The sequence below is a fragment of the Mesoplodon mirus genome, assembly GCF_964341445.2.
Source record: "Mesoplodon mirus genome assembly, chromosome: 4".
NCBI lineage: Eukaryota > Metazoa > Chordata > Mammalia > Artiodactyla > Ziphiidae > Mesoplodon > Mesoplodon mirus.
The window spans coordinates 106,535,366-106,823,723 of record NC_138979.1 but is presented as its reverse complement, the minus strand read 5'-3'; the positions used below and the strand labels follow the sequence as shown (position 1 = coordinate 106,823,723).

The 288,358-nt window shown below is 40.9% G+C and overlaps 2 protein-coding genes across 3 annotated transcripts; one reads left to right on the top strand and one right to left on the bottom strand.

Annotated features, from left to right (window-relative positions):
• Nucleotides 1-52,131: 52,131 nt before the first annotated feature.
• On the top strand, nucleotides 52,132-87,163 carry FAM98B (family with sequence similarity 98 member B). Its single transcript, XM_082616727.1, has 8 exons — nucleotides 52,132-52,238; nucleotides 60,574-60,719; nucleotides 61,870-62,004; nucleotides 67,444-67,622; nucleotides 70,735-70,815; nucleotides 71,415-71,531; nucleotides 82,103-82,270; nucleotides 84,352-87,163. Exons 1-8 carry the CDS (start codon nucleotides 52,168-52,170, stop codon nucleotides 84,721-84,723), a joined length of 1,269 nt encoding a protein of 422 aa, XP_082472853.1. The 5' UTR covers nucleotides 52,132-52,167; the 3' UTR covers nucleotides 84,724-87,163.
• A 2,137-nt stretch (nucleotides 87,164-89,300) lies between these two features.
• Nucleotides 89,301-174,322, bottom strand: RASGRP1 (RAS guanyl releasing protein 1). Of its 2 annotated transcripts, XM_082618122.1 has the most exons (17): nucleotides 174,198-174,322; nucleotides 169,559-169,743; nucleotides 128,425-128,530; nucleotides 119,695-119,757; nucleotides 118,620-118,751; nucleotides 116,133-116,286; nucleotides 112,439-112,612; nucleotides 111,325-111,441; nucleotides 108,755-109,030; nucleotides 107,160-107,240; nucleotides 102,504-102,608; nucleotides 101,546-101,655; nucleotides 100,655-100,799; nucleotides 99,877-99,913; nucleotides 98,948-99,100; nucleotides 97,886-98,271; nucleotides 89,301-90,757 (listed from the first exon to the last, which is right to left on the bottom strand). In XM_082618122.1, exons 1-17 carry the CDS (start codon nucleotides 174,230-174,232, stop codon nucleotides 90,623-90,625), a joined length of 2,394 nt encoding a protein of 797 aa, XP_082474248.1. In that variant the 5' UTR covers nucleotides 174,233-174,322; the 3' UTR covers nucleotides 89,301-90,622. The 2 variants fall into 2 exon arrangements, with proteins under 2 accessions (XP_082474248.1, XP_082474249.1); XM_082618123.1 differs by lacking the exon at nucleotides 102,504-102,608.
• Nucleotides 174,323-288,358: the final 114,036 nt, after the last annotated feature.

Here is a 288,358-nt window from a genome sequence, read left to right as displayed (position 1 = left end):
TTTTAAAATGGGCAGAGGAACTGAATAGACATTTTTCCAAAAAAGATATACAAATGGCCAAGCGGTCCATGAAAAAATGCTCAACATCACTAATCATCAGGGAAATGCAAATCAAAACCACAATGAGGTTGGAATGGCTGTTATTAAAAGGCAAGAGATATACACCAATAAAAATTTTTAAATATATTAGAAAAGAAGAATACAAGAGATAAGTGTTGGAGAGGATATGGAGAAAAGGGACCCTTTGTGTACTGTTGGTGGTGAGGTAAAATGATGCAGCCATTGTGGAAAGTAACGTGCATGTTCCTCCAAAAATATAAAATACAGGGGTGAGGTGTTAGTAAAATGGGTGGAGGTAGTCAAAAGGGATGAGCTTCTAGTGTTTTTTTGTTTTTGTTTTTGCGGTACGCAGGCCTCTCACTGCTGTGGCCTCTCCCGTTGCGGAGCACAGGCTCCGGACATGCAGGTTCAGTGGCCATGGCTCACAGGCCCAGCCACTCCGTGGCATGTGGGATCTTCCCAGACCGGGGCACGAACCTGTGTCCCCTGCCTTGGCAGACAGACTCTCAACCACTGTGCCACCAGGGAAGCCCAAGCTTCTAGTTTTAAGAAAACAAATCCTGGGGATGAAATGTACAGCATGGTGACTACAGTTAATAATACTGTATTGTATATTTGAAAGTTGCTAAGATATTTTCCCCCCCAGTTTTATTGAGATATAATTGACATATAGCATTGTATAAGTTTAAGGTGTACAGCATGATAACTTGACCTACATATATCATGAAATGATTACCACAATCAGTTTAACATCCATCATCTCATATAGATACAAAAATGAAGAACAAGAATGTTTTCTTACTTGTGTTGAGAACTGTTAGAACTTAGTCTCTTATCAACTTTCAAATATACCATACAGCAGTGTTAACTATAATATTCAGGTTGTATATTACATCCCCAGTACTTATTTCTCTTTTGACTGGAAATTTGTACCTTTTGACCATCCAGTCCCTGCCCCACACCCCCCACCTCTGGTAACCACAAATCTGATTTCTATACGTTTAGAGGTTTTGTTTGTTTGTTTTCAGATTCCACAAATAAGTGAGCTCATAGAGTATTTGTTTTTCTCTGTCTGACTTATTTCACTTAGCATAATGCTTTCTAGGTCCATCCATGTTGTCACAACCACAAGATTTCCTTCTTTTTTATGCCTAAATAGTACATATATGGATAATTGTATATATATAAATTATATCTTCTTTTATCCATTTATCCATTGATGGACACTTAAGTTTTTTCCATGTGTTGGATATTGTAAATAATGCTGCAATGAACAAGGCAGTGCAGATATGTTTTCGAGTTAGTGTTTTTGTTTCCTTTGGATATATTCCCAGAAGTAGAATTGCTGGATCATGTGGTATTGCTATTTTTAATTTTTTTGAGGAAACTCCATACTGTTTTCTATAGTGACTGTATCAATTTAAAATCCTACCAACAGTACAGAAAAGGGTTCCCTTTTCTTCACATTCATACCAGCATTTGTTATCTCTTGTGTTTTTGATGATTGCCATTATAACAGGTGTGAGGTGATATCTCTTTGTGGTTTTGATTTGAATTTCCCAGATGATTCGTGATGTTGAACACTTTTTCATGTACCAGTTGACTTTTTGTAAATCTTCTTTGGAAACATGTCTTTTCAGGTCTGTTGCCCATTTTTAATTGGATTATTATTATAATTGTTGTTATTATTACTCGCTATTTTTAAGTTGTATGGGTACAACTTATATATTTTGAATAATAACCCCTTATCAGCTGCATGGTTTGCAAATATTTTTTCCCATTCCATGGGTTTTGTTTGTTTGCTGTACAGAAGCTTTTTAGTTTGATGTAGCCACACTTGTTTAGTTTTGATTTTCTTTCTTGTTCTTTAGGTGTCATATCCAAAAAATCATCATCAAGACTCATGTCAAGGAGCTTTTCCCCTGTGTTTTCTTCTAGTAGTTTCATGGTTTCTATTCTTACATTTAGGTCTTTAATTCATTTTGAGTTAATTTTTGTGAGTGGTGTAAAAATAAGAGTAGTTCCATTCCTTTACATGTGAATACCCAATTTTTCCTGGCACCATTTATTGAAGAGATTGTCTTTCTCCATTGAGTATTCTTGGCTCCCTTGTCAAATATTATCTGACTGCACATGAATGGGTTTAATACTGGACTCTCACTTCTGGTTTTTGGTCTATGTGTCTGTTTTCATGCCAATACTGTATTGTTTTGATTACTATAGCTTTATAATATAGCTTGAAAGCAGGAAGTGTGATGCCTCCTGCTTTGTTCTTCTTTTTCAGGATTACTTTGGCTATTCAGCATATTTTGCTGTTCCATATAAATTTTAGGAGTGTTTTTTCTACTTCTACAAGAAAATGCCATTGGAATCTTGATAGGTATTGCACTGAATTTATAGATGGCTTTGGGTAGTATGGCTATTTTAACAGTATTAATTCTTCCAATTCACATGGGATAACTTTCCAATTATTTATGTCTTCTTTGATTTTTTTCATGAATGTTTTGTAGTTTTCAGTGTACAGATCATTTACATCCTTGGTTAAATTTATTTCTAAGTATTTTATTGTTTTGATGCTATTTTAAATAAAATAATTTAAAAATTTTTCAGGTTATTTGTTGTTCATTTATACTTAAACTACTGATTTTTGTATGTTAATTTTGCATCCTGCAACTTTACTGCATTCACTGTTTAGATTTAACAGTCTTTTGGTTGAGTCTTTAGGGTTAGTTATGTCATTTGCAAATAGCAAGAATTTTACCTCTTCCTTCCCAATTCTGGTGCATTTTATTTCTTTTTTCTTGCCTGATTTCTCTGGCTAGGACTTCCAATACTATGTTGAATAGGAGTGGTGAGAGTGGGCGCATTTGTCTTGGTTCTAATATTAGAGGAAAACCTTTCAGCCTTTTGCTATCAACTATAATGTTATCTGTGGACTTGTCTTATAAGGCCTATATTATGTTGAGGTATGTTCCTTCTATACATAATTTATTAAGGGTTTTTATCGTGAATAGATGCTGAATTTTGTCAAATGCTTTTTCTACATCCATTAAGATGATTATATGTTTTTTTCTTTCATTCTATTAATGTGATGTATCACATTTATTGATTTTTCATATATTGAACCATCCTTGCATCCTAGGGATAAATCCCACTCAACCTTAGTGTATGATCCTTTTAATGGGCTGCTGAATCGTTTGCTGGTGCCAAATTTTCCATCTGTATTCATTAGGAATATTGGCCTATGGTCTTCTATTCTTGCGGTGTTTTTTTTTCCCCCCGACTTTGCTGGGTTTGGAAGTGTTCCCTCCTCTTCTATTTTTTGTAAGAGTTTGAGACAGATTATCATTAATTTTTCTTTAAATGTTTGGTAAAATTCACCAGTGAAACCATCTGGTCCTGGGTCTTTCTTTGTTGGGGGATTTTGGTTACTGATTCAATCTTCTTACCAGTAATTGGTTTTTTAGATTTTCTATTTTTTCTTGATTCAGTCTTGCTGGATTGTATATTTTTAAGAATTTTTTCAACTACCTTTCCCCAGAGGCCATCCAAGAGGCCAAAGGCTTATTGCAGCAAAGTGGGCTTCTGGAGCTGAACCTGAGGCCTCAATCTGACAAATGCCAAGGGCATTTTCCTGGCTTGTTCAGCACTTCAGATCAGTCAGTGCAAAAAGCTCTGAATGATTACTAAGACTTTGAGACATTGAATGACCTGCCCAAGATCAGTTCGACTCACCCAAGCCGTGTGGCTGACAGGGTCTTGGTTCTCTGGCCGGGTGTCAGGCCTGTAACTCTGAGGTGGAAGACCTGAGTTCAGGACATTGGTTCACCAGAGACCTCCCGGCTCCACGTACTACCAAACGGCAAAAGCTCTCCCAGAGATATCCATCCCAATGCTAAGACCCAGCTCCACTCAATGACCAGCAAGCTACAGTTCTGGACACCCTATGCCAAACAGCTAGCAAGACAGGAACACAACCCCACCCATTAGCAGAGAGGCTGCCTAAAATCATAATAAGGTCACAGACACTTGAAAACACACCACAAGACGTGGACCTGCCCACCAGAGAGACAAGATCCAGCCTCAACTACCAGAACACAGGCACGAGTCCCCTCCACCAGGAAGCCTACACAACCCACTGAACCAACCTTAGCCACTGGGGTCAGAAACCAAAAACAACGGGAACTACAAACCTGCAGCCTGTGAAAAGGAGACCCCAAACACAGTAAGTTAAGCAAAATGAGAAGAAAGAGAAACACACAGCAGATGAAGGAGCAAGGTAAAACCCCACCAGACCAAAAAATGAAGAGGAAATAGGCAGTCTACCTGAAAAAGAATTCAGAATAATGATAGTAAAGATGATACAAAATCTTGGAAATAGAATGGAGAAAATACAAGAAACATTTAACAAGGACCTAGAAGAACTAAAGAGCAAACAAACAATGGTGAACAACACAATAAATGAAATTAAAAATTCTCTAGAAGGAATCAATACCAGAATAACTGAGGCAGAACGGATAAGTGACCTGGAAGTTAAAATAGTGGAAATAACTACTGCAGAGCAGAATAAAGAAAACAGAATGAAAAGAATTGAGGACAGTCTCAGAGACCTCTGGGACAACAGTAAATCCACCAACATTCAAATTATAGGGGTCCCAGAAGAAGAAGAGAAAAAGAAAGGGACTGAGAAAATATTTGAAGAGATTATAGTTGAAAGCTTCCCTAATATGGGAAAGGAAATAGTTAATCAAGTCCAGGAAGCACAGAGAGTCCCATACAGGATAAATCTTAAGGAGAAATATGCCCAGACACATATTAATCAAACTATCAAAAATTAAACGCAAAGAAAAAATATTAAAAGCAGCAAGGGAAAAGCAACAAATAACATACAAGGGAATCCCCATAAAGGTTAACAGCTGATCTTTCAGCAGAAACTCTCCAAGCCAGAAGGGAGTGGCAGGCCATATTTAAAGTGATGGAAGAGAAAAACCTACAACCACGCTTACTCTACCCAGCAAGAATCTCATTCAGATTCGACGGAGAAATTAAAACCTTTACAGACAAGCAAAAGCTAAGAGAATTCAGCACCACCAAAGCAGCTTTACAACAAATGCTAAAGGAACTTCTCTAGGCAGGAAACAAAACAGAAGGAAAAGATCTACAATAACAAACCCAAAACAATTAACAAAATGGTAATAGGAACATACATATCAATAACTACCTTAAATGTAAAAGGATTAAATGCTCCCATCAAAAGACATAGACTGGCTGAATGGATACAAAAACAAGACCCATATATATGCTGTCTACAAGAGACCCACTTCAGACCTAGGGACACATACAGACTGAAAGTGAGGGGATGGAAAAAGATATTCCATGCAAATGGAAATCAAAAGAAAGCTGGAGTAGTAATTCTCATATCAGACAAAATAGACTTTAAAACAAAGACTACTACAAGAGACAAAGAAGGACACTACATAATGGTCAAGGGATCAATTCAAGAAGAAGATATAACAATTGTAAATATTTATGCACCCAACATAGGAGCACCTCAATACATAAGGCAAATGCTAACATCCATAAAAGGGGAAATCGACAGTAACACAGTCATAGTAGGGGACTTTAACACCCCACTTTCACCAATGGACAAATCATCCAAAATGAAAATAAATAAGGAAACACAAGCTTTAAATGATACATTAAACAAAATGGACTTAATTGATATTTATAGGACATTCTACCCAAATACAACAGAATACACTTTCTTCTCAAGTGCTCATGGAACATTCTCCAGGATAGATCATATCTTGGGTCACAAATCAAGCCTTAGTAAATTTAAGAAAATTGAAATTGTATCAGATATCTTTTCTGACCACAATGCTATAAGACTAGATTACAATTACAGGAAAAAAATATGTAGAAAAATACAAACACATGGAAGCTAAACAATACACTACCTAATAACCAAGAGATTACTGAAGAAATCAAAGAGGAAATCAAAAAATACCTAGAAACAAATCACAATGAAAACACGATGACCCAAAACCTATGGGATGCAGCAAAAGCAGTTCTAAGAGGGAAGTTTATAACAATACATTCTTACCTTAAGAAACAAGAAACACCTCAAATAAAGAACCTAACCTTACACCTAAAGCAATTAGAGAAAGAAGAATTTTAAAAAAACCAAAGTTAGCAGAAGGAAACAAATCATAAAGATCAGATCTGAAATAAATGAGAAAGAAGTGAAGGAAACAGTAGCAAAGATCACTAAAACTAAAAGCTGGTTCTTTGAGAAGATAAAATTGATAAACCATTAGCCAGACTCACCAAGAAATAAAGGGATAAGACTCAAATCAACAGAATTAGAAATGAAAAAGAAGTAACAACTGATACTGCAGAAATACAAAGGATCATGGGAGATCACTAAAAGCAACTCTTTGCCAATGAAATGGACAACCTGGAAGAAATGGACAAATTCTTAGAAAAGCACAATCTTCCAAGACTGAACCTGGAAGAAATAGAAAATATAAACAGACCAATCACAGGCACTGAAATTGAGACTGTGATTAAACATCTTCCAACAAACAACAACACAGGACCAGATGGCAATTTCTATCAAATGTTTAGAGAAGAGCTAACACCTATCCTTCTCAAATTCTTCCAAAATATAGCAGAGGGAGGAACACTCCCAAACTCATTCTATGAGACCACCATCACCCTGATACCAAAACCAGACAGAGATGTCACAAAGAAAGAAAGCTACAGGCCAATATCACTGATGAACATAGATGCAAAAATCCTCAACAAAATACTAGGAAACAGAAAAGGATCATACACAATGATCCACCATGATCAAGTGGGGTTTATCCCAGGAATGCAAGGATTCTTCAATATATGCAAATCAATCAATGGAATAGACCATATTAACAAATTGGAGGATAAAAACCATATGATCATCTCAATAAATGCAGAAACAGCTTTCAACAAAATTCAACACCGATTTATGATAAAAACCCTCAAGAAAGTTGGCATAGAGGGAACTTACCTCAACATAATAAAGGCCATATATGACAAACCCACAACCAACATCGTTCTCAATGGTGAAAAACTGAAACCATTTCCACTAACATCAGGAACAAGACAAGGTTGCCCACTCTTACCACTATTATTCAACATAGTCTTGGAAGTTTTAGGCACAGCAATCAGAGAAGCAAAAGAAATAAAAGGAATCCAAATAAGAAAAGAAGAAATAAAGCTGTCACTGTTTGCAGATGTCGTGATACTATACATAGAGAATCCTAAAGACTCTACCAGAAAACTACTAGAGCTAATCAATGAGTTTGGTAAAGTAGTTGGATACAAAATTAATGCACAGAAATTCCTTGCATTCCTACACATTAATGATGAAAAACCTGAAAGAGAAATTAAGGAAACACTCCCATTTACCACTGCAGCAAAAATAATAAAATACCTAAGAATAAACCTACCTAAGGGGACAAAAGACCTATATGCAGAAAACTATAAGACACTGATGAAAGAAATTAAATATGATATAAACAGATGGAGACATATACCATGTTCTTGGATTGGAAGAATCATTATTGTGAAAATGACTCTACTACCCAAAGCAATCTACATATTCAATGCAATCCCTATCAAACTACCACTGGCATTTTTCACAGAACTAGAGCAAAAATTTTCACAATTTGTATGGAAACACCAAAGACCCCGAATAGCCAAAGCAATCTTGAGAAAGAAAAATGGAGGTGGAGGAATCAGGCTCTCTGACTTCAGACTACACTACAAAGCTACAGTCATCAAGACAGTATGGTACTGGCACAAAACCAGAAATATACATCAATGGAACAGGATAGAAAGCCCAGAGATAAACCCACACCCATATGGTCACCTTATTTTTGATAAAGGAGGCAAGAATATACAATGGAGAAAAGAAAGCCTCTTCAATAAGTGGTGCTGGGAAAACTGGACAGCTACATGTAAAAGAATGAAATTAGAACACTGCCTAACACCATACAGAAAACAAACTCAAAATGGATTAAAGACCTAAATGTAAGGCCAGACACTATCAAACTCTTAGAGGAAAACATAGGCAGAACACTCTAGGACAAAAATCACAGCAAGATCCTTTTTGACCCACCTCCTAGAGAAATGGAAATAAAGACAAAAATAAACACATGGGACCTAATGAAACTTAAAAACTTTTGCACAACAAAGGAAACCATAAACAAGATGAAAAGACAACCCTCAGAATGGGAGAAAATATTTGCAAATGAAGCAACTGACAAAGGATTAATCTCCAAAATTTACAAGCAGCTCATGCAGCTCAATATCAAAAAAACCAAACAACCCGGGCTTCCCTGGTGGCGCAGTGGTTGAGAGTCTGGCTGCCGATGCAGGGGACATGGGTTCATGCCCCAGTCCAGGAAGATTTCGCATGCTGTGGAGTGGCTAGGCCCGTGAGCCATGGCTGCTGAGCCTGCACGTCTGGAGCCTGTGCTCTGCAACGGAAGAGGCCACAGCAGTGAGAGGCCTGCGTACCGCAAAAACAACAACAACAAAAAAACCACCAAACAACCCAATACAAAAATGGGCAGAAGACCTAAATAGACATTTCTCCATAGAGATATACAGACTGCCAACAAACACGTGAAAGAATGCTCAACACCATTAATCATTAGAGAAATGCAAATCAAAATTACAATGAGGTATCACCTCACAGTGGTCAGAATGGCCTTCATCAAAAAATCTACAAACAATAAATGGTGGAGAGGGTGTGGAGAAAAGGGAACCCTCTTGCACTGTTGGTGGGAATGTAAATTGATACAGCCACTATGGAGAACAGTATGGAGGTTCCTTAAAAAACTAAAAATAGAATTACCATACGACCCAGCAATCCCACTACTGGGCATATACCTGAGGAAACCATACTTCAAAAAGAGTCATGTACCACAGTGTTCATTGCAGCTCTATTTACAATAGCCAGGACATGGAAGCAACCTAAGTGTCCATCAACATATGAATGGAGAAAGAAGATGTGGCACATATATACAATGGGATATTACTTGGCCATAAAAAGAAACGATTGAGTTATTTGTAGTGAGGTGGATGGACCTAGAGTCAGTCATACAGAGTGAAGTAAGTCAAAAAGAGAAAAACAAATACCATATGCTAACACATATATATGGAATAAAAAAAATGGTACTGAAGAACCTAGGGGCAAGACAGGAATAAAGCCGCTTCGTAGAGAATGGACTTGAGGACTTGGAGAGGGGGACAGGTTAGCTGGGATGAAGTGAGAGTGTGGCATGGACTTATATATACTACCAAATGTAAAATAGATAGCTAGTCAGAAGCAACTGCTTAGCACAGAGAGATCAGCTCAGTGCTTTGTGACCACCTAGAGGGGTGGGATAGGGAGTGGGGAAGGGAGACACAAGAGGGAGGAGATATGGGGATATACGTATATGTATAGCTGGTTCACTTTGTTATAAAGCAGAAACTAACACACCATTGTAATGAATTATACTTCAGTAAAGATGTTTAAAAAAAAAGAATTTTTTCATTTCTTCTAGGTTACCCAGTTGGTGTATAGTTGTTCATAATAACTTTGTATGTTTTTTTGTTTATCTATGGTATGACTTGTCTCCTCTTTCATTTTAATTTTGTCAATTTGGGTCCTCTGTCTTTTTTCCTTGGTTAGTCTAGTTAAAGATTTGTCTTTTCAAAGAACTAATTCTTAGTTTTGTTAATCTTTTCTATTTTCTTATTATCAATTTTGTTTATTTCTTCTCTAATCTTTATTATTTCCTTCCTTCTGCTAACTTTCAGCTTGATTTGTTCTTCTTTTTCTAGTCCCTTGAGTCATAGAGTTAAGTTGTTTGAGATATTTCTTGTATCTTGATATAGAAGTTATTTCTCCGAACTTCCCTCTTTTGCTGCATCCTACCAGTTTTGGTATGTTGTTTTTCCATTTTCATTTGTCTCAAGACACTTTTTAATTTCCCCTTTAATTTATTCCCTGATCCATTGGTTGTTCAAGGAAATGTTGCTTAACTTCCATGTATTTGAGTTTTCCAGTTTTCCTCCTGTTATTGATTCCTAGTGTCATACTGCTGTGGTCACAGAAGATACTTGGTATGATTTCAGTCCTCTTGAATTTGCTTAGACTTGTTTTGTGACCTAACATAGGGTCTTTCTTAGAAAATGTTCCATGTGCACTTGAGAATGTGTATTCTGCTGTTGTTAGATGAAATGTTCCATATGTCTGCTAGGTCCATTTGGTCACTATTGTTCAATTCTGCTGTTTCCTTATTGATTCTCTGTCTGAATGATCTATTTATTGTTAAGACTGAGGTTTTAAAGTCCCCAACTACTATTGTCTTGTTGTTTATTTCATGTTGTAGGTCTACTAATTTTGGCTTTATATATTTAGGTGCTCCAATGTTGGGTGTATAAATATTTATAATAGTTTTATATCTTGATGGAGTGTCCCTTTTATCATTATATAATGCCTTTCTTTTTCTGTTTTTACCTTTTTTACTTTAAAGGTTATTTTGTCTGATATAAATATAGGTACCCCTCCTTTTTTGTTGTTGTTACCATTTGCTTGAAATATCTTCTTTCACCCCTTCATTCTTAGTCTATTTGTATCTTTAAGACTAAAGTGAGTCTCTCGTAGACAGCATATTTTTGGATCTTGTTTTGTTTTGTTTTATTTAATCCATTCAGCCTTCTATTTTTTGATTGGAGAATTTAATTCATTTACATTTAAAGTAATTATTGATAAGTACAGACTTACTATTACCATTTTGTTAATTGTTTTCTTGGTGTTTTGTTCCTTATTATTCTGAGGTTTGGGGGTTGTTATTTTTTTTTTAATGTCTTCTGGTATCAGTATGCTTTGATTTTTTTTATCATGTTCTTTTGTGTAAGTGCTACAAGTTTTTCTCTTCTGGTTACCATGAGGCTTACATACAGTATCTCAAAATTTAACACCATATTTTCAACAGATGATAACTTCAATAGCATGCCTAAACTTTGCACTTTTATTTATCCTTCCCCTTACATTTTAGGTTATTGACATTACAGATTACATATTTTAATATTATGGATCCAATAACAGATTATTATAGTTATGGTTACTTTTACTACATTTGTCTTCTAACTTTTAAATTAGAGATTAAATATTTTATATTACCATATTATAAAATCTAACTTTGACTATTTTATATATCTATATACACATATACAGTTACATTACATATATGTAATTACTAGTGAGTTTTATACTACCTTTTTATGTTTTTGTGATGTTCATTAGTGTTCTTTAACTTCCACTCAAATAACTCCCTTTAGCATTTTTTGTAAGGCAGATCTAGTAGTGATGAACTCCCTCAACTTTTGTTTACTTGGGAACGTCTCTCTGCCTCCTTCATTTCTGAAAGATAGCTTTTTTGCATATAGAATTCTTGGCAGACACATTTTTTCCAATATTTTGTATATATCATCCCCCTCTTTCCTGGCCTGAAAAGTTTCTGTTGAGAATTCACTGATACAAGCAGCTTCTCAGGAGTCCCTAGTCAGGGTCTGTGGTCAAACGATGTCAGGAGTGGACAGGGATATGAATTAGCACACCTGCCTGGAGAGAGTAGGGGAACTGGCTCCAAGCTTGGCCAGGCTCTTTGTTTGTGGTCTTGATGGAAGCTGACCCATTCTCCAAGTTCCCTGGCTGAACAGTGCCATTGCCTTTGCTCTGCAGATGATCAGCTCTGCCAGCAGGGCTTTGTAGCTTCCAGGTGTTCTGACCAGACTTCCTGGTCAGGCCGGTCTCTAACTCAGCTCCCTTGCCCGGGCAGGTTGTTGTGGGGAAGACCAGGCTCCAGGACCAGCAAGGCTCTCTGTTTGAGATCCCAAATCAGGCAGACCTGCACCCTGCTGAGTTCCCTGGTCAGACTGTGCCACTGTCTTGGCTTTGCAGATGAGCAAAGTTGCTGGCTGGGACTACTGCTGGCCCGCCAAGATCCAAGTGTTTGCTGGTTGTTGCAAGCCCCATCCCCTTTCTTCATCACAATCAGATTCCCCATAGTCAAGCCCTGCAGATTCCCCTGCAATCCCCGTGAAGGGAGACTGGAGCGGGACTCCCAAGAAGTGACTTACAATGCTGGGGAAGGTGGATGTCCACCTTGGGCTCTCTTTTCTCCCAGGAGGCTCAGTGGAGACCTCTTGGGGAATGCTGCAGGAGGGGCAATGAGGTCCTTGTGTAGCTGCTCCTTTTACTCCTCTAATACGGTCTGTCTTGGTCTCTGTGGTGCAGGGGGTGCTTTCATGTTCTAGGATTTTTCTCAGTGGTGTCTAGTCCATGAATAGTTTTTAGTTGTTCTTCCTGTGAGGGGTAGTGAAGTTGGGAATGACCTCTGTCACTATCTTGGTGATGTCACCTCTGAGAGTAGATCTTAAATGTTCCTACCACAAAGAAAAAATAGTAATTAGGAGATGTGATGCAGGCATTTATTAAAGGTGTGTTGGTCATTATTTTTCAATATCTAAGTGTACTAAATCAACACATTGTATACCTTAAATGTTACACTTTGCACAATGTTATATGTCAGTTATATCTCACTAAAGCTGGGGGAAAATCCACAATTGCTTACATGATATTACTCATGTAATGCTGACCTTCATGTATTAATATGTGTATCCTATATTTGCAATATAATTTAACATAAAACAGTAAATATGACACCATTAAGGTGAATCTTTGCTGTTTGGTTTGCCCAACATTTATTTGCCTTCCTCTAACACTTCCCCAGTTGTTGTTTGGGTACCCCTTTCTACCTCCACAAAACCCATGTGCTCAAAGGATGCTCATCTTACTGTCAGCTTCAGGGCTGGGTTCTGATAAGCTTAACTCAGCACATCCTCTTCATCTGGCCTCACGGATTAGTACACAAATGGGCACAGAACCCAGTTTGGGTGGGTGAGAAGCAAGGAGATGTGGCTGAGAGGTTCTCTTTCCCAGGTACTTTCCCTTTTCTGAGAGCATCATGGAAAGAAATCCTCCTTTGTAGTTCAAAGAAGCAAAAAACCCCAAAAAACAAACAAACAAAAAAACAACCCAAATACAAAAAAACAGACTGAGGACAAAGCCACATCTGAGGGAGTAGAGATGAGAGAATTGTAGAGAAATAGAGCCAAGGCCTTGTTAACATTATGAAGCCTCTGGTTAAAACCATTCCCAAAATCTTCAACTATAACTTTACTTTAGCCAACACATCTCCATTTTAGCTTAAGCCAGTTTGGATTGGGGTTTCTGTTTCTTGCAGCACAGAGTTCTAAATGTGACATAGGCTAAACTATTCCGTAAAAGGAAGAGCAAACTATTTAGCTGAATTGATCATCTTATTTACATATAAAGCTTCATAAGAGAATTTGTAATATTACATAAGTAACTTTTCTTTCTCCCATCTCACCTGCCCTGTTTCTTCTGATAGTCTGACAGAGCTCAGAAAAGGAACAATGTTAAGAAGAATGATGAGATCTAGACTAGGCTTAGAAGAGTGGGTGATTGTCCATATTATAAAAGTCTACAGGTGCACAAGGGAGGGGGTGATGACTGTACTGCTATACCTGCGTCACTTAAATTCATTTTTAAAAACAGTTTTATTGGTGTATAATTGACATATAACAAACAGCACATATTTAAGGTGTAAAATTTAATCAGCGTTGACCTATGTGAAACCAACATCGCAATCAAGGCAACAAACATCTATAACCTTTAAATATTTCCTTTTGATCCTTTGTAATCCTCCATCTCACCCCACCCTAATACCCTTACCAGTTGCCAGGCAACCACTCATATGCTTTTTGTCACTATAGATTACATTTCATTTTCTAGAATTTCATGGAATAATATACTATGTATTTCTTTTTTGTCTGGCTTCTTTTACTCTTCATAATTATTTTGAGATTCATCCATATTGTTGTGTGTATTAGTGGTCCATCTGTTTTTTTGTTGAATAGTATTCTATTTTATGGAAATACCACAGTGCATTTATCCATTCCATTGAAATGTTGACAGACATTTGGATTATTTCCAGTTTGGGACTATTACAAATAATTAGCATACAAATATTAGCATGTTTGTCAGTACATATGCTTGCTTTTCTCTTGAATAAATGCCTAGTTGTGGAATGGAGGATCAGATGGCGGGTATATATTTAACATTTTAAGAAGCTGTCACACTGTAGTCCAAAGTGATTGTAACAATTTTACATTTCTAATGGTGGTATGTGAGATTTCTAGTTGCTCCACATCTTCCCCACATTTGGTATGGTCAGTCTTTTTAATATTAGCCATTCTAATAGGTATGTAGTGGTATTTCATTGTGATTTTAATTTGCATTTATGACAAATGATATTGAGCATAGTTTTATGTACTTATTTGCAGTCCATATATCTTCTTTGGTGAGGTATCTGTTCAAATCTTTTGTCTATTTTTAAAAATAGGGGGACTTCCCTGGTGGTCCAGTGGTTAGAACTTGGCTCTTCCACTGCTGGGGATCTGGGTTCAATCCCTGGTTGGGGAACTATGATTCCGCAAGGCATGCAGTGTGGCCCTCCCCGCAAAAAAATGTGGTTTTTTTTTTGAGTTGAATTCTTTACATATTCTGGATTCCTTTATTACATGTATGACTTTAAAATATTTTCTCAGAGTCTGTGGCTTGCTTTTCATTCTCTTAATGGTGTGTTTTGAAGAGCAAAATTTTTCATTTTGATGAAGTGCAATTTATCAAATTTTCCCTTTTTGGATTATGTATTTGACATCATATCTCAGAAATCTTGGCCTAAACTAAAGTCATGAAGACTTTCTCCTCTGTTTACTTCTAAAGCTTTATATTGTTAGGATTTATATTTAGACCTCTGATCCATTTTAAGGTAAATTTTGTATATGATAAAAGATATAGATCAGTTATTTTTTTCTTTTTCATGTGATTATTTAAAATTTCCAGCACCATTTGTAAAATCAATCTATCCTTTCTCCACTGAATTGCCTTTGTACCTCGGTCAAAAGACAAATGTCCATATGTGTTTAGGTTTATTTATGTACACTCTTCTCTGTTCTACTGATATATCTGTCTGTCTTTACAATAAAACCATGCTGTCTTCATAAAAGAAAGCAAAATTGAGTTCTTTGTGGTGAGGTGGATGGACCTAGAGTCTGTCATACAGAGTGAAGTGAGAAAGAGAAAAATACCATATATTAACATATATATATGGAATCTAAAAAAAAGAAAAAATGTTCTGAAGAACCTAGGGGCAGGACAAGAATAAAGATGCAGATGTAGAGAATGGGCTTGAGGACACGGGGAGGGGGAAGCATAAGCTGGGAGGAAGTGAGAGAGTAACATTGACATATATATGCTACCAAGTGTAAAATAGATAGCTAGTGGGAAGCAGCCACATAGCACAGGGAGATCAGCTCGGTGCTTTGTGACCACCTAGAGGGGTGGGATAGGGAGGGTGAGAGGGAGGTGCAAGAGGGAAGGGATATTGTGATATATATATATACATGTAGCTGATTCACTTTGTTGTACAGCAGAAACTGGCACACCATTGTAAAGCAATTATACTCCAATAAAAATGTTAAAGAAATGCTGTCTTAATTAGTGTAACTTTATGGAAAATCTTGAAATAAAGTAGTGTTAATTCTTCAACTCTGTTCTTCTTAACTTTCCAGTTTTATTTATATAATTGACATATATTACCATATAGGTTTAAGGTAGACAACACGATGGTTTGATTTACATGCATTGTGAACCGATTACCACAGTAGGTTTAGTTAACATCCATCATCTCATATAGATACAATAAAAAGAAAAGAAAAAAAATTCTTGTGAGGAAAGCTCTGAGGATTTACTCTCCTAACAACTTTCCTGTATATCATACGTCAGTATTGTAGTTATCATGTTGTACATTGCATACCTAGTGCTTATCTATCTTAAACTGGAAGTCTGTATCTTTTGACCACCTTCCTCCAGTTCCCCCAACCCACCCCCTGCCTCTAGTAATTACAAATCAGATCTATTTTTCTCTCAGTTTGGTGGGGTTTTGTTGTTGTTTTAGATTCCACGTATAAGTGAGATGATACAGTATTTGTCTTTCTCTCTCTGACTTATTTCACTTAACATGATGACTTCAAGATCCAACCATGTTGTTGCAAGATATATATCTCACAACTTCTTCATCTTTTCATCCATCGATTGACACTTATGTTGTTTCCATGTCTAGGCTATTGTAAATAATGCTGTTATGAACATGCGGGGGCAGGGTACAGATATTTTTTCTAGTTAGTATTTTTGTTTTCTTTGTAAGTACCCAGAAGTGGAATTGTTGGATCATATGGTAGTTCTATTTTTAATATTTGAAGAACCTCCAATCTGTTTTCTACAGTGGCCGTACCAATTTACAATCCCACTAGCAGTGCACAAAGGTTCCCTTTTCTCCACATCCTTACCAACACTTGTTATTGCTTGTCTTTTTAATGACAGTCATTCTAGTAGGTGAGGTGATATCTCATTGTGGTTTTGATTTGCACTTCTCTGATGATTAGTGATGTTTAGCACCTTTTCATGTGCCTGTTGGCCATCTGTATGTCTTATTTGAAAAATATCTATTCAGATCCTCTGCCCATTTTTAAAATTGGATTGTTTTTTGCTACTGAGTTGTAAGAGCTCTTTATATATATGTGTGTGTGTGTGCGTGTGTGTGTGGGTGTGTATATATATATAGGATATTAACCCCTTATTAGTTATACAATTTGTAAATATTTTCTCCCATTCCATAGGTTGCCTTTTCATTTTGTTGATGGTTTGCTTTGCTATGCAGAAGCTTTTAAGTTTGATGTAGTCCTGTTGTTTATTTTTGCTTTTGTTGCTCTTGCTTTTTGTGTCAAGATAGATACAATAAAAAGTATCTATCTATATATAGTATTGCCAAGATGTCAAGGACATTAAGGAGCTTACCGTCTATTTTTTCTTCTAGGATTTTTATGGTTTCAGATTTTATGTTAAAGTTCTTGTTCCATTTTGTGTTGATATTTGTGTATGGTGTAAGTTAAGAGTCCATTTTTATGCTTTTGCATGTGGCTGTCCAGTTTTTCCAACAACACTTATTGAAGAGACCATCCTTTCCCCATTGTGTATTCTTGGTTCCTTTGTCAAAAATTAATTGATTATAGCTGTGTGGGTTCATATGTGGGGTATCTATTTTGTTACATTAATCTATGTGTTTGTTTTTATGCCAATACCATACTGTTTTGATTAATACACCTTTGTAATAAAGTTTGAAATCAGGAAGTGTGACGAATTTAGCTTTGTTTTTCTTTCTCAAGATTGCTTTACCTATTTGGGATCTTTTGTGGTTCCATACAAATCTTAGGATTGTTCTGTTTTCGTGAAAAATGTCATTGGAATTTTGGAAGAGATTGTATTGACTCTGTAGATTGATTTAGGTAATATGGACATTTTCACAATATTAATTCTTCCAGTCCATGAGCACAGAATATCTTTCCATTATTGACACCTTCTTCAATTTCTTTCATCAATGTCTTATAGTTTTCAGTGTACACGTTTTTCATCTTCTTGATTAAATTTATTCTCAAGTATTTTTTTCTTTTTAATGCAGTTGTAAATGGGATTGTTTTCTTAATTTCTCTTACTGCCAGTTTGTTATTAGTGTATAGAAACACAACAGACTTTTGTATATAGATTTTGTATCCTGTAAGTTTACTGAATCCATTTATTAGTTCTAACAGTTTTCTTTTTTTTTTTTTTTTGTAGAGTCTTTGGGGCTTTCTGCATATATTGTCAAGTCATCTGTAAATAGAGACAGTTTTACTTCTTTGTTTCTGATTTGGATACCTTTTATTTCTTTTGCCTAAGTGCTCTGGCTAGGACTTGCAATACTTTGTTGAAAAAAAGGGGTGAGAATGGGCAACCTTGTCTTATTTCTGATCTTAGAGGAAAAGCTTTCAGCTTTTCACTGTTGAGTGTGATGTCAACTGTGGGCTTGTCTTATATGGTCTTTATTATGTTGAGGTATATTCCAGCTATATCCACTTTATTGAGTTTTTAAAAATCATAAATAGATATTGAAATATGTCAAATGCTTTTTCTGTATCTATTGAAATTATTATATGATTTTTATCCTTCATTTTGTTAATGTGGTGTATCACATCGATTGATTTGCAGGTATTAAACAAGCCTTGCATTCCTGCAATAAATCTCACTTGATTGTGGTAGAGTATTCTTTTAAAGTATTGCTGATTTAGGTTTGCTAATATCTTGTTGAGGATTTTTGCATTTCTGTTCAACAGGGATATTGGCCTGTTTTCCCTTTTGGTAGTGTCCTTGTTTGGTTTTGGTACCAGGGTAATGATGGTCTTGTAAAATGAGTTTGGAAGTGTTCCTTCCTCTTCTATTTTTTGGAAGAGTTTGGGAAGGATTGGTATTAATTCCTCTTCAAATATTTGGTTGAATTCACCAGTGCAGCCATCTGATCCTGAACTTTTGTTTGTTGGGAGGTTTTTGAGTACTGGTTCAGTTTCATCACTAGTAATCAGTCTGTTCAGATTTTCTATTTCTTCATAATTTAGTATTGGTAGGTTGTATATTTCTAGGAGTTTATCCATTTCTTCTAGGTTGTCCAATTTGTTGGCACATAATTAAAATTGTTCATAGTAGTCTCTTATGTTCCTTTGTATTTCTGTAGTGTCAGTTGTAGTTTCTCCTCTTTCATTTCTGATTTTATTTGAGTCCTCTCTTTTCTTCTTGGTGAGTCTAGCTAAATTTTGTTTATCTTTTCAAAAAATAAGCTCTTAGTTTCTTTGATCTTTTCTGTTGTTTTTTAGTCTCTGTTTCATTGATCTCTTCTGATCTTTATTATTTCCTTCCTTTGACTAAATTTGGGCTTCATTTTTTCTTCTTTTTTTAGCTTCTTGAGGTATAAAGTTAGATTGTTTATTTGAGACCTACGTTGTTTCTTAATTTAGACATTTACCACTATGCGTTTCCCTCTCAGAACTGTTTTTGCTGCATCCCTTAAGTTTTGGCATGTTGCATTTCCATCTTCCTTTGTCTCAAGGTATTCTTTGATTTCTCTTTTGAGTTCTTCTCTGACCCATTGATGTTCAGTACCATGGTATTTTATCTCCACGTACCTGTGAGTTTTTTTAGTTTTCTTCTTGTAAGTGATTTCTAGCTTCATACCATTGTGATTGGAAAAGATGCTTGATATGATTTCTATCTTTTAAATTTATTAAGACTTGTTTTATGGCCTAACATATGATTTATCCTGGAGCATGTTCCATGTGTGCTTGAGCAAAATGTGTTTTCTGTTGCTTTTGGATGGAATGTCCTATACATGTCTGTTAACATGTCTGGTCTAATGTGTCATTTAAGGCCAAAGTTTCCTTATTGATTTTCTGTTTGGATGACCTATCCATTGATAAAATTGGTATATTAAAATTCCCTAATGTTATTATATTGCTGTCTATTTCTCCCTTTAGGATTGTTAACATTTGCTTATCTACTTAGGTGCTTCTATATTGGGTGCATAAATATTTACAAATGTCATATCCTCTTGTTGGATAGATCCCCCCTGCTGTGTCTTATTGATGAATTTAGGTCACATTTTTATTCTCACAAGGAGAATGTGATAAAATTAGACCAAATAACCCTGCCTCTGGACCAAGGCTGTAACCAGCTAACTTTAAAGAGTATGGTTGCATGGGGAAGGCTTTGCATGTCTACTGAGTTGAAGTTTTGTTAGGAAGGGTGAATGGAAAATGGATGTCAGGGAGGCAACCATCTCTAATATACCTGATTAATTGGAGGATGACCAATCAGATGAAGTTCTAGTTTTATTTCCAGTAGTGTTGGGAAACAAGTATTTCTTTGCCTTTGAATGTAAATGAAGAAGTATGTAGTTTTGATTGCTACTGGCACCCATCTTGTGACCATGAGGGGAGTCTTCTCGAGGATGAAGCCAACCATGGGGCCAGAGCTCAGGGATTCATAGAGAAATAGATAAGTAGATCTGGAGCCCTGACTACACTATGTGTTTGGCCTGGATTTTGGACTTTTTAGGTACATAAACCAATGAATTTTGTACCTAATTATTAGTTAAGCCAAACTGAGTTGAGTTTTTGTTGCTGATTTATTTTTATTTTTATTTTGTTTTTAGTACATTTCTAAACAACAGAATTCTGAGACCTAGAGGGTGATGCAAAGCAAAGGCCAGTATTACAGTCTCCAATGCTAGAAAAAATAGAACTTTCAGACAAGAGACAATAATGAGAGAGTTATGTCTAGCCAGCAAGTGGGATCAAGGGGATTCAGATACTCCCTGCCAGATGCTCCTAACTGGAGTAATAAGTCTTTTAGAAGAATATTGTGATAGAAAAAATTCAGTGGCTTCATCAACCATTTATTTTTTCTTCTCTGCACTTGGGAAGACTATATTTCCCAGCTTCCCTGAAGATAGGTTGGGGTTAATGTGACTGAATTTTAATATGTCCAATGTGGGCAGAAAGTGATGAGCTTTCTTCTAGATCTTACCATAAAACTCTTTGTATAAGCTACCATTCTCTCAGTTTCCTTTTTATGCTATGTGTCAAAAATAGCAGAGTCATGAGAATACTGTGACATGGAAGAATGTTTTTCTGGTTACCAACTGCTGCATAAGAAACAACCTCAAAACTTAATGGCTTAAACAACAGTGTATAATATGATTCTTATGATTCTGTGAGTTTTCTGGGCTCAGCTAGTTGTTCTTACTTGAGATCTCTCATGAAGTTGCAGGCAATTGTTGGCTAGGACTGCAGTCATCTGATGAATCAACTGATGGACCAAGAGGGTCCATTCACACTGGCAGCTGATGCAGGCTATCTTTTGGAAACCCAACTGGGGCTGTCACCTGGCATGCCTCCATGTGGCATCTCCACGTAGCTTGAGTTTCTCTTAGCCTGGTGCCTGAGTTCCAATAGGAAGCATCCCATAAGTATGCATTCTAAGAGGCAGGACGTGGAAGGAGCCAGATAGTTAAGGACTACACCTGGACTGGCACAGCATCATTTTCACAATATTCTATTGATGGAAGTTACCAGGCCTGCCTCGATTCAATGGAGAAATAAATTCTACCTCTTGATGGGAGAGTGGCAAAGTCACTTTGCCAAAGAGCATATGGTATTGATAATATTGTCATGATCATCTTTGGAAACACAATATGCCATACTCTCCCACCAAACACCTCTTGGACTATGACATGAACTAGATATACACTTATATTATCTTAATCCACTGAGATTTTGGGATTGTTATAGTGGTTACTTTGTCCTGAGTACCATACATAATACTGTATCAACTGAGGGGACCACCCTCTTGTCTCTCAGATTCACAGTAATGCCTCTTCCCAGCTTGCATAAGGAACCTTATCTTACAAATGAGGATATCATCATTTCAAGCAGAATATTTAGTCCCAGGTGCAAGGAGGTACCTGTTATGTTTACTCACATGGCCATTTGGGTGCACCAAGTTCCAGCTGCCAAGTCAAAGGTCTGGCTCAAGTTCTACTGGGAAATAATCACATTACAGGCAGAGTCATGGGACAAGCACAACTGCCCACCTCCATACATCTGGTTGGTTCAGGTCAGGCATCCATCTCAAATAGTAGGTTCTAGTCTGCAAATCCAAGTATCTTATTTCAATTGCCAAGATATTTTCCAAATGAACTTACCCCTAATTCCAAGGATATGTTCAAATGAATTTTACATATTGCATTATTTGTAAGCATTCTTCAAGAGATTCTTAGGGTCCTTGCTATACACCTCTTTGTGTAGGGCCTACTCCAAATCATTTGCCTGGTAACTACATATTGGTCAAAGGTATAGTCTTACACTTTTACTTTCCAAGAGTCTTGTTTATCTTGCTCAGGGGCCCAAAGAGCTGATAAAAAAAAAAAGAGTGTATGGCTACTGATTGTTTTTTTCCAGTTTGTATGATGCCAGTAGAAACTCGCCTTGGATTTCCTACACATGTAATATAGTCTGGGAGGGCCCACCCATTCTTGGCAACTAGTAAGATAGAGGTAGTTCCCTTAGTCAAGAAGATAAGTTTGAACACAGACCATTTTATGAATATATCAGTATGCACTGAGACCAGTCAGACAGGTTCTTGGGGTTGATGCAGAAGAGTACAGTTTTGCTGTACAGCCTCTGATAGTTCAATACTAGAATTCATAAACTCCTCTGCCTTTTGGTGAGTTCAGGAGGGCCAGCTTCATGGGCATGTGACCTGTGCAGTTGCACTGAACCTACTTTTAGCAGAGCTCCATGCTTGGTTTAATGCCACGCTACGCAGCTTGTGGGATCTTTGTTCCCCAACCAGGGATTGAACCCGGGCCTTCGGCAGTGAGAGCATAGAGTCCTAACCTCTGGACCACCAGAGAATTCCCACCATCTTGAAAATTTTCATATTTTTTAAACTTTTTCATTTTGCACTGGGACATGCACATTATATAGTTGGCCCTGGGTAAAGGACCATCATTCCTCTAATCAAACCAATCTGTCTAATGTTGTTCCTGCACTATTACTGATATCTTGAAGGTAAAATTAACCTGAATGAAATCTAGGAATTGCCACAGAAGTTAATACCTCCTGATAATAGATGATATTAAGACCAGAAATTTTACAATATTCACAGAATCCAAAACAATGTATCTGTGGATACCGTGGTTCGGTTCTATTCTGTTCTATTCTCTTCTTTCTATTCCACAAATAGTTACTGAGTACACTCTGGGAATGAGGGATGCAGCTCAACAGAGAAAGTGATCAGAGGCCAGCGAAGTGAACAACATAGAGAGGTAAGCAAGAGCCAGATCAGGCATGGGCTTTTAGGCCATGTGTATGTTGGACACATTTTATGTGCCTTCTTGGCTTTCCTCCTGGACTAGTAGCTGCTTGCTTTACCTCAGCTACCACTGCATCTGCCTGACTCTTCTTGGGCCTCTGTCTGAGGCCAACTAGTTTCTTGCCCTTAGAGTTCTAGATTCTCTTTCTTTGCCATTGTCATGTTTCTTGGCCAACCAGCCATGAACATCTGGAGTTTCTGGCTCCTTCTGTACTTCTGCACTTGGAGGAAACCCAGACCACAGGACATGGGATTTGGCACCTAGATAGAGAGTCAAAGGGGAAAAATGATGCAACCTTAAGTGCAGGAAATTTGGGGCCAGTGGGAAAGATATAGAAGGAGATGAGCTGGTAAATACCCTCCTTTTCCTCTAGCTCAGGGACTGTCTTAGAACAGTTTTTCCTTGTAGTCCAGCATGTTGGAGGTATGGGTATTGACTCCTGGGAAAGCAAATGTCTTGACTGGAAAACTAGGGATAAAGGAGGTCTGAGGGAGAGATAATGTTTAGATCTAAGGGAGTGGGCCCAATGGAAATGGATCTTTGTGTCTCATCTTAAGGTTGATAGGAACATGTCTAGCACAAAAGATACACTCAACAATCAGGAGGACAGGATGTTCCATCCCATGGATGTCATCCAGACCCTATCCTCAGCCACCGCAGTGCTTTCCTAAAGAGCCCATGAATGGAGCAGCCCTGGTAGCAAGGATGAGTTATGTATTGACCCAACAACTTGGGTTTCCCTTCATCAAGGCTGAGGAACTCAGTACTTGATTGTGTATGTGTTTTGCTTTTAATTTCTTTTAAAAGTTTACTTTAAAAATTAGTAAATTGGTAAAGTGTTTAAAACAGTGGCAGGTACATAGGAAGCACTTAATGCTATCAGTTGTCTTAGTGTGGATTCCCTAGAAAACACAGCTAGAGGCAAAAGCTTAGGTACTAACATGTTATTAGTAAGTTCAATCCTAGGGAAGCAAGAATAACTGAAGAGGAAGGTAAGGCAGAAAAGGAGAGAAGATATATAGAGTACCTTATTGCACTACTGAATGCTAACATGCAGGAAGCTAAGGCCTGAAGATGGTTTTTTCCTTAGGGATCCCACCCAGGCACCTGGTGGAAAGTTTGTTATATTCCATCTTAGAGAGGGTTTTGTTTCTGGATCAGACTTTGCCTTTTCTGGCTACAGTTTCTCTGCTATCATCACCAATTGAGGGCTCACAGAATGTTTTACCGATGACAATATTGTCTTGAAATAAGTTATCCATTTTATGACAAAGATGGTGAGACAATGGATGAAACACAAAAATGTTTAGAGGTGCTACCTACCATGTGCCATCTGAGAAGCAGCTGTCCTGATAGAATGCTGAAATGGCCTATTGGATACTCAGGTTTGCTGATCATTTTAAAGTCTTCTGAGGAGGTTACAGAGTCTACCACCTTGACAGATTAGTCTTGTATCTTGCCTGTCAAGGAAGAAGGGAGGATATTTAATACATTACAAGTGAGTGCAAGTGGCTCTGAGTGAAGCAAGGGCTGAACTGACTGGACTTAGTTTAGGCATCACCCAGAGCCATGCATGTACATTGTGCTCTGGCCAGAGTGGCCCTTACAATAGCTTGTGCTGTTAAGTGGCCTCCCTTGCTCCTACAGACTGAAGGCCTCATTGCCTTGCCTGCTCTGAAATCTTCAGGCCACTTGTGGGCAAACTGTAGTGTTATTTCCATGTCATGTGCCTGGCATTTTTCTGCCCTGGGGACTCAATATAGCTGCTGAGGTGCACATGTAACCTGGATGTGTGGGGGAGTCATCCTCCTCTTGGAGCAAACTTTGACAGACAGAAACATGAGCTAGCTGATAAATTCTTCATCTTTTACCCAGAGGGATGATTGAGAAATTCAGTAGCTTCATAGCACATCAGTGAAAAGGCAGAGCAATGCAATTGTTGTTACCAAGCTGTGGCCAGCTTGGTGATGCACTACCATATATTTGCTCCACTTTCCTGCCTTGCTTGCTTCTTCTATCCTTCTTGATTCTCTAGGGTTGGAGCTACCAATAACGTCTTACCACCTAAGCTTTTCCACAGACTCTGTTTTCTACTGAACCCAAGCTAATTGATAGAATTTATTATGTGCTTACTGTGTACAGACACTATTTTGAGTACTTTACATTATTCATTTTTTATTGTGACAATTATATATACAACATAAAAAATTTACCATTTTTAAGTGTACATTATTTATTTCTTAAGTAAACTTAAAAAAATAAAGTAAAACATATATACAGACAAGTACAGAATTCTTAAGTATACAGCTCAATGAATGTCTGTAAATTGAACACATCTGCTCAAGATACAGAACATTACCAACACCAGAGAGCCCCTTCCTCATACCTCTGCCAGTCATTATTCCTTCCCAAAGATCACAATTTTGACTTCTATCACCATTTGTCTGCTTTTAAGTCTTTTTAAAAGATGTAAAGAACACTTGCAGTAGAAAGAACTCTTTTATGCCTGGATGCTTTTGCTTAATGTTGTGTTTCTATGGTTCATTAATGTTGTATGTGGCAGTGGTTTGTCCATTTTCATTGCATATAACATTCCATTGCATGATTACTCCTTAATTTATTTATCCATTCTACTGTAAACAGACACTTGGATTCTTTCCAGTCTTTGGCTGATATGAATAATGCTGCTGTAAACGTTCTTGTACATGGCTTTTGGTGCTGAGCCATAGGGATTGTATAGGTTCAGCTTTAATTAACACTGCTTAATTTTTCCCCCTAAATTTATGTTCCCATTGATAGTGTGTAAGAGTTCTAGTTTTACATTCTTGCTGACATTAGATATTGCGTTCTTTTGTAATTTTAGCCATTCTCTCTCTCTGTGTGTGTGTGTGTCTATATATATATATATAGTGGTATCTCAGTATTATTATTATTATTATTATTTATTTTTGGCTGTGTTGGGTCTTCCTTGCTGCGTGTGGGCTTTCTCTAGTTGTGAGCAGGGGTTACTCTTTGCTGTGGTGTGCAGGCTTCTCACTGTGGTGGCTTTTCTTGTTGTGGAGCATGGGCTCTAGACACGCAGGCTTCAATAGTTGTGACACATGGGCTCAGTAGTTGTGGCTCGTGGGCTCTAGAGGGCAGGCTCAATAGTTGTGGTGCACGGGCTTAGTTGCTCTGCAGCATGTTGGATCTTCCTGGACCAGGGATCGAACCCATGTCCCCTGCATGGGCAGGCGGATTCTTAACCACTGCGCCACCAGGGAAGTCCTCAGTATTATTTTAATTTGCATTTCTCTAATGGCAGTGAGGTTGAACACTTTCATACAGTTATTTACCATTTGAATACTCTCTTTTGTGAAGTGGTTATTTAAGTCTTTTGGCTAGTTTTTCCCCCTTTGACTTGTTTGACTTTTTCTTATGGATTTGAAGGATTTCTTTACATAATCTGAATATGAACCCTTGTCAGATACATGTATTGTAGATATTTTCTCTCACTTGTTTAGGCTGCCTTCTCAATTTCTTAATGGGATCTTTTTATGAACTTAATTTTAATAAAGACCAAGTTGTCAATATAATATAAAGTATCTATATGTCCTGTGGAATAGGCAAAATTTTCTTAAATAGGACAGAAAAGCCCTAACTAGTAGACTAAGTAATATCTGCCTATCCCGATTTCATGAATATATTTTATATTATCTTCTAGAAACTTTGTTTAATCTTGTAATTTACATCTACGGTCCCTCTGGAATTGATTTTTGTGTATAGTGATGATGTATTTAAGATCAATTAAAAATTAAAATGGAGTAACTGGGGTTCAGACATCCAAAATGGAGCCTGGGGGCCATTGTGGATGTGGTTTCAGACATGTTCCTGCATGACTGAGAACGTAAATTTTCTGAACTGTATCAAACTCAAGGATACCACCATTCATTTTCAAAACAGTATCTGCCAGAGGCTGCCAGCTGCAACCTTATGGTCTCAAGGTCTCCCATTGTAATGTGCAACCATTTTGGACATCAACTAACCTTGCTTAACAAGCATCCTTACTTCTTGCCATCCCCAACCCTAGTTCTTGACAAACAACTTCTATAACTTTGTGGTTTTTCCTATATAAGCCTCCCCCGTTTTGTAGTCAGGCAGAATACAATTCAAGTGCTTCTTGAATCTGTGTCTCCCAGGCTATAGTCCTCAGCCTGGCTCACATAAAGCTGTCTTCTATTCCGTGATATAGATTGTTTGTTAATTATTTGCATCAATATTGCTTGGTGTAGTCTGCAGGATATTAGAGAAACCCACCTGAGGTTACCTGAAATCTACTTTGAACTGGCATATGGTACCAAGCCTGGGCCCCTGGGCCCCTTGGCTTTACAGAACTCTTCATGTGATTCGGTGAGTTCCTTCCCTGATATCAGGACCTCCTTATTTTAAGTTGTTGGCCCTGACTTTTATTCAAGCTGTTAAGATCTTAAGATTAGGTGTCTTAAGGGGTCAGGGTTACTGGTACATTTCCTAGGTGAAAGGGACCTAGAGGGAATTTCCTAGGCAAGGAAAGCCTAGGAGGAATTTTGGAATGAACTGGGTTGGCTGACCTCTTTTTAATTTGGATTAAAATTGGAAAGATTTATCTATATCTATATCTATATTGTCTTAACAAACTGTTTGACAGCAAAATGAGAGACTGAGTTCATTCAGCTTCAAAGAGAAGGGACACTAGCTCCTTCCAGCCTCAAGGTGTTCTTAGGTGACTGAGAACCTAGGAGAAGAGTCTGAGGATTGATTTTTGTGATGTGTAGTGGTCCCATAGGGAACCCCATCATGACACCTTAAGTAATTGATGGCTTACCATAAGGATTGGTCATCCAGTGCTTCAAGCCCGCATGGTGGCTTTAGACTGCCAGCAGGAAAAACCAAGACACAAAAGAGGTGAACCAAAGGTGCCACCTTGAGAAGGTAAGCTTACAAGCAGCACACTTCTGACCCAATATACTGTCCTTAGAAATTGTTCAGACTTTGTAGTAAAATGAAACTAAAACAAAATGCAAAGTTGTGCTTTTAAAGCCTATTAGCTCCAGGATGGGCAGGCACTCACTGGAACTCTGGCTGGTTTTATGTACAACATGTAGGGAGCCAATAATTGCAAATACTTGACAAATGGGAAGATTTAAGAAAAGATAACTTAGATCTTAAATGGTCAAAATGGGGCTCTTTTGACATTCCAAAATTGGTTTTTTGCATACACAGTGAGAAAGCCAGCTTGATGAAACGTCTTTTCAAAATTCTGACCCTAAGGGAACAAAAGTCCTTCTAGAGAAAGCTTACATTTTCTTTCTTTCTTCCTTAAAGTTATAAATCTTATGTCTTTGAAATGTAAACACAGCCCACATTGCCTGACACTACAACCTTGGCTCAATCAGAGGAACCTAAAACTAAAAGGAAAGAAAAAAAAAAGAGGAAATGAAGCCTTTTTAAACTCAAATGAGTAAAGTTAACTTATTCCATCTGTTATATATAGACTAGTGAGTTTTATATTGTAATACCTGATTCATGACCAAGTCTTAAAACGAAAACTGAGACCTCTGTCTGTGTCTGTCTGGATGTATGTATGTCTATGTATGTATATTATAAATATATGTTTCTACCTTCAGATGGCATTACCAAAGTTAACTTGTAAAAGGGCTATACTTAATTGGCTTAAAGAAAATTAAACACTTGTATAAATTCTCTCAGAAATATAATGGAAACTACCCCAAGGAATTTCACGTTCACATGATCTGGGAAGTATTCAATATTAAATTAATATTGATTTTACTTTGACTTTTTATTGAAATATAGTTGATTTACAATGTTGTCCTAATTTCTGCTGTACTGCAAAGTGACTCATTTATACACATATATACATTCTTTTTTAATATTCTTTTCCATTATGGTTTATCCCAGGAGAATGGATATATTTCCCTGTGCTATACAGTAGGACCTTTTGTTTATCCATTCTAAATGTAATAGTTTGCATCTACTAACCCCAAACTCCTACTCCGTCCCTCTCCCTCTGCTCATCCTTGGCAACCACAAGTCTGTTCTCTACGTCTGCGAGTCTGTTTCTGTTTTGTAGGTAGGTTCATTTGTACCATATGTTAGATTCCACGTATAAGTGATATGATATTTGCCTTTCTCTTTCTGACTTACTTCACTTAGTATGATAATGTCTAGGTCTATCCATGTCACTGCAAATGGCATTATTTCATTCTTTTTTATGGCTGAGTAGTATTCCATTGTATATATGTACCACATCTTCTTTATTTTATTTTATTTTTTTTATTAGTTTCTGCTTTATAACAAAGTGAATCAGTCATACATATACGTCTGTTCCCACATCCCTTCCCTCATGCATCTCCCTCCCTCCCACCCTCCCCATCCCACCCCTCCAGGCGGTCACAAAGCACCGAGCTGATCTCCCTGTGCTCTGCGGCTGCTTCCCACTATCTATCTACCTTACGTTTGGTAGTGTATGTATGTCCATGCCTCTCTTTCGCTTTGTCACAGCTTACCCTTCCCCCCTCCCCATATCCTCAAGTCCATTCTCAAGTAGGTCTGTGTCTTTATTCCCATTTTACCCCTAGGTTCTTCATGACATTCTTTTTTTTAAATTCCGTATATATGTGTTAGCATACGGTATTTGTCTTTCTCTTTCTGACTTACTTCACTCTGTATGACAGACTCTAGGTCTATCCACCTCATTACAAATAGCTCAGTTTCGTTTCTTTTTATGGCTGAGTAATACTCCATTGTATATATGTGCCACATCTTCTTTATCCATTCATCCGATGATGGACACTTAGGTTGTTTCCAGCTCCGGGCTATTGTGAATAGAGCTGCAATGAACATTTTGGTACATGTCTCTTTTTGAATTATGGTTTTCTCAGGGTATATGCCTAGTAGTGGGATTGCTGGGTCATATGGTAGTTCTATTTTTAGTTTTTTAAGGAACTTCCATACTGTTCTCCATAGTGGCTGTACCAATTCACATTCCCACCAGCAGTGCAAGAGTGTTCCCTTTTCTCCACACCCTCTCCAGCATTTATTGTTTCTAGATTTCTTGATGATGGCCATTCCGACTGGTGTGAGATGATATCTCATTGTAGTTTTGATTTGCATTTCTCTAATGATTAATGATGTTGAGCATTCTTTCATGTGTTTGTTGGCAGTCTGTATATCTTCTTTGGAGAAATGCCTATTTAAGTCTTCTGCCCATTTTTGGATTGGGTTGTTTGTTTTTTTGCTGTTGAGCTGCATGAGCTGTTTATAAATTTTGGAGATTAATCCTTTGTCAGTTGCTTCATTTGCAAGTATTTTCTCCCATTCTGAGGGTTGTCTTTTGGTCTTGTTTATGGTTTCCTTTGCTGTGCAAAAGCTTTGAAGTTTCATTAGGTCCCATTTGTTTATCTTTGTTTTTATTTCCATTTCTCTAGGAGGTGGGTCCAAAAGGATCTTGCTGTGATTTATGTCATAGAGTGTTCTACCTATGTTTTCCTCTAAGAGTTTGATAGTTTCTGGCCTTACATTTAAGTCTTTAATCCATTTTGAGCTTATTTTTGTGTATGGTGTTAGGGAATGATCTAATCTCAAACTTTTACATGTCCCTGTCCAGTTTTCCCAGCACCACTTATTGAAGAGGCTGTCCTTTCTCCACTGTACATTCCTGCCTCCTTTATCAAAGATAAGTTGGCCATATGTGTGTGGGTTTATCTCTGGGCTTTCTATCCTGATCCACTGATCTATCTTTCTGTTTTTATGCCAGTACCACACTGTCTTAATTACTGTAGCTTTGTAGTATAGTCTGAAGTCAGGGAGCCTGATTCCTCCAGCTCCGTTTTTCGTTCTCAAGATTGCTTTGGCTATTCGGGGTCTTTTGTTTTTCCAAACAAATTTTGAAATTTTTTGTTCTAGTTCTGTGAAAAATGCCAGTGGTAGTTTGATAGGGATTGCATTGAATCTGTAGATTGCTTTGGGTAGTACAGTCATTTTCACAATATTGATTCTTCCAATCCAGGAGCATGGTATATCTCTCCATCTATTTGTATCTTCTTTAATTTCTTTCATCAGTGTCTTATAATTTTCTGCATACAGGTCTTTTGTCTCCTTAGGTAGGTTTATTCCTAGATATTTTATTCTTTTTGTTGCAATGGTAAATGGGAGTGTTTTCTTGATTTCATTTTCAGATTTTTCATCATTAGTGTGCAGGAATGCCAGAGATTGCTGTACATTAATTTTGTATCCTGCTACTTTACCAAATTCATTGATTAGTCCTAGTAGTTTTTTGGTAGCATCTTTAGGATTCTGTATGTATAGTATCATGTCATCTGCAAACAGTGACAGCTTTACTTCTTCTTTTCCAATTTGGATTCCTTTTATTTCCTTTTCTTCTCTGATTGCTGTGGCTAAAACTTCCAAAACTATGTTGAATAAGAGTGGTGAGAGTGGGCAGCCTTGTCTTGTTCCTGATCTTAGTGGAAATGGTTTCAGTTTTTCACCATTGAGGACAATGTTGGCTGTGGGTTTGTCATATATGGCCTTTATTATGTTGAGGAAAGATCCCTCTATGCCTACTTTCTGCAGGGTTTTTATCATAAATGGGTGTTGAATTTTGTCGAAAGCTTTCTCTGCATCTATTGAGATGATCATATGGTTTTTCTCCTTCAACTTGTTAATATGGTGTATCACATTGATTTGCGTATATTGAAGAATCCTTGTATTCCTGGAATAAACCCCACTTGATCGTGGTGTATGATCCTTTTAATGTGCTGTTGGATTCTGTTTGCTAGTATTTTGTTGAGGATTTTTGCATCTATGTTCATCAGTGATATTGGCCTGTAGTTTTCTTTCTTTGTGACATCCTTGCCTGGTTTTGGTATCAAGGTGATGGTGGCCTCGTAGAATGAGTTTGGGAGTGTTCCTTCCTCTGATATTGTTTGGAAGAGTTTGAGAAGGATGGGTGTTAGCTCTTCTCTAAATGTTTGATAGAATTCGCCTGTGAAACCATCTGGTCCTGGGCTTTTGTTTGATGGAAGATTTTTAATCACAGTTTCAATTTCAGTGCTTGTGATTGGTCTATTCATATTTTCTATTTCTTCCTGAGTCAGTCTTGGCAGGTTGTGCATTTCTAAGAATTTGTCCATTTCTTCCAGGTTGTCCATTTTATTGGCATAGAGTTGCTTATAGTAATCTCTCATGATCTTTTGTATTTCTGCAGTGTCAGTTGTTACTTCTCCTTTTTCATTTCTAATTCTATTGATTTGAGTCTTCTCCCTTCTTTTCTTGATGAGTCTGGCTAATGGTTTGTCAATTTTGTTTATCTTCTCAAAGAACTAGCTTTTAGTTTGGTTGATCTTTGCTATCATTTCCTTCATTTCTTTTTCATTTATTTCTGATTTGATCTTTATGATTTCTTTCCTTCTGCTAGCTTTGGGGGTTTTTTGTTCTTCTTTCTCTAATTGCTTTAGGTGCAGGGTCAGGTTGTTTACTCGAAATGTTTCCTGTTTCTTAAGGTGGGATTGTATTGCTATAAACTTCCCCCTTAGAACTGCTTTTGCTGCGTCCCATAGGTTTTGGGTCGTCGTGTCTCCATTGTCATTTGTTTCTAGGTATTTTTTAATTTCCTCTTTGATTTCTTCAGTGATCACTTCGTTATTGAGTAGTGTATTGTTTAGCCTCCATGTGTTTGTGTTTTTTACAGATCTTTTCCTGTAATTGATGTCTAGTCTCATAGCATTGTGGTCGGAAAAGATACTTGATACAATTTCAATTTTCTTAAATTTACCAAGGCTTGATTTGTGACCCAAGATATGATCTATCCTGGAGAATGTTCCATGAGCACTTGAGAAAAATGTGTATTCTGTTGTTTTTGGATGGAATGTCCTATAAATATGAACTAAGTCCATCTTGTTTAATGTATCATTTAAAGCTTGTGTTTCCTTATTTATTTTCATTTTGGATGATCTGTCCATTGGTGAAAGTGGGGTGTTAAAGTCCCCTACTATGATTGTGTTACTGTCGATTTCCCCTTTTATGGCTGTTAGTATTTGCCTTATGTATTGAGGTGCTCCTATGTTGGGTGCATAAATATTTACAATTGTTATATCTTCTTCTTGGATCGATCCCTTTATCGTTATGTAGTGTCCTTCTTTGTCTCTTCTAATAGTCTTTATTTTAAAGTCTATTTTGTCTGATATAAGAATTGCTACTCCAGCTTTCTTTTGATTTCCATTTGCATGGAATATCTTTTTCCATCCCCTTACTTTCAATCTGTATGTGTCTCTAGGTCTGAAGTGGGTCTCTTGTAGACAGCATATATATGGGTCTTGTTTTTGTATCCATTCAGCCACTCTGTGTCTTTTGGTGGGAGCATTTAGTCCATTTACATTTAAGGTAATTATTGATATGTATGTTCCTATTCCCATTTCCTTAATTGCTTTGGGTTCGTTATTGTAGGTATATTCCTTCTGTTGTGTTTCTTGCCTAGAGAAGTTCCTTTAGCATTTGTTGTAAAGCTGGTTTGGTGGTGCTGAACTCTCTCAGCTTTTGCTTGCCTGTAAACGTTTTAATTTCTCCATCAAATCTGAATGAGATCCTTGCTGGGTAGAGTAATCTTGGTTGCAGGTTTCTCTCCTTCATCACTGTAATTATGTCCTGCCACTCCCTTCTGGCTTGTAGAGTTTCTGCTGAGAGATCAGCTGTTATCCTGATGGGGATTCCCTTGTGTGTTATTTGTTGTTTTTCCCTTGCTGCTTTTAATATGATTTCTTTGTGTTTAATTTTTGACAGTTTGATTAATATGTGTCTTGGTGTATTTCTCCTTGGATTTATTCTGTATGGGACTCTCTGTGCCTCCTGGACTTGATTAACTATTTCCTTTCCCATATTGGGGAAGTTTTCAACTATAATCTCTTCAAATATTTTCTCAGTCCCTTTCTTTTTCTCTTCTTCTTCTGGAACCCCTATAATTCGAATGTTGGTGCGTTTAATGTTGTCCCAGAGGTCTCTGAGACTGTCCTCTGTTCTTTTCATTCTTTTTTCTTTATTTTGCTCTGCATCAGTTATTTCCACTATTTTATCTTCCACCTCACTTATCCGTTCTTCTGCCTCAGTTATTCTGCTATTGATCCCATCTAGAGTATTTTTCATTTCATTTATTGTGTTTTTAATCGATGCTTGATTCATCTTTAGTTCTTCTAGGTCCTTGTTAACTGTTTCTTGCATTTTGTCTATTCTATTTCCAAGATTATGGATCTTGGAAATAGAATCTTGGATCAGCTTTACTATCATTATTCTGAATTCTTTTTCAGGTAGACTGCCTATTACCTCTTCATTTGTTAGGTCTGGTAGGTTTTTATCTTGCTCCTTCACCTGCTGTGTGTTTTTCTGTCTTCTCATTTTGCTTATGTTACTGTGTTTGGGGTCTCCTTTTTGCAGGCTGCAGATTCGTAGTTCCCGTTGTTTTTGGTGTCTGACCCCAGTGGCTAAGGTTGTTTCAGTAGGTTGTGTAGGCTTCCTGGTGGGGGGGACTAATGCCTGTGTTCTGGTGGTTGAGGCTCGATCTTGTCTTTCTGGTGGACAGGTCCACGTCTGGTGGTGTGTTTTGGGGTGCCTATGGCCTTATTATGTTTTTAGGTAGTCTCTCTGCTAATGGGTGGGGTTGTGTTCCTGCCTTGCTAGTTGCTTGGCATAGGGTGACCAGCACTGTAGCTTGCTGGTCGTTGACTGAAGCTGGGTGCTGGTGTTGGGATGGAGATCTCTGGGAGATTTTCGCTGCTTGATATTATGTGGAGCTGGGAGGTCTCTTGTGGACCCGTGTCCTGAAGTTGGCTCTCCCACTTCAGAGGCACAGCACTGGCTCCTGGCTGCAGCACCAAGAGCCTTTCATCCACCCGGCTCAGAATAACAGGGAGAAAAAGTAGAAAGAAAGAATTAGTAGAAGAAAGAAAGAGAGAGGGAAAGAAAGGAAGAAGGGAAGAAAGGAAGGAAGGAAGGAAGAAAGGAAGGAAGGAAGTAAGAAAGAAAGAAAGGAGGGAGGGAGGGAGGAAGGATGGAAAGAAAGAAGGAAAGAAAGGAGGGAGGGAGGGAGGAATGAAAGCAAAAGGAAGAGTGAATGGAAGAAGGGAGGGAGGGAGGGAGGAATGAAAGCAAAAGGAAGAGTGAATGGAAGAAGGGAGGGAGGGAGGGAGGAAGGAAGGAAAGAAAGACAGGAGGGAGGGAGGGAGGAAGGAAAGAAAAAGAAAGTGGAAAAAAGAAGGGTGGGAGGGAGGGAGGGAGGAAAGAAAAAGAAAGAAGGAAAGGAGGAGCGGAGGGAGGGAGGGAGGAAGGGAAGGTAGGAAAAAAAGAAAGAGCAGGTAAAGTAAAATAGAATAAAGTATGAAATATAGTAGCGTTATTAAAATTAGAAAGTAATTATTGAAAAAAAAACGGACCGATAGAACCCTGGGACATATGGTGGAAGCAAAGCTATACAGAGAGAATCTTACACAGAAGATTACACATACACATTCACAAAAAGAGAGCAGGGGGAAAAATCAAAAATCTTGCTCTCCAAGTCCACCTCCTCAATTTGGGATAATTCGTTGTAAAAAGAGAAAAAGGGCGAGAAGTCTGAAATCTTGCTAAGTCCACCTCCTTAATTTGGAATAATTCGTTGTCAAAAGAGGAAAAGGGGGGAAACTCTTAAATCTTGTCCTCAAAGTCCACTTCCTCAATTTGGGATGATTCGCTGTCCATTCATGCACTCCACAGACGCAGGGCACATCAAATGGACCGTGGAGCTTTAATCCGCTGCCTCCGAGGCTGCACAGAGAGATTTCCCTGTCTCTGCTCTCACAGCTCCCGGGTCTCAGCCTTGGACCTGGCCCCGCCTCTGCGCGTAGGTCGCTGGAGGGCGTCCGTTCTTCGCTCAGACAGGACGGGTTTAAAGGAGCCGCTGATTCGGGGGCTCTGGCTCACTCAGGCAGAGGGGAGGGAGGGGCGCGCAGTGTGGGGCGGGCCTGCGGCAGCAGAGGCCGGCGTGACGTTGCAGCAGCCCGTGGCGCTCCGTGCGCTTTCCCGGGAAAGCCGTCCCCGGGTCTCGGGACCCCGGCAGTGGCGGGGTGCACAGGCCCCCCGGAAGGCGGGGCGGACAGTGACCCGCGCTCGCACACAGGCCCGGCGACGGGCGGCGGCGGCGGCGGCGGGCGGCGGCGGGCGGCGGCGGCTGCGGCGGCAGCAGCCCACGCCCGTCTCCGAGGTCCGCGCCTTACCCGCGGCTCGCGCCTGTCTCCGGCGCTTCCCTAAGCAGCCCTCTTAATGCCCTCTCCTCGCGCACCAGGAAACAAAAGGGAAAAAAGTCTCTTGCCCCTTCAGCAGCTCCAGACCCTTTCCCCGGACTCCCTCCGGGCTAGCCGTGGTGCACTAACCCCTTCAGGCTCTCTTCCTGCTGCCAGCCCCAGTCCTCTCCCTGCGCTCCGACTGAAAGCCGATACCCGAGCCTCAGCTCCCAGCCCCGCCCGCCACGGCGGCCCAGCAGACAAGCCTCTCGGGCTGGTGTGTGCCTGAGGGCACCGATCCTCTGTGCCGGAATCTCTCCACTTTGCCCTCCACACCCCTGTTGCTGTGCTCTCCTCCGCTACTCCGAAGCTTTCCCCCTCCGCCACCTGCAGTCTCCGCCCGCGAAGGGGCTTGTAGTGTTTAGAAACCTTCCCTCCTTCACGGCTCCCTCCCACTGGTGCAGGTCCCGTCCCTATCCTATTGTCTCTGTTTATTCTTTTTTTCTTTTGCCCTACCCAGGTATGTGGGGAGTTTCTTGCCTTTTGGGGGGTCTGAGGTCTTCTGTCAGCGTTCAATAGGTGTTCTGTAGGAGTTGTTCCACGTGTAGATGAATTTCTGATGTATCTGTGGGGAGGAAGGTGATCTCCGCGTCTTACTGTTCCGCCATCTTCCTCCGGGTCCCCTACCACATCTTCTTTATCCATTCATCTGTAGATGGACATTTAGGTTGTTTCCATGTCTTGGCTACTGTGAATAGTGCTGCTGTGAACATAGGGGTGCATGTATCTTTTTGAATTGTAGTTTTGTCCAGATAGATGCCCAGGAATGGGACTGCTGGATCCTATGGCAACTCTATTTTTAGTTTTTTGAGGAACCTCCATACTGTTCTCCATAGTGGCAGTACCAATTTACATTCCCACCAAAAGTGTAGGAGGGTTCCCTTTTCTCCACACACTCTCCAGCATTTGTTACTTGTAGACTTTTTAAAAGTTATTTATTTATTTATTTGTTTGTTTATTTATCTTGGTTGTGTTGGGTCTTTGTAGCTGCGTGGGGGCTTTCTCTAGTTGCGGCAAGCGGGGGCTACTCTTCATTGTGGTGTGTGCGCTTCTCATTGCGGTGGTTTCTCTTACTGTGGAGCATGGGCTCTAGGCACGTGGGCTTCAGTAGTTGTGACATGTGGGCTCAGTAGTTGTGGTACATGGGCTTAGTTGCTCCACAGCATGTGGGATCTTCCCGGACCAGGGCACGAACCCGTGTTCCCTGCATCGGCAGGCGGACTCTCAACCACTGTGCCACCAGGGAAGCCCTGTCTTTTAATTTTTCTTTAATGGTTCCTTTGCTGTGCAAAAGCTTGTAAGTTTGATTAGGTCCCATTTGTTTAGTTTTGTTTTTATTTCTATTGCCTTGGGAGACCTAAGAAAACATTGGTATGATTTATGTCAGAGAATGTTTTGCCTGTGCTCTCTTCTAGAAGTGTTATGGTGCCATGTCTTATATTTAAGTCTTTAAGCCTTTTTGAGTTTATTTTTGTGCGTGGTGAGAGGTGTGTTCAAATTTCATTGATTTACATTCAGCTGTCCAACTTTCCCAGCACCACTTGTTGAAGAGACTTTTTCTGATTTTATTGTTTTGCCTCCTTTATCAAACATTAATTGACCATAATTGTGAGGGTTTACTTCTGGGCTCGTTATTCTGTTCCATTGATCCGTATGTCTGTTTTTGTACCAATACCACGCTGTTTTGATTACTGTAGATTTTGCAGTATTGTCTGAAGCCTGGGAGAGTTATGCCTCCTTCTTTGTTTTTTCCATCAGGATTGCTTTGGCAATTCTGGGTGTTTTATGGTTCCATATAAATTTTTGGATTATTTGTTCTAGTTCTGTGAAAAATGTCATGGGTAATTTGATAGGGATTGCATTAAATCTGTAGATTGCTTTGGGTAGTATTGCCATTTTAACAATATGAATTATTCCAATCTAAGATCGTGAGATATCTTTCCATTTCTTTGCATCCTCTTCAATTTCCTTTATTAATGTTTTATAGTTCTCAGCGTGTAAGTCTTTCACCTCCTTGGCCAGATTTATTCCTAGGTATTTTTTTTTTGGTGTGATTTTAAAAGGGATTGTTTGTTTACATTTCCTTACTGTTATTTCATTGTTAGTGTAAACAAATGAAACTGATTTCTGAATGTTGATTTTGTATCCTGCTACTTTGCTGAATTCATTTATTAGATCTAGTAGTTTTGTATGGAATCCTTAGGGTTTTCTATATATATCAGTAGTATCATGTCATCTGCATATAGAGTTTTACCTCTTCCCTTACAATTTGGATACTTTTATTTCTTTTTCTTGTCTGATTGCTGGAGCTAGGACTTCCAGTGGTATGTTGAATAGAAGTGCCAAGAGTGGGCATCCTTGTCTTATTCCAGATTTTAGTGGGAACGCTTTTAGCTTTTCACCACTGAGTATTATATTGGCTAGGGGTTTGTCACAAATGTCTTTTATTCTGTTGAGATATGTTCCCTCTATACCCACTGTGGTAAGAATTTTTATCATGAATGGATGTCACATTTTGTCAAATGCTTTTTCTGCATCTATTGAGATGATCATGTGATTTTTGACTTTTCTTTGTTGATGTGGTGTATTGCATTGATTGATTTGCATATGTTTTTTTTTGTTTTTTTTTTTTTGTGTGGTACGCGGGCCTCTCACTGCTGTGGCCTCTCCCGTTGCGGAGCACGGGCTCCGGACGCGCAGGCTCAGCGGCCATGGCTCACGGGCCCAGCAGCTCCGCAGCATGTGGGATCTTCCCAGACCGGGGCACGAACCCGTGTCCCCTGCATCGGCAGGCGGACTCTCAACCACTGCGCCACCAGGGAAGCCCGATTTGCATATGTTGAACCATCCTTGTGAACTTGGGATGAATCTCACTTGGTCATTGTGTATGATCTTTTTTATGTGTTGTTGGATTCGGTTTGCTAATATTTTGTTGAGAATTTTTGCATCTATATTCATCAAAGATATTGGCCTGTAATTTTCTTTTTTTTTTTTTTTTTTTTTTTTTTTGTGGTACGTGGGCCTCTCACTGCTGCGGCCTCTCCCGTTGTGGAGCACAGGCTCCGGACGCGCAGGCTCAGTGGCCATGGCTCACGGGCCCAGCCGCTCCGCGGCATGTGGGATCTTCCCGGACCGGGGCACGAACCCGTGTCCCCTGCATCGGCAGGTGGACTCTCAACCACTGCGCCACCAGGGAAGCCCTGTAATTTTCTTTTTTTGATGGTGTCTTTGTCTGGTTTTGGTATCAGGGTGATGGTGGCTTCATAGAATGTCTTTGGGAGTGTTCCCTCCTCTTCAGTCTTTGGAAAGAGTTTGAGAAGGATCAGTATAGGTTCTTCTTTGTATGTTTGGTAGAATTTGCCTGTGAAGCCATCTGCCTGGACTTTTGTTTGCAGGGAGTTTTTTTTTTTTTTTTAATTACAGATTAGGGCTTCCCTGGTGGCGCAGTGGTTGAGAGTCCGCCTGCCGATGCAGGGGACGCGGGTTCATGCCCCAGTCCGGGAAGATCCCACATGCCGCGGAGTGGCTGGGCCTGTGAGCCATGGCCGCTGAGCCTGCGCATCCAGAGCCTGTCCTCCGCAACGGGAGAGGCCACAGCAGTGAGAGGCCCTCGTACCGCAAAAAAAATAAAATAAAATAAAAATAAATAAATTACAGATTATATTTCCCTTCTAGTGATCAAGGTGTTCAAATTATCTATTTCTTCTTGATTCAGTTTTGGTGGGTTGTATGTTTCTAGAAAGTTGTCCATTTCTTCTAGGTTGTCAAAATTTTTGGCATATAGTTGTTCATAGTATTCTCTTATGGTTTTTAAGTATTGCTGTGGTATCGGTTGAGATTTCTCCTTTTTCATTTCTTATTTTGTTTGTTTGGGTTCCCTCTCTTTTCTTTTCTTCTTGGTGAGCCTGGCCAGAGGTTTGTCAATTTTGTTTAACCTTTCAAAGAACCAGCTCTCGGTTTTATTGATTTTCTTTCTATTGTTTTCTAATCTCTATTTTATATATTTCCTCCCTGATCTTTATTATTATTTTTTCCTTTTTCTGACTTTAGGTTTTGTTTGTTCTTCTTTTTGTAATTCTTTTACGTGGTATGTTAGGTTGTTTATTTGAGATTTTTCTTGTTTTTTGAGGAAGGCCTGTATTGCTATGAACATCCCTCGAAGACCTGCTTTTGCTGTATCCCATAGATTTTGTATGGTTGTGTCTTCATTGTCATTTTTATCAAGGTATTTTTAAATTTTCGTTTTGATTTCCTTGTTGACCCATCATTCTTTTAGTAGCATGTCGTTTAGGCTCCATGTCATCATTTTTTTCTCATTTCTTTTCCTGTGGTTGATTTCTAGTTTCATGCCATTGTGGTCAGAGAAGATGCTTGAAATAATTTCTATACTCTTAAATTTGTTGAGGTTAGTCTTGTGCCCTAGTATGTGGTCAATCCTAGAGAATGTTCCATGTGCACTTGAAAAGAATGTGTATTCTGGGTGTTTTGGATGTAATGTCCTGAAAATATCAATTAAGTCTAACTGTTCCATTGTATCATTTAGGATCTTTTGCCTTACTGATTTTCTGTCTAGAAGATCTATCCACTGACGTGAGTGGGGTGCTAAAGTTTCCTACTATTATTGTATTCCCATCTATTTCTCCCTTTATGTCTGTTAGCATTTGTTTTATGTATTTGGGTGCTCCTATATTAGGTGCATATATGTTGATGGGTGTAAAGTACTCTTGCATTGAGCCTTTTACCATTACATAGTGTCCTTCTTTATCTTTCTTTATGGCCTTTGTTTTAAAGTCTATTTTTGTCTGATATGAGTACTGCAACTCTTGCTTTCTTGTCATTTCCGTTTGCATGAAATGTCTTTTTCCATCCCCTCACTTTCAATCTATGTGTGTCCTTTGCCCTAAGATGGACCTCTTGTAGGCAACATATTGTAGGCTCTTGATTTTTTTTTTATCCTGGCTGGCACTCTATGTCTTCTTTTAAAATATATAAATTTATTTATTTTATTTTTGGCTGTGTTGGGTCTTCGTTGCTGCATGCGGTCTTTTCTCTGGTTGCAGTGAGCGGGGGCTACTCTTCGTTGCAGTGCATAGGCTTCTCATTGTGGTGGCTTCTCTTGTTGGAAGCATGGGCTCTAGGTGCGTGGGCTTCAGTTGTTGTGGCACGTGGGCTCAGTAGTTGTGGCTCATGGGCTCTAGAGCACAGAATCAGTAGTTGTGGCACATGGGCTTAGTTGCTCTGTGGCATATGGGATCTTCCCAGACCAGGGCTCGAAACTGTCTCCTGCATTGGCCGGCGGATTCTTAACCACTGCCCCACCAGGGAAGTCCCCACTCTATGTCTTTTGATTGGAGTATTCAGTCCATTGACATTTAAGGTAATTATTAATACGTATGTATCTATTGCCATTTTAACCCTTGTTTTCCAGATGATTTGATGTTTCTTCTTTGTTCCTTTTTTTTGTTTGTTTTTCTTTTTGTGATTTGATGATTTCCTTCTATTTTATGGTTGTATTCTCTTATTTTTGGTCTTTGTGAATCTACTGTATGTTTTTGATTTGTGGTTGCCCTGTTTTTCAAGTATGTTAACCCCTTCCTATATCTGCTTGCTTTAGACTGATAGTAATATAGGCTCAGGTACATTCTAAAAAAAACATTCTACATTTTCTTACTCTCCTTCCCCACCTTTTATGATTTTGATGTCCTATTTCACTTCTTCATGTTTGTCCTTTTGCTGTTCCTTATGTTTATCATCACTTTCATAAATAGTTTTTTTTTCTTTCTTCTGGATCTGTTTACTAGCTAATTTAAGTGATTTACTTTCCAATTATGATTTCCTCCTTCCTATATCTTCTTGCTTCTTTACTATTTAGAGAACACTTTCAATATTTCTTTTAGGATAGGTTTAGTATTGCTGTATTCTTTTCATTTTTGCTTGTCTGAGAAATTCTTTATTTCTCCTCCTATTTAAATGGTAATCTTGCTGGGTAGAGTATTCTAGGTTGAAGTTTTTTTTCCTTTCAAAACTTTTAGATATTTTGCCATTCCCTTCTTGCCTATAGAGAAATCAGCTGATAGCTTTATGGGGGTTCCTTTGTAATTAACTCTTTGTTTTTCTCTTGCTGCGTTCAGAATCCTCTTTAACTTTTGCCATTTTTATTATAATGTGTCTTGGTGTAGGTCTGTTTGGGTTCATCTTATTTGGGACCCTTTGTGCCTCCTGTATCTGGATATCTGTTTCCTTCTTTAGGTTTGGGAAGTTATCAGCCATAATTTCTTCAAATACATTTTCAGTCCTCTTTTCTCTTTCTTCTCCTTCTGGAATCCCTATTATGCATAGATTGACCCAGTTTATATTAGCCCATAGGTCTTTTATATTGCTTTCATTTTTTAAATTTGGTTTTCTGTCTGCCATTTTGACTGGGTAATTTCCATTATTCTTTCTTCCAGATCACTTATTCTTTCTTCTGCATTATTCATTCTACTATTCACTGCCTTTAGCTCAGTTATTGCCTTGGCAAATTAACTTTCTAATTTTTCTTGACTCCTTAAAATTTCTAATTCCTTTTTACAGTAATCTGCTTTTCTGTTGATAGCCTTTCTTAATTCCTTCAGAATTTTCATTACCTCCATTTGAACACAGTGTCTATTAGACTGAAGAGGTATGTTTCACTGTTTGTTCCTTCAGGGGAATTCTGTCGGTCTTTTAACTGGGAGTGGTTCCTCTGCTTCTTCACTTTGCTTATATTTCTCTAAGGAAAAACAATTATCTACTGTAGTCTTGGAGGGCTATTTAAATGTGGGAGTGGCCCTGTGTAGTTTGTGTGGATATAATATGTTTTTGTTGTGAAGGCTGTTTTTGGTTTGAATGCTTGCCATCTCTTTCCTCAGTGTGTGCTGGCCGTTATCCCCTTGATAGGGTGTATGCAGGTGTGCAGCCCACACACACTCCCAGGAAGGCAGGGGCAGTGCTTGGCACACTTTTGTGGGACCCTCAGCAGTGGCAGCGGTCTGTGCCCACCTCTGGAGTCTGAGATGGTAGTGGCAGCTGATGTCCGCCCCTGAAGTTCATGTAGGCAGTGCCCTGCCACCTGAGAGCTTGAGCGGAGTGAGAAGTTCCAATGGCAATCCCTCCCCTCTTTTCACCCCCCCCAACAATGGCGCCTTGCCTTTTTGGCAGGCCCAGTCTTCTTCCTGTATTTCCTGGGTTAGGGTACACCACACCCTTGCCCCCTCAGGCTGTCTCCACACAGCTAACCCCAGTCCTTTCCCCAGGTCTGACCTCTGAAGCCTGAGCCTGAGCCCCTAGCCCCCGCCCATCCCAGTGGAGGGGCATTTCAGGTTGGGGAGTGCCAGGTGGTGGCAACAATTGTGCAGGTCTCTCTGTGCTTTGCCCTCCACAAAGCAAACCAGTTGCTGTGCTCTCCTCTGAGGCTCCAAAGTTTCCCATTTGCCTTGGCTATCTCCCTGCCAGTGAGGGGACTTACAGTGTGTGGAAACCTTTCCTCATCTTATTTCTGTTACAAAATTTTGTCAACAAGAAAAATGACTTGGTATGATAAAATTTTTATAAGTAATGAAATAGATATAAATGATATGAGAGTTTTTAGCTAAAAGAAAAATTATGTTTTTGGGTATGTCTACTTAAAAATAGTTTCCTCAAAACTTTTGGTAACTTAAACCTTAGAGTTTTGCTAAGTTAAATTAAATAATGGGAATTCATTGAATGTCTAGATAATTTTTAAATGAGATAAATACTGAAACATTAATTGCTTAAGAAGTCTATTTTTATCTACTTTTGACCCCTTATTATAGAGACTAAATATGTTTGAGACTATTAATAAATATATTTTGTGCTTTATTTAAATATTATACTAAAATTATTAGAAATAATAAGATTAAAAAATGACTGTGTGTGTAAAGTAGGATATATGTTGTCAGTAAGAGAAAGTATAAGGAATGGAAATGCATCTTGTTAAAGGAAAAGAAAATAATTTTGTCCTAAGAGAGGTAGAAAAAAAAAAAAGACAAAGAGGAAAAGCATAGGACAAAATCTGAAGGTAAAAAAAGAAGTTATAGAAAGTTTGCGGAAAAGAAACCCTAAGGAAATAATTTTGTATGTGATCAGGACTGGCTAAGATTGGAATGAATTTAATTAAGTAAATGAGTTTTAATATTAAATGTAAGGGTGGTACAAAACTAGAATCTGATTTTCTCTGTCTATTAAGAAGACAAAGTCTTCTTGGAATAATTATCTGATTTTGATAAAAGATTGTAAAGTTTCTTTAACCTTTTAAGGAATCTGTTGCAACTTTCTGTATTTGCCTTTGAAATCGTTTTCATTACCTTGGTTTAGAGAATAAGTATTGTTTTGCAGTGACCTATGACCCCATTTGAGTAAGTGTTTTAAGACCTTTTTGGTATTTTTGACAAACTTCCTCCAAATCAAATTCTAATAAAGTCTTTTGACTTACAGCTTTGGACGTCCTCTTTCCTTACAAAAAGAGAGATATTTAACTAATCATGTATATTTGATATGTTAAATTACATAAGAAGCATTATCAGATAAGAAGCAATATTAAGCCTTTATGTTGTGTCTGTACAGATATAAATGTTCCAGAATATTATGTGAAATTTCTAGAAGCCTTTTATGTCCTGAGGTAAAATGTTATCTGTCATCAAAATTGAAGCTCACACTAAGAGGACTGAACCCAAGTATCAGGGAAATACCCAAACTGACTTTCATACAAAGGCAGAAACAATAAAAGAATCTGTAAAGATTGTGACACATGTGGATAAAGCCCATTCCGCTTCTGCAAAAATTTGATCTCTCATTGCCAGACTTTTGCCATCCTGATGTCCTTGTAACATGGCAACAGTCTGCTCCTGAATCAGAGAATTTAAGATGAGTAAACAGCAGCTATAAAGGAAACAAACAGTCAGTGCAGTGGGAAACCCAAGATGGTTGCTTGATTCTTCCCAGCTCCCTGGCAAACCTCCTTTTTCATGTGATGTGTGAAAGCCTCCTCTTGCCATGAGGCTGATGCCCTCACAATAGCAAAGAAACTGTTTAAAAAATGTGTTTTCCACTTGGGGTATACCTTTCACAATGTCTAGTGATGAAGGCACCCACTTCACAAGGCAAATCGTGAAAGTGTTAAGAAAAACCTTGTGGAGACATCCCTGGTGGTCCAGTGGTTAGGACTCTGCACTTCCACTGCAGGGGGCATGGGTTTGTTCTGTGGTCAGGGAATTAAGATCCCACATGCCATGCGGTGTGGCCAAAAGAGAAAAAAAGAGAAAAACAAACCTTGCAAACCTCTTGAAATTATCACTGTCCCTATCACCTTCAATCATCAGGCAAGGTCAATGGAACTAATGGAAAAACTGGACTCAAGCAGAACAAGAATTAATTACATGGGGGACTTCCCTGGTGGTCCAGTGGTTAAGATTCCCCGCTCCCAATGCAGGGGGCCCGGGGTTCGTTCCTTGGTCAGGGAACTAGATCCCGCATGCCACAGCTAAAGATGCTGCATGCCGCAGCTAAAGGCCCACATGCTGCAGTGAAGATCCTGCATGCTGCAGCTAAGACCCGGTGCAGCCAAACAAACAAACAAATATTTTAAAACAAACAAAAAAATCCTTTAAAAAAGAATTAATTACATGGCGGGGGGCTGGTGGTGGTGGGATGAATTGGGAGATTGGGATTGACGTATATACGCTAATATGTATAAAATAGATAACTAATAACCTGCTGTATAAAAAATAAATAAAATTCAAAAATAAAATGAAAAAAGAATTCATAGGATTGAATGAACTGATAAATATGATTATAATTTTTTATCGTTTTGTCTAAAATACTACTGATTTTTTGTTGTTTTTGTTTTTGTTTTTTTTGCGGTACGTGGGCCTCTCACTGTTGTGGCCTCTCCCGTTGCGGAGCACAGGCTCCGGACGTGCAGGCTCAGTGGCCATGGCTCAGGGGCCCAGCCGCTCCGCGGCATGTGGGATCTTCCCGGACCCGGGCATGAACCCGTGTCCCGAACCCGTGTCCCCTGCATCGGCAGGCGGACTCAACCACTGCGCTACCAGGGAAGCCCAATACTACTGATTTTTAATCATTTGTTTTCCAGATAAAAGGAAAAGATTTTAAAGACTTAAAACAATTCGGTAAATTAAACATTTTTAAGCAGAATTGAAACACTTATCTTTTTCTCCCTATCTGATTTCTCCAGAATTCTCAAACTAAGCCCTTTTCCTGAAGCTAAATGACTTGATACAAACTTCAGAGAAATTGCCACAACAGCTCATATTTAAATAATCCTCATGTTTGTTTCTGTATGAGCCACTCAGAAAGTTTACTTGAACACCCGATGACATCATTAGAGACATTTCAAACTGCAAAAGGTACTTTGACCCTGACATCTAGAAATCTTGATTGACTGCCTCTTGGGCCCAGAAACTGGTTTATAAGTTGACCTAATTATTAACCTTTGTTTTTCTTTCATTTCTATGAAAGTCCTCTTATTAAATACCTGATTGTTTGCCCCATAGTCCCAGCTTTGGGAGCACACCTGAATCACCACCTCTTAAAATGAAATATAACTATTGAACTAAACTGAGCTGTTTTCAGAACTAAAAACTGGTTCAAAGAAATGGAAGATTCTACTAACCCATTCTCTTCACAGTTACCAGCTCAGCTTTTAATACGTGAAACTTCCAGAGATGTTTCAGAAGAGAAAACTATTGGGGCCCTAGGTAGGTCACCACAAAATATGCCTCAGTGGCATATTGATTATTTTGAATTAAAGTTACTTAAGAAACAGCCAATGCAAGGGGGACACTCTCACCCTCCTTTCTGTCTCCCTGAAAGCAGGAAATATATCTCCCATGTGAAAAGTGCACCCCCTGCATCTGGAAGTAGAAGGACACCCTTATCATCAGAGATAGGAAATTCAGGCCAAGAATCCTATATAAACAAATATTATTATATCTTTAAGTTACTATACCAAGCCCAAACTCTGTTAAATTAAAAGTAACTAAATTAAATATAATCAGGTGTAATTCTGGTTATTGTAACCAAGTTTCTTTATTGATTACTCTGTAACCAGATATTTAACCATGCCTTTTAAGTCTTATTTATAGACAGTTATTATTGTACTCCGATGCTGTTGCAAAAGTGCTTCATCTTCAAGACGATTCATAAGAAGCCTATGGAAGCAGTTAACAACAGCTCCACATCAAGAGGATGGCTGTGCGAGGATTCCAGCCCACACTGACATAAAACAAGGAGCTGTCCTGCAGCTAGAGCCCCTAAATAAGGCATCCAGATATTTTTACTCCCTGACAGGCAGGGTCAATGCCCCTACTCAACACTGAAGCAGCTACAGGAGACAGACCATCTATCTCCCCTCTGCTTCCCATACAATTATAGGAGTAAAATCTCTGAAGGGGGAATGAGGGTGTGTGGGGGGGGAAGGGGCAGGGCACAATCATGAAAAGAATGACACAGCTGTTGAGGATATGACAAAAATTGGTTAGAGCCAATTAGGCCCAACTTGGAGGAAGATTCGACTTCCAGTAGACCTTGAGCCTCATTTTATGCTCATTGTAATATAAATATGGGCATCTAAGTGACACACCCAGAGGTGCCATGACAGTTCTGAGGCCAACCATAAAAGGCCAAAAAGTAGGTGGTGGCCCAATTCCTGGAAATCCCTGCCCCTTCCCCAAAGTATTTGGAATAATCCTCCCAATTATGAGCCTATAAAATTACCCACCCTATAAAAACTAACCACCGCCATACCTTTGAGAGGACCCACACTCTGTCTATGGAGTGTGTATCTCCCAGGGCTGCTTTCCACTTTTGAGACAGACATATATGGAATGTGTATCTCTCTAAATAAACCTACTTTCCCACTTAGAGCCCCCTGCCTGTCTACTTGTATCCTTCACAAGCATCCTATATTAATCTACTTCTTGCCTGTCTTCTTTGCCTCTTGCAGAATTCCTTCTGTGCTGAGATATAAAGAACCTGAGCTTCATTAAGTCCTAAGACCAGGTATGTGATTTCAGCTGGGAGGTTGTGGGTTTGAGTCCCCTTCTAAGCCAGAGATTGTGGATTCAAGTCCCATCTGAAGCGCAGATGTGTTTGAGTCCCAATCTGAGGTGTGCAGTTTCAATTATATCCCTGAGGGATCAACTAACCTCGATTGTAATCAAAACGTGACTTGCCTGAGACCATACCCCTGAAGTCTATCTGGGCTCAAATGTGACCCAAGCATGTAACATACTCTTCTTTTTCCTCCTCGCAATGTGAATTTCCTGGGGCAAATCTACCCCAGCTCTGAGGAACTCAATGGATCTGGAGCAGGTTATTAGCCATTCCGGCAATGAAAGGGACATGAGACCAAAATTGATCATCAGTGCTTTCTAAAGGAAAGATTTCAATGATGACATATTTAAGATCAATTAAAAATTAAAATGGAGTAACTGGGGTTCAGACATCCAAAATGGAGCCTGGTGGCCATTGTGGATATGGTTTCAGACATGTTTCTGCATCCCTGAGAACTTGAATTTTCTGAGCTATATCAAACTCAAGGATACCACCATTCCTTTACAAAACAATATCTGCCAGAGGCTGCCACCTGCAACCTTATGGTCTCAGGGTCTCCCTCTGTAACTGTGCAACTATTTTGGACATCAACTAACTTTGCTTAACGAGCATCCTTACTTCTTGCCAGCTCCAATCCTATTTCTTGACAAACAACTTCTGTAACTTTGTGGGTTTTGCCTATATAAGCCTCCCCCATTGTGCAGTCAGGCAGAACACAGTTCAAGGGCTTCTTGAATCTGTGCTCCCTGGCTATTGTCCTCAGCTTGGCTTGAATAAAACTCTCTTCTATTCCTTAATATAGATTGTTTATTGATTATTTGTGTTGATAATAGCACGAGGTAGCACGATTTGGATATCCCATTGACCCAGAACCATGTATTGTAAAGACCTGAACTACAATGGTGACTTTGTCATACTCAAGTGACTGTGTAAGTGCAGCTATCTGTTCATGAGAGGAATTGGTCAATAAATTCTTTTTAATAATGTCCTTATTGATGTTCGTTTTAAGGTACTGTCCTCTTAAAAAGCATTGCAAACTACCACATGTTTTTCTAGTTTCTGGAAATGTTTGTATAAGATTGGTGTTATTTCTTTCTTAAGGGTTTGGGGAAATTCATCAGGAAAACACTTTGGGCTTGGAGTATTCTTTGTGGGTGATTTCTAATTTATCATTCAATTTCTTTAATAGATGTAGAACTTTTCATATTTTAAATTTTCCTTGTATCATTTTTGTTAAATTGTGTTTCTCAAGGACTTTATCAATTTCATCTAAATTTTCAAATTTATTGGCATAAAATTATTCATAACATCCTCTTACTGTCTAATATCTGATGACCAGTACCAATGTCCCCCTTTTCATTCCTCATATTGGTTATTTGCTTCTTCTTTTGTACTTATTTTTTCTTGATCAGTTTGGATAAAGGTTTGTCAATACTATTTAGTCCTTGCAAAAAGACTCAAATTTGGCTTAATTTCTTTATTGTATTTTCCCTCATTTCATTGTTGTCTACTCTATTATTTCTATCTTTTTGTTTCTTTGAATTTAATTGATTTGCTTTTTGGCTTCTTGAGATTGATACTTAGATAATTAATTTTCAATCTTTTATCATTTCTAATATTTGCATTTAATGCTACATATTTTCTTTTAAGAATGGGTCTACCTGCATCCTTCACATGTTGATGTGGTATTTTTTATCACCATTCAGTTCAAAAATATTTTCTTATATCCATTTGTTGTTTAGTTTAATCCCTAGTTTAATCTGATTATTTAGAAGTGCATTGCTTAAATTCCAAACATCAAATATTTGGGGACTTCTTTAGTTTTCTTTTTTTCTTATTGATTTCCTTGTTTAATTGTAATGTGGTCAGAGAACATACTTTTTATGATTTCAGTCTTTGAAATACAGTATAAAGTCAATTTTATAAATTACATATATGAACTTGAAAAAATTCATATTCTGAAGGTTTGGGGAGCAGTGATTCTTTTTTTTTTTTTTTCTGTGGTATGTGGGCCTCTCACTGCTGTGGCCTCTCCCGTTGTGGAGCATAGGCTCCGGACGTGCAGGCTCAGTGGCCATGGCTCACGGGCCCAGCCGCTCCATGGCATGTGGGATCTTCCCGGACCGGGGAACGAACCCGTGTCCCCTGCATCGGAAGGCGGACTCTCAACCACTGTGCCACCAGGGAAGCCCGGGGAGCAGTCATTCTTATATCACATTTGTAAATCATGTTTTCCAAGTCTTGTGTATGTCTATTGATTTTTTCTTTTTCTTTTTTTAAATTGCTTATTACATCAGTTAATGTGTTTAAAATCTTCCTTTGTGATTGTGGATTTGCCTATTTCTCCTTCAAGTTTGTTAAGTTTTTTATTTATATATTTTGAGGCTGGTTATTAAGCAAGTAAACATTTAGGGTTGTTATAGCATTGTGTTGTCTTGACACATTTATCATTATGAAATGTCCTTATTGATGTCTCCTAAGGTTACTAAGAATAGTACTTTCTATGACTTCAACTCTTTGAGAAGGCAATAACCACTTAGAACATACATTCTCTGTCTTTGGTTTAGAGATGAATTCAAATACATTAAGCTGCAAATAATTTTATACTTAAGGCTGGGTATATGGTAGAGGAGTAATTATTGATATTTGTTCAAATTTATGTGTAAGCTTCCCTCAGGGGATTTTGCAAATTTATCGGTAAGCTTTTTATTTTTAACAGTGATTTGGGAGGTGAGAACATTAGTGTCTTTAGTGCATTAGGGCCAGGGATGTTATGTATTCTGTGAGGCATGGGACAGTCCTTTACAAGGACCAATAGTTACTGTTTTGCACAACTTTCAATAGTTCATTTGGTTATTCATTTGGGTGATATAACTGTTAATGATTTTATGCTCTATGCTGACTCTATTACATATGAACCCTAAAATATTTTTTGTATTCTTTAGATAGACACTGAATTCTCCATAAATAGTACACAGAGGGACTACTGTGTTTTGTTTGTTTGGAGTTTTATGGAGAGTCAGTCACAATTTTGGAAAAGCACATCAGCTACCCTATTCTGCCCATGGAATTTTTGTTTTTTATACAACTCGCCTATATTTTGTCAGCAGTGCAACACATACTCTGTATGTGTGTTGAAGAGGATTCTATAGATAGATGCAACCATCTGATCACTTCATTGATCTTTTACATTTCATAATGAAACAATATTTTGTTATAAATTTCCTTCTCTCTATTTTTTCTTTAAAGTTGGAGCTTTGTTGTGTATATTCATTTAAAAATTATTTGTTTAGGTACATGATATTATGTACAACTTTAGCTCAAGATAATTAATATTTCATTTAGGGATTTTTGTTATAAAAAGGGAAAGCCGGAATTTGATCGTTGAGAACTTGGTAGAATCACAATGTTTGCTAAGACAACTCAAAGAAGTCTTTTTATTTCTACTATTTATTGTTATTATTATTTTTTAAAGTTAGCATTGTTGCATAAATTGGTTTTAGGCAGGAGAGCCAATTGCCTCCGGGCCGGGAACGTTTTGTCCCCCAGTGCCAGAGGCACTCCTAGGCAGTCCAGGTTGAGAGCCGGTCGGAACCTTGGCGCCGCGACGCCAGTTTCCGGCGGGCTCCTTAGAGCGCGGAACAGCTTTGGGCCGAAGGACCATGAGAGGGCCGGAACCGGGTCCCGAAGCTACGATGGAGGGGGACGTGCTTGACACTCTAGAAGCGCTGGGGTGAGTAGTCCTGGGACCGCCTTTCCCCGAAAACGTAAGCTGTCCCTCCGCTTGGCTGCCTCAGTCTCCTCCCCGTGGGCCTTCGCTGAGCTCTTGCCGCTCGGTGCAGGCCTCCGTCCCTGCCTCGCTGCCTCCGGCGCAGACAGAGTTAAGAGAGAGGCGGGAGAGAAATCCGCTTCGGGGGTGGAGCAGGCCCGGAGAGCTGGGGCGCTTGGCCCCCTCTTCCGAACTCCTTGCCTCGGAACTCCGCAGCTGGGACCCGCGGCGAAGGCGCGGAGGGCCCCGGCTGGCAGCACTCCTTTGGGGAATTAGTTGCTGCCCCGCAGGTGGTATTATTGTTGACGCTCCGGGGGAGAGGCGCTGGAAGCTGGAGTGCAGCTGTCGACTGTTGTCTCCTACCTTGTACAACCTGTGGATTAATTAGGGCGCGGGAGCGAATCTCCTGCTTCCTTGACCCGAGAAAGGGGTTTTAGTTCAGTGCAAGTCCATTCATTTCACCGTTCCTTCCATTCATTAACAACATATTAATTTGGTGTTAATCTGTATTCATTAATGCGTATTTGTGTGCTAGGCCGAGGAAGAAGACAGTTTTCAGATTACGAGTAGGTTATCTAGTCGGGGACTATAAAGAGTCTACTGGTGTTTGCAATTCAGGGTGGTTAAGTGCTATGAGAGCTCCTGGAATGATTTTAATACTTGCAAGCATGGGTATCAATACATGCAAAATAGTCTCTCCTTCAGCCTCATCCTGTTTTTCTTCACAGCCCTGGGGTCCCTATCCCGAATTATCTTGTCCTGAACATTTATTTATTGTCTCTTGAACATCCACCCTCCCCACCCTCCACCCCCTAATACACAAAAGTCAGCTCCAGGAGAACAGGTACCTTACCTGTCTTGTTCCCCAAAACATCCTACAACCAGATCTGCTACAATAAATAGTGGTTGGATGAATGGGTAAATGAATGAAGAAAAGTTTAAAGCAGAGACTGCACAGAGGTAAGCATAGGGCCAGATAGTTGCAAGTCAAAAAAATACACATTAATTAAAGACATTGGAGCCATCTGTGCAATTGTGTGCCCTGCCACATCTGGAGTTTCTTGGATAGGATAGGCTGTGCCTTTGCAGTGCTATCGTGAAGCTCGAACCACCCTCTCGCCCCCCTTTATTTTTCTTAAAACTGCACTTGCTTCTCTATCAATTGCTTCTTTGGGACCCTGATAGTACCTACTTTGCAGTGACTCATTGTTACACAGCCTAAATATCCTGAATAAATATTTGTCAAGTGAAAGAACAGAGCCAGTGATTATTTAGGGGGCATTTTTACTTCTGTGAAATCCCGTGGAAATTTTCACGTAACTTGGTTAAGGAAGTAACCAACACAAAAAGTTAAAATAATTAAAGTGTTTCGGACCCAAATGTTTTGAGCTCCCAAGTATTCCAGATAAGACTAGTGGGATTCTATAAATAGTTTTTGAAAAATGGGAAGTCAGTGCTTTTTAAAAATTTCTTTCATTCTTTGAATTTGTTTATATTATAGGTGTTTTGAAAAATGAAGTTTGGTATAATCTTGGCTTTTATCAAGGAAAATTATTTCAGATTATTCACTATAGCTATAGAAAGTAAAACAGTTTACACACTTTAGAACTGATTTTTCCTGGAATAATTAAGGACAAGATTTTGAAGTTTGAATTTTCCTATAATGATAATGAAAAGTGAAAAAAGAGTAATTGTTTATTTACCATATGTGTTGTAATTGAACATGCGTTTCAAAATCTCCATGTAGATTGTGAATAATGCATTTTCTGTTGTGATTAAAACATTTAGGATATCAGTGAAGGTACTTCAGTTTATCAGATAAAATAGGAAATTAAAGGGAGCAATTAAAAGGGAAAATCTATATGAAAGAACAGTTTAGTGATGTAGTACATTATAAACGAAAACAGGGTAGTAATAACTTAGTTTCCTAATCTGTGAAAGGAGCACGCTGGATCAGATTTCGGAAGTCTCTTTTAGTTCTGACAATCTATGATTTTGTAGAACAGTGTATCTCAACCCTGGTTATACATCAAAATCATGTTTAGAGCTTGTAAAAAAATGTTTCAGTCTGGTATATACCACCAGCTGAGTGAAGCATGATCTTCAGGGGTGCGATATAGGCATGCATATTTTTAAAAAGCTTCACAGCCTAGGTTGAGAACCATCATTGTGGAGGGAAATTTATTTCACATATTTACTGAGCACAGCTGTATATTGGACGCTGTTCTGAGAAGTCATTGGTGAGCAAAACAGACTTGGTTCCTGTCCCAATGGAGCTTACAGTCTGGTGGAGAAGAAGACATGATCACACAAATATTTATAAACTAAAATAAGTGTTTCAAAGGAAAAGAACAGGGTGACATAATGTGGCAGGAGGACCTATGTAGTCTTAGGGGTTAGTGACAGATTACTGAGGAAGTGACATTTGAGTTGAAATAGGAAGGGTGAATAGGAGTTAACTAGGTGACGTTGGCTGGGAAAGGAGGGGAAAGGTGTCCTTACAGTGAGAACAAAATATGAAAGACCTTAAAGTGGAAAGGATCTGCCACATTAGGAGAACTGGTAGGAGGCTGATGTAGCTGGAGGGCAGAGAGCAAGGACCAGTGTTAGAAGATTGGATCAGCAAGGAACAGGGCATGCAGCACCTTTTAGGCCATGTTGAGGATTTTGTTCTTTGTCATGACAGCAATGCGACATGATTGAAGAATTTTAAATAAAAAAGGGAGTGATTAGATCAGGGGTCCCCAACCCCCGGGCCATGGGCCATTACTGGTCTGAGGCCTGTTAGGAACCAGGCTGCATAGCAGGAGGTGAGCAGTGGGTGAGCGTGGAGCGAGCGAAGCTTCATCTGCTGCTCCCCATGGCTCACATTACCGCCCGAACCAACTCCCCTACTCCCCCCGCTCCGCCCCACTCTGTGGAAAAATTGTCTTCCACAAAACTGGTCCCTGGTGCCAAAAAGGTTGGGGACCGCTGGATTAGGTGTCTAGTTTGAAAAGTTACCTCTGTCAGCAAGGTGGAAAATAGATTGGAGAATTAGTTAGTAGTCTAGGCAAGAAGTGATGGTTGCTCAGTGGCAGTGGATATAGAAAGAAGTATATTACTGGTCTTAGTGATTTGATTGGCTATTAGAGCTGAAGGAGATGACAGTACAAAGGATTCATTTCTTCAACAGGTATTTATTGAGCAACAAAATAAAATGATACACTTTGGAATCTCAATTGGACAGGGAAGAAAGTGAAGACAGCCGGGAGCTAGGATATACAGAGAATGTGGAGGGACCATAGGAACTGAAGTAGAGATGATATTAAGTGTGGTCAAAAGAGCAAGCTGGAAGGATAGATAGTAGGCTGTTGTCAGGGAGTGACGTTCAAATTAGTGATTTCGGAAGTGACGTAGTTCCAGGTGATGGCATGATCTGGGCGTGGCTTACTTATGTGCAGTGGCAAAGGTTGGAAAAGAGGAGGTTAGGGAATTGAGAGCTCAGGGTATTGGAAAGGGCATACATGTGGACTTTGAAGAAATTCAATATAATTGAAAAAAATAGGAATGGAGAGGAAAAACTGAGCACAGGGAATGTTGAAGAGTGTCCAAGAGATTGATAGGTGAAAACCACGAGAGAAAGAGGGTGGCAAATCTAACTGGCCTGAGCCTGGAGAGAGCAGGAGATATTTATAAGATAATGAGGGAGTCGATCAAAAAATGGGCAGAAGATCTAAATAGACATTTCTCCAAAGAAGACATACACATGGCCAAAAAGCACGTGAAAAGATGCTCAACATCTCTAATTATTAGAGAAATGCAAATCAAAACTACCATCACCTCACACTGGTCAGAATGACCATCTTCAAAAAGTCTACAAACAATAAATGCTGGAGAGGGTGTGGAGAAAAGGGAACCCTCCTACACTGTTGGTGGGAATGTAAATTGGTGCAGTCACTATGGAGAACAGTATGGAGGTTCCTTAAAAAACTAAAAGTAGAACTACCATATGAGCCTGCAGTCCCACTCCTGGGCATACATCTGGAGAAAACCATAATTTGAAAAAATACATGCACTCCAGTGTTCATTGCAGCACTATTTATAAGAGCCAAGACATGGAAGCAACCTAAATGTCCATCGATGGAGGAATGGATAAAGAAGATGTGGTGTATTTATACAATGGAATATTAGTTATAAAAAAGAATGAAATAATGCCATTTGCAGTAACATGGATGGACTTAAAGATTATCATACTAAATGAAGTAAGCCAGAGAAAGACAAATATCATATAATATCACTTATATGTGGAAGCTAAAAAAAGAATGATACAAAAATGAACTTATATACAAAATAGAAATAGACCCACAGGACATAGAAAACAAACTTAACGGTTACCAGAGGGAAAAGGGTATGGGTGGGGAGGGGTAAATTAGGAGTTTGGAATTAACATATACATGCTACTGTATATAAAATAGGTAAACAAGGACCTACTGTATAGCTCAGGGAACTATACTCAGTATTTTGTAATAACCTATAAGGGAAAACAGTCTGAAAAAAAATAGATATATATGTACGTATAACTGAATCACTTTGCTGTGCATCTGAAACTAACACAACATTGTAAATCAACTATATTTCAATTTAAAAAAAAAGATAATGGGGGAGCAGTGATATGGATGCTGTATTGGGAAGCAAGGAGGACAAAACCCCCACCATTTGACCGTCAGGCACTTAAGAGTAAAATACCCAAAGCTAGAGGTAGTAGGGATAAATCTTTCTGAGAAGACATTGACAGAATAGGAGAGTTGTTGTTTATGGATGGAACATATGGAAGAGTTTGAGAAGCAGGAAGAAGTGGAGAGCTGGATCAGAGGCAAGCCAGTAGGGTGGGTAAATGACAGGGGGAAAGAAAGGGTCTAATATTTTATATGTTGTCCAATGAAAATAGAAAACAGAAACTAAATTAGACCCTGGCTGTGTCTTCGTTAAGGTTTACCAATGGCCCTACTGGACTGAAGGTTTGGTTCACCCAGCTTAGAGTAGTGTCAGATCGGCAACTGTGGTTCAAGTGTGCATGGCCCTGGGGGAGTCTAGGCCTAGGGGAGGTGTCCCCAGTTACTACTAAGTTATTACTCTTTGGAGTTACTCTTTGGAATAAGAGTAGCACTTTCCTAATTAAATAAGAATTTATAGAACAAACTAAGCATGATAATAATACCTATCTTATAGGATATTGTGACAATTAAATAAGGTAATATACATACAGCACATAGCACTGGCCTAAGATTAGTTTATAAATGTTAGTTGCTATATGATTATGATTGTTATTAGATATTCAGGTTTGTTAAATGCATTTCTTTTTTCTTTTTCTTTTTACCTATTTTGATGAACTGAGGCATTAAAGCTTGTGTATTCAGGATTTAGTATTTTTGGTGATTTAGTAAATTTTTGCTGAATTTTAAAATTGGCATTTCAGTAAAAATAACTTACCAATAATATGAATTAGTTAAATTTTTTCAGGAGCTTATGATTATTGCTTTATTGCAGAAGTGAAAGCAAGTAGGGGGAAATAAGATATTTACTATTAAGTCTCAATGTGAGGTGCTGTAAGACATGGTAGAAAGGTAATACAGGGGAACCAGTCTTGGTTGGAGGAGCAGAGACTGGTCTAGTCCCAGCTGTCTTTACCTGGCTGCATTACCTGGCCAGGTTATTTACTTTGTTTCCTTATTAGTGTAGACAGAAGTTTGAGTTCACATGGAGCATTTGGGGTCAAATCTGGATTTAAATCAGAGTGTCATCATTTATCTTCTGATATTATCTTCTGGTCCTACAGAATTAGGATAATAATAACTTCAAATCATTGCTGTAAAGAGTAGATGAATTGGAATATTCATCTGGCCTGCTACGTAAGACAGGTATACTAACCTTGTTGAGCCTTAATTTCTTATCTGCACAACGGGGCTTTGAAAATACTCACCCTTCGTGAAATATGACCAGAGAATTTAGAGAAAAAGAAACGCAAATGGCCTTTAAACATGTCAAAAGATGTACAGTCGTGCCATAAGAGAAATGTAAATTAAAACTATACTGAGATACCAGATGGTCAAAAATCCAAATGTTTGACATGAGTCAAATGTTTGTTAAGTTATGGGTAATGGATACTCTTCTACTTTAATGGTACAACCCCTGTATAGGCAAATTTAACATTATCCAGCAAAGTTGGATAGCCATTTACCCTTTGATCCAGTGATCCCACCTCTAGAAATCTATCCCAGATATACACTGACAAAAATTTGCCCAATTTTTTTAATAGCAAAGCACTACAAAAACCCAAAATGTCCTTCAGTGGGGGCATAGCAAATAAAATATGGTATATCCAGACAGTGGATACAACTATAAAAATGTTTGAATAGTATCTCTACAGATCTCTAGTATATATAAATATGTGTCTGTGCATGTGTATGTGTTTAAAAAAAGGAATAGAACAGTAGATAGTAGGCTGCCTTTTATCTAAAAAAGATACATTTATATATATATATATATTTTTGTGTATATATATATGTTTATATTTTAAAACATTATGGTTTGACAACCCCAAACTAATAAATATGGTTTCTTGAGGAAGGGAGGAAACAGAGTACTAGATGGAACAGTATTAAGATTGCAAGCTAGAATTGTCTGAATGTACCTTGTTTTGTTTTAGACTTTGAAACCGTATAAATGTTTTACATAATTGTAAAGCAAAATTAAAATGAAAGCAAAATTAAAATGAAATCGAAACAAAAAAAGAGAGACAAATCCCTAAAAATTAAAAGCAAAATGAAAAAAATATCTATTAGTGTATTGAGTAGGAGGTTTAATCACATGGAAAGGAATTGTTTTTCTATACATCCTTACTGGAATATATTCTAAAGATAAAAATATAAATTGTTTTCATTAATTTTATTTTTAGTAATAATGCTGTTTTTTCTATTCTGAAACTATGTAATTTACGTTATTTTTATATTTACTAGGATTCTGTAAATGTCATAAAAAACCAGCATTTTCATTGTAAGAGAAAAATAGATAAAAATATAAAACAGGGGGCTTCTCTGGTGGCGCAGTGGTTGAGAGTCTGCCTGCCGATGCAGGGGACACGGGTTCGTGCCCCGGTCCGGGAAGATCCCACGTGCCGCAGAGCGGCTGGGCCGCTGAGCCTGCGCATCCGGAGCCTGTGCTCCGCAACGGGAGAGGCCACAGCAGTGAGAGGCCCGCATACCACCAAAAAAAAAAAAAAAAAAAAAAAAAAAATATATATATATATATATATATATATATATATATATATATAACAAAATAGGTAAAAACCCTATAATTCTAAATTTGAACTGGAAATAGCAGTGTGAACTCCTGATATAATTTCTTTTAAAAAGGTACAGATACAGTGACTAACCTTTATGACCAGATTGGGTATTCTAAATACCATTGAGGAGAATCAGGGCTTCTTGGAGAAATGGCTGATTACAGATATAGGGGAGGAACATATTGTCATAGAAAGCAAGGAAAATATTCAAAGAATAATGGGGACAAGTCAAAGGACTCATTGAGTAACATGAATGCGCTCCCACTAATCAGAGATAGGACAATTTGAGTATCAAAAGAAAAATAAATACAATGGATTAAAACCCATCAACTGTGCTAAAACTTATAAGTTTAATAATGGGGAAAAAAAGCTCAGTTACAGAAAGAACAGTAAAAGTAGAAAACTGGTATCAAATTCAATTAAGATAATATATAAAAATGGTTTGAAAATTTAAGGTTCTATTCAAATACACTTAGTAGCAGTGTTTACAAGTATAAAATTATAAAAGAAATGGTTAAGGTTAAAATAATCTCATATGTCCTCAGTTTTAATTTTTTTAATTTAAATTTGCATCTGTTCTTTTTTCACTATATTACCTTTTTCTTATTCTTGTAACTAGTATAGTTATTAGACTCTATTCTATTTGACTTTGTTATATGTAATATTTATCTTAAAATTGGTTGATAATTTTACTAAAAAATTTTAAAACAAAGTCAAATGTTAATTATATAGAGCAGAAATCAGCAAACTATTTCTGTAACAGACCAGATAGTAAAAATTTTAGGCTTTACTGGCCACACTGTCCCTGTCACAAATACAGGAAAACAGCCAGAGAGAGTTTGTAAATGGGTACAGTTGTTGGCTGTGTTCCACTAATATTTTATTTACAAAGACAGGCAGCAGATGTTGATTAAAAAGTATTAGGTGTATTAGGGTTTTGTTTGTTTTAACCTTTTATATCTTCCTTTCTAGGTATAAGGGACCACTGTTAGAAGAGCAAGCACTTATAAAGGCAGCAGAGGGTGGACTATCTTCACCTGAATTTTCAGAACTCTGTGTTTGGTTAGGCTCTCAAATAAAATCATTGTGCAACTTGGAAGAAAGTATCACTTCAGCTGGTATTGCTATTGAGTTTTATTTACTTTTCTGTTTACTAGTAAAATGAAATGATAGGTTATGATTTACAGTTTTATCTATAATGTGCTTACTGTACAAAGAAATGTCATTACTACAAAGAACTTCAATATGTGATTTAAATATCTTTGGATTAAATTTTATATTGATTAATCCAAAATTGGTTCTTAAATTTATATAAGATTATAAATAATTATTGTTTATCTGCTGTCTTGAACTTAGTATTGTTCTTTAGAAAAAGAAGAGTCTGAATTTGGTTATTTAAAAAGTTTAATTTTTGAATAGTGCTTATTTTGAATTAAGGTGTTTTTTTCCCTAAAGTATGCATATATGTAATCCCTAATTTAAGTTGTATTACCAAACCTATAACTCAGGACGTGGATTCACATAGGAATACGTTTATAAAAAAACTCCTGTACTAGCTCACAAGGTTTATTTAATTCACTACTGTATTGGTAGCTGGAGTTCTTGTGGGTCTTTGGTAGAATTTCAGACAGTGTAATAAAACGAAAAATAAAATTTGGGGGGGCATTTGCTAGGAGACCAGTAGCCTTCCCTTCTAATGCTGTCCTTACTTTTAGATTGTTTTTTTCCATTCCAAATCTAATAGAATTCACTTGAAGCTAAGTAAAATAAGCTGAATTCAGACTTATGACACAAGTTCCCACATAATTAGATGATGAAAGAAAGATAAGTGCTGAGGCTTAATTCGATGATAGCATTTATTATCCAAATCCATAGAAATACAATAGAAATGGATCATTTGCTCTGAAGCCAATTAGTAATTATAGCCATAATAATGCTTTTAATATTTCAGTTACTAACATAAAATATTTCCATTTTATCTGCCTTTATGGAAAGCCCATTGGAAGATATAGAGATTTAAATATAAAAATATTTATAATTTCATGATTAGATACTTAATGTTCTTGAATTTAAGTGTTGCTTTCCATATGTAGAAATATGTTTTGGTTGCTTTGACCTAAGCTTTTGGGGTCACACATTTAAGGATTTAATGTCAAAGTGAAAATTTGGAATTGAATATAAATTTAAAATCAACTAGTGGTAGATTTGATAGTATCAGATTACATGGTAAATATTTAGTAAATGTTTTATACCTTTTCTTGTTTAAAGGGAAAGATGATCTAGAAAGCTTCCAGCTTGAGATAAGTGGCTTTTTAAAAGAAATGGCATGTCCATATTCTGTACTCATATCAGGAGATATTAAAGACCGTTTAAAAAAGAAGGATGACTGTTTGAAACTTCTATGTAAGTTATATTTCTTTGAACAATTTAAATGCATGTGTTCAATCTGGTTTGTGTTATTTTCAAGTGAAGATTTATGAACTTTAATTAATGAAGCATCAGATATTTTGTGTATTAGAAAGTTTTTAATACTTGGCTTAAAATATGAAACTGACTCAGAGATTTTTATATAAATGTAGTATAAATTCTACTAATGTACTCTTTAAGATTTCTAACACTTATGATTTATTTGGCCAATATAGAATGCCCAGTGTTTGTGACTTGTATGGTACTTCAGTAATTTTTCCTTCACCTAATTCATCTCTTTACATTTATGACTAATTGGCTAAAGTGGTGATCTCCAAACTCCTATTTAATCTTAAAGCTCTCTGAAACTAGGCTGCTAAGCAGATTATTAGATGATAGGCACTGAATGATGGTTCAAAAATATTTATTGATCACTTTCTACTGTACCAGAAACTGCTCTAAGCATTAGGGATATATCAGTTAAAAAAAAAAATTGTGCCCTTGTGCCCCTTGAATTTTAGTGAGTGTGGCCTATTTTCATCAAGGGTGAATTTGGAGTACAGATTACCTATATCTAAACAATTACTATGAATAACATCCATTTATTTATTTTGGCTCCCTTAAAATTTTTTAAAATTCAGTTAGTTTAATTTCATGCTATTTTGAAAGTTCTATAAGCGGTGACTACTTGAAAGAATTTTTCTAACATCTTCTATTATTGAAGATTTCTATTATTTTAGGTTGTACCATTTATAAAAAGATGCATGTGATATATCCCTCTATGTTCTAGTGTTAAAATGTTAGTTTCATTAGAGCAGAAATCATGTTTATGTGTTTAACTAGCGGTGGTGTTGGAAGTGTTGACGTTTGAATTATCTTGTTTGTTTTGGGGAGGATAAAAATTATGTGCCCTTCCCCCATTTCTTACACTATTTCCTTGTCTTCCTCCCATTCAGTGTAAGTCACTGATTTAATGAACCATTGTTATTAATGGGAGGTCACAGTAGCCCTTAGGTGTATTGGGACAAAAAGGAAGGTAAGAAGCACTGGCCATGAGGAACTTGCATATAGATATAGGTAATCCTTAGATTACCTTATCCTTACCTTAGATCTAGGTAATCTGTAATTCTTTATGTTAGTCAGTGAGAACTGTGTAAACCATCATGTTTCCCTTTTTGCCTTTGCTTCTAAGAAGCTCAGCAATAACGGTAATATAAGTTTCTGGTCCAAGTAAAAGTAAAGAGGAGATATAAGAGAGGTTGGTATAGTTTTTTCTGATTATAAAAATACATGCTCAGGAGGTGGGGTGAAATGGGGAATTGTTAAATGAGTACAAAATTTCAGTTGAGGAAGGTGAAAATATTCTGGAGATGGATGGATGGATGGATGGTGGTGATGGTTATACAACCGTGTGAATGTACTTAATGCCACTGTACACTTAAAAATAGTTAGAATGGTAAATTTTATGTTACATGTTGAAAAAATACATGCTCATCATAGAAATCTTACAAAGTAGATAAATATGAAAAGAAGAAAATAATTTATAATTTCACTCCCCAGAGAGGATCATGAATAACTTTTCAGTGTATTTCCTTTTCCTTCTCTTTTTCCTTTGTACACACATATTTAAATAAGATTGAGATCTGTTACAGATGTAGTTCCTGCTCTTCCTCTTCTTCATTTAATGTATTGTGAGCATTTTCCCATCACTTAGTATTTTTTGAAAAAATAATTTAAATTGGCTACATAACATTCTATGCTATGGACATTTTTATTTAATAGATTTCAAATTTGGGGGTATTTGGATTTTTCTAATTTATTTATTTATCTATCTTTTTATGGCTATGTTGGGTCTTTGTTGCGTGCAGGCTTTCTCTAGTTGTGGTGAGCGGGGGCTACTCTTTGTTGCGGTGCGTGGGCTTCTTATTATGGTGGCTTCTGTTGTTGCAGAGCATGGGCTCTAGGCGCGTGGGCTCAGTAGTTGTGGCTTGCGGGCTCTAGAGCGCAGGCTCAGTAGTTGTGGCGCACAGGCTTAGTTGCTTCGCCGCATGTCGGATCTTCCCGGACCAGGGTTTGAACCCATGTCCCCTGCGTTGGCAGGCAGATTCTTAACCACTGCGCCACCAGGGAAGTCCTGATTTTTCGATTTTAAATTAATTTCTTTGTTCATATTTTTGGTTACTTAGACAAATATCATGAACATTTAAAAAAATTCTCTGGTCTAGATATATTGCCATAATTTGCTCCAGAAAGGTTATACCAATTCACAATTTTACCAGCATCTATTTCATCTTTATCTTTAGTTTGACTACCTTTAAAACATACTGATATAATAAGCTTCTTCATGTTCTTTTAGAATTGTTTGCAACTTGTGTAAAATGAAAAGGTCCACATTCCTTACTATGTGGAGAGCTTTTATAGAGATAAAAACTCACTGGAAAAATATGTAAAGTACATAAGGCATGAAAAGGCATTCTACAGAAAAAAGTTTTTAAAAAATTGCTTCTAAACATGAAAAGATGCACAGTTATCCCCCAGAGTTAAAGAGTTACAAAAAAAAAAAAAAAAAAAGGATACGATTTTTCACTTACCAGGCTAGCAAATACCAGAAAAAAAAAAGTCATAATACAAGTCTGGGGGGAGTAAGCATTCTCATATACTACAGGCATTGGAGTGTGGTGGGAGAGTAATTGGTACAATCTTTTGGAAAGGCAAATTTTCAATAACACAATTAAAATTCACCTCTCTTTTGACTTGGCAATTCAATGACTAGGAGTTCATATTAACTGTACAAAGATATATGAAAAGAATGTTCATTATGGCATTGTTTGTAGTAGTTAAATAGAAATGGTACATCTTTGCAGTGATACCATTCTATAGCCGTTAGAATGAGAGTAGATAAAATGTGTAAATATGGAATGATCTCTAAGATATATTGGTAAATAAAAAATATACAGAACATGTATCATATGCTCTTGTTTCTATAAAAGAAATAAAAGTGCATAGGTGGTAGAGACATATACTAAATACACACACACACACGCGCGCGCGCGCGCGCGCCTAAAAATATGCCCAAGAAACTAACACTGGTGATTGCCTCTGGGGAGGGGGAATCTGAGGATCTGTGGTGGGAAGAAGACTTTTCACTGTATTATTTTCCGTCTGTGAGGATTAGCATTTTAAATACTAGACTGAACTCTTGTTTGTACTGTTACATACAGCATGTTTCCATAGAACAAAGACAGGCTTCAACCATGGTTCTGCACAAAATATAAATTTTTGAAGAACTGGTGATCTGCTTAATGAAGTTAAAAAATCAGAGGGACCTTGGCATAGTCCTCATATGCAAAGTTTGATAGATGTTGGTCTTAACTTTTTATGGGTTCTTTACACTATTGTGTATAGATTACATGGAAAAATCTTAAATTAGTGGCTCTCAATCCTGCCTGCCCATGAGAGTCACCTTGGGTCTAAAACCACACAGATTCCCAGATCCTACTTCAGACCTACTGGTTCAGAATCTCTGAGGGTGGGACCCTGGTACTTGTACTTTTAAACAATTTCTCAGATATTTTTTTCTGCTCAGCTGAAGTCGAAACTGTTGTATTAAATTGTGTGTGTGTATAACTTTAACTAAACAAATAAAAACAAACCCCAATATCTTAACTGTACTGTTGTAAAAGTTAATTTTAAAAAAGACTAATGATTTAAGATAATTTTTTGCTTTCCAAAATGATATTTTTTAGGCTTTTTTAAAATTGAAATAGAGTTCACATAAAATATTGTTAGTTTCAGGTGTACCACATTAGTGATTTGACATCTGCATACATTATGAAATGGTCACCATGGTAAATCTAGTAACCATCTGTCCCCATACGAAGTTATTACAGTATTATTGACCGTATTTTATATTGTGTGTTACACCCCCGTGGCTGATTCCTTTTCTATCTGGAGGTTTGTACCTCTTAAGCCCCTTCACCTGTTCTACCCCACCCCCACACCCCTTCTCTCTGGCAACTACCCATTTGTTCTCTGTGTATATGAGTCTGTTTCCATTTTGTGTTGTTTTGTTTTTTCCATCTAAGATTTTTGAATGATTTTTAAAAATACGGCTGTTGAAAGGATGAAATAAAATGGTGACAGTGAAAGGACTTGTGAACAGCCTGGGGTGGTCTGTCTTAAAGGCAGTTTTTCAAATTGCTCTATCTGCTTAATAGATCAGTTAAAGCTATACATTCTCCCCTGGCTTGAGCTGTGCATATCAGAGAGAGAATATTTTATTAGTCTTACACATTCTTAAGCATTTTAAAATTGTTGAAGTGCAGGTGGGTCTCTCCTACTAGGCTTTAAACTCTTTGCAAGTAGGCACTATTTAGAAAAAAGATTCCTTCTGCCCTCTTTATTATTATTTCTTTTTATAATAAGAATATTTAATGTAAGATTTACCATCTTAGCAAATTTTTAAGTGTACAATATAGTATTGTTAACTATAGGCACTATGCTGTAAAGTAGATCTCTAGGATTTATTCATCTTATATAACCAGTATGTATCAAACTTTGCTTATGAGGACTATGCCAAGGTCCCTCTGATTTTTTAACTTATTTATTTTTTTTGGCTGCGTTGGGTCTTAGTTACTGCACGCGGGCTTTCTCTAGTTGCGACGAGCGGGGGCTACTCTTTGTTGTGGTGCGCGGACTTCTCATTGCTGTGGGTTCTCTTGTTGTGGAGGACAGACTCTAGGCGCATGGGCTTCGGTAGTTGTGGCTTGCGGGCTCTAGAGCGCAGGCTCAGTAGTTGTGGCGCACGGGCTTAGTTGCTCCGCGGCAAGTGGGACCTTCCCAGACCAGGGATGGAACCTGTGTCCCCTGCATTGGCAGGCAGATTCTTAACCACTGCACCACCAGGGAAGTCCCGGTCCCTCTGATTTTAAAATTTCAATAAAACAGATCACCAGTTCTTCAGAAATTTATATTTAACGAATATAAAATTTATATTTAACTAAACTCCTTGTTTCCTCCTTCCCTGGCCTGGCAATCACCATTCTACTTTCTACTTTAGGAGTTTGACTGTTTTAGATTCCTCATAAAAGTGATATCGTTAGTATTTGTCTTTCTGCGTCTGGCTTATTTCGCTTTGCACAGTGTCCTTCAGGTTCATCCATGTTGTCACAAATGGCTGGATTTCCTTCTTTTTTAAAGCTGGATAATAATTCCGTTGTATACCTATACCACATTTTCTTTATCCATTCATCTGTTGAAGGACACCTAGGTTGTTTCCAAATCTTGGCTGTTATGAACAATACAGTAGTGAATATGGTAGTGAAGATCTCTTTGAGATCCTGATTTTCGCTCCTTTGCATGTATACCCAGAAGTGGGATCTTTAAAGCATTCTTGCACATTTTAACATTATTTGTTTTTCCCTTTTCTTATTATAGTATTTTTAAGTACAGAGCTTCAAGCTTTACAGATATTACAGAACAAGAAACGTAAAAATTCTCAATTAGATAAAAATAGTGAAACTTATCAGGAAGTTCAAGCTATCTGCGATACCCTTGGTATTCCCAAGTCAACAACTTCTGACATTCCACTTATGCTGAACCAAGTGGAATCAAAGGTATTGTATTTGTTTTATTTTTCATTTCCCCCAAATTCAATTAAATGCTGATATGTAAATGTTGAATGAAAAATGAAAATACAGTTGACCCTTGAACAATGTGGGACTTAGGGGTGTGACCCTCTGCAGAGTCGATAATTAACATACAACTTCACTGTTGTCCCTCTGTATCTGCGGTTCGCATTTGTAAATTCAACCACGTGTGGATCGGATAGTACTGTAATTTTATTTAGTGAAAAAAAGTCACATATAAGTGGACCAGCACAGTTCAAACCCATGTTGTTCAAGGGTCAACTGTATTTCCTTTAAGTACAAGATATACATTCTATTTAAAGAAACGTTTATCTTCGTGTAAACTAAATTTTGGATTTGGAGTTAATATGCACGTGACCTAATTTGACTATAAGTAATATTCAGGAATCAGATCTTAATGAGTCAGTGCTAGGCTTTGTGAAGGTTTGCCCTGATAGAAATCCTTTTACAAATTTAAGGGTCTCTTTCCTAAACAAGGTTGTATTACAGTATAATGAAAGAAGTAGAGTTATCCTATGAAGTCAAAGGCAAACTAAATTTCTTTTTAATGGATGTTGTTAATAGAATTGCAGTGTGGTTGTCTTTGGCAGTGAGCAAAGAAATGCACAATTTCTGGTGGATAAGTGTTTAGTAAATGTTTGTTGTATAGTGAATAAATGAATGAGTACCCTGATGGAGTAGTTAAAAACAACTAAAACCTGTGTACTTCTAGCTTTTTTTTTTTTTTCAGTTATTAAAGTATCCTTGTTCCCAGTCAAGCCATCGATTAGAGAGAATGATCCTCTCACAGACCAAATTCTGGCTTAATTCCTAGGTTTTGTAGGAGTCCTCTAGGGGAATAATACCAGATTCATTTTTAAGGAAAAGAAAATTCTCACCCTCAAGAATAGGTACTAAAACTCTGTTTTTAGACATGCTGTTTTAAACTAAATTCTTGAATAAAGTACTCTTTGCATTGATAATTTATGAACTGAAAAATAAAAAAGATTTGTCTTACTGAATGTCAGAGAATATTAGTATCATTAAGGTGAAAACACAGTATAAAAACTTCTTTTTTTCCCCTAGAACTTGTAAACCAAAGAATAAGCCTATGAATCCCAGCTCAGAAACATTGTGTAGAGTTAATAAATTGCTCTTCAGAATTTGTTTCTCTGCATTAAGAATGATCTGGGGTTGGCTAACATATCTGGGGCTATTTCAAATTGAGACAGATTTCTAGACTCTTCCTAATCTCCCAGTGCTTACACATATTGATCCCAGAGAGGTTTTTTCCTTTTATGAGTTTCAGTTAGAATTTAAAAATACCCTCAAACCTCTTTTCCCTACTTAAAGCAGGCTGTAATGCCTGTGTTCAAGTGCTGGCAGGCTAATTATAAGGTAGTAGTTACTATGGCCGTCATGGCTAAATATTTACCTATAATGACTTACTTCTCCATTCAGTTCCTATCAAAAGCAAAACTTTCCATATTTTCTTCTATGTACGATGTGTCCAGAAGACACTTTGTCACCATTGGGGAGGAAATTTATCATTAGTTTTTAGCTCAAAGCTGTTCAAATGTAAATCTAAAGTAATTATAGTAATATTAACAGTGCACATACAGCATTTACTGTGCTAAGTGTTTATATGTAATAACTCATTGCATTCTTACATCACCTATAATGAAGTAGTAATATTATTATTTACAACAGCCATTTGAGAGAATTGAGGTACTGAAAGATTTAATAATTTAGACAAGCAAGTTTCTAAGTAGTAGTAGTGGTAGACTGGAGTTTCAAACCCAGGTGGTCAACCTCAGAGTCTGCTCTTAACTCTCTCTTTATCACAAGTAGTTCTCAAAGTTATTAAAAACTGTTATCTAATGTTGAAATACAGGAAATGTGATTATATGTGAGAAACTTAGGCATGCATTCAGAGTCCCTCTTGAGTAAGGGGTTATGACTAAAACTTTTAATAGTATATGAAATATCAAAATCGAAGGTATTTACAATAGTGAGGAACCTACAGAAATGGTATGTTTTAAGAAAATAATAATTCTTTTCAATGTGTAAGAGTAGTGTCAGTAATCACTGTTGTAGTGGTAGATTTACTGTGATGTAAAGCTTAAGCTTTGGGACCCCCTAATTTGCACAAGTTCTTTCTAAGCTCATTTTTCAAAAATAGCTTTCTCAAGATATAATTTAAGTGCTATAAAATTCGCCCATTTAAAGTGTACAATTCAATGAATTTTAGTATATTTACAGAGTACAATATTATCAAAATCTAATTTTAGAACATTTCCATCATTCTCAGAAGAAACCATGTGCCCATTTACAGTCACTTCCCATTACCACCACCAGTTTCCAAGCTAATTTTGTGTTCATAATTTTTAATTCTTTTTAAAAGAGGTCCCCCAACATTAAATAAGGTTCATACTCCTCAAAATGTGAACTCTTCCTGATTATTTTCTCTAGTTACTTTATAACTAAGCAACTCTAAATATTTCATTCTGTTTGAATGACCTCTGATACTGCTAAAGCAAAAGCAAATGTCTAAATCTTGTTCACCAAAATAAAAATGTTTCAAGTAATTCAAATCAGTGGCTGTGCAAAAGTAATGAAATGTGTATGTGGCGACTAATTGAGAGGGCTTGCTCTCCTGTGTTGTCTTGCTGAACAATGGAATGTGTACAAAATATTTAATTGAGTAAAACCAACATACTCAGCAAAGGTTTTAGTATCCCTTTTGAGAATTTGTCAGAATGTAAGAGCGTGCCATCTTAAGAAGAAACTGAATTTATTTCACATAAAACATTATAGATTCTCATAATAAAACCTTTTAGTAGCTACTTCTTTAGTTGTCCATGTACATTATCTCTTACTCTGGAAAAGGTGTGCTATAGCTTGAATTAATGTAACTAATGCTTCTTTGAGAAAGATACTCTGCATTGTAGTGATATTCTTTCCTAGTATGTGAAGGTATATTTTAACTATTTCTCTTTAACATTTTATTAATTTTCTAGCATTCAAAGCGTTTTAAGCAAGAATAAGATTGTTTTAAATTGGGATATACATTTTCACAATCTTTTATGTTTAATTTTAGGTGAAAGATATTCTCTCACAAGTCCAGAAAAATCACGTGGGAAAACCACTGCTGAAAATTGATTTAAATCTGGAACAGGCGGTAAGTCACCACCCCCCCCTTTTATTAGCTTTATGTAATTAAAGTAGTGAATATGACTTAATTTTATAGATGGACATCTAGATTTTACAGTGTGTAGCATGCATTTTTTATATTGGAGAATTAAAATGGAATGATATTCTAGAACAGTAGGTCCTAACATTTCTTCACTCAGATTATTAATTAAAAAAAAAACCTGGCCAAAAGTATTCATAGTGCCTAATATGTTAGCATAGTTGTAATTTGAAAAGTGTAGTAGCTCAACGCCAACAAGATGGGAAGTTGTTGGTATTTTCTTTCCTTATTGGTCCAGACTACTTTGCAGGTAGACGTCTTACTTAAATTAACATGTTTGATTGAAGATCAGGTAAACTGTACCAATTGTAGAGTTTAATTTGTATGTTTAATATCTTCCGAATATTTTAAATGTTCTATCAAATATCTTTATTATTTAAATAATTTACTGTAAAGTCTCATGGGATCAGAAAATGACCATTAAGTACCACCTTTTGAATTAATAGGAAGTATTGACCACGATTCTGAAATTTCTTTTCCTGCATAATGAGTCTAAAGGTTATGATTTTTGTTTCCAAATTCTTTAGGAACAACTGGAAAGAATCAACGATGCCCTTTCCTGTGAATATGAGTGCCGTCGGCGGATGTTGATGAAACGATTAGATGTAACAGTGCAGTCCTTTGGATGGTCTGATAGAGCAAAGGTATGGCTGTTTTTCCATTTGTGTCCTGTAGGTGGTACCCTGTGACAGCTCTTCAGCCTCTCTTGTCTGTTAGGTAACGATGCCACATTTGTACTTTATCACTCTGTCTGAAGCTCCTGCCCAGGCCAACTGCTGGTCTTAAATAATGATCCTGGTCTTGTATAAGTCCCTGTTTGCAAATATCTTAATTTCTCCCCATATCTTTCACATTTATTTAAAACTCATAGATGTTGTGATTTATGCAAGGATATACATAAAAGAAGGCATCATATGTGATAGTGAGATAGATATAGTGAGCAACCGGTCAAGAAAGAAGGATTTACTGCTAAACACCCTACAGTACACAGGATAGCCCTTCACAACAAGATCTGTCTGGTCCAAAGGTCAAAAGTAGTGGTTGACAAAATCTGTTTCTGATGATATGAGATCAGATTTTTCTTTATACATAATATATTGTTATTTTCATTCAACAAATAGTTGAATGCCTACTCTGTTTCATGTACACATTAAAGGATATTTATTAAAACATATATTCGAACAGCAAGTGCAATGTGGCACACTGTACACAAGAAGAGGTGACTCTTCTGTAAGCATCACGCCTGTCTGCTTATTGTGCTTACTGCCGCTTTGTTTATTTAACTAATGTGAGGTTCATTATTCTTTTTCAGTTTTGCAATCTGGTTAAAGTAACACATCACTCCTCAATGTTATCCTGTCTAAATCTTCTCTGATAAATAGCACCTGTCTAAAGAAAGCACCTGCTCAGAAGCAGTTTTAGACTCCCTGTTACTGTTAAGCTTGTGAGAGGTCACCCAGGCTGAGAGGAAAGAAATTAACAGGCAAGCTGCTACTGTGTTCTGAAATGATGGGACTGAGGCCCCGTATTCTCTGGTTTCTCTCCTCATGGTCTGTGTAGTCTTTCCAGTATAGTATGTCTCTCTTCCTATTCCACAGAGGGATTAAAACCCTTTTTTCCCATTTGATATATGTCTAAATCCTTTTATTCAACTGTCGAAAAAGTAAAATACTGATTTTTTTCTTTAGAAAAAAAAAAAGAAAGAAGGATTTAGGAATGAATCAGGTAGCACTGATGCCTGAACAAACCTTATTAAAGGTGGCTTAAGGCTGTGGAGTGTGTTCCAGTTGAAGAGGGGGTTGGAGGGTGGGGGCATGAAGGGGGGGTTGGAGGGTGGGGGCATTCCCAAATATGAATCTCTTCAGGTAGTTTTCTAGAGAGCTGTCACCTATCATTCCCATCTTATGCCTGTAATCTGTACCCAGGCGTCGTCTGGGATCCTCCACTCCAGACTGTAAGCTGGGACAATTATAGGAAAACATTTGCTTCCCCTGTTTGGAGGACCATTGTGTCCTGTGCTCCTTGATGTCCAGTGTCTGAAAATCACTGGTTCACATGGGTTGTCCAGTTTTATAGTTGTTTCAGGTAGGAGGGTAAATCTGTGCCTGTTACTCTCAGATATTATTATTACATTCTTTGGATTAACTGGGCAGTTGTCCTGCCCCCATATTGTATCAACTGGGGTCATTTATGCAGCTTCATTCAACTGATACCTGGGCTGGGTTGGGCTGGAACATCCAAGACGGTTGCCTCACATGTCTGGGTTTTGCTAACTGTTTCTTGGGGTGCTTCACTTGTCATCTTGGCTCTTAGGTGGTCTCTCTCTCCATGTGGTGCCCCACATTGGTTTCCTATGGCTGCTGTAATAAATTAGCACAAACTTCGTGGTTTAAATAATACACATTTATTTTCTTACAGATCTAGAGATCAGAAGTCCTAAAATGAAGGTATTGGCAGGGTTGCATTCCTCCTGGACACTTCAGGGGAGAATCTGTTTCCTTGCATTTACTAGCTTCCAGATACCACCTGTGTACCTTGAGTCATGACCTCATCCTCCATCTTCAAAATCTATAGTATAGAATCTTCCAGTCTTTCTCCTTCTGCTTCCATTGTCACATGCCTTCTGCTGTCTCTCTCTTATCAGGAGCCTTGTGATTACTCTGGGTTTACCCAGATAATCCATCTCAAGATCCCTAACTTAACTCCATCTGTATCTTCAAGGTGACATATTCACAGGTTCCAGGGATTAGGATGTGGAGATCTCGGGGGAGCCATTCTGTTTACCAGGTGTCTTCTAATTGGAGTTTATTTTTTTCCTGCATTGTATTTTGTTATCATATGCGGCTGCTGCTTTTTCCTTTTCCTTTCTTTTTCTCTTTTTTAAACATACTTTTAAAAATCAAGTAGTCTAATGAGTCCTCTTTTCTATACTTTCCCTCCTAAAAGCTTGTATCCTTCTACTGCAATTTGGGCTGTTTGTGTGCCTATCCTTGGCTACTCCACTATTTCCTGGATCCCATGGCCTTCTCTTTCATTGTTTATTCCCTCAATCTGCCATAGTAAATCCACAAATAACTTCCTAACAAAGGGTGCATAGGAGGGATTTTTCTGAACCCTTGAATTCTGAAAATATGTTTATTCTGCTGCCACATTTGATTGATAGTTTGGGTAAATATAAAATTCTAGGTGGAAAACATTTTTCTCTAAGACTATTGAAGGCAAAAAAAAAAAAAAAAAAGACTATTGAAGGCATTGCTTCATTGTTTTCTAGCATATAGTGCTGCTGTTGAGAAACCCAGTGCCATTGCCTGTCCTTTTGGATGACCTTTTATTTTTCACTGGGAGCTTTTGGACCCTCTTCTTTTTTTTTTTTTTTGAGAATTACATTTTATTTGACAGACTTGCTGAGGACTTAAGCCTGGAAGACAGCCTCTCAGATGACTCTGAGGGACTGCTCTGAAGAGGTAAGGGAGGAGCCAGGATATATAGGAGTTTTTGCAAGAAACCAGGTAGTAGGAACATCAAAAGATCATTGTTAAAAAAAAAAAAAGAAAAAAAGATCCTTGTTAATTAAAGAAAAACAGGGATTTCCCTGGTGGTTGGACTCTCTTCTTTATCCTCAGAGTTCTGAAATTTCACAGCATATGTCAGTCTGGGTCTTCCTGAATTCATTGTGCTAAACATTAGGTGGGCATTTCAATCTGTAGACTCTTAGCTTTTATATTTCTCTTTTAATTTCTTCCCTTTTGTTTTCTCTTTCTGAAATTCTTGTTATTCAGATATTAGACCCCCTGGATAGATCCACTTGAGTTGCTTTATTTTTTTTCTCATTTTCTGTCTCTTCCTTTTTGATTGACTTTCTTGGAAATGTCCTCAATTTTATTTTGTGCTTGGCACTAAATTTTTGTTTCTGCCATCATTTTTCATTTCCAGGAATTCTTTTTGCTTCTTGAGTTTTCCTTTTTTCATGTTTTTTTTTTCTTGTTTTATGAACGTGCTATCTTCTTTAATGGGGATGAAAATTTTTTCTTAAAAAAGGTTTTTTTTTTTCCCCCTTTAATTATTTCTGTCTCTTCCAGGGCAATTTTTGTTTGTTTTTCTTGGTTTCTCTCTCGTGGTGGCTTTCTTCAAATCATGATGGTCCTTTGTTGTCCATATTTAAGAGAAGACACTGAAAAACTGATTGGGAACTGTAGTCGTTGATCAGGATTGTTGATGTCAGACTTTAGAGCTGCCTCCTGTGCTGTGGAAATTCCTGATGCTCATTTGGAGAAGTCTTTTCTCTGTAGCTGCTAAGTTTTTCAAGAAGGGAAGCCTAATTTTTTTTTTTTTTTTTTTTTTTTTTTTGCGGTACGCGGGCCTTTCACTGTTGTGGCCTCTCCCTTTGCGGAGCACAGGCTCTGGACGCGCAGGCTCAGCGGCCATGGCTCACGGGCCTAGCCGCTCCGCGGCATGTGGGATCTTCCCGGACCAGGGCACGAACCTGTGTCCCCTGCATCGGCAGGCGGACTCTCAACCACTGCGCCACTAGGGAAGCCCCAAGCCTCATTTTTTTCTATACATTATTCTTCTTTGGCCAGAGGAGGAGGAGTGGCCAGAGGAGGAGGAGTGGCAACATGGCACCAGGGATTGGAAGAATAGACTATTCCACAAATAGACAGTTAACCCCTATTTTTGGCTCCCAGTTTCATTTTCTGTGATGTTGGTTCCCTTCTTACCTGTATCCCCTTTTTCCATTCTCTTTATTGTAGTATATATGTATTTTTTTTATTTTTAATAATTTAGTGTGTTTGAGAAGATACCTTTAGGAAATATCTTGATATTCTCATCTTGGTCATTTTTCATCATGTTTTAGGACAAGGAGGTTGTGTTTTTGTTGTTTTTTCCTTAGTCTGGAAGATTTTTAAAATATTTTTTTTCTCAGAGTATAGGTCAAATTTTGGCCTTTCATGCCATCCTTTTCAATTGATTATATGAGTATATACATTTATACCCTGAGTTTTCTTTTCTTGTTAAATTTAATATATCTTTATCTTATTCTCCCTATTTCATGTGTCTGATGTTGTTGAATGACTCATCAAATATTGTTCTACAGCATTTAAAATGTTTTGCATACAGATATACTCTATTGATTGACATTGAGTTTTCCTTTAATTTTGTCTTCTTTGACCCTGTAATGAAATTTTTGGCAGCTAAATTTTTGTTCATGTCCATGATATATTCCTAAAAGTGGAATTTCTTGATCAAAGAATATGCATTATAATGCTTTTGATGCACACTCTAGAGTTGCCCTTCAAAAAGATTATACATGTTTATTAGTATGGTTAATCTGATTTCTCTGTTACTTTGCTGGTATTGAAATAGGACTGAGTATACTTTTATAGTTTGCTTTTTTTTTTTTTTCTACTGAATATATTGTGATCATTGTCCCATATCTCTAAAAGTTCTATTTCAGTGTCCTTTTTAAATTAATTTTTAATTTATTTATTTTTTGAGTTATAATTCACCATCTTAAAGTGTACAGTTCAGTGGTTTTTAGTATATTCACTGTATTCTGTGCCATTATCTAATTCCACAACTTTTCCCTCACTGCCAAAAGAAACATGCACCTATTAGTGGTCATTTGCAGTACCTTCACCTTCCTTCTCTGACACTCACTACTATAACTTACTTTCTGTCTCTTTGGATTTGCCTGTTCTGGATATTTCATATATATAAGGAGTCATACAATATGTGGCTTTTTATGTCTGGCTTCTTAGCATAATGCTTTCAAGGTTCATCCATGTTGTCCCATGTAACTGCACAATCAGCCCTCCATGTCCGCAGATGTGAAACCCATGGGTTCCTAGGGATTCCTAAATGGAAATTTACTGTGTGAAAGGTTATGACTCTAATGCTCTTGATTCACATCACCAAATTGTTTTTTAAAAAGTTTGTATGAATTTAAGCTCCTACAAGTAGGGTAAATGAAATTTTGCCTTCACTTTAGCTTCTTTAATATTTAGAATATTATCAATTTTATAGCTACCTTGATGGTTAAAAAAGACTAAATTGTTTTAATTTGTATATTTTTTATTAGTGGTACAGTTGAACTTTTTTTCATAAGCTTATTAGTCATTTGAATTTCCTCTTTTTTGAAATTTCTGTTTGTGTCTTGTCTTTTTTTCCCCTTAAGGTCTTCCTGTTTTCCTTCTGATTGAGCTTTTTATATATTAAGGAAGTTAGCTAGTTGCTTTATTTGTTGAAAATATTTTCCCCAGTGGTCTTTTGTTTTATGTCTTTTGATGTGCAGAAATTTTAGTCTCTAATATGGTTAAGTTTTTCAGTTTAAAATAAAACTTTAAACAGTGAACTCTTTCTAAAAATTTATAATTAATTTTTTTATTGGAGTATAGTTGATTTACAATGTTGTGTGAGTTTCTGCTGTACAGCAAAGTGAGTCAGTTCTACATATACCTATATCCACTCTGTTTTAGATTCTATTCCTATATAGGTCATTACAGAGTATTGAATAGAGTTCCCTGTGCTATAAAGTAGGTTCTTATTAGTTATCTATTTTATATATAGTAGGGTGTATATGTCAGTCCGAATCTCCCAATTTATCCCTCCCCCCTCCCTTTCCCCCTTGGTAACCATAAGTTTGTTTTCTACATCTGTGACTCAATTTCTGTTTTGTAAATAGGTTCTTTTGTACGATTTTTTTGGATTCCACATATAAGCGATATCATATGATACTTGTCTTTCTCTGTCTGACTTACTTACTATGATAAACTCTAGGTCCATCCATGTTGCTGCAGATGGCATTATTTCATTCTTTTTTATGGCTGAGTAATATTTCACTGTATGTATGTACCACATCTTTGTTATCCATTCCTCTTTCAATGGACGTTTAGGTTGCTTCCATGTCCTGGCTGTTGTAAATAGTGCTGCAGTGAACATTGGGGTGCATGTGCCCTTTCTAATTATGGTTCTCTCCAGATACATGCCTATTTAAGTGGGATTGCTAGATCATATGGTAGCTCTACTTTTAGTTTTTTAAGGAACCTCCATACTGTTCTCCATAGTGGCTGTATCAATTTACATTCCCATCAACAGTGCAAAAGTGTTCCCTTTTCTCCACACCCTCTCCAGCATTTGTTGTATGTAAATTTTTTGATGATGGCCATTCTAACAAGTGTGAGGTGATACATCATTGTAGTTTTGATTTGCATTCTCTAATAATTAGTGATATTGAGCACCTTTTCATGTGCTTTTTAGCCATTTGTATGTCTTCTTTGGAGAAATGTCTATTTAGATCTTCTGCCCATTTTCTGATTGGGTTGTTTGTTTTTTTGATATTAGGCTGCATGAGCGGTTTGTATATTTTGGAGATTAAGCCCTGGTCAGTCACTTCGTTTGCAAATATTTTCTTCCATTCTGTGGGTTTTTAGTTTTGTTGATGATTTCCTTTGCCGTGCAAAAGCTTTTAAGTTCCATTAGGTCCCATTTGTTTTTATTTTCATTACTCTCGGAGGAGGATCAAAAAAGATCTTGCTGCAGTTTATGTCAGTGTTCTGCCTATGTTTTCCTCTAAGAGTTTTATAGTATCTGGTCTTACATTTAGGTCTTTAATCCATTTTGAGTTTATTTTTGTGTATGGTGTTAGGGAATGTGCTAATTTCATTCTTTTACATGTAGCTGTCCAGTTTCCCCAGCACCACTTATTGAAGAGACTGTCTTTTCTCCAGTATATAGTCTTGCCTCCTTTGTCATAGATTAGGTGACCATGGGTGTGTGGGTTTATCTCTGGGCTTTCTATACTATTCCATTAATCTATATTTCTGTCTTTGTGCCAGTACCATACTGTTTTGATTACTGTAGCTTTGTAGTATAGTCTGAAGTCAGGGAGCCTGATTCCTCCAGCTCCGTTTTTCTTTCTCAAGATTGCCTTGGCTATTCAGGGTCTTTTGTGTCTCCATACAAATTGTAACATTTTTTTGTTCTAATTCTGTGAAAAATGCTATTGATAATTTGATAGGGATTGCATCAAATCTGTGGATTACTTTGGGTAGTATAGTCTTTTTGACAGTATTGATTCTTCCAATCCAAGAACATGGTATATCTTTCCATCTGTTTGTGTCATCTTTGATTTCTTTCATCAGTATCTTATAGTTTTCTGAGTACAGGTCTTTTGCCTCCTGAATACAGGTATTTTATTCTTTTGATGCGATGGTAGATGGGATTGTTTCCTTAATTTCTCTTTCTGATCTTTTGTTGTTAATATATAGGAATGCAAGAAATATCTGTGTATTAATTTTATATCCTACAACTTTACCAAATTCATTGATGAGCTCTAGTAGTTTTCTGGTAGCATCTTTAGGATTTTCTATGTATAATATCATGTCATTTGCAAACAGTGATAGTTTTACTTCTTTTCCTATTTGGATTCCTTTTATTTCTTTTTCTTCTCTGATTGCCATGGCTAGGACTTTCAAATCTACGTTGAATAAAAGTGGAGACAGTGGACATCCTTGTCTTGTTCTTGATCTTAGAGGAAATGCTTTCAGATTTTCACCATTGAGAATGATGTTTTCTGTGGGTTTGTTTTATATGGCCTTTACTATATTGAGATATGCTTCCTCTGTGTCCACTTTCTGGAGAGTTTGTATCATAGATGGGTGTTGATTTTTGTCAGAAGCTTTTTCTGCATCTATTGAGATGGTCATATGGTTTTTATTCTTCAGTTTGTTAATGTCGTGTATCACATTGATTGATTTATGTATGTTGAAGAATCCTTATATCCCTGGGATAAATCCCACTTGATCATGGTGTATGATCATTTTAATGTGGTGTTGCATTTAATTTACTAGTATTTTGTTGAGGATTTTTGCATCTATATTCATCAGTGATATTGGCCTGTAATTTTCTTTTTTTGTAATATTTTTGTCTGGTTTTGGTATCAGGGTGATGGTGGCCTTGTAGAATGAGCTTGGGGGTTGTTACTTTCTCTGCAAGTTTGAGAAGGATAGGTGTTAACCCTTCTCTAAATGTTTGACAGAATTCGCCTGTGGAAGCCATCTGGTCCTGGACTTTTGTTTGTTGGAAGTTTTAAAATCACTTTTAATTTCAGTACTTGTGATTGATCTGTTCATATTTTCTGTTTCTTCCTGGTTCAGTCTTGGAAACTTGTATCTTTCTGAGAATTTGTCCATTTCTTCTAGGTTGTCCATTTTATTGGCATACAGTTGCTTGTAGTTAAACAATGAACTCTTTATTATATTTGGAATCCTCTTAGTTATATGTTGATTATTATTATTATTATTATTATTTTACAAATAGACAACAGTTCGTTGCAGCAGCATTTAAAAAATCTATTTCTTTTCTCATTGCTCTCTTTTTTTTTTTTTTTTTTTTTTGAGGTATGCGGGCCTCTCACGGTTGTGGCCTCTCCCATTGTGGAGCACAGGCTCCGGACGCGCAGGCTCAGCGGCCATGGCTCACGGGCCCAGTCGCTCCGCGGCATGTGGGATCTTCCCAGACCGGGGCACGAACCCGTGTCCCCTGCATCAGCAGGCAGACTCTCAACCACTTCGCCACCAGGGAAGCCCTCATTGCTCTTTTTTTTAATGTTTTAATATTCTTTATTTTCAGAGCAGTTAAAGGTTCATAGCAATATTGAACAGAAGGTTTTGAGATTTCCATTTACCTCCTGACCCCCCACACACATAACCCCCCCATCATCATCCCCCATGAGAGTAGTAAACCTTTGCAGCTGATGAACCTACATTGATACATCATTATTATCCAGAGTCCCATAGTTTATATTAGGTTTCACTCTTGGTGCTGCACATTCTATGGTTTTGAAAAAATACACAAAGACATGTATCCACCATTATAGTATAGTACAGAATATTTTCACTGCCCAAAAAATCTTCTCTGCTTTGCCTGTTCTTCCCTCCCTCCGCACAACCCCTGGCAACCCATTTAATCTTTTTACTATCTCTATAGTTTTGCTTTTTCCAGAATGTCATATAGTTGAAGTCATACAGATTATTATTTTCAGATTAGCTTCTTTCACTTAATAATAGACATTTAAGTTTCCTTCATGCCTTTTTGTCTCACTGATCTTTGATGTCTCCTCTATCGTTTATTGCATTCATGCATTTATGAGGCCCTGAATCTCAATTGCCTCTTTTGTTTCATCAATCTATTCCCCCCACCAGTTCCATTTAATTAGACTGAGGTAGGATAGTATAGTGTTATCTATACAACCACTCTAAAAGGATGTTTTGAAGATTAAAGATATGATATTAGATGAAGAGTAGCTTGGCTCATTTAACAAGTAGTCAGTGAATGTTAGCTGTTAAGGCAGTGATGATTTAGATATCCCCTACCTCCCTGCCCACCACTCCCCCCCAAAAAATATTCCAGTAGGACTGCAGTAAATCTGTAAGTTAATTTTGAGGGAAACCGACAATACTCAATGTCCCCATTCCAGAAACTTGGTATTTCTGTTTATTCAAGTTTTACTCTTGTTTTTGTAGATTTACTAATGTTTTCTTCTTAAAGGTTCTGTGTGTGTTTTCGGTACAGCTATTTTTAGGTATTTTGCTTTTTGTTAATATGAATGGGATTTTTTTTGGTTACTTTTTAAATGAGTTGTTACTGGTAGTTATGTGGTCTTTTAGCATCTGTTGGGCTTTATTTTTTTCTCATTCTACCTCCAGATTATCAGATATTTGAATGTTTTGCTCTTCTCTGTTTCTTTGCTTGTGTTATTGTCTCCTTTTTTTCTTTCTGAAGATTATGATTGCCATCGCCCTTTTTAAAAATTAATTAATTAATTTGGCTGCGTTGGGTCTTAGTTGTGGCACGCGGGATCTTTGCAGCATGCAGGGTCTTTAGTTGCGGCATGCGGGATCTTCGTTGTAGTACGTGGGATCTTTAGTTGTGGCATGCAGGATCTTTAGTTGTGGCACGCAGGATCTTTTGTTATTGCAGGCGGGCTTCTCAGTTGCGGCGCACAGGCTCTAGAGTGCGTGGGCTTAGTAGTTGGGGCGCGCAGGCTGAGTTGCCCCACGGCATGTGGGATCTTAGTTCCCTGACCAGGGATCGAACCCATGTCCCCTGCATTGGACGGTGGAGTCTTAACCACTGGACCACCAGGGAAGTCCCACCATTGCTCTTTCATTGAAATGTTCTTTGGTTCCTTTTTTCCCTGAATTTTGTCATTTAGATAAAAACAGATGACATAGCAAGAATTTACCAGCCTAAGCGTTATGCTTTGTCACCCAAGACAACAATAACCTTGGCACATCTACTTGCTGCCCGTGAAGATCTATCCAAGATCATCAGGACAAGTAGTGGCTCCAGCCGGGAGAAGACAGCATGTGCCATTAATAAGGTTGGTTTTTCTTTTCAGTAACAGTGGATAATGAATTTATAATATACTTGTTTGATGTTTTTACAGATTTAATCCATTTTTCTTTTAATCCTAGTGAACTCCTAGAAAAGAGAGTGGTGGAGGGGCTTCAGTCAATTTAGGCTTAGTAATGTTTTCTGTGTGCATGTTTGTTTGAATTTCTGTATTCATAAATTAAACCACAGTTTTATCTGAATTAGAAGAATTAAGAATTATTTTTATGAATAGCATTAGCAAGAATTATTTGCCTCTTTCCAATAATGTAATCATTTTTTGTCAGTAAAGATCTGTAGGAGTCATTTCGAGTACTCACATATTCCTTAGATCCTTGGTGTAAAGGGAGGAGTCCATGCTTTGGGTTCACATCCTAGCTCTATCATTTACTTAGAGCAGTCACCTTGGGCAAGTTGCGGAATCTCTTGGAGGTTCCATTTCCTGATTCAGAGTATAGATCCATTGCCCTGCCAGTAGTCTTAAATAAGCTCAGAGTCTGAATTTTTTACTTTACGACAGCAGCATTAACAATAAACTAATTTAGAATGTTTATATCAGCTTGATTAGCATATACTTACTCTTCATTTAGATAGATCACTCTATAACAAACTACTACAAAAGAGCAAGAAATCAGAAGTAAGGGATTTGGGTAATTTTAAAACATCGTTTCTCACTCAATGCAGTTAGAAAGGTATCCTGTATCAAGGGATGGCTGTATGTAAAGTCAGTTTGCTAATTATTGCTAAGTTAGGCACCAGTGTTTGGGCCTTCCTGCTTCCATTTTAGACCAACCTCCTCTCTTCTTAAAGTGTTCTGTCTTTAAATATGTTACTTAATGTCTTGCATCAGGTAATAAGCTAGTCTTGATGGATCAAGAGTTCTATTTCTTTAAGTGACATTGCCCATCTCTTTTCTGAGTTTGTAATTTATAGTCTAATTATTTGAGGGCAATCTTATTATGAGTTCTTGGAACAGCATCCCTGTATATCCACCCACATAGCATGTTTGGTGGAGAGACCAATGAAGATAACAACCAAGAAAAAAGCTACTGATATTTTTTGGATTTGGTAATTAGGATGTTATTGCTGACTTTTAAAAGAATGTTTGCTTCTTTGAACCTTGTCCCACAGTGAGGATGTTGTACTTTTTGTCTTTCATTTATGACATAAAGTAGTAAAACATGATTTTGATTAGAGAATCAAAGGAAGTAGAACACAACTGATTCATGGATCATTTTGGTTGAGGCACTTCTGGTTTACCTTCTTTCCTGAAAGAGACTAGCAGGAAGCTATTTGCTTCCTGTTGGTCTCTGTACACAGGCGTATAAAGTAGCTCCTTTCTATAGAAAGTTGGGGACTTAAAGCAAACTCTTCCTTGGTTTATCCTTCAAAGCATTATAAAGCATGGTTAAGGAAGTGTATCAAGTCTCTCTTTTCTCTATAATATAGTAACTAGTATCATCATTGAAAGTTAGTGAGCTTAACTTCTCATAAAAAAGGAATAGTTCATTGAAAATCTTGTATCTCTTTACAATGATAACCTTGGATTATAGCCATTATGTTCATCTCTGACTGCATTATACCCACATGTTATATATACTTCATACTCTGTTGAAATAAAATGTGCTCAGAAATAGTCTTTTATTGGATAATCTATTACCAAACCAATGGCAATAGAATGTCTAGAGTTGTTGCATAAACAGATATGAAGTCAATTAATGTAAGGTATGTATTTTATGTATATTGTAAATGTTTGCTAAAAAAATTTCTTAGTGTGATGGGTACTACATTTGTTATAAAATTTGCTAAACAAATTTAAACAAGTCCTTAAGTTTCAGAAATATTCCCCCACGTTGCTTAAAAATAACAGCACATTGTGAGGAATTTGTCACACATCACATTTGTATTTTCAATATTAATTCATACTGCCGTGTCTGATACTTTCATGTCCTTAAATACTTGACTTCTGTTTCTTTATTAGAACAATAACTTCAATATTACTTGTATCCTTTTACGTAAATTTTAACTTTTAAAATATTGGAAACTGAAAGAAAATATTTCTTTACACAGGTGCTGATGGGAAGGGTGCCTGACAGGGGAGGACGACCAAATGAAATTGAACCACCACCCCCTGAAATGCCCCCTTGGCAAAAGAGACAAGAAGGCGGCGGAAGGGGTGGTTGGGGTGGCGGAGGTGGAGGTGGAGGTAGAGGAGGTGGTGGGAGTGGAAGAGGCGGTTGGGGAGGGGGAGGTGGGTGGGGAGGTGGGGGTGGAGGTGGAGGGGGGTGGGGTGGAGGGGGAGGAGGGGGTGGTAGAGGAGGAGGTTTCCAAGGCAGGGGAGATTATGGTGGAAGAGGGGGCTATGGAGGAAGAGGGGGCTATGGAGGAAGAGGTTATGGAGATCCATATGGAGGAGGTGGTGGTGGATATAGAAGATATTAAAAGCTACAGCATTTAGGTAGCAGGCTTACTTCTTAATAGATACATTAGTCATAGTATTCTAAATAACTACTTGAATGTCATCTTTGAAGTAAACACCATGTTAGATTCCCTGATGATATCATTCTTGAATTGGGTTTAGTATGTAAAGAGCATTGTTTTATACTACTATTTGATCTCTTAGACAAAGTGATGATTTTTTCCATATTCTGTGTACTCTGGAGCATGTTATGTCTTTTTAAAAAACAAAAAAAAAACGAGCAAAAATTATTTTTAAAAGTGTAAATATATTATTACCATCAAACTTGGAAAATAGAAAGTATTTTATTGTCATGATTGAATCTAGATTGTTACCTGTATTTTATTCAGGTCTGAAACACATACCCCACTTGTAGTGGAAAGGAATATAGACTATTGCCTCATCTGTATTCCTGTGGCTGTGTTTTGTGTTTGTTAATCCTACTTTACAAAACAGGGAAAGGGACTGATTGATAGGTGTGTTCAAGAGGAAGGTTTCTTGACTTTTTCTTTCTTTTATATGAGCAATTCCTCTGGCCAGGTTTGTGTTAAAATTCCATTAATTGAAGCTGAAGTCTGGTTTTTGCTATGCATATTTGATTTATTTTCCAACTGGATTTGAAATCTGTATGATTTTGTTTGACAGCAGAATTAAAGACTGAGGTCAGAATTACTCTAAAGGGACAAAGACGTACTAATTTTACATGATGGTGTGAAAAATATTTCTGTAAATTGGTTTCTTCATCATTTGTGCCATCACTTTAGGTCTCTGAATATTAAAAGGCAGGCTGCACTGTGCTACACAGGATTAGGACACTCATATCCAGTTTCAGTAGATCAGAGGTAGGGCCAGGGTATCCCGTGGTAATTCTGATTCTCAGCTAGATTTGGGAAACAGGGTTGGGGAGTGATTAAATGTGGTTTGGTGGTTGGAGCAGTCGAAGGCTTGGGAATCAGGAGTTGTGAATTCAAATCATGGCACTAGTCCAGGGGTGCTATGGGTTGAAATGGCCATAGCTCTCAAGGATTAATTTGTCCTCATTTGTCAAATGAGGAATGTGATACTTGTGCCTTCTCAGGTTGTTTTATAAAGACCTAAGTACAAGTCCAATTTGTTGAGAATTTATAAAGGCCTGTTGTGAATGGTTTAAGAGGTGGCCCAAGTAATGCATTTTTCTCTTAGTGTAGAGAGAGAAAAAGATACAGTAACATAAATTTTTTCAATCCCACTTTAAAATCTGTAGGCTCCTGGTCAACTCTTGTGCATAACAACTTTCTGTGGTCTAACCAACTCAACAGATAGAAGGCTGAGTACCTGTGGACAAATGGTATTTGATATTTGGCAGTGTTATTCTTGTTGTTGTTTTGTTTTACAGTAAACCCTGTGGGGAAATCTAAAATAATGTTAAACCTTCACATATTGTGTACACCACAGTCTTGGCCATGTATTTTTCAAGCTAACCCTTCGAGGAAATTTGTTCAGGATAGGAAAATAAATTTTTTTGGTTATTCTTAAGCTTAGATTTTTAAAAAATTTTATATGTAATGAAGAGACTTAATTTCACTTGTGATAGTTGAAGAAAAGGCTTTCCATATAAGGAAACACTTTTATCAGTAGCTATGAACTCTGAAAAATAAATAATTTTTAAAAATATATACGCAAAGACCACTGGAGTAAAATATTTCAAAAAACTTATTACTTAAACTGTTCATTTAAAACCTTTACATTTCTGCTTCATTTCTTTTCAGGAGCTTTAGTTGCTGATACAGGATGGGTTTACAACTACTTTCAGCTTCTTTTATTACTAAAGGTTTATGGCGAATAATGGTAGAAACATTAGTTTATTAATTTCTGTAAGATTTCTTTGTACCTTCATAGGAGTGCTGTTGGGTTATCTGCTACTCACTGTAAATCTTATCCAAGTTTAGCACTTGCTCCTGGAATCTTGTTAGAGCCAGAACCACTCTTATTTACACATTCCTATAACCTTCACTTGAATGAAAAGCTGAGTGGTCTAGAACCTAATATCTTATTCTTTCCTGTGAGGTAGGATTTTCATGAAAATCTTCTTTCAGTAAAAATTTCTTTCATAGAAAAGTTTGCTAAGCAACATCTAGAATAGCAATAAGGCATTTGGGGCCTTAATGTGAAAGGCCATAATGTGAAAATGCTTTTATAAATTGAGTCCAATACAAATGCAGAGTATGATGAATGGCACTTCACTGCTTCCTAAAATCTGACACCTTCTTCTGTGCCACCTCTTCATTCTCTTTTGCCTAGTTCTTAATTTTATTTTTTCCTACTACCTCATTTTCCCTCCCCTTTTTTCTTCTCCCTGCCTTGGTCTATCCTGTGGTATCTAATAGCACCTATAGACATGATCTTACTGGGAGTTTCTGGATTAAAGAAGTAACTGACCTCTTACCTGGATTTGTCCATCCATACATAATTACCACAACATTACACATAAGCTCTCGGTAAAAGAAGAGATGAAGTATTTCCTTTTAACCTGTTCCCTTGTGTTCTGCAGATCAGGGGAATCTTGCCTCACTAAACAGGAAAAAACATTTTAAACCAAAAAACATTTAATTACCTTTATGTGTGTCAAAAGAAGGTATGATAACTCCCAAAATATTTGTGATGGAGAATGTTCCGAGCAATGATACTATCTATACCTTGTAAGGGGCACAGGGTAGAGGTATTTGGAGTGGGAACTGTGGGTGGAGGAGGGGAGGTAGTTTAATCTCTCTTCTAGGGCCAAGTTGTCAGTGTGACTTCATTGTTTTGTATGAAGGACTATGAAATGCCAAAATGATAAATAAACCACATCCAAGTGTACCAGAATACATTCCACCATGGAATTTGAGTGATTGGAATCTGTCCCTGTTCTCCCCCCCCACCCCCCTTCATTGGTCTAGTTAAACAAAAGTTGGCTGATGATTAAGGAAAAATCACAACTATCTCTAATCACTCTAAATAATCATGAGCACAAATGAATTGCTCTGGGTGATCTGTCCACTAGATTGAACCATCCTCTACCAATTCCATCCACAGCTTCAAAGTTTCTCTTCTTTACTTGCTAGTTTTCTTAGAACTGTGGAATTAAAGCTGAAAGCCACAGGAATGACCACCTCAGATTTGTCTCCTTCAGTGTTAAGTATTTGTAGACTTAATATTTGGGGATCACTGTAAGTCATTATGCAATAAGATGGGGAAAGGTTGAATATTTCTGGATGTTACTACTTCATGTTATAGAAAGATTTAGAAAAATGTATACTGAATCATTAGTTGCTTTGCTTTTCCTTTCAGGAAGACTCAGTTTGGTTAACAGAAGTAGGGAGTGGTCTCAGCTGTCGATTATAGTAAAAATCCAGGTGAGGCTTCTATATGTTCATGAACTAGAAGAAACACAGGACATCTATGCCATAGGGATCCTAATGTCTTTTATCATACAAATATTACACAAAGAAAACTTACATTAAGTATCAAAAAAAAAACCCACCTTTACAATCTGTACATTTTTTTCCTTGCAGTTCTTTTACATTATACATCTTTAAACACAAATTCACATTTGGCCAGTAAAACAGCAAATCAATTACCAAAGAAAATTAGAAGTGACATTGTTGTTAACAAGATCTGTCCTTGTTTCAGCAGATAAATATATGCCCAAACTTATTTCAAGTTGATACAAGGCACACAAATTTGTATCCTAGGCTTGATGAACAAAAAATTTGTTCCATATTATTTCTGTAGATTCCATTAATCCCATGTAGTTCATAGCAAATAATATTAATTTATACACTATACTTATTTGGCCCTTGCTGGACTGTAAAGACTTGTGGTGAAACTACTGCTTCCTATCCATTTCAGTGATAAATTCTGGAATGCTTGAGACTTTCTAGCCATGTTAATTTGACTAATTAAGGAGACTGTGACCTTTTGAATTCCTCTAGATCACAAATTATTTACATGGAAACTAACCTGGGCTCTGTATTTTGGATCCTGGGTAAGAAGAATGAAAAAAACTTGTGTTTCATAACTATGCTTAAAGAAATTGAATTGTACCGTCTTTGGTCAGAGGAAAAGAATAGGTGAAGAATATGAATTTTAAGGATGATTATAAACTCATGTTTGTTCCACATAAGGTAAGTAAGTAGCAAAGTACTTCTTATAGGACTGTATACCAAGTGGTGGACCTAAGCAGCCCTGCCATGGGGATTTCTGAGTTTGGATGTAGAAAAAGGTAGATTTGTGTGTAAAGTGATTCTTTAAAACACTAACTGAAAGCTAGTCACTAGCTTTTTCACTAAAGCTCAGTTCAGTACAAGGAGGTATGCAAATGGGAACTGGTCTTTCATCAGAGAAACTTCTTAAATGATCTGAGTTCTCCAAGGAAGCTTATACTATATATATAATTTGTTTCTGATTAAGACTTGGTGTTGTTGGCTTTAGGTTTGGAACTTTTGGCTGTTGAGATTATATGCTTGGCAGTGGGTCAACTTGTGTATGAATTTTAAGTCAGCTTGGTGTCAGGCTTTCCAAGCATGGAAGGTAATTTCTCCCCCCCCAAAAGAAAATGATCATATGAATTTTTTTTAGAGAAAGAAAGAGTCTGACAAAGAAGTTTGTGAATAGTTGCCCAGATAATTAAATGAGCCCACTTATCATTAACCTTCATTAACAGAAGACTCACAGGACTCTTGTGATTTTGCCAAACAATACAATTTACATTCTGAGCAATTTCTTTATCTTGTAACAAACTGAACTTCGTGAATTTGTGTACATGACCAAAAGTTGTTTAACTCACACATTTTACTAAGGAAGAAACAGAATTCTAAGCCACGTGCATGACTGATGTTGTATATACATAATATGTACATATGTACATGCTGTCAGCTATTATTGAAGCCTCTGATCCAATTAGCTTATTTCTAAATGGTATTAATAGTGAAGACAGTACAAGCACAAATTCAGTTCAGAAACTTCAAGAAAAAAAAATAGGATGGCATATGAGCGTTAAACATTTTTAAAAAGCCATAAATTCTTCATTCTATCCAGTGTAGATTATATGAGGGACAAACATCATGTTTGCGTTATGTTTGTTTTAGCTAATTAGCCAGCCATGTGTAAGGTGCTAATAGCCACATTTCCATGTACTTAACTTGGCTACTTCTTTTATGACTCAGACTAAAACTTATGAGTTGACCTGTAATTAGATGATGTCATGTTGTTTAATAGCCCCTTCCTGCTCTCCCCAAATTTATGGCTACATCTCTAGAAGTTCTCTTCTAGGTAGATATCCTCATGTGTGTTAAGAATGTAGTGAGGAAGAAGGGGAAAAGGCAAATTGATTAGATCTGAGGTAGTGAAGTGGGAACCAGATTTGTAAAGAATGCTGAAATATAGAGGAAGCGATTCTACTTTTGGAATGTGAGTATTTTTCCATTATAAGCAAGCTTTGGATGGAACAAAATAAATGCCTCAGGAAAAAACGGGAAGGAAACAAATGCATTTTCCAGGGATTTTAGTTCTAAGGAAGAAGCAGCTGGGCAGGCCACATAGAAGAAGCTATCTTGTCAGAAAACTATAGTCATGTTTTTTATCATGCTTTTGATATTAGTCCCAGGGGAAAAAAATTTTCTGGTATGAATGGCAAATATTTTGCTTTCTTCAGCTTTCCTCCCTTTGATTCAACTGGCTGGAAGAAAAAACCATACCGCACAGTTGGAATCTTTTAAGTAACAAAAGAGTAGCTAGCTTTCCTTCTTTAAAGTACCCTTTTGAAAGCCAGTCAGTCTAAGGTTTCCCAGGTCTTTGTGTTAAGAGGTTTAGGAAATGAGATCTTTGATATACTCTGCAGTTTGTGCTGCTTGAGTTTCTGGGCTAAGAACAGTCACCCTGCTCCATCTGAGCCAAGACATGATTGCTTCTTGCAAGCTGGAGGGTTTCTATCTTCTTCTGTGCATATTTCAGTTGGATCTTTAGAGCATTATTATCTGCTTTCAGGGTATTTATTTCCTTAAAAAAAAAAAGAATGAGGTATGTTAATAAAGCAGCAATAAATGGCAAATCAGTTACAGTATTGGGAGTACTACACTTGATTGGCATCTGTTCACTGTGGCTGAGAATTAAAAAGTGTTTTCAAGGCATGCATTTTGCCCTGAATAAAAAATAACACATTAAATATCAAATGAGCATGTGTAAACAACAATTAGTTTTGTTACATCAAAGATGTGAGTGGCTAGCAGGCAGAATAAACCATTCCTGGGCAATAGATGAATAATGAGAAAATCTTTGAATATTGTGTAGCAGACCTAAACTTGGCAGAAATAGTCTTGGTTAGGTCTGAGGTATGAAAGCAGTGACTTGGAATTCTATAATATGTGATATTATAGTTCACATGAGATATTACATATATAATCATACTACATATTTTCTCCTCCAAATCGCTGAAAACTAACAGACTCTTAAGAATTTTATCCCATCCCCTTAAACTGAGATTTATTTAATTTGCAGTGATTTAGTTATAGAGGCAGCTGTTGATTTCCAGTGTTGCAAATGGCAGAATTTCATTCTTTGTTTATGGCTGAGTAATATTCCATTGCATGTATGTATATGTGTATATATATACATACATCTTCTTTATCAGTTCATCTGTTGATAGACACTTAAGTTGCTTCTATATCTTGGCTATTGTAAATAATGGTAAGAACATTGGGGTGTGTGTATCTTTTTGAATTAGTGTTTTCATTTTCTTTGGATATATACACAGGAGTGGAATTGCTGGATCATATAGTAGTTTTTTTTCAGTCTTTTGAGAAATCTCCATAGTGTTTTCCATATTGGCTGCACCAATTTTCATTCTCCCCAGCAGTGCACGAGGGTTTCCTTTTCTGAACATCCTCATGAGCAACTTGTTATCCTGTGTTCTTGATGATAGCCATCCTAATAGGTGTGAGATGATATCTCATTGTGGTTTTGAATTGCACTTCTCTGATGATTAGTGATGTGGAGCATCTTTTCGTGAACCTGTCGGCCATTTGTATGTTTTCTTTGGGAAAAAAGTCTATATAGTTCTTCTGTTTTGTAATCAGATTTTGTTGTTATTGAGTTGTATGAGTTCTTTACATATTTTAAAGAACTCCTTTCCGGGCTTCCCTGGTGGTGCAGTGGTTGAGAGTCCGCCTGCCGATGCAGGGGATGCGGGTTCGTGCCCCGGTCCAGGAGGATCCCACGTGCCGCGGAGCGGCTGGGCCCGTGAGCCGTGGCCGCTGAGCCTGCGCGTCCGGAGCCTGTGCTCCTCAATGGGAGAGGCCACAACAGTGAGAGGCCTGTGTACTGCAAAAAAAAAAAAAAAAAAAAAAAAAAAAAAAAAAAAAGAACTCCTTTCCAGATATATATCATTTGCAAATATCTTCCCCCATTCAGTTGATTGCCTTTTCAGTTTATTGATGGTTTCCTTGTTGTGCAAAAGCTTTTTAGTTAATATAGTCCCATTTGCTGATTTTTTGCTTTTGGTGTCATGTCCAAAAATTCATTGCCAAAGACCAGTGAGAAGGAGCTGCTTCTTTCGTTTTTTTCTAGGAGTTTCATAGTATCAGGCCTCATGTTTACCTCTTTGATCCATTATGAGTGAATTTTTATCAGTGGTGTAAGATGGGGGTCGAATTTCATTGCTCTGCATGTGCTTATCCAGTTTTCCCAACATTTGTGAAGAGACTTTCCTTTCTGCTTGGGTGCTCTGGGCTCCCTTGTTGAATATATTAGTTGACTGTATATGCAGGGGTTTAATTCTGGGCTCTTTTCTGTTCCATTGGTTTATGTGTCTGTTTTTGTGCCAGTACCATACTGTTTTTATTACTGTAGCTTTGTAGTATAATTTGAAATTAAGTGTGGTACCTCCAGCTTTGTGCTCTTTCATCAGGATTACTTTGGTTATTCAGGATCTTTCATGGTTCCATACAAATTTTAGGACTGTTTTTTTTCTATTTCTGTAAAGAATTCCATTGGTATTTTGATGAGGATTGCATTGAAGCTATAGATTGCTTTGGATAGTATGGATATTTTAAGTCTTTTAAAAAAATTTATTTTATTGAAGTCTAGTTGATTTACAGTGTTGTGTTTCTGCTGTACAGCAAAGTAATTCAGTTATACACATATACATATTCTTTTCCATTACGGTTTATCACAGGATATTGAATATAGTTCTCTGTGCTATACAGTAGGACCTTGTTGTTTATCCATTCTGTATGTTAATAGTTTGCATATACTAATCCCAAATTCCCAATGCACCCCTCCCCCACCCCCTCCCCCCTTGGCAACCACAAGTATGTTCTCTGTGTCTGTGAGTCTGTTTCTGTTTCACGGATAAGTTCATTTAGGTCATATTTTATATTCCACATGTAAGTGATATCATATGGTATTCTCCTGACTGACTTCACTTAGGATGATAATCCCTAGGTCCATCCATGTTGCTGCAAGTGGCATTATTTCATTCTTTTTTATGGCTGAGTAGTAGTGCATTGTATATATATATACCACTAAATCCATATCATATCTTTATCCGTTCATCTACTGATGGGCACTTAGGTTGCTTCTGTGTCTTGGCTGTTGTAAATAGTGCTGCTGTGAACAGCAGGGTTCATGTATCTTTTTGAATTATAGTTTTGTCCAGATATATGCCCAGGAATGGGATTGCTGGATCACATGGTAGTTCTACTTTTAGTTTTTTAAGGAACCTCCATACTGTTTTCCATAGTGGCTGCACCAATTTACATTCCCACCAACAGTGTAGGAGGGTTCCCTTTTCTCCACACCCTCTCCAGCATTTATTATTTGTAGACTTTTTAATGATGGCCGTTCTGACCAGTGTGAGGTGGTACCTCATTGTAGTTCTGATTTTCATTTCTCTAATAATTAGTGATGATGAGCATCTTTTCATGAGCCTTTTGCCCATCTGTATGTCTCCTTTGGAAGGAAAGAATTCAGGTCTTCTAGCCAGACATTTTAGCAACGTTAATTCTTCTGATCCATGAACACAGGATGTCTTTCCATTTGTGTCTTCGATTTCTTTCTGCAAAATCTTGTAGCTTTCATTGTAGAAATCTTTCATTTCCTTGATTAAATTTATTCCTATTTTATTGTTTCTGATGCTATTGTGAATGGGAAAGATTTCTTTTTCAGATGTTTTGTCCTTAGTGTATATAGAAATGCAACTGATTCTATAAGTTGACTTTGTATACTGCAGTTTAACAGAAAATGTTTATTAGTTTCAACAGTTTTTTTTGCTTAATCTTTAGGTTTTTCTATGTACAGACTCATCATCTGCAAACAGTGACAGTTTTGCTACTTCTTTCCTGATTTGGATGTTTTACTTTCTTGTCTTGCCTAATCGCTCTAGCTGAGACTGTCAGTACTTTAGGTCATATTTTAGATTCCACATGTAAGTGATATAATATGGTATTTTTCTGACTGACTTCACTTAGTATGATAATCTCTAGGTCCGTTCATGTTGCTGCAAGTGGCATTATTTCATTCTTTTTTATGGCTGAGTAGTATTGCATTGTATATATATACCACTAAATCCATACCATATCTTTATCCATTCATCTATTGATGGGCACTTAGTGGTGAGAGTGGGCATCCTTGTCTTGTTCTTGATCATGGTGGAAAAGCTTTGAAATTTTCTCCATTGAGTATAATGTTAGCTGTGGGTTTGTCGTATATGGCCCTTATTATGTTGAGGTATATTCCTTTTATCCAGTCTGAGCAGGGTTTTTATCATGAAAGGATGTTGTATTTTGTTAGATGTTTTTCTGCATCTGTTGAGATGACCACATGATTTTTATCTTTCATTTTACTAATGTGATGATTACATTTATTGATTTGCCTATGTTGAACTGCCTTTGCATGCTAGGGATAAACCCCACTTTTCATGGTGTATAAAAATCTTTTTGATGTGTTCTTGAGTTCAGTTTGCTAATATTTTGTTGAGAATTTTTGCATGTATAGTCATCAGTGATACTGGTCTGTAGTTTTGGTTTTCTTGTAGTTTCCTTATCTGGCTTCGGTATCAGGGTAAAACTGCCCTCACAGAATGAGTTTGCAAATATTCCCTCTATTTTTTGGAAGGTTTTAAGAAGGACTGGTGTTAATTCTTTGAGTATTGGGTAGAATTTGCCAGTGAAGCCGTCTGATCCTGGGGTTTTCTGTGATGGGAGGATTTTGATTACTGATTCAATGTCTTTGTTTGTTATTGGTCTGTTCAGATTTTGTTTTTTTCTTGATTCAGTCTTGTTTGGTTGTGTATTTCTGTAAATTTATTCATTTCTTCTAGGTTATCTAGTTTGTTGGCATATAATTACTCATAATAGTCTCTTATGGTCCTATGTATTTGTGTAGTAACAGTTGTAATGTCTCCTTTTGTCATTTTAATTTTACATATTTGAGCCTTCTCCCTCCCTCCCTTTCTTTCTCTCTTTCTGGTTGTGTCAGGTCTTAGTTGCAACACGCGGGACCTTTCATTGCAGCGCATGGGCTCCAGAGCATGTGGGCTTAGTTGCCTCAGGGCATGTGGGAATCTTAGTTCCCTGGTCAGGGATTGAACCTGTGTCCTTTACCAATGGACCATCAGGGAAGTCCCTCTTTTTTCTTAGTGTGAATAAAGGTTTGTCCATTTTGTTCATCTATCTTTTGTCAGTGTACATGAAGCTTTGGTTTACTGTGGCGCAACTGGCTGTTTTAAGGGCAGTTACTATTAAATGATTGTTCACAGTCGATTTTGTTTATCTTTTTTGTCGATCTTTTCTATTTCTTCTGGTCTCTATTTATTTCCAGTCTGATCTTTTTCCTCCTGATAGCAGCAAGTTGCTGTGGGGCAGGCTCACCAACTCCCTTGGCTTCACAGCCCTCTCTGCAGTCCTATGAAGCTATTCTCTGAAGCACAGGTGGGTAGAAATCTACTGGGTGGTCTGGTGTAGAGTCACTTTTGTTTGTTTATGAATGACCAGTTTAGCTGTAAATAAAAGGGGAGAGAAAAAAAGGAGCAACACATGCCACCGTGATGCTGATGTTGCTGGTCTTCAAGACTTTGAATCTCGTGTTTTTACCTTACTTATTACCCCCCAAAATATGGGGGGGGGTAATTTGGGATACATGAGTTGTTTCTCAACATAAATTACCTAGATAGCTGTCTATTAGCTACTGTGTAACATTGAGTATTTGCTATGTGCCAGGTACTGTGTTACATGATTAATAGAGGTGGATATAGTATCAGACTGGGGATTTGAACCTAAGACGCTTTGCATTTTCTTTTGTCCTGTGCTGGCTTAGAGGTATACACATACTTAAAATAATGTATAATATTTATTAATTATAATATGAATATTACATATTATTTTAAATACTCTAAAACATGCATAGTGAATTCTGGTCCTTAGGTCTCAATGACAAGGATAAAAGTAAAGAGGGTTTACCAGCTCTGGTATTACTGGGTAGGAATGAATACTGGAGCTGACTAACTCACTCACCTGAAATCTTTCTACCACCCACTTCTTGCAGCAAGAAGTCGTTGTTGCCAACAACTACATTGCTTCTTTTACACAGCATGTAAAATGTCAGGATCTGAAGCAAGCTGTAGAACGCCCGGACTGTATTTTACAGAGGACCAAACAGGTCACAGAGTTTATCAGCAGGAGTAAGAAATATCTGGGACTAGAAGCACAGATCTTTGTCCCCAAGACTGAAGTTCTTTCTACTCTATCAAGTTCACTTTTCAAGGTTTATTTCATTGTTCTTGAACGTTGATTCTGGCCGCTTCTACCCCTAGAGAGGGCTTTGTGTCACCCGCATTGGAAGATGTTCTGATTGATTCTTAAAGCATGTCTTAAAATATTCTGAGTGAGTACTTTTCATCCAGAAAATCTGTTCTTTTCTCAAGTGTTCCTCCTAATATTATGTTTTTGTTCTAGGCACCAAACCAAGAGTTTCACATACATTACATTATCTAACTTGTTTCTTCAATTCCTGGGGGTCTGACAGGGAAGGTGCAACACTGAGGACCAGGTAGGGAATCCTGAGAACCTCTTGGGCAGTTTTACTATGTAGTGTGTAGAATTATGTAAGGAATTCTAGCCAGTTAGATGTTGGTTTTGTGTTTGTAGTGATTGATAGGCCTCCAAAAACACATTGCCAGCCTTGATGTTTTGGGGAAAAAAGGCAGACAGGCCTTACCCTGTCTTCGGTAAGAAACTACTGTCCCATGACAAGAGGTCTGTCTAAACAAAAGGAAGTAATTAGTGATGACCCTGTGGAGTTGAGTATTTGGACAACTGCCTGTTGTCCCCAGTTGTCCTAGCTCCTACTTTCCTTCCTTTTCTTCTGTTTTTAACCTTATAGTCCCCCTTCTCATCAAAGCTTGGCATCATATTCTTCTTGGTAAACCTTATTTTGTCTTTTCTAATACCTCCATTAGATAACTTATAATTAGGACATTGTGAGCCTAACAGAAAAAAGGCAACGCTGCTACCACAACTGTTACCATTTACTACATTATATTGCTATAGATTATAATCAATGGTGCATTTTCCAACTACTGTTGATTTAGCTGTGTGTGTGTATGTAAAATCAGCACATCCCCTGATGTTTTAGAGAAGAGTTCCCTCATTCTGTATTAAGAAGGAGGCTTTTTCTACAGTGAGCTAAATACTCCCTTCCTTTTTTGGATAGCATGGTGATCACCTCCTTTTAGGAAGATGTCCAGGCAACCATGAAGGCCCCCCAAAGACCTCTAGGGAGGGAGGATTTAGGCAACTTGCTTTTAAGTCTAGAAAAAGGGTGTGGTGTCACTACAGTAAAGCTGATCAATAGAAAGTGGTTTTTCTCAAGGAGCCTACTGTGAACAGAGCTTTGGGCCCTGGTACCAACATTTGGAGATTGTACCTTTATGGCAATAGGAGCCCTGTCTATCCTGTCCTAGTTACGTAATGTGAACCAGGGCCCCCACTGGTTTCTTTGAGACAAAGCAGAATCCTTTTTTTTCCCCTTTATCTTTCTAATAATCAACCTGGTCTGAATCTTCAGTTTACATGTTCTTCCCTGGTTTAGCCCCACTTTTCTCAGAGTCTGAAAAAAAGGAAAAGGTGGTACCTGTTCCAGCTCTTGGTAGGTTGGGAGTCTGAGGTGACGGAGCTCCTCCTTTGATTTTATGAGGGATTCTTTATTCTCCCACTTGACGAAAGCCCGCTTTCTGACCAAGACTGGGCTGGGGCATGGAGATGTAGTGCTGGGAAGTACATACAGAGTATCCTGGGCCGTCTTCCTTGGGGAAGATAGCACAAAGTGACTGGAAGGGCCCTCACTGCCAAGCCAAGACAGTGCTTCGGTCTGGGTGGCCTTGTGGGCAACAGTCCTCTTCAGCCGAACAGAAATCTTCTGTGAGGACACTCCCATGAGCATGATGGTCCGATCCTTACTTTCCTCATTGTGTTCCAGAGCCTCCCCATTAGGGAATGTGAAAGGTCCTTCCTCTGGTGCTGTGGGAAGGTACGTGACACGTTAGTACTTTGGCTCAGAAAAGCAGAGACTCAATATTGACACATTAGTTTCAAATGAGACTTCTCTTATTGTTACAGGACTTCCATAGGCCCACAGTGGACTCATTTTCAAGCAGGCAGTTTAGGGGGCTGAAATCCAGGGGCCTTGCTGGCCAAGCTATGGCCACTGGTGTCAGGCTGCATCCACCCCGAGGAAAGGCCATCCTTAAAGGCTCCTTTTCTGTTGCTTTTTTCTATTTGCTTGCTTTCTTTTGCTCCCCAAAAGGTAGTGTGCCTAAGATTCCATCCCAAGCTTTATGTATGTCTAGGGTTTATATTTACCATTTAATAGATAACAGTGATAACCAGTAGTCGGTTTTTTTTATTTTTTTTTACTACAAGCAGACCTTGCCAAATAGCACTTCCATAGCAATTTTCATTTGTTGCCCATGACACACCTATGTTTAACCTACCTATTAATCTACTTCCTGGCAGTTCTAGGAAAGCCTCAGAAGTCCTCCTCTTGTCACTATTGGGCAAAGCTCTGGGGACTGGGGAGAGATGGTCTGGAGAAGAGAAACCTCTAGGTGCAGCCCCTTTCCAGGCTTCACTCTGAGGCCGCAGACCTTCATGCTGCTCTCTGCCACTTTTCTCCCAAGAAAGTCGGCTTGCTTACCATGGAGCAGATCTTTGGCTCCCAACGAGCAAAGGTTGGACGTTGGCCCCACAGAGGTGCTGTTCTCTGTGGGAGCTGTTGAGTTCTTGGCTCGCTTCTTGCACTCGAACACAACCAGGTCTTTGCATTGTTTGTGGCAGTTCATCCCGCAGTCTGTGGACAAGACACCCTGATCAGGAAGTCTTTCAATTTCTCCTCCAGGGTCTCAAAACCACATGCATGCAGCGCTCTCATCACACATGCCTGTCCTGTCTTCTGGAGCTAGGACACTTAACACCTCTATTGAACTTAACATTCTTCTCACTGGGTCAGCCCTGGATCTCACAACCTTGTCACAGCCCTTATGAGTCTGGCAATCAGAAGTGGCATCCTGCTCTCCTAGACAGAAGTGGTGTTTTTCTTGGTCATCCTGCACATACTGCCCACTCTATGGAGACCCTCTGGAGGCTCCCAGCTGTTAGGTCTTATTCTTTCTTCCTTGCAGTAAAAGGTCTTTTCTCCTTTACTCCTGAACTTTTCTAGTCATAAGGAAGGACAATTATCCTGGGATATCTACTGATAAAAGGAAAGCTGACAAGGGCCTTTGGTAATCACTTATCTTTTGTTTCAGAAGTGATTCTGTGCCTGTCTGTCTTTGGGGACCCATGACAATATGAGAGCATAATCTACCAGTCATCCCTAGTTCCAGGGCAAACAAGGCAAAGTGAGGCTCTTGTAATAAACCGCATAACTAGTCACCCAGATTCCTCTCTTCTTTGTGGTGGCAGTCACTCTCAGGGGGTGCTCTAGGGAAGCCAGTTTGAAGATGAGGTTGTGAGGTGTGCTGAGAAGCTGTGGACTGAATGGACAACTACTATGGGTAGAACATGCTTTACAGGAAAGCCTCTCAGACCAGGGAAGACAACACACTGGACAAAGCTGGGCCTTACCTTTACACCGATACCCTTGTTTGATCACTCCCCAGAGCTGTGAGACAAAGAAGAGACAGTTAGAATGCACCACAGGTCTTTCATCTACCTGGTAGGAGGCTAGACATTGACATCCATTCTTTATTTTCCCTCATTCAACTCTACCTCAAGTGGGAAGGAAACCTCATTTATCTCTCATGTGTCTTAATCCTTCCTGGCCTTAAACTGAAAACAGGAAAAGTTTGTGCTGCTCAGAGGTAAATGTTCTCAAGAAGCTTAACTACAGTGGATTTATGACCCAGGCCTGAAGCGGATGAATCACAGGACAAATAAGCTTCTTGAGACTCCAAACTAAAGAGCAAGTATACAGAATCCTGGGGTCACAGACTGAGTTTAGGAGGAAACTGTTGGTCAGGGTGGGACAGAGGAGGGGCAGAGCCCAAGTGACTTCTTAAAAGGCAGTTCCTTTTGAAGGGTGAGGATGTCTCCTATTTCTCTTTTCTAACATCTGAAACAACATATGGATATAATACTTTAAAAGTATATCCCAAATTCAACATTTCCTCACCATTTATCCCAGGCCCTTCTACCAGAGGAGAAAATAAATCAGGAAGAAACGGGAAAAGATGAGTGCAAGTAAAACCCATGTATTTGAGGATGAGATTATTGTAGGTGTTTGCTTAGGCTCTAGGCAGGAAGAGTTGATACAGGTGCACGAGGTCTGTACCTGGCTTAATCACTTAAACTGTCTCATACCCCTCCCCACGTTCAACCCCGAAGCACTCTGAGAACAACTCACAAATCCAGCACAGTTGTCACAGAAAGTGGGCTTCAGGTAGGTTGTCTCTTGGAAGTTGTGAGGAAAGCCCAGGCCCAGCTTGGAGTAGATGGAGCTGGCCCTCATGAAGTAGGCAGTGATCTCTTCTCTGCTGATGAGACCTTCCCTGCCCGCAAATGAGAGAGAAGGATGTGAGCGGGGCTGGGTAGCAAGGCAGCTTCTAGCCTTAGAAACTCACTTTCTTCGTATCCTTGAGGGATAGCACAGTATGTATTACCTGACACTTACTTCCATGAGCCCTCCTTTTAATAAGGATGTCTGGGTAGCATGTGTAAGGAGGTGAGATGGCATTACTCATTTCCACAGAGTCACTCTTTGGCTAAACCAGGTTTTTTTTAACTCACTTAACCACTATCCACAAGACTTGAAAAATAAGTGATGGAAATGTGGGTATAGGGAAATATCTTATGCTGAGGTTTCTGACTTTAGACAGCACCTACTATATAACTGTAACCCACCAACCAAACATTTCGTTTCACACAGAGAACCAACTTCTTGAGAAAAGTAAATATGCAAAATATTAGTAAATATTAGTTTGTTCCTCATAATCTGTAAGGACAAAGCAAGAAGGAAGACTAAACTTTTTCTTACTTACAGTTGACTATTCCTAAAGTGGCAGAATTATGGAGTCTTCAACTCTGAGATATTTAAAACATGCTTTTTTCATGGTCTGTTGTGGTCCAAACCGAAGCTGGACAGGCATCTGCTTGATAATGGCTCTCTTAGCACCGAGATTCATTAAGTGACCACATCAGCAACACATCTGAGTTTACAAATTCTTCTAGTGACACACCCATAAAGCATTCTTACCAACAGGTTCATAGCCACATATTCCCATACACAAACCCTCACCTGTCTTTGTCCATAACACAGAAGGAAAATGGAAAACTCGCAGCAATCTTTTCAAATTCTTCCTGGGAAATGTATCCATCCTGGTCATGATCATAGTTCTTGAATACAGACTGTGAAAAAGGAGCTTCTTTGGTGATTACCGAAGAGAAACCAATCATAGCCAAATGACAAAGGGGCCAGAACACCTCAGTCTGAGTGAGAGGAACAAGGAAACCTGCTCCTTAAGCTGCTGCTGAGATTCAGTGGGTCACATCCCAGGTCTCTGCAGGTACCAGCATCTGGAGGGTGGCCAGATGCTTTCAATTCCATTAGCATGTCAATGTGCCCTCACCCCAGCTGCTCTGTACTCCTAGCTCACTGCACTGAGGGATGTTCCCCCTTCACTGCCCTTTCTTCACTGCACAGCTCAGATTGCCACTTCTCTGTGTAGCTTCTACTAACAGCCCAGTCAGAAGTGCTCCCTACCCCCTCTTAATCCTCTACCAATTGTTCTGTCACTTGCTGGCTCATTCTTTTCTTGTTACACTGGAATGGTCCATAGGATAAATGTAGAAATATGAAGGTATGTACCCCTTCTCAGCATTTAGCACAGTGAATTGAATCAAGCAATGCCACACTGCTCAGTTTTAGATTCTCCTTATCACCCTTACGTACACTCAAATCTTTTCCAACCTCTCTTTGCCCCCAAATCAACTGACAACCTTTAAATATACGCTCTCTTGCTAGGCCTTTAAGAGGTACACCTCCCCCCATATGAGGCCAAAGTGTGTTGGCCAAATGTAACTTCTGCACTGTTCTGCAGCCACAATATGAGAAGTAACTGGTTCCCTGTGCTCACATAGGAACGAGTTTTAAGTTTCTTACCTTTGTGTTTCTACCACTGTGCTCCCCTCTCCCCACACAACACTAAGCCAGGCAGTGCCTTGCTTTTCATCTGTGTAAAAACAGCTGTACTTACATCTACCATCCTCTGGACATGTTTGCTTATGGTCTTTGGATCAGGTTTCGGAGATACTCCAGAGGCCCAGTCCACTACTACTGGTGGCTTTGAAGGTGTTAGTGGCTAAAATGAAATATTCAGAGAAATCCCTATGACTATAATGCAATGCTATAACCTTAAGCTCCTTCCTTTCCCATTACCTGGTAGCTGCATCTGTGGACAACCCTCAACTATGTGCAGTGGCAAGGAGCAGAGGGCCCGCACATAATTGAAATCTAGAACAGTAACCTTGGCTAACACAAGTGTTGTGCCTTACAGTTTACAAAGAGCTCCTCACATACATTGTCTCCATCTAAGATAATTTAAAATTCTCAATATGCCTGGAGTTTCAGTTCCCTCTCTATTAAACCTTTTGTTGAAGCTATCGACAAAGAGTAAAGTAGGTCATTTAAATTTTCTCTCTCTAAAGCAACTACAAAAAGAAGAACAAACAAAACCCAAAGTTAGTAGAAGGAAAGAAATCATAAAGATCAGAGCAGAAATAAATGAAATAGAGATGAAGAAAACAATAGCAAAGATCAATGAAACTAAAAGCTGGTTCTTTGAAAAGATAAACAAAATTGATAAACCTTTAGCCAGACTTACCAAGAAAAAGAGGGAGAGGGCTCAAATCAATAAAATTAGAAATGAAAAAGGAGAAGTTGCAACTGACACCACAGAAATACAAACTACTACAAACAACTCTGTGCCAATAAAATGGACAACCTAGAAGAAATGGACAAATTCTCAGAAAGATACAAGCTTCCAAGACTGAACCAGGAAGAAATAGAAAATATGAACAGACCAATCACAAGTACTGAAATTGAAACAGTGATTTAAAAACTTCCAACAAAGTCCAGGACCGAAGGCTTCACAGGTGAATTCTATCAAACATTTAGAGAAGAGTTAACACCTGTCCTTCTCAAACTCTTCCAAAATATTGCAGTGGAAGGAACACTCCCAAGCTCATTCTAGGAGGCCACCATCACCCTGATACCAAAACCAGACAAAGATACTGCCCCCCCCAAAAAAGAAAGAAATTAGGCCAGTATCACCAATGAACATAGATGCAAAAATACTCAACAAAATATCAATACTAGCAAGCTGAATCTAACAATACATTAAAAGGACCATACACCATGATCAAATAGGATTTGTCCAGGGATACAAGGATTTTTCAATACCTGTAAATCAATCAGTGTGATACACCACATTAACAAACTAAAGAGTAAAAATCATATGATCATTTCAATAGATGCAGTTAAAAGATTTTGACAAAATTCAACACCCATTTATGATAAAAACTCTCCAGAAAGTGGGCATAGAGGGGACCTACCTCAACATAATAAAGGCCATATATGACAAACCCACAGCTAACATCACTCTCAATGGTGTAAAGCTGACAAACCCACAGCTAACATCACTCTCAATGGTGAAAAGCTGAAAGCATTCCCTCTAAGATCAGAACAAGACAAGGATGTCCACTGTCTCCAGTTTTATTCAACATAGTTTTGGAAGTTCTAGCCATGGGACTCAGAGAAGAAAAACAAATAAAAGGAATCCAAATTGGAAAAGAAGTAAAACTATCACTGTTTGCAGATGACATGATACTATACACAGAACATCCTAAAGATTCTACCAGAAAACTACTAGATCTCATCAGTGCATTTGGTAGTTTCAGGATACAAAATTAATACACAGAAATCTCTTGCATTCCTACACACTAACAATGAAAGATCAGAATGAGAAATAAAGGAGACAACCTAATTTACCATCGCATCAAAAGAATACCTAGGAATAAACCTACCTAAGGAGACAAAACACCTGTACTCCGAAAACTATAAGACACTAGTGAAAGCAACTGAGGATGACACAAACAGATGGAAAGATATACCATGTTCTTGGATTGGAAGAATAAATATTGTCAAAATGACTATATTACCCAAAGTAATCTACAGATTCAATGTAATCCCTATCAAATTACCAATGGCATTTTTCACAGAACTAGAACAAAAAATTTTAAAATTTGTATGGAAACACAAAAGACCCCAAATAGCCAAAGCAATCCTGATAAAGAAAAATGGAGCTGGAGGAATCAGGCCCCCTGACTTCAGACTATACTACAAAGCTACAGTAATCAAAACAATATGGTATTGGTACAAAAACATAAATATAGATCAATGGAACAGGATAGAAAACCCAGAAATAAACCTACACACCTAGGTTCAAATCTATGATAAAGGAGACAAGAATATACAGTGGAGGAAAGACAGTCTCTTCAATAAGTGGTGCTGGGAAAACTGGACAGCTATGTGTAAGAGAATGAAATTAGAACATTCTCTAACACCATATACAAAAATAAACTCAAAACAGATCAAGACCTAAATGTAAGGACAGACACTATAAAACTCTTAGAAGGAAACATAGCAGAACACTCTTTGACATAAATTGCAGCAAGATCTTTTTTGATCCACCTCCTAGAGTAATGAAAATAAAAATAAACAACTGGGACCTAATTAAACTTAAAGGCTTTTGCACAGCAAAGGAAACCATAAAAAACAGAAAACAAAAAGAAAACCCACAGAATGGGAGAAAATATTTGCAAATGAAGTGGCCGACAAAGGATTAATCTCCAAAATAAACAACTCATGCAGCTCTATATCAAAAAAACCCACAAACGACCCAATCAAAAAATGGGCAGAAGATCTAATAGACATTTCTCCAAAGAAGACATACAGATGGCCAGAATTCACATGAAAAGATGGTCAGCATCACTAATTACCGGAGAAATGCAAATCAAAACCACCATGAGGTATCACCTCACATTGGTCAGAATGGCCATCATCAAAATGTCTACAAACAATAAATGCTGGAGAGGGTGTGGAGAAAAGGGAACCCTCTTACACTGTTGGTGGGAATGTAAATTGGTACAACCACTATGGAGAACACTTAAAAGCTAAAAATAGAGCTACCATATGATCCAGCAATCCTACTCCTGGGCATATATCTGGAGAAAACCATAATTCAAGAGATACGTGTACCCCAGTGTTCACTGCAGCACTATTTACAATAGCCAGGACATGGAAGCAACCTAAATGTCCATCAACAGAAGAAAGGATAAAGAAGATGTACATATATATGGTGGAATATTACTCAGCCATAAAAAAGAATGAAATAATGCCCTTTGCAACAACATGGATAGACCTAGAGATTATCATACTAAGTAAGTCAGACAAATATCATGATATCACTCATAGGTAGTATCTAATTTAAAAAATGATACAAATGAACTTATTTACAAAACAGAAACAGACTTACAGATATCAAAAACAAACTTATGGTTACCAAAGGGGAAATGTTGGGGGGAGGGATAAATCAGGAATTTGGGATTAACATACACACACTACTATATATAAAACAGATAACCAACAAGGACCTACTGTATAGCACAGGAAACTCTACTCAATATTCTGTGATAACCTATATGAGAAAAGAATCTGAAAAAGAATGAATATATGTATACATATAACTGAATCACTTTGCTGTACACCTGAACAGCAGGTACACTCCAATAACATTAAAAATTGTTTTTCCTCTCTGTTCTCTACTTACTGTTTAGTAGAGACAAGGATGAGGAGAAAAATAGCTAAAAGGCAGGAAGACACGCAAGAAAAAAAAACAAGAAGTGAGGCCTGGACAAGCTGAGATGGAATCCATTCCTAAGTATCTGAGACTTGGCCCAAATTAAAATCTCTTCAAAAAACGAAAGAAGGCCCCCTTTTCATTGGAATGCCCTCTAATACCCTGAAACCTGCTGAATATGTTCAGTAAACATCTTTGGTTACAATAGTATGCTAGAACTTGATCTTTCTGTATAGAAACAATGAAATTTAGCCATCTGAACAGATAAGCTGAATTTCTCATGTATGGGCAACTCTCTACCCTTGAGTACCACTTGCTTTGGAGCTGGGGAGCTGCCCAGGAGACTGTGGGAATTATTGGTTCTTCAGAAAGAAGACTGAAATTTCACCTGCCTGTAGGAAGCCAGGGCCAGATAACCTGTGAAGTCCCTACTGTGCAGCCAGGACTGTGCACAATTTTGAGGACTTCTCATCATAAGAGGTCAAAAGACCCAGCAGACTGCTCTTTCTGACCCACGTGAATACCAGATGTGGGGGCTTTTCTATCTACCAAGTTGAAAGTCCTCTGAAGCTGAGCATCTGATTAATATACATATCATTATCATCAACAAATCATGAAGAGAAACAACTGCCTTGAGGACACTTTATAATTAATAGGAGGGAGAGGTCACTCCAGCCCACCATGCTATATCCCTTCTCTAACTAGTAAACCACTGGTCGATTCCCCCACTCCTTCTGACACTCATGGCATGTAGTTGTTTACTGTTCACATATTAGTCTTATCCCCTCGAGTTGTGTACAAACTCTTTATGGTCAGGAACTATTCCTAATACATATGCTGAAGCTTTCCTTATTCCTAGCACAATGTTGGACACATAGTAAAAACATAATATGCTTTTTAAACTGAACTAAAGTCCATTCCAAGATGGATGACCTTGATGAGAGGCTTGTAAAGCACCTGTTACACATGGGAGTCTTAATATGAAAAACTCACTGGGGCTTTGTGGTTCCTGGGTTCCCGGGCATAAGAAAGCTCGTAGATTTCATCTTCAGTGTAGTAGAGATCTAGGGATAACTGCAGATCAAAGGAGAACAGAGTTAGTTGCTAGGATGCTGTTTGCCTTTCCCAGGGCCGATGTGTTTCTTTCTTGGTTCTTCCTCTCTAGTGGTTTACCCTTTTAGGCTGTAAGTCATTTGTTTTTAAAAATTCACAAAATTTTGGGGGTATAACATCTACTATTGCAGTAGGGCAAGCGTTAGTTCTTGTTAAAATATTTTTAAACTTTGGAGAAGTCTCAAGATGCCCACTTTTAAACTATGGTTTAATAGCTAAGCTTCTAGGCAGAGCTTAGGCCAAAGGCCCTATCTAGTCAGATGGTCCACACCTCACGTGTTCTCTCCCAAAGCAGATGGATGATCTGAAAGGACAGTTTGCATGACCTGATACCATTAAAATTTGATTCCAGCAACAGAACCCAGTTTAAATGATAACAGGTAATATCAAACAATATGAAGTTTCATATATCTTAGAACTATAAAATTTTAGAGGAGAGAGGTCTTAGAAATAATCTTGTTCTTAATCTGGATTCTATGGATGGGCTTCAGGGGGTTCAGAACTCAAAAACATCCATATTTTTGAGTATATATGGCTTACGTATATTTTGGGAGGGAAATGCTTACAGTTTTCCTCCAGAATTTGTGAACCAAGAAAGTTAAGATTCAGTGCCTCTTTCCTCAGATGTTGCTGTCTAAGGCTGAAACTAGCCAAGGTCACCTGGACAATTAGCAAAAGGGCTAGGATTAGACACCAGCTGGATGCAAAGCCTGAGGCACTATCAGAATAATCCTGTGAGGTAGGAAGAGGCTACAATGATTATTCCATTCTGCAAAAAAAGCAGATTAAAAATTGTCTAATTTTAGAACTGAAAGAGAAGGGAGAAGTCATCGCAGAGATGAATCCCTCTGATTTTACAGAGAAGGAAACAGAGTTAGAGTTATGTGCCCACAGTCAGTCACACAGCTGGTGAACTATAGAATCACAGGTCTGGAACGGAGTTCATCTGATCTCACCCCGCACCCAAAGTGCAAATCCTGGTCTCCCGCATCACTACAAGTGTTCGCCTGCCCTTGGCTTAAATGTCTCTGGGATCCAAGCCAGTGGTAGCAGGACCCAAATAATGAACCTATTTTTTTTTTTTTTAAACTCAATGCCTTGTCCTTTTTTTAAATGAAAACCCACTGTCTCCAATCTCTTACCAAGCCTTGTATCCTGATTTGCTATCAGCTCCTCCCAGAGAGCTTAGGACTGGCTTTTGTAGGGGGAGGGGAACACTCCTAGAGGTCCAAAGGGCATGGTGCTTAAGAGCACAGCCCCGGAGTCCCACCACTCGGGTCTGAGCCCAGGTCTGAGCCCAGGATCCGCTGCTTAATAACGTGTGGCTTCTGGCAAGTTACGTCTTTGTGCCTCAGAATCCCCATCCATAAAATGGAGGTAATGATAGTATCCATTTCATAGAGTTCTTGTGAGGCTTAACTGAGCTGATCTTTGATAAGGTAGCACTCAGTGATTTGTCTCCTATGGAGCCTCACCGTCAGCAGATGCACCAGGTCCTTGTTGGCCTCCAGGGGTGGAGCCACCTCTTGGAGCTGGACCAGTTCGTTGATATGATTGTAAAGGGCCAGCAGCTTGTGGACATTCACCTTCCCCTCCTCCAGATAGTCGGGCATGGCTTCATACAGGGAGATGAGGTCCTTGAGGTGTACCCCCAGGATGGGGATCTTGAAGTGGGTGCACTCCCCGTAGGCACGCCGGTAGTTGTCATAGTTTCTGCAGGAGGACAGCAGCTCGGTCATCTCACCCAGAACCTACAAAGCAGAGGAAGAGAGCCAGTCACAGGTACCATCCAGGCAGGCTGCATTTTTGCAGCGGCCGCCTTTTACTCTCAGCTCCTACCGTAATTTCACCCCGTCCCTGATTTGTCAGGCAGGGGGTGGTCCATCTAAAGGTGTAGATTCTGACTCCCCAGTTAAAACTCCAGCTGATGTCAAACATCGCAGAATAGATTTAGAAAACGCAAGGTATGCTTTACTACATAACTGGAAAATTCTAGATGAGGTTTTATTTACCATTTTTATGCTAAAATTGTTCTTTAAAAAAATAAGCACATGATAAAAAAGATTTAAAAAGTACAAGAGTATACAGTGCATAGTAAGTGTCTCTCTGTCCTCCACCCCAAGCCACGCAGTCCCCTTCCCTAGTGTCTTCTGAATGATTCCAAAGACACTGCACCACATAACACTTCAAGTGTGCTGCCCACGCAGCTGGCGCGGGGAAGCATGTGTTTCCAGCGTGGTGCTTCGGTCACCTGTCGCGTGTTGTTATTCCTTATGCTGCGCTCTGTGGGCCTTGGCTCGGTGAGTCTCAAGATGGGCCTATGCCTAGGAAGCAGGCGACATTCCACTCACGGACCGAAACCCTGGATAGGGAGACTGAACAGACTAGACCAATTCCCAGCAACGGACCTGAGAGAGGATAAGGCGGAGGCCGTGGGGGGCTCTGCATTAGAGCCTGTGCTCTGCCGCGGCCAGAGGGTGCGTGGCCGCTCCCAGCACAGCAAGGGCACAGCCAGGTCTGCTGTTCTTCCAGTGCACCTGCTTTAAGTCAGCACGCAGTTCACAGAGCCCCACCCCCATGTGTGGTGACCAGCCTTCTCAGAAGCAAAGACAGGAAGGAGAGACTGCCTGCCAGTCACGTCACAACACAAAACAACCATTTTAAACACTGTGCCGGAAATTCCTGTAATAAAATCGTGGCCTAAAGAAGTATCCTTTCTCCCGATGAAGAGCTTGAGGTCTGGGAGTCAGTCCCCAGCAGCCACATGGCTGCCAAGAGAGCCTCCTCACACACCTCTAGGAAACAGGGCACGTGAGTGTGGAGTGTGGGAAATGCTCACACGATGAGAGACTAGCAGCAAAGATGACAGAGGTATTTTTGTTCCCCTTGGAAGGTGACATAAACTACTGCAGGACACTAGCTTTAATTCTGGACTTAGGAATTCACTATGCAGACCACCCTGAAGGTCAAGCAGCTACAGACAGGAAGCACTGCTATGGGGGGGACCCCAAGCTGCAGAGCTGCAAGCTACATCTTGTAAACGAAATGACACGAAGGCACTTTAAATTCTGTGATTCTCTCCCTCTGAGACACAGGCAGCTTCAGTTGTTCTGCCTTCTCCCAGCCAGCACTATCAGGGAATTAGAAGGTGACCAGACCACTGGGAGGTGGGGGTGCAGCGGTGTCCCCAGACTCCAGCATTGTCAGAGCAAGGATGATTAGTAAGAGGCCTTCTGAAAGGAGGCTGAACACCTGGGAAAACGGATGTGGCAACAAGGCTCAGACATCTCTCCCTAAGAAGAGAGCTCATGGGGGGACCGGGGTTTGAGTTTAGTAAGGGAGGCCAAATGAGATGAAATACCCAGAGCAGCTGTTATCAAACCCATACCATAAGTAGCTGCATTTATATCTGTACTATATCACACATGGTTTACACGTGTGATAACAGCCGTAGGTATAAAGGATTAAAGTCCTTTCTATAAAATCTAATTAATAACATAGGAAAGTGCATAGGACACTTAAGAAAAATGTTCCTCAATAAAATACCATCAATTAAAAAATGGTACCTGAAAAGCTCATTTCCAACTATCTGGGAAAATTCAGCTCTCCATAATGTCACTCTCCAAGGGTTCCAGCTAGCTAGGTTTCTGATGTGTCACTAAATAACCTCACTTGACATGCAGACTGAACTATGGTCACTGAACCACTCTTCCTTGCTAGAGCAAGTGAGTTCTTACTAAAGATGGTGACTCCGGATACTCAGTGGCATACGAACATGGGAAAGACACACACATTGTTTCAAATCACCAGCGGGAATGGGTGCAGTCACACTGCGGCCACACTGAGTCACAGTCACCCTCAAATCTGTGACATCCCCATTCCTGTCCTGTGGGTTTTCTTAGGGGTTGCTTCCTTGGTATTTTGCCTGGTTGAAAAGGGATGGTGTGGTTCGGAAATGCTCTCTGGGCTGCCCCTCAAGGAGGAAACGCTGACACTGGTCCTAGGAATGCTGCTAAGGGGCCCGGGAGGAGACAGGAGCACTGACCTTATTGATTTCATGCGGGACATGTGAACTTGTCTCCTTGAGCCTGGAGATTGAGCTGTGACAGAGCCCTCCTATCACAGCCATCAACGTATTGAAGTTCTGTAGTTGGTGGAGCTTCTGTGACACAGAAAATAGAGTCACTGTACATGTCAGTTACATGGGAGCTTAGATTCTGCCTCTCATCTCTGTTATGAGTCTTCCTAATTCTGGCCAAAGGCTAGCCATCAGGTATTGCAATTTTCTGTCCATGTCTTTCCTAAGGCTTAATTCCAGACCAGGAGGTCCCAAATCTAGCAAAGCGTCATGTCTTCCTCCTTTAGTTTCAGCTGGTCTGTGGACCACCCTCTACAGCAGTGGCTTCTAACACCCAAAGTACTTGTTTAACACAAAGATTTCTGGACCCACGTGCAGATGTTCTGATTCCCCGGATCTGGGGTTGAGCTTAGGGATCTGTGCTTTTAATGTACCTTTAGCTAACATTAGAGCAGGTGGTCCATGTACCACACCTGGTCTAGAACATCTAGAGCTAAAAAAATATATCGTTCAGCATAATCCTTTACATCCTTCACTCCAAAGTAACCAGACTTTTATTTCTGAGGGCAACGCCAGTGCCTATATAGGACAGTAACTGGGACAGAGATGCTAGAATCTCTGTGAAATTTCAAATATGTGTTCACAGTATCTGCTTTTCTCTTATCAGATGCCTAAACTCTGCCCCTCAAACACTAAACCCAGCCATTCAACACAACATGGGCTCACAGACCTAAATCAGGCTGGTCCAGCTCCACTAAAACCTGAAATTGGCCTTTCCTTTGCCATGTGGGCCACATTTGGTAAAACAATATAGGCTGGTAAGCATCTTCTGAAAAATGTTAAAGATCTAAACAGATCTAACCATATCCTGACCTTGAAGATGGCCTGTAGGGCCCTCTCCATACTGCCCTTGTGTGGGATGTAGAAGAGTCACCGTATCTAGATCTGGGGACAGGTAAAGGTGCACAAACCCCACCAGGACGTTCATGATGAGAAAGCAGCTCTAATGGATAGACTAGGCTGGGGGAAGAGGGGATAATTTACCTCTTAGCCCAGGCCTAGTCTTAATCCAGTCACTCACCTGGGCCACCTGGATGAACTTGATGAAGACTTCAGCTCGGAGCTGGGGGGTGGGCCGGCTGAGAACCATCAGTTGTACCCACTGGGAGATGCCGTTACACAGGGCAATGGACCGCTCCATGGTAGGGTTCTCCTTCACGCAGCTATTCACGAGGTAATTCTGATAATCGGAGAACTGGGGAAAAAGAAACTCATCAGGACTGCCACTCCGGTATTCTGGGAGACCCGAGGGGCATATTACCTCTGCTGAGTTGATGGCTAGAATCTGCTAAGGGACAGAGGAGCTCTTGGCTTTCCTCTCCTGCAGACAAGGATGGTAGGAAGGACATCTTTCTTATTCTACCCACAGCATGGTCCCTCTACATCAAACGCCATTAGGCCTAAATGGATGTGTACACAATCAAGTTAACCCAAATATTATGTTGAGTAGATAGGGACAGTGTCCTTTCTAAATTCTGAAGAATACAGTATACAAGAAAAATCTCAGTACTAGTTCCAGCTCTGTTGCTGAAGGGAAAAAAAAAAGATCATCTCACAAAATCTACTGTCACACTCTCTTTTTCTCTCTCTCCTAGCTGTTTTCTTAACTTAAAAATGGGATAAAAAAATGGGATAACATCTGTCCTATTTAGGACATGGAATTGTTACTAAGATCAAACATGATAACCTGTGAAAGCACTTTAACTTTTCAAAGTGCTACATAAGTGTGAGGTGGTGCTAACAGGATAGAATTAACGTCATGATCAAACAGACCTGTTTGGATTTCCCTCTATTCGCCAACTTGAGCAGGGGCGAAGCGAGTGGGGTACATGACACTGGTTAGCTATTATTTGGGGACCACAGCTTCCCATTCACCTAGGCAATGGCATTCACTATGGCTGACAATGAAACAAACAGCAGATGTGAAGCTGGAAATGTCCCAGAAGATCACTGTATAGGTCATGACTGTAGCTACTGTGTCCCTGTCACAAACAATCCTTCTGCTCCAATAGTGTAACAGAGGGAGGAGAGCTTGCTGCGCTCCAATGCTCCCATGGCAGTTTTCAGTGCTGTTCCCCAGCTCTTTCCAGCTCTCCACTTCTCAACTCTGCCCTTTGAGATCAGGTGTGACCACATGACACACTTTAGCCAGGAGAATGTCAGTGGAAGTGACGTGATGACTTTTTTTTTTTTTTTTTTGCAGAAACAAGGAAACTGTTTTAATAATGATGTTTATATTAGTAATAGGCACATTCCAGAAATAAAGAAAAATCCTCTCGCTGGGACTGTATTGGAATGAATGCTTTTCAGGGAAATTCTTTTAGGAAGCTGAGCACACTATCATTTCATACCCGAAAGATCTTTAGATATTTAGGAGTTGCTGATAGACATGACAACTTTTGAGATAGAAGAGCCAGTGAATGATTGGCTATGTTGCCTTTCCAGGCTGCAGAGATCATGGAGATCCATGTCAAGATGAAGGCTCCCACACCCAGGCTCTGAGCACCTGTGGTCAGCAGAGGCCCCTGGTCAGACGTGTAGCAGGAGTGAAAAATAAACTTTTGCTTAGTTAGGCCACTGAGATTGGGTGGGAAGGGTTGAGGGGGTTGTTATCAGTGTACATACCTTAGTCCTGCCTGACTAGTAATACACTGATGAGAAGATCTCATAACCTGAATAAAATGAATGCAAATTAACTGAGCCCCATTTTTCTGTGCTGTGTTTGCTGATGGGTGGAAAAATATGAGTAGACCAAACCTACTCCTTAAGAGAGACATATACAGCACAAATCTTACTGGTTCTAAGAAAAAGTTCCCCTGATTCATTCCAGTGAATACATTTATATACCCCTCCCATTCTAAATGTAACATATTGAATCCACTTGTTTTTTTGTTTTTTTTTTTTTTTTTTTTTTCTTTTTGCGGTATGCGGGCCTCTCACTGCTGTGGCCTCTCCCGTTGCGGAGCACAGGCTCCGGACGCGCAGGCTCAGCGGCCATGGCTCACAGGCCCAGCCGCTCCGCGGCATATGGGATCCTCCCAGACCGGGGCACGAACCCGTATCCCCTGCATCGGCAGGCGGACTCTCAACCACTGCGCCACCAGGGAGGCCCCTCCACTTGTTTTTTAAAAGAATTATCTCAGTATAATTCTTCCTCCTTCCAAAGTATTATAATAATAAGCAGAAAATACCAAATGTCACTCAATTCATAGCAGAGATAAATTTCCCTCCCACCCTACGTGGGGAAAACTGTTTAGAACTGTGTAGGTAAAACAAAAAGATCCCCCAAAAGTCTTCTTCTACGAGGCGACCGTGACATTCAAAAGAAATGAAGGTTCAAGCTGATGTCTTCATTTGCAGCTAGAACCCTGCACCGACACTGGGGGAGCACTGGCGCAGAGGCCTTGTTCTGCAGACTCTTCCCTTCCACCTCCACTGATCTGAGCCCTGGCAGGGAGCAGACATCCCACAGGCCTGACAGAGCAGTCCTACCAACTGGGCCCCAGTACAGCTCAGATTTCCAGTGTGATAAATGGCTCTTTTCAGTGTCCTTCCCCCGTGACAGGAGAGGCACCGCCCAATGGAAACCCCCCAGGGGGAGCGTTCCAACTGGGGCCTGTGGTTCTGTCTGAGGGGAGCCAGTGAGGAGACTGGAGGTCCCCGTGCAGATGAATGCTTGGAGACGTATTTCCAAATTGGGCTGGAGGGGGCGGGGAGGTTCCTGGCTGATTGGCAAAATAGCTGTGTGAAAACAGGGAAGCTGTCAACGTTATGGGAGAAAAGCTATAATAACCCCTGTAACCTCGTTTGCAGCTTTCCTTTCAAACACAAGCAGCCTCAATAAATTGGTGCTGAGTGACTGAGAGAGAGGCTTGTGATCCTGGTCTCAGCTCTGACTCTAATAAACTATGTGACCTGGTACAAGCCACCCCTGGGCCTCCATCACCTCAGCAGGGAACAGGTGCATCTAAGAAATGCATCCAGCAACTCGGTAGTCTCTACTTTTAGAGCAAAGCTCAAAACTGTATCTTTCCATAGCGGTGGGGGCCGAGTGGAGTCATTTCTCAGGAAATCATATCGGCCAGTGATGCTCTGTTGGCAGGTTCTCTTGTATGGACCGGTGTTCTCTGGTATCACATATGGAGTTTCAGTGAGCAAGGTTTGGGTCAGCACAGTTTCTCTCTAGAATCAGGGGTGACTGCTGGGCCATGTCAGCACCACCTCAAGGGTCTAGGTAAATTCTGGGCTAGACCAGTAGCATCTGATTTATTTTGAGATTTCCCACAGCCATCCAAAGCCTATTCTAGAATGAATTCAAGTCCTCTTACAGGACTTAGCCTCATTTTTTTGGAGGAAAATTAAAAAAAAAACTTCTGGAAGCCTAATGATTATCAGGAGTAAAAAATGTGTGTGTATGTGCATGCATGCTGTGTGTACACTCACGTGTGCAGGGTACCATGTGTGCCCACAGTATTGCCACTTGAGCGAGTGGTGGGCTGGGGGAGGTGGGCTTGGAGGATGGGAGCGTGCAGCAGAGCAGGAGCAACAAAATAAGGCAGCGTGTCCTGATTTCCCCAACTACACAGAGTCTGATGGGAAAGCCTACCAGCGCTGAGGGGGCCTCTAGGGTTAGGAGGTGGATGGCCTATTGAATTCCTCTGCTTATTTTCAGAGATATCCCAGGGAAGCTTTTCTCCGGCCCCTTGGGTACATACAGATATCCTCCGGAAGGACTTGAACTCCAGGTAGGTAAGGTGCTCGGAGAGCTCTTCTGGTTCCAGATGGTCAAAGAGCAGGGAGACTTTCCGTTTCTTGCTGGTGTTCGATTTTATCCTTTGAGTCAGTTTCCTGGACCAGTCACGGGCATTGCTTTTGTGGGTGAAAATGAAAGGGAGAAGACAGGGAAAAAGAATAAATCAAAATTGCTTTTTTTTTTTTTTTTTTTACATCTTTACTGGAGTATAATTGCTTTACAATGGTGTGCTAGTTTCTGCTTTATAACAAAGTGAATCAGTTATACATATACATATGTTCCCATCTCTCTTCCCTCTTGTGTCTCCCTCCCTCCCACCCTCCCTATCCCACCCCTTTAGGTGGTCACAAAGCACCGAGCTGATCTCCCTGTGCCATGCGGCTGCTTCCCACTAGCTATCTACCTTACGTTTGGTAGTGTATATATGTCCATGCCTCTCTCTCACTTTGTCACAGCTTACCCTTCCCCCTCCCCATATCCTCAAGTCCATTCTCTAGTAGGTCTGTTTCTTTATTCCTGTCTTACCCCTAGGCTCTTCATGACATTTTTTTTTCTTAAATTCCATATATATGTGTCAGCATGCAAATAAATCCATTAACGCTTCCCACAAGACTAAGCAAAGCACCATTACCTAACTTTCCTTGGTCAAAGCAATGCATTAACAGTTTCCCCACATCAGTTTTTCCTATGGTGGAGACTAGGAAGCTTTGATGGTTTTCCTTGAGTCTTCTGAACGTGCCAGGGGAACTGGGTAAAATGCATTTGTCTTAAGTCTGTGGGAAGGACAGAGTCTCGGGCATTGTTCACAGTGTCCTGGCTCCTCTGTGTAGCCCTGGCAGGTCTGCTCTCTCCATGCCTTCTGTGTGTCTCATCTCATCTCATGAGGGTGATGGGGACTCTCTGTGGTTGGAGATCTCAAGGTAGTGGGGCAGTTTTCATGCCAGAAGAGCACAGAGAACCACAGAGAGGAGATGCCATGCTGGGGAATCATGTGTAGGAACAGGTGGTCACTCTGGGCAGACTTGTGGCATTTTCCTCAAATGTCCCCAGCCACTGAAATGACCAAGGAAGCCTAGCTAACCCTAGAGTTAGAGGCCCCCCACATTTTCTTGTAATCAATCCATGTGTTCCTTATTCAGTTTCAATTTCCTACACTAAGGAAGCAAAGAGAAAGATAGCAGGTTGCAGATCTGTGTTTCCCAAACCTCTATTCCTGAGAACCTTGTCTCTTGACAGAAGGGTTCTGTGGTCAAATGAGTTTGGGAAATGCTACAAATTCTGCAGCCCGCTTAGCCAAAGAGCATATTACAGACTCTGAGATGCATTGCAAAAAGGAAGTTCAACTCTCTATTTCTCAAGTATAACTGGTCAGGCAATATCCCACTGACTAATTCCTAAAGAATATACCGTGGAAAATATTGGTAGGGGAAGGTCAGCTAGGGGAGTATGGGGATAAGGAAATCAGGGTTTGAGAACTGCCCTGGGCCCTGTGTGCTGCATTTAAAACATGAAGACACTGTTACTGCAAAACCTTCTTTTACCTCTCAAGTTATTATAATTCTAAGCAAAGAAGTACAGAGAGTCCAACCTGCTAGGTAGATTTAACTGGGACTCTGACATGTGATTTGGAAATCATTTCCACACGGCCACGGCACAGGGCACTGAGGGCTCTCACAGTCCAGATTCTACTCTGCCATTAACTCAGCTAGCTGTGTGACCCCAGACAAGCAAGCCTTTCTGAGCCTCAGTTTCCCAGGACGTTGGATAAAATCATCTTGAAAATATGTTTCAGTCCTAGAATTCTATGTCCTAGGGATCTGTATTATTCTAAAACAAAGGGTCCACATTGTGAAAACCTTAGCATATGATGAGTGTACTCTGTTCTCCCCAGATTAGGGCAGGCATTCATTTTTCCAGAGTGGGACCATCTCATAAATAAGAAATCCAAGGAATAATATGCAGTATTCCTGAGATCCTTTCCATCTCTGCATAGGTCTAAGTGTCTCTTGCAGAACTTTCTGGCCTACCGAATATGTTATAAACCCTTTGCTCGATCCATTTTCCAGCAGTCCCTTCCCCATTTATAAGTGCAGGGGCCCTCCAGGCATTAGCTGCTGAAGAGGCACCAATTTAGTCACCACACTTTCAGTTTCTTGGGATTTATATAAATTTTAGTCAATATCTGGCTACCTGATTTCTTTTTCACTGAGACTTCTTTTTTCCTACTCTTGGATATGAGTCACATACAGCGTTATCACCAGGGGGCTTCTCTGCTTTGATGCTACATGTCAAGCTTTTCTCTTTCATGAGGCCATCTGAACCTGCCTGAGGGCTTCTTGGGGTGGGTAGAGCAGAAGTCACAGCGGGACGCAGAGCCTTGCTGAGCGGCCTGGGCTGTATTACAGGAGGGAGGTGGTTTCGAAAAAGGCGTCAAAACCACGACACTCACATTTGAGTTGTGTCAATCAGGTGGCAGTGCAGCTCCTCGCCGTTAGCTTTCACCAGTTCCTGAAACTCTTCCATAGTGCTTGCCAAGCTGGCATCCATTTTAAACATGATCCAGAATTCTGTTATCCAATACCTACACGGTGGGATTTAAAAAACACAAAAGCCAAAACTGAAGCCAAGGACTCACACTGTGGTGGGTTCTTCCCGCAAAAAGGAGTCAGAAAAAGACAGGGGCTGGTTTGTTCTATATTCCTGGGAATATAGAATCTATATTCTCTATACAGAATATAAGGAGCTGGAGTGGGGCTGGGGGGAAGAGAAGAAAACCACCCACTGACAATCCTCTGCGCCCCACATATTAAATGCTATGCTATGATGAGGTGAATCATAATGAAAGAAGCCACTGCAAAGATTTAGGCACAGCCATGTGTATCAGAGAGAATGATAAATAAAACAATGGCAGACAAACCAAACGTCCAAAGATTGGACAATGCATCTGTAAATTACACTTTGTTATACCTCAGGATATTATATGGCCATTAAAAATAATGTTTACAAAAAGTTTTTAATGACTAGAGAAGATTCCTATGATTTAAAGTTAAGTGAAAAGTACAGGATACAAAACTTTGTATGTATTTTGATCTCTACTATGTTAAAAAACCTACTTGGAAAGAGACAAGGGAAATATACCAAAATAGGTAGTTGGATATAAGTGATTATTACTATAGTTATATTCTTCTCCATATTTTCAAAGTGCTCTAACATGAGCTACATTACTTTTATACTTGGGAATAAAAACAAACAAAATAGCCTTTCCCTTATGTCACTTGATACCAAAATGCTGTACGGTTGACAAAAACATTGGTATAAAATATTAAGCTCAGGCACATCAGAAAAAACTGACTATGCTCTTTGAGGAATTTCCAGTACTAACAATTGCCCTTTCTGGTCTGTCCAGAGGTGTTGTACAGATGGTCAGGAAGGGAAAGGCAGGGAGGACAAGGAAAGAGCTAGAGTCTCTGGCTCTTTCATTTCACCCCACTCCACAAAGTCCCCAATACATGCAGAAATGTTACCTTACAAAATAGCAGATCTTCAGGCAAAGCCCTGGTGAATTCTTTGCCAAGGCATCCTTATAGGTATGGCTGTGGTTAAGGGAAATGGAAGCCTCTGTTATAGAAACCAAACAACTGTTCATCTTTGGAAGTATTGCTAAAACTACCCTCCTCCAGCCTCGCAAATAGTTTCTTTTAATGTTTCTTCTCTCCCTAGCCATAGGATAAACCAACTCAATCTGTGCAGCTGTATGCTTATGAAGGGCAAAGATGGTGACTTTAGCCCATGCTGAAGTCGCTTATAGAAGAAGGCCACAGAAGTAGGAAGTCAACAGCACAGCAATGCCCCCGCACAGGTGACCTGTAAGAAGTAAAGAAGGGGCAAGTGACCTCTGCCCATGTCCAAGACTAGGAGTATGCTGGAGACAAGCTAAAAAGAAGAGCTTGTTCTTATCTTTTCAGCAACTGATAAAAAATCTGTGCACTGAATTAGAAGAAAGGGAAGGAATAAATATTCAGATATATTGTAATGATAATCAAGGCAATAATAGGAAAATGATAATATATGCCTAGAAAATGTCAGTAGATTGATCTTACAGGTTGTAATAGCAAGTCAGAAAAAGCCATGTGAATGATCCAAATACAACTGGAGAGCACAATAAGGATCAATATCATTTGGAATATTCCATGAGAATGATGCCATTCTAAGAACAAGAAAGAAGAGCAAAGTTCCACCAAGTTCACGCATCTCTAAAGATATATGGAAAGAATAAGTGTTTACTGTAAAGGTCATAGAAATGCAAAATCCAATCCAGTGAGGAACCTGGGTGGTCCTACCCTCTTCCATCAACATACTGAGGAATCAGGCTATGTGAGCTGTGTGCCCCACAAGACACTGCCCTCTTTCTCCTCTAAAAACCATGTCAAATTAACCACAATCCAGGGCTCCGTGAATTTCAGCAGGGCCCCTGAGAGGAATCCACTGAGCAGCCAGCAGATGTCTCAATTAACTGGGGCTGTGCAGTCTTCTTTCAGTAGCTATGCATATTTTAACCCTTGGAAAACTCAGACTTAAATATAGCAAAGTAAAAAACAGTCCAAATCATATTACTGATTTTTTTATTAGGAAGGGATCTATGCCTTTTAAATCTTATACACCTGTAATGTTTAAGAGCATATTAGAATGAGAGTCTTGAAACTTCAATCTGGAATATACAATTAAGGGCTTTACACTTGTGATTTTAAATTCAAATCTTACTAAGTTTATGCATAGCTTTGGAACATCTAAGGTAATGTTAGCTTTACTGCTTATAATTTTAATTTACTGAAGTTATAAAAACTATTTAAAATTCAGAAAAGCCTCTGAAGTATTTAAAAAATCTAAAATATAAGATTTAAAATTACAAGTACATACCTATCAATAATTACTTTAAATGTAAATGGACAAAATGCTTCAATCAAAAGACATGGAGTGGCTGAATGGATACAAAACCAAGATCCATATGTATGCTGCCTACAAGAGATGCACTTCAGATCTAAATAGTTAGACTCTTCAAGAAAAAAAAACAGGAGAGGGCCCAAATCAATAAAATCAGAAATAAAAAAGAAGTTACAATCAATACCACAGAAATACAAAAGAACGTAAGAGATGACTACAACCAGTTACATGCCAATAAAATGGACAACCTAGAAGAAAGGTACAAATTCCTAGACATGTACAATCTTCCAAGACTGAGCTGGGAAGAAATAGAAAATATGAGCAGATCAATTACCAATAATGAAATTGAATCAGTAATTAAAAAAAAAAAAACTCGCAGCAAACAAAAGTCCAGGACCAGATGGCTTCACAGGTGAATTTTACCAAACATTTAGAAAAGAGTAAACACCTATCAAACTATTCTAAAAAACTGCAGAAGAAGGAACACTTCCTAACTCATTCTAAGAGGCCAGCATCACCCTGATACTAAAACCAGTCAAAGATATCACAAAAAAAGAAAATTACAGGCTAATATCAGTGATAAAAATATGATGAACATAGATTCAAAAATTCTCAACAAAATATTAGCAAACCAAATACAACAATATATTAAAAGAATTATACACCATGATCAAGTGGAATTTATCCAATGAATGCAAGGGTAGTTCAATATCCACAAATCAGTCAGTGGGATATACCTCATTGACAAATTGAAGAATATAATATATAAATAAAGAATAAAAACCATATGATTATCTCAATAGATACAGAAAAAGGATTTGAGAAAATTCAACAATTTATGATTAAAAAAAACTTTCCATGAAGATGTATAGAGGGAACATACCTCAACATAGTAAAGGCCATATATTATAAGCGCACAGCTAACATCATACTCAATGGTGAAAACTGAAAGAATTTCTTCTACGATCAGGAACAAGACAAGGATGCCCACTCTCACCACTTTTATTCCTAGCCAGAGCAATCAGACAAGAAAAAGAAATGAATCCAAATTGGAAAGGAAGAAGTAAAACTGTTACTGTTTGAAGATGACATGATACTATACATAGAAAATCCTAAATATACCACCAAAATACTACCAGAGTTCATCAAAATTCAGTAAAGTTGCAGGGTACAAAATTAATATATAAAAATCTGTTGCATTTCTATATACTAACAAGGAACTATCAGAAAGAGAAATTAAGAAAACAATCCCATTTAAATCACACTGAAAAGGATAGAATATCCAGGAATAAATCCAACTATGTAAGTAAAAGACCCACAGTCAGAAAACTTTAAGACACTGATGAAAAAATTTGAAGATGACAGAACAGATGGAAAGATATACCATATTCATGGATTAGAAGAATATTGTTAAAATGACCATACTACCCAAGGCAACCTACAGATTCAATGCAATCCTATCAGAACACCAATGGCATTTTTCACAGAACTAAAACAAATAATTCTAAAATTCTATGGAAAGAAAAGTCCCCAAATAGCAAAACAATCTTGAGAAAGAAGAACAGAGCTGGAGGTATCACACTCCCAGACTTCAGACTATACTACAAAGCTACAGTCATCAAAACTGTATGGTACTGGCACAAGAACAAACAAGTAGATCAATGGAACAGAATAAAGAGCCCAGAAATTAACCCACAAACTTATGGTTAATTAATCTAAAACAAAGGAGGCAAGAATATACAATGGAGAAAAGACAGTCTCTTAAATAAACGGTATTGTGGAAACTGGACAGTTACATGCAAAAGAATCAAACTGGACTATGCTGGACACTATGCAAACTGGACACTATGCACAAAAATGAATTCAAAACTGATTACGAACTTAAATGTAAGACCTGAAATCACAAAACTTATAGAAGAAAACATAGGTATATGATCTTTGACATCAGTCTTCATAACATTGTTTTTGGATATGTCTCCTCAGGCAAGGGAAACAAAAGCAAAAATAAACAAATGGGACTAGAGCTTCCCTGATGGCACAGTGGTTAAGAATTCACCTGCCAGTGCAGGGTCACAGGTTCAAGCCCTGCGCTGGGGAGGTCCCACATGCTGCAGAGCAACTAAGCCTGTGCGCCACAACTACTGGGCCTGCACTCTAGAGCCCATGAGCCACAACTACTGAGTCCGCATACCACAACTACTGAAGTCTGCGCACCTAGAGCCCATGCTCTGCAACAAGAGAAGCCACTGTAATAAGAAGCCTGCACACCGCAATGAAGAGTAGCCCCCGCTTGCCGCAACTAGAGAAAGCCTGTGTACAGCCAAAAATAAATAAATAAATAAATTTATAAAAAAAAACCAAATGGGACTATATCAAACTAAAGCTTTTGCACAGTGAAGGAAAAGAAAGCACCAACAAAATGAAAAGGCCACCTACTAAATGGTGAAGATATTTGCAGATGATATATCCAATAAGGGGTTAATATCCAAAACATACAAAGAACTCATACAACCCAACATCAAGAAAACTAACCTGATTAAAAAACTGGCAGAGGATCTGCATATACATTTTCCCCAAGGAAGATAAATGGCCAAAAGCCACATGAGAAGATGCTCAACATTACTAATCATCAGGAAAATGCAAATTAAAACCACAACGAGATATCACCTCACACTTGTTAGAATGGCTGTTATCAAAAAGACAACAAATGGCAAGTGTTGGTGAAGATGTGGAGAAAACAGAACCCTTGCACACTGTTGCTGGGAACATAAATTGGTGCAGCCACTATGGAAAGCAGTATGGAGGTTCCTCAAAAAATTAAAAATAGAACTACCATATGGTCCAGAATTTCCACTCCTGTGTATGTATCTGAAGAAAACAAAAACACTGATTAGAAGAGATATATGCAGCCACGTGTTCAATGCAGCATTATTCACAATAGCTAAGATGTGGAAGCAACCTAAGTGTCCATCAAGAGACGAAAGTATAAAGAAGATGTGGTACATACACACACACACACACACACACACACACACACACACACACACACACACACACACAGGAATATTACTCAGCCATAAAAAAGAATGAAATCTTGCCATTTGAGACAACATGGATAGACCCAGAGGGTACATGCTAAGTGAAATAAGTCAGACAGAGAAAGACAAATACTGTATGATTTTATTTATATGTGGAATGTAAAAAAACAAATGCACAAACATAACAAAACAGAGTTATAGGTATAGAGAACAAACAGGTGTTTGCCAGAGGGGAGGGAAGTAGGGGGAAGAAAGAAGTAAGTGAGGAAGATTAAGAGGTACAAGCTTCCATTTGCAAAATAAATGAGACGTGGGTAAGAAATGCACCGTATGGGGAATACAGTTAATAACTGTGTAATATCTTTGTAGGGTGACATATCCGTAACTAGACTTATTGTGGTGACCAGTTTGACATGTATAGACATATCAAATCACTGTTATGTAACAGAAACTAACATAGTGTGGTGGGTCAATTATACTTCAAAAACGGACAAAGAAACAACAAACATAGAAAAATAGATCAGATTTGTGGTTACCAGAGACAGGGGATGGGAAAAAGGGGGATTGTATGAAGGCAGTCAAAAGATACAAACTTATAAGATCAGTAAGTACTAAGGGTGTAATGTACAACATGATAAAAATATAATTAACACTGCTTGACGTTATACATGAAAGTTGCTAAGAGGGAGAATTCTAAGTTCTCATCACAAGAAAAGAGATTTAAATTTCTTTCATTTTGTATCTATATGAGATGATAGATGTTCACAAAACTTACCATGAATCACGCTTCAAACCTTAAACTTACACAGTATTTTATGTCGGTTATATCTCAATAAAACTGGAAGAAGAAATAAAATTCATAATTATAGTTTAAAACCATTATTCCAATTAACCAAACATTTTTCAAGGTTCCTTAAAAGTGCTTGGTGGGACATTCTAGACTTATAAGAAGAACAGTAAGATTTGCAAGCTAAACTTGAACCCCTAAAGAAAAACTATGGCTGTGAAATTTGTACGTTTCATAAAATGACTTTAACTTAAAAAACCAAAATTTTGATAGATTTACTGTTATAAAATCTGTCCCTGAGAGCACCAAAATCGAACAGAAACACAAAACACAAAACCACACACACACACAACAAGAACAAAGGTAATCAATCCAAAAAATAAGCCCAGGCAACTGGCAAATTTCATGAAGTGAATGGTTCCAATGCCTGCCTTTGGACATAAAAGGGAGGAGTGAGAATGACACGACTTTACATTTCTTTATACCACATGGGTAAGAAAATGCATCCCTTTGGTGCAAAGAGATTCAAGCATAAGGTACATTCTAGATAAATACGTCTTAGAGTCTATATTTTTATTATCTGATCTAGTTGTTGAAATTTTTAACTTCTTCCTTATTAATGAGGAAGGCGCACACACACAAAAAACCCCACTTTTCTTTTCAAACAACTGGGTGGACATAAGAATCAACATGGTGCCTTTCATCATGGAGTTTATCTTCCTTCTGTTTGCTCCCTACCCTTCTCTTCACATGTCCGTTCCCCAGTGCACAGTGCCAGATGCCATCCAGGAGGGCAGAGCCTCCCAAGGTCGCAGAGCCCTTGTGCCACAGCGGAGGCAGCCTCGAGCAAGGCAGGCACTGCTTTCTCACGTGAGGAGATGAAGCAAACAGCAGCACACGCAGGCCAGTCATCAGGGGCTCAGGCATCTGCTGACCTAGGGTAATCGTCATTGTTTGCTGGAAGCTTCAGGCTCCACATCGTCATAGGCAGTGCTGTGGCCATGAAGTACCAGGACAGTTCTGGCTGTACTTCTCAGGCATCTGAACTATTCAAAGCATGTTGTTAAATTTTTTTTCTCTCTCTCTTTTAACAATGGAAAAACAGGAGACAAAAGGAAGCCATCCGAGCTTCTTTAACTGACAGGTAAAGGGAGCCACTCCAGTCTGGTATGTTGAGACGCTCACCGTGGAGGGGCAAGGGTTTCTGAGAGAGCTGAGGATAGAGCAGGAGGGGCACACTGGGCAGCCTGTGGAGGGCCATTTCCTGGCAACCGAGGATCTGCCGTTACCCTCTATTTGCAGAGGCTCTGGAGCATGGCCTGCCTGATTCGCTTCTCAGGAAAGTAACTGCAGAGGTGGATAAACGAGGGAGAGGGTGGCTGTGCAGATGAGAAGCCCAGGATGGGACGGAGGCTGGGGAGAGAGACCGTGAGGGCCCACACGAAGGCAGAGGCATGGGAATGGAGAGAAGAGAAAAGAGTCACTTCTGATGCAGGAACCCCGAGATTGGGTGACAGACTCTGTAGGAGGTGAAAGGCAGGGAGGACTGTGAGTGCTTTGATGTTGCTGCTTTAAGACCATCAGATGGGCAGCAATTCCATGAACTGAAACTGAAAATACAGGTGTCAAAGCAGAACGCATAGTAGTAGTAGCTGAGGTGGTGAGTTAATGAGTTAAGTCTTAAGCATATTAAGATTGCAGTGTCTGCAGGACTAAGTGGTCCAAACGTTAAAAAAAAAAAAAAAAAAGGTTTGGGTTAGAGAAATATGGACTTGAAAGACCTCAGAGGAATGGTGGTGGAAATCCTGGTGGGAAATCACCCAGGGGAAGTGCAGTGAGAAGAAACCAGGATGTTATCCCCATCTCGAGGGGGTACGCAAAGAAGAGGCTAGATGGAGAGGTGGAGGAGGGCAGCCCAGGAGGAGGGAGAGCTGGGAAGGTGCAGTTCCCGGGGCCCTGGAGGGAGTCTGGAGAGGCAGGGGGTGTCAACAAGGCCTCTACACGGACATCGCTGTAAACAAGGGTGGAAACAAAAGCCACCAGGGTGGCACCTAGGAGGTCATTGGTGACATCAGAGGAAAGTCTGAGTACAGGGGTGGAGGCCACAGTCAGGTTAAGGACCGAGTGGGAGTTGAGCGATGGGAGAGAGTGAGTGTGGACTATTTTAAGAAGTCTGTGCATCACATTTCTAACCCTATCGATGGAATGGAGGGGAGGCAGGGCTGAGAGTTCATTTTGAGGTTGAGGAGACTTGAATGGGTTTTAGGCTGAGGGGCAGGTGCCCCTGAAGAGTCAGGGTTTAAAAGGACAGGAGAGAGGGGAGATAACCCATAGAGAAAGATTCTGTGAGAGTTGGGGGGGGGCGGGGAGGAAGAGGGCTCTGGTTCCACCGTGGGGGCAGGTACCCGGCGGGGCACCAAGACGGGCACCCCAGGTACAGCTCAGTCCTTAGGGCAACAAAATTTTTTCGGCGAGGAGTATTTAATCACTGACATTGTTTAGAATTGCTGGTACGTGGAGTTAATAAAAAGTAGACCAACTCTGAGTCTGTCTGACTATGGTTTTAAAATTCTCTGCAGACCAGACGTCCAATTACTACCTGCACCTCTCATCAGGTGGACCCCTCCCAAGGTTGCACCCTTGGAATGCCACTGAAAACACCTCCTCTGAGACGAGAGGTAAAGGTTTCTGAGTCACTTTAGAGAAGAGATTCAGTCTTTACGGCTTTTATGTTTTTTTCTGTGTGCCATGAGATGAAAAGGGATGGCTGAGGAGAGTGGTAAAGGATTAGAACAGCTACAAAGCATGACTCAGTGCCAGGGACCTGGGCTTCGAGGTGCTAAACAGTCTCAGCCCACCTACAGCCCACAGCGTCATCAGTCATCAGGGAGAAGGAGAAGGCAGCCGTTTTCTCCACCCAACTCCATTCACACCCCCAAAAGAAGGTTAGAATCCAGCAGGGTTTGCTTGGCACGTAGCCAGTGCCTCTGCGTGAAGCAAAAAGGCACCAGCAGACTCTCCAGATGCTCTGGCACCAGGAAGCTCTCTTCAGAACCTGGGGAAGGCTGAAGAATTGGACAGGAAAGCCAGAATGCAGTTTATCACTTGAGTCATGCTTGCACCCTTGTCATTTTGCACGGGATGAATATGAATTTTGATTAATCTACAGGAAAAGTATTTTTCACTAGCAAGAACTAACAAAGAAGACTGTGTTTGCATGTTGATTTCTTTGGCCTCTTCCCAGAGCAATCAGCATCAATAACATTGCCTCGCCCAACAGAAGATACACATACATACATATGCGTACATACATGTGTACACACACACACATGCACACAGACACGCATACCAGTCCCTGAAAGGACGTATGAACCCATTAACCACTCAGGGTTATGCCAAACCAACCAAAGTGAAAGCATCCTTCAAATTTCAAGATATTGCTGAATGAATCCCATTTGGGGACCACCAGGCACTGTGCTAAAGGATATAGAGTGATAATTTTTTGGAGCAGTTCAGCAGAGGAAATGAGAATTCGGTGCATGGTCAGCATGACTTGCAACAGTTGGTTACTTCGACACAGGTTTCCGTCTGCATCTGAAAACATAAAGAGCAGCTTCTGAGTGAGGCCCCATAGAGGAATCAGTTACCTGGTGGGACACCTGCCAGCCCCCCATCACTCCCGGTGGAAGATCAGAGTGCGGGCTCTGCAGGCCCAGCGCCCCGCCCCCACTGACTCTGGCACCACACATCCATCCCTCCGTTCTTTGCTTCTCTTTCTTTGCTTCTCTTTATCCTCCGGCTGCAACCTCCCCACCCCCAAGTGTCCATTTTGAGGCTCATTAACCACGCTGCTGGAAAGGTGGTAGAATCGTGGGGAAAGGATAACATTTGCACCGGTACATGTGAGTCTCTGTTGAAAGCAGAAGCAGATCCAGGCTTTGTGATGCTTGAAAGGCATATAACGGGGGAAGGAGGAAGTCCTTTCTGGGGTCAGAGGGAAAAAAGTTATAGTCTTAACAGATGACAGTTAAAATACCTTATTCTTGCAAGTTTTACAACAACATATAACCGTATGAATACATTTCTAGGGCTGCCCCATGGCCTTGGAAGGGGGCTCATGCAAACGAGGGGCCCTGAAATGTAAGCTTCCCTAGTTTTACAGGCAATGCGCTCTGGACGGCAATAAAGGAGGAAGACTATGGGCAAACATGACTTTTGGAGATTATGGGTGGGTTACAAGTACCCATGATGATTTGTATCAAAGATCATGGTTAGCTCCTTACTTGGGTTTTCCAAATCCTGCTGGTACCACATAACAAGATGCATTCCATACAATGGCATTGGGTGCAAAGATTCCCCCTGGAGTGGTTTTCAAAATCTTCTAACATTTACGGCATGAAGTGTTAGGGGCTGTGTTGGTTATTCACTGCAGATCTAGTCTCTGTCCTTCACCATAGACTGCATCACCAGGCTCCTTGCTAGCCAGCTTCCAGTTGGGTTCAGCCATTGGGATGCATCGGCAAGAGATGGGAGGAGAGAGAAGTAGGTATTTCTTTCTCCTTCCCTCTCTGCTTGGCACTACTTCCCTGTAGCTACAGGTCTCTTCAATGAGTGATCACGCTGCTTGGTCCCTCTTTGAGGGCTCTAGCTCTCACTGGGATCTAATACTATATACTAATCTCTCTTGACCCTTTGCTCCTGAGGGTGGTAATGACTTCTGGCTGTTGATAGTCTCTGGGTGCAGCATCTCTTTTTTTTTGCGGTACGTGGGCCTCTCACTGTTGTGGTCTCTCCCATTGCGGAGCACAGGCTCCGGATGCGCAGGCTCAGCGGCCATGGCTCACGGGCCCAGCTGCTCCGCGGCATGTGGGATCCTCCCGGACCGGGGCACGAACCCACGTCCTCTGCATCGGCAGGCGGACTCTCAACCACTGTGCCACCAGGGAAGCCCTGGGTGCAGTATCTCTTAATTCTAGTCTCATCTCTGTAAGTAGTCCCCCATCATTAAAGTGTCTTCATTTAAACAAACCATGTGAATTCTGTTCCCTACTGGGAACTTGAATGATTCAGGGGAAAATAACAAATGAAATAATATACATGAATTCTTTTATCATTTGCTAGCTCTTTAAAGCACATTATACAAAAGGGGTTATCATTTTCATTCCTTCCAAGTATACCAAATGGTAAATGAAGGACATAGTGCATTTGGGCTCAGGATTCAGAAGTTCTGGCTCACTCGCAAATAATGAGTTAAAGTCATAGTTCATTGAGAAAATATAAGCAAACGTGACAAGGTCTCTCACCTTCCCACCGCCAAATCCATCAATTTACCCGCATTCTATTACTCTTACTGCCTGCCTTCCTCTATTACCATGGAAGGCACTCCACAGGTCAATGCTTCCACTGAGCTCTGGGTCTCCTTTTTCTCAAGGACACTGACACTGTCTTTGTCCAAGTTCTCTCCTCCAGTATCAACTTTCCTCTTTCTCTCTCCTGGTTTACTTCCACTGGCATTTAAGCACACCCCAAAATCTCCTATTCAAAATGAAACGAAATAAAACAAAACCTGAAACTCTAGGCACCTCTCCATTCTGTTCCCCTTTTCAGCAAAACCTCAGTCATCAATTTCTCATCTCCCATTCCCTTTCATCCATACCATTTTTGACTCCTACCTCTCTTATTCCACAAAATCTTTTATTTTCAAGGTCTCCAATCTTTTATTTTCAAGGTCCACATTGCCAAATCCAAGGGTTCATGCCTCTGTCCTCATCTTACTTTATGACTTGAGTTGCATTCAACCTAACCCAACCCAAGCTGACAACTCTCTCCTCCTTCCTGGAGCACTTTATTCGCTTAGCTTCCACAACATCACACTCTCTCAGCTTCCCTCTCCAGCTCTTGTTCTGTCTCCTCTTCCTTTCCTGAGCTTTTAAATGTTACTGTGCTCTGTGGCTTAGTCCTCACACTTCTTTTTTTTCTAACAATTTTTAAAGTCTAAAACTTTTTAAGTTTTAAATTAAAAAATTTAATTTCTTTCTCCTAGGTAGGGGAATTCATCTAGTCCTTTGGCGAAAATACCACTGATATGCTCACGACTGCCCAACAGACATCTTCAGCCCTGAATACCGAATTCGTATGTCCCACATCCTACTTGGCGAATCCACGTAGATGTGTAATTTCTGACTTAACTCATCCAAACAAAATTCATGACCTCTCCGTCCCCTAATTCACTTCTCCTCCATTTTTCCTCATCTCAGGAAATGGTACCACCAGCCACCCTCTCAGTTACCCAAACAAAAAACCTAGGGGTCATCCTTCATTTCTCACTTTTCCTCACATCCAATACATTAGCAAGTCTTGATTCTACTTTCAAAATATGCCTCAAACCTCTCCCTGTTTCCCCATCCTTGCCATCATGCTAGTTGTAGCCATTACCACGATGACCTAATTGACCTCCCTGTTTTCACTCTTATCCACGTACCCACAAACTGCTCTTCACACAGCAGCCAGGAGTGAGCTCCTAAAACCCATAAATCAGGTCATGTGCTTAATACGCTTCAATGGGTTCCATTATACTTGTAATAAAACATGGACTCCTTGCTACAGCCAACAGAGCTCTACATGTTCTGGCCCGTTAGTCTCCCACTTCATTTCATACCATATTACTCCTCTCTATACCACTGTTTATACCTCGAACCCTCCAAGCTTATTGCTACTTTGCATTTGTTATTTTCGTCAGTGTGGCCTTTCTTCCCTTGGCCCATTCATGTCATTTATGTCTCAGTTTCAGCATCACATCCTCAGAAAGGTCTTCCTTAAACTACTTAAGGTAGCCATGATCCTGCCTGAGTTTCTTCACAACACTTACCAGTGATCTGAAGTTATCTTTTTTTATTTGATTTTTATTTTCTGAGTCTCTGCTAGAATATAAGCTTCATGAGACCTGACCTTGTCTGTTTTTTCCACAACCATATCTCCAGGGTCTAGAACAGTGCTGATACATGACAGTTACTCATTAAACACTTCTTGAGTAAATGAGTGAACTACACCAATTAGGAGACCCCTTAACTTTTCATGTATCTTTGGATATTGAGTTTGCTTTTTTCATTAGCTATTTCATTAATGATATATAATATACACACATTTTCTTTTTGGCCGCAGTTTATAAAAGAAACAAAGTTACAATTTGATACATCATTTTTAAGAAGTATTCATCTAGCCTGTTATAGTTTTATAAATCTTTCATTACTTATTCTAAGCTTACACTCTGGTGAGGTGGGGTTAGTACTGCTATCTGTTTCCTGGCCCACATAATTTCTGTAATATTTATCTCCTGCCACAAAAATTCTGCAGAACAGAACACCCCAAAGTTCAGTGACTGAAAACAGTAATCTTTTTTTTTTCCTCAAGAGTCTTAAGTTGGCTAGGGGTTGGCTGATATAGGTTGGGCTTTGCTAGGGCTCCTATCCTACATGCCCCCCCCGCCAACTTCCCTGGACCAGTGGGCTAGCCAGTGTATGCTCTTCTCATGGTGATGGCAGGGTGCTGTAGGGCAAGTGGAAATATCCAAGGCCTCTTAGGCCTAGGCTTAGAACTGGCATGCTGTCACTTCTGCTTTATTCTGTTGGCCAAAGAAAGTCACTGCTGAATCTCAAGTCAAAGGGCAGGAACCTCAAAGTCATATGGAAAAGATCACTGACACAGAGAAGGTAAAATTGGGCGAGGGGGCAATAACGCAATCAAATCTACCACAATTATACGGATGTAAGTTTTCAAGTCAGCATCCGACAATATAGTTTTTATAATGCACCTTTCCTCACAGAATTATATAGTAGTGCTCCTATTCCTGTACATTATGGTACAAAGCAGGAGAAACTGAAATATATTTGTAGGGTATGCATTAGAATGTTCCTGGAGTTATGGACACAGTCGCAGACTTATTCAGTATGAATAGAATCTAAGACGTGCTATCTCAATTGTTCTTTGTGGCTGGCTAGCATCCTTCCATGGATGCTCATATATTAGGGAAAGGGGCTTAGCAGTATCCTGGGTGAGATGAAAACCAAGTCACATATAGAAAGATTCAAGGACCCAAATAGCTTTACCATGGAGAAGACTCAAATATTTGTAATGTTATCTTCAAATATTTGTAATGTTAACTGTGGGAGAATGTTTAGACTTGTTCTGTGGGGCCACAAATGGCAGAACCAGAGAGGATGAATAGAAAAAGTTATGGGAAAGAGAACTGGGCACAACACGTGGCATAAAATTCTAACCATTAAGCCTGCCCAACAACGGAAGCATTTGCATCACAGACCTCTGTATTCAAGAGGAGGCTGGGGAGGGACACTTAATTCAATTATTGTAATTGGCATTGCACCTATTATTTACTGAAGTCCTACTCAATACCAGGGGCTATGCTCAGCACTTTGATGTTATTTCTAATTCTCACAACACCTCAGCAGTGGTGTATGCAGATTTCTGTGGTATTAATACTCCCACTGTGGCCGATTCCAAGCCACCAATATGAAGTCAGACGGTGGAGATGGGAGGAGATGCTTGCAGTCAGCTCTCAGCACCACGCTGCCGCTCTCATCCACGGACCCGGGGTCAGAAGGGCGGTGCCTGCTCAGCTTCCGTCCCACCTGGCACCTCATTCCCAGGTGCTCCCAGACCCACTTTCCTCCTCACCTCACTCCTGCTCTCATGCCCTCTGGGCCTTGCCTGGTGACTGCTGACCAGTTAACCCTGATGAGCACACTCCTCAGGGAGGAGGGGAGGACGCATGGGTGGATCCTCGCAGATGTATGCATAGCAACAGCCACTTCTTGGAGTACTTGGTGCTCTAACCCAAGGAAGAACATTTTTTTTTTTTTTTTGCGGTACGCGGGCCTATCACTGTTGTGGCCTCTCCCGTTGCGGAGCACAGGCTCTGGACGCGCAGGCTCAGCAGCCATGGCTCACGGGCCCAGCCGCTCCGCGGCACATGGGAACCTCCCGGACCGGGGCACGAACCCACGTCCCCTGTATCGGCAGGCGGACTCTCAACCACTGCGCCACCAGGGAAGCCCCAAGGAAGAACATTTTAACGTAGGGTGAGAATTCGGGAGAAGGGAAGCTCCCAGCCCTCATAAATCTAAGCCCCGCTCTGGTTCCCTCTGGGATAACCTGGTATATCATACCCAGACCCATGGTGGGGGGCCTGCCACGTGAGTGAGAAAATGGAGGTCTAGTTGGAGTATTCTGTTCCTTGGCACGGCACACTGTCCAGGAGCTCTGAATATCTTGGTTACAATTAGCTTTTAATTACTTATTTGCACTGGCTGGGGGACACCATGACCTGGACAACATGCAGTCTCAGTTTAACCGTGAGCTGCAATTTCAAACTTCTGCAACAGGCCTTTAAGCAGCATCTTACCCAAGTGGGTTAGGGCTGGGCAGACTCAGCTCTTCTCTCTGAGGGTGCTTACAGCCAAAGCCAGGGACACAGAGAATAGAAAAACCTGCTAATCGACCCCTACATAAAGGGGATTTGGTCTAATCAGGCTTCTCTCAACTCCTGTCCCAGAGAGGCTGACCTGGAGGCACTTAGTGAAGGAAAGGAACTGCATTTGCTCCCGTTGTGCTATTGGATTTATTCACCATCCTGCTGGGCCAGGGTGGTGGGGTGGGAGGTGGGGCAGGCATTCAAGTTGCCCGGCGTCTAGATACACACAAGCGTGCACGCGCACATCAGCTGTCCTTGAAGCCCCAGCAGCTGGAGAGCCACTGCTCTCCCTGGACGGGAACGCCTGGGAGCAAGACTTTGTTTTCACAGCACTGAGGCTCAACGGACAGAATCACCTGGGCTGAGCACCCGAGCCGTACAGCTCTGCTAGCAGCTGGCACCGTGGGCACAATTTTAAAGAGGAGGACACTGAGGTGTGTGCACTGGCCATGGTCTAGGGCTGGTGAGTGGAAGGTCCTGGACAGGATCGGCCCTCTGGCCCCCAGCCCAGGGCTCCTTCCTTGGCATCTACCTCTCCTCGGGGGATTGCTGGGAGGTGAGCGGGGTAAGGCCTAGGTATACTGGGAAGAGCTCTGACTTCCAGCCGTGCATGCTACAAGGCTCAACCTCTTACACCCGTATCTCTTTTTCTCCCCCAAAAGCCCTACACCCACATACCAACCCTGCCCTTCTCACTGCAGTCACGGTACAGACTAAAAATCTTCCTGGAGACCCGAACCCTTAAACCCACCACTTCTCATGACATCAACACAAAGGCTGTTACTGGCACCATTTAGCTAGGACGACTAGACCCCAGAGAGCCTGTGGCCACGTGGGTGAAAACACCAGTGCCCTGAGAGCTCACAGCCCCGAGTGGCCCACCTCCCCCTCTTCCGGCAACAGAAGCTCCACTCCCTCAGCCAAACCAGACGGCAATGGGGACGGTCCTCCCCGTGCACGGCTTTGCTTCCGAAGCATGAAGCTCTATGTAAAGGATGACCTGGATTTTTTGGATGAGCGACTGCAATCTATACATGTCTAATCATGCACACGAATTGCCTAAAGTGAAAACGAGCTCTCAGCTCTGCTGCCTCTGCTGAGCAAGGCCGTGGCCTTCCTTGGGGACTGCAGCCTCCATCCGGACCTGTCACGTCTCAAGAATCAGAGGTCTGAGAAGTCGTGAGGGAAGCTGTCCTCTTCAGTTCTGCAAATTGGACACAGTCCCGAGTGTGGAGGTCAGGGGGCTGGGCCGGCACTAAAAGACGAGGGGCGGGAGGAGGCGTGACAGGTGTGGGGTAGGCCCGGTGATGGAGTCTGCGACCCGGTGACGGACTCTGCGACCCGGTGATGGACTCTGCGACCCGGTGATGGACTCTGGGACGAAGCCATGACCTCAAATTCTAAGAGCCGTTGTTGGAAGGCGGCACCAACTGAACACACTGGGCAGGTGGCCGCTTCTCCGGGGCCCATCTAAGTCCCTGGGAACAATCGAATTGTCCAGCTGGGTAGAGAAGCTGTGATTTGAGTCCTTGGTGAGCTGCTGTCAACGCAGCCTACTTGGCTCACACAGTGACCATCCCCTGCACAGCACCACAAGAATGTGCCCAGCGGGGGGCGGACAGGCAGCGGGGGCCGCGGCTCAGCTTCCCGAGGACATAGAGAGCTGCCCGCAGGTGGCTGGAGGGAGGCCAGCGGACCCAAGACAGACACAACACAACAGGGAAGGGAATCTGGGGCAGCCCTCCCTCTGCTCTCTCCTTGCTTGCTGGAGCGCGTTCCTATCGCTTCAATCTTGTCTGTTAAATCCTGGGCCTTGGGAAGCAGCCGCAGAGCACAGGGAGATCAGCTCGGTGCTTTGTGACCGCCTGGAGGGGTGGGATGGGGAGGGTGGGAGGGAGGGAGATGCATGAGGGATGTGGGAACAGATGTATATGTATGACTGATTCACTTTGTTATAAAGCAGAAACTAAAAAAAAAAAAAAAAAAAAAAATCCTGGGCCTTTTTTTGTGTATTTGTTGACAGGCTGGATAGGTATTAAGAGCAGCTCAGGGAACTTTCCAAACACTGACCTAGTGAAATAACACAAGGCCTGTCTGAGACTTACTGGTTAGCCACGAACTCAGCCTTCTTCAGAAAGTTTTTCTCAATATTGATTTGATCCTAACAGACCTAGACGCCTAGATAATCTCGTTCCGGTGCACAATAGGGCTGAAGCAATTGGCGTACTTTGCCATAAAATGGCACTGCCCCCAACACTGTCTCACCACAAACTGTGCTTTCACCATACAAACTGTCCTTGGTTCATAATTCTCTGCAATGAACAGGCCTGGACAAAAAACATCATCACACCATCATGTATGGTAAAAGGACCAAGTAAAATCTTTTGTAATCAGACAGAAGTTATTCTGAAAGCCTCCTCGCCCCTTCTTTGGTGTAGCTAGGATTAGATTACCTTTGATTAAATACAGAGAAACACTTAGTAAACTGGGAAGCACTGTCACAGTGGTGAACTGTTCTTATTTCTCTTGCTGGATTTGGAACACTATTTTGCTCCTGCTAGGCTTTGGTTATTCCAGAGTGGAACAATGGTTTTTCATGAAATACTTCATTAAAACCACAACTCAAAGAGGGGCTGTCCACGCTGGTCTGTCACACTGCCCATGCCAGTGAGACCAGATGTGGTTTCCTGCAAGCATGGTTCCAATCCACGGCAGAGTCAGTAGGGGCCTTCCAAACTTCTTTCCAGTTCTAGGTTCTAAGTGCAACCCGCCCCTCGGGCCCTCAAGACAGAAGGATTTCTTAGGGTTTACTGAGGTGCTAGAGAGAAATCTGCATGAGGACCCAGGAATGACTCTGAAAGAGAGAACTTCACAGGTGGGTGAGGAATCTCTTATTAACTGAAGGAAAGAAAAAACTGCCCTCTACTCAGGAGCCGAGAGCCAAATAAGAAGGGGCTTCAAAACGGCTCAAGTCATGAACTGGTGCTGTGTCACCATCTTACAGAAATAGCCAAAATGCAACTGAAACTCACAAAGTGGATAACAATCGGAAGATGGGAAGGCTGGGAGCACTATTTTGGTGTTCTGCCGGAGGAAATAGAGCATCTGACCGGAACAAGTGAACTACATTCAAAGTCCAGCCTGACTTTCTCTCCCTCTCCCACTGGCAGTCTCTGTTGCTCTCCTGCTGTTAAACATACATGGAGTGCAGTACCAGGCCCTGTTCCAGGAGGGTCTTCACATGTATTAACTCTACGAGGTAGGTGGTATTGTCATGATACATGAAGAAACCGAGGTTAAAAAGGGGGTAAGGCAGGGCTTCCCTGGTGGCGCAGTGGTTGGGGGTCCGCCTGCCGATGCAGGGGACACAGGTTCGTGCCCCGGTCTGGGAAGATCCCACATGCCACGGAGCGGCTGGGCCCGTGAGCCATGGCAGCTGAGCCTGCGCGTCTGGAGCCTGTGCTCCGCAACGGGAGAGGCCACAACAGTGAGAGGCCTGTGTACCGCAAAGAAAAAAAAAAGGGGGGGGGGAGGCAACGTGCCCAAGTTTAGCTAGTAAATGGCAGTCCTGGGATCTGAACCCAGGCTACCGAGCCCTGGGATAGCTCTGTCATTTCCGTGCTCATTTGCAGAATAAAAGCTTGATAATATCTTGCCTCCATCCCTCCCAGCAGAGAGAGAATCAGGAGATCAGTCAAGATAAGGAAAGCACTTTGATATCTTTTGGGGAGAGCAAGGTCCTGCACTAAGTCCAGACCACTGTGATAACTGGTTGACTGGTGGGTCCCAAATATCCAGGCTGCCTGACAGTACAGTAGTCACGTAGCACACGAAACCTCGCGCCACTGCTGAAGTACTAACAACATGCATTTATTAGGGCCTTCTCTCCTCGCACGTTAGCTTGTTTGAACCTCACACCAACTCTGCAGGATGGGTATTATTTTTATTATTTTACAGACGAGGAAACGGAGTAAGGTGAGGTGACCTGCTTAAAGTCACACGCGTGGAGAGTGCCTGACCTGAGTCCAGGTCTTTCAACTCAAGTCCGGCCCTGTCCACTGTATCCCACTGCTGCTCATTCTGGGTTGAGAAGATTAAAGGCACATCCTTTTACATCTCAGCTTTGGGGGGTTTCTGGTGCCAGCCTACCTGGGAAGGTACTGAGCATCCCTGGTGCTTGGGTGGGCTAGGCTATTGTGGTGATAGTTGTATTTGTTTTTTCTGTTTTGTAGCGCAAGTGCCTGACCATGGCTTTGATTGCTGAGGCATCCATTTCAAAGAGGCATCCTTCAAAGACGGCTATCTCTCAAATAAACACACTGCCAGCCACAAGACTAGATAAAGAGTCAGGCCACCTCCCCGCACTGAAGCTCTCTGGTTTTAGACATTGTGGTTGATTTCAATAACTGACCATTGGGCTACTTGTTTTTTCCTCTCCTCATACTTTATAAACTCCTGCCCTTATGTTTTAAATTCACCAATAAAGACAGCCCATCAAACATTAGACCCACCCTCGACCCCAGTACATTCAGAACCCCTGGCCTGCGTGCCCTTTCTCTTTCTTTCTCTCCTCTCTCCCTCCCCCCACCCAAACCTTGCTGTGGGGCCCTAGGTATGCTGTGTAATTTCCAGGTCTTGTAAGCAATAAACTTTTATTTTTTCAAAGTTTCCTGATGGTTATTGCTGAAGAGTGTCTTGTAATCATAATAAGAATCATCTCCTTTTGAGACAGGCACAAAAGAGCCCTGCTATAGGCATTCTAATTTTCACCACAGCTCTGCAGGGTAGACATTGCTGTTTCACACATGAAGAAACAGACTCAAGGGAGGTAAGGTTACTCATCCTGACCACTCATTTGTAGTCCCACAGCTGGGAAGTGGCAGGAAGGGACTATAAATTATCGTGCTGGTTATTTTCTCACTCTGAGTCCAGGGCTGTAGTCTCTGGCAGCCCTGCACTGCCTTCTAAATGGGGATCCTCCGAGGATAAGGACAAGAGTTTGCTGACTTCTGTCAGTTCCCTGCAGTCTCCGGTCCCCTGCTGTGCACATTACAATGGGGCCATTTCTTTCACCCAAATCACAGGACAGTAGTCCCCCCTTATCCACGGTGGGGGGTACATTCCAACACCCCCAGTGGATGCCTGCAACCCAAGATAGGACCGAACCCTATACTATCTACACCATGTATGTGTTTTCCTATACCAACGAGTGGGTGGAGTCTACAGTGTGGATCTGCCGGACAAAGGGATGAGTCATGTCCTGGGCAGGATGAAGCAGGACCGTGTGAGATTTCATCATCATACTCGGAATGCCGTGCAATTAAAAAACTAAAAATAGAGTTACCATATGATCCTGCAATCCCACTACATATATCTAGAGAAAACTCTAATTCGAAAAGATACATGCACTTCATTGTCCATAGCAGCACTATTTACGATAGCCAAGACATGGAAGCAACCTAGATGTCCATTGACAGATGAATGGATAAAGAAGATGTGGGGTGTGGTGTGTGTGTTTGTGTGTGTGTGTGTGTGTGTATACACACACACACACACAAAAATGGAATATTACTTGGCCATAAAAAGAATGAAATAATGCCATTTGCAGCAACATGGATGGACCTGGAGATTATCATACTAAGTGAAGTAAACCAGACAAAGACAAATATCCTACGATATCACTTATATGTGGAATCTAAAAAATAGTAAAAAAGAACTTACTTACAAAATAGGAATAGTCTTACAGATAGAAAAAACAAACTTATGGTTACCAAAGGGGAAAGGGGAGGAGGGATAAATTAGGAATTTGGGATTAACAGATACACATGACTATATATAAAATAGATAAACAATGAGGATTTACTGTATAGCACAGGGAACTGTACTGAATATTTTGTAATAACCTATAAGGGAAAAGAATCTGAAAAAGAATATATATATATACACACACACACACACACATATATATATCTGAATCACTTTGCTGTACACCTGAAACTAACATGATATTGTAAATCAACTCTACTTCAATAAAAAAAATTAAAAAACAGAAATTTAAAAATATCCCATAAAAAATAAGAAAATAAAACCTATGAATTATTTACTTCTGGAATTTTCCATTTAATATTTTCAGACTGCAGTTGACCATGGGTAACAAACTTCAGAAAGCAAAGCCTCAGATAAGGGGAGATTGCTCTGTGTAAGAACAGACACTGACTAGTAGCCAATGATAAACACAAAACAGTAGCTGTGCACTTACTGAAAGAGTTAAATGTCTTTGGAAGACAGATGCATGTAGAAAGGATTTTTATGCCTGAGATGTGAGGGGATGCAAGGAGGTGATGGTAAAGGAATAATCACAGTTTTTAAGAAGAAAGGGTAAAAAGACGAATCAAGAAACTATAAGGACAAAAAGCAGGACCTAACGTTCAGGCTCTTCTTTCCATCTGTGTTAATGCCACTGGCATTTAATTCCATTTACAGATCTAGACAGAGCATCCCCTTGACACGGTGACCATCAGAGATTCCCAGATATCTTTAAGGGTCCTGAAATTTAACGTCATTGTGCAACAGAACAATTCTCCTCAAGTGAGAAAAGCTTAGACTACAGCTCAAAAAGCCTTCCTGGGCTTTTTGATAAGAATTGCCAAAATATATCCACTGAAAAACTGACATTTTCAGGACTGAAAGGGTAAAGGGAGATGCCTGAAGAAGCTGATATCCTGAGTTTCTGTGGGATCTAATAGGTTGATGCCAATATTTCTTCGACTTGTGTCCTCAACTGATCAGCAAGTCCTTGGTCAGCTCTGGAGCCTGCTCTGAGCAGAGTAGGAGGGGATGCCGAGGGCAGGGCCACCAACCCCACATGGCACTGAAAATAACACTAAACAGCTGGACACGCCTGAGCACAGCACTTTTCACCTTACACAGTACTTCCACATGCTTGGTCTCATTTGACCATCACATCCACCTTGTGAGGTGGGTAGGGACACAGTCACTTTGCAGATGAGAAAGGCACAAAAACAGGTTCAATCTGTCCAAGTGGCATCTGTGTGGACTGATGGGGCCTGTGCCGTACCAGTTACTAAGTATTTTGAATATCACCCTGGATGAACCACTGGCCCATGGATAATACCACCACCAGTGGCAGGGATGGTGTTCCAGGCTTGGATGTTCTCATATCAAGTCCAGGGTCTTTGTTCTAAGAGATCTGTGCCTAGTAGTGTGGGGAATGCAGAGATAACCAGGGTCCTGTGCCAGCAACTGTCCAGAAGCTGCCGGCTATAATATGGTACAGAACACAGAAGGGCCTGGAGGAAGGTACAAACAAAACACTAAGGCAGTGTGGGGAAAGGAGAAGGCTAGATTTGACTAGAAGAAATGGCTCAACCTTTATGAAGAGGTGGCATGAGGTGGGTCTTGAAGGAGGGGTCACGTATTGACAGACTAAGATGGAGGTAAAGACATTCTGGGTGAGGGAAGAAATGGTTTCTACTCTTGGAGATCAGAGAGTTAAAAGTATATTCAGAAAAGGATGCGAAGTCCAGTTTGGTTTAATTAGAAAGCATTTGTAGACAGGAAGTATGAAAATGCGGATAAGGGTCGCAGTGTTGGCGACCTCATATACCAAACTGGGGAGTTGCCCTTACTCTGATCTTTACTTTAAAATTCTGCAAAAGCAGATGGTCTGTCTACAGAAAGAGGAAAGCAGCACCCTCTCACCTAGCAATCTTTTTTTTTTTTTTTTTTTCACTGGAAATAACTTATCAGTTTATTAATAGCTGTATTGCACTGTGTTATATGAAAGTGAAATAGTTCAATCAGTTATTTTTATGTCTAGACATTTAGGTTATTTCCAATATTTTGCAATTATTATTTTTTTTTATAACAAATTTAATCAGTTATACATATACATATGTTTCCATAACCCCTCCCTTTTGCGTCTCCCTCCTACCCTCCCTATCCCACCCCTCCAGGCGGTCACAAAGTACCGAGCTGACCTCCCTGTGCTATGCGGCTGCTTCCCACTAGCTATCTACCTCACGTTTGGTAGTGTATATATGTCCATGCCGCTCTTTCACTTTGTCACAGCTTACCCTTCCCCCTCCCCATATCCTCAAGTCCATTCTCTAGTAGGTCTGTGTCTTTATTCCTGTCTTACCCCTATGTTCTTCATGACATTTTTTTTTCTTAAATTCCATATATATGTGTTAGCATACAGTATTTGTCTTTCTCTTTCTGACTTCTAGCAATCTTTTAAAACTGGTTATACCTTACAACCCGAGCCCTAAAGGCTCTTTTCAAGGTGGATCATTTCTAAAGAACCTAGTACCTTATTTTAATTTCTACTTGCATCTTTTCCCTAACTGCATAGCTACTAAGGGAAGGTTACAGAGTGCGTGAGTGTGTGTGTGTATGTGGGCATGTGTGTACACTTACTGCTACACTGAGATCATATCAGAGCATGAAATAAAGGTTGGTTTTTGCCTAACATGACTAGTTTTGCTGTTATTCAGGAAGCTCAGTTACTTGAATTGATTATTTTTCCTCCCACACTTGGTCAGCATTAGTATCTTAACTCTCAATTTCCTTCCCTGTCAACATTCTTCCCGACTGCTTTAAAAGCCAAGGAACCATACAGATGGCCATCTATGATTACAAGAGAGCAGTGACTCTAGGGCTTCCCCGATCTGTCACAGGGATGCTGGATCATCCACTTGCAAAAAAATTCAGACCCCAAAATGTACAAGAAGTCAGCAAGGATGGGGCTGAACGCTGGCAAGGCTTTGGCTTCAGCTGCTTGCTCAGAGTTTGGTCACAGTGGGTCAATATCATTATTTCATCTTTCGCCTCTCATGTGCACCAGCTGGCACATGTGTCCCTGATCCATGCTAGTGATTTAGGTAAAATGAGGATGCTGTAGCCAGTCTGAATAGGTATAGAACAGGCTGTGTAGTAGGAAGCACTTCAATACTTTCCCCACTTGGTGTGTTTTCCCCCTTTACCTCTCACCTTTCCACACACCTGGTCATCTGTGGAAACCATAGGAAAGATCTTCTTGTGTTAAGGTGTTGGAGAATTCAGTATTCCTCTGGTCATATTTGTATAATAATTGTCACTCTGAGAGGAGATTACATAATGAAAAAAAATTCGCAATTGGTAAACGTGGGGGCTTTAGTGGGTGATTTATTTTTCTTTTTCTAGTGAGGTGGTCTTAATTTAATGGAGAGTTTCAGGAGAAAAAAATCAAAGGTTTTCTATCCTAGGGTGCATATGTTCAGGCTTACCCAGAAGTAAATGAATATATTAAACCTGACTTTTCAAGACCTCCTGGTTAGCTTAAAAATAAGACAAGACAAAAAATAAACCAAACGACTTTCCCCCAAATAGATCCCAAGGCTTTATCTCATACCTATTGCATCAAAATATTCAAGGATGGACACAGAATTTGTATTTTTAAAAATCTCTCCAATGATATGATGGTCAGTCAAGTTTGATTAGACTACTTTAGACCACTTAGTTTATTCTTGCCCTGGGGTAGGTCAATAAGCTACTAAATGACCTCATGAAGACATTTCCAATTTCAGAAATCAGTGGTGAGGTCTTTCAGTCATTTTCAGGGATAGACACAAGGGAAGTACTTAACAAATAGGTGAGTTGGTGCCAATGTTACAGACTCCTGGGTGGGGACTCATGAAGCACAATCAGAAGCACATCAGAAATCAATGTGGGGTGAGCCAGAGGACCATGATCAAAGGTAACTGATCTGGGCCACAGGGAGTTTCCCATTGTACAGAGGGGAGTAAAGCTATTCTGAGGGGATATTTTATCCCTGAAGCTGGAGACCAGGGTCCTTCACACTCTCCAACATAAAGATGTCAGTTCTCCTGGGGCCTTCACAGGCTCTGCTGATTAAGGGTTTTTGCCTGTGGTGTCTGCGCAGTCTTCTCTCTCACCTCTTCCCTGGAACCCTGGGAAGTGTCCACTGAGGTCTATCACTTTCCAGGCATTAATGAAGGGGCACCGAAAGCTCAATCCCAGGGATGACCCTGCTGTACTTTGTCTGGCCAGGGGCATTTTATCCAGGACATGAAAACATATCATTTTCCCTTTCCCACCATCCAACTCTTGGGCCTTTTACCACTCACAATATTTCTGCCAGAGAGAGGAACCATAAGGGGATTGAACATTAGTCATTTTATAATATTTCAGCAACTCTGGTAAAACAATTGGAACAGACACACAAGTATGATTAAAATGAAATGTGTGGGTTCTTGGTAAATTTCAATGAACCCCTCTTCTACACTGGCATGGTCTCATGAATTAACTTTCAAGTAGACTGCCATTTCACCTCTGTAGTTCGTGGGGTGATACAAAGAGTATTTCACTAGCAGCAGGTCAACTGATTAAATAAGGATGTTCTTGGCAGGGTTTTATTTATCTCCCCACCCCTGCCCAGTGATCATCAGAAGGGGGCTCTGGTTTCTGAGTCACTAGACATTTGTCCCTCAGATCTTGGCCCTCACATATTTGACCACACACAATCACAGAGGAACCCAAAGGATTAAACCAGAGATGAAACAAAAGTTAGTCATCTTCACTTCTTATCTGGTAGGCCTTGAAAATCTTGGCTTTACCTTCTAGCAAGCTCTACCACATGGGAATAGATTGTGAAAAGATGTCCTCTCACTGAAAGTTCCTACAGAAGAAATTTCTACCAGTTTTCTGCTAGCCAGTTTTGGTGTTTGTTTTTTGAAAAAAATTTTTCTATCTTACTGAGGTACAGTGGAAAGCACAAATTTTAACATATAGTTTGATGTCTTCTGACAAATACATACATCCTTATAACCCAAACCCTCTCAAGATTTAGCGTATTTCTATGACCCAGTAAGTTTCCTTATCTTCCCAGTCAGTTCCTCCAACTCAGCCCGCCATAAAGCCATTTTTCTTATTTTTTTAAAATCATAAATTAGTTTTACCTATTTTAGAACTTCATATATTGGAATCATACAGTATGTATTTTTGTGTGTAATACTTCTTTCATGAAGCAAAACATATTTGAGATTAACCAATGTTGACTACATCAGCAGTGCATTCCTTTTTATTGATGAATAGGTATTCCATTGTATACATAGCGTATTGTTTATTCTTTCTGATGTTGAGTGATATCTGGGTTGTTTCCAGTTTTGGATTTGTATGGCAAAAGCCACTATGGACATTCTTGTATAAGTCATATCATGGGCATGTTTTCCTTCCTCTTGTATAAGTGCCTAGGAGTACAATTGATGGGTCATAGGGTAGGTGTATAAGAAACTGCTAAACAGTTTTCCAAAGTGATTATATCATTTTACAATCCCATTCATAATGTTTAAGAGTTCGAGATGCTCCACATTCTCACCAACAGCTGGTGCTGTCAGTCTTCTGATTTTATTGTTTCCATTTATCTGTTGAGTTACTCTTCTGTTTACCTTACTCTGAGTCCTTCAACATATTTATAATAGCTGTTTTAAATTCCCTAGTTACTAATTCCAACATCTGTGTCAACTCTGGGTCTATTTCTCTTAACTTTTTTTCCTTCTGGTTATGGGTCACATTTTCCTGCTTTTTAAAATGTCTTGTAATTTTATATTACACGCTGGGCATTGTGGATACAATGTTTGGAATTTGGATCATGTTAATTTATAGACACATTTAATTTACTGGAGCTTTAAACTCATCCTGTCAAGGCCTGGATTTAGGCTTTGTTAGGGTGGCTCAAGAGTAGCTCTTATTCTAGGGCTCTAGTACTCCTATTCCTGTGCTGTGGTCTTTTTCATGTCTCAGCTGAATGCCTCAGGTGTTATATCTTTCCATTCTGGCTGGTTCCAAACTGCAATATTTCCCAGACTATAAGACTTCCTCTGACTCACAGACCCCCAGTAACAACTTGGTGGCATGGAGTCTTACCATATTTGTACACAGTTTAGCACTTGGCCAAAGACAAGAGATCTCTTCTTTCCAACACCCTACTCCACAAATTCCAGCCATCCCAGAAGCCCTGAACACAAACTCTGTTTCCTCTGCCAGGCAAGATGCTGCTCTCTGAGTTCTAGTCCTCTTTACAACAATTTGTATAGTGCCAGGAGAAAACCAAGATAAGTTTTGAGGTTACCTTATATCTTTTCATTTTATCCATAATCACAAGTCTGTCCTGTTTTCTAATACCTAAAAATAGTTGCTTCAGACTTCCCTGGTGGTCCACTGGGTAAGACTCTGCACTCCCAATGCAGGGGGTCCAGGTTCGATCCCTGGTGGGGGGATGAGATCCCACATGCATGCTGCAACTAAGAAGTCCACATGCCACAACTAAGAGTCCACGTGCCGCAACTAAGAAATCCACAAGCTGCAACTAAGAAGTCCGCATGCCCCAACTAAAGATCCCACAGGCCGCAACTAAGCCTGGCTCAACCAAAATAAATAAATAAATAGATGTTTAAAAATGCATGTTAAAAAAAATAATTGCTTCACATGTTATGTCCAGTTTTATAGTTGTTTACAGCAGAAAAATAATTCCAATACCCAATAATCTATCATGGCCAGAACTGGGAGTTCGTGTTTTGATATTTAATATGTGTATAAATGGGAAGTCCATTTACTCTGTATCTGTCCTCTGGGAGGACATATACATACTAACTCTTCTATGCACAACATTATCAAGACGTACATACGCTTAACACTGTTAAGACTAAGAAGAAAGAAAAAACCACTAATTTGTCATCTTTTCAGGTGCTGCCATCTTATATCCTCATAGATTTTATTTCTATATCATTCCTTAACTGTTTACCTCCTCTGTACTCTTTCTAGCCTTCTTTTCCTGTCTTAAAACCCAGAGACTAAACCTAAATTTAGTAACGCCCTGCACTCTAGTGCTCGGTCTGATCTTGGTGTAAGACAGACGTTGTTTTTTTTTTTTTTCCTTTCATCACACCACCACCACCTCCCACCCCTGCTTTCCCCGCCCTGGTGTCCATACGTTTGTCCTCTACATCTGTGTCTCTATTTCTGCCTTGCAAACCAGTTCATCTGTACCATTTTTCTAGATCCCACATATATGCGTTAATATATGATATTTGTCTTTCTCTTTCTGACTTACTTCACTCTGTATGACACACTCTAGGTCCATCCACCTCATTACAAATAGCTCAATCTCGTTTCTTTTTATGGCTGAGTAATATTCCATTGTATATATGTGCCACATTTTCTTTATCCATTCATCTGATGATGGACACTTAGGTTGTTTCCATCTCCAGGCTATTGTAAATAGAGCTGCAATGAACATTTTGTTACATGACTCTTTTTGAATTATGGTTTTCTCAGGGTATATGCCCAGTAGTGGGATTGCTGGGTCGTATGGTAATTCTATTTTTAGTTTTTTAAGGAACCTCCATACTGTTCTCCATAGTGGCTGTTATCAATTTACATTCCCACCAACAGTGCAAGAGGGTTCCCTTTTCTCCACACCCTCTCCAGCATTTGTTGTTTGTAGATTTTCTGATGATGCTCATTCTAACTGGTGTGAGGTGATACCTCATTGTAGTTTTCATTTGCATTTCTCTAATAATTAGTGATGTTGAGCAGCGTTTCATGCGCCTCTTGGCCATCTGTATGTCTTCTCTGGGACATTGTTGTTTTAATGTGCCCAGAACATCAGCATTCCTTTGCGAAAAATTTCTCCCCCAAATTCAGTCATGTGGGTCTAGAGAGAAATGGTCCATTCTTAAATTACTCCACCCCTGTGGCCATAGTTGATTGGTTCAAGCAGTAGCCATCTACTCCAATTTGAACCAACCAAAGTTCTTCCCTGGCAGTGTTTTCACTGAACTTGAGGAAAAAAATATTAAATCTCTAATGGTTAGAGATACAGGATTTGCAGTTGTTAGCACCATATTCCCTGTCCAGGGAGGAAACAAATCTTCAGTGAAAGAAAATGATTAGCTGACAAGCAGAGAAGCATGTCAGAGAAAGAAGAAAGAGACAGAGACAGAAATACATGCTGGTATCTCCTGATGGTGTTCTAGTCCCTAATTTCAGATGTTTCCAAGGCCTACAGGTATCTTGTACTCCTTCTGTGCTTCAGTTATATGAAATACCTGTATTTCTTCAATAAATTCTGTAAGATAGTTCATGTTGGATTTCTGTCATTGTCCTAATATTTTGAAAAATGAGGGAATTATGTTTTGGGGTCTTATTCACTAAACTATTAATATAGCTCATATTCATGTAAAATTTAAAATTATAGTACTACGTACTAGGTTCATACCTGCCTGTGTCTATTATGACAACATCCTGTAATTTTTTTGACACAGCCATTTCAACCAGATATCTCCATCTTGTATCTCCAAGATGCAATTATGCACCCTTTGGCAGTTTGCATTATTAATCTGGGAGGATGATACACTAACATTCAAGTCTATAACCTAACCCTAAACCCTAAATCCTAACCCTAACATTCTGATTATCTACTATTTTTGATTTATCTATTTTTGATTATCTACTATAATGGTATTTTGATAAAATTTTACATAAATGATTTCTTTCTACTAAGATTCCACTTCACAACAATATAGAGGATATGTATTAACTTTCATGTTGATAGAAACTGAGTCTCAGAAATGTTAAGAAACTCGCTAAGGGCAAAAAGTTCTAGCATTAGGACTAGACCTTATAATTCAATCAGGGTATGAGTCCCTTAACCTGGAAAGTCTATTTCTTTTTTTTTTTTTTTTTTTTTAATTTTATTTTATTTTTTTGCTTTATAACAAATATAATCAGTTATACATATACATATGTTTCCATATCCCCTCCCTTTTGCGTCTCCCTCCCACCCTCCCTATCCCACCCCTCCAGGCAGTCACAAAGTACCGAGCTGATCTCCCTGTGCTATGCGGCTGCTTCCCACTAGCTATCTACCTCACGTTTGGTAGTGTATATATGTCCATGCCGCTCTTTCACTTTGTCACAGCTTACCCTTCCCCCTCCCCATATCCTCAAGTCCATTCTCTAGTAGGTCTGTGTCTTTATTCCTGTCTTACCACTATGTTCTTCATGACATTTTTTTTTCTTAAATTCCATATATATGTGTTAGCATACAGTATTTGTCTTTCTCTTTCTGACTTACTTCACTCTGTATGACAGACTCTAGGTCTATCCACCTCATTACAAATAGCTCAATTTCATTTCTTTTTATGGCTGAGTAATATTCCATTGTATATATGTGCCACATCTTCTTTATCCATTCATCCGATGATGGACACTTAGGTTGTTTCCATCTCCGGGCTATTGTAAATAGGGCTGCTATGAACATTTTGGTACATGTCTCTTTTTGAATTATGGTTTTCTCAGGGTATATGCCCAGTAGTGGGATTGCTGGGTCATATGGTAGGTCTATTTGTAGTTTTTTAAGGAACCTCCATACCGTTCTCCATAGCGGCTGTACCAATTCACATTCCCACCAGCAGTGCAAGAGTGTTCCCTTTTTTCCACACCCTCTCCAGCATTTATTGTTTCTAGATTTTTTGATGATGGCCATTCTGACTGGTGTGAGATGATATCTCATTGTAGTTTTGATTTGCATTTCTCTAATGAGTAAAGATGTTGAGCATCCTTTCATGTGTTTGTTGGCAGTCTGTATATCTTCTGTGGAGAAATGTCTATTTAGGTCTTCTGCCCATTTTTGGATTGGGTTGTTTGTTTTTTTGTTCTTGAGCTGCATGAGCTGCTTATAAATTTTGGAGATTAATCCTTTGTCAGTTGCTTCATTTGCAAATATTTTCTCCCATTCTGAGGGTTGTCTTTTGGTCTTGTTTATGGTTTCCTTTGCTGTGCAAAAGCTTTTAAGTTTCATTAGGTCCCATGTGTTTATTTTTGTCTTTATTTCCATTTCTCTAGGAGGTGGGTCCAAAAGGATCTTGCTGTGATTTATGTCACAGAGTGTTCTGCCTATGTTTTCCTCTAAGAGTTTGATAGTGTCTGGCCTTACATTTAGGTCTTTAATCCATTTTGAGCTTATTTTTGTGTATGGTGTTAGGGAATGATCTAATCTCATACTTTTACATGTCCCTATCCAGTTTTCCCAGCACCACTTATTGAAGAGACTGTCCTTTCTCCACTGTACATTCCTGCCTCCTTTATCAAAGATAAGGTGACCATATGTCCGTGGGTTTAACTCTGGGCTTTCTATCCTGTTCCATTGATCTATCTTTCTGTTTTTGTGCCAGTACCATACTGTCTTGATTACTGTAGCTTTGTAGTATAGTCTGAAGTCAGGGAGCCTGATTCCTCCAGCTCCATTTTTCGTTCTCAAGATTGCTTTGGCTATTCGGGGTCTTTTGTGTTTCCATACAAATTGTGAAATTTTTTGTTCTAGTTCTGTGAAAAATGCCAGTGGTAGTTTGATAGGGATTGCATTGAACCTGTAGATTGCTTTGGGTAGTAGAGTCATTTTCACAATGTTGATTCTTCCAATCCAAGAACATGGTATATCTCTCCATCTATTTGTATCATCTTTAATTTCTTTCATCAGTGTCTTATAATTTTCTGCATACAGGTCTTTTGTCTCCTTAGGTAGGTTTATTCCTAGATATTTTATTCTTTTTGTTGCAATGGTAAATGGGAGTGCTTCCTTGATTTCACTTTCAGATTTTTCATCATCAGTATATAGGAATGCCAGAGATTTCTGTGCATTAATTTTGTATCCTGCAACTTTACCAAATTCATTGATTAACTCTAGTAGTTTTCTGGTAGCATCTTTAGGATTCTCTATGTATAGTATCATGTCATCTGCAAACAGTGACAGCTTTACTTCTTCTTTTCCAATTTGGATTCCTTTTATTTCCTTTTCTTCTCTGATTGCTGTGGCTAAAACTTCCAAAACTAGGTTGAATAAGAGTGGTGAAAGTGGGCAACCTTGTCTAGTTCCTGATCTTAGTGGAAATGGTTTCAGTTTTTCACCATTGAGGACGATGCTGGCTGTGGGTTTGTCATATATGGCCTTTATTATGTTGAGGAAAGTTCCCTCTATGCCTACTTTCTGCAGGGTTTTTATCATAAATGGGTGTTGAATTTTGTCGAAAGCTTTCTCTGCATCTATTGAGATGATCATATGGTTTTTCTTCTTCAATTTGTTAATATGGTGTATCACGTTGATTGATTTGCGTATATTGAAGAATCCTTGCATTCCTAGAATAAACCCCACTTGATCGTGGTGTATGATCCTTTTAATGTGCTGTTGGATTCTGTTTGCTAGTATTTTGTTGAGGATTTTTGCATCTATGTTCATCAGTGATATTGGCCTGTAGTTTTCTTTCTTTGTGACATCCTTGCCTGGTTTTGGTATCAAGGTGATGGTGGCCTCGTAGAATGAGTTTGGGAGTGTTCCTCCCTCTGCTATATTTTGGAAGAGTTTCAGAAGGATAGGTGTTAGCTCTTCTCTAAATGCTTGATAGAATTCGCCTGTGAAGCCATCTGGTCCTGGGCTTTTGTTTGTTGGAAGATTTTTTATCACAGTTTCAATTTCAGTGCTTGTGATTGGTCTGTTCATATTTTCTATTTCTTCCTGATTCAGTCTTGGCAGGTTGTGCATTTCTAAGAATTTGTCCATTTCTTCCAGGTTGTCCATTTTATTGGCATAGAGTTGCTTATAGTAATCTCTCATGATCTTTTTTTTTTTTTTTTTTTTCTTTTTTTTTGCGGTATGTGGGCCTCTCACTGTTGTGGCCTCTCCCGTTGCGGAGCACAGGCTCCGGACGCGCAGGCCCAGCGGCCATGGCTCACGGGCCCAGCCGCTCCGCGGCATATGGGATCCTCCCAGACCGGGGCACGAACCCGCATCCCCTGCATCGGCAGGCGGACTCTCAACCACTGCGCCACCAGGGAGGCCCTCTCATGATCTTTTGTATTTCTGTAGTGTCAGTTGTTACTTCTCCTTTTTCATTTCTAATTCTATTGATTTGAGTCTTCTCCCTTTTTTTCTTGATGAGTCTGGCTAATGGTTTATCAATTTTGTTTATCTTCTCAAAGAACCAGCTTTTAGTTTTATTGATCTTTGCTATCGTTTCCTTCATTTCTTTTTCATTTATTTCTGATCTGATTTTTATGATTTCTTTCCTTCTGCTAACTTTGGGGGTTTTTTGTTCTTCTTTCTCTAATTGCTTTAGGTTCAAGGTTAGGTTGTTTATTCGAGATGTTTCCTGTTTCTTAAGGTGGGATTGTATTGCTATAAACTTCCCTCTTAGAACTGCTTTTGCTGCATCCCATAGGTTTTGGGTCGTCGTGTCTCCATTGTCATTTGTTTCTAGGTATTTTTTAATTTCCTCTTTGATTTCTTCAGTGATCACTTCGTTATTAAGTAGTGTATTGTTTAGCCTCCATGTGTTTGTATTTTTTACAGCTCTTTTCCTGTAATTGATATCTAGTCTCATAGCATTGTGGTCGGAAAAGATACTTGATACAATTTCAATTTTCTTAAATTTACCAAGGCTTGATTTGTGACCCAAGATATGATCTATCCTGGAGAATGTTCCATGAGCACTTGAGAAAAATGTGTATTCTGTTGTTTTGGGATGGAATGTCCTATAAATATCAATTAAGTCCATCTTGTTTAATGTATCATTTAAAGCTTGTGTTTCCTTATTTATTTTCATTTTGGATGATCTGTCCATTGGTGAAAGTGGGGTGTTAAAGTCCCCTACTATGATTGTGTTACTGTCGATTTCTCCTTTTATGGCTGTTAGTATTTGCCTTATGTATTGTGGTGCTCCTATGTTGGGTGCATAAATATTTACAATTGTTATATCTTCTTCTTGGATCGATCCCTTGATCATTATGTAGTGTCCTTCTTTGTCTCTTCTAGTAGTCTTTATTTTAAAGTCTATTTTGTCTGATATGAGAATTGCTACTCCAGCTTTCTTTTGGTTTCCATTTGCATGGAATATCTTTTTCCATCCCCTTACTTTCAGTCTGTATGTGTCTCTAGGTCTGAAGTGGGTCTCTTGTAGACAGCATATAGATGGGTCTTGTTTTTGTATCCATTCAGCCACTCTGTGTCTTTTGGTGGGAGCATTTAGTCCATTTACATTTAAGGTAATTATCGATATGTATGTTCCTATTCCCATTTTCTTAATTGTTTTGGGTTCATTATTGTAGGTCTTTTACTTCTGTTGTGTTTCTTGCCTAGAGAAGTTCCTTTAGCATTTGTTGTAAAGCTGGTTTGGTGGTGCTGAACTCTCAGCTTTTGCTTGTCTGTAAAGGTTTTAATTTCTGCATCAAATCTGAATGAGATCCTTGCTGGGTAGAGTAATCTTGGTTGCAGGTTTTTCTCCTTCATCACTTTAATTATGTCCTGCCACTCCCTTCTGGCTTGTAGAGTTTCTGCTGAGAGATCAGCTGTTATCCTGATGGGGATTCCCTTGTGTGTTATTTGTTGTTTTTGCCTTGCTGCTTTTAATATGATTTCTTTGTGTTTAATTTTTGACAGTTTGATTAATATGTGTCTTGGCGTATTTCTCCTTGGATTTATTCTGTATGGGACTCTCTGTGCCTCCTGGACTTGATTAACTATTTCCTTTCCCATATTAGGGAAGTTTTCAACTATAATCTCTTCAAATATTTTCTCAGTCCCTTTCTTTTTCTCTTCTTCTTCTGGAACCCCTATAATTCGAATGTTGGTGCGTTTAATGTTGTCCCAGAGGTCTCTGAGACTGTCCTCTGTTCTTTTCATTCTTTTTTCTTTATTTTGCTCTGCAGCAGTTATTTCCACTATTTTATCTTCCACCTCACTTATCCGTTCTTCTGCCTCAGTTATTCTGCTATTGATCCCATCTAGAGTATTTTTTATTTCATGTATTGTGTTTTTAATCGATGCTTGATTCATCTTTAGTTCTTCTAGGTCCTTGTTAACTGTTTCTTGCATTTTGTCTATTCTATTTCCAAGATTTTGGATCTGGGAAATAGAATCTTGGATCATCTTTACCATCATTATTCTGAATTCTTTTTCAGGTAGAGTGCCTATTACCTCTTCATTTGTTAGGTCTGGTGGGTTTTTATCTTGCTCCTTCTCCTGCTGTGTGTTTTTCTGTCTTCTCATTTTGCTTATGTTACTGTGTTTGGGGTCTCATTTTTGCAGGCTGCAGGTTCGTAGTTCCTGTTGTTTTTGGTGTCTGTCCCCAGTGGCTAAGGTTGGTTTAGTGGGTTGTGTAGGCTTCCTGGTGGAGGGGACTAGTGCCTGTGTTCTGGTGGATGAGGCTGGATCTTGTCTTTCTGGTGGGCAGGTCCACGTCTGGTGGTGTGTTTTGGGGTGTCTGTGGACTTTTTATGATTTTAGGCCACCTCTCTGCTAATGGGTGGCGTTGTGTTCCTGACTTGCTAGTTGTTTGGCTTAGGGTGTCCAGCACTGTAGCCTGCTGGTCGTTGAGTGAAGCTGGGTGCTGGTGTTGAGATGGAGATCTCTGGAAGATTTTCGCCATTTGATATTATGTGGAGCTGGGAGGTCTCTTGTGGACCAGTGTCCCGAAGTTGGCTCTCCCACCTCAGAGGCACAGCACTGACTCCGGGCTCCTCAATTTGGGATGATGTGTTGTCTATTCATGTATTCCACAGATGCAGGGTACATCAAGTTGATTGTGGAGCTTTAATCCGCTGCTTCTGAGGCTGCTGGGAGAGGTTTCCCTTTCTCTTCTTTGTTCTCACAGCTCCTAGGTCTCAGCTTTGGATTTGGCCCCGCCTCTGCGTGTAGGTCGCCGGAGGGCGTCTGTTCTTCGCTCAGATAGGACAGGGTTAAAGGAGCAGCCTCTTCGGGGACTCTGGCTCACTCAGGCCGGGAGGGAGGGAGGGGCACGGAGTGCGGGGCGAGCCTGCAGCGGCAGAGACCGGCGTGACGTTGCACCAGCCTGAGGCGCGCCGGGCGTTCTCCCAGGGAAGCCGCCCCTGGATCCCGGGACCCCGGCAGTGGCGGGCTGCACAGGCTCCCGGAAGGGCGGTGTGGGCAGTGACCTGCGCTCGCACACAGGCTTCTTGGCGGCGGCAGCAGCAGCCCCAGCGTCCCACGCCTGTCACTGGGCTCCGCGCTTTCAGTCGCGACTCGCGCCCGTCCGTGGAGCCCCTTTAAGCAGCGCTCTTAATCCCCTCTCCTCGCGCACCAGGAAACCAAGAGGGAAGAAAAAGTCTCTTGCCTCTTCGGCAGCTCCAGAGTTTTCCCGGACTCCCTCCCGGCTAGCTGTGGCACATTAGCCCCCTTCAGGCTGAGTTCTCGCCGCCAGCCCCAGTCCTCTCCCTGCGCTCTGACCGAAGCCCGAGCCTCAGCTTCCAGCGCTGCGCGCCCCGGCGGGCGAGCAGACAAGCCTCTCGGGCTGGTGAGTGCCGCTCGGCACCGATCCTCTGTGTGCGGATCTCTCCGCTTTGCCCTACCCAGGTATGTGGGGAGTTTCTTGCCTTTTGGGAGGTCTGGGGTCTTCTGCCAGCGTTCAGTAGGTGTTCTGTAGGAGTTGTTCCACGTGTAGCTGTATTTCTGGTGTATCCGTGGGGAGGAAGGTGATCTCCGCGTCTTACTCTTCCGCCATCTTACCCGGAAGTTTGGAAAGTCTATTTCTATTAAGGCAATCCCAGATTACTTTTTGAGAAGTCACATGGAACTACAGGCTCATACTGAATTTAAAATCTACTAATATCCTTTGGTATTTTTTATAAGATGACAATTACCCTAGTTTTTCTCCATCCAGAATATATATAAAGCAATATTATTACATCTCAGTGTGAGACATTTATTCCTATTGAAGTGCTGTCCAAGTTCTTTGCTCTTCCTTATTGATCTTCCTGAACTTTGATTTTCATCTAATGTACTTATTTCCATCAGTATGTCTAACAAAAACATAGACTGTGTTTAAGTCTGATGAAAATGTCCAGAGCCACTTATAAGTGTTTACACCTGCAGAATGACATCCATCCATACCCATGTCTGTATGTATATACTTTGAGTACGATTATTAACAAGCTCTGAATCTATTTGGATCTATATGTAGCCTATATTTGCCCATCCAACATTTACTTTGTAGCAGAGCCATCAGTACCCCACCCACATACTCTCAGGCCCTCCCATTATAGTGTATGCCCACCCAACTTCAACCTGCCTGAGGGCTTCCTTTGGAGGTCCTTCCCATCCCCACCTGTGCGCACAGCAGCCCAGACATGCTGGAGAAAACATGCTGGAGAATTAACACCTAGAAGCAGCCCTTAACCAATGACTGGAGGTACTTGCCATATAAATACCCCAGCTCCTTTGCCTTCGGTAGGATAGTTCTGAAGTCTTCTACCTTGATTCTAGAGTAGTAACCCACTTGACAATGCACCCTTTATAAGCCGTCTTCCCAGTTTTTTCCTAGGACCATTTTCCAAAGTAAGCTATTTGTATTCAAATCCTTGTCTCAGGATCTGCTTCTGAGGAAACCTACCTAAAACAAACATTTAATTTTCACCCAAACTAAAATGACCTTTAAAACCTTTCACCATTATTATCTGTTTTGCAGATGAGAAAACTGCAGTAAAATAACTTGCCTAAGGCCTACATTTGGTAAATGGCAGAGTCAGGAGTGAATTCCAAAGACTACCATGCTGTGTGGCCTCCCATGGCCTCCTCTGTAATCTGCTCACTGCCTTCTTGGGATCAGGCTCTACCACGACCATGGCATTTCCCTAATCAAAACTGTGTGTGTGTGTGCGTGCGCGTGTGTGTGTGTGTGCGTGTGTGTGTGTGTGTGTGTGTGTGTGTGAGGTGGGGTGGGGAGGACAGCATTACATTCTCTCAGTCACTTAACTCCAAGTCCTGCCTCTGATAGTAGGGTTGAAGATTAAAGTCTGCAGTTTTTTTTGTTTTGTTTTGTTCTTTCTGGATACCGGGAATTCAACATCTCAGTGCTGAAGCAGGGAGTGGGCTGAATGTGATGTGGGATGTCAAGTACAGGACACGAATCAGGTATTTCAGTGCTGTGCAACCAAAGTACCCTATGTTTATTCTTGACTTTCCTCTTCCCTCTTTAAGACAGACATAGCACTCTATTTCATCACCCCCAAAAATTAGACTAGATTCCTTTGAATTTTCTGGAATTCTTAATCATCTATTTTTCTTAGGTTTGAGAATACTTTTCTTTTTAAGATCTCAATATGGAAAATTATAAGCATATACCATAGTAGGCAAAAACAATGTAAGGGACCTCTATGGACATATCTGGCTTCAACAAAGATCAGAACATGGCCAATTCATCTATACTCCACTCACTTTTCCCTCCCATATTATTTAAAAGCAAATCCCAAACATGATATTTCATCAGTAACTATTTCAGTATGTATTTAAAAAAATAAGAACTCCTAAGAAAAAAAAACCCCAATGCATCATTAACACACCTCAAATAAAATCGATAGTAATTCCTTAATATCATTAAATATCCATTCAGCATACAAATTTCCAAGTACATATAATTATATAATAATTATGAATATGTGTGTGTGTACATTTAGAATAAAGGTTCACATGTTATGACTGGTTGAAATGTCCCTTATATCTCTTTTAGTCCAGAGAATCCTCTTCTATATTTCTTGCAATTTTCGGGGCATACTTTCTCAGTTAACTGAAGCTAAGTCCATCTCGGGCAGATGCTGGTGGTTGCTGAACAGGTAACAGGACTCTAAGCCACTGAGGGCAGAGATGGTGGGGGAACCACAGGCACAGTAACTGTGGGGAATAGGTCCTTCCGGGTTTATTTAAAGCAGTGCCAAACATTCAGGTGAACCCCAGTCACCACGCACTCAGCTCATCCTTGGCAATAACGGAAGACAAAGTCCAGCAGCCAGGAGTGTGGCAACTACAGCTGTCTTCTGGAAAGCAACACATCAGAAGCCTGAGTGACTCACTGTGTGTCTTGAACTACCTGGGAGTGGAAGGAAATGGTGAACCCACCAAAGGAGGTTTGGGTGGAGTAAATCTGGAACCCAGGATGCAAATGAGCTGGGGAGGAAGAAGGGGGGAAGGGAGCATGAAAACATCCCTATGCACCTGTCATTAAATAAGTGAATGCAAAATTAACCAAAAGGATTAACTGCTCACCAGACTTAAGGATGCTCTGTAGGCTGTAACTACATAGAATGTAACTACATTCTAACAAGATAGACTCATACATCATAATGCTGGGACATTTCTTGGCTTCCTAAATGTCCTGGGTGCCTCCTTTAAATGGGGTTCTTCACAAGATGACAAAAACAAGTCCTGGGGGAACAGCGGTTCACAGACATCAGTGAAGGGAAGCCAGACAAAGCTACCTTTGCTCCCCTACCCCAGAAATTCCCAAGTGACTTCATCCTTGACTGTCTTACTACTCTGGTTATTCCACTCTCTCCTTCACTCTAAAACTGCCAATCTCTGCTTCCCCTTCCCCCTCAAGAACAGCACCTCTGGTCCCTACTCCCTTTGTTCATTTCAATTAATTGCTGGTGTCCCTCTAATCCAAGCTCCATCCTGGCAGCATCTTCTGCCTGAAGATTTTGGTAAGAACCTCAGCAGTCTCCCCAGGGCCCTTGACCACTCTTTGGAAAAAACCAAAGCAGACAACGTGTCCTCCCTCACACCACTGCCCACCATCTCCGCAGAAGAATCACAAACGTACCAAATTGTAGCATCTTTGTGCTTCTACTGTGTATCTTTCCCGGTTGCTACTTCTTAAGATTCTCTTAGAAAGTTAACAAAGACACAAGATTTTTCCACTGTTTCTGTTTCCCTTCAGCAAAACCCTGCTGACTTTCCCTATACATAAAAGAAAAAAAAAAAGCTCACCTCTAGACTTTTAAGTTAATGGGAGCATTTTTTGTTTCCTTCATTTATTACAACTATAATCAGTCATGGTTATCATAATTCTCATTTAGCACTGGAAAGAAATGAGTAACTACCTTTCTTTTCTTGTAATGTCTTTAAGTCCTCATTAGAATCATTTTAGTTGCCAAGCAACCTTCACTTTTATGCCTCATATGTGAAGAGATTATGCCAGAATTATTTTTTAAAATCAATTTTAGGATGGAATAGCAACTTTGTGTGCTAGCACACCTCTTTATAAATACTAATACTGATTTTAAGATCATAATTGTTTAAAATGTGAATGATGAAAAGCAAAGAGGTAATTGTAGTCAATCTACCATAAATAAAGTTACTATGATTGCAGTACATAAACATGCATAGAAGAGAATCTAGAAGATATACCCAACTGTGTCAATAGTGCTTATCTTGCTTTTGGTGGTAGAATGGATGAATGCAATTTTCTTCTTTTTGCTAGTCTGTATTTTCTAAGCTTTCTATAGTGAACATAATTTAAAAGGTTATTAAAATTTTAGCAATTATACTCCAATAAAGATGTTTAAAAAAAGTTATTAAAATTTAAAAAGTCAAACAGGAGAGCTGAGTTACAGTTAGATCTTTGTAAATACAAATATGAGAAGATGGATGTTAGCTGAACTTATTGTGGTAATCATTTCATAATATATGTCAATCAAACCATTATGCTGTACACCTTAAACTTATGCAGTGATGTATGTCAATTATGTCTCAAAAAAAAAACTGGAAAAAAAGTAAGTATGTGAGCTGAGTAATAGTCAGGTCTCTGTAAATACAAGAACTTATAAAGTAGTGGGAATTAAATGAGAATATGTAAATAAAAATATTAATATAAATACTGTGTTGTTCATAGTAAATACTCAAAAGGTAACTATTACTAGAAAAAATTTTAAAGTCTACATACGTGGTAAATTTTATGTTATGTACATTTTACCACAATAAAAAAGTCTATGTAAGTACAACATAGATTCAGTCTATATTAATAATTTAGGGAAAAAATCGATTTAAATTTGGTTGGTCTTTTAAGTCTTCACCCTAAGGATACTGGCTCTTCTAATAGTCAAAAGTACTTTCTTTAAAAACAGACAAATTGGGCTTCCCTGGTGGCGCAGTGGTTGAGAGTCCCCCTGCCGATGCAGGGGACACGGGTTCGTGCCCCGGTCCGGGAGGATCCCGCATGCCACGGAGCGGCTGGGCCCGTGAGCCATGGCCACTGGGCCTGTGCTCTGCAACAGGAGAGGCCACAGCAGTGAGAGGCCTGCATACAGCAAAACAAACAAACAAACAAACAAACAAACAAAAAAAACAGACAAATTCCCAAAGGACCTACAAGTTCACAGTCAACATCATGATTGAGACCCCATTACGCCTTCTCCCAGACATTTTCAGTCTCAGAAATCATTTCAGGAGTATGACAGTGAGGGGAAATTGAGGCTCTGAGTTACAAAGTGACAGTCCAAGTGCTCTGGGTTTAAGCTAATGACAACCTCAAAAACAAGATTGAAGGCTTCTTTTTTTTGCAGCAAAAACTGTTGACAAAGTTTTACTGATCATCCACAATAGTGGAATATGGAATTATATCATACAATGGATTTAATAAAACTTTAATTAAAATGACAATGGAATAGTCACGAAATCTTTGGAATAGGGATCTTTTTTCAAGTTCAGAGTTAATAAAGGAAAAGATAAAGAAAACATGAAAAATTTAACTACACAAAAATGTAATATTTCATTAACGTCCCCAAAACAACATAAAAACTGAAATGAGAGTGAGGAAAAAAATGCCTGTAGCAAATGCCAATCAAAGAGTTAACAGGCTTTTTTTTTTTTAACCATAAAAAGCTTTCAAAACCTCTAATAATAAAAACATTAAACAAGTGATAAATAGGCTAAGATATGGACAGCTCACAAAGTTAGAAATATAGTTAGCAAACAAACTTATGAAAACACACTCAACAAAAGCTTGGTTTTATGTATCAATAGTGCCTGTTACCAGATAGAGAGAAATGAAGGCAAATGATTAAACAGATGGAATCAGAAACGAAGAGAAACAGCATATAATGCTAGCATTAATGTATTAATGAAGAACAGAAGTCACAAAACTGAGGTTTAGTTGATCAGAAATAAGGGAAAGTTTAATCATGGAGAATTTTTAGAGGAGGTAAATTAAAAAAACAAAAACACAGAATAACTTCGACTCCAAAATGAAAATCTCTCAGTCTTAAATTTCCACTGTGACATTTTTTTTCTTTTTACTGTTATGTAAGTTTCAGGTGTACAACACTATAATTCAATATTTGTATATACACTACACAGTGATCACCCCCAAAAGTCTACCTACCATCTGTCACCATACAATTGACCCTCTTCACCCCTTTCACCCACCCCCCCAGCCCCCTTCCCCTCTTGTGACCACAGATCTGTCACTTCAAAAAAATTTCTCAACTTCACTGATATGTGACTCCTTAACTGTAAGATATATGGTTCCTTTTCTTTGAAGAACACACGGAGAGTTGTTTTACAAGATACTTAGATGAAAGTAGCAAAACAACGGCAAATAATACTTTCTCCTAAACAGGCAACACAAAGTAAAATTTCCAGTTTTCAGCTTCCCGCCTTTGCCCTTTGCCGTGTAAGCATCCTCCGTAGCTGGGGGAAGGTGCTGGTAAATGCTTAATGATGGCCTCTCCAGGGGTGGGGTCGAGATGAACCCGATTGGTAGTGTTTGCCCATTTCCCTGGAATAAATACTCCCAACACAGGGAACGTCAAGCTCCTGGCGTGACTTCACGGACCATGGAGCTGGGACACAGCTATCTCCACACCACTATATGTATATGTATGATACGTATGTGCTATACATGTATAGCGTATCACTATATAGCATTTGTACCATACAGACACAATGGCCATCTCAAGAAGATGGATGACAGTAAAATGTGGTAATACACTAGGAAATGATGAGTTTTGAGGGTTTATTTTTATTTTTAATATAACTGTAAGTTTATATAATTTAATTTTTCTTGATGCCTGTATTTAGCAATTGGCCTGCTAAACTCCTGATGACGTAACAACCGCTCTCAAGACTGTGACAACATCCAGTCAAGTGTGGTGCCCTGTGCATCTGCGTAGGACGTGCGTAGCTGACCCTGCTTCTTCTCTCGCTCTTTCCCTGCTGTCTTCCTCGTAACCACTCTAGGACAACCCCAACTAGCTGGTAGCCCAAACTACCTGCAGACCAAGGCACCAAGTCCAGCAGCTGTAACAGCTCCAGGAAGAGGCAGGCAGGTCCTACCAACAGGAGGTGGGCCAGGGGTGGGTCTGCACTTCAGATAACCTTCCCCTGTGGTCTCACTGCCAAGCACAGCCAACAACTGAACACACCATTTTTGCTTTCACGTTATTTCCTAATGTGTTTCCATCACGGACTTAACAACCTTCATGTCAATACAGGGCCTTAAAAATTCTGCTGCAAAAGCAGCACTTTTGAAGAAGCGCTCAGAGGAGCACTTCTCCAGTTCCCTCAGCTAAGCCACTACTTCTGGGTCTCTGACCCGTGGGGAACTGGCATACACTAGGGAGCCAGGCCCCCAGCACCACAGTAAACGGGTCTGAGTGTGGCTTAAAGGTGGAAATGCACATTGGGAATGCCGCCTTTGAGTGCAAGGAACCAAATCATAGTAGTAATAGACCACCACTTTCTGTTTATTTCCACGGCCAAAAGACTGACAGGCGGGAAGTTTTCAAGAGAGTTCCTGCATTTGAAAAGGGATAGAAATACAGGAAAATCTGACAGAAGTGGGCCCAGAGTTGCAAACCTTCTCAAAGGCAGGCCTCTCCCTAGTTAGATCTGGACTGATTGCTTTAGAGATGGCCAGGACACTGGCTTCGCCTCGTGACTGTCTAGTTCATATAGTTGAAAACCTATTTGCTCTATTGTTTTTCAGAGGATTTGTATTCTTCAAGTTTTCCGTGTTTCCCTAGAAAGCCTGAGAAGATGCTCTGGGATGTCCAAGAAGCAAGTGAGCTGTAGGATGGTATTTCTCAAAATCAGTTTGTGGGGTCACCTCCTTCAAAACCACAACTGAATGAAAAGCTCTGGAGTTGACCCTCACGAACCTGGAAGTTGAACACACCCCACCATGATGACTGCTCATGCTGAAGCTAGAGAACCTCTGGTAGAGTGGAGAGAACAGGAGTGTCAGAGTTCAGATCTCAGCGGCTCTCCCACTAATGAGTTTGGCCACTTTCCACAGGTTACCAACATTCCTGAGCTTCAATTACCTGTTAATTAAAAGAGCAAAATAATATCCACCTCACAGAGTTGTTGTGAAGATGAATGGGGCCAATTCAGGTAAAGGCCCAGCCTGCCAGGCCTAAGAAAGGAGGAGAAGGGAAATTCCTAGTCACTGTATCTCACACCTGGAGAGGGCAGACATGCCAGCCTATCAAAGATGCAGCAAGGAGGCTCCATACAATGTACAGCATCCCAACTATAGAATATGCATTCACTCCAGAGGGCTAAGAACAGTCATGCCCGGGAGCTGCTCTGATGCCCAGGAGCCTCAGGACGTGGGTGCCCCAAGGACCATCCTATACATACGAAATCTTGCAACCATGACTCCCAGAGATGGGAGATTCCACTGAGGAGGCTGCTGGGACAGCTGTGGTCTTCTTCCCAAAGGGCCTGTCCTCACAATGGCCAGCCTTCCTGACCCTACACTTGGCTTTGTTCCTTGGAGTTGCTGGTTCCTGGGTCCAACTGCCCTTCAACATCATGGCCCTTGGCGTCTAGTCTTGTGCTTTTGTTGCGTCTGGTCTTGTGCTTTTGTTGCCTCTGGGCTCTTGGCTTTGGTGCACAGACTAAGTTGCAGAGTGGTGAGGAACACTGAATCTTCCCTCTGCCATGGAGGGAACAATAGTCCCAACAAGTGTGTGTTTGCCTTTTTTGGATCTAACTTTAAAAATAGATGTAGGGCTTCCCTGGTGGCAAAGTGGTTGAGAGTCCGCCTGCTGATGCAGGGGACACGGGTTTGTGCCCCGGTCCAGGAGGATCCCACATGCCGCGGAGTGGCTGGGCCCGTGAGCCATACTTGCTGAGCCTGCGCGTCCGGAGCCTGTGCTCCGCAACGGGAGAGGCCACAGCAGTGAGAGGCCCACGTACCACAAAAAAAAAAAAAAAAAAAAAAAAAAAGATGTAGTGTTTTACCCTTAATAAGCTGAGGTCTATACAATGCATTTAACATCCAACTGCAGGAAAGACATCTATTAGTGGTACGGGAAATATACCTATTAGTCTGGAGGTTTCTCTCGTTTGGGAGATACAATGCACACACTAATTTTAATTAATTCAGAATTTGTTTGAGAGAATTCCAAGCAGATATCTGGTATATAGATGGGGTCCAATAAATGTTTCCTACATTGAATGGAGTTTCATTTCTAATCTGGGCGACACCAGGCCTGCAGACTGTGGGCAAAGAGTGCAGACTTGCCCTGTGGGGCATGCAGGTCTCCCCTGAGTGAAGGGAGCTTGCCCTAGGAGAAGGACCTAAGCATGGCCCAGCTCAGCTTTCAAGAGGCTTCTGGGAGCGTGTTTTCTCTTTAGACTGGGCCGGGGGGCTGGGGGCATGAGGCAAGTTGTTTCAGTTCTCACAGGCTCCACTTATTGTCTCCTCTGTCCATAGAGACACTAATACCTGACTTATTTCAGAGTTGTTTTGAGTTTAAAAGAAAATCAATACATATAGCCCTCCAAGAAAGAAATAAACAACACACCATAAATAAGATACTAGCTAAGCTGTGTTTCCTTTCTCGCTGTCCGGTAAGACAAAGATGTTGAGTTTCTTCCCACACTCGACCTGGAAGCAGGAGGGCTGCTTGCTGAGGGTTCCTTGCTGGGACATGTTTGCAGTTTTCTTTCTGAGGCTGTCAGAAGTTGTCTTGCATTCAGATGGGGGGCAGAATTGGGACATCTGAAGCCTTCCATTCAGCCCTCAAAGCTGGCAGCCCTCTTACAAAGTAAAAACATTATAAAAAGCCCAGATGGGGCTTCCCTGGTGGCACAGTGGTTGAGAATCTGCCTGCTAATGCAGGCGACACGGGTTCGAGCCCTGGTCTGGGAAGATCCCACATGCCGTGGAGCAACTAGGCCCGTGAGCCACAACTACTGAGCCTGCGCGTCTGGAGCCTGTGCTCCGCAACAGAGAGGCCGTGATAGTGAGAGGCCCGCGCACCGCGATGAAGAGTGGCCCCCGCTTGCCACAACTACAGAAAGCCCTCGCACAGAAATGAAGACCCAACACAGCCAAAAATAAATAAATAAATAAAAAGCCAAGCATTTGAAGCCCTTAAAAAAAAAAAAAAAAACAGCAGCCCAAAAAAAACAGCAGCCCAGATGATCTCATAGGTCTTTCCTACCTCTAAAACAGATAGTGTGATTCACATCCATTTGACATAAACGTACCAGGGTTGTGATGATTTGCCTCATTACGCTCAGTGGAAGAGTGGATTAATAAGCAATAATATGGTGACAATGTAAAGCATGACCTCTGATCAAAACAGAAGGTGGGAGTGGGTTGTTTCATGGTGAAAGCAACGCACTATGACTCAAGGCTCTGAATTTCTAATCACAGATCTGTAACCCTGTATGTGACATCGGGAGGCTTGCTAGAGGCCTTAATTTGTACGTGCTGGCCACCCATCCATCCCTAACAGCCTTGTAATAAGTCCTTCCTCTGAGAAGAGTGTGGGTGGTAATTAATGGTTAATAATACTAAAGAGAGAGCCATCAGTAAAGACTGCCAAATGCCCAGGATGCCTTAGACAGTAGTCAGACTATTAGCTGGAGCTGCTAGAAAAATGCAAATCCCACACTGCTTCTCCCCTTCCAGTTAACCATCTACCCAGGCCAGTGCTATCCAATGGACTTTCTGCAGAGAAGGGAATATTTTCTATTTACTCTGTCCAGCAGCAGGCACCCCTTGTGGCTACTGAGCACTTGAACTATGGCTGGTGAAGCTTAGGAACTAAATTTTACATTTGATTTAATTTTAGTTAATTAAATTGTCTACATAAATAGCCACAGGTGGGTAGTGGCTGCCATACTGGACAGCACAGCTGTAGACAGTTCAAACCTCTTCAAAGCATCTGCACCAAGGTGAGGTTGAGAAAGTACTAAAAAGTAAATGGACTAATTAGTCAGTCTTTGTGTTCAAAAGAGGTTTTATTTCCTCCCCCCTTTTTTTTCAAGTTGTTGGGAGGAGTGGCTGAAACCTGAGTCTCAAGGGAGAGATGACACCCTGCCCCACTCCCCCTGATAAAAAAAAAACTTTCCCCACACTTTGGTAGTGCTATTTCCCTCTCTTTCCATGGGTATTCAAATGAGACGACTTCTAAACTCATGAATAAAAAACTAGGCTAGATTGTTTTACTCTTAAAGCAAAAACTCTTCTATACTAACTAGAGAAAATAACCAGTAAGGTAAGTTTCAACAGAAACATCAGCCTCGCGTTACTATTCTCGGATCACCTCTGAGGAGACCTCCAGAAGCACAAGCAATGTCCTGCCGTGGATGGTTGCCTGTCACAATCCGGCTTTGGCTTCCCGGCCCCCAGCTCTAGCTCCACACCCCTGCCCCACTAGACACGTTCACTGATAACCAGAGTCCAATTCACAGACAAAAGTGTCATCTCCCATTCCCTCCAGACATAGGGTGTCTTTTCTTTTTTGCCTCTTTCATGTAAATTCTGTGGCAGGAAACCCTGCAGGACCTCAGGTGCAAAGCCTTGCCTTGTGATGGCTCCTTGCTGCCTTCCGGCAGCATTCCCACGCCCTGCACGAGAGGGGTGTGAACAGACCGTGGCTGCTCTCTCTAGTCTATGCCCTCACCCTTGGCGCGAACTCACTCAGAGTCTACATGGTTTAAAGAATTTATTCTCCCTGCACACCTTACCTTATCATTGCCCCGTCTTTGGTACATTTTCTTCTTTCCCCGAACGGTGCATTCCTCAGGTATTCTAAGCTTGAATAATGGAATAGGGGTTCGGTCACTGTAATTCTCTCATGCAATGCCCAGCTGAGTGTCAGATGCAATTAGGGGCTTAATTAGGGGCTATTGATACTTCACGATAATGGATAAAAGACTATTAGACTCAATGGGTTTTTTTTTAAATAGCTTTGGGATTTTAAGGTACTTTTCAGTTCAACATAATCCAGGAAACAGTATCTTTAGCCCTGCTAGGATTCACTGAGGGCAGTGGGTCAGGCTTGGTCATTTTTTGTTTTGCAGGACCTCAGAATTGGTCATGTATTTTTCAGGTTGACGTCATGATGATTTGAAGGTTAGGGCAACAGCCTTGAACTGAGCGGGCAGCTGCATGACTGGCAGGGGAGGAAGAAAGATGGCGTGATAAAGATATTGTTGGACCTTGTTTCCTCAACAGTGAAATGGAAAGAGAATAAAAATGCTTATTCATGAAATAGTCACAGTGCCCTGCTAAAGACCAGTAAATAAGACCATCACGACTGTAGTAGGAACTTTGCAGCTTATCAAGTCGGGAAGCAGGTGAAAGTAAAGTGCATGATGAATGGCTCATTACAGCCATGCTTCCACCCATCCCCCCATCTTCTAGCTTATCTCCTTGCATGGATATTTTCCAAAGAGATTATTTTGAAATAGAAAACCATCCATTCTGCTCCCAAATTCATCCCAGCTCAAAGACTAAATAGAAATTTAATTAAAATCTAATGCTAAAATAGTAAAAATACTCCCTCTTTTCCAAGTTAAAAGATCGATAATAAACAATAAAGCAGTGATTCTCAAAGTGAGGTTCTTGGATCAGCTGCAGCAGCAGCACCTGGGAAAATGATAGAAATGTAAATTCTTGGGCCCTACCCCAGACCTGCCAGAGCAGCCAGCCTGCGAGTGGGACCTAGCAATCTGCTTTACAAAAAACCTCCACGTGATTTTGATTTTGCAGGAACATTTGAGAACTGCTGCTTTAAACCAAATGGTGGAATCACCAAAACTATTCTTTTCTTTTTTTAACATCTTTATTGGAGTATCATTGCTTTACAATGGTGTGTTAATTTCTGCTGTTTAACAGAGTGAATCAGCTATACATATACATATATCCCCCACCCAAACTATTCAATGTTTTGCTAAATTGTACTAAATGAGAATCTCCCAAATGTCATTTTTTTCTGAATTCTACAAATAAGGTTTGACTGAGCACTAAACAGGTCCAGCCAATGAATAAGCCCTAGCTCTGACTTCTAACAGTCCTGCACTTGTGCTACCTGGGATCTGATCAAGCCTCCCCTATACTCCCTGGGAGGCACCGGGGCAGGGCTGGCTGGCGCTTCTGTGCTGAGACACACATGCTTATCTGCTTCCCGGTGGGAGATGGAGGGGTTTCTAAAGGGGCAAGGAGGGGGACCGGTGATATTGAAACTCTAGGAATTTTCCATCATTTCTTTTTTGGAACGGGAACAAACACTTAGTACTTTTCAATCACTACTTCACATATAACAATCAAAAGAAAGACAGTGCCTACAAAATTAAAAAAAAAAAATAGGGCATCTTTGTTGATAATTGCTTGTCAGCTGCACTAAGTTGCTCATCCCTCACTGTGAGTACGGGTGATGACAGAGTGCACGCCTAGATAACTCCCTGCCCATGTGTCTGTCTGCTAATTTTATAGATCCTCAACCCTCAATCACACTGCTCATTTGCCAGTACCTTTCAGGCACAGACATCTGGCTTTGCCTGGTCCTTTCCTATTGCTCCACAACCACCCTCAAGATTGTGAGGGGAATTATTAAGACTTTATTGTCCAAATGATCCAAAGGCTTTCGAATTTCTATTTGATAACAGCGTTTGCTCATGTAACCCAGTCTTTGTGTGCCCCAAGAACACAAGGACAGAAGAGCACCAGATGTACCCCTGCATTTTATCATATTTTTCATCCCAAGAAAAACCTCCATCCTGAGAAAATTGGAAATGCAAACTCTCCTCGGTAACTTTTCTTGCTTTAAATCGCACTTCTCATCACGACCTATTACACCCACACAGTCATGTGCCATAGGCACTGCACAGTCTCCAACATTTCAAAGGCTCAAGAGATATTTTTAAACCCCAAATGCAATCTAGGTTGCTATTCTATAACGCACTTTTTAAGGAAGAACAAAGTAAGAGAGCGATTTTTATGCATGTGGGCAGTTCGCCAACTCACCGAAAGATTGAACACAGCTGTCGATGAGATCGTCCAGGCTGGCTCCTTTGGCTAAATGTCCCAGAGACACCATCATTCGGAACTGGGTGATCTGGGCCAGGCTGGGATGGGAGGGCAGGGGGCTGCTGGAGGGCTTCCCCTCTAGTCTTGCTTTAGGGGCTGCTCTGCAGCCATGAGAAGGTTTCCTGGGGAAAGAGAAAAGGCAGGTAGAGTCGAGCAGCCAGGGGACGACCACACTGACAGCTCCACGCTCTGCAGGCAGATTGAAGAGGAAAGGAGTAGAGATAAAAGAATTAATCCCAGGAGTTGGGCTGATAAGACATACCCCTCCCACTTGGTAAAGGCACCAAACGGACTGGTTAGCTGTTAAAGAGACATCTCTCACACTAATAGCAAGGTGAGACTTCAGGGTTGCAAACAGGGCTCCTCAGCCTGGGGTTAGGATTGCTTTGGCCTGCTTTCTCCAGTTCCTGAAAGGAAAAGGCAGACGCAAGACTATTCTTGGCAGTTTTTAGCTCCTAGCAATAAATTTTTATTTTAGCCCTGAGACCACTGACTTGGGTCTTAAGAATTGTTTAAGTTTGGTCTCATCTTCAGCTAAATTCATTCGTCTTGAGCAACACCAGAGTTACTGCAGAAAGTCAGGTGGCCTCAGAAACATCTTTAAGGATTTTGGGGGAGAAGGCAAAGACCGAGGACCCGTGTGCAGGGGGTGAGGGTTATGGCGGTGGTGTTTAGATTTTAAGCTAGCCCTGTCTTTTTCACAAATCTTGGTTGGTTCTAAGATTCTGTTTTTCATTACTGACAATCATTCTGAGTCATTTTTATCATTAAACATTATTCTATCAAGTCCTTACTGACTATGAGAGCTTTATTCCAGAAGTGAATACAAAAGGACAAGTCTGAATCTGGAAATGGCTTTAGAGCCCAACAGGTCACCTTCCTCCACTTTCACTTAGCTTTATCTTTGGTCATGACCTCAACAGTATAAGTCAAGTTGTTTGCAAAATGATATCAGTAGGTTAATTAAGCATTTTATTTTCCCCTCCATTAAAAAAATAAACATAACATACAGAGACATATCTATCATCTTTGAAGGTTTACTAGTGATAGGTGTTGTTGCTGATAACTCCTTTGAGTATATTCTCCTCTCCTTACTGTGGCTTTGGCTATTTCATGTTTATTACCAAAGAGGAGATGAAGAAAAGAAATATACCAGAGATCCATAGCTTTAACTAACCACTATATATTTGATAAACATACAATGGCATTAGTTAATCAATAAGTACTTATCCTATGAGCAACACATGTGTGATAGGCCAGAGAGGACCAGTGAGATAGCCTGTGAAGGTACTTGGCAAACTGTAAAACATACTCATTATATGTTAGTTGTTGTAGTACGAAGGTGATCTGGAAGTTCCTTAATACAAAAATCTAGTTGGAGAATCAGAACCAGACCAAGAAAAGATAACTCTATAAATCTTAAATAACTGTCCTGTGAGTGCCAAGGGCAAGAAGTGTGATGTTCTCAGAGGGGGGAAAACCAGTTCTAGGTGGAGTGTTGAGGAAAGCTTCTCGACAAGATGTAACCTCACCCAGAAGGGGCTGAAAAAGTACTCAGATCAAAATAAAATGCTGGGGCACACATGGATTTTGGGAAACCACCCTGTTAAAAAGACAGTGGGACCACTTAGTACAAAGCCAGACTCGTGAAGGGTACGCCCTGACCTTCGAGTTCCCTCTCAAAGTAGCTCCAGAATGCTGGTCTGGCATTGGCTGCTGCCAGCTGTTCCAACCTAGGATGGGCTCAGTGAAATCCAATCAGAAACTGGCTCTTGGGAATCTGCGAAGCCAAGGCAGTGATTTCTGAAAGATCAGGTTGGTGTTACAGAACTTGATCAAGTTTCTGGCCATTACTGATTTTTACCCAGGCCCCGTGATAGCCCCAAGACAGATCAGCATCTGAAAATGAAAGAAAATAATGGCCACCCTGAATTGAGTACCTTTGATATGGCAGGCTCTGGGCTGGGGATTTACATGGTCTTTAAAGTTTACAGCCCAGAGAGATGTTATCTCCATTTCATGATGCGGAAACTGAGTCTAGAAGAGGCTAAATGACATAGACAAGGTTGTAGAACTCATATGTACTTGATCTGGGATTTGTACTTGGCACCTCTCTGGTTTGGTTTAATAAATATTTACTGTGCCTGGGACTATGCACCTTTCACTACATCAGAATTGGCAAGAGGAACTGAAAGGGTCAATTCAACTTAAGACAAAAGTAAAAACCTCCAAAAGCATAGCTGATAACATAAAGGCTGAATCTTGGGTCCTACTTCTTTTTCAGGTCCCCCAAAGTCCTCAGACCCCAGAGCTGGATGGCCCCTCCATGGTCATTCTCCAAGCCCTTCACCCATTCATATGGAGGTCTGGGCTCGGAAGGGCAATGTGACTGGGCACCAGTGCAGAGTCAGGTAGAAGCCAAGCCTCCTGTGTCCATGCCATGCTCCCTTCCCTCCGCAGAAGCAGTGATGACTCTCTAAACCTGGCACTGGTTGTCCAGTGTTGGGATAAGTCAGCTTTTGGCCTCAGCTGCTGCCTCTTCACCATTAAGACCTCTACCCAAGGCAGACTTGGGAAAGATGAAAACAAAGTCCTTCTTGTTAGAAACCTCTTTTTCTCTTAGGCCTTCCATATTATTTCTCCTTAGCCCCAAGAGAAGAGGCCACGGCAACTGGAGCCTGTCTCCACACACAGCTCTTCCTGCTGGCGCAGGGATGTGGGTGTCTACCTCTGTCTCTCATCGGGCCAATCCAGGGAAAATTCCATTTTCTCCCTCAGTTGGTAGCATCAACCATTCAGGACTCCAAAAACTGCCCTGGCTCTAATTCTGGCAATGTTTCCTACTGTCACCTGTAGGGGAAACCACTTTGGTGCAGGAGGTGATTCTCAGAGGTAGATGCTTTTACCAGAACTAGGAGGGACTGGTAAAATACAAGCAGAAAGAATGAACTTGAAGGGAGTATTTAAGGGACGGGGAAGGGAGGGTGAGATGTAGTCATGGGGAGGCCGCTGAAACTCAGAGGGCTTGGGCAGGAGAAACCAGGGAGAAGAGAAACTGCTAAAACCGAAATGGCATCCTGAGAGGTCAGGAAGATGGGGGTTATGTACACCATAAACTAGGAAACTGGGCAATTTTGCTGTGGAAGTCTCTTGACTGGCTGCTATATGACAAACCTTCAAAGCGTTCTCTTCTGGTGAAATGGCTATAGATAAGGATTTATAAAATGCTTTATTTTAGACATAGAATGCATTCGCCTCTAAGTCTGCAAAGGCATATGTATTTTTAAAGGAAAGTAGGCAAATGTCTCCTCACCGGCTCCCTCAAGTATTAAAGAAAAAAAAAAAAGCGCCCTAGAGAAACAACTTGAAAGTGTTTCCTGAGGCTAAAACTGGCTAAGGCCCCATCCAGTTTGCTGAAGGAGACTGTCAAAACTCTGAAGTGGTTCAGGTGCAATCCACTCCAGCCTCAGGTATCTCAGTGGAGGTCATAATTTCGGGTTGAATTTTTCATGAAGTTCAGCCCAGAAGAGTAAGGAATGAAATGGACAAGGAGAAAGAAAGGAAGCTTCCACAACTTTCTTTGCAGTGGAAGATGGCTTTTACTGGCTTCTAGTGAGGATTTCTTCCAGTCCTGTCCTCTCCCCATTCCCATAATACAGACTCATTTGAATGTACTGAAGCTCCTCCTCTCAGTCCCGTGCAAGGCAAAGTGCCGGACCTTCACGGTACAGGAAGGAGTGGGGGAGGGCATAAAGGACCAAGAACTTTTAGATCCATAAGGTCCAGCAGGGCAACGCTTCCTGCCTCGACTGGGCACGGCCAGGAGCAACAGAGTCTGCGTGGATGGAGGTGGGAAGAGCACAGCTTTCCCGGCCCTATGCTGAGCCCAGGCCCAGGCAGTTGTCCAGTTCTGGCCCTTTGGGGGACAAACTCAAAATTGCCCGGCTCCTCCAGGCCTCCTTCTCCTGCCAATAGCTTTTTCACTCACGGTCACTTTTCCTTCATCTTCTGTCACCCCCAAGACCCTCCTAAAACATGTCTCTAGGATCACGGTGGGTGGAGGGGAGTGCAGGTTTCCACCCAGGTGGTTATGTGGCTCACTGACCCCTGTGCACTCCTGGAAAAGGCAATTGGCCTTCTGGGTCCGGCCCGACGTCCGCAGGGCCAGACGGGCCGCCAGGTGGCGCTGTTGGAGCTGCGGCAGGTGCAGGGGGCGCGGAAAGTCCGCGAGTGGGAGTTCCAGGGGCCCGGCGCCGGGGGACCAGGTCGCTAAGCGCGATTCCGGGGCTCGCCGGGCCAACTCTGGCCGCGCGTCCGCACAACCCGGCTCCCTCCCCAGCCCATCGGGCGAGACGCGCAGGGCGCTCCAGGCTCGTCCGTCCCTCGCGCCCGTCTCCCCCGACTTCGGCCGAGACCCCGACCGACCGCCGCCGCCCGCACCCCGGGCCCGCAACTTCCCAGAGGAGGCGGCGCCGTGCCGCCACCCCCCCCCAAACACTTCCCATCCCGGCGAGGTCCTGGGGCCGCGCGCGCTGTGGCCCCCGCCCCAAGAAAGGAAACGGGCGCCCCTACTCACCGCGGAGCTTCTCTCGCTTTGCCCAGGGTGCCCATGGTCGCGGCCGCGCTCCAGGAGCCGCCTCACCCAGCGCGGCGGGACAGGCTCGGCGGGGTGCGGCGCATCGCCACCACCGCCTGCGGGGCCCCTCCGCCCCGGCCTCCTCGCCCAGGACGCCCGACCGCGGCGAACCCGCAGGCACAAACTTTGTGTGAGCGCGCCCCCTCGCTCTCCTCCTTGCGCGCGCGCGCACACACACACACACGCCCGCTCCAACCACCTGACAAGCGCTGATGTTATCGCCGAGGAAATGTGTGGCGCTGTTCAGCTCTTCCCCGAAAACTGCCCCCATTACTCGGTAGTCCCCGGAGGCCTGCGCCTCCCTCCAATCTCGCCTTTTACCCCTGGCGGCTACTTCTCCCGGGCCGAGGCTGAAGTCGGAAGCGGAGCTGGAAGGGCGGGGAGGCTCCAGGTGCCCTAGATATCACCAAACCAGCGCCAGGAGAGGGGTTGGGAGCCGGGGGAAACCGACTTCACCTGGTGGCTCTCGGGGCAACGCCCCCTCCCCCGCCCACACCTTCCCGAATTTCAGTCCAGTTTCCCGAAGACCCCTCGTCCCCTCGCAGGCCTCTCTGGTATATATCAGAGCGCAGAGTCGGGGGTGGGGTAAAGAACGAACACACGGTTGTGGGTCCGCCTTAGCCTGTGCCTTTGGGTGTCTTCTTGGTAGCAATTAACAAGACTGGTCCGGAGATACGTGCTCGGCACCCTGCGGGAGGCAGCGAGTGTGCAGGTGCGCTGCAGGTCAGGCGGGACACAGCTGCCTGGCGTCTGTGGATATGGGAGAGAGGGGGTCTGGGCTGGGGAGGGCTTTCTGACGGCAGATCTGGTCAGAAATGGCTGCCTACCCCTGCTTGCCGAAAAGATAGTGATGACAGCAATAGCTAATGTTGGCTGAGTGCCTTGTGCTAAGTGCTTTCTGTACATTCCTCATGTACGCCATCTCCCCCAAATACCAAGAGGTCACTGTTTTAAAGATGAAAAAAATGAAGGGTTAGAGAATAATACGCTTCCCATTCACACAACTAGTACACAGCAGAGAGAACCACGACCTGGGCTGAGATCTGGCTGACTCCCTGTAATCGCTGTGGGATCGTCCTAATAACATACCCATTATCAGTGTCACATGCCCTAACTCTAGTCACATTAATAAGTCCCTTCCCAGCCATAGTGTTCTGGACCTTAAAGCCTCATACGTATATGCCACCTTATCCTAAACACAACAAACAAACAAACACTTCAAGATAGCTTACAAAGGTGTGTAACTCACAAAAAGAAGTGTATGAAATGAAAAGTGAAAATTAAAGTACATAAAATGGAGCCAGAAATGAATTTTTTTTGATGCATCCCATAGAGTCCAAAACACTTGCTACAAGTGGGACCAAAGATTTGTCTCCTGGATTTCTAGCAGTCATGTTCCAAAGGGAAGCCTTGTCTAAAATTCAATTTCTGTCACACGCAAGACAAAAAAAAAATTGCTCAAGAGAAGATCAACTCTTTTGATCCTGAGAGCAGTAAGAAATTTCTCCAGAGAATGCTCACAAACATTGTGTAATAGAACAAAGTCCTCAGTCACAGCCATACACGTAGAAGGAACATTTGGATATTTAATAAATATTAAATTATGACACTCTTCCAGAATTACACTGTAATGCATATGTATACATGCCAAATGGATAAACACGTACCTTTATATAAATGCATAAATATATGTAAATGTGTTTAGATAGATAGGCTACTGGGTGTATACACACAATACTGAACACAGTTGCAGGCAGCTGTATGCAGCTATACACCTGCAGTTCATTATGTAATAAGTATAGAAATGATTAGCTATTAGTTCATTCGAGAAACAAGTCTTGTGAGTCTTGCTGAGTTTTCTAAAGAAAGAGGCCTGCTTCTACCTAGGAAGCTTCTTCTGCTCGGGCTTCCTGAGAGCTCTGCATTCCACTTGCACCTGATTGGGTTTCTGGGCCCAGCTGAACGCTTTGAAGAGGCTTTCTGGCTGTTCCTACTTGAGCAATTTGTCTTTTCCAAACACCTAAAAAATTAGAAGTTACCTCCATCTCTTTCTTCATCTTCTGCCATGTGGTTAGTCTCCATGGTGCTGAGACACCTCTGACCTCAGGAACAAAGTGCTCCTTCTTTTCTCTTGTTCTCTTATCCTCTTTTCTGCTTCTCCAAACTCTTGGATAGGCAGTAGTCAATGTCTCTGTAACAGTTGAGAAAGGCTGGGGACCACTGTTGTCTTCTGCTCACCCTTTGGGTAAGGTCATTCCTTGGGACCCTTTCTCTGTTATTCTTTCTTCTTTCAACGAGGGGCTCTTAACTGATATCCCCAGACCTTTTACTTGGCTTTTTGTTGAGTATCTGTGAAGCCTCTGAAACTAAAAACACCTGTTTTCATCAGATTTTCTAAATGATCCACTACTCAAATCCGGTGGGTTTTTTTTCAAATTAGGTGTTTTTTAATTTCTTCCATGACTTCAACAGGACCCAAATGACTCCCATGTCTGAATATCTAACCTTGATATCTAACATCCCAAACCATATTTCCAACTGGTCGCCTCCCCGAATTGTCCCCCAGGGCTTCCTCTCCATCTCCACAGCCACATGTCTTGGCCCCAGTTATCTCTGAACCTGAACATGTGTCATAGCCTCATAATGGCCTCCCTAGTTATAGAACCTCCTCTTCTCTGATCCTTTTTTCATGTTGTTTTCAGAATTACCTGATCATGTCATTTCTTTGCTTCCAAACTGCCAAGGAATTCTCCAGTTGCCTACAGAATAAACTACAAACTTCTTAACGTTGCTCACCTTCACAACTAACCTTACCTGTCCAGCCTGGCCTCCAGCCATGCCCTCCCAGGCACCTGACCTCTTAGGTTGTGACTTGGTCACTGCTGGTAATTGCTGTGTCCTGTGCCCTCACAAGCCTCAGTGCTCTTGCTTGCGTATCTCCTTCCACCTGCCATCTCTTTTCACCTAGATCACAAAGGCACAGTTATACCAAACGCATAGCAGACTGGCAAGTCGCCCCAGAGGGCACACGCAGGGCCGCCTTCCAGGGGCAGGGGGTACAAACCCATCTTGCAGAATCTGCCTGATGATTAGTTATGCTTGGAGTACCTACTGGCCACCACAGCTTCCACTCTGTGGTCTAACATTTTTTCATCCATTTGAGATACATTCACTGGGTGCCTACTTAGTGTCAGATGTTGTCCTTGGCATTAAGAATCTGACAGAGAACCTGACAGACAAGAGCCTCGTTCACATGAGCTTGCGTGTCTAATAAACAGACAAGTCCAAATATGCTAGGATGTTATACCCTGATTTCCAGGAGCTGCCACCACAGAGTTGGGTTACCCCCGCTCTCATGGGGACACCATGGGGTATTCCGGTTGAGGCACCCATATGGACCAATGAGGACAAAGCTGCCACACTTAGGGACACACAGCTCCACGGGAGAGTGAAGAGAGATGGAGAGAGAAAAGGAGGGAGGGGATGTGGCATCATCCTTTCCTCTCCTGCTGAGTGCTGCTCCTGTTTCTGAGACAGGGAGAATTGGCCTCATTATTTTATTATTGTGACTGGCCATCCCACACTGAACACTGTACATCCCTGCTGCTGTTCACCTTAGACCAAAGCTAGAGAAATTGCCCACGTGAGAAGAAGCCACTTTTGCTCCAGGCCTGTAGTTTGGGCGCTTATGGTTGGACTCCTGCATGTTTCTTTGTCCTCGGCATCTTCTTATGGAGGCAGCCCATGCCTCTTTGGGAGTCTCTCTGTCCATGGGCCAGCTCTTCTGGAGAGCGTTCTACCTCCTTAAGGTACCCCCAGGATTCTCTAAAGGGAATTTGATGAATGTCCTATAAATGGTATTTTAAGATATCCATTCTTGTTTTCAGCTGAAGGATGCTGCTCGTTTCTGTTGAAGCGCCTTCTCAGGGACCCTCTCCCCCCCACAGGTCATATTTCTTTACATCATGGAGCCCATATGTTTTATTCGATTTTGGAATTGTTTTAGGATATTAACAAACAAACAGAAATATACGTTGTCTCATGGCTTTTGCTCTCAGTGAGATGGGGGTCCCTGGAAGACTTTGAACAGAGGAGGGAGGGGATCTGACTTCTGCTTTACAGGGTCTGGTTGCTGAGTTCCAGAGTGACTCATGGGAAGTAAGGGCGGGAGGTTCTCTGTGGAAGCGGCCTTCATAATGTCCAACTTCTGGGTCTGCCCGGTTGGTGGCTTTCCAACAGCTTTGAATATTACTCCGTGGTGAGAAGTGTAACATCACATTTTACACTCTGTGACTCAGATGTACATTTGTGTTACATGTCAAACTGAAACACAAGCTGTGTGAAACATGATCCTTTCAAATCTTTTTTTTTTTTAATGACATTAAAAAATAAATGCTGGTCAGGACCCTCAAAATTGATCCATTAGTAGGTTGGGACCATAGTTTACAAAATACAGCTCTAGGGCTACCTCTCATGATGATAATAGATCTCAGTAGTTATCTCTGGAAAAGGGGAACTAGGTGGCTCTGAGTAGGGGGAATCTTGCTTTTCATTGTTTCCCCTTTTGTAACTTTTATTTTTGTATTGTGTGAAAGAATTTAGTCCATCAGTGAATCCTGTTTTGAATCATTCTGGCATAGAACTTCTTGCTTTCGGATTCTGGCCCAAATAGCTTAAAAAAACCAGAAGCTGGGGCCAGAAAAGGTTAAGTTGTCAGTGAATCTGCTTTGTTCAAGTTTATCAAAAAATATCAAACAATATGTTTTTCAAATACTTGGGAGGCAGAATGGCACAGTAGTTCAAAGTGTGAGCTCTGGAGTTAGACTGATTTTGAATTTCAGCCCTCATGCTTCCTAGTAATGTGACCCTGAGCAAGTTAACTTTTCTAAGCCTCAGTTTCCATGTCTGTAAAAATGGGTACAAACAAGGCCTACCTCATGCAACTTTGCTAATGATTATATGACATGGTCTATGCCTAGCACGTAGCAACCACTGCGGACACATTAATGTTTTGAGTGCCAGGTTGTGGGCACACGAGGTGAATGTTTTGGTAACCTAGTAAGTGCTATACAATCACATCCAAGGGACACCTGCCCTAGTCTTGGTTGATGGGGAGCCGACTTCTCAGAGGAAGTGAGGTGGGGGTTAAGATGTAAAGGATGAGATGAACAGCTCACTAGCCAAAGAAAAGTGAGGGAAGAGGAGAGGCGAGGCCCGTGTTTCAGAGATGAGGAAAATGCAGAGGTAAAGAAGCAGCAGGGCAGAGTGCTTTGCTGAACTACACACAGGAACTTCGATTCTCCCCACCCCCTGCCAATACATAAACAAGGTTCTCAAGTCTGACTTAATCTTATTGCCTTTGCAGAATCTGAGAGGCTTCTCACTTTGAAGGGTCCCCCGTGAGCACCTTGAGTCCCTCCCTCCACTTTAGATGTGATTCAATTAATGCCACTTCCCAAGATAGCCTCTGGGTGCTTGAGCTGAGCGCTGCTGGAAAGAGGGCTGAGTTAATTACCACGCTGAGCTTTTCAAATGGCTGTGCTGCAGTCAGAACAGCAACAATTTAAAAGCTAAAACTAGTTTAGTAATGCAACCACTATTTTTAAAAACTCCGATTGTGCGCCGAGCACCACCCTAGCACTAATACTACTTAATCATTTAACACCTACAGAGACATGGGTAAAAGCTCGAAAAAAACCCAGTTAATAGAAAGATTCAAGCGGCCTGGACCAGTCAAAGGATGTGGTTTTCTGAGTACAAAAACTGTTTAATATGCATTCAAAAAAGTACTGTGATAAGCATAGTATTAAAATGACAACTCCTGAGTATTAATAAAGACACTTGCATGTGAGCGATGGAGAAAATCATGGTAAATTAATATGGGTAGGTGCTTCTCACACCGGGATCATCAGCAGACACATCCTTCACGGTCTAGAAGAAATTTTTTTCCCCTTTAAAAGGGGTCATATTTTACTCATATTTAAGAAATACTGAATGAAGTAGGCCATTTCACACACAACTCACAAGCATTTTACTTCTTGATTTGACAGTGGAGTTCTAACACCCCAGCCTACTCCCCTGTGCCAAAGCCCAGTTTTCCACCCCACATGGGATGTTAAGTATCTTTTTCTTCAGTCTGATTCTTTGTGGTGGGAATAGAGAGTGAAACTCTCATGGGCAGATAGCAGGCTTAGGAAAGTATACATTGGGATGGAATAGTCTGTCTTGTCTGTTCCTCCAGATCTGGAGGTGGGAAGTGAGCCCGACTAAAAAGGGTGCGACTTACCCCTGTAGGTAGCTGTGTTCCCTTGGTACAGAGACTGTCTTTCGCAAATAATAGTCACACCCAAGACAGCATCATGAAAATCAGAAATTCACTGATTAAAAAACAAAGCTGAAGGCTTAAATTTGCTGCAAGTATTGATCAAGATTGATCTGCCTCCCTGTCTAACTGGTAACAGACTCAACACATTTTGGTTGAAGGAATTTCTTGGCATTCATCCAAAGGATAGCCAGAATTTACTGTAAAAGAAAACTGTCTTTTTCGTCTTGTCTTGTTTTGTTTTGTTTCTGCACCTTGCATCAAACTGAGAAAACTTGCCTCTGAACAAAGTGTACAGCTGGAGTAGTCTACATGATGGCTTCATAAGTATGGATGGAGACCCAACCGTCAACCAAGTGTTCAGCTTAATTGATTTTTCAATTAAATCAATCAGTGAAAAGTATCGCCATATGTTGTGATAAATCCAATCAGTGCCTATTTATGTACGATTTTCAAGTGCCCCAGAAATGAGGCTTTGTTTCCTGAGGAAGGTCACCTCATGCTGGCTCTTAATTTGGCTCATGCAGGTGTGATCCTGATGCTGTGTTAGTGCTTTGGCATCGTTTGTATTTGGGTGGAGGTGTGAAGAAGTCTGGGTTAGACATATGATGGAAACAGACAAGTTCTATATAATCAATGTTGACAGTTGTTTTAAAAATCCTCTTTTTTGGGCTTCCCTGGTGGCGCAGTGGTTGAGAGTCTGCCTGCCGATGCAGGGGACACAGGTTCGTGCCCCGGTCCGGGAAGATCCGCGGCTGGGCCTGTGAGCCATGGCCGCTGAGCCTGCGCGTCCGGAGCCTGTGCTCCACAACGGGAGAGGCCGCAACAGTGAGAGGCCCGTGTACCGCAAAAAAAAAAAAAAAAAAAAATCCTCTTTTTTAAAAAACTGAAGTATAGTTGATTTACAATGTTGTGTTAGTTTCAGGTATACAGCAAGGTGATTCAGTTATACATATATATGATTCGGTTATATGTATATATATATATTTTTTTTTCAGATTCTTTTCCCTTACAAGTTATTACAAAATACTGAGTACAGTTCCCTGTGCTATATAAAAAATCCTCTTAAAAATCTGAGTCGCTGTGACTTTTTGTCCTGTACCAGACAGAGAATATAAATGGGTCACGTAGGAGGCAGGGTCCAGGTGGGTGAGTTTGCCTCAGGTTCTCCCCACATAGGACCACTCTCAACTCAGCAGGAGTGGCAGGGCCACAGTGTATTTGTGAGCTCCTTCCTCCATAAAAATATATTTTAAAGTATATTTTATGATTGTGTTGGCATAAAGATAAATAGAATCTGGAATGGATTCAATGATTTTACATACGTTCTTATCACCTTCATCTTTTTCTTTGGTTTTAAAAAGAAATTAGAACCTCTTTGTGGGCCCCTCTAAGTACTGTGGGCTCTTGGCCCCATGCCTCCTGAGTCCACCCTCAGAGTGAGCCTGGTTCCTTCAAGAAAGACAAAGTGCTCTTTTCTGGCTCTGAGAGAGTACTGGCTTCTGGCTATTGAGAAATGTTGGTATAAATATAAGGGGAAAGGTGAGTTTCAAGGAGGGGCTCCCTTTGTCCCTTTTGAACACCCGGTAGGGAGGCATATGAAAGGTGACCTGGAGGGCAGTGAGGTGAGAAATTGCATGAAAAGTGGAGGTTTGCCTGGGGAGGCGAGATAAAACTAGGGGCGCTGGAGGGTCATTCAAGGCCAGAGGGCCCGGCTTGGAGAAGCTAAGAAAGCAGTACTTACTGACCAACTGGCTGTCGGTGTAGGGAATAAGGAATACTAGCTCTGTGCCAGGGAGTGAGTAAGTACCTACTGCTTCTGTGTCAGACTTGAACTTGAAACTATAGTACCCAGAGGCCTAGCCAGAAAAGACCTGGCAGCCCCTGGGCTATTGCAAAAAGTAGGCTAGATTATTGGGTGCAGTTGGTAGGCAGCAAAAACAACCAACCAAACAAACAGAAAAGGGCTGACTTACATGTTAAGCTATGCTGAGCTAGATTCTATGATCAAACAGAACGCTTTTTACTTTTTTGTCTGTATTTTCTGTTTACCCTAGATTCCTCACGATGATTCTATGAGCTGACATATTGAGCACTTCCTATACGTCAAGCACTGTGCCAAGAAATAAGTACACATTATTTCATGTCATCCTTACAAAAAGACTTTATGATGATTTACCCTTGTTGTCTTCTCTTTATAGATGGTGGGGTTTAAGGCTCAAAAAGGTTAAGTGACTCATGCAAGGACACACAGCTAGTGAAATGTGAAGCTGGGTTTCAATTCAGTGTGATTCTGGAGTCCAAGCTTATCACCATTTTGTTACACCTCCCACTCATAATATATTAGATTTTGTACCCAAAACTGTTGATCTCATTGGCTGTAGCCTATTAGAAAATTCTGGGTGAGGTAAAGAGGATCAGTAACCAGCACTAACCATATTGTTGGTGGTCTCAATGAAGTGCTGAGGTTTTAGCTGTCTTATCAACCACAGCCAGAGCATCATATGGTCAGAATTTTGGTCTAGTTACACTGATAGTCGGCCCAGCTCAAACTAGAATTGCCTCTGAAAAGACTTGGCCATTGGTTGGGGGAGGGAGAGCCACTGACTTAAGATTTCTTTAGGCCCAAGGTTTCACTTTCAGTTATTTGAAAAGTGAAAGTATTAACTGTTGTCAATGTGCTATTAATACGTTAGTCAGGGCCTTGTTACCTTATTATGTCACTTCTCATATAACATGTACCATACCTCTCGTGTGTGTGTGTACCTACACCTGTGAATGTTTCCTTAGCAGATTGGGCTAAAAATGCAGTTCCTACTGTAATTTCTTCTCCATGACTCCTTTTTTAGGGGCTTTGGTCTTCTCTTTAAAAATGGGGAATTATTATATCAAGTGATTCAAGCATTATTCCTTAGGGCTTCTTTACTACAACCCAAGAGTGTTGACTTGTTTGCGTGTTTATTCATTTGTGTGAAGAGAGTTTTAGCTCATCATTATACTTCAAAAAAATTCTCATGACTGTACTCCAATCTTAAAATCTACCCTCAACAGGTGTGAATATTTTTCTGAGGTGCCACTATAAGTCCAGTCTTTTGGTCTAACCTGGTCAAATTAGGAGTTAAGTCTGATTTTGACTTGTGGTGTTTAGATTATTTTGCCTAGTCCCTCAATTTCCCATTTGGACCATCCTTTCCTGGAACATCCCAGAAACCCAGTGTTCTCAGTATCCCCCTACCTTGTGGTCCCACCCAACGTGCTTACAGCTTCTGATACAGATCTGGGCACTGAAGAAAAAGGGTCCCTCGCTTGCCTTGCTTTCAACACAGAGCAAATCACATGCTGGGAAGTTCCTGACTCAGCGGTGTTGCTTCTCTTCCTGGTTCCCAGCCTCTCTAAGAGACTCACAGGTGACACGTCAACTTCCATTTCTTGCTATTTCCATCAGTGTCTCACCTTTCCTTTTTCTCTTCCAGGACATTTGAGGACCACTTTTTATTTTATCTTCTGTTTAATGTGATGTCTGGCATCTCTGCCAGCCCCAAGAGTACATGACAAAACCTGTCCTTACAGACACTGGAATACATGAAGGAAGGGTAAGATGGCCAAGATGCCTATAAAATGGGGGGCTAGAGATAAGGAAATACATGGATATGCAGTAAGTAGGAAGGCTTGCCTACTTTCTAGCTTCTGCTACAGAGAAGCATGATAGGTCCAGGTTCCTGAGAACTTAACTATGTCCCATCCTATTTCATCCTCTGGGAAAGATTTTTTTCCTTTGAACAGTCTTGTGTTTTTTGCCCTCGTCACTTGGAGGCAGGGGGTTGGGCTGCCTGAGATTGACAACAGTCTTAATATTTGTTGCCCCATAACTTTACTAAGGTTGTGGATATCCCAAACCTAGGATAGGCTTCTGAGAGTCAGGGATGGCTTTTGATTCAGACTCTCAAGACCCAATATTTTTGGCAGATGGAGCTCCTTCTGAACAGTAAGTCATTGTTGAGTGACATGAATAGGACCAGAGCTAAAGGAAATTAGGCTTTAAAACGATTGTCTAAAACAAAAGTCCTTTCAGTCCCTGGTATTCCTGATTTCACCCCTGACTGAACCAAGGTTGCTCATTTTTGCAGGGAGAAAGCACACGAAACTGCAGTCTGGAATCTAAGCACACTTTGATTGGTAGGTCAGTCTCCATTTACAGATAGGAAGTGTTCACTGCTTGGCATAAGTTTCATCTGGAAGAGGAAGAAATAGCTAACCCTTTCCTGTCCTACCGATACTTATTCTCATCTTGTATTTCATGAGGGGCATGGCTGTCATTACAGGTACGAATCAAACAGAAAACACCATCATTCCAGCAGATAATAGAACTCAGGGAAATGGTTGCCAGTTTGCCAGGTTCCTTCTTCCCTATGTCTTTTTCTTTTTTTTTTTTTTCCCCACTTTTCTTGAAAGCTGCTGAGGTCTAGTTGTTCCCTAAGGAGGTTTAACTCAGATCTCAGCCAGTGCTGATCTAGAGGACTCAGGAAGGTCTTAACAATTGTGGTGTCGAACAAAGCAAATCCTGTTCTGGGCATGACTAGGAGGACCCAGAACTCTGAGACCTGAAAAAACCCTATTTATGGACACTTAATGATGGACTTGTTTGTTGAGGGAGAGTTAGGGTTGTGAAAGTCCCCTGGAAACATGACAGACTGAGACTTCATGACTGGGGACTGTGTAAAATGTCTAGACTTTCAGGGCTGAGGGGTGGGGAACTGCAAACCTTCCTGAGTTTTTCCTGAGATTTTGGTAGACAGATGGTTCCTCTTAGTTCACAGCGGACTTTCCATCCCTGTTCTTTGCTCATTATTCACAAGAGTCTGTGCCGTGGCACAGAGGTAAGTGACTTGGTTTGGGCCACAAGGTGAACCATTAACTAATTGAGAATTGCATCATGTCTTCAAAGTCTAGCTTGGCCTCTTGACCAAAACAGCATCGAGTCTTTCTAGAAAAGATTATGTCACAGGTGGTAAGGCATTTGTCTTTGTCTTTCTTCATCTCATTTCTGTTTCCTGGTTTCTAGCACGTATTATCTGAAGAGTCTGGTTAGCTTCATAATTGATTCATATCATACAATTTGATTTTTATATGCTCCCCCTCTGAGTTCTTTTGTTTCATTAAAAAGGGGAGAAATCTATGTAATAAAAACAATAAACTGGTATGTCAAAATTGTCTCTGTCCCCGAAATCATCTCCACTGCGACACTTGCTCTGTGCTGCACCTGGTCTTGTAGTTTACGGAAGCAAGTACTCAGCTCAATCTCTAAAAGCAGTTTTAGTCTTGACCTTAAATATGTCATTTTTGGTTTTTTTTTTTTTTTTGCAGTACGTAGGCCTCTCACTGTTGTGGCCTCTCCCGTTGCAGAGCACAGGCTCTGGACGCGCAGGCTCAGCGGCCATAGCTCACGGGCCCAGCCGCTCTGCGGCATGTGGGATCTTCCCGGATCGGGGCACGAACCCGTGTCCCCTGCATTGGCAGGCGGACTCTCAACCACTGCGCCACCAGGGAAGCCCGTCATTTCTGGTTTTTAATCAGGGACTTGTACATGTAAACTGAAAATATGCATATATTTTACTATGAATATAAATGTTAAAAATCTTCTGAATTTCATAGCTTGTTTTGCTGAGAAAAAAAAATTTCCTAAGAATGTCAGTCAGAAAAATGATAAATTTCTGGAGGGGCCAGATGGTCTCAGAGTAATTTACTCTCCTCTTTTTTTTTTTTTTTTGCGGTACGTGGGCCTCTCACTGTTGTGGCCTCTCCCGTTGCGGAGCGCAGGCTCCGGACGCGCAGGCTCAGCGGCCATGGCTCACGGGCCCAGCCGCTCCGTAGCGTGCGGGATCTTCGCGGACCGGGCCACGAACCCGTGTCCCCGGCATTGGCAGGCAGGCTCTCAACCACTGCGCCACCAGGGAAGCCCTACTCTCCTCTTTTCTCCTTCTCAGGAGCTGGCCCAGCCAGGATGCCCCTGAACTAGTTTCAAAAGGGGTAGGGCCTGGAAAGGGGTCAGGGGCCATCAGCCTTTGAGTTTTGCAGAGTTTTCCTCAGCTTTTAAGTAAACATTAGTGTTAGTTCAATTTTTCATTTCTTTGCTTAACTCACTAGACAAGTCACTTACTTCTGAAGTCTTGGTTTTCCCAGCGGTACTCCAGTTGGAGTATCTGTGATAATTTTCACCTCAATGTACTTTGACTGATTTCCACACTCTTCAATTAGATAAGTGATACAGTAAAACATCATTAACCCAGACTCCATACTTTCAGAGGTTAGTAATTCCAGAGGTATGAGATGAACTTTACTATTTAAAAAATATGTCTCTGAAGAAAGTGTTTACTAAGCCTAAGTAAAAAACACAAACAAACAAACAAAAACAAAACAAGACATTGGCCTTTTTCACATCAGTTGGTCCAAACTTGAGAAGTATAACTAGCCGTTATAATGTTTTAAGGTTTGGAGCAACTGATTGGACTAGGACTTTTTGAGGGCAGTCTAAGAACTCTGGGATTTAAGTGTGGTCTTCAAATATGTGAGTCTGTCTAGGTGCATGTGTTTGCATGTGTCTGAGTGTGTGTACCCATGCAGGTGTGTGTGCTATGAGGGTAAATTTTCAATGTTGAGATTGTTTAAGGAAGTAAACCTGTGAAAGTGAGCAGGGCAATAGAAGTTACCTATATGGAAAAGGGAAAGAAATCATCTCAGAACTCTGAAGTTCAGTAAAAGCAAGGAAGAGAGACCTCACAGCATAAAAAACAAAGGGGGAAGTAAGAGGTCAGCATAACTTCATCATAAATATTAAGATCTTTGCCAGACTAAGAAATGGAACCCACCAGAATAGGATTTCTGAGGTAGATGGTTACTTGTATATTTGCATAGTGTCTATGTTTGGGGATAATAAATGAGTTTTGAGGTTTGTGTCTTAGAACAAGAGACCTGTACTCTATTCCTGACTCTGGCAGTGAGTAAAAAATAGTCAATCCAATTCAACCAATATTTAAGGAGAACACGGGCATGCAAAGCCCCTCCAGGAGCTTTTATTCTAGTTAGTAGAGTCTTCCTAACTCAGCCCTTTGGTGCTAGTTAGACAAAATGTCCAATTCCTCTGAGGCTGAGTTTAAAATGACAGATGTGAATGCACATGTCCGCTTTCTCTTCATCTTACACTGACTGTTGTGCTCCAAGGATACATGGATATGATTCCAAAACAAATATATATATATATTTTTTTGTGTGTGTGTGGTTTTTTTTTGTTTTTTTTTTTTTTTTTTGCCGTACGTGGACCTCTCACTGCTGTGGTCTCTCCCGTTGCGGAGCACAGGCTCCGGACGCGCAGGCTCAGCGGCCATGGCTCACAGGCCCAGCCACTCCGCGGCACGTGGGATCTTCCCAGACCGGGGCACGAACCTGTGTCCTCTGCATCGGCAGGCGGACTCTCAACCACTGCGCCACCAGGGAAGCCCCCAAACAAATATTTTGGTGGATGTCAAGTGTTTTTCGTCCATGAGGATGACTCCTTCTCACATAATTTGGATTTTTCTACTTCCAGATATTATTTGGGATTTCATAGTTTCAAAGTCATTTCCAGCTGTCACTCAACCAAGCCTGCCCACCTGTCCCTTGCTGGTGGCTCTGTTTGTCAACTCTGGAGCAGTGGTGATGACACCTGCACAGGGCAAAGGCTTCCTCTTCACAGCTCAGGAGTACGTGGCCAGGGACAGAGGCTTTGGAGAACCTTTCTCTTTCCAGGTGGACAGATAACAAAATGATATCATCAGGGTTCGTTCAACAAAAACAGCTTCCTCACTTGCTGGCTCCTAAGCTTGAGATTCCTCTAGAGTCTTTACCATTCACAGTTCCTTTTAAAAGACCATACTAGATGTCCTTTGTGTAACAATTTAAGGCTATAGTCTGTCTGATTATCTATCTATCTTAATATTATTATATAGTAATAATAATTATATAAAATACATATAATTATAAATATATATTACACATATTATATATTATGAATATGTGATATAATATTTATATATAAAATATTTTATATAATTATATGTAATAAGGAAATTGAAGCTTTCTAAGACAGGGCTACTCAAGTTACATAACTAGTAAATGGAACCTTGATCTTTTGTCTTCAAATTTTGTGTACTTACTACTAACAATGTTGCTTCCTCTATAAAATATTCTACCATAAAAAATATTTTAACAGAATTAGTTCAGCAGATTAAGAGCCTCTAACAGATAAATTTTCCCTGTTTGGAATGGAGTCTAGGGCAGGAGTGTGTGTGTGCGTGTGCGTGTGCGTGTGTGTGTGTGTGTGTCTTTTACCCAAGTTTTTATTATCAATTTCAAACATAGAGGGAAGTTGAAAAAATAGTACATAGGACATCCATCTGCCTTCAACCTACATTCAGTAATGATTAACAGTTTGCCATATTTGCTTTCTTTCAGGAACATTCTTTTCAAGAATAATTTTCAGACATCATGACACTTTATCCTTGAATACTTCAGCCTAAATCTCCTAAGTATAAAGACACTCTCTCACATACCCATAGTATTTCACTTATAACTAATAATAGTTCTATAATAGTATCTAATAACTAGTCCACAGTCAATTTTTTTTTCCATTTGTCCAGTCCCTATTCAAATGTTCTCAATTGCCCTAAGAATGTCTTTTATAGAACTAGATTCCAGATTAGAATCACCCACTGATTTTGGTCATTGGGTCACTTAATTTCTTTTAATAGAGAACCACACTGTCCTGTGCCATAGATACTAGCCAGATGTGGCTATTGAGCACTTGAAGTGTGGCTACTCCAAATTGAGATGTGCTTTAAGTGCAAAATATACATCAGATTCTGAAGACTCAGCATGAAATAAAGAGCATAAAATATCTCATTAGTGTAATTTTACTATTGACTACATGTTGAAATAATATTTTGGCTATACTGAATTAAATAAAATATATTATAAAAATTAGTTTCATCTGTTTCTTTTTATTGTTTTTTTTAATGTGATCACTCAAGGATTAAAAATGACATATGTGGCTTGCATTGTCTACCAGACAGAGCTATTCTAGAAAGAGCCTCCTTCCTTTTTTCCCCCATGACATTGACTGAATTAAGTGTATATGACAGTTATCTTTAGAATGAGTCAGGTATATTTTGGTGGGAAAAAAGGGGGCTAGGAAAAATCCGCAGGAAGGGCTGCTTCCTGGGAGGAACACTAAAGAACCTGCTGGAAGGCTGCTATAAACCTCCACTGTCATGTGTCTGCTCAGTGTGGGCCAGCCTGTTGAGCTTTGCTCTGTCTGCCTCCTTCATACAGATTTGTAAAGTGTCTGAGGATTTCCCCTTCGTGTTAATATTTTGGTTTTTCCTTTTTTGCCTAAAGAATTTTTTCTCATTTTCTTCCCTTCTTCTTCTTGTGCCTGCTCACTTCTCAATTCATTCTCTCAGTTCAATTTGGGGGAAGCCTGGTGTTCCTCAGTTCTACTCTACCCATCCCTCAAGAGACCCTGGACATTATCACCCTGGGTAAATTAATGGATATTAGAGACATTTCAGACCACAAGCTGTATCTCCCATTGACTCCCCTTGACCCTTCCCCTCCTACTAAGCTGCAGATGCCTGACTCCTAGCTGGCTCTCTTTTAGGACTTTGATGAAATGTCCTAAAACTCAAGAAGAGTTCTCTTCTTGAAAGTAATAACTTCTCATTTTTTATGACAAAAGTTATATGTGTTCAATTTAGTAAAGATAAGAAACACAGATAAGCAAAAAAATTCTTACCCCCCCCCAACCATTATACAATAGGATCGTTCAGCTGCTCCGAGCACAGCAGCAATATTCCCACCCTCCTCTATTCGTTTCCTAGTTCTGCTGTAACAATTACTCTGAATTTAGTGACTTAACACAACACAAATATATAACCTCACTGTTCAGTAAGTCAGAAGTCTGAAAGGATACCCAAACCAGACAAAGACACTACCAAAAAAGAAAATTACAGGCCAGTATCTCTGATGAATATAGATGCAAAAATTCTCAACAAAATATTAGCAAAGAGAATTCAACAACACATAAAAAAGATCATATACCATGACCAAGCTGGATTCATCCCAGGGACACAAGCATGATTCAACATACACAAATCAATCAATGTGATACACCACATCAACAAAAGAAAAGACAAAAACTATATGATCATCTCAATAGATGCTGAAAAAGCATTCAATAAAATTCAACAACCATTCATGATAAAAACTCATACCAAGGTGGGTATAGAGGGAACATATCTCAACATAATAAAAGCTATTTATGACAAACCCACAGCCAATATAATACTCAATGGTGAAAAACTGAAAGCCGTCCTGCTAAAATCTGGAATAAGACAAGGATGCCCATTCTCACCACTTCTCTTCAACACAGTATGGGAAGTCTTAGCCACAGCAATCAGACAAGAAAAAGAAATAAGAGGTATTCAAATTGGTAGGGAAGAGGTAAAGTTGTCATTAAATGAAGAAGAAAAACTACTAGAACTGATAAATGAATTCAGCAAGGTAGCAGGATACAAGATTAATACACAGAAATCAATTGCATTTCTTTACACTAACAATGAAATATCAGAAAGGGATTGTAAAAAAAAATCCCTTTTATAATCACACAGAAAAAATACTTCAGAATAAACCTCACCAAGGGGGTGAATGACTTAAATGCTGAGAAAGAAATGGAAAGATATCCCATGCTCTTGGATGGAAGAATTAATATTATTAAAATGGCCACACTACTTAAAGCAATCTATAGATTTAATGTGATCCCTATCAAATTACCCATGACATTTTTCACAGAACCAGAACAAGTAATCCTAAAACTTACATGGTAACCCTCTGCCGAAAACTGGGAAGTGAATGAATCAGAGGTGAACCCACTCTGGTGAGAAGGGGCCCATCTGTTGCTGCCTCCCTGGCCCTCAGCTGCCAGGGGCTCTGAGGAACCTCCAGGTCCCTGAGGCACACAGTTTGCAAACCACAGGGTGAGGTGACCTCACATACCCTCCTACTGACATCTCACCATCAAGTGCTTTGCTATCAATGAACTGCTGGCTGTCTAGAGGGGTCTGAGATCACTATTGCTGGGGCCCGCCATGCCTGCTCCCTAAGTGGTCAGTAGGTCCTTGTTAGTCTTAGATAACAGCCATTTCACAACAGGTATGAGCAGGAAGAAACTTGCAGGCCAAGCTGAATGGGAAGAAACTGGGCCACACCCACTTGGGGGAGATGAGTCTGGAGCCTAGATGAGACAGATGAATCAGGGGAATTCCTGTGACTCTGAACTTGGGGAATGTACACAGTATATAATAAATATATCATCTTAAACATACAGGTGACTCTGAATATTGACTCTAACCTCCTCTTTTTGTAGATGAGAAAATGGAACCAGAGAAGGTAAAGGTCTCACCCCAGGGCACACAGCAACTTAGTGGCATAATCAGGCATCCTAAAAACTACACATAGGTTCTTTTGCTTTTACTACATTTGAACATTCCTCCCTACCCCCTATAAAGGGAAAAGGACAGAAGGGAGGAAGAAACTAACATTTAAAACACCAGTTATATGCCAGACAATGATCTAGATGCCTTCCTTATACTTTGCTCACCATTGGGATGGGGCAATGTACTGTTGTGCATGTGTGGTCTTTGCTTCACAAAGACCTGGGGTCCAGAGGCACCCAGCGGTGAGTGACCATGCTGCGAATTGAGCTCAATCTCTCCAAAAACTAACCTTTCCCGGCTTGGATCTATTTTATTAACCTAGAAAGGTACCTGTTGCCTAAATATCAGATTGCAGAGGAATTTGGGAAGTAATTTTAAGACTAAATAAGGTAAAAGGTGATAAACCAGAAACTGACAATAGGTAAGACTCTAAATAGGATGTAGACACAGTGATTTGATTCAAAAACATCGACTTAGGAGAACATGGCCTGAAACCCTGCCCAGAACATGTCCTTGAGGGGGTGTTTCTTGGCATGAAGGTTGGTGCTGCAGGAAGTGGTGTAAGATATAGAGAGAAATCCTCTCCCTCGAGTCAGGTTCCTCTGGGAAATTCCATCTAGAGGATGGAATTCCATCAACATTCTAATGTCCTCTCTGCCTGGAAAACTTAGGGTACTCTTCATAAGAACGTGAGGTTTGGGTGTAGATCTCTAGTCACTCAGAAGGCTTGGGTACCCAAAATTCAGGCACAGGGATTAATCCTTGGGGAGATGAGGGGCTGTGGAGGCCAGGATAGGTGCCCAACTACCTTAAGTTTGAACTCTAGCACCACCTTTGGTCCAGCCCAAGTCTACAGCAGATACTGTGGCTGGAGCCCTGCTCTGCTTCTCCATCTCCAAAGAGTGGATTCCAAAGCCACTGCTCTTTGCCCAAGTCATGTAAGAGTGGCCTTTTATTCCTGAAAACTCCAAGCTGCTACAGCAGTCTGGAATGCTCTCCATTGCCTCTCAAACTCACACCTCCATGGAGGCCCATCCCCTGTTGCCTTCCTGGCAGCATCACCCCCTACTGTCTTCCCTATGTTCATTGGTTACATCTTTCCTCTCTTAAACCACAGAGATTGTCACTAGCTGCTATATTGTATTGCTCTCTGATTTTTCACGTGTGCGAATCCCATTGAACTCAAAATTTACACATTTCTTGAGATTAAGGCAGAGATGGGGTAATGAATTTGACTACCATTTCAGTGCAGTAAATCTTAGAGAATAAATGCATGAGAACAGGACTTTAAGTCAGAGTGCCTGAGTTTAAATGCAGACTCTGCCTTGATCAAGTTACTTAACTGACCTGTGCTCCAGTCTTCTCATCCATAAAATGGGCATAATAATGGCACCTACCTCACAGGGCACTAATTAAATCAGAGAATTCATATAAAGTGCCTGGCACATTATAAGTCCTCAAAAATGTCAGCTATTATTATTCCCACGTGCCAAGCACTGCGTGAGCCATTTTCATTCACCATCTCATCTGTTCATCACAAGAATTTCATGGGGTGGTGTAGTAAACATCATTGGTTGCTGCATCAGCTACCTACTGCTTCTTCCTCGTCCACAAAGTCCTGCTATTATTTAGGTTTTGGTCCTCCTATCACCCTGTCTTTGGGGAAGCTGATTCTGCCCTCAGCCTAGGGGTAAGTGCTGAATACTTTAAACCAATCGTGACCTCTGTCACCAGTGATTGGGTCACAGGTGGTCATGTGAACCATTCAAGCCAGTGAGGTACGAGGGAAGCCTGGATGGTGGGGGTGGGAGTTTGGGAAGGCTCCCTCATTGATGAAAAAGAGGCATTTAGGAAGAGATATCCCTTCTCCCTGCTCTGGACCTTGTGGTGTCTGGATGTTTGCCTGGCACTTCTATGTAAAGGAAGCCAACATAGATGGAGGAGGCCAGAGCCAAGTAAAGCAGAGGCAGGCCCCAACTCCTGGTATACCTGTGCACTTGCTGATATGTGAGATGGGACTGACCATTATTGTTAAAGCGCTTGAGTCATGCTTTTCCTGTAACTTACACCCCCGAAAAAGCATCCTAACTAATACACTTAAGTATTTTGCTCCCTATGTCTCAGACAAGGAAACTGAAGTTCAAAAGGATTTGCATTATTTACTCAGAGTCAGACAGACATCAAGTGGTCCTGCAGAGCAGTGTCCTATGTCCCCTGTAGCCTCCAGTGCCCAGGACATCACAGGAAAAATAATTGTTGTTTAATAAGTAGGTAGCATCTCAGAGACTCCTGATGCTCCTACCTGCCTTACCTGCGGGTGTTCTAAGACTTCTGTGGCCAGGAGTGCTGAATGTGACATGCTTCAGCAGTTTTAATGACTTTCTAATGCAGTGCGCACAGCAAGTCTCATGAATTCTCTTAAAAGCAAGAAGAGTCATTATCTAAAGTGATTCTCGTTTCCAGGGCATACTTCAACACACTCAGCTCTGTCCTAAGTAATGCTTGCTCTTTATTTAAATGACAGACTTTGGTTTGGTAGTTACCACTTCTTAATGTCATCTTCTTTTAAAAAGACAAGATTCATGCTATAAATGCTTAGGATGTCTAGTTCTCCTTTTCTTCTGCAAATTGTGCTGAATTGATCTTGACGTTTATCTCTACTCTAAGAGTCCTCTAACTGGGGGTCTGGTAGGAAAGCTTGGGGTGGGTTATATGAGAACAAGAGCCAGTCGGGGTGGGAAGGGGATGTCTCACATTTTTCTTATCTGAGGAGCCTGTGTCATGTCTTAATAGATGCCTCTGATCTTTGTCAGGGCATAGAACACCAAAATACACCTTTAATTCTATGGGAAGCTCACCAAGGGAAAGTAACTACCAGTGACATACTGCATAGTCTCAGAGGCAATGACTGGGTTCCCCTTTGTGTCCCTGCCTCATGCCAAGGTCTAACCAAGCTCAAGTCCCCACTGAACACGCACCTGGGCAGAACTTCAAGGACAGTGACCTTGACTGATAGGGCCAAATGAGGGAGTTATGGGCCAGTGGGCTAAGGTTGTAGCTGGGAAATTGCCTCAGTATTATACCCGTGATAGCTAAATTAATTGTTAAACCCTCCTCCTACTTGAAGAAATAATCATAGGAGAGAAGCCAAGAGTAATAAGGGTGACAGTTAATACTTACTGAGCACTTAACACGCATCAAGCTCTATTTTAAACTCTATACATATATTGATTTTTTTTTTAAACAACAGAAATTTATTTTCTCACAGCACTGGAGGCCAGGAGTCTAAGCTCAAGGTGGCAGCAGATCCAGTTTCTGACAAGGCTCTCTTCCTGGCTTGCAGATGGCCACCTTTTCCCTGGGTCCTCATGTGGCCTTTTCTCTGCTTGTGCTGGGGAGGGAGTCATATATATATATATATGTATGTGTATATATATATATATATATATATATATATATATATATATATATATTTTATATTGGAGCATAGTTGATTAACAATGTTGTGTTAGTTTCAGCAAAGTGATTCAGTTATACATATATATGTATCTATTCTTTTCCCATATAGGTTATTATAGAATATTAAGCAGCATTCCCTGTGCTATACAGTAGGTCCTTGTTGGTTATATATTTTAAACACTGCAGCATGTACATGTCAATGCCAAACTCCCAGTCTATCTCTCCCCCCGACCCTTCCCCCTGATAACCATAAATTTGTTCTCTAAGTCTGTGGGTCTGTTTCCGTGTTGTAAATGAGTTCATTTGTACCATTTCTTTTTAGATTCTGCATATAAGCAATATCATATGATATCTGTCTTTTTCTGTCTGGCTTACTTCAGTTAGTATGATAATTTCTAGGTCCATCCATGTTGCTGCAAGTGGCATTATTTCATTCTTTTTAATGGCTGAGTAATATTCCATTGTATATTTGTACCACATCTTCTTTATCCATTCATCTGTCGATGAACATTTAGATTGCTTCCATGTCTTGGCTATTGTAAACAGCACTGCAATGAACATTGGGGTGCATGTATCCTTCTGAACCATGTTTTTTTCTGGTTATATGCTCAGGAGTGGAATTGCTGGATCATATGGTAGCTCTATATTTTTTTCCTTAAGGAACCTCTCCATACTGTTCTCCATAGCGGCTGTACCGATTTACATTCCCTCCAACAGTGCAAAAGGGTTCCCTTTTCTCCACACCCTCTCCAGCATTTGTTGCTTATAGATTTTTCAATGATGGCCATTCTGACTGGTGTGAGGTAATATCTCATTGTAGTTTTGATTTGCATTTCTCTGATAACTAGTGATGCTGAGCATCTTTTCATGTGCTTTTTGGCCATCTGTATTTCTTCTTTGCAGAAATGTCTGTTTAGGTCTTCTGCCCATTTTTTGATTGGGTTGTTTGTGTTTTTTATATTGAGCCCCATGAACTGTTTGTAAATTTTGGAGACTAATCCCTTGTCAGTCACATTGCTTGCAAATATTTTCTCCCATTCTGTGGGTTGTCTTTTCATTTTGTTTATGGTTTCCTTTTCTGTGCAGAAGGTTTTGAGTTTAATTAGGTCCCATTTGTTTATTTTTGTTTTTATTTCCATTACTCTAGGAGACGGCTCAGAAAAGATCTTGCTGCGATGTATGTCAAAGAGTGTTGTGCCTATGTTTTCCTCTAAGAGTTTTAAAGTATCTGGTCTTACATTTAGGTCTTTAATCCATTTTGAGTTTATTTTTGTGTACGGTGTTAAAGAATGGTCACATTTCATTTTTTTACATGTAGCTGTCCAGTTTTCCCCGCACCATTTACTGAAGAGACTGTCTTTCCTCCATTGTATAGTCTTGCCTCCTTTGTCATAGATTAATTGACCATAGGTATGTGGGTTCATTTCTGGGCTTTCTTTCCTGTTGCATTGAGGTATAAGTCTGTCTTTGTGCCAGTACCATACTGTTTTGATGACTGTAGCTTTGTAGTATAGTCTGAAGTCAGGGAGTCTGATTCCTCCAGCTCCGTTTTTTTTCCTCAAGATTGCTTTGGCTATTTGGGGTATTTTGTGTCTCCATACAAATTTCAAGATTTTTTGTTCTAGTTCTGTGAGAAATGACATTGGTAATTTGATGGGGATTGCACTGAATTTCTAGATTGCCTTGGGTAGTATAGTCATTTTGACAATATTCATTCTTCCAGTCCAAGAACATGGTATATCTTTTCATCTCTTTGTGTCACCTTCGATTTCTTTCATCGGCATCTTATAGTTTTCAGAGTACAGGTCTTTTGTCTCCTTAGGTAGGTTTATTCCTAGTTATTTTATTCTTTTTGATATGATGGTAAATGGGATTATTTCTTTAATTTCTCTTTCTGATCTTTTGTTGTTAGTGTATAGAAATGCAACAGATTTCTCTGTGTTAATTTTGTATCCTGCAACTTTACTGAATTCATTGACGTGTTCTTTGTATATTGTAATTTGAATTCATATAACCTGTGTTAGTTAAACTGTCACAGCTTGTGTTAATTAGGATACCTCTCACAACAGTAATACTAGATACCACTATTATAGATGAGAAAACTGAGCCACTGAGACATGAAGTAACTTACCCAGGGTTTCAAAGCTAGGAAGTGGCAAAGTCAGAATTTAAATCCTGGTCCAGAATCCAGCTCTACTCACCATGCTCTAGTGCCTTAATCGCCAAGATAGTTCATGAGAAGGAACAGATGGTTTGAAAATGGTAAGCCGATGGTGAAGAGAAAAACACTTTGATCAAGCCCATTTTATTTATCCACCTTAACTGTGCTTGAGAGGCAGTGGAGCAGTGGGGAGAGCCTGCATGTCGAGATATCTGGAGCCCAGTGTGAATTCTGCCCTGACTGGTGTTTAAGGCCCACAGAGGATAAGCACCATCCTCCCCTCTTTTTGCCATTTCAACTGAAATATAATGAATTACAAACTCTGAAGCATACTCAAATCACCACTGGTTCACAATCTTTAGGATGGAGAAGACGCATCTGCATTTCTAATAAGTTCTCCTGGTGATTCAGATGAAGGTGGGCTTTGGATCAGGCCTGGAAACCAGATGATTCTTGAGGCTCGTTCTGCCACTTATTTAGTGACAACAGGCTCCTTGCCATGGTGGTTATGTTTCTGGTCTGCTTTTGTCTGCAGAGGGGATCAGGGGCAGTGGGAAAAGCAAGGCTGGGGAGTCAGCAGTTTGTGGCTGTGGCCCTTGCCTTGCCTTGCCAGTGCACGGATTCTTCTGAACTAAGATCCACAATAGAGGGGTGAACGTCCTGATGCTGTTGTTGTCGTTTAGGTTCTAATTCGCCCCCTCTCCAGTCCTGGTTACTGTACTCAGTAGATGTAGATGGCATAGACTTGAAATAAAGCACCCTTGTGTTTAAAAAAAAAAAAAAAGGCCACTGTTCACTGCCTCCAACCTTATTTTTTTTCATGTAAAGTAGGATAAAGGAGACCAAAAATCAGGGGCATGGAATGAAATAGCTTCCCGGTAATGTCGGCAGCCACGCCCTGCTCATTACAGCCACATTCTGGTCTATGTTGCCATGTCTGAATTAAGAACACTGCTGAGGGGCTTCCCTGGTGGCACAGTGGTTGAGAATCTGCCTGCTAATGCAGGGGATACAGGCTCAAGCCCTGGTCTGGGAAGATCCCACGTGCCACAGAGCAACTAGGCCTGTGAGCCACAACTACCGAGCCTGCACGTCTGGAGCCTGTGCTCCGCAACAAGAGAGGCCGCGATAGTGAGAGGCCTGCGCACCGCGATGAAGAGTGGCCCCTGCTTGACACAACTAGAGAAAGCCCTCGCACAGAAACGAAGACCCAACACAGCCCTAAATTAATTAATTAATTAATTAAGGAAAAAAAAAGAACACTGCAGAGAAATGTTGGAATCTAAACAGTCACTAATTCTTTTTTTTTTTTTTTTTTTTTGCAATACGCGGGCCTCTCACTGTTGTGGCCTCTCCCGTTGTGGAGCATAGGCTCCGGACGCGCAGGCTCAGTGGCCATGGCTCACGGGCCCAGCCGCTCCGCGGCATGTGAGATCCTCCCAGACCAGGGCACGAACCCGTGTCCCCTGCATCGGCAGGCGGACTCTCAACCACTGCGCCACCAGGGAAGCCCTTTATTTTTAATTTGTTACTTTTATTGATTGATTGTGATAAGAACACTTAACATGAGATCTACCCTCTTAACAAAATTTGTAAGTCTACAGTACAACATTGCTGACTATAGGCACAGTGGTGTACAGTGGATCTCTAGAACTTATCTTGTATAACTGAAACTTTATACCCACTGTACGGTAACCTTATTTTCCCTCCCCCCAGCCCCTGGCAACCATTTTACTCTGTTTCTATGACGATTTTAGACACTTCATATGAGTGGAATCATGTTGTATTTGTCCTGCTGTGACTGACTTATTTCACTTAGCATAACGTCCTCCAGGTTCATCCATGTTGTCACCATGTGGCAGGATTTCCTTCTTTGAAAAAACTGAATAATATTCCATGGATCTTGACAATGATTTCTTATATATGACACCAAAAGCACAGGCAATTAAAGCAAGAATAGGTAAGTGGGCCTATAAAAATAAACTAAAGAAACCCCAATTCTTAAGTAACTTAAGTAATACAAGTTAGAACTCTCTCCTGCTCTCTTCATCTTAGTTTTCTGCATCCCTCTCTTTAAGAAGATTCTGTCCAGGCTCCCTTAGTGTGGGTCTAGTGTACACATGGTGTACCGGCAAACATACCTCTCATGTCCTTTCTTTGCACCGATACTGCGAGTTGATATTTTCCTGTTGGCCCAGGTGCATCTCAATGCTCCAGAAGTCTCTGCCAATGAATTAAAGATGCTTTATGAGTCCTAGTCCTAAGGGTGAGGGAGGGATGGATTGGGAGTTTGGGGTTAGTAGATGCAAACTATTACATACAGAATGAATAAACAACAAGGTCCTACTGTATAGCACAGGGAACTATATTCAATACTCTGAGATAAACCATATTGGAAAAGAATATAAAAAAGAATGTATGTGTATGTATAACTGAGTCACTTTACTATATAGCAGAAATTAACACAACATTGTAAATCAACTATACTTTAATGCAAAAATAATTAAGTCCTAGTCCCCTTGCAAACAACCTTTTAAAACTTTATTTACTTTTAAAGCTGTCTCTTTTTGAGAGTCAGCATGATCTGGCATCTGGTCTAATCTTAAGGTCACACCCTAGAAGAGTAAGAAAGGATTTTTATTGCTAGCTATCAAATTGTGGAATCTCTATTGTCAGAGAATAATTTTTTTTAAAAGGTAAAATTGTGACTCTTGGGCTTCCCTGGTGGTGCAGTGGTTGAGAGTCTGCCTGCCAATGCAGGGGACACGGGTTCGAGCCCCAGTCCGGGAAGATCCCACATGCCGCGGAGCGGCTGGGCCCGTGAGCCATGGCCGCTGAGCCTGCGCGTCCAGAGCCTGTGCTCCGCAACGGGAGAGGCCACAACAGTGAGAGGCCCACATACCACAAAAAAAAAAAAAAAAAAAAAAAAAAATTGTGACTCTCATACAGATTGAATGCACATCAAATATTCACTCATGAATACTGAGAGAACTAGTAACATATTACAACTAGTTCAAAGGCAAAGCTAAAGTCCAGTTCTTTATATAGGCAGTCAGAAATGCTGATTTAAATTTGCTGCTAGATGCAAAAACAGCCTGTCCCACAGGGTGGAAATCAATTTTATTTTTCACAGGACAAAATTCGTTTGGTTTTTCATGAACAGGAATCATTTGCATCACTCTCAGCTCTCCATGAGTTAAAGTCTGTCTCTACAGAGTTGCAATATTGTTGAAGACCAAGAAAGGCACAGACCGCTAATGAATCAGACAATCCTGGGAGGGTCCTCCAGACAATATCTTGCATTTCACTGAAAGGATACTCGAAAATCTTTTTGCTCATTTCAAAGTTTTTTGCTGTTTTTCTTGACCCTGCTTTGTTCTTAAATCTGCAGGGATGCTAAACATCCTTTGAAATCATGGCAAGAAATCCTTGGTGGTACTGCTTTCCCCTGTTGCTACATTATTATGTAGTTGAAAACCAGTTAAAATGAGCATTAAGTTCTCCTTGAAACTGGTACTTGCTCTGACTCTCCTGCCTCTTGTCCACCTGACCCGGCCACTGAGACCTAGTGCTAGTGACTGGACTCCAGGAGATGGTTCTGTCTTGCTTCTCCCCACCATCCAGGACCTTCTCAGGGAGTTCATGAAAAAGAGCTCAAGGATGAAGAGGGAGAACAAGGTGGAACTCAAGCCTTGATTAGAACTCAAGTCTTCTGATCCCTAACTTGGCCCAATTTCTTAGAAAAGAAGTAGCACTAGGGGGAATGCAGGGGGGTAAACCTGGTGTGTGTGTGTGTGTGTGTGTGTGTGTGTTGACAAAGACTCTCTCTTTGACCAAACTTTCATCAGGTATCTCTCTCTGAGCCCCTTTCTCGAGGAAGTGTTGACCTTGTCCTGTCTTGGGCCTATTTGGTGCAATTTTAGCAAGAATCCTGCTGAGTCAGTTAAGCAAGAACGCCCCCCCCCATCCTTGATATCTGATCAAGTGCCTCATCCCCCATCTTTGATGTCTAAGTCTTTGGCCTGCCTTCCCAGGTAAGAATCTTGTTAGACCAGTTTAGCAAGAATACCCCTACCTTTGATGTCTCCTCTTAGTAATTTTCCATCCACTGGACCCTCCTGGACTCAGTCCCCACTGGCCCTGAGCACAACAGAGCCCAGCAGCCCATCTCACCCTACTGAGAATGCAGGGGGAGGAGGCAGGTTAGCTCCCAACCAGGTTCATGCTCCATTTCTAGGTGGATCTCAGCTGCCCAGCCCTGCTCTTTCCCTTCATCTCCATGAGGGGGACACCAGGACAAAGAGTCCGGGAGGAAAAGGTAACACCAGCTCTGCCACTCACTACACCAGCTGAATAGGGAATTTACTTTACCTTTCTCTTCCTCAGTTTTCTAGTCTGTAAAATGGACATAAGAGTACCTATCTCATAACACTGTCATGTGAGTTTATTAATATTGTATTTATGAAATATAAACATTAATACTTATAAAGCAGTTATGTACATTTCACATATATGTTTGATTTTGTTATTATTTAAATAACTATTAGGTAAAAATGTTACCTTAACCTTTAAGAGAAGTGTCATCTCTAGTCTAGGTAGAGTGATATAAATGGTAAAAAGGGCATTACAAGCAGCTGAGAAGGGGAATCATTTGAGTAGGGGTGCTTTTTTCTGCTCTGGGTGGTTAAATTCCACAAGAAAGCATCCTTCACTCTGTAATGTCTAGCAAGTTAACTTTGCTCGTGCTCTGAGCAAGCGAGAGAGAGATAAAAGACATGGTAACAGGCTGGACTTTCCAGAAGGGTGACTCAGCAGTGCTCAGAGTTGGCCGTAAAGTATCAGCCAAACGATGGAGGGGGCAGCCCTCAGTCAGCCGGTTCCCCAAGAGGAACCATGCAGAAGCACACTGTCTTGTTGGGGAACATCGGCTTCAGGGCCCTGGAGATAGTGGAGGCATGGAAGGTGGAGTGGTGGCTGGGAATCCTCTCTCCATCTCCCAGCGCGCGCTCAGGAAGGCGCTAACTCATCTCACTCTTGAGAAGCCCTCTTAGAAGGAATACATTCCCTGTTTCTGGAGGGCAGGCTGGACTACTGAGGAAGTGATATCCGCAGCCTGTGGGCCAGAGAAGGGGCTGCCCTCTGGGGCACGTTGTCTTAAACACTGAGGCTGTTTCCTGGAAGGACCACTCTGATGGTACAGAAGAAACCTTAGAGATGAGAACATGAGTCGGAGAAAAGTTCTGGGGGCACTAGGCCATTTTGGATCATGTGAGAAGGAAAACACGTTACAGAAAGTGGCCAGTCTCCTAAACCCTCCCTCGGCCCCAGGTGAGGACAAAGACTAGAAAACACATCTTAAAATATGACTGCTTTTGGGAATGGCCACAGGCGAGGAAGCTCGTGCGTTTCCCCAAGTGGGAAATGTGTTCAGTAAATTGGTAACTTGGATCAATGAATTTAATCCGGATGTAAAAGGGGTAGGGCCAAGAAGTCTCAAAATTAATTCTTTCAAGGGAAGTGGCTTTGGTAGATAACTGGGGAGCTCCGGCCACTGATAAGAAGGTGTGAGAAAGTAGTTTAATAATGAAAGGCTCCTTCTGTGCAGTGGATGTTGGTTGCTTAATTAACAGTCCCTTTCTCCTTAATGCTGCCATCATTGCTCCCAGCAACCACAGGGTGGTTGCTTTCATCTTCATAGAAGATGTTGATCTCCAGAAAGACAATTTTCCCAGGGGATTAAAGAAAGTTCTCTTTAGGGGGAAAGCCACAAGATGAGGAAGGAAAGGAGAACCATCTCCCTCTTCACAGCTCTGTAACTGACTTAGATAAACGAAAAGTATGTAGGGGGAGAGAAAAAATGAAGAGAGAAGGCTACCTGGAGTTTCTGTAGGCCACCTGAAGTTGGAGATAGAAACTCTACCCCTATATTAATCTGCCCTCTTAATGCCTACTTCAAGTCTTTCAAGTTTCATCTCCCTTTATATGCCTCCTAACAGCGCACTGCATGTCCAAAAAGCTTCCTTAGAATTCGTATCACTTCTAGAAATTTGTTTGGGCCTAAGAAACTGAGGATCAAGCAAAACAGAATGAGGCATAATTTTTTAGTTAATTTACTTATGTCACTGAATGGTTGTTTTTAACATAGTCTAAAACATTTTCCAAAGAATATTCCACTGTATGATATTAATAAATAACATACCCAAAAAGAGTTTGATGGTCAAATAGGTTTGAGGATTACAGGGTTAATATGAATTATATAGATTTCTTTGTGTACAATTGCTCCAAGCCTTTAATAAACTAATGTATATTATAAATCAAGATGGGCTACTTGGTGAGCAGTAATTCCCAAGCATATTCTCAAAGCATAATGACACAATAGTGATTTAAGGAACACATCTAAAGAGATGCCGATTATTTCTCAGCCAGGTGATTTCACTATTTGGAAGGTTCCTTCCATAGTTTTCACCATGAGCACACCACAGGGAGACATCATGGGGCAGTGAAATGACACGTCAGTCAGGAGACCTGGGTTCTAGTCGTTCTAGTAGCAGTGGCAATAGTAGTAATTTGTTAGGCCTCAATCTTATCATCTGGAAAATTGGAGAATAGAGGCTTTACTTTGTTTGCAGGGCAATAGCTGGGAATCAAATGAAAATTTTGAAATAACACAAATATAAGTTGGTGGTGGTTGTTATGCCTGGGCTGAGAAGTACCTTATCTTGTTTGTTTGGATGATGCCTCAGGGCAGCACTGCTTCCTTTTGTTCTTTATCTACTCTTTACAGAATCAACAAAAGTCAGAATGCCTGTTTTTTTTTTTTTAGTAATGTAGATTTATTTTTATTCAGAAATAGAATGCCTGTTTTGTATAAGGCTCTGTTTACATTGGTTCTAGAACTATGCTGAGGTTCACAGCAATCCTCTGGAAATGCTTAAATTCCCTAGCTAGGTATGGTGCCATCACTTAGGGATATCGTGTAAATGCATAAACTCACTTTGGCTGTCTGGACAAGCTCAATCTGACAGTCCTTTTTGTCTGTTATTTATGCTCATTAATGAATGATTTCCTTGTTAAATGGGCCAGTGGAGCAAAACCTATGCCTTCAGGAGCAGAATTTGCTGTTGGGCATATCTGCATATTGCTTCTGTGAATTCTACTTTCTTCCTTTAAGACCTGGTTTTGTAACTACCTTCCCAAAGATAAAAGCTAGCATTGGTTTGGGTCACTTTAGAATAGCCCTGGACATTTTCAGACTGGGAATTATCCCCCTTTGTTGTCTAAGGGCGTTATCAAACCCACACCGGAAGAGGATGTGTTTCCAGAGACATCTGATTTTGGCAATTGTTGAAGCATATGTTTTTGGGTTTTTCTTAAAGAAATTTATTTGTTATTTATTTATTTTTGGCTGTGTTGGGTCTTCGTTGCTGCATGCGGGCTTTCTCTAGTTGTGGTGAGTGGGGGCTACTCGTCATTGCGGTGCGTGGGCTTTTCCTTGCAGTGGCTTCTCTTGTTGCAGAGCACCGGCTCTAGGTGCGTGGGCTTCAGTAGTTGCGGCTCGCAGGCTCTAGAGTGCAGGCTCAGTAGTTGTGGCGCATGGGCTTAGGTGCTCCACAGCATGTGGGATCTTCCTGGACCAGGGCTCAAATCCGTGTCCCCTGCATTGGCAGGCAGATTCTTAACCTCTGCACCACCAGGGAAGACCCGAAGCATATGTTCTTGAAATAGGTGGGTCAGGCAAACAAACTAAGTTGGGAGTCAAGGGCACAGCATACTAGAATACCAGAGCAAACGTGGTTGTAGTACAGCTTGAATAATAATGCCATTCATAGCAATTACTCTGTACCAGGCACAGAGTAATGCACTATATACTTCCCATGGATTAACTCCTTTAAATCTCATCATAGCACGATGGGGATGTGCCATTATTAGCCTGATTCTACATAGGAGGCAAGCAGCAAATTTACAATGCTTACTCCAGGTTTCTGTTTCCAAGGATAGTAAGTGATGTCCCGATATAATGTACATATCTGACAATTTATCTATACTACCCATAGTTCTGGGGCGACCCTCCTGGCTATAGTTGATTGGTTCCTGGATAGATACTTGACTCAAAGGCAGCCAATTCATTGGATAGTCATATATTCTCAAGAATCTGAATTGGGAGTCATAGAGATATGAGTCTCTATAAAAGCTCTAGGGATGAGGCAGCCATTTTGTATCACGTGCCAGTAGGTGAGAAAGTAGAAGGAGCTCTTCTACTGAGCGAGGCAGAGAAGAAAAGAGCCACATGATGCTAAGAAATGAAAAGACTGGTTAAACACTCCAACTCTTGGGTCTGACAGGCTAGGGTTCTAATCTGGACTCTGTTATTTGTGAACATGGACAAATTACCTAACTGCTCTAGGACTCAATTTCCTCATCTTTAAAGAAGTAGGATGGTATCGCCATCAGGTGAATTGCCCAGCACAGTACCTGGCACAGGATAAGCACTCACAAAAGAATAGCTATTATCATTATTATTACTATTTCTGATGGCTTTTCAGTGCTCCTAAGGCTTGACTTTACTTAATTCTCTTTTCTAAGATTCCATCATCTCTGTGTCCTTATCATAACCCTCCTTTTACTAGAATGAGACTTGATGGAAATGCATGAGTTGTCACGCAGCACAGTGATAACTAACCCTCTCCTTCACTTTTCAAAAGTAGACTTTATTCTTACAACAAATTTGAGCAGAAGGCATGGAGATTTCCCATATACTCCCACCCCACACGTGCACAGCCTCCCCCATTACCAACCTCCTCCGAAGTGGGACATTTGTTACAATTGATGAACCACTGTCAACACATCATTATCGCCCAAAGTCCATAGTTTACATTAAGGTTCACTCTTGGTGTTTTTCATTCTCTGGGTTTGGACAAATTAATAATGACACGTATCCATCATTATAGTATCATACAGAGTAGTTTCACTGCTCTAAAAACCCTCTGTGCTCCATCTATTCATCCTTCCCTCCCCACAACCCCTTGCAACCCCTGATCTTTTTACTGTCTCTATGGTTTTGCTTTTTCCAAAATGTCATATAGGTGGAATCACATAGTATGAAGCCTTTTCAGATTGGTTTCTTTCACTTAGTAATATGCTTTTGAGCTTCCTCCATGTCTTTTCATGGCTTAATATCTTATTTCTTTTCAGCACTGAATAATATTCCATTGTTCAGATGTACCATGGTTTATTTACCCATTCACCTACTGAAGGGCATCTTGGTTGCTTCCAAGATTCGGTAATTATGAATAAAGCGGATATAAATAGACATAATTGGGTTTTTGTGTGGCCATAAATTTTCAGCGTATTTCAGTAAATACCAAGTAGTACCACTGCTGGATCATGTGCTAAGAGTATGTTTAGTTTTGTAGGAAATTTCCAAACTGTCTCCCAAAGTGGCTGTACCATTCTGCATTCCCACCAGCACTGAATGAGAGTTCCTGTTAATTTATATCTGCATTTGGCATTGTCAGCGCTCTGCATTTAGCCACAACCCTTCCTTTTTAAGACCAGCTCTTTACAGCATGGTCTGGGGCATGTATAGGATTTGTTCTTCATAGAATCACAACAAAAGGAAGACATATAAGACAATATAAATCATTCACTTTCCCACCATTCCATCTCCTTCTCTCCTCATCAGGTGTGGCAATCTAGCATCAACAATTTATTATATCTTCACCGTGTACTGCACTGAACTGTGTGTGTGTGTGTGTGTGTGTGAGTGGGGAGCCCTGCTCCTGGACAGAGGAGCTGATGGATTGGTAGGAAAAAAAAAGGTAGCAAACTCCAAACAGTAAAAACCCTTAAGACAGTATATATCAAATATGACATGGTTCTTTAGAGACCAGTGACTCTTAAATGAGGGTCTACAGGTACATAAAAAAACAAACCAACCCAAACCAAAACCAAAAACAAAAAGACAGATTTCCCATCCTGACTCCCAAAATTTCAAGTTCAGACAGTCTGAGGATGGTGATGGTAAATATTTAAAGAGCTCCTCAGAGGGCTTCCCTTGGTGGCGCAGTGGTTGAGAATCTGCCTGCTAATGCAGGGGACATGGGTTTGAGCCCTGGTCCGGGAAGATCCCACATGCTGCGGAGCAACTAGGCCCGTGAGCCACAACTACTGAGCCTGCGCGTCTGGAGCCTGTGCTCCGCAACGGGAGAGGCCGCGATAGTGAGAGGCCCGAGCACCGCGATGAAGAGTGGCCCCTGCTTGCCACAGCTAGAGAAAGCCCTGGCACAGAAATGAAGACCCAACACAGCAAAAATAAATAAATTAATTAATAAACTCCTACCCCCAACATCTTCAAAAAAAAGAAAAGAAAAGAAAAAAAGAAATAGCAGAAAATTTCGAATTAGGCATAAACATGAATTAAAAAAAAAAAAAAAAGAGCTCCTCAGAGAGTTTTGTTTTGCCCCAGATTTCAGAACCACCCTATGGATTACAAGTACAGTTAGGGTTTCTGGAGTTCAGAGTTGTCAAGGATGCCTTGATAGGAGGTTGAAAATTAGAGCTGAATCTTAGAAGGTATGAGATAGAGAAACAAAAGGGGGAAACATTCCAGGAAAGCAGGAGCATATGCAGGGACCTTGGAATCTCCATGGTATCTGTTAAGGGGTGGGAGGTGGGTGAAGTAACAAGACCTATGAAACAGGAGCAGTAGGTCCAAAAGGGAGAACCACTGAGGCGAAGTATCACGCTTACATTCTGCATCTACATTTGCAGAGTCAGCATCATCTTGGCCTATTTTTGCAGCAGTCTTTTGCAAGGTGGGTGGAGCAGTACTCCTGCTGGTCCTGGTGGTAAAACTAGGTAACCTCTAGTTCGCTCTGAGGAGGTCTCATTTCTACTCCTAGTCTCCGCTGTTAGTGCCATAAAGCATAACCAGTCCCAAGTGAGAGGAGAGGACCAGCGGTGTTTGCTGAAGTGCCACCTCATCTTTGCAGGGAAGTTCTGGATCGGCTGGTTCAAGACACCTGGAAAAGTCACTCCAGTCCAACATGAACCCAGCCTCGGGCTTGGTGATGGTCTCCAGGAAGTTGGCAGCTCAGCTGACTTATGACTTGGTTATGTGACTAAACCCTCTTCTACAGGAAAGTTTTATGGAGGATAGAGGAATCTTAGCTCAGGAAGGCTTCTGAGAAACTAGAACGACGTTAACAGAAATACTGGCCATGTGTCTTTGCTATATATAGCTCCACAGTGAACACAGGCCTGCCAGCTTCCTTCTTCCCAGGAACCAGCAACCTGTGCACTGATCGGATGTGGAGTCTGTCTTTTCTGAGGGATCTCTTCCTCTGGGACCTGGCCTCCCACAACTTTGCCCCATGTGCTCTTCTCTGTGTTATCCCAGAGTCTGGACACGGTCTGTCAACTTTTCCCTTGTCAGGTCTTACCTATCCTGTGTCCTTTGATGTCAAGCCCAAACTGAATCTATGCAGAGTGAATCCTACAGCAAATATAGCAAAAGCTATAGGAAATTCCATAGTGTTTGGGGCTGTGACTGCTCTCTGAATCAAAATATTGAGGGCCCAAGGACTTACATTGTCAAACATGATTGGAATTTCTGATACCCACTGCCCTTTGTGGCCATATGAACACAGAGCTTCTAGAGACATCCTACCTCAGCTGAAGTCCCATGGTGAAAATTTCTTGCTTTGTGATATGGAGGGAGGGGAGAAATGGTTTTTGAGTAGAGGGCCTTCCAGGCCCTATAGCCCTTAGGTCATCCTCTGTGAGGAGACTCTTGCTGTCAATGAGTTTGATGTGTAGTGTTTGTCAGCACTGACAGATTCAGACTCATGTATTCATCTCCAACGTTCAGGTATGATCTGCCTTAGTGTTACTGTCCTCCCCACCTCACACAATCCTCACACAAAGGACTGCAACAGACGGTAGTCCTATAATCCAGAACTTCAGTGAGCCATACTCTCTCATTAGAAGTGAAGACAAGAACATTTGCTATGTGAGCACTGTTTTTTTTCTCCCTCTCTGTGTGCACAGACCTGACGTCATTGCTGGGGAGCCCTGGGCTGGGAGTGTACTCAGGTGACTCATGAGGAAGAAACATTCCTCTGAGAAACATCACCTTTCTCACAAAGCATAAAATAGTCACCAGTATTAGACTTACTGGACTCTTACCAGGCCTTTTTTGAATAAACTGTGTCACTGAACACGTGAGTCCACATTAGCAGAACAAGTCAGAGTTCTCCAGAAGTATGTGTGGCAACTGTTTAGAAGTGTGATGGACCTCCATGTTAAGTAGTGAAGAATCTTATTGTGCCAATTCACTGGGCCACATCTCTGAGGGGCCCAGCACAGATGGGACCTCTGAGGGGTATTCCATGAGATACTTCAAAGTTCCTTGAAGTGCCATGAAGGTGAAGGCCTCATCTGTCTTGTTCATCATGGGGTCCTCAGTGCCTGTAGTGGTTGCTCAATAAACCCATGTTGGATGAACGAACTGATTGTCTTTGATGGACCAAGTATGGCGCTAGTAGTGTGAGTTGGCTAAGATATGGCTGCTGTCCTTGAAGAGTTCTCAGGCTGCTACGTACGGCAAATAGGAGGAGAAAAGACCAATACATAATGTAGTAATGGATGTATATAAAGGTCCCAAGGGAGTCCAAGGAGTGATTTAATTGTGTTGGGGGGCTTGCAGGTGGATCAGGGCTTTCTGCAAGAGGCAGACTTGACAGGGACATGTGAAAAAGATTGAGAAACATGTGAAAGATTGAGAAACATTAAACACTCAGAAAGACTTCATGCTTCACTAAAGGAATGGGAGATGAGATGGATCTTGAAGGGTGTGTGGGGGAGAGAAGAACAACACAAGCATGATTTCTATTGCTGAGGAACTCTCTGTAAAAAGGAGGGGCAAATCTCTGTGAAGGGACATTAGAAAGCATGTATTACAGGATGTTACAATGGGACCATTCTTGCCTCTGTTTTGACTGAGGTACCAACTTGATAATTATGAGCTGCCAAAGGGGGTAAGAAACAAAATATGCCACCTGCACACCCTCTGTAGATTTATGGAAGAAATAACTCTGAGGATGCATTTCATGCCTCCCAACCCTCTCAGCCAGATCAAGGACTTTTCAGGGCAAGGCTGCCATAAATGTTGCCCCATGTCCTGTGGACTAGATGAAGGCCACTTGGGAGAGAGATGAGATGGAGCCATCTTGGCTCCTGTCCAACAGAGATCCTGTCTTGAGAGGAGAGGAGAAACTCCATCAAAAGGGGCCAGGGGGCCTCCCTGGTGGCGCAGTGGTTGAGAGTCCGCCTGCCGATGCAGGGGATACGGGTTCGTGCCCCGGTCTGGGAGGATCCCATATGCCGCGGAGCGGCTGGGCCCGTGAGCCATGGCCGCTGGGCCTGCGCATCCGGAGCCTGTGCTCCGCAACGGGAGAGGCCACAACAGTGAGAGGCCCGCATACCGCAAAAAGAAAAAAAAAAAAAAAAAAAAAAAAAGGGCCAGGGATGCATTGCTCAATGCCCAGGGGATGAGGAAGGAGCTGTAAGAGGCTACCAAGAATACAGATGTATTCACAAGGTCAAAGGGGCTGCGGGGGAGATGAGCCTAGCAGGGGACCCATGAAGAGCTACAAAAACACTTTATGAGAGAAAGAGTTCACCTGCCCAGGGACACCAACACTAGCAAGTGCCAGGCCCAGAGAGCACAGCTATCCAGTCAAGGAAGTACTGTCCAATCCCCACCGCTCTCCCCACTCCTCTCTCTTTTAGGTATCATGGTGAGGGAGTGAGGAAGATCATAAAGTGGAAGGCTGAAGTGTCAACCCTCCTCCCCCACTGTGGGCTCCCAGCCTGAGGAGAGGGGATTCAATACTAAGTTGAGTTCAGCCTCTTGATTATTACACAGGACTGGACATTATCATGACCAAAGTGAGAATGTCTTTGTGGTTTAAAGTGGCTCTAATACTGTTGTATTACCTAGGAGTGAGCAAAAATGCCATAATACTTGCCAAGGTTTTTAACTAGGGGCAGGAAAAGTTAACCCCCTGAAAAACCATTACGGGACAATGGGAAACACCTACACTGTAGGTGGGAATGTAAATTGGTGCAGTCACTATGGAGAACAGTATGAAGATTCCTTAAAAAACTCAAAATAGAACTCTCATATGATCCAGCAATCCCACTCCCAGGCATATATCTGGACAAAACTCTAATTTGAAAAGATACGTACACCCCAATGTTCATAGCAGCACAATTTACAAGAGCCAAGACATGGAAACAACCTAAATGTCCATCAACAGATGAACGGATAAAGAAGATGTGGTATATATACACAATGGAATATTACCCAGCCATAAAAAAGAACAAAAAATGCCATTTGCAGCAACATGGATGGACCTAGAGATTATCATGCTAAGTGAAGTAACTCAGATAAAGACAAATATCATGTGATTATCACTTATATGTGGAATCTAAAAAAATGATACAAATGAACTTACTTACAAAACAGAAGCAGACTCACAGACATAGAAAACAAACTTATGGTTACCAAAGGGGAAAGGAGGTGCAAGGGATAAATTAGGAGTCTGGGATAAGTAGACACAAACTACTGTATATAAAATAGATAAACAACAAAGTCCTACTGTATAGCACAGGGAACTATATTCAATATCTTATAATAACCTATAATGGAAAAGAATCTGCAAAATTATATATCTATATCTGTACATATCCGAATCACTTTGCTCTACACCAGAAACTAACACAATGTTGTAAATCAACTATACTTCAACAACAGCAACAAAAAAAAGAGAGAGAGAGAGACAATGGGAGACAAAACCAATTCCGAACACATTATGAGTTATACTTATTCAACAAGCCGGTTACATATGCAAATGGTGCTTGGCATGCAGCAAGTGTTCAATAAATACCTTTTTACTGAGTAATGTCCACAAGGTTTAATGATTGCTCCAGAACTCTCTACATGGAGACATAGAAGTCACAAGACTTTTACTTTCACAAGTCAAAGTCAAACCTAGACGTTGTATTTCGGGTTGCTATGAACTCTTTTAAGGGTTGTTAACTATCTGACCTCACACAAAAAGTCATGATTACAGAGGGACATCAGTGACCTCATGGCACTCTGAATGGAGTATCCAGGGAGCCAAAGTCCATAGATGATGTCTCTTTGTAGAAGACAACTAAAGACCAATGACTCCTGCTTTTCTTTGTCCATAGAAAACACACAAAAGTTGTTTTAAATCTCTTCACAAGTGAGGATAGAATGCTACCTTAGGATTGGCTTGAACATGCTTACTTTGCAATTGATAGAAAATAAGAGGATAAGACCTTCTCTGAGGTTTCAGCAAAGGAGAATGTGGTGACATGGCTCATCAATTCATTCTGCCCTCCTCCCACACTGCTTTCTTCTATCCTGCAGAGGCTGGAAGTCTAAAAACTACATTTTCTCAACTCCCTGCAAGCTAGGCTTACTGAAGTGATTCAAATTTGACCAATTAGTGGCACTCACATAGATCTGAAGGACAGACATGGGTCATGAGCCATGCTTCTGCTGCTTCTGAGGGCCAAAAAGCATGTGGAGGCAATTGGCCTTTCGAGAGTCTACTACTTTCACGGGTGGTGAGAGGCAGAGTGTGGGGCATTCATTCATACTGTAGCAGGTGTGTTGTGATCTGGAGCTGGCAGCAGTGGAGGATTCCAGGTATTGGCACCTTCCTGGTTGCTGTGGCAGTGGTGTAGTTCGGGTGCAGGTAGCTTCCTCGTTGTAGAAGAGGCAGAAGCTCCCTTGATGGGCTGGTTCTGCAGTGTGCTTCAGGAGTTTTTCCTGACAGCTCAACCTAGTCTGTTCCTTCCCGTCCCAGTGAGTCTATAAGGCATTTAATAAATCCCTTCCTACTTAAACTAGTTAGAAAGGATTATGTTCTCTACCACTGAACCCCAGTGGATGCAGCATGGCATGTAAAGAAAAATATAGAAAACAAAATCAAAATATGTCTGAGAAGCTAAACACAGGGAGGAATAAGTGTAAGAAAGAACTGTTTTATCAAGAGGTGGTGGGTAACATTTATGTCTTCATCCATTTATTCATTCATTCCGTATTTTTTGAGGGCTTCCATATCCCAGACACTGGGAGCAGCAAGCCATTCACTGGGGGGAAAAATGGGATCCCGTATTCATGGTGCTCAAGGTCTCATGGATTCTTCTTCTTTTTCTCCCCTATCCTCTCTCTCTATCTGGCTGAGAACATTGACTTATACTTCTTTTCATTTACTGATCAGATAGTTGAGTGACTTGCTTAACCAAAGAATTTGGTTCCTAGAGAGCTAAGAGCTCCAGGAGCAAAGCTTTACCCTCAACTGTCCAGCCATAAACAGTAGTGATTGAGTTTTTCCTATCAGGTACACCAGTAATTAACTAACAAATAGAACCTACAGTTAATCTGTTATCTTAAGATCAGGGTTTACTCCCTACACATGGAGAACAAGTTTCTACCGTCTATCAGGACAGTAGATTCTCCTCTAAGTTCTTTTACGTCAGGATGATGTGAGTGTTTGGCAGCTGTGGAGATGTGTTGCTCAGATCTCCCTTTAAGAGAGAACCTGCCATGAGGCATTGCTTTTAGGGCAGGTTCCTTTGGGATCTGCCTCAGCTTTGGAACCCATTAAGCATCACTCAGGTGGTCCCGCCATGACTGAGGCCAGTCATTTCTTCTCTGTTAGCAATCTTTGCCCCCAAACATTCTACCCAATCCTCTCTTCCGTTCCTTTCCTGTCGGATGGCAGACCTCCATCATTGTCTGAAGACTTTCCCTACCTACTCCTGCCTTCTTTCCTCTTTCTCTTTCACAGGTCTTACCTCCAGTAAATCTCTTGGACTCTTAACTCTGTCTAGGCATCTGCTTCCTGGAGTACACAACCAGCCCACTGTGCAAAAATGCCTTTTCTTTTCAGAGGTTTACCCACCTACATCTCACTGAAGAGCTTTCCCACTTGCTTTTGTCTCTCTTTTTCTCTGAATGAAGGCTTCCATATCTGAGGCTCTGGTTATTCTAATGTAGGCCCACCTCAATCCCAGCAGTAAAGGAGGTGATAAGGGACCTTTGGAAGTAATCAGAGTAAAACAAATAAATTAGAGGAAATATTGGGTAGCTGGCATTTGGCTCAAAAACATCCCTGACCCTGGTACAGCTTGGGAGAGTCCCGGGCTGCCCTTCATGGAGCCGGATCTTCTGTTGTGACGAGAACAGTCACCAGTGGACACGGGTGTACAGCCTCCCCTCCAGCATGTGCTATTGGACTTGTTTGCACAGTGAAAATAAATGACCGAGTGGGAATGCCCTGCCCAACATCAGGACCCTTAGCGAGCTGCTTATTCTTCAAGGTCCAACTCATCTGTCTCCTTTGTGAAGATTTTTCTGCTCTCCCAGGGAGCATGGCCCAGTCCTTAGGTGCTCCTACTGCCAGGTGGAAGCAGTTCCCACACTGCATGGGGATTATTTGAACACGTGACTCCTCTCTGGCTGGGCTGGGAATCTTAAGGGAGGGGTGGTGTCTGTCTCAGGCATCTTAATATCCCCCTCACAGGTGTGGACCCGACACTTGGTAGGCGTCCAATAAGTGTTGGGTGAGTGGACAGTGCCTGCCTGTCTGGAATAAGGCAATGGGCTAGACACTTGCTTGGAAGTTCTTTGGCCTGTGATTTCAGTCCCAGGCTCAGCCCCAGGGCACTCCTGTACATCTGGCTGGTTCAGGAGGATTGGACCTTGTTCACAGCATGGTGAAGAATAAAGAGAAAAGGTAGGAGGCCAGGCTCAGCTCCTCGCTGGGCTTCAGTTTCCTTATTTATAAATCAGGAGATCTGGTTAGATAGCCTGTAAAGACTTTCTAGCACCATGGCTCCAGGTTTCTGTGTCTGAGGACACATAGCTATGTCATCTGCCAGCCTGTTTGCTTCCAAGGAGGATGTGTCTGACCTGCAGATGACACCTCCGTCACTGTGACATGAATATTCTCCATAACTGCTTGTTCAGGCCAGGGAGGGAGAGGCTCTTCTGCCTATAGCAAGGAGCTGTCATTTGTGTTCAGAACTGAAGGGTCATAAAGAGGGAGAACAAACGTGTTGGGCACCTACTATGCCTGCTGCTTTCACAAATGTTATCTAGTTATAGCTCAGTTTACAACAACTCTGCGAAGTTAATAAGATCCCTCATTTTAAATGTGGAGAAATGAGACTCAGTGGTTTAAAAGACATTGCCTTAGATCACACAGCTAGTGAACTAGTAGAGGTGGGATTTCAAGCCAGGTGTCCAGACCTCTAGTCTGATCCTCCTCCTGCTGTGATTCCAGGCAGATGGCAGATGTGAATAAAGGCCCCACACTGGAAAGCCATGGAGAGTGCTGGGGAATTAGGGAGTGGTGCAAGTGGAGGGTGGAAAGCAGAGGGGTTAAAGGGGAATGGGGTAAGACAAGGCTGGCATGCTAGAGCGGGCACGCACATCAGCCAGGGACAGTGAACTTGTTGTAGCTGTGTGCACCAGGGAACCATGGACAGTTCTGAGGACAGATATGACATACCCAGAATTGTGTATTATGAAGGTTAACCTGGCTTTGGAGTAAAGTATGGATTGAATGGGGAGAGATGAGAGACTTCTTAGAGAGCCTATGGAAACAGCCTTCCTCCATGATCAGTCATTCAACAGAGTGCCTCTATGTACAAACCCCTGAGCTCCACGCTGAAAGATACAGAGATGAAATAGATGTGACGCCTGCCCTCAAGGAACTTATTATCTCACAGAAGTGATATATTACCAAGAGGACTATGTGGTCTTAACAGATGTTAGTGCTAAGGAGGTACAGCCACATCCCTGCCTTTGCAGAGTTTCCCATTAGATGAACCCCCTCATTTTAAAGGGGTCAGAAGTGAGTTTTTGGATAGCTCTGTGTACCAAAAAAGTGGGTTTCCTTTCCTCCTGTTTGCTTGGATGTCTGAGTGTCCACCTCTCAGTATAAAAACAAATTGTGACTCACTGACTTTTCTTCTTCTCATTTAAGCCTCCACTCTCCTTGTGTGGGTCAAGGTGTCAGAGACTGCGCTCTGGTCAGTGTTTGGACTGCAGTGCAGAGCTCCCTTCCCTCCCATCTCCACCTGGAATTAAGGATCCTCCTTACTGGTTCCTCCTCCCCTTCTCCACCGAGGCCAGCACTTCTTAAATCTCCAGGTGCCCTTAGCTCACTACTGGCCTTGAATCCCTTGATCTCAGGAGATGTGGAATAGCTCTTACTTGTGTTTTGCCTTTGGCTTAACTCATCTAATGTCTGCTACTTCGCAGGTGGCCCCCACATTACAGCTGGACCTCACCTTCAGTCACCCACTGGGTGCTTAACTAACAGTTCTTGGATATTTAAATAACAGTTTTAGGAGGGGACACTCTTAACTTTCAAATAGATCTCCTTTGAGTGGGACATAAAGGCAATAGAGGAACTGACATGTTATTCTTTTATTTTTCCCTTTTTCTTCTTCTCCTTTTGTATGTTTAAACCTTTCCTCTGTGCCCAGGAGAGCTGAGAGATAGAACAGGAGTCAGGGGTGTTTATTTGCTCATCAAAATTTTATAGAACGCCCTATGCCAGACATCTTCCTCTTTGGGATTCCAGCTCCTCAGCAAGGAGCTGCCCCTGGTTAGACTGGTGCCCATGCCATTAGCCCGGAGCGGCTGAGAATCATTCTTTCTTTTTCTTTAGAAGTCTCTCTCTTTTCCCAACAGCCAACCGCATCTCACACAGCAGCTACTAGGGAGGAAACCCTATGGAAAATGAACTCTGAAGCAGAGAGCAATTCCAAACTAAAAATAAACAACAGATTTTTACCTGGCTCTATACCCCCGCTATTGCCCTTGTCGTTGACTTTTCCTTATTGAAAACTACTCAGGGACCTGAGGAAACATTTGTGCTAATACTGATATGATTGCACTTATCACTACCTGGCTCAGCGTCATTAAATATTTACAGAGTTCCACAGAGTGCGAGGTGCTCTGTTGCACTTAGTTCTATGTGGAGACTTTCACAAAATCACAATGTGGAGGAGGAAAAGCTCTGAGAATCAGAAGGGCTGGGTTCTGGTCCCACTTGTGCCACTTTGTCTCAGTCTCTATGTTTTCAGAAGGGGCTGGAAAACTGAGTTTGTACTTCTGGTTTGAGATTCGGTGATCCTGACCTCATCACTTTCTTTTCACATTCTATTATCACTGTTTTTTCCTTCTTTATTTAACTATCTTTTCTCCTTGTCTCCCTTCTCTCTCCCTCCCCCCTCCCCTTATCAGCCCAGCTTACCATCAATGCTGTTGCCTTAGTTTATAAGGAACAGCTTCTGGAATACAGTCTTACAAAAGCACAACTGTTATTCCAAGTTCTGGAACTGAGACCCTTTTCTCTTACCAATACTTGAGCAAGTGGGCATTAGCGCTGAGCCCCCAATCTACTTGTTTTCCTCTTATCTGTGAACTTTGAAAAAGGATTTGGGGGAAACAATCGAAGGCAGAAATAAGCTATGTTTTGCTAGATCCTTCTGTTCTCCAGGCCTCTCTCCTTCTCATGTAGTTTACCTGGGCTGATTTTTACAACTTCTACCCAACAGAGTAGAAAGATAAGCTTGTGATGACCAAAGGTCATTTATTAAGTTTTTAATTGATTTCTAATCAATTGGACCAATTGGGGTTTAGGGTCAAGACCCTGGAAGATTAAGGAAGGAAATGGAATGTCTCACAATACCTATTTCTAGGTATAAAAGAACCTCCAGGAAAATTTTATTTTAAAAAGACAGACATCCAGGGCAATAGTCTACTCTGTGAAGGCTTCAATTAAGATGTATTTGTTTGGAGTGGAACCACAGGGGCTGGGAGGATGTCTGGCTGTACTTCCCTGATGCTAGGAGGATAGCAAGGTCAGGGCCACCCCACAGGGCCGTGCAGCGCTAAGAGCTCACTGAGTGCCAACTGCCATTTCCTCTCACCCAGATTGCTGCATTAGCCTCCTAAACCTGTCTCCCTGCTTCTGCGCTTCTCTCCAATCTGTTTCTCACACAGCAGCCAAAGCCTTCCTGTAGAAATGCAAATCAAGTTGTGTCACCGACTGCATGAAACTGTCCAGTGGCTTTCCACTGCATTTAGGGTATAATGTGAACACATCACATTCTTACTCTGGTCTGGTTCTTATATTCCTACTCTGTATACAGAGCCCTTTGAAGCCTTGGCTGGCCTTCACCCACTTCTCCAGCCTCATCTAGGGCTCCCTTTCCCTTATGGAATGTGCTCCAGGCACAATGGCCTTTCTTCTGTCCCTTGAGCATGTAGAGCATGTCCCTGCCTCAGGGCCTTTGCACTTGCATCCTTAGCCACTCTGACCTCATTTCTTTGAATGGCTGCTTCCTTCCCAACCTTCTGGTCTCAGCTTAATGACACACCCACTCTGAGACCTTCTCTGACCTATCTAAATGAACTTAGGAAGTCTCTCACAATTATATTGCCCTATTTTATCTTCTTTGTAGTCCTTACCGCTTCATAAAATTATTGTGTTTTGTTAATGATTCACTAATTTATCGACTGTTTCCTAACACTAGACTGGAAGCTTCAGAGAGTAGGCTTGTAGCTGCACAGTACACTGATATATATGCAGATATAAGTTCCTGGAACATAGTAGGTCCAGAATAAATAGTTTTGGTTGGTGTTGATAAATGATGAGACTTAACCCATTCTCCCACCCCTCCCCTCGTACTGACATGCTCTGTGGATGGGACATACCTTTCCTTTGTAAAGTGGGTTAAAGTGTCTGTTGACCTTGGAGGAAGGGCCAGTCCAGGACACACATTAGCACACTTTTCAAGCACTTAGTTTTAGGCAGGCCTCATGCACAGCATCTAATATCATCCAAGAGGGGCAGTATGATGGTCTCCAAAGATGGCCACCACCAATTCCTTCTCTCCTTGTATATACATGCCACTTCACTCATCAAGAGGTGGAAACCATTTCCCCACTCCTTGAATCTAATCAGTCTCATGATTTGTTTTGACTAATAAATAGAATGCAGCAGAAGTGATATTCTGGGACTTTTAAGCCCAGGACCTAATAGAATTGGCAGCATCTTTTTCTTCCTTTTTGGAAGCCAGCTTCCATGTAAGAAGGCCAATACCCTGAGAATTCAATGCTTTGAGAAAGCCTGATCTATCCATGTAGAGAAGCCCCGGGGAAGAGCACCGAGGCACCAGATATATGAGTGAAAACTTGGACCTTGCAGTCCAGTCCGTGAATGCAGCCCACGCCACTTGAAGCAGAATCTACCAACTAAGCCAAGTCAACCTACGGAATCATGAGAAATAAATCATTAGTGTTTCAAGACACAGTAAATTTGGGGGAGGTTTTTTATGCTGCAGACAGCTAATGTTAGCTAAATCCTGAGACGTGAAGAAATTTTGAGCTTCTCAAGCTTTAATCTGCAAATAAATCATGAGGGCACATTGTTAAAAGGACGGTTCTGATTCTGTAGGTCTGGGGTGGGGTGAAGATTCCACATTTCTCATTAGCTCCTAAATGATGCCCATACCAATGACAGTGTGCATGGACTATACTTTGAGTGACAAGGCCAGTTCCCAGCCTCCAGGAAGTTCCATACTTAAATCATCTTGGAAAACCCCAGGTTTTCCCCATGCATATGTGAGGAAAGACTATTATGAAAAGGGTTCTGGTCAAATAAGTTCGGGGAACACCACCTACTCCATTGTGCAACTGGAGACTCACAACATATATTAGCTATTCAAAGCTCTTAGAGCTCCTCCAGTAGAGAAATCTGTTCAAATCTATTTAGCACAATATTTTCTGAGTATTGATGATACCTATTAATGTCTTAGAGAACTAGTGCCCTGTGGGACATACTTGGAGAAGCACAAAACCACCCTGTGTTTTTGTTTTTTTAAATTAACTCAGCCGGTTTCTCATGGTCCCTCAATAATGAATACTCATGTTACATAGCTTTGCAATCTGGTATCTTTTTTCCTTAGATCTAACCTAATTCCTTACCCCTTGCTGCAGTGTAAGAAGTCTCTTCATTTCCCATAGAACAAGAGGACAATGCATGTCCCTGTTATCTAGCCCTTTCTGTCCTTGAAGGTCTCTCCTTCTTGTCAAAGTCCCTGATCTTCCAGTTCTTTCCGTTTTTCTTTCCATTTCGCAGCACTTTTTCCAAGTTCTACCTCTTAACCAGTGGGGTGAACTTAGATTAGTTTCTTGGTATCTCAAAGTATAAATATGCCCATTTGTAAAATGAAGCTACATCTAGTTCGGGGGTGGGTATTAAATGAATCAATCTCTGGGAAGCACTTAGCATAAGGCCTGCAAGTCTTAATCACTCAGTAAATGTCAGCTCTTATCGTCATTCTTCTGGGTCTGAGCCTCATCTCTTATAGCCCTAACTCTCCAGTGCTATGGGTATTCATGTCCCACTGAGGCTGGGAGGAGGTAAGAGACTGGGGGGGACATGTGGTTGATTGAAACTCATCTAATTCCATAGTCTGATCTGAGCTGCTATTCTTAGCTGCCTTCACACTAAATCTTTCCCCTGGTACTGCTGAGCAGCTTTGGAAAGTTCAGGCTAAAGTTAGATTCTGAATCTGTGTCTCTGGAAGTCCACCCACTCCTCATCTCTGGAAGCTGTTCTTTGAGGCTGACACTGGCATTTCAAGGGTTATCTGCTATTTTTACATTTTAATCATCTCTTTGCTGAAACAAGTCACAAATCGCCCTCCAGTAGCCAGTCTCGATACTGGTAGGTTTTGCACTGAAACATGGTTCTGAACAACATCACCTCTCCCGTTTACCAGTTTATTCCAGAGATTCCCTGTAAATAGGGTTGAATTCCTTGCTTCTCTTGTTCCTCACTTGCTTAGGAGAGAGCAGGCAGCTTTTCATCCATAGTAAAAACCTATGGCACTTTTCTTTTCATTGGCTACTCTCTCCTGACATTTGCAGACCCCACTAATAGCATCACACTGTAAGTCTCTGCTCCTATAAAAGATGCTCAGGGTAACTCAAGCTGTCCTTAGTTCTCTCTTTCTTGGCCTTAAAAGGAAGTAGCTCTGGTCACAAGACAAACTTCCCTTTCCATGAAGTAGGAGAAAAACCTGTTGGATTTTGTTTGCGTTCAAGCCTGATATGATTTCTTCATATGTGCAGATATGACGTAGCTATTATTGTATTTCTTTGCGGCTAACAATTGCTGTCCTTCACATAGGCTAGAACCCAAGCCAGGACAGAGGACAGCATGTGCTGTACTTGAATGCAGTGATTCAGCTTTTCTCTGTAAGGGACATCAAGGCTAGTATTTCCATTTAACTTAGAGATGGAGGAGAACCCGAAACAGTAACAGCTAGGGTTTAATGTTACTAATGTGCCATGCACTGTGCTAACCAAACACTTTGCCTATACTCTCTTCTGTTTCCTTTTTTACAGAAGATATCTAGGAACCTAAGGCTTAAAGCAAGTGACATGACTTGTCCTAGGTCACAGAGCTGCTCAGTGAAAGAGCAGAGATTCAAACCAGAGCCTGGGGAGCTCCAGAGCCTTACTCCTGTCCACTACAAATGGGAAGTTTCCTTGGAAAGCCAGTTGGGGCTGTTCCAGGGGGCCAGTGCAGAGTTATGGACTTGGGCTGTAGGGCTGCAGGGCCCTCTTGAGGCCACTTAGCCCATTTACATGACTCCAAAGAGCATAGCACGTGGCCAGTCCACTAAGACATGGTGGCTCCTTTTTGTAAATAGCTGTGAGTTAAGTCATTCCACAGCTGAGCCTGACAGATCTGTTGGGTTTCACGACCCTTAGAAAGGAAACGTCAGCCTGAGGTTTCTGACTATTCACATCGGAAAAAAAATCTGTGTGCTGAAACTCAAACCACTGTTATTTTCTCTTTAGCTTCCCACAGATAGGAAATGAATCCAAAGAAGTTGCAACTTGAAATGGGAGCGCGCATATGGTGCTAGTCTGAGGACTGCTGTGGATCCAACGAAACTTTTTATTACCAGTCTCATTAAAAAGTTTGCTTATTACATGGGTTATAAAGTAAAAAGTAGCAATGGCTTTGATTTAAAGGTGTTTTAGTCCTGTTGTTGTTTGTTATTATTATTATTATTATTATTATTAATGGCCTTGCTCCTTAAAGTGTGTCTCAAGGACCGGCAGCAGCACCTGGGAGCATGTTATCAGTGCAGCCCCTCAGCACCCCTCACCCGCCCAGAACTGTAGAATCAGAATCTGCATTTTGTTTTTAACATCTTTTTGGGAATATAATTGCTTTACAGTGGTGTGTTAGTTTCTGCTGTATAACAAAGTGAATCAGCTATACATACACATATATCCCCATATCCCCTCCCTCTTGCGTCTCCCTCCCACCCTCCCTATCCCACCCCTCTAGGTGGTCACAAAGCACGGAGCTGATCTCCCTGTGCTATGCGGCTGCTTCCCACTACCTATCTATTTTACATTTGGTAGTATATATATGTCCATGCCACTCTCTCACTTCATCCCAGCTTACCCTTCCCCCTCCCTGTGTCCTCAAGTCCATTCTCTATGTCTGCATCTTTATTCCTGTCCTGCCCCTAGGTTCTTCAGAAACTTTTTTTTCTTTTTTTAGATTCCATATATATGTGTTAGCATACGGTATTTGTTTTTCTCTTTCTGACTTACTTCACTCAGTATGACAGACTCTAGGTCCATCCACCTCACTACAAATAACTCAATTTCGTTTCTTTTTATGGCTGAGTAATATTCCATTGTATATATGTGCCACAACTTCTTTATCCATTCATCTGTCAATGGACACTTCGGTTGCTTCCATGTCCTGGCTATTGTAAATAGAGCTGCAATGAACATTGTGGTACATGACTCTTTTTGAATTTTGGTTTTCTCAGGGTATATGCACAGTAGTGGGATTGCTGGGTCATATGGTAGTTTTATATTTAGTTTTTTTTTTTTATTAATTAATTTATTTTTGCTGTGTTGGTTCTTCGTTTCTGTGCAAGGGCTTTCTCCAGTTGTGGCAAGTGGGGGCCACTCTTCATCGCGGTGCATGGGCCTCTCACTATCGCGGCCTCTCTTGCTGCAGAGCACAGGCTCCAGACGCGCAGGCTCAGTAGTTGTGGCTCACGGGCCTAGTTGCTCCGCGGCATGTGGGATCTTCCCAGACCAGGGCTCGAACCCGTGTCCCCTGCATTAGCAGGCAGACTCCCAACCACTGCGCCACCAGGGAAGCCCTATATTTAGTTTTTTAAGGAACCTCCATACTGTTCTCCATAGTGGCTGTATCAGTTTACATTCTCACCAACAGTGCAAAAGGGTTCCCTTTTCTCCACACCCTCTCCAGCATTTATTGTTTGGAGATTTTATTGATGATGGCCATTCTGACTAGTGTGAGGTAATACCTCATTGTAGTTTTGATTTGCATTTCTCTAATGATTAGTGATGCTGAGCATCCTTTCATGTGTTTGTTGGCAATCTGCATATCTTCTTTGGAGAAATGTCTATTTAGGTCTTCTGCCCATTTTTGGATTGGGTTGTTTGTTTTCTTGATACTGAGCTGCATGAGCTGCTTGTAAATTTTGGAGATTAATCCGTTGTCAGTTGCTTCATTTGCATATATTTTCTCCCATTCTGAGGGTTGTCTTTTCTTCTTGTTTATGTTTTCCTTTGCTGTGCAAAAGCTTTTAAGTTTCATTAGCTTCGGCTGCTGCCCCCCCATCTCAGTGTCACCCCCTCCCGAAAAAGCCAGAATCTGCATTTTAACAGCATCCCGAGCTTATCCATCTGTATAGAAAGTTCGAAAGGCACTACTTTATGCGACTTAAAGCTTGAAGACAGGGTACAGATGGCTTAGGTGTTAAGGCAACTGCTCACAGCGTTGGCTGCACCTTAGAGTCACCTGGGGAACTTTAGAACGTTTTAAAGACTGGGCCTCACTGCTCGAGATTCTGCCATCACTTTATCTGGGGTGGGTCTGGGCATGGGCATATTGTAAAGTTTTCTGGGTGATTCTAGTGTGTCATCAGGGCTCAGCACCACTGCCCGTGGAAAAGTAGAGTCCTGGCTCTGTGTCCGCCATCATGAAGGCGTGGATTGGTATGAGGACACGGGGTCTCTCTTCTGGACTCTGTAACTAAGGCAGCCTGGCTGTAGATGAGGCTCAAGGAAGGACAACAGAATAAATATTGAAGCACACAATCAAGCCCGTGTAGATATTTTTTTGAGAAGGCCGTGAAAGGGGAGCCACGGGGACTATGTTCAGACAGAATCAGGGTTTGGAAAAATGCACCTCTAACTCAGTGGAAAGATGTTTATGGGGAAGATTTAATGTCCGTCATCCAAGATTTTAGCATCTTTCATTCAGCATGTGTGCCTGTTTTAAAGTCGCCAGATTTAGCAAATATAAGATACAGGATACTCAGTTAAATTTGAATCTCAGCTGAGCAAACAGATATTGTTTAGTATAATTTTCTAGTATGCAATATTTGGGACATACTTACATTAAAAAATTATTCACTGTTTATCTGCAACTCAAACTTAACTGGGGTCCTGTATTTTATCTGGCAACACTAGCCTGTTTAGAACAGGGGATCTCAACGCTTCAGGACACCATGCATATCAAAAAAGATGTCCTTGGTGATTGTGAAGGTGAGCATCTGTGTGTGTGTGTGTGTGCACGTGTGTGTAAAGGGTACTGAACGGCTGGGGTTGCTTGGTGTTGGGAGTGAGGAGAGAAAGACAAAAGTTTCAATAACAGTAAGGAGAATAAGAAGAATTCTCCCAGCATGTCAGGAAAAAATTCACCCAGAAGTTACAGACTAAAAAAAAAAACTGAAGAAGGCTTCATAAGGGAAACTTTCTCCTATGAGAAATAGAGTTTTTGGTGTGTAAAATTATCGAAGGGATACATGCTTGTTGAATTTTCCAACGGTTTAGACAGGTGTGGAAAGGAAAACAAACGTATCGCAGCCCCTCGATATCACCCCTAGAAGTTACCGCTCTTAACTTTGACTTCTGTGCCTCCCAGAAATTTCTTGGGCATGGATTAACATCTGTGTACATGAATTATTTAATTTCAAAGAAAATTTAAAATTTTACGCACATCTGCAAGTTGCTCTTATTTTCACTTAACAGTACATCTTAGATATCTTTTCATATCTGCATATATACACTTACCTCATTTTTTTAAAGAACTATATTATAATTTATTTAATATTAGAAATATTTAAATTTATTATTTATTTAAAAGACACTTAAAAGTACTTTCTGCAGAGCTTGGCATAAATGGTTGCTTCCCCTCACTCACTATTTAATTCATCATCATTACTTGGTATCAGTTCAAATATCATCCGCCCAGAGGGGCCTCCCCTGTTGCCCTGTAGCAAAAATAGCTTTGTGCCTACCCACACCCTCAGTTTTCCTAACAAATTACCCTGGGTTTTTTTTTTTTTTTTTTTTTTTTTAGTGGTGTTTTTCTCAATTGGAAATGACCTTATATTTTGGTTTGTTGGTTTGTCTATTTCGATCTGTCTTTCCTCACTATCCTATAAGCCTGAGAGCAGGTATTGTCTAGTTTGTGGCTGTCTCTCCACCACTGACAACGTTGCAAAATATACAGCAGGTGCACAAAACGCATCTGTTAGTGGATAAACGATTGAATGATTGAATTGAGCATACTGTGGCCTATGTAGAGCTAAAAAGGGGATAGCCAAGAAGCATATGATTTATGGAATAGGGAGCAACAGATGGCGAGAACTGTAACTCAAGGATGCTGTTTTAAGAGAGAGATAAAATCAACTCTATGGGAGCCCACTGAAGGCAGCAAATCATATACAGTAGGCAGACAGGAAAGGTGTCTTTGGGAAGGTGAGTCTGAAGTGACAGTTTAAGGATGAGAATGACCAGCAGGCAGGGACTGTGGGCCTGCTTCTGCAGGGCAGAGAACACGTGTAGACAAAGTCTGGAGGGAGTAACTGCCTGGCATGTTTGGGGACGGGCACCTTGGTACCATGGTGGGAGCTCAGGATGCCTGTGGGAAGGCACGGTGGATTGTGGAGGGCTTCAAGGCTGTCTGGAGGAATTTGTATGTTTTGCTCTAAGCACTGGGGAGCTATTAGAGGGTTCTGAGGCAGGACTGATGGGTTCATGATACAGTCAGTCCTTGAACAACACAGGTTTGAACTCTGCGGGCCCACTTATAAGCAGATTTTTTTCAATAGTAAATACTATAGTACTATTGGACCAGCAGTGGGCTGGATCCAGGGATATGCAGGGGGTTAGTATTCTTAAACCCCATGTTGGTCAAGGGTTGATTGTGTATTCTAAGAGGATAATATTGTCAGCAATGGAAAATATATGTTGGAGAAGGGAAAGACTGGGGTCAGAAGAGGCGTTAATAGAGAAGATGAGGACCTGAACTAGGGCAGGGGTCAGACAGATTTGAGGGAGTGGCCTTTTTCAGATGGGGAGAATTAGCTGTGTTTGATGTTTTTCATCAAGATCAGGAGTCAGCAAACTGTGGCCTGTGGGCCAATTCCTGCCCACTCTCCTATTTTTGTGAGTAAAGTTTTATTTGGAGACAGACACACCGTTCTTTTATGTATTATCTAGGGCTGCTTTGGTGCTCCCTTATGGCATGAAAAACCTGAAATATTTACTAGTTCACTCTTCACAGAAAAAGTTAGCTGATTCTTGGTCAAGATTGACAGTATCTATATATCTTAGGTATAGGTCTTACATGCTCAGTTCAGAGCCATCTTAAAAGAGAGCAGGCTCTGTCTCTGTGGTCTGGGAACCAAGGGTCACAGTCTTCCCATCAACGAGCTGCTGCTCTTTGCCTTGAGCTCTGTCCTAAATCCTAGTGAAGCTGGCAGCCATAGAGCCAGCACCATGAGATACAGCTCTGAAAGGCTGACTGGGAAGGAGACTGTTGTCTCTGACCAACGACCAAACAGCTCAACCTTCTGAAGAACCAACCTTTGCCTTTGCAGAGCCCACTGGCTTGCCCCTTTCAGGACACTGCCCCCTTCAACCTCAGAGCTGCTTGCAACCCGATCTCTTGCCCCAGACTGTACTTCCTCCAAGGACACTTCAAAGTTTTCTGATTTTCCTTAGCAAAAAGGAGGGCAGCAGTGACATGACAGCCTTTCACAATGCCGATGGTCCCTCTATACACAGGCACGTGGCAACCTATCTCCAACAGAGTGAAGAACCCCATGTTCACAGCAGACAGCCTTTTGCCAGTATCCCTGTTGCTAGGATACGTGTCATCTGATTGATGTTTTCAAGATCCTGTATGAAATCCCTTTGTTTCCTTTGTCTTAAGGATGTGTCTTCAGGTTTTGTGTTTTAAATGGAGTCTGTGGTTGTGTCAAAAAAAGCGGGTTGATGCTTTCAACAAGCTGAAAACTCACCGAAACATCATTCCTCCATTACTAACAGTGATGCAGACTTTCCATTTTGGCGAATGGCCCTACAGTTCCTCACTTCAAGGTACTGGGTGAATGGGAGTTTCCTTGCTGGCTTTTTTCAGCTTGTTTTTCCCTTTGACCTACCCACTTGAAAATAATCTCTTGCCTATAAATAGCTCATACTTACTTCTAGAGTCAAGAGTTTGTTTGTAGGTTGTTTACTGGGATGTCATCCACCAAACTGCAGTGTCAGGCCACTCAGGGGAAAGCTAATTTCCTTTTGAAAATTGCAATTCTGAAAGGTGCATACATTTTATCTCCATCATCAACAGGAACAAAAGTACACATACTTCATGCTGAGTGATATGCCAGCAGGCTAAATATCAATAAAAATAATCCTATTCTTGCAACTAAAAATAGATAACATTGGTGTGACCTGACCCCACCGTGGCACACACAAAATTAACTTTCAGGATCTCTGAGTCATATCCTTCAACAAGAGGTCAGCATGGCTGCCAATCAAGAGAAGCAAGCCATAAGCAGTATGACTCTGAAGAGAGGAAAGAAGCAGTAGTTTCAAATAAGCTCCAAATTGAAAGTGACAAGGACAGATGCTTCAATTTACGGGCAATGATTTGCAAATAAGCTATTTCACACACAGGCAACTCTAGGTAGTATGCTTCAGGGCACATAGCCTAGGGCAGTGCTTTTCTCAACTGCGATGGTTTTGCTCCCCCCCCTGCCCTCACCCCACCCCCACCAGGCAACATTTGAGAATGTTTGGAGCCATTTTTGGTTGTCACTATTGGAAATGGGGATGCTACTGGCATTTAAAGAGGCCAGGGATTCTGCTCAACATCCTACATTGCACCGCCTTCTACAACAAAGAATTATCCAACTGTCAACTGTCAAATTAAATCTAGGGATTTAATTCTTTAATGGTGATTAGATATCCTCCTGAGCAGCACCTAGGGGGCCAGATATTACATGTGTATTGGTAGTAAAGTGTCTGTTACTGCAGAAACTTGTCATTGATGGGTAGTACATAGTGAGACCTGTGAAACCCATGCCAGTGGGCCCCACTTGGAGGAAGAGGTGGAACTTCAGGAGTCCTAAGGGTGATGGAAGGGAAAGCCTGTGGAGAGCCAGAGGAGGGGCTGGGCTTTCCATGCCCAGGTTTGTGGAATGACAAGTTTGGTTTGGGATGAACTGAAGAAGAGTTTGCTAGAAAGTAAGTGATCCTGTAAAGAAGGGAAGGAGAGCAGCTGGTGACTTGGTGGCAGGCGGAGAGTTCCTTACTAGGCCACAGATGGCTTCCCGTTCACGGAGGCCAGAGCCTCTGCTCTCACTCATGCTTACAGTGTGACGCTCCTTAAAGGAATCCCTTCTCTTATGGAGGGAGCAGGACTTCCACCACTCCTGGCGCTCCCTCTGCTTGCCTTTTGAGTCTCCCTTCTCTATGAACCTGCAGGGAAGCAGGAACTTGCTGTTCCCTGGGAAATTCCCGGGCAGCTCTCAGCAAATGAAGAGGACTTGGGAAGTGAGGTCCTAGACAGTGAAAAAATCCCTTTTCCAAAATGATACAAGCTTGCTAAAACCTTTCCAGTTAGAATCAGAAACAAGTGGGATTGCCTGCTATCAATATTATTATTAAGTATTGGCTTAGAGATTCTAGTGAGTGCAATGGTATTTTTAAAAATGAAATGATTTGTAAAAACTTTGGGAAAAGAAGAAAAAAAAATCTCTTCTGATGGATATGCAATTGTATACTTGGAAAACTAGAAGATCAAGTAAAAAAATACTAGAATTAATAAAAGAATTAACTAGGTGGTTATCTACATGATAAATGTATATAAATCATTAACTTTTCTCCATATTACCATAAGCACCTAAAATGAACATAGAGAAAATATTTCATTTCCAACAGCAATAATGATTATAAAAGACGTGTAAAGACATACTTTGTTCTTATAAAAAAGCTTAGAATTGTAAATAAATCTTCCTCAAACTAATGTAAAAATCTGATTAAACTTCAATGAGAATCTCAATAGACTTTCCCCTTGGAATTGGATAAAACAATCTTAAATATCACACAGGAGAATAAATGTCCAAGAATAGCTAGCAAAAAGGGAATAAAAAGAAGGGGGATTTTCTTGAGTTGGTTTTGCTTTACCAGATATCAGAACATTTTGTAATCATAGAAGAATAATGTTGTTTTAGGGATAGAGAGATAGATTAGCATAACAGAATAAAGAAACTAGAAAACAATTGAAGCATATGAAGGATTTAATATACTTCTAAGGTGATTCAGTGAGGAAATGATGAATTTTTAAATAAATGGTGCTGGCACAACTGTTTCTTCATCTTCATCTGGATAAAGATAAAATTAGCTCTATCTTACAGAAAATCAAATAAGTTTCAGATGACTAAAGATGTACATGCAAAAAAATTAATGAAACAAAATACAATAAAATCTAGGAAACTTCATGAATAATCTCGGATAGAGAACATTTTCTTAACTAAGATATGAAAACCAGAGACTATAAAAGAATAGATAAAAGAGTATAAGAATATATATACATATATGCACACATACAAACACACATACACACACACAGAAATGACAAGAAGTCGAAGGACACCATAAATAACATCAAGAAACAAATGATAAATATGGAAAAATATTCCAATGTAGAAGATTTTCTCTATAATATGTGAAGAGCTCTCATAAATTAATAAAAGACAAATTATCTAACAAAAATAAGGTAAAGGATATAGAAAAAACAATTCATTAGGGAAAAATGAAAATGGTAACAAATACCTGAAGAAAAGCTTACAATCACTAGTAGCAAGAGAAATGCACCGTAAGTAACAATAAGCTATCTCTTTAGTCCCATCAGACTGGAAACAATTTCTAAGAGCCAGCAATCGCTTTTCTGAGCATACAGAAATAAAACACCAAAATGTGGAGCTCTATATTCAGCCTTGTTTGTTAAAAAAAAAAAAAAATCTGGAGACAAGTAAGGGCTCATTAAGATGGGAGTGGATTAAAAAAAAATTGTGGGCCAAGGTCATATCATAAGGTATTATGTAACTTTAAAAAGAAGAATTTGAAACTGTACCATTTGACTTGGGGGGATTTCTATGACGTACTGTTGATTGAAAAGTGCATGATGCTGAAAAGCTTGTATCATTTGGTTCCCATTATTGTTAAATAAGTAATGACCCATTATTGAATATGTATGAGTGTGTGCATGGAGAAAAAGATACAGAAGGATACCTACTAGGTTTTTAGCGCTCTGGAGGCAGGAGGTGTGGTGGAGGAGGAGGCCAGCAAAAAAGAAAAAAGAAAGAAAAGACTGCAATACATTCCCCTCTCATATCTACGACTTGATTCAATTTATAATTTAAAAAAATTAGTATTAAATTTATTTATTATGTGTGTGTTTATTTTAAAACTTTTATATGTGTGTATCCATATGTGCCCAAGTTAACTGGCTGGGAAAAAAAGAAATTAACATAAATAATGGTTTTCAACAAATATGCTAATGCTATTTTGAATTTATGCCACAGTTTTCTCTCAAAGAATTCTTAATACTTTCATGTATGCCATTCATTTCATCCTCTCAACTTCCTAGAAGATGTGACCTTTAAATGTCAGAGCCTGCAGGGCTCTCTGCCTGGCTCCAGGGATGGACATGTGCAGTGACATGCCTGGGGCAGCTTGCTTCCTCTGTATGAGCAGATCCAGGGAGCTGGAGCTGGCTGCTGGGTGCTTCTTGCCTGCAGGGCTCTGGGTTTCTCCAGGCTCCTCTGTAATGTGTCTACTCCTCCAGACACAACTCATCCTCTTAGGTGAAAGGGAGAGCTTCCAGGCTTTACCCAGCTGGGGGTTCCAGAACCCGAATCAAAGCACAGGTGAAGAGTGAAGGAATATTCTCAGAAATTACTTTTAGGGACTGACGTGGGAGGATCACTGAGTGAAAGAACTCGTTCTAGGAAGAAGTAGGTACACTGTTCAGTACAGTAAAAGCAAGGGGCCTCTTCCTTACAGAGGCTGAATGGGGTTGTGTGAAGAGCGTGAGCTTAGAATGCAAGAATCAAGGATGAAATCCTGGTTTTACCACTTCCTTGGAAAATTTTTAACTTTTCTGAGCTTGATAAGCAAACTCTCCCCCAAATCATTCTTATTTATTAGATTATTTCAAGGATTTCATGAGATGACGACTATGAAAGCATCTAATACTGCCTGACACATCGGAGAAGCTTAACTAGCAGATGGTAGTAAACCAGTGTCATGAAATCCTGTTAAGATTAGGCCCTATCTTCTATTTCTCCTGTCTACCTTCTCATGCTTTCTTCAAACATTTATTGAGTTGCTATTATGCCAAATATTGGGCCCTGGAAGCCTTACAGTCTAATGAAGGAGACCTAGAAGAATATAAATACTCTGTGATTGGTTAAGGGTTTTACACTGAGGTACGTCCAAAAAGCTGTGGAGACATAGGAGGATACCATCCGAGGTGAGCCATAGTCAGGAAAGGCTTAACAGAAAGAGTGATATTTGAGAACTCATCTGTGTGACTGGTGAATGGAGAATAAGTAGTAATGAGTATGTGCTGGTTGGAAGAAAACATACGCACAGGCAGACAGATATGTTAAAAAAAAAAAAGCCCAAAGGTGAAAAACCATTGATATTTATAGTACTATTTTTGGTATAAAAATTAACATGATTTGACAAAAAAATCTGTACAAATGCTATTGCCCTGGGTTAGCTGTAATGGTTTGAACCCAGTAATACTACAGTGTGGAAACAGTTCAGAGGATTATGGGTATAACTAAATAAGGTATTTTAAATCACAACTGTGATAGCCAACCTATCACAGCCTATTACAACCTATCACAGCCAAGATGGCCCCCAATGATCCCTGCCTCTGGTTTTCAAACCCTTGTATAGTCTCCTTTCACATAGCAGAGTTGGTCTGTGGGACCAACAGAATATGAAAGATGTGATGTATGTCACTTCTGAGATGAAGTGACAAAACTTAGTGTCTGTCTTGGGCTCTCTTTTTTTTTCTCTCTCTCTCGGATCACTCACTCAGGGGGGAGCTGGCTACCAAGTCATGGGGTACTCAGGCAGCCTCTGGAGACATCCATATGGAGAAGAACAGGTCTGCCAACAACCATGGCAGTGAGCTTAGAAACAGAGCCTTCAGCCTTCGAGCCTCAGATAGCTGCAGCTCTGACTGACAACTTGATTGAAACTTCATGAGAGACACTGAACCAGAATCACCCAACTAAGCTGCTCTTGGATTCCTGACCCACGGAAGCCATGAGATAATAAATATTTGCTGTTTTAAAGATAATGTATTATGCAGCAATATATATTTTTTTCTCAACTTTTTACCTTTCTCTGCATCAATGCCCTTTGCTATATGATATTGCACTTTCTCCTACTAGAGGTAGAATATATTTCTCTGCCCCACTGATGTTGAGCTTGGTCATGTAATGTGCTTTGGCCAATGAAATGTGGGCAATTGTAAAAGTATGTTCATTTGTAGTTATCTACCCTTAAGATTTATCATGTATTTCTGCCCATCTTTCATTGGTTGAAAGGGTTGAACTAACTTGATTAAATTTCCAGGCAGATCTCATTATTCACTCCTCTTGGATCTAAGGAATAAGTGCAAGTTAGTCCATAGGAGGTTAGGCAAATACACTCCTCAAATGCCTGCTGGGGTACATCTGAACCTATGGTGGGTATTCAAGGGTCCATCCTGCTCAAGAGAACATTCCTTTTGTACACATGTAGGTCATGTCCCTCCTCTCTTTGACCCCACTCCACCCATTTCCTCCAAAGTTAGAGGAGTATAGATTAGCTGTGGGTTTCTTTGGTAAATGTACTCTCAGATGAAGTTCAGAGGTTGCTCAAGAGAAAGTTGGTTGGAGTAGGGCCAAAGGCTTCCTGAGAAACTTTTCTAGTTTCTACCACTGGATACGAGTTAAAATGAGTATTCCAAATAGGACAGCTTTGGGAGACTTTCCTCTTTACTCTAAAGTCGCGAGTTGGGCTAGCAAAGTTTGGATCCATCTGATATCTTCTACACATTAACCTACTAGCTGGGAGGAGTCTTATGTTACCGCCTAAGAGTGGGAGATCCCATAGGCTGATTGTGATGATCATTCCTATGTGTTGGAACAAAGATGTATGTTTCTCATAAGTGGGATTATGCTAAACAAATAAATGTTGTTAATATGAAATGTTCATAGAATCAGCTTGGCTTAGTCCATATCTGTCTAACAGAATCACAAAGTTTATATTCTTTTTTTTTTTTTTTTTTGCAGTACGTGGGCCTCTCACTGTTGTGGCCTCTCCCGTTGCGGAGCACAGGCTCCGGACGCATAGGCTCAGTGGCCATGGCTCATGGGCCCAGCCACTCTGCGGCATGTGGGATCCTCCCAGACCGGGACACGAAACTGCGTCCCCTGCATTGGCAGGCGGACTCTCAACCACTGCGCCACCAGGGAAGCCCCTACAAAGTTCATATTCTTAACTGTGAAGATGGAGTTTGGGATATTTGTAAACGGATCAGGGATTTCCAAATGTGAGAGACTTAGAGCCACGGGAGAGAGTATCATGTCACTTTGGTGTCTTGTGATCTAGTCTCAGGCCAACTTGTGATGTAGTAAAGGGTAGTTCATAGGCTCCCTGTCTCAGCTTTGTCATATGGAAAACTGTTTCCTACAGAAATTTCCCTACTGGTCTGTTGAGAGGATTAATCAGAATTGGCAAAGAATTTACAAAGACCCTTGACAACTGGACAGCAGCTAAAGGGTGCACTGTAGCAGCCATTTCCTCCAAGTTAGGGGGGAATGGATTAGCTGTGGACCTCTTTGGTAAATGAACTCTGGAGCCTGAGATGGAAGAGATTAGGAACAACAATAATTTTTGGTGTGGTGTGAAGTAGCAGGTCTTAGAACTGTTGGAAAGATTTGGGGTTTTTCTCGTCCAGGAGACTGCTATGACTTGAAGAGAAGTTTGAGTAAGGAAGAGGTGAAGTACAAAGACCCACTCTGAAACCACAAACACCTGTTACCTTGAACATCACAGCAACCATGGCTTAGCAGTAATCTTCTTTGGAAACAGTGCCGTTAAATCAACAAGGGCTGCCAATGCCAGTGATGGCAAAGACCTCTCGAGTCATGTGCACATTAGCTTCAGTGATAAGACTGGATGTGGTTGTTCTAGGGTAAACACCACACCTCTACTCACATGCCACTTGCTGGGATTAAAAACAAAATTTCTGTTGCACTTCTTATCTAGATCAGAGGCTCTGCCAGGGGACATTTCACAGTACTGAAAAGCAGGAAAGGTGCTCTGAGGAGTCTCATTTGGGGTGATGAAGAGTGAGGACAAGGGGTGAAGTTACTGCCCAAGGTCATACAGCTTATCTGTGGTCAAGCTGGAGCCCAGCACCAGGTCTTCAAATTCCTAATCTATCATTTTTACTGTTCTACCACTTCTATTCTTGACTTCTTGAAATTGATCATATCCCACTCTGACTCCTAGAAAGAGTCCACATGCCTCCTTCAAATGAAGTAGATAAACCTGCCCCCAGCTTCCTTTCTCCCCCCTGAGGAGCTGCTTGGGTGTCTCCCTGACTCATCTACCTGGGCTTCTGTTCCATCAAACTCATTGGACCTGACCTTTCTCCTCCACACACTTTCCCTTGCCTCCAAACTCTCCCCGCCGCCAGTAACCGCCAATCTTTTACACTTGTATTTGATGTTACCCTTGTCAAGGAATATTTGAATTTTACCAGCTCCTTTTAATATAAGAACCCAAGGGGTGATTAATGGGAGAGAGCAGGTACTTAGAGAACCCAATAAGGGAATTAAGACAAGTTTATTTTCTTGCACTCCTGAAAATCACACCTTATAGCTGGCCCCTTAGCACACAGCTAAACTTGAACTCTACTACTTTGTCTTAAAGGAAAAGGTGACTCATAGTTTTGGGTATGCTTTGATAAAATGTAAATTAGTAGTAGTATAGTGATAACCCATTCTGTGAGATACTAAGCCGAGAAGTAGGAATAGAGATAGGCAACCATGAACATGCTGGCTAAGTTGTAGTTAGCCTATAGCAAAGTGTAAATAAAGTTAGAACATAATTTTTAATATCCTACCACCTACTTACAAATGTCTGTGAGTTAAATGGGTCATGACACCCTGTCTGAAATATAATCACATTTTTTACATGTCATCACACCAGAGAATAATAACTGGGCACTTTCTAATACAGTAAGTTCCCTACATACGAACCTTCAAGTTGCAAACGTGCATTCACATGTCCAATCACATAAGTTAGTTCACGTGTCTGGCGTACATGTCACATGTGTGCACCCTCTACAAATGGTTGTGCTTTTGTGTACTTTACTGTACAGTACTGTATAGAGTACAGTAGTACAGTATCTTTATTTCAAGCCCAGGATGTTTGGAAGTGAGTGTAAAAGCAGTGGTGATGTAGCTGGTACTACTGTACTTTTCAAGGTACTGTACTGTAAGATTAAAAATATTTTATTTTTTGTGTTTGTTTTTTATGTATTATTTGTGTGAAAAGTATTATAAACCTATTACAGTACAGTACTATGTAGTCAATTGTGTTAGTTGGGCACGTAGGCTAACTTTGTTGGACTTAACGAACAAATTGGACGTACAAACGCACCGTTGGAATGGAGCTCGTTTGTATGTAGGGGACTTACTATGTTATCCTTTGTGACTTTGGACAAGTAAATTGTCCTTCCCTTATCCTTCAGAATCAGTATCTGTAAATAAGGCTAATGCCTTATTGCATTTAAAAATCAGACCCTTTGAATTTAATCTCCCCTAAATTTTCTTAGATCAATTATATCAGTTATCTGTTGCCACACTAATGTTGAATAACAACCAACCACAAAAATCTCCGTGGCATACAATGATGATCTTGTCCGAGGTTAGGTATCCACTGTGACTACCGTGAACCAGACTTGAGTCAAAACTCCCTTCGTCACCCAACCTCCATTAGAACTACTACTGCTACTGACTAGTTGACACAGTGGTGCTTTGGATCTCCAGAAATTAGTGAATGTCCAAAAATCCCTGAAAAGTCTGATTATTTTTCCTTCTCCAGTGCACAGTCGCTTTGATAAATGGCCATAGGTGCCTTTGGGGAAGGTTAGGAGGATTTGCAATACAATTTTTTAGTCTGTGCAGCAGGGTCCTTACTCAAGGGGGTCCTTATTCTTAATTCAAGGGGTTCTGTGAACTAGCTCAAGTCTGGGAACTGGTTGTTACTGATATTTCTTTTGATGTAAAGTGGCAAAATAATCCAATTTTTTTGGTGTTTATTGTACCTCCTCATGAGTCACGCTTTGTACCTTGCCTTCTTGGATTTTCTGGGACTCAAGTCTAGGTATAGGAGCAGTAAAGGCTGGTGGGAAGGAAGGAAGATCACCAATTCCTTGCAATGCAAAATACCTCAGGGAAGGTGATTACAGGTTCTTCAGGCAAAAGGACACTAACCTCCTTGGACAGGGAAGGAAGAACTGCTCCTACCGGCAAAGTGGGCTTAGTAGAGTTTCGGAGTTCAAGTTGCCCAGCTTCATTGGAATTTACTCATAAAGCCCCATCCCAATATTCAAGGCCCCACTCTTTGACAATTATTACTCCAACTTTAACTTGTGAAACTATAAGGTAGGGAAGTCAATTTGCATTGTAATTCAGCTACCTGCAAGAGTAGACTTTGGGTGTAATTTTGGAAATCTTGACCCTAAGGCTGTAGGAGATAAAGGTTTCTATTAGGGAAGTTGTGTATTTTAGGCCTCTTCTACAGATTTTGAGTTGGGAATTTAAAGCTCTGAGCTCATTCTTTCTTTTTCCAACGCCTCCAGTGCATTTAGAAGCAACCGACCAAATCACTCCCAGTATCAAATTTTGTATTAGTCAAGGTTCAATCAGAGAAGCAGAAACCACTATGAGCAATTCTATATCATTATATTATAACAAGGTATTTCTTATAGAAATTTGGCCTTAAGCAATTGTGGGAGTTTATGTGCAACTGTTGTAGTTATGTCTAAATATTTTATACATAAATACATACATATATGTATATATAAATATGTAGAATACATAGAAAATAGAGAAGATACAAGTATATAGAAAACATATACAAACACATATATGTATATATAAATATATGCATATACACACACACTAAATAGAAAATCTATGGCTTCTGGCAAAAGAGTAGACTAAGAGAACCTGAAACTCTCCCACTACAAATTCTGAGAAAAGCTAAATAAAATGTTGAAAAATACTTTGAAATTTATAGTTGAGTTTACAAGGGAAAAAAAGGGAAATCCCTAGATCCCAGAAATGAAGAAGGAACTGAAAACAAGATCAGTAAGCTTGTAAACGGACCCTGGCTGCCCTTGGTATGGGGGTTATGGGTTCCTGTAACAAGGGCCGTGGGCTTTGAGGACCATAGTATGTGAAATAAGGAGCTAGAATTTGCATGATGTGGGGAGTGAACCTGAGGTGTCTGCAAAAGTCAGGACATTCAGAGGCTGAGGCTGTACTCTCAGTGAAAGGACAAAAGAGAAAAAAATCTACACCATGGCCCAAGACTCAAAAATGAAACTTCTCTGTTTCTGTATGGCTCTTGGTGAAAAATAAAGAGTCTGATCTGAGAAAATTCAATCACAGACCTATGCCTTGCATGGGCTTGCTATCCAAAATTATATTGCCTACAAGGTCTGGGAATTCAAAGTGCATAATATTTGATATGAAACAGTGAGAAACTGATAAGGAGTGATATAGACAATAACAATAATAGCACCAACAAAATGATGAGTATCGTGGGGACGTAACTTCAAAGTGAAACTAAAGTAGAAAAAAACAATAACATGTAGGATAGGAGAGAGCTTACCGAATTTTAAAAGTTCTAGTGTTTTTCTATTATGTGTGAGGAAGTTGGGAGTATTGATTAAATTTAGATTTTGTTGATTAATGTGGTATGTAGAATTTAAGAGTTATCCTCAAAATATAGAAATAAAAAATATAACCTCAAAACCAGAAGAAAGCAAAAGAGAAAACAGGAGATGTGATAAATCCAACAGAATTTAAGAAAAAGCAGCAATGAGAAAAAAGGGGAAATAGAAAGCATAAAATAAAATTATGGAATTAGATCCAGCCAAATAGATCAGTAATCATGATAAATGTAATTGGGCTAAATTCAGTGGTTCAAATACAGTGGCTCAGGTTTCTTTCTTTTCTTTTTTAAACTCACAATCTTAGAGTCTAGATATATGATGGCTTCAAAATACATAAAAGGTTGAAAATAAAATGCTGATAAAAGAGATACCATGAAAACACTTAACGAAGAAAGCTGGGATAACTACCTTAATATAAAATGAAACTGACTTTAAAATAAAAAACTACATTATTATAATGTATAATAATATATCACATTATGTAGGGATTATGTATTATAGTACAATTGTTTAAACAATGGTTTTGTTTAACAGCACAGGCTCTGATAATACCTCATAATTGGCTTGACCTTAGCAATGTGATGGGCAATTCTCAAAGTCCATTTGTGATGTTTCTCTCTCCTCTGGGCAGAGCTGGATGAACAGAGTCTGTATTTGACTTTGTGAAAATCACTTTTTAGGCTTTCAAGGCTGAACAAAACCTCTCTTCCCTCCAGCCCCAAATATCTTTAGTTAATAGATGTTTCAGTTGGCTAAGGCTTGAGACATTCTGCTCTTTATGGAAACTTTCCATTTCTCAGCTTTGATCTAATTTGGGTTGATTTCACAATTTTTCTCTAAGTACCATCTTGTTCTCTTACTTCCAAAGAAGTTAAGAAGGAACAATGGACTGTATGCCCCAAGAGAGGACACATTGACCATAGTACTTTCCTGCTTTAAACACTCCAATACTTCCCTTTCTCCTGGGCTAAGGTTCAAGCTCCCTGCAACGGCACAATCTGGCTTCTGCCTACATCTACAGTCTGCTTCTTGTCCCTTCTGGCCTAGCACTTAACACTCAGCTATGTTGCAATGATACTCTGCTTCTCGTTCTACATACGTTGTACTATCTCTTGCCTCTGCCTTGGTTCCAGCTGCTGGAAGGTAAACCTATCATTCACTATTCACTCACCTATTCCCTTCATTGTGCAGCCTTTGCTACCCTCCACACCTCCCATCTTGAACTCACCACCCTCCCTCTGTGCTCCCATAGCCACCTTTGCAGACTTCAGTCTGCACTTACCACACAATATTTGAAATTTTCTGTTTATGTATCTGTCTCCCCAACTGGATTGATTGCTCCAGCAAAGACAAGAAGCATGTCATTTTAATTGTCTATCCTGTAATGTCCTTGATGCTGGCCACTGACTATTTCTAACTCTCTGCTTCTAGGCATGTGGTAGGATTGTACTTCTTGACCCCTTAAAGCCATATGACTAGTTCTGACCAATGAATTATGTTGAAAGTGATTTGTGTCCACCCTGGGCCACTGAAGTTATTTGCCAGTGGCAGACCTTTTAGACTCTGGCTGTTCCTTTGCCTGACTGGCCAGGTAGTTATTGGTCTGTCAACCTAGGACCCAGAGTGAGAACGATGAAGATGGTGAGCCGATCCCTAGCCGACCCATGGTGCACATTTAATGTGAGTATAAAATAAACTTTCTTTGTTTTAAATCACTATGATGTGGGGTTGTTTGTTACTAGAGCATAAGAAAGTCCAACCTGACTGGTACATGTCCCCAGTACTTGGCCTGGTACTAAAAAAAACAAAAAAACACTACCCCAGAAGAAAATGAAATAAAGTAGTGTTTGTGAAAAGTACCAGACATCTAGAAGGCACTCATTAAATATTAATTGAATCTAAGAAGACATCTATATTTTAGGTTTCCTTTTAAATACTTTCTTCAATTGTGTCTGAGAATAAGTGTCTGCTGGAATGAAAATTAAATTACTAAGTTAAAAATAGTCATCCAGAAGAAGAGAAATGTCACGTATAGCCAAAGATAAAAAGTGATTAGGGAACACGTTTCTCAAGCAGAATATTTAGTCTCCCAAATTAAACAGGCATTCTATGAAGAAAAAGCTAGCATTTGAAATTTTGTCCTAGGTCTCTTATGCTCCTGGCAGGTTGTATTAATTCATTTGAGAATTATTCATTTAGCTCTTCACTGCCCTTTCCAGATTTTACAGGTTTTCCTAAGGTAGGGAAAGACTCATTTACTATCAGCTGTGGGGGGCAGGAGGGGTGGGGCTGGTAAAGCATGAAAAATGTTTAGTTTGAATAGTTCTCTTGGCTTCTCTACTTGTTGTTACCACCTGCAGTAGTGGCATGGCAGCTGAAATAGGACTTCGTAATAGTGGAACTCCAAGGAAAGTTAATTAATAAACAAGCAGCCACTAATGTTTATTGAGTATGTGATAATGTTCCAAGAATTTACAGAGTGTGCAAAAGATAAATACAACTCTCACAAGAAACTTATAAAGTACCTGGACAAGAAGTACTTTGCATAAGAAGGCACTTGCAAATGTATGAGGGATTATTATCCATCCGTGTTGGGCAAAGACCAGGTACGTGTGTTAGCATGTGTGAACATGTATTTCCTTTATGTGTAGAAAATGAATTGCCTCTTATGTGACTGTGCTAAATGCAGTGGTTGTGTGTGTTAACTGGTAACATTCACACTGCTTTTCTCCTCCAGGAAGAAGAGCTGTCAAGTCCCAGGAGAATAAGAACAGTGCTCCCAATCTCAGAGGCCAAGGTAGAGAATGGGCAGTGAATGGTAGGAGAGAGCCAGTGCTAATGTTGTAAGGTGAGAAAGAGTGAAAATAATTAATGCAACAGGGGGAAACAAACAAATAAACCAGCAAAAAATAGAACTGAGCCATAGGCAAGAGTGGAAGCCAGTTGAAACCCAAGCTCCTAACCCTAACCTAGGAAAGCCTATGTAACCTGGCCCCTGCTGTCAACCTCATCCACCACACTTGTCCCTTCACTCATGGTTCTCCACCTATACTCGTGTTCCTTAAACATTTCAAACTTTATCTCTTTGAATGACTTAGCATTTGATGTTCCCTTTGCCTGGAAATCCATTCCCTAGATCTTCATTCACAATGGCTGGCCTCTCTTTTTAGGTCTTACTTCAGATATCACCACCTCAGTGAGAACTTGCCTGACTGTTACACTCTAACTGGAGGGTGTCCAGAAGTGTTTGTTGAATAAATGAACTTGATATAAATGGAAACAGTGTGCTCTGCTAGGCGTTTTGCAGAAATGGAAACCAAAGGCACCAAGTGTTGAGGTGATGTATTGTGGATTATCCAGGCAGATCTGGAATCTGGCGTCTGACTCTAAAGGTGCTGCCATCCAAAGTCTGACATGGAGAACCAGAGTCCAGAGATATACCTCTTGTGATTAACTACAGTTAACCTATGTTTTGTTATCCATGAAATGTGCAGTCTTTTTTTCCCAGCCTTTAGGAGCTTCTTCTTCTTCTTTTTTTTAAAAATAAATTTATTTATTTATTTTTGGCTGCTTTGGTTCTTCTTTGCGGTGTGTGGCTTTCTCTAGTTGTGGCAAGCGGGGGCTACTCTTTGTTGTGGTGTGCAGGCTTCTCATTGTGGTGGCTTCTCTTGTTGCGGAGCACAGGCTCTAGGCGTGCGGGCTTCAGTAGTTGTGGCACACGGGCCTCAGTAGTTGTGGTTCATAGGCTCCAGAGTGCAGGCTCAGTAGTTGTGGCGCACGGGCTTAGTTGCTCCGTGGCATGTGGGATCCTCCCAGATCAGGGCTTGGACCCGTGTCCCCCACATTGGCAGATGGATTCTTAGCCACTGTGCCACCAGGGAAGCCCTAGGAGCTTCTTTAACTCTTTTGTGTTTTAGTGTTTTTATCTGAGAGTATCAAAATATATTTTAAAAAAGGGTTATTAGATCTAGAAAGAAAAATTTGCAACTTAGATAGCAAGGAGCTAATACTGCAATGTAAAAGAGCTTCTGAAAACATAGAAAATAATACACCAATACACCTATGAAAAATGGGCTGGAAATATGACCAGAAAGTTCACAGAGAAACAAAGGAAAATGGTCCTTAAACATGAAAAGATGCTTGACCTCACAATAACAGAAATACACATGAAAACTTCACTGAGATATAATTTTGTCACCTGTCAGACCAGCAAAAATCTGAAATATTGATAACATATTTTGTTGGTGAGGCTGTGGAGAAATAGACAATCTCATACATTGCTAGTTTGGAAAGCAAAATGGTACAGACACAATGGATGGTTGACACATCTAGTAAAATTATATACGTACTTCTCCTTTGAGAAGGAGATATGTTGTAAAAGGAAAATATGTTGTAAAAGAACAAGAACAAAAAAGACTTTTATATATGACTATACATTACAAAATTGTTTTTATAGCAAAAAATTGGAAATTAGTTGAATAAACTATGGAACAACCTTTCAGTAGAATACTATGCAGCTATAAACAGGAAGAAGGCTATTTTTATACATGGCCATGGAGTGATCAGCTCAATAAAATGTTTTAGTGGAAAAAGTGAAGATAAAAAGAACGGCAAAAGAAGCCAAACAATAACAATAGCAATAACAACAAACATACAAAAAAACTTGCTGATGGTATTGTTTGTATCATTACCTGCAATGGTTACATATATTGTAGTATAAAATAAAAGATTATGTTAAAGAGATTAGAAACTTTGATTTTTCATGTAAGACAAAAAAGGATACAAAATCACCAAAGCAAAACCCTATAATCCTATTAAATTAAAATATCAGTATGAGCCTATGCAAGAAACAGTTAACAAGGACCTAGAAGAACTAAAGATGAATCAAGCATCGATTAAAAACACAATACATGAAATAAAAAATACTCTAGACGGGATCAATAGCAGAATAACTGAGGCAGAAGAACGGATAAGTGAGGTGGAAGATAAAATAGTGGAAATAACTGCTGCAGAGCAAAATAAAGAAAAAAGAATGAAAAGAACAGAGGACAGTCTCAGAGACCTCTGGGACAACATTAAACGCACCAACATTCGAATTATAGGGGTTCCAGAAGAAGAAGAGAAAAAGAAAGGGACTGAGAAAATATTTGAAGAGATTATAGTTGAAAACTTCCCTAATATGGGAAAGGAAATAGTTAATCAAGTCCAGGAGGCACAGAGAGTCCCATACAGAATAAATCCAAGGAGAAATACGCCAAGACACATATTAATCAAACTGTCAAAAATTAAACACAAAGAAATCATATTAAAAGCAGCAAGGCAAAAACAACAAATAACACACAAGGGAATCCCCATCAGGATAACAGCTGATCTCTCAGCAGAAACTCTACAAGCCAGAAGGGAGTGGCAGGACATAATTAAAGTGATGAAGGAGAAAAACCTGCAACCAAGATTACTCTACCCAGCAAGGATCTCATTCAGATTTGATGGAGAAATTAAAACGTTTACAGACAAGCAAAAGCTGAGAGAGTTCAGCACCACCAAACCAGCTTTACAACAAATGCTAAAGGAACTTCTCTAGGCAAGAAACACAACAGAAGGAAAAGACCTACAATAACGAACCCAAAACAATTAAGAAAATGGGAATAGGAACATACATATCGATAATTACCTTAAATGTAAATGGACTAAATGCTCCCACCAAAAGACACAGAGTGGCTGAATGGATACAAAAACAAGACCCATATATATGCTGTCTACAAGAGACCCACTTCAGACCTAGAGACACATACAGACTGAAAGTAAGGGGATGGAAAAAGATATTCCATGCAAATGGAAATCAAAAGAAAGCTGGAGTAGCAATTCTCATATCAGACAAAATAGACTTTAAAATAAAGACTACTAGAAGAGATAAAAAAGGACACTACATAATGATCAAGGGATCGATCCAAGAAGAAGATATAACAATTGTAAATATTTATGCACCCAACATAGGAGCACCTCAATACATAAGGCAAATACTAACAGCCATAAAAGGAGAAATCGACAGTAACACACTCATAGTAGGGGACTTTAACACCCCACTTTCACCAATGGACAGATCATCCAAAATGAAAATAAATAAGGAAACACAAGCTTTAAATGATACATTAAACAAGATGGACTTAGTTGATATTTATAGGACATTCCATCCCAAAACAACAGAATACACATTTTTCTCAAGTGCTCATGGAACATTCTCCAGGATAGATCATATCTTGGGTCACAAATCAAGCCTTGGTAAATTTAAGAAAATTGAAATTGTATCAAGTATCTTTTCCGACCACAATGCTATGAGACTAGATATCAATTACAGGAAAAGAGCTGTAAAAAATACAAACACATGGAGGCTAAACAATACACTACTTAATAACGAAGTGATCACTGAAGAAATCAAAGAGGAAATTAAAAAATACCTAGAAACAAATGACAATGGAGACACGACGACCCAAAACCTATGGGATGCAGCAAAAGCAGTTCTAAGAGGGAAGTTTATAGCAATACAATCCCACCTTAAGAAACAGGAAACATCTCGAATAAACAACCTAACCTTGCACCTAAAGCAATTAGAGAAAGAAGAACAAAAACACCCCAAAGTTAGCAGAAGGAAAGAAATCATAAAAATCAGATCAGAAATAAATGAAAAAGAAATGAAGGAAACGATAGCAAAGATCAATAAAACTAAAAGCTGGTTCTTTGAGAAGATAAACAAAATTGATAAACCATTAGCCAGACTCATCAAGAAAAAAAGGGAGAAGACTCAAATCAATAGAATTAGAAATGAAAAAGGAGAAGTAACAACTGACACTACAGAAATACAAAAGATCATGAGAGATTACTATAAGCAACTCTATGCCAATAAAATGGACAACCTGGAAGAAATGGACAAATTCTTAGAAATGCACAACCTGCCAAGACTGAATCAGGAAGAAATAGAAAATATGAACAGACCAATCACAAGCACTGAAATTGAAACTGTGATAAAAAATCTTCCAACAAACAAAAGCCCAGGACCAGATGGCTTCACAGGCGAATTCTATCAAGCATTTAGAGAAGAGCTAACACCTATCCTTCTGAAACTCTTCCAAAATATAGCAGAGGGAGGAACACTCCCAAACTCATTCTACGAGGCCACCATCACCTTGATACCAAAACCAGGCAAGGATGTCACAAAGAAAGAAAACTACAGGCCAATATCACTGATGAACATAGATGCAAAAATCCTCAACAAAATACTAGCAAACAGAATCCAACAGCACATTAAAAGGATCATACACCATGATCAAGTGGGGTTTATTCCAGGAATGCAAGGATTCTTCAATATACGCAAATCAATCAACGTGATACACCATATTAACAAATTGAAGAAGAAAAACCATATGATCATCTCAATAGATGCAGAGAAAGCTTTCGACAAAATTCAACACCCATTTATGATAAAAACCCTGCAGAAAGTAGGCATAGAGGGAACTTTCCTCAACATAATAAAGGCCATATATGACAAACCCACAGCCAGCATCGTCCTCAATGGTGAAAAACTGAAACCATTTCCACTAAGATCAGGAACTAGACAAGGTTGCCCACTTTCACCACTCTTATTCAACCTAGTTTTGGAAGTTTTAGCCACAGCAATCAGAGAAGAAAAGGAAATAAAAGGAATCCAAATTGGAAAAGAAGAAGTAAAGCTGTCACTGTTTGCAGATGACATGATACTATACATAGAGAATCCTAAAGATGCTACCAGAAAACTACTAGAGCTAATCAATGAATTTGGTAAAGTTGCAGGATACAAAATTAATGCACAGAAATCTCTGGCATTCCTATATACTGATGATGAAAAATCTGAAAGTGAAATCAAGGAAACACTCCCATTTACCATTGCAACAAAAAGAATAAAATATCTAGGAATAAACCTACCTAAGGAGACTAAAGACCTGTATGCAGAAAATTATAAGACACTGATGAAAGAAATTAAAGATGATACAAATAGATGGAGAGATGTACCATGTTCTTGGATTGGAAGAATCAACATTGTGAAAATGACTCTCCTACCCAAAGCAATCTACAGGTTCAATGCAATCCCTATCAAACTACCACTGGCATTTTTCACAGAACTAGAACAAAAAATTTCACAATTTGTATGGAAACACAAAAGACCCCGAATAGCCAAAGCAACCTTGAGAACGAAAAATGGAGCTGGAGGAATCAGGCTCCCTGACTTCAGACTATACTACAAAGCTACAGTAATCAAGACAGTATGGTACTGGCACAAAAACAGAAAGATAGATCAATGGAACAGGATAGAAAGCCCAGAGTTAAACCCACGGACATATGGTCACCTTATCTTTGATAAAGGAGGCAGGAATGTACAGTGGAGAAAGGACAGTCTCTTCAATAAGTGGTGCTGGGAAAACTGGATAGGGACATGTAAAAGTATGAGATTAGATCACTCCCTAACACCATACACAAAAATAAGCTCAAAATGGATTAAAGACCTAAATGTAAGGCCAGACACTATCAAACTCTTAGAGGAACACATAGGCAGAACACTCTATGACATAAATCACAGCAAGATCCTTTTTGACCCACCTCCTAGAGAAATGGAAATAAAGACAAAAATAAACACATGGGACCTAATGAAACTTAAAAGCTTTTGCACAGCAAAGGAAACCATAAACAAGACCAAAAGACAACCCTCAGAATGGGAGAAAATATTTGCAAATGAAGCAACTGACAAAGGATTAATCTCCAAAATTTATAAGCAGCTCATGCAGCTCAAGAACAAAAAAACAAACAACCCAATCCAAAAATGGGCAGAAGACCTAAATAGACATTTCTCCACAGAAGATATACAGACTGCCAACAAACACATGAAAGGATGCTCAACATCTTTACTCATTAGAGAAATGCAAATCAAAACTACAATGAGATATCATCTCACACCAGTCAGAATGGCCATCATCAAAAAATCTAGAAACAATAAATGCTGGAGAGGGTGTGGAAAAGGGGGAACGCTCTTGCACTGCTGGTGGGAATGTGAATTGGTACAGCCGCTATGGAGAACGGTATGGAGGTTCCTTAAAAAACTACAAATAGAACTACCATATGACCCAGCAATCCCACTACTGGGCATATACCCTGAGAAAACCATAATTCAAAAAGAGACATGTACCAAAATGTTCATAGCAGCCCTATTTACAATAGCCCAGAGATGGAAACAACCTAAGTGTCCATCATCGGATGAATGGATAAAGAAGATGTGGCACATATATACAATGGAATATTACTCAGCCATAAAAAGAAATGAAATTGAGCTATTTGTAATGAGGTGGATAGACCTAGAGTCTGTCATACAGAGTGAAGTAAGTCAGAAAGAGAAAGACAAATACTGTATGCTAACACATATATATGGAATTTAAGAAAAAAAATGTCATGAAGAACATAGGGGTAAGACAGGAATAAAGACACAGACCTACTAGAGAATGGACTTGAGGATATGGGGAGGGGGAAGGGTAAGCTGTGACAAAGTGAAAGAGCGGCATGGACATATATACACTACCAAACGTGAGGTAGATAGCTAGTGGGAAGCAGCCGCATAGCACAGGGAGATCAGCTCGGTACTTTGTGACCGCCTGGAGGGGTGGGATAGGGAGGGTGGGAGGGAGACGCAAAAGGGAGGGGATATGGAAACATATGTATATGTATAACTGATTAAATTTGTTATAAAGCAAAAAAATTAAATTAAATTAAATTAAAAAAAAAATACTTCTTTCCTGGTTCCCTCCAAAAAAGAGGTCAACCCATTAGCAATAAGCACCCCTTGTGGCTAGATTGTAGCATCTAAGTAACATTTTCCAGTAAAAGGAACCAGGGATTTTTGGAGAAATGGATGTTCCAGGTCTGAAGGCAGACAACAGACAAGAGGAGTTTGGATATCTTGTCATACCAGTTTGCAAGGAAGTTATCAAAGACTATTGGGCTTGTGTTGAATTTCCCAAGAACCAACTTGAACTTCACATTGGCCGAAGATAGAGCCATTTGACCATCAGAAAAGCTAAAAATCACAATGAGTTAAAATATACCAGATATGTTAAAACCCATGAATTCATAAAGATACTAAAAAAAATGCTAACTGGTCATCTTTGGAGGATGTTGGAGGACCGACTCATTATCCTGAATTATTTGTAAGTAGAGGGAAAAGGTCAAGCATTTATCTTTCTTTTCACGTGAGAATTCCATCTCAGGGTAACCAAATAGTTAAAAATTTTCTCTCTATAGGAGTATTCCAGTAAACAAGGAAGAGTGACAGAACTGGGATAACACTATTTTGCAACTCCTAATTGAAATAATGGATCTAGGTAATGACCATCAACGGCTGCTAATATCACCAAAAGAGAGACAGACATCATATGCCTCCTGATGGATGCACACACCACCACCTATGAAGTATTCTTCTAAACAAGATTAAATCTGAGTCAAACTGGGCTTCTAGATCGAACATCAATTTGCATAGGAAGTTGAATAGACAAAACCGAAACAAAACTGTGAGGATGCAATCAGCCAAATCCAGAAGGTGAGAATCTCTGCAAGTCAAGCAACCCAGTTTATTCAACAAATAAATCTCAAATAACCCCATAAAGATTAAAATAGACAAGGTCAATCACAGCCAAATGCTAATGTACCCTGTTTAGATCCTGATTTGAACAAATCAGCTCTAAAATTAAAAATTATATGCAAATGCAGTTAGTGTTCAAATTTTCCTGGTCATCTCATGAGAGTGAACATGGTCTGGACGTTTGATGATTTTAAAGAATTACTGTTAATTTGGGGAGGTGTAATGCTGTTAATTGTGGTTACGTTTAAAAACTTAGTCATTATGTTTTATACATTTATATTGAAGTTTTTATGGATAAAATGATATGATGTCTGTGATTTCCTTCAGAATAATCCCAAGTATGTGTATGTTCAGGCGTGGAGGTGGCAGAGTTTGACAGTGGTCAGGGTTAGAGATACAATAAAGGCCAATGAGTTAACCACTGCGGTAGCTGAGTGTTTATGGGGTTATTCTTCGTAGTGTTGAGTATATCTGGATCTTATTTGTTTGAGACAGTGCCTGGCATATAGTAAGCACTCAATAGATGGGTCCCTCAGGGAATCTGGGGCTTGAACATTCTGGAAGCTCTGGGAAACAATATAGAATACATCTTCTTTTGTGGATCTCCGAAAAGCTATGTGTGTAAAAAAGGAAGATTATTTTACAGTAGTAGCAGACTATCATTCTGTACCTTACTTTTTATCACTTAATAGTATCTCTTGGTGATTGTTCCATATCAGTGCCCAGAGAGCTTCCTCATTCTTTTTTTTTTTTTTTTGCAACTGTTCAGTTTCCCACTTATGGTTACACCCTATTATATTTAACCTAGGCTTTATTGATGTCTGTTCCCATTTGTTTTTTCATTTTGAGTGGAGTAATTAAGAACTCATTCTTATAGAACACAGAAAGGATTTTATTTCCTGTGAAGAGCCCCATGGCTCCATAACTTGTCAGAGACAAATCAAGACACTCTCCTGACATTGGAAACCCACGTTAAATGAGTGCCCTCCACAACTCTCTCACAACAACAATTAAATCAACTGATCTTTGAGTGAGCACCTCCGGGGACACACCCCTCCAGTGTGGGTTTAGGTTGGTCGGATTGGGGTGGGTGTCAGGTGGGTGGAGCACGATGAATACTTCATTATTGTCTGTCATGGTTGAATGCAGATCTTCTTCCCTAGCAGGGGCCAGAGTCTTCAAGCTTCTAACAGGCATTTCTAGAGCCCCTGAAACCTTCAGAGGGAACTGATATCAAAACTCTCAGCAGGTATAAGAGAGTCAAAGGAAGTACCTTTACGCAGGGCTGCTTGGAAATGGGGTAAGCTGCTAGATAAAAAAGTGCAAAAGCAGAAAAGGGCCCCGGGGTATTTTTAAACCTCTTACAAATAGGAGCAAGTCCAAATTTAACACGGGCTGGTTGTTTAATGTGGCTTTCTCTTTCACCCACCTTCCCTTCAAAGGGATAGTTTTTTCCCCCTCTCTGCCTAAATACATGGGCTCAGGGAGCAAATACTCAGCTCTGAGAAGCAGAGCAAGTTAACAGTTGTGAGAGCTGCACCCAAGTAGCAAAGGAAGCTGAAGTTAAAATAAAACCACACCTCTTTCCCCTCCAGGTGACAAAGATAACCCTCCCTGGTCTGGCCTCGATGCTCCAGCAACGAGCAAGCTGAAGTGAAGAGCCGTTGGACAAGAAAGAGGAAGCAGAACCAGGGTCATCCCCATGCCCAGTCCTTACTCCCCACTCCCTGCCTCTCCCATCCCCATCTCCGTGTAGATCTGGCCCCGTGCAGAGATGTGAGGGAGGGAAACTTTTCTTTTTCTAAAATACTTTCTCAGGCAACCTTAAACTTCTTTCTTCTCTCAAAACACGATGGTATAGAAGATACTATAGAATCATCTATAATGTAGATAATTAATGAGCTTTGATGTATCATCCCTTCTGAGGATATTCTTACCCTTAAGCCAAATTACTTAGTGGGACATTTCAGGAATTAGTGGCTCATGAATGGGAGATAGTGTGGGTAGAGGGTAAGCTCTGGATTCTAAGATCAGAGAATATGAATGGCAAAAACACTAAACACACTTAAATACATGTGTAAAACACTCACTGTTACTTGACCTGTGTTCCTACACTCCTCTGCAGAAAAGCAAAGGCCCTTTGATATGAGTGAAACTTGCACTTCTGAGCAGTGATCAAGGCCCAGGCAGGTCAGTCCCTCAATCCACAGCATGCTGGGTAGCTCTGGCCTCTAAGCCTTGAGGTTTAAGTAGTATGAAGTCAGCTCAGCTAGCTGAGGTCAGAAGCTTGGTGTGACCACTTAACATAAACTCTTCATCCACTTCTTTATTCACATTCAACATTGTATTTGGTCTAAAGCCCAGTGTAACCCGTTTGGATTTGAATCTCTACCCTGTGTCAGCCTCTGTATTCTGGGACTCCCAGTTTGGGACAGAGATGATGCAAGGTGCATGCAGGTCTTTCCTCTGACTACTTCATAAAATAGATGACTCCCTGACTTTAATCCCTGAAACGAATTAACTTCAAGGTTTGGAATGAGAAGGAACTCAAACTGAAAACCTATGCAAAGCAGCATGCAGATTAGGAGAGCCATCAGATTAAAAGTGAGGAGACTTGCAGGCCCCCTTGTGCATTCTCCTTTACCCTTGTCTGGAAGCCACTTTCTTGCAACCCAGCTTTGTGTAGCTGTCAAAACCCCAAACTTAAAGCTATTGGCTCAGTGATTAGACTCTGGGTTTTGGGGTCAGGAAGTTAGGCTGGGGAGGGGGTGGAGTTTTCCTGTGGCTGTCTGAGCAACTACAGAAGAATTGTTTGATCTTTGCAGGCTCCAAAAATGATAACCAGCTTCAGTAAGACTTTGGGTGATAGGTCACGGTGGGGGGAACTTTTTACCTGTCTTTGAAGAATGTGAGACTGGGTCAGCTATTTGACATTCATAGGGGTGGTTTTGAAAGGGAAGCAAGCACCAAAGGCCAGATAAATAGCTGATGCAAAGGAGTCCAGGCCTCATCATGCTAGCTCTTCTCCAGGCTCTGGCAGATTCTGTAAGCTTGTCCTCATGACCTGGCTTTAAACCATCCAAAATACTTTAAACTTTCACCAAGAAGAGCAAGAGACTGTAAGAGCCTCAGGAGAAATCTGTGGACAGGTGCTGAATGATGTCACTGATAAGCCAGGTTGTCCAACAGAAGTCTTGTACTCTCTAACTGGCCATTCTGACAGGGGCAATGTATCCAGGAGAAACCTCTTTTCTCAGACCTCATTCAAGGAAAACAATAGATTAAGTCAAACCTCTTCATAAGAAGGTGAGAATAAGTGTTCTCCTTTCCTAAAACCCTATGGTAAACTGATAGGCACTCTTCCCTTTCCCACCCTCCATTACACAGGAAGCTCAGGATTAAAACATAAATACAGCGGTCTTTAGCAATTTCCTTAAGGAAATTTGGAAGATGTCTCAGGTGAGTCAGCATGCAGATGCAAATAACGTCTAAGAAGGATAATCTGTGTGGTAGTTGTGAAAAAAGGACACACAGGGAAACAGGAAACCATAACGTAGCGCTCCAAGGAGGATGAGCTGGAGAAGGACCCGTCACCAGGACTGGGATGTGGCCTCAGAGACAAGAATCACACAGTAGAATTCCTAGGGAAGAGTTCTTCAGGACTTAGCAAAGCAGGGGAAACACCCCTTTCAACCTTAGCCAGTTAGGGACTTCTAGGACCATGGAGGGAAAATTTACTCCTTAGAAACTAAATGGAGTTGACAGCATTGTTCTGTTTGGGACTGGAAGACAGAAGCAGGATCTGAATAAAGAATTGCAACCCTGAGCAATTTAGGTTCTAGACTAGCTCTGTTCCACAGAAATATAATGTGAGCCACATATATAAATTTAAATTTTCTAGTAGCTACATTTTAAAAGGTAAGAAGAAATAGGTAAAAATATTTTTATTAATCTATCATCTATTGAGCTAAGTAAGCTCCATATATCCAAAATATTACCACTTCAACAGATAATCAATATAAGTAGTATCTGAGATATTTTTACTCTAACTTAAATATTGAATTAATTAAAATTAGATTAAACTTAAAAATCTGGTTCCTCAGTTGCACTAACTACATACATTCTGAGTGCTCAATAGCATATGTGACTCGTGGCTACCGTGTCAAGACAGTGCAAGTCTAGAACAAGAGCTCTCAAATTATGGAACATTTCAGCATTTAAAATTTGGATCCAGAAAACTGAGTTATATGAACATATGTGTTTTACCTGACCTCAAGAGTCTATATTCTCTTTTGTAAAATTTAGCTGTGTATGCTTGAACAACCATGTGTGTGGGACTGTGATGTCTAAGGTGGACAGACTGTATCCTTCAGAGATTGTAAGAATGTGTGTGGGAGAGCGTCAGAAATGATAGTAGCTGTCTTTATCAGCCAGGATAGACTAGGTTTTGCTTCAGGAACAAAGAATCCCAAAATGTTGGTGCTTTACCCAATGAAAGTTTATTTCTCACATGTGCTACATATCTGACCTGGGTTGGTGAAGAGGGGATTTGGGGAGATGGGGAGATTCTCTCTGCATCCTTCCTCCTGATCCAGTCTGACAAAGCAGTTACTACCTGGAATATTGCTGGCCACCAAGGTAGAGCAGCAGAGCGCTCTGGACAGTCTCATAACTAAATAAATGATGGACCCAGAAGTGACACGAGTCACTTCCTTTCATTGGCTAGAACCAGTTTCATGGCTACACCAAATCCCAAAGGGACCAGGAAGTACAATTCTACAATGTACCCAAAAGGCACACAGAGAGGTGGAAAACTAGTGAATGGGACTTCTGACTGTCTAACTGTCTTTCTGACCTTGGCTAGTTGTTGTGTAGTTGACTCAAATTTATATACAGGGACCAGAATGGAGTACCATGCTGAGCTTCATTAAAGAGGCTGGGCCATGCCTGTTTTGTTAAAAAAAAGAAAAAATGCTGCCTGTGCATTTGTGCTTTTGTGGAGGGGAAGGCCCAGAAAGAGAAAATTTCAGGTAGATGAGGTTCAACTAGGAGAGAAGACACAGGAGAGTAGTTATTTTTTTTTTTTCCTTCCTCTGCCAAGAAATCAGAAATGCAGTTTCTCAATTGCTCTGGGACGAGAACAAGAATTCCTACTCAGATACCAAGCCTTGCAAAGGAGAGAAAGTAACACAAAGGACTGTCTATGTTTGGGGAGCAAATTCATCCCAAGCACTATACAATGTAAAAATAACCAAGACCAAATATGGTTTCGAAGGCAGTGACTGTGAAGATGTTAATAAGGGGAAAGGAGCTAGTTTTAAAAATGGAAAATATTGCCTTGTTTATCTTTTTTATTTTTTGGCTGCATTGGGTCTTCATTGCTGTGCGCAGGCTTTCTCTAGTTGTGGCAAGCAGGGACTACTCTTCGTTGCAGTGTGTGGGCTTCTCATTGCAGTGGTTTCTCTTGCTGTGGAGCACGAGCTCTAGGCACACGGGCTCAGCAGTTGCGGCATGCGGGCTCAGTAGTTGCGGCATGTGGGCTCTAGAGTGCAGGCTCCGTAGTTGTGGCGCATGGGCATGTGGGATCTTCCCCAACCAGGGAACGAACTTGTGTCCCCTGCATTGGCAGGAGGATTCTTAACCACTGCACCACCAGGGAAGTCTTGTTTATTTCTGCCTTGTTTATTTCTGAATCACAAAATCATTTTTTTTGGCAGCAGGATGTCTTAATCTCATTTTATAGAATGGAAAATTAAGTAAGAAAGGTTAGATGCATTGCTTGAGATTGGCATTTAGTTTTGGACTCCTAATTCCCTGATGAATGCATTATCTATCCTGTTGACATAATTTACACACTGGTGGAATCAGGGGCTCCTCATTATTTCCTGCTTTCCTCTTCATTTCTAACTCTGTTTTCAATCTTGATAGATGGAGATGTGAATTTCATGAGATCAGGGACCATGATTCTCCCTCTTTCTTTAATTAGCATTTCTGTTCGTAGAAAAAAATAAAGCTAGGGATCTGTTATGGACTGAACTGTGTGTCTCCTTTCCCTCCCCCCCAGTTCATATGTTGAAGCCCAAACCCCTATGTGGCTGTAACTGGAGACAAGGCTTTTAAGGGGATAATTTAGGTCAAATGAGGTCATAAGGGTGGGGCCCTAATCCCAGAGGACTGGTGTCCTTATAAGAGGAAGACAGCTCTCTGCATGCACAGAGGAAAGGCCATGTTTAGGTCTTTGGTACTTTGTTATGATGGCCCAAGCTGGCTCATACAGAACCTATCCCATAATTCTGTCCACTAGCCATATAGAATGACTTGCTAGGATACAATGAACAAGATATTTCACTGATGTGTTCAGTTGCTACCTGAATTCAATGAGGCCTGTATTTGTGGTTGGCACAAATTGGATGCTGAAGGGGACAGGAAGCACGGCATGACACTGCCTTCAATGAATGCAGAGACAGAGATACAGAAATAGCCACAGTAAAAATCACTGTGGTCTATAAACAATAGAGTGGGCCCAGGAAAAACAAATTCTGACAGGGACGCTGAGAAGCTTCCATAGAGGAGGCAGCAGTGGTTGGGTAGGAATTTTCCCCTCAGCTCCCTCATCCCGAATTATCCTTTCAGTTTGACTTACTTGTATGTCGTTGGCACACACATATCATTTCTCAGTGAAGCCAACATGGGCATATTTATTGAAAAGAAAGAAACTAACATTTATTGAGCACCAACTATGTGTAAAGCACTTACAGATTTCATTTCTTAGAAATGTACAACATCTCAATTTTGTATTTTTATGCCCACTTTGCAGATAAGGAGATAGACCTCAGGTAACTTGCCCAAGAAGACAAGCTTGTTAGTGACGGAGATGAGATTTGAACCCAGGTCAGACTGACTCCCAAAACCCCAGCATACTGCCCCTGTAAAGTGATAGATGTTGCTGCTAAAGATCTCAGATAAATTTTTCTCAAAGATCAGTCATTGGTGGCCTTGGCATTTCATTTTACCTGTAGGTTTATTTATTGATTTTCTTAAATTTAGATGTCCTTGCTCCTCTGTGTCAGGGATCATTGTGTGTTTTTTCCACTGATGTTCCCTGATCAGTGCCTGGCACATGGCAGGTGCTTAATAAATATCTGCTGAATGGATAACTGCTCTTAGTTCTTTAAAAAGATATAAAATGTAGCTCTTAGAACAATAAAGAGATACTAGGTGAACAGCTCTCTCTACTTGGTTGAAATGCAAAGAGGTATGGATGCTTGAAGATGGGGATGGGTGGAGAGGTTCTTTCAGGCTGGACATGTATGGACTTGTAGAATCTGAGGAGTCATGGGGATCTGAGGAGATATCGAACAGGTACCTGGAAAAGTCAGCCTAGAGACGAAGATATGTTTTTGGGGCCACCTTCAGAGGAGGTAGCTGAGGTTACAAAAAGGAGAGTTGAGGGAGAGAGGGCAGGATGAGAGTGGAAGAAGTAAAAGCCAGGGAAACTTGCTGACTCCCGGTTACTAGTAAGCACGTGTGTCTCAAACTGAGCTGTTAAGCCTTTATTCCTCCCCACTGCCAAGCCCTCAGAAGTCAGGTCTGTTTTCTAACATCCTTTCTTTATGCCTTTCTTGACACCTTTTTCTTTCATCTGGACTCACCTTCTCTGTGCACCCCCATCCTTCAAATCCAAGTTCCATGAAACTCTCCCTGACCTCAGCTTTTACTGATTTATCTCCCTCTGAATTTCCACTGTTCACTCTTAAACCAGTGATCTTTGCTTTTCTGATTGCATATCCCTACCAGCAGAGCATTTTTGAGCTATTTCCCAATATACATATTTACTGATTCTTTGAAGTGTATACATACAACTGCTCTTAAACATTATGTAGAAAAGAGGGAAATTTTAAAAGCTGAGATAAAAAGGAAATAAACAATATTTAAAAATATCACGCTAATTTTGATGTCTTCATGTTATTATTAGTTTATATCTCAAGGAAAAATACTCACTTAGGGACATGGTTCATTGTTAATAACAGTGGATGTAAGTCTATGTTTCAAATGCTTTTTCTTTTTTGATAATTTCAAAACTCTGTTGACACTCTGACATATTTGAAAAAATCATCCTTGTGTTTACCTTACATTGAAGCTGATGAGGAGCTTGTTCCAGGAGAGGTAGAAATGTCAGACCTGCCACTTTCTTGTAGTTAATTTGTACTGAAGTCATTAATATTATTTTCAACCTATGGATAATTTACCAAAAAAATTCATGGCATTTGTCCATTTTGTGGGAGCTATATTATCTAGTCTTTGCTAACTAATTGATAAACTTATTCAAGCAGGGACAGACAAATCCATTTGTCACAATTATTGGAAATAGAGCAGCCACTGTCAACTCTTCCTCCTTGTAAATACTCTATTCTTCCCTCAGGACACATGACTATCTGACATACAGTCCAGGTGAAGATTCCAGTGTCTCCTTTTGGGGTATATGCACCCTCTGTTGGAGAACTGTGGTCCCACCCATAGTCCAAAGCACTTGATTACTTATTGGCTTGAGTTATTCTGTTTCATATGTGCTTCTCTTTACCTTCTCAAGTTGTTAATAACACTTTAAAAGTCGAGATGACCATGTTGTTGGTCTCTGCTGATGGAGTGGTAACATATTTTAGCTCTTTCCTCCTCCTTTATTCATGTCACTTTTTCATGAAGTTTGAGTTAAGGGGAAGCTAAGGTCCAAAGATGAATTGCGTGGCCAGCATTTCCAGTGTGATGGATGCAAACAAACCACAAGAATGGAGTCCAGTTCCTATACCAATATTTATGTTTATTTCCCTGTGGATTTCCCAATTTACATCTCTTTTCAAGGAAGGGTACTCTCCCTTAAAAGCCCTGCATAGTTCTCACTTTATAGCCGTTAATTAGAATGTTCTATTCTTGTACTCTGTCAATCTCCCCTCCTCCCTTCTCTCCCTCTACTCCCAGCTCCTTCTGCAGCACAGAATATCTCCCCTGATGAAGTGTACAAAAAACAAAACAAAACAAAAACAAACCAACAAGAAAACCCCAAAGTCACAAAACAACTTGGGACATTACATTTTTTTTAGCTTCCCTCCCTGGGATAGCGATTCAGAAATAGCACTTTCTGTGCAGTCTATTTGTAAGCAGCATTTCTTGGCCTGAGTCTCAGTATCGGCACCTCGCTAAGCACTTTCATGTCTTGTGTGAGATTGAGGCAGACTCACCTGAGCCCTTTACTGTGTACAGTAAAGTCATTGATAATGACTGACATGGATGGAAAGACCCCTCACTGTGGTGACATGGGGTCTTGTCCAGGTTCCTTCTATTCATAGTGGTGGATAAGTCACTTCATTGGTCTGTATATTTCAATGTAGATAAAAATCATACCCACTTCATAAGCTTGTTTTCAGGATTACTGAGAATTGGTACAGTAAACATACTTTGAAAAACATACATCTGTGAACAGTATCCATTTGTCCGAACCCATAAAACGTATTAACACTAAGAGTGAACCCTAATGGAAACCATGGTCTTTGGGTGATAATGTTTTGTCACCATAGGTTCATCAGTTATAATGAATGTACCACTCAGGTGGGGGATGCTAATAATGAGGGAGACTATGCTTGTGTGGGGAAAGGGGGAATGTGGGAATTTCTGTACCTTCCTCTCAATTGTGCTGTGAACCTAAAACTGCTCTGAAAAATAAAGTCTATTGAAAAAAAAGTATAAGGTGTTATACAAATGTAAGATGTCATAACAAATTTCCTCTCTTCTGAAAATATTCTCCATTATTCTGCTCTTGTAACCCTGGGCAATAGGCCAATACCCAGGGAGAATGAGATGCATAGGGAAATTATTTCTTTTTAATCAGTGCTTAGAGAGTGGGTTACTGCACAGGAATATAAGTGGTCGCTTAGAGTGGCATTTTAGACTGGATTGAGGATGGTACGGGTAGGGGTGGGGATGGGAGCTCCCTAAATTTTTGTTTTCTTATTTATCCTTCATCTATTAGCCATTCTTTAACAATTTCCATGTGCTCACTTACACAGCATATTGGCATTCAGGCTAAGGAAATGGTATTATACCATACCGTAGATATCCACCTGATTAATTCTTTATTCATTAGTTAATTCAGCAGCATGTATTAAATACGAATCTGTGCTAGAAATTATTTAAGGTGCTGGGGAGAAAAATACCCATAAAAATACCCATATATAAGAAATATTCTCTGTCCTCCAGAAGCCCTAATTCATGACTTTTGCTGTCCTTCAATACTGAATATGCACACTAAATCATTTTCCCCTAAATAAATGCTGGACTCCTGCAGAAGTCAAGTTATCAGGCTGAATGTCTTATCGAGGTCTGGGTTGTAGTGTGTGTGATGGAGTTAAATTTATTCAGATACCCCGGGATATAAACCCTCTTGTATACTGTCTCAGTTCTTACTTCTTCTCCTTTCATGGTGTCCACATCAACCTAGCTAAGAACCTTCCCCAAGAAATCCCCATTGCATCACTAAGTTAGGAAGCAATCCGCATGAAGACTAACCTAAAACAAGCAATGTTTTTCTAGATTGGGACTAGCAAGCGGGGTGCGGGTGTTGCTTGAGGGCCCCTGATTTGTGCTTTTCAGAAGGAAATTATTTGCACCCCTTAGAGTTCTATCCTATAAAATATGGTGCTTCTATTTTCAAAGCATTTATTCTAGTCTTGAAATCATCCTATGACAGGGGCAGGACAATTATTATTCTTATTTTTACCATGGAGAAATTGAGGCCAAGTTGAAGTAAATGACTATCCATTGTCTGAGATTCCTAAGTGGTAGAGTTAGGACTAAAATTCTTCCATAGAAATTATTCTGTGATAACATTCTGCTTCTCATCATTTGTTGCCTGAATTTCATGCTATGTTATTCCATGTCATGTCATGTCATGCTGATTAATTTCCTTTCATTTTAAAAATTTACAAGTATTTATAGAGTACCATTTTGTGCAAGGCAATGTTTTAATGGAGAGATGAATGTGGTATGTTCCTTTGGTTCAAAGAACTTGCAATCTATTGTTTATGTTTCTACTGATGCTTCTAAATTTTACTTGCATTCAGCAAAGGCACCTACTCCTGATGGCACAGTTGGGGTTATTCACATATTGGAGAATCTAGGGTCCAGCAGCAATTTTAATGGTGAGTGTCCAGTGACACTAGATCTAGGTGGCGTCAGCAAAGCACCGTAGATAGCATGACTTACTTATATTTTCTGAGTCTGGTTCTCATCTTTTCTGTCAATTTGCTGATGTACCCGTATCCTTCCAAAAATTTATTTTTCTTTTTAAATTAATATTAGTTTCTGTTGAATTTGACCAAGCACCCTGACATACTTTCCCCAGTTTATACATACACGTGTGTATATGTATATATGTATATGTACATATATAAAACTTCTATTTATATAACATATAAATATACAAAATCTATATAAATTTATATATTAGGGCCTCCCTGGTGGCGCAGTGGTTGAGAGTCCGCCTGCCGATGCAGGGGATACGGGTTCGTGCCCCGGTCTGGGAGGATCCCATATGCCGCAGAGCGGCTGGGCCTGTGAGCCACGGCCGCTGGGCCTGCGCATCCGGAGCCTGTGCTCCGCAACGGGAGAGGCCACAACAGTGAGAGGCCCGCATACCGCAAAAAGAAAAAAAAAAAATTTATATATTATATATAAGGTAAAAATATAAATAAATTTATACATATATTTCATATGTGTGTGTGTGCATGTAGAAAGAAATATTTATGTAAAGAAATTATATTCCCAAAAAGATTCTAGTACAAGATTTAAAGTCTAGCTTTCCGTGGTCACTCATACATAGAATGCCCCCCATGGGTCACCTTTCCATGCTGCTGCCCCTAGTCCTCAGCACTGTCCTCCTTGCCCTCTGTGCCCACCTGATCTCAGAGTCTCCCATCCTGCACTCAGTGCAGACTCAGTTGCAGAATCAAGGTAGAGAAGGAAGTGCTACTGAAAGCAGCAACTGTTATCACATGAGCTTATGCCCTTCTTGAAGCAAAATGTTGCCTATCCAGTTATAAAACCTAGGCTTTGGGAAGGGATGCATTACATCCATTACCAATACATCCGGCTAGTGCATGCCTATTTTGCAAAAGGAGTTTCAGGGCCATTGTGAATGGGAAGAGCTTATGGTCAATCTGGGAAAAGATTTTGACAACAGACTGTCTTAGAAAACCACAGAATGAAGTAGAAAGGTAACACTTGCTACAGACAAACCAGAGTGCATTGTCCGTATAAGAAAATGGTCCCAGATTTGAAGTAACTAAATTCTGGAATTTTCTATGGACCTTAGAGTCATCTACTGCCATCTACAGGTCTTGGTATAGACACCTTTGGTTTTATGTCCCACATGGGGCCTGTTTACACATTCAGAACTTTGGACCAAATTAATAGGCAAAACGGATTTTAACTGAAGTTTCTACAGAATGATCTTGTTATACTATCTATAACAAGGATTCTCACTCATGGCTGCACAACAGAAACACTGAGGGAGCTTCCTAAAAACTGATGCCCAGACTTAGAAATTCTGATATAATTAGTCTTTTTTTTTTTGCTGTTGTTGTTTTTAAGATTCCCCAGGGGATTCTAATATGAGGCCAGGTTGGGAGCCATTGATATATACGAACAAAAACATTAACAACAAAAACTGTTGATTCAGTCAAAGTTTAAGGCAAGGAAGAGAAAAATGGGATCACCTAAGGTAGGAATTTGAAACTCAGAACAACACTTAAAAATAATACCTTTGTAAATCATGACTCTCTTATTATAGGCATGGCAAGAGCCAGTAGCTAAAATCATTGACCTTCTTAATTCTACAGATAAAAAAAGTCTTTGCTTTCTTGTACTTCCCAAAATGTCCAGCATGGTGCTGTGCTCAGAGAGCTATATAGATAACAGCGATACATTGTACTTTCTCATACTTTGATCCCTTTGCTTCCAGCATTCTTTTCTGTTCACTTTAGGAACACACTCAATCTCTTGTTCCTCAACTAGTTTCATCTGGGGGTGGGCAGACAGCTTAGGACACATAAATTCAAACCACACATCTTCAGGAAGCCTGGAATGTCTTTAGATGTGTTGAACTGAAAACTCCAGTTCTATTCCCTCAAGGATTCGTCCGTAAGGGCAATGCTTGCATGTACATTTAGATAGTTCTTTTTTCCTTTTTCTTCTTCTTCTTCTTCTTTTTTTTTTTTTTTTTTTTTGCGGTACGCAGGCCTGTCACTCTTGTGGCCTCTCCCGTTGCGGAGCACAGGCTCTGGACGCGCAGGCTCAGCGGCCATGGCTCATGAGCCCAGCCGCTCCGTGGCATGTGGGATCTTCCCAGACCGGGGCACGAACCCGTGTCCCCTGCATCGGCAGGCGGACTCTCAACCACTGCGCCACCAGGGAAGCCCCTTCTTCTTTTTTTTTATTGTGGGGGAAAGGATACCAGAGCTCTGCATGAACGCTTACAGCCCCATGGTTTGCCTCAATATGTATGTGCACACATAAACACCTCAAATGTTCATGAATCCCCATCAGAACAGTACTATTTAAAAATTGTAATGCTCTCCATTGACACCTCCAGCTGAAGAGCAATTTTAGAGCATAATTATAATGTATTGCATAATTTGGAAAAGCTTTTGTTCTCATTGTGATTACCCTCGGAGAGCTCCTTTTTCACCTCCCCCTTCCCACATTGACTGACTTAAGAATATCCGACCCTTAAAGGCTGTTTTGCCTTTATAGAATAAAAACGAAGCTTTAAGATGAAGTGCATAAAGTGATGGGTGGGAGAGAAATTTTGGTACATGATTCACTGCTTTATTGTGGTGAAGGTAATTTACTGTTCTTAAGAACTTTCTTCCCAGGATTTCACTAGGGAAAAAGGACCCATGGGAAAGAATTGTAGGCATCAAAAGCCCCCTGAAAGAGGGGCTCCTAGTTTGTTCATGGCCTTGGGCAAGTCTCAGGGCCCCTTGAGGCCCCAGTTTGCTCATCTTCAAAATAAGGGAACTAGACCAGATGACCCTTAAAATAAATTCTTAAATACTAGAATTCTATCATTTGGGAATACTATATGCGAGGGAGTGAAGAAAATGATTAGAAATCAAACATCAGATCAACTTTTTGTAGACCTTGAAAATGAAAAATTCTGGTTTCCTTTGGGAATAATGTTTTAACAGTCAGGACAAAGCATTTCAGAATGGTATTATTTCCAAGTCCCCTGGAAATGCTGATTTTTCTGTAAATGAAAGTGCCGACTTTTTACTATTTGACCACAACCCATAGCCCTTAAAAAGGGAAAAAAAGAGTGAAGCCTTCAAAATATACTATCAGTCATGAGGCACCTTATACTGGAACTTGTTTAGCATGAATGAGATGTAAAGAACACCTGAATGTCCTCTTTTTCTTACTAAGTCCTGAATTTTGAAGGAGTTATTGTTTTTCCCCCAGCCATACCTAGCATGGATTGTTTCAATGTTCTTCCTCCATCAAATTTTCTGGCCAGGACTTGCACAGGATTTACTTGCCTGCCCCTCTGCTGTTGATCCCCATCCACCACTCCATCCAATACACTAGTTTAAATGTCCTCATCCTTGAAGAGCTTAACTCAAATTTAAAAGGTGGCCATCCTTTAGTCATTCTTACTCCATACATTCACAATGCTGATGTAATATTACTTTTCATGGGCTTACCTATATCCTTTATAATGGTGTCTGTGCTGGTCCTAACTTCTTAACCCGATCAACTAATTGAGGGCAGACATGATGTTATTTCCAATCTTCCATAAACGCTTATGCAGATGGAACTCTGCAGTGGAAGTGTGCTCACTACATGCTGCTGATTAAAATAACTAAAGAGACATATTCCCGTGCCCCAAATTACTGTTGACAGTTTTGAACTGTCAGTGCCAAGTCACAGTTCTGGAAAAAAAAAAAAAAAGAGATTTTTTTCCAGTCTGGAAGAGCACTTCTGTTCACCTTGAGAGAGTGTTAATTAACTGCTGTCTAGTGCATCTGCAGCATCCCTGGAGAGTTACCACCTTTCTTGGCAATAAACCAAATGGGTTGGCATTAAGCCTGCAAGGAGTAGATAAAGGCTATGTGTACTCCATACATTTTTGGGGATGTGGACTTGGTTCTTGTGTTGTCTGGTATAAGGTCTGATGATTCTTGGTTTCATTTCTTTTTTTAAATAAAATTATTTATTTATTTATTTATGTTTGGCTGTGTTGGGTCTTTGTTGAAGTGTGCGGGCTTCTCATTGCAGTGGATTTTCTTGTTGTGGAGCACAGGCTCCAGGTGTGCAGGTTTCAGTAGTTGTGGCGCATGGGCTTAGCTGCTCTCCGGCATGTGGGATCTTCCTGGCCCAGGGCTCGAACCCGTGTCCCCTGCGTTGGCAGGCGGATTCTAAACCACTGTGCCACCAGGGAAGCCCTGATGGTTCTTGGCTTCTGATTGATTTTTTGATCTGGGTGGATGAAAGTGAGGAGCACACATTGGAGATGTTCTTGAGAGAAGGAAAAGGACTGTGCAACCTTGACGTGGTTCTATCTTCACCATGGTAACATGGCAGGGGGGAAACTAAAGATACTGAACTACTGGAAGGTTAGGAATCTTCTTCTGGGATGCAGGATAGGCGTAACACATTCGAATCAGCTTGGTAAAACTGGCTTTCCAATCTTTTGATTGTTTTATTCATTAGCTCTTGTTCACTTTTTGATGAGGCTTGTTATGAAGTACTGAAAGCACTACGAAGTCTCCAATGCCTTTTAAAAATCATCAAATAAAAATTCAATTCAATTCAACATCGTCCTAAGTTTTTGAACAGTGGCAACCTATTTGGCTAACAGAAAGCATCCTATTGCCTGACTAGGGCAGGTCATACTTTTTATTTATAAACTCAGAAAGGAAGTTGCTCCTCCTCCACTCTCTACATTTAATCTGCTGTTTGTGGGTCAGCCAAGTGATGAAGATTTCCAACTGCTCTGCGGTGACCCCAAATCAGCACGCCTTTAACTGTGGCCTCACTTTGGCCCACCATTAGAACAGGTTCTCAGTTCAAAGGCGGGGTAGAAGTGGGCTGGCTGCTCTGTATTCATGGTAATAGGGGAGCCCCTCGCCACCACTGCTCCGCCATGACTGAAAGCAATACCCATGCACTGAATGGAATTCTACGGGGCAAATAAATATTGGCTCTATATACTATTTTAGTATTTTTTGGGGGGGGGAGTGGTGGTAAAAGCAGGGGCTTGCCTAGGGTTTAGCCAGTGTGACTATCACTACCAGCCACATAAAAGGGATGTGGCATCTCCAGCAGAAGGGCTCCTGAAAATCCATGCAGTATTTTTCCAGAGTCCACGACTGCCTATTCAAGAACATTTTCCAGTAAGTGTTCTGTGGAAGGTGGCCATGGTATAGGCTTACTACTGCCTTGGGAAAGCTGAGCACATCTCCTTTAATAGTGAAGAGCTGGTCTTCAGCTCTGATGGAGGAAGAAGAGTTCCTAATATGGACTCGCAGAGGTGGAAATTGGTATTTATTGGCTTCTAATTTGCTGTCTGTCTACCTTAACACTTATCTGAAATACGAACATGATGGAGGAAGAACTGGTCTCTGCAAAGGCTATTTGGCTTTCGCTCTCAAACCCTGAGACAGCATGACAATGGGGAGGCCATTTCCCTCTCAGCTGGCCATCGGGTCCCTCTGTCTAGGCGGCTGTGAAAAGCTTCACCCTGAGGGTGTTAGCTGATCAATGCCTTTGGCTGTACGCCCCGCTCTGTTCCCACATTGATTGCCCAGATGCCTTAAAAATAATCCTATCTTTTCAGGTGGAGTGCATTTGCAGGTCTGGAGTCTGTAAAGCCAATTTTCATTTTTAATCCGGTTTGAGCAGATCTCATTAGTCAGTCAAGGCCTCCTTTTCATGCTTGCCTTGAGACACAAAGGGAAGCCAGTTATGAGCTGTTAATTAGCTATTAGGGGACTGGGAAACTTCCAATGGATCATTATTCACACTGTCTGAGGCTCATACTTATTTAATTAGAACTATTCCTTTCCCGTCATAAATCCCTAGTTAAAATGAATGTAGCTCAAAATTTCAGTTTGGCTTAAAAAGAAACTGGTGGCTATTTCCAATTCTACTGACTTTTTATGGGACAAATGCTTGAATAATTGCTGTCCTGACAAGCATAAAGACTAGAAACTGGCCAGAACTCACAGTTAGTGGATGTACGTATGTGTACGTAGATGGAGAACGCTCATGAGACCAAGGAAGTGGGCTCCCCTTGGGTGCATATCATTCTCCCACACATTTTCTTTAGTCTTTTGAAAACTCTGATGAGAACCCAAGATCTGATCATGGTAGAGGGAAGCAGGAGTAGAACAACATCATCCTTACATTCACCTGCTATGTGCCCCCATCTTACTATGTATACATTCTTTTTGTGTGTGTGTGTGGTACGCGGGCCTGTCACTGTTGTGGCCTCTCCTGTTGCGGAGCACAGGCTCTGGACACGCAGGCTCAGCAGCCATGGCTCACAGGCCCAGGCGCTCCGCGGCATGTGGGATCTTCCCGGACAGGGGCACGAACCCGTGTCCCCTGAATCGGCAGGTGGACTCTCAACCACTGCACCACCAGGGAAGCCCTGGTCATACATTCTTAAATCCAGGATCAGCTGAGGCACTGGGGGAATGGAGTGTGCTGACTAATGAAGTTTCTAGATAGACAAGCGTTCAGCAGAAAGCTTTTTGTTTCTGTTACTGAAGCTTGTGAAAAAAGAGTTTCTATATTTTCTTCTCATTTCAGTTATCTATGGCTGTACAATAAGCCACCACAAAACTTCGTGGCTTAAAATAACAATCTTTATTTTTGTGAGTCATGAATTTGGATAGGGCTCAGCTGAGTGTTTCTTAGCTCTCTACGGAGTCTGCTGGGGTTCACTTGGCTGCATTCAAGAAGGTTTTTATCATGTCTGGCACCTCAGTGCTACTCCACAGGGTCTGTCTGCCTGTCTGTCTCTCTCTTATGGCTAGCTTGGGCTTCTTCATGGCAAGATGGTCACAGGATAGGTGGATGTCTTACAGGTCACTGGGTTCTAAGAGGGAGTCTTCCAAGTGGCATGATGAAAGTTGCAAGTCTCTTAAGGCCCAGCCTCAGAAGTTATCCAATGTCACTTTCACAGCATTGTGTTAGTCAGAAGAGGCCATATGGCCAGCCTAGACTCAAGGGAAGGGAAAACTGACTTCATCTTTCAGCGACTGCCCAATGACAAAAAATTTGTTCCATCTTTTTTTTTTTTTTTTTTTTTTTTGCGGTATGCGGGCCTCTCACTGTTGTGGCCTCCCCCGCTGCGGAGCACAGGCTCCGGATGCGCAGGCCCAGCGGCCATGGCTCACGGGCCCAGCCGCTCCGCGGCATATGGGATCCTCCCAGACCGGGGCACGAACCCATATCCCCTGCATCGGCAGGCGGACTCTCAACCACTGCGCCACCAGGGAGGCCCTGTTCCATCTTTAAGGTACCACACAAAACTTGCCACATCTAAAACCTGGCTTTTGTTTGTTGATTGAGGGTTGTATACGGTCTCTCAACCATCATTCAAAATGTGAATGATGAGTACACAGTCATGTGGATGCTGGAGATGTGACAGATCCCAGCATCAGTTAAAGATGCTTTCAGCTGTGAAGAACAAACAACCTAAATCAAATCTGTTAACATCATGTAAAAATGTATTTGCTTATTAGGCATAAAATCCAGAGGTGGAAGGTTGCCTTCAGGGTTGGTTTATCCAGTACTTTAGTGATATCAGTGAGTGATGTCATATTATTCTCATTTCTCTTCTGTGACATTCCCCATATTGGCTTCATCCCAAGCTCCTCTTCTTATGACTGGGTGGCTGCCAGTAGTGATTGTGGCTGTTTGCTTCCTTGTTCACATACAGTGGGAAAGAGAGAGACACTATTTCTGTTTTTTTCTTAAGAGCAAAAAAGAAATTTTCAGAAGACCCCATCAAATTTCTCCTCATGTCTTACTGGTCAGAACTGGGTCACATGCTCATTTCTAAGATAATTAGAAATTGTTTTAGACAAGAGATATGGGATTATTCTTATACCAGTCTGTCCCATCCTGAACCTGAAGCGGAGTTAGTTTCCCTAAGAGATATTGGCTATGTAGAATAAAAAACAGAGTTGGGGTTATATTAAGAAGAAGGAAGATGGCAATTGTTGGATAGGTGGCCAAGAATGTTATTGCCTTGCTTCAAAGATAAATTCATGGCATCAATTTATTTTCTTAAGATAGAAAATAAAAATTCCTCTTGAGACACAAGACCCCGAACAGCTAAAGCAATCTTGAGAAAGAAAAACGGATCTGGAAGAATCAGGCTCCCTGACTTCAGACTATGCTACAAAGCTACAGTCATCAAAACAGTATGGTGCTGGCATAAAAACAGAAATATAGATCAATGGAACAGTAGAGAAAGCCCAGAAATAAACCCATGAACCTATGGTCAATTAATCTACAATGAAGGAGGCAAGACTATACAATGGAGAAAAGATAATCTCTTCAATAAATGGTGCTGGGAAAACTGGACAGCTATATGTAAAAGAATGAAATTAGAAGATTCTTTAACACCATACACAAAAATAAACTCAGAATGGATTAAGGACCTAAATGTAAGACCAGATACTATAAAACTCTTAGAGGAAAACATAGGCAGAACACTCTTTGACATACATTGCAGCAAGATCTTTTCTGAGCTGTCTCCTAGAGTAATGGAAATAAAAACAAAAATAAAGAAATGGGACCTAATTAAACTCAAAAGCTTTTGCACAGCAAAGGAAGCCATAAACAAAACAAAAAGACAAACCACAGAATGGGAGAAAATATTCGCAAAGATGATGTAACCGACAGGGATTAATCTCAAAAATTTACAAACAGCTCATGAAGCTCAATATCAATAAACAAAACAAAACCAGTCAAAAAATGGGGAGAAGACCTAAATAGACATTTCTCCAAAGAAGGCATACAGATGGCCAAGAGGCACATGAAAAGATGCTCACCATCACTAATTATTAGAGAAATGCAAATCAAAATTACAATGAGATACCACCTCACACCGGTCAGAATGGCCATCATCAAAAAGTCTACAAACAATAAATGCTGGAGAGGGTGTGGAGAAAAGGGAACCCTTCTACACTGTTGGTGGGAATGTAAATTGGTACAGCTACTATGGAGAACAGTATGGAGGTTCCTTAAAGAATTAAAAATAGAGTTACCATATGATCCACTAAGCCCACTCCTGGGCATATATCCAGAGAAAACCATGGCTCAAAAGGAAACATGCACCCCAGTGTTCATTCCAGCACTGTTTACAACAGCCAAGACATGGAAGCAACCTAAATGTCCATTGACAGATGAATGGATAAAGAAGATGTGGTACATATAAACAATGGAATATTACTCATCCATAAAAAAGAATGAAATAATGCCATTTGTAGCAACATGCATGGACACAGAGATTATCATACTAGGTGAAGTAAGCCAGACAGAGAAAGGCAAATATTATATGATATCACTTATATGTGGAATCTAAAACAAAAATGATACAAATGAACTTATTTACAAAACAGAAGCAGACTCACAGACTTAGAAAACAAACTTATGGTTACCAAAGGGGAAAGGTGGGAGGAAGGATAAATTGGTAGTTTGGGACTGACATATACACACTACTACATTTAAAATTGATAACCAACAAGGACCTACTGTATAGCACAGATAGATATTCTAGATATTCCTTAATAACCTAAATGGGAAAAGAATTTGAAAAAGGATACATGTATATGTATAACTGAATCACTTTGCTGTACAACTAAAACTTACACAACATTGTTAATCAACTATACTCCAATATAAAATAAAATTTTCTAAAATTTCCTTTTAATTGAGGATTAAGTTTAGGGAGAAATTATTATAGAATGGGTAACATCATGCAGACAAACCTGTTGAGAATCCTGTTTCTGTACCGAGAAAGTAATCTTCTCTCCAAAGATTCTGTTTTCCTTCTCTAAAATTAGGATAATACTACATGCTTCTTAGGGTCAGGATTAAAAAGTGACAATGTATGTAGGATGCTGAGACAAAGTAAACAGCCCTATGACTGGGACCACAAAAATAGGGGTCCCCTTGAGCAGACAGCAGGGTATTTCTGAAGGACCTGGAAGAGAGGGGATGTGGAGCACAGTAGCTTTTCAAGGCAGAATATAAACATATCTGAAAGCCCAGAAGGTAAACTTTCACAATGAGAACCAACTGGAGTGGGGAGGGATGGTGATACAGAGCTGGGGCAGATTCCTCTGGGTGTTTCCTCCTCCACAACATGTTTTTAAGAAGTGAAATCAGGTTATGAAGAGCATCAAGGAAGCTTTGAAGAGGAAGTCATAAAAGGACAGGCTACAGCTTGGAGACATGAGTGTGTGCTCTGTGCTCCTTAGGGAAGGAGGTGGGGGAGAGCAGGCGCACCTCCTTGACCTTCCCTGATGGCATATTAGGTCATTAAGGATGGTCTCACCTTCTCCACGCCTCCTGCCTCTCTGACTCACCACTTAGTCTGGGAACCAGTGGGATTGTCCCAAACCCAGGTTAGGCTCCAGGCCCATTCTCCCCACCCGAAGGATGATTGCGATCCCTCTGACTCCCACTATTTCCTGCCTCCTATCAACAAAGCACAGTTCTCTCTCTCTTTCTCCACCCATCCCTCTTTTCTCCCCACCCTCCTCTCTCAATACTGGCAGGACCTTTATGCTCTATGAGAGTATTTGGAAATTGAAGGAAGAGATTCTCAGGGAGAAGTTTCCATCCAGGTATCATTCAGTCAGATTTGGTTTCTCAATGTGCACTACCTCTAGCCAACATGCCCATGTGTCTGATGTCCCATAAGATGTAAAATTATGAGGCAATATCTTCTTCAAAGGTAAAAAATAAGCCCCAGATGTTTCCAACAGCAGTTAAGAGCCACAAAACACTTTAGAAAATTTCCTCTTTGACTCTAGCCCAGATGATCTAGACGAGTAATTTAAAAAAAATTCATCTTAAACAGTAGTATTTTGATGTTGCATGTAGAGTTAGCTAAAGCTTCATATTTTAAATATTTGAGGCAATTCTGAGTATGTTTTGGGGTGACATTAAACCTGAAATGAATGCCAGAGTCTGGCTAAATGACAGCAAAAGACACAGAAATCTTTATATGGTGAATGTCAAGAAGCATAGGCCATGTGCATGTCCTTTTCCTCCTGTACAGAAGCTGTAAGGGAGGTATTACCGTCCCATTTCACAGATGAGGAAACAGGTTCACAGAGTCAAGGTCAGACATGTAATTTACCAAGTCAATTCCAGTTCTTCGTGTGTTACATCAGCTTCCCACTGACACAATAACCTATCTTATCCATGTTTTAGCTCCTTGCATAAGGTAAGTCATGACCAAACCGAGAAATGTGGGTTCCTGCCCTAGTCCTGCCTAGTTCTGTTTTTTGTTTTGTTTTGTTTTGCTTTGAATTTCAGCATTAGTTTATTTTCCACCTCATGTGAGGAGCTCCCCTTCCCTCTCCTGGTCTGGTCTTAGGAAGGACACTGGGTTCACAGAAGGAACAGTGCTGGCGGCATAGAAGGGAGGGAGGTGAAAGAGCCCATGGGCTGCTGATGGTGGAGGGGGGGTGGCGGGGTGGGGGATGGCGGGTGGAGGAGATGCTGAGCTGGCCAATCCCTCTGGCTTCCCCGAACTGCCCAAATTAGATTTATTTTCCTTCTTAGAGGTTAGAAACCAGGAGACTTTCCTTTCAATGTTTCCACTACCAAGATTGTGCCTCTTACCCCTAAAGCATGTAGAAGTTGGCTCCCTGCCCTGCCTGGATCAGCACTATGGTCATTCTATGGCCCTGAGGACTGGCCTTGGCTCTGACTCTGGTTGACCAGGTTGTGAGTGTGTCAGAGGTTACCTGGGCCCTCGGTGACCTACTCTTCAAGTCTAGGACTTTACTGTGTTGGTTTGGTATTAAAAAAAAAAAAAAAAAAAAAAAGGAGAGAGCATGAGAGAGCTAGCAGAGAAGAGAAAAAAAAATCTCCTGGAGATGGGGGGCCATTTGCAGGCTGCATCTTAAATATTCGCACTGCCCCGAGAATTCTGGCTGCGCTCTGGGGCCAAGAGGCTTTCTTTGGCTGCTCTCAAGGCAGCTTTGTGATTTTGAGGGGTTAAAGGAGCCCCCAGCTCCTGCCTGTGAGGATAACTGTCTGCATAACTGTCCAGCCCTCTGTGGCTCACTCTTTTCTTGTCCATGTGCTGCTTGCCTGCCTGCCTGCCTGCCTGCCTGCCAGCGTCTGCTGGGTGGTTTGGCCCCGGGCCCTGGGCCAACATTTCCCTAACAACTACAGTTTGTCTCTTTCTTCCTCTCTCTCGTGTGTTGGGTGGTTTCATCCTATCCTGGGCTTTGCTTCTCCATTAACAGGGAGGAGTTGGATAAGCCACTTCCCCTCTCTGAGTGAGTGGGCCGGCTAGATGGTCTCTGAAAGCAGAATCAGCTTGGAGGAGCTGAGGTTGCTTTAGCTATTTTGTGTGCCCATCTGAATGCTTAGTTAGCCTAATCCTGACCATTAGTTGTCCTCAAGGCATGTGACCAGGGCAGAGCCTCACACAAATGTCTTGGGAGGAAGGAGCAGCTATAAAGATCAGATCTTTCTTGGCCCAGAAAGCCACCACCGGGCACGCCTTCTCTGCAGGCAGCATTGGAAGTGTGCTCTTGGGCTGCAATGTGCTTTCACCCCAACATCGCATTGTCAAGTGTCCGCAGATTGAAAAATCAAGGAGGTGTTCCTTGAGTCATTATTAGGAAACCTTATGTGTATCTCTAAAAATGACTTGCCTGTGCCCTAAGGCAATATATGAATGAGGTCACACTGGCATGCCCGGCTGTTTACAAGCTGTGAGAGGTGGAGTCAGGGAGTGAAGCAGGTGGGTGAGATTCACTGGCAGGCTGCTCAGAGATGGGCGGTTTTGAGAAAAAAGGGAGGGGCAGATCCAGGCACCATACAGAAATGGTTTCCTGATGGATGGGGACTTGAAAAGTAGCTGGGGGAGGCAAAAGGGAAAAGACAAGCTATGAGGACAATGAAGATGCTTGTTAGAACTGGGATCTGTAGAAGGTGGTAAGAGGTCAATTTGGGATCTGCTGGATGATGATCAACTGATTTGCTCTGCTTTCTTTTCTTCTAGGACAGTTGCTTGGGGTGGAGCCAGCATTCAGTTATCCACAGCAGGTGGCTGGCCCTCGGCTTACTGGCAGTGGGCTGGGAGACTGGGGAGGAAGTGTGTGTGCAGATGTTGGAGGCAGATTAAGGAGACCTTTCAGCTCCCTGGAGGACAGCCACCTTCTATTATCAATATTTCCTCTCTTTTCATCACCCCTTTTCTGTATTTATCCAACTCACCAACGGCAGCTCATAAAAGATTTGCTGAGCCCTAATTTTTCATTTTAGTTGCAAGCTGGACCTTGAAGGAGGATAAGGCAGACTCTTCAGTAGCATTTGCCTTTGTGGATGCTGTATTCCTGTTTATCAAGGGTGAAGACCTCATACTGCCTGCGGCTATCCAGTAGGGTGCTTGGAGAACAAGGCTGAGAAGGACCGTTTCTGGTAAGGAACGCTTTGAAAGTAAGAACACAAAATCCACTCTGGGCCCTGAATACTCAGCCTTAGAAAGTTTTCATGTCAGCAGCTGGTTCTGAGATGCTTGGAGTGAAAACCACATGACCTTGTTGCCAATGTGAAATATACGAGGTCAAAACCCACGCTAACCAACTAGTATAAAGTGGAGGTAAAGCCCAGCATTGTCTAAACTGAAAACCACAGAGTCATAGGAAGATGTCCTCTCCCACCTAATGGGATGACCTTTAACAGCATCCAAGATAAACAGCTATGAGCCTCTTCTTTAACATCCTCTGTGATGAGAAACTCAACTGCTACTCAAGGTACCCCAATGACCTGTTGTTGAAAGATGTTCCTCTTTATATAGAGCTGAAAACTGCCTCCCAGTAATTTCCACCCACAGGTTCTAATTCTGGAACTACATACACAAAATCTATTTCCTCTTTCAGATGACAGCCCTTCTAATGTTGTGCGACCATGATCTTGTCCCCCTTTTCCTTCTCTATTCTTCCTCATAGAAGTCTGTTTTCTAGGTCTGAATTCTCTCAACTGTTCCTTGGTCTTAACTGACTTCCAGACCCTTCTTCTGGAGACGCCCTAGATTGTCAGTGTCTCAACTAAAGAGAATTATCCAAGAAGAATACATATTACAGATGGGGCAGCCCTGCATAGAGCCTAGCAGGGCTATGATTTCCCTTGCTCTGGGCTGAATTGCTATTATGGCTAATCTCAAAATATGTTAAATGAAAGAAGCTAAACATAAAAAATTACAAACAGTATGACTACATTTATATGAAGTCTAAGAATAAGCAAAACAAACCCCTGATGGAAATCAGAAAGTGGTCCCTCTGTCAAGGGGGAACGGGTGAATCCACTGGAAAGAAGCACAAGGGAACTTTCTGGGGTGATGGAAAAGCTCCTTGCTTTGTCTGGGGTAATGGAAAATAGTTGTCAAAACTTATCAAATCGATCACTGATCTGTGTACTTTACTGTATATAAGTTATACCTCAATACAAAGAAAACTCAAATTTTTCATATAGTAAACCACCTTTTTTTTCCCCTCAAATTTTCCATCTATTTGTTCAGTTTGAGGTACTTATAACACAGCAAAATGCCACAAATGTACATCAAGAAGAGCAGCTGCCAGCTTTTCTATTGTTAGTCAATTAAACATGCACAAATTTGCTTTCTTCATCATGTGATTGCACTTTTATGTATTGAGAGAAAAAAACCTAAATCTCAAGCACAAGTAATATTTCAATGCCAATTACCTTCCTAAAAACTAATTGCTCCTTGGTATTTTATTAAAATACAAGGATTATAAAGCCATTAGAAAAACATCTTTAATGAGCTGAAATAAGACTTAGGCACCCTTGTGATGGGGGAGGTGGTACCACTCAAACAAATGCTAATTAAACAAAAGCTAATGGTAATTACTAGGCTTCTTTACAGGCTCGGCAGTGCAAAGAGTATGTCTTTTTTGAAAGCAAATATTCCAATACTTTTGCTTCTACTATTTCTGACTCTACTCAGAATTTGAATATTAGCTCAACCCACTAAAGCAGCAAGAAGTTGAGGTTTCCAGAGATCAGAAAGAACTCTCTTCAGCCAGTAATTGGGATCATTTTCAAAGTTATCCAAAACAGGATAAAAAAGCCAAGGAAGTCCCACAACCTCAGTCTTACCACGAGGAAACTATCAGACAAATTCCAGTACCTAGGGGCATCCTAGGATATACCTGAACAGCACTCCTCAAAACTGTCAAGGTCATCGAGAACAAGGAAAGTCTAAAACTACCACAGTAAAGAAGAGCCTAAGGAGACATGACAGCCAAGTGTAATGGGGTGTCCTGGATGGGATCCTGGAACAGAAAAAAGGACATTAGGGAAAAACTAAGGAGACTGAATAAAACATGAACTTTAGTTAATAATAATATATAAATGTTGGCTCATTAATGATAACAAATGTGGCCTACTAATGTAAGATGTTAATAATAGGGAAACTGGGTGAGGGGTATATGGGAACACTCTATACTATCTTCTTGATTTTTCTGTAAATCTAAAATTAAGTTTACTTAATTTTATACAGCTTAATTACTGTACAGCTTGCAGAGCATGGAAAAAAACCAGAAAAGTTACACATTGAAAAGTTTTCAGAGGTTATATATTTTCACAGTGGAATTAAAGGTTTAACATTTTTTTTTAAAAGCCATGAAAGAGAGCTTCCCTGGTGGCGCAGTGGTTGAGAGTCCGCCTGCCGATGCAGGGGACACGGGTTCGTGCCCCGGTCCAGGAAGATCCCACATGCCGTGGAGCGGCTGGGCCCATGAGCCATGGCCGCTGAACCTGCGTGTCCGGAGCCTGTGCTCCGCAACGGGAGAGGCCACAAAAGTGAGAGACCCACGTACCGCAAAAAAAAAAAAAAAAAGCCATGAAAGAAAGGATTCACAACCTGAACCCTTTACATCCTTCTTTGGGTCTGGGGGAGGGACGTGTTAGCTTCTGATCATGAGCTTTGACTACACTAGGTCTACTACCTGATGATTATGAGATTGAGTTTGGATCCCCAAATCAAATGCTCTGCATTTTGTTCAACGTTTGGTAATGCCAGTCTTTCAGGTAATAGCCATTTTAATGGGTGTGAAATGGTGTCTCATCTTGGTTTTAATTTGCATGTTTCTGAAGACAACTGGTATCAGCAGGTTTCCATGAATTGTTATTGGCCATTTGTAGATTTTCTTCTGCAAAGTCCTTCCTTCTGGGAACCCAGCCTTTCCTTCCACCGTTGGCTCTAATCTAAAACCTGGATTAAGTCCAATAACTGGGCAAGTGATCTCGGATTTTTATTGGGGCAATTGCCCTCAGCTTCTTGATCATCCATTTTTGGTTTATTCTGATGGTAAGTCAGAGAGTAGCTTTGTTGAATCCCATCTATTTTGCCCCGAGGGATGCTGTGTTCTAGTAACTATTTCTATAACTGTCTTGGCCAAACCCTCTTGGCTATTACTGCAACCTTGCCACTCATGATAATTAGATTCATTCTGAGAGTTAAGCATCATTATCTGGCCTCTATTTTTAAGATGTGGGGTGGGGTTCCTGTTCTCTCTATTACTATCAGGTAGCTTAGTTCTGTAATCGCTTTCCTACCATCACCAGCAGTCTACAAAGGAGAGCTACCACTGAACTTCTTAGTGATGTTGGTGTGCCTTGCATCAGTGTACTTATGTCTTTCTGTGAAATACAATTCTGGCATTTTTCTCTCATTTACCAGGAGCCATTGCTTTTTCCGTGTATCTAGAATACAGCCTAGTAGCAAGTATGTACCATTTCTTGGGTCCTTACCAGGATGTTAAAATCTGTATTTCAGAAAAATACTTCCAACTCAATAAACTTCCTCTTATTCAGTGCTATGTTCCAGCCTCCTTGATCAAGTGCCCTCAGAATCCAATCTCACGTGTGCACCTGCTAGGTAAGGCCTGGTGCTCTGTTGGGGGTGCAGTCCCTTTTTTCCTTACCAGGCCTGGCATGTCTACAGCTGGGTGAGCTGCAACTTAATCCTAGTTGTAAGCAAAGTGGTCAGTAGCTGGGGCCGGTAGAGGCCTCTGCATTGTCTTTAAGCGAGAGAGTGGATCATTTCTCCAGGTTCAGAGGTTTTAGAGGAGTTTGGGAATTCATTCAAGTGTTTGGGAGAAATCAACCCAGATATTCCAATCCCATGGGTCAGGATTCATTTCCCCCAACCAACTTCCTGACTTCGGTATAACAAACCTGGCTTGACTGGGAGTTTTAACCTTCACTGGAGTTTGGGCTATACTTCCTATTAAGGTCTGGGCCTTAACTTTCCTTGTCCTCCATCTTCAGATGAGGAAACCCTCTTCATTTGCTTTTATGGAGAGCCTCTGGCTTTGTCACTTGGTTTTCGACTGCCTGGTAAATGCTCTCAGCCATACTCTGAGCTATATACTTTTTTTTTTTTTTTCAGTACGCGGGCCTCTCACTGTTGTGGCCTCTCCCGTTGTGGAGCACAGGCTCTGGATGTGCAGGTGCAGCGGCCATGGCTCATGGGCCCAGCCGCTCCACGGCATGTGGGATCCTCCCGGACCGGGGCACAAACCCGTGTCCCCTGCATCGGCAGGCGGACTCTTCAACCACTGCGCCACCAGGGAAGCCCTGAGCTATATTCTTTTTGGGGAACTTCAACACAGTGTAGCAACAGGCATCCTCTTTCACTGCCCTCAAGGTTACTCTTTCCCCAATACTTTTCTAACACCAAATACATAACACGAGCTCTTGCATTCCCATCCATCTATGCACTAGCCTATTTCACCACAGGACAGTTTTAGTGATTGCATCAGGGGCCATCTGTAGTCCAACCACCCCAGCTGGATGGTGAATGATCCAGCTCCTACACATAATTCCATTCCCTGCTTCCTTGGGCCACTCCTGGCACCAATTTTTCCAGGCTGGGTTCTCTGGGAAGCTGACTCTAAGATGGAGTTTAGTGTGCAGGATGTTTATTAGGGAGTGCCCCTGGGACCAATATCCATAGAAGGAAAGAGAAGAAGGAAGGATTGGGTAGTGGAAAAACTCATTTAAAATTTTATACTACAAGAATTACACTATCACTGTAGAAAACACAGAAAATAAAGAGAAGAAAAATGAAGCAAAAATCTACCACAATCCTAACACTGCTAATCTTTTGTTTGAGGAATATGTTTTATACATTCTTAGATAAATGCATACATAATTCCTTATTTAAAATGGTTTTCACACTGTACATAATATCTCATAATCTGATTTTTCTCCATCATCTATTATGAACAATTTTCCGTGACAGTGAATATAAATATATTGTCATCTTAATGGTGGCAGAGAGAGGCTTACACACCCTGTGCGAGGTTGGACGATGCATGTCGAAGTGGGCAGATTCGGGCCAGCCTGCCAGGGTTCCAAGGTTAGCTCCACATTCAGCAGCTTTATGACCCAGGATGAGTTAGTGAGCCTCTCTGCACTTGAATTTCATCATCTGTAAAATGCTGACAATAATTGTAGTGCCTGTTTGTTGGGAGGATTAGATGAGTTAATATACGCGAAGTGTTGAGAACAGAGCCTGGCATTCGGCGAGTGCAATGAAGGTGGTGTTACCAGTGTTTTGTACGAAACACCATTGTTTATTTCACCGAAGTCCGTACTTTTTGACATTTACTCAGATAAAAATAATGTCACGATGAATACCTTTCTGCTCAGGGGAGGGTCAGGGGCACCTATTTGCCTATTTCCCTCAGATAAATTCCTAGAATTAAAATGACTACATTAAAAGACAAGTGCATTTAAAAAAAATTGATTTTTGTTGCCAGATAAGCCAATCAGAAAGTTGCAGCAATTTCCAGAACCAGCACTAGTGTATGAGAGTGTCCATTTCCTCAGACTGTCTCCATCACAACTATTACCACCCATGGAAAGCTTGGTCAGTCTGTTCAGTGGAAAATGAGGTTTCAATTTATATTTAATTACTAGAGAGGTTGAACTTTTTTCGTAGTTCTATTTGCCAATTCTACTTCTCTTGTAACTGTCTACTTATAGCCTTTGCCTATTTTTCCAAAGAGTGTTACTTTTTCTTTACGAGTTTGAAAGAACTCTTTACCTCTTAAGGATACTCTGCAAATTTTGTAAGTCTTAAATATAAAACTGGTTTATGAAACTAGAATGTTAACATTGAAGTTTGAGTTAGGTATTAAAACTGTGTTTGGTAAGAAAGAGATCAGGGCTCCCCTGGTGGCGCAGTGGTTGAGAGTCCACCTGCCGATGCAGGGAACGTGGGTTCGTGCCCCGGTCTGGGAAGATCCCACATGCCGCGGAGCGGCTGGGCCCGTGAGCCATGGCCGCTGAGCCTGCGCGTCTGGAGCCTGTGCTCCGCAACAGGAGAGGCCACAACAGTGAGAGGCCCGCGTACCGCAGAAAAAAAAAAAAAAAAAAAAAGAGAGATCAGTTGGTTTCTAGAAAGCCTTCTGAGGTGGACTAGTGAATCTGGGCAAAATGGCGAATGAGTGTTCTTTCCACTCTTTTTAGATTCATTTTTTCTGTAAGTATGAAATTATGTCAGAATAAGAAGTTCCCCCAGGGGTTTCCCTGGTGGCACAGTGGTTAAGAATCCACCCGCCAATGCAGGGGACATGGATTCGAGCCCTGGTCCCGGAAGATCCCACATGCCGCAGAGCAACTAAACCTGTGCGCCACAACTACTGGGCCTGCGCTCTAGAGCCCGCGAGCCACAACTACTGAGCGCACGTGCCACAGCTACTAAAGCCCATGTGCCTAGAGCCCATGCTCTGCAACAGGAGAAGCCACAGCAATGAGAAGCCCACGCACTGCAACAAAGAGTAGCCCATGCTCGCTGCAACTAGAGAAAGCCCGTGCGCAGCAACGAAAAACTCAACGCAGCCAAAAAACCACCCCAAAACAATAAATAAATAACTTAAAAAAAATAAAAAGAAGTTCCCCCAAAATACATAACTGAAAAGAAAGCTGGCTGGGGGGTTACTGGTGCCTGGTTTAGCCCAACCACGAAATACCTGACTGCTCTCCTTCATTATGTGTGTGGCAGCTATAAAAAGACCGCACGGTCATCTCTGCGGCCAGCCTGAGACAACAGAATGTGAGTTGGTCCTGCTGAGATCAGCTGCCTGCAGCTCTGCCCTTCCCTGGCCTGACCTGGGTCTGCTGGAAAAATCATACCCTCTGCTCTGTTGTCACGTGCTCAGTACCTGGCCTGGAATGGTAAGAAAAGGCAACCTCACCTAGCCTCTTGGGTTAGGGAGTCTCCCTTTCTCCCCACTGGTCTCAGGAGGATTGGAGATGGCAATGCAGCTAGCTTGTGCTTTCTCTATCCTCACAAGTCTGTGCTTCTCATGCAAGGCCCACTTACTTAGAGGAAAAGGATCTCACTCTTACTTCCATCCCTGCAACTAGAAAGCATGGTATGGTCCTCAGTCAGACGAACATATGTTCTAGGTTATACTGCAGAAACAAATTATCGCCCCCCCCCATCTCTATGGCTTAATTCGATAAAGATTCATGCTACCTACCCACCGTGAGCAGTGAAGGTTTGGGGTGAAGCATGGGGATTAGTGAGGGCTCTGCTTCACAGAGTCACTCAGGGAGCTCAGGCTAACAAAGGCTCGAGCATCTGTCATGTCACCAGCTACCACAGCAAAGGGAGAGAGAAGCATGGAGAAATTACACTCGCTTTTCTCTGCTTTGGCTGTAAAGTGTCACATATGGTTTCCACTCACATCCCATTGCCCTGAACCAGTCACAAGGCCCCACCAACCTGCAAAGTGGCTGGAACATGTGCAAAAGCCCATAGAACATGGGGTGAGCTTTCTGTCTCCGCCCACTCCCAGCATTAGCCTCTTGACGCTTCCTCCCAGCATTGTAATTTAACTATTTATAATATTTTGTTCAATGTCTGTCTTGCTAGACTTGGAGTTTTTTTGGGGGGTTGGCACTCTGTCTTTTTTGTTCACCACTGCGTTCTTCATGCCCAGCCAGGTATCCCGCACGAAGAACAGCAATAGAACTGGGACTTTTGATGCCATCTAGTGGCAGCACACATATATTACAGGAGTTGTTACTTCGATGTACAGACAAGAACTCTGCCTTCAATTCTTTTTTCGGGGGCGGGGTGCGGTGCAAGCGGGAGTGTGGGGAGGTGGAACAAGAGTGTTAGAATAGGAGAGATGTTTCAAGATTTCAATAGACAAATGCTCTAGAATGAGAATCTCCAGACGTCATCTGGTAGTTATCCTATCAGCTCTGACCCCATCCCAGTTTTACCCCTTCCCCAGTTTGGCTGGTAAAAGAGCTTTTGGGTTTCAGAGTTGGAAGGTGACAAAATGAGTTAAAATTCCATAAAATGCATAATTCTTTTTACAAATAAAAAAGTTAAAACCTACCTATAGCTGCTAAATCAGTTGCAAAATAAACTGGTTTACTGGTCTATCTCAATGCTGGCCTGCCCATATTCAGCACCTGGGACGGAAAACAGGCAAAGCTAGTGACCTTTTCCCCGCCCTCTGGTACATCACTTCTTCAGGATCCATGTTCCGGTGGCTTCTGCCAAAGCTGAAAACGTTCAAGGTAAAGAGCCAGTTAAGGTTTCTAAAGAATTATCTGGCTCCAATTATCTGGCTTCTCGAGGTTTCTGAGAAGTGTCAGGGCTAGCTCTGGCTGCCAACTGCTGCGCCGGATGAAAGCTAATGACCCCGGGCGGGGCAGACAAAGGGTTTAAAAAGCAAAGCTTGGGCTTCCCTGGTGGCGCAGTGGTTGAGAGTCCGCCTGCCGATGCAGGGGACACGGGTTCGTGCTCCGGTCCGGGAAGATCCCACATGCCGCGGAGCGGCTGGGCCCGTGAGCCATGGCCGCTGAGCCTGCGCGTCCGGAGCCTGTGCTCCGCAACGGGAGAGGCCACAACAGTGAGAGGTCCAAGTACCGGGGGAAAAAAAAAAAAGCAAAGCTTAACTGAAGTTAATCATGGAAGACAGGAAAACTTGGAGGACAGTGATGGAAGGAGTGCATTCGTGTGGTTTCTGTGCTGCCACCCTTTATCCAGAGACTCCGGGCTCTTCTGTGTAAGTGGCCCCTTGCTCTCTGGAATCCATTATCTCCCTAGGACGCCCCATTATATGCTTGGTGAGATGGAAACCATGGTGCCCTGCTGCTGGCTCTGGAGAGGAGAAACCTAGGGCCGACAGCATTTCCCAGAAAATAAGAAACAAAACTAAACTTAGCTAACAATGAAGAAAGAAAGAGGAGGCAGGGTGCCTCCCCCTTTTTTTTTTGATTGCGCCGGGTCTTAGTTGCGGCTCACGGGCTCCTTAGTTGTGGCATGCGAACACTCAGTTGCAGCATGCACGTGGGAATCTAGTTCCCTGCCCAGGGATCGAACCTGGGCCCCCTGCATTGGGAGCATGAAGTCTTAGCCACTGCACCACCAGAGAAGTCCCCAGGGTGTCCTTTTGACCGTAGAGCAGGCTGGGAGGTCTGCTTTGTTTATAAGAAACTGATTAACTGAATGTGGATAAGGTGATGAAGGAAGAATTAAAATATATATGTTTAACAAATACCATTTGTAGACATAATAAAGAAAAAACAATGAGAGAAAGTTCACAGAAGTGACAGACTCTCTTTATGAAGGACGATCTTGAATTTTTAATTAATAATAACATATTTATTGGGCACTTGGTAGGTGCCAGGTACCAGGCAAAGTGCTTCTATGTGGTTTATCCCTCAATTCTCACAGGTACTCTGTGAGGTAGACGTTGCTATGATCTCCGTCTTACAGAGGAGAAATGGGCTCAACAAGGTTCCTTAACTTGCCCCAAATCACGCAGTTAGACCAGCATTCCACTCTCTCTCCGGAGCCCTGGCTTTCGCAGCAGGTTTATACAGCTGCCACTCTGTCCTTTTCTGTCCCCTGAGTCCTAGCTCCTAGCATCACTAGTATTCCTACTGACTCATTTTGTCTCTCAATGCTGCCTTTCCTGCATGACCTCCTTTCTTCCTTGCTTAAGGAAGAGCCATAATCAACATCATCAAAATACATTTATTCTGCTATGCTGGGGGCAGGGGATGTAGCCATGTGTTAAGGAGGGGCCCTCTGTCCCCAGAAGTGATATATTTGTCAAACCAGGGTTTTGCATGGCTGGTTCTTCTGTCCCTTGATTGCCCCCCTTCCCCCTCCCCTCCCCCCAAGCATCTTTTCTTGGTCCCACCCACACTTCAAAACTCTGAGCTCAGAGGAACCCAGAGAGAACAGCCAGAGGTCCCCGAGCCACTCTTTCCTGTGAGAGCGTTCTTAGAATTCTTCAAAGCATTTACCCAGGGTTACAGGGTTACAAGTATCACTGAGGAGCTAAACACCACATTGAAGTGTACCTTCTTCAATGAAATGCTTTAAACTGGTTGAAACTCAGTTTTCTGAAGATTAATTATTCTTTTTTGATCTGACGTGGACAGGGAAGGTATCAAAGGCAGAATGAAAAAGGTCAGCTGGGCTCTGAATTTTCTTTCTTGCTGTGTGAATAAATGTTTGCACCTACAAATATAAGACTGACCAAAGGTGGCAGAAACTTCTCTGCAAAACTGTGGGAGAGTGTGCAGCGTGAGGCAGTGCGGCGTGAGGGGGCCCTGAGCAGGGCCATGGTGGGTGGGTGGGGCTCAGAGGTCTCTGTATTTTTTAGTACAGGTAAGTGTGCCTGGCTGGCTGTCTTCTTGGATTCAAGCATTGGGTCACTGTTAGGGACAGAGTTCAGGACCAGGAGCTGGAAGATTAGGGCACAGGTTTTGCTTTGTCACTGATGACCTAAGATCCTATGCACACCATTTAACTTCTCTGCTTGAGTTTCCTTACCTCTACAATGGGGGTGACAGCGCTATTATACTGTCTCATGGGTTTTGTTAATTAACTAAAATCAACAAAAAGTAGTAAATCCTTTTGAAATACTCTGGTTAAAGGTCTAAGTAATAAGTATATCTGATCACATGGAAACTCTGTTTAAAAATCTACTGTGTTGGGCTTCCCTGGTGGCACAGTGGTTGACAGTCTGCTTGCCGATGCAGGGGACACAGGTTCGTGCCCCGGTCCAGGAGGATCCCACATGCCACGGAGCGGCTGGGCCCATGAGCCGTGGCCACTGGGCCTGTGTGAACGGAGCCTGTGCTCCGCAACGGGAGAGGCCACAACAGTGAGAGTGGCCTACGTACCACAAAAAAATAAAAATAAAAAAACTACTGTGTTCTTGGATTGGAAGAATCCATATTGTTAAAATGATCATACTACCCAAGGTAATCTATAGATTCAATGCAATCCCTATCAAAATACCAATGGCAGTTTCCACAGAACTAGAACAAATAGTTTTAAAATTTCCATGGAAACACAAAAGCCCTGAATAGCCAAAACAATTTTGAGAAAGGAGAATGGAGCTGGAAGAATCAGGGTCCCTGACTTCCCACTATACTACAAAGCTACAGTCATCAAAACAGTATGGTACTGCCACAAAAACAGACACATAGATCAAAGGAACAGAATTTAAAGCCCAGAAATAAACCCATGCACTTACCATCAATTAATCTATGACAAAGGACGCAAGAATATACAATGGAGAAAAGACAGTCTCTTCAATAAGGGGTGCTGGGAAAACTGGACAGCTACATGTAAAAGAATAATGTTAGAACATTCTCTAACACCATATACAAAAATAAACTCAAAATGGATTAAAGACCTAAATGTAAGACCTGATACTATAAAACTCTTAAAGGAAAACATACGCAGAACACTCTTTGACATAAATCGCAGCAATATTTTTTTTGGATCTGTCTTCTAGAGTAATGGAAACAAAAGCAAAAATAAACAAATGGGACCTAATTAAACTTAAAAGCTTTTGCACAGAAAAGGAAACTATAAACAAAGTGAAAAGATAACCTATGGACTGGGAGAAAATACTTGCAAATGATGTGGCCGACAAGGGATTAATTTCCATAATATACAAACAACTCATACAACTCAATATGAAAAAACAAACAACCCAATCAAAAAATGGGCAGAAGACCTAAATAGACATTTCTCTAAGGAAGATATACAGATGGCCAAAAAGCACATGAAAAGATGTTCAATATTGCTAATTATTAGAGAAATGTGAATTAAAACTACAATGAGATATCGCCTCATGCCATTCAGAATGGCCATCATCAAAAAGTCTACAAATAATAAATGCTGGAGAGGGTGTGGAGAAAAGGGACCCCTCCTACATGGTTGGTGGGAATGTAAATTGGTGCAGCCACTATGGAGAACAGTATGGAAGTTCCTTAAAAAACTAAAAATAGAGTTACCAAATGATCCAGCAATCCCACTCCTGAGCATATATCTGGAAAAAGTGAAAACCCTAATTTGAAAAGATACATGTACCCCAATGTTCAATGCAGCACTAATAATAGCCAAGACATGGAAACAACCTACATGTCCACTGACAGATGAATGGATAAAGATGTGGTACATACATATATATATATATATATAGAGAGAGAGAGAGAGAGAGAGAGAGAGAGAGAGATAAAGATGGGGGGAGAGGGAGGGAGGGAGGGAGGGGGAGAGGGGGACAGAGAGAGAGAGGGAGGGGGAGAGGGAGGGGGGAGAGGGGGGGAGAGAGAGAGAGAGAGAGAGAGAGAGAGAGAGAGAATGGAATATTACTCAGCCATAAAAAAGAATGAAATAATGCCATTTACAGCAACATGGTTGGACCTAGAAATTATCATACTAAGTAAGTCAGACATATATGTCTGACAAATACAAATATTTGTATTTGTATACAAAGACAAATATCATATGATACCACTTACATGTGGAATCGAAAAAGTAATACAAATGAACTTATTTACAAAACAGAAATAGACTCACAGACATTGAAAACAAACTTATGGTCACCAAAAGGGAAAGAGGAGGAGGGATTAATTTGGAATTAACATATACATACTACTATATGTAAAACAGATAAACAACAAGGACGTACTGTGTAGCACAGGGAACTATATTCAATATCTTGTAATAACCTATAATCGAAAAGAATCTGAAAAACAATATATATAAACTGAATCACTGTGCTGTACACCTGAAACAATACATTTTACAATCAACTATAATTCAATTAAAAAAAAATCTGTGGCTCACAGGAGAGTGCTGTCTTGCAGCTTGGCAGACCAGTCCCTCCACTCCCTATATGGTTGTCCCTTGGTATCCATGGGGGATTGGTCCCAGGAGCCCCATGGATACCAAAATCTGTGGATGCTCAAGTCTCTTATAAAAATGGTGTAGTTGGGCTTCCCTGGTGGCACAGTGGTTGAGAGTCCACCTGCCGATGCAGGGGACGTGGGCTCGTGCCCTGGTCTGGGGAAGATCCCACATGCCGTGGAGTGGCTGGGCCCGTGAGCCATGGCCGCTGAGCCTGTGCATCCAAAGCCTGTGCTCCGCAATGGGAGAGGCCACAACAGTGAGAGGTCCGTGTACCGCAAAAAAAAAAAAAAAAAAAAAAAGGCATAGTATTTGCATATAAACCTAAGCACACCCTCCCGTGTACTTCAAATCATCTCTAGATTGCTTATCATACTTAATACAATGTAAATGCCATGTAAATAGTGCCAGTGCAGTGCAAATTCAAGTTTGCTTTTTGGAAGTTTCTGGAATTGTTTTTTTAAAATATCTTCAGTTCTAGTTGGTTGACTCCATGCATGCAAAACTTGTGGATATGGAGGCCCAAATGTACTCCCACTACACACACCTGTCTGGAGATCTTAATCAAACATGCTTCTTTGTACTTCTGTACAGGCCATTTCCTTTGCCTATGATGCCCTAACTTTTCTTGTTTGCTCTGGAGCTTGACATTAACCAATGTCCATGCATACCTCCCTCCCCAGACACCAGAATTCTTCCTTTATAAGCTGAATGAACTTGCACAAATTACTTAGCTTATCTGAGCTTCAGTTTCCTCATCTCCAAATTGGGACTAATAATAATTCCTAGTGGTGTAGCTAGAGGTCCTGGGGAAAGTGAGAGGAAGCACCATTGTTACCCCAGATATGACTGTTGTTGAGACTCGGATGAGAGGCCGTTAGAGGAAGCAGTGGGAAAGCTGGGTCT

Coding starts and splice junctions, on each gene's coding strand:
- FAM98B (XM_082616727.1), top strand. CDS start 52,168: ATGAGAGGGCCGGAACCGGGTCCCGAAGCTACGATGGAGGGGGACGTG. Junction 52,239..60,573: donor GACACTCTAGAAGCGCTGGG/GTGAGTAGTCCT, acceptor CTTCCTTTCTAG/GTATAAGGGACCACTGTTAG. Junction 62,005..67,443: donor TGACTGTTTGAAACTTCTAT/GTAAGTTATATT, acceptor TTCTTATTATAG/TATTTTTAAGTACAGAGCTT.
- RASGRP1 (XM_082618122.1), bottom strand. CDS start 174,232: ATGGGCACCCTGGGCAAAGCGAGAGAAGCTCCGCG. Junction 109,031..111,324: donor TCCCGCATGAAATCAATAAG/GTCAGTGCTCCT, acceptor TCTGCTTTGTAG/GTTCTGGGTGAGATGACCGA. Junction 98,272..98,947: donor AGCCAAAGATCTGCTCCATG/GTAAGCAAGCCG, acceptor ACCTTCCCACAG/CACCAGAGGAAGGACCTTTC.